We start from the raw sequence: 238,519 nt of genomic DNA on the forward strand, positions 1-238,519 counted from the left end.
TTATTATTTTAAGGCCCAGACAAATCGTTCTAGGGGCGCAAAAAGCTTTAAAAGCAATATTTAATGTTTTTCTTCTATGACAATAAAAAGCCATGCAAGATTTTAATATATTTTTTTGGGTTGCAGCAAATGTTTCACAAAAACACTTTTCAATAGTTTGTCTCAATTGTTTTAATGCTATTTCTAAAGCTTTTAATTCAGTTATAAGAACAATATATATATATTGTTAATTTACTACATTTTAAAATGCGTGAAATTGTTACTTCAAAATGCATCTTAGCATGCTGTATCTTCTTAATTTTTTTGACATTTGAAAGACTTACTTCTGCAGGCTATCTAACGGTTGCCAACTTGACCACTCTGGTCTATAATCAAAGCGTGTACAAAACTACAGCGAATTGATATAATACCATACATTTTTTATAGCTTAGTTACTAATCCATTTCCAAGAAATTAATTGTTTGAAAATCATTCAAGAGTAAACTATTACAAGGTATTAATTTAACGCTTAAACCATTATGTATAGGTATGCTTATATATGACATCTAAGGCAATATGTGTAATTTTATAATTTCTTGACTGTATATGCAGTAATGTATATAAACATCTATATAAGCAGTTTTAAATAACATAAATTTTGAGTCCGATTACCGCTAGTTCTTATTTTAGTTTTATGCATATAAGAGACATATGTTAAAATTGAATAAATAAATATATACTTAAAATATGTATAACTTTTTTCAACACAGTAAAAAATAATTAAATATGACTTGTCTCATATTGATTTTGGACGTCACCTATATTGAACAGGTCTATGTACTACTACAAAAGTATGCTAAGAAATCTTCAATATCCATAATTATTTTTGATGACTATGAAGAGTAAACACTTGCATTCCGTAGGATGTGTTAAAACAAACAAATATGTACTTGAATGACCAACAAAAAAGAATCCCGTAATCGAAACCGTTTAAGATCATTGAGCTTTTTGTGTAAAATCTTTCTACACAATAGATCATCGCGTATACTTCATACTATCTCTACTTGTAAAACTAATTAAGACATTAATGGATCCAGGTGTTAAAATATAATTGAGGTGTATACACGATATGATTGAGATCATGACCGCCGAAGGCACAGGTCCTTGTGATCTCGCCGAGAGATACACTGATTGAAAAACACCATACGCCAAATAACAAAATACATATCTGCATATTGACATTAGTATGTACAAAAACAAGATTGAATCTTTACTGTTTATTTTTTGTTTGGATAAAACCATCAACGAACGCCCACTCGTTCATAAAAAGTATCAATCCCCATTGTTACAAAACGCTTTATTATAATTGTTTTTCGCTGTTATGAAATATAAAAACTGTTTTCATACAAGTAGAGCGTGCTTGTTAATGACTTTGACAAACATCAACATTCCCATCGCGTTGCCCGTCGTTCCGCGAAAGGTGCGCTCTTGTATGTTTACAATCCGTAAAATGTGACCACACAAGTCACAGTCACTTAACTGCCATTAACAGTATCCACGTCCGAAGTCTCTATGATGATGATGATGAGATACGGATCTATCGCGCCTGATTGATACATTAAGTAGGCGACGGATTCCTTGACAAATTTAGAATTGCTTTACTTTGTTCGATGACGGCCGATTTCCGACAATGTTACTGGAAAAAATGTATCTCGGCTAATTGCTCTCATTATGTACTAAAACAAGAATTTACAAGATTGAGGTAATGGGATTCTTCTTATGCTGCTGTATCCGTCCTGTGCTGAAGGCTGATTTTATCGGTTTGTTTTTTACCGCGGCAAGATCACTCTTACAATGCTACCGATTATTTATTTATTTTGTGCATTAATTTGCATGTTTTAGCATATAACAACCAATGCGCATTATACATTTTAAAATAATACGTAACATTTCTCATCTATTTAGTTTGGACATAGCAAACAAAAATGTGTAATGATGCAACTAAAGTTCGACAGACTTAATAGTATTCTCAAAATAATGATCAGGTATTTTTATTGGCTTTTAAAGTTTATAAATAAAGTTCCAGAACTTAATTATTAGTAACCGTGGCATTTAAGCAATCGTAATAATCCTCATCAACTTCCAGATGAAATTTAATGTGTTTCTTTGAGCTATACTAATATTTTTTACATTGGTTAGTGAATTAAGATGGAACGAAAATTGACACAAAAAACATTAGATCAGCATAAACTTTAGACAATACCATTACTAGCTTCCAAAATCAAAACCTACCGAAAATGGTATTGCTTTGTGTATAGATTGCCATTGAAAACATAGAATGTTAATAAGCTTAGTAATAATATTTTATTAGTAACAAGTAGCTACAATGGTAAGTACATTTTTTGCTGTTGTCTATATTGAATTGAACAATACAGAACTAAATAATATATATTAAGGACCGTTAAGTCCATTTATGCCATCTTTTTATATTGTATAATCGATATCATTACGCAATCAATTTATACCGTTGCATTGTTGAGTAAAGTACATGTTTAGCATTCTAACGTACCTACATATTCACTAAATAATAACTTTGGGTCGTTGAACGATTTGATTTGTTTCGGCATCGTTGACATGATATTTTTAAGTTCAGTGATCTTTGATTCTTGCGTTTGTCTTGGCAATAACTGGTGCTCTTCTTCTATATCAATGTCATATCCATAGATAACTTTAGTCTAGTGGCTTTTAAACTTCATTGTCACACATACCATTTTTATACATGTATATAACACTATTTAACCGTCCAACTGAGGGCCATCGGACTTCTTTGTGACACAACACAACTTCATCTTCGCCTTCCTTCTCTGATATCTTAAAGAGTATGTGATTCAAGGCAGTATAATGTTTACAGTCTGAATAGCTGTGAAGATCTGTGTGATATAACATTTCTAAGGGGTTTCGCTTTCATAAGCAATAGCAACTTCTATTATTCTTTAATCCACTCATCACACTGTATCTTCTCGCTTTCATCCAATAGAACAGGGGTCAGAAAACTTATTTTATGAAGGGCCAGATAATTAATATTTTAGGCTCGACGGGCCAGAAGCAAAATTAAAGAGAGCTTCCAAAAAAGTAAGTAATTTTCATATACATAAGCACTATTTTTCTTTGTATTTTTGAGTTAAATTAACGGACCACCTGTTGATTTTATTTTATTATGTTGTTGATTCAGATTTGAATATAACAATTATAAGATCCACAGAAAAAATCCCTCCTCCCCTATACTCTGTCAAACCTACCACACAGATTAAGAACCCCCGCTTTAATTCAAGAGTGCACCAATACATTTTATGGGACAACCCGTTTACCAACACATACTCGAGTTACCGTTTCGTTTGTTGGATTTGCAGGTGAAAAAATGAGTTGTTGATGTAACATGAGTGGAATTCGAATGTTCACGATGACAAGCAACGCGTGATATCCGCTGATCCAAATTAACAGTTGTTTGTCGGAGGCTCGGCGATTACGCGCGTCAGAACAATGGCTTGTACAACTACGGGTCAATTAATAGCCATTCGCGATTTTCACTATACCCGTTCGCCATTTTAATTGTCGGTAATGGAGGTCGTGCATGGCTAATCGTGGCTCGATACAACCAAATAAATTAGAACCAACGAGTCACTCGTGGCAGAGGTCACCCTGGCGGGTCTAAGCTTTCTGTGTGTAGTGGATAGATATTAGATAAGTAGATGGTAAGCGTACTATTTATTTATGGAATAAGTTTCGCAGATAAATCACATAAAACTTTAAAATAATGACTTACATATATTATTATGGCCATAAAAAGAGATAATCTTATAAGCCAGCGATGGCGAACATATGACCTAATTTATATTCAAAGAATTTAAATGTATTTAATAATTATAAATATATATATCACATAACGACAGTCTTGTACAGGGCGTCGAACCGGAACAGAACCGAAAACCGAAAAAACATAAATACTACTTGTTACGAAAAACATTTCAAACTATTTGTTTAACAAACTAGGTATTTATTGCTTATAATTAATTTTATTCATCCCATATTATTGTATGTATTGCATTGGCGTATTGCAGTAGCACGTAATTGGTCATCATCACGTCGCTGTACAGTTTCTTCAGTTGTTTCATTGGCACGTATTACAGTAGCATGTAATCGTCTTTAATAAGTAAAAGTTTAAAATATCACAGTTGACCTAGAAATGTCAGCCAGAATGACATGTGCAAACGTCACGTCATCGTTTAGTGTTATTAACGCAGCAAACACACATGCATTTTCTGTTTTAAAGTATAGATTGGTAATTTTATGTGTTTTAATTATAATGACATGTATTAAATTGTTTTGTTATGTTGTTAAAATAAGACTTAATTATATAAAAATTTAAACCAATCAATTTATTGTAGAATCGTAAAATATTTTAATACTCTTTCTTAATCAGTTCATTAAAATTTAATGAACTGATTAAGAAACCTATCTGAAAATAATAAATTCTAATAAAAACACATTGACGATGTCTAAAAAAATCCATTCCAGACAAATCCTAACATATTTTTAAACGATTGTTCATAGAAGCATTTAAATTTTATTTAATATTTTATAAATATTTTAATTAACTACATATTGCTAATCTAAAAATTGAGTTACAATAATAAACTGCAAAAAATAATAATAATATATAAAACACATATTATAAACAATGAATAATCTAAGTGGAATATAGAAATTAATATTCTGAAAAGGTTTACCATTGCTTCATGTAATATTTTGCTTTATTGCCCTGTTCATATTATAATAACTAAATCATGATTTCAAACTTCAATATGTTTCGAGCAACTGCTAATTGCAACTAGATTGCTTTGTAATTAATGCAGTGCAGTGAAATATAAATATAAAAAGAGGAGAAAGTATTTGATTTTTTTTTAAATATGGCAACACTAGCTAATTACAAAATAAAAAATGCTTATAATATTATATTAATAATGCATAAAAAAATATAAATTGTCCTTATGTGCAATGCAATGTTGACTTTGAACATTAACCGCAGTTGTAAAAAGTTAATGTACATTTGCAACGACCAACGAGCAAAGCATTTTATTTATGGGTGTCTCTGGGCTTTTTATGAGCTTTTTCAATGATGCCTCTCGGTCCTAAAATGGCTACCGAGACGTATGAAAAAAGAGCGATCGTTCACCGGCTATATCGTCAATTTGTCATTTTTGCCGCCGGCGTACACGGAAAAAACATGGCGTTTTTCCAACCGCAGATCCGGCGGTTCGATTGATAATGTTGCCATAATACGTCAATCGGCGTCTTTGGTGCTTCGCCGGCGGCGCTTTATTCCCCCACAGCCCAGGAAAAGCGACAGAACCAACGTCATTACGACGCAATAAATCACGCACGCGTGAGCTAAATTTTCTCCACTGGCAACACAGAAATAAAGAGAAACGTCAAGATTCAAAATGGACGCAATCAGAATATCGCCGCAATCTTCTTTTGAGTGCGTGATTAGCTGAAATGGAAATTAAGGCATTAAATTAGCATACGGCCAATTAAGAGATAAGCAAAGCATTGCTAATTAAAATAAATTGTGTGCAAATGGAAGACCGCGTTACTTATTTACTTCTTACTATGACTACCGTAAGCTATAATATTTTATACTACATGGGATATTTGAAAATTAAGATTTATTTAAAAATCACATTTTTTGTTTATATTTATAAATAATAATTATTTATATTATTTTTTCACCTGCTAACGAACAGAAACGTCGTGCCAGCAGTATGTGTTTAATAAGCATTTCAGTATATAATCGAAAAATTCGTCCTGAAATTCAACGCCTTGTTTTTTTTTATTGCAGTGTGGATAAAATTGAAGTATGAAGAAAGGACGTGCATAATAAAAAAAAGTGGAAGGTTATCCGTTTTTATATATGAGTTCATTGAATATAATAATTTTAATATGCGTCGATCGATGAACTACATGAAAAATGTCGAGAATTATCAGGAGCTGAGAAAAAATGTTTACTATAATTGTAAGTAATTCAAATAAACAATAGTTTTAATTAATATTAGTAATTTAATATATTGAATGGTTAGTAAATACTTTGGTTTATTAGTTTTTGAATTATGATTCTCAGTTTTTAAATTAAATATTTGAATGGCTTTATAAAAATTTAATACATATACAGTATTTTTTTTAAATCACTTCCGATTAATATTATGAGTTTAAATGCTATGAAAAACAACTAGTTTTAGTTTTCGTATTTTTGATATGACGTTAGTAAAAAACTTATCGATTTATATACAGTAGGCCCCCCAATAACACGGTGATTTTGGTGCGTGTAGTTGGGGCGAATAGAAAATTCGAACCAGGCGCGTGTGGTGAGATATCCTCCCTTTGGCTCGCTCACACATAATGTAACATGTGTCCAAATACCACGTCTCGAATTTACCGTGCTATTAGGGGGTCTACTGTATGTACATATATATATATTTATTAGATAATCATAAAAAATGAATATCAATTTCTTAATAAAATAAATTCTTTGTTTAAAGATTTTTTCTTGCAATTAGAATGCCATGTATTTAAAAATGTATACATAGAAAAATTTCATGATATTATGCGTATCGTTTTTACAGTAAGCTTTTAAATTGCATAGGAAATATAAATATCAAATACAGGTAACTCCCATGGAGTGCAATAAACATGACTATACTATACGTCCGAAGAAACTTAATCCTTTACTAAAAAAAGTCAATGTATACGTTTCAATTTCGCATTTGCAGTATCTTTAAAGGAAGGCACGCGCTGTATCAAACTGTGCAATTTACATTGAGGCGCAAACCGACCGTTGAAGAATCGCCCTAATTAAATTAACAAAACAGATCCTTCGGAATTTAATTACGCACATAAATAACAATGAATGGTATGAGTCAATTTTAACGACTCTCCAGCAATGCGTAAGTTTTTCGCAACGCAGCTTATCTCGCCGATTTATCTCGATTTACTTACATAGACATATACATACATATATGTAAGTGTATTATGTATCCATTAATCCGTTATATCGATCGTTTAACGTTTTTCTTTCGATTCTTAATTAAATTTCTCAAAGATTTAATCTCATTTTTACGATCGACCCAAAAGAGTAATTGATTTTCGCGAGCCAGATGCCGCCGTTCTTAATTATTTAAATGTTGTTATTAACAAATTAATCAGTGCAAAGCGCGCGTGTGCTTAATAACATCTAAATAAACCGTTATATTTTTTATGATGAATGAACAAGTTTATTTCATGAATTTCAACTGTGCGAATTTTGATGAACGACGACAAAAAGTAGCTTTATTACCGCATTATTCAATAATAATTACTGTCAAAAAGCATGCGAATTGATACATTAATTTTTTTGTTAATTTAGATGCGTCTCGAACTTTAATAAACGCAAGGAAACAGCATTTATGCAAAAAATTGCAATCACTCGTTTGCAGGATATAAGAAAAAATACAGCCTTAAAGATATATGTCGTTTGGTTTCGTATCATCCATTGAAAATTAAGAACCTATAACTTTCTGGAAAGATTTTTTCACAATTAAATAAAACTATACCCGGCAATCGCCCCAAGAATTAGGTATGTTTCTTTATGTAAAAAAAGTATTTTATTTTTATTTTAATACATATTAAAAAAAAATTTTAAGCCCGCTATTTTGAAACAACATTCCATATAAATTACAAAAAAATGTTAAATTTTGTTTTGCTCCCAATTACAAAATTTTTTTTGCTTCAATTATTTTTATCTTTAAGACTATTCTTGATATTTTAATTTTCCGTTCGATTTTTTAAATCTTCCTTGAAATTTATGAATATCTAATGAGCTTGAAAACCGGAAGAAATTCACATATCGTGCAATTTTGTATAAATTGATCATTTGTATAATTTCTGCCATCGTAAATTTTAGGGTCCAATTTTATCATTTAATATCGAAGTGAAGAGTCTAGATGTGCACTAATACAGATATTACAAAATACGTACTCAAGTATGAAAATAGCATTTATATTTTAAAATGAAGCTCTCCAACTTCTGTATAAAATATGAAATAAATCTCTGCAGAAGTATTTGCAGATAACAATAAGATCGCTCTCGTTAAAGACAAATAAAACAATGTAATTGATTTCCAAAAGACGGATCAAAACATAATGCTAGATCGCAACTTACGAGTGTAAAACTGGAATTCAGCAAAAACAAAGAAAGAAAGCATGTCGCTTTTAAATATCTTGTATTCATGTATGATTAGGTAAACATTACTACAGGAGCTTAATAAATAATATTCAAGTGCTTAAGAGATAAACTCACCTCAATCTCAAAACACACTTAAAAATCTTCATGTGTTTATCTTGAATACTCATAAGGTACTCATATTATTTTCAGATAGTTAAGTGATTTTCTTTCATTCTTAGATTCCATATTTGTAATAAAATTTAGTGTGCTTAATTAATAAAAAAAATGACATCGTTTAAATAAAAATAATTATTTAACATTCATTTTCCTCTTGTTTAACTTTAACTAATGCAGAACAGCAAACAATTAACTGAAGCTCTTTTCAACTTGGATTTAAATCTTATATTAATAAATAATTAATAATCGCTTTATTTGATTTATAAATTATCAAATCTTCATATATTTTATTAATAAAAAAAAGTGACAGCTGTGTTTAAGTCATCGCTATATCCAAAACTCTTCACTTTATCAAAAGCCTTCCTCAAATCTCTATGTATTACATATATTCACATATTTATTTTACGATTTTTTCGTAAATGTCAAAAGATTATTGAAAGTAGAACGTGTTGTTTTAGATCAACGAAATTGAAAATATATTTATAGATATTATTTTATAATAGTTTTATCCCCATTTTGTGTATAATAATTACTTCTGTGCATTTTTATATCTGGAATGCAGACTGAAATCTAAGGTGTGAAATCTAAGCTAGATGATAGACGTGAATTTAATTTAATAAAGCTATATATATATGTCATATCTAGAAGTTAAAACCATGACTAAGCAACAGTGCAATCAATCTTAATTTATGGTGTTAGTTAGTGAATCTACTTGGATTCAGTAAATTTAAGAACTCAATTACCGTAACTAACATCATCTCATGAACTTTAAAGTCATTTGCTTAATATTTAAATTACGTTTCAAAAATGTGGGTAATGAATATATAATTTAAATTTTAATGAATATTTGAGTACTTACTTGCATTGCCATAGAAATTTACAATATAACATTTCGTAATAAAACAGTGATATATTAGGGCAATCTTTGCGAATATATATATGTTACAGTGAATGTGTATTTTTTCAGTGAAATTATAATTTCACTGGTATAAATATAATTTTACAAACTAGGCTAGTGAAATTAATTTTGTGGCGAATCCAACCACCTGCACAATTAATTAAGAGGTCATTCTAAAGACCATTTCGAACAAATGAAATGAAATATTATCTCGTCTCAAATTAAGGCCTAACAATGGAATAGAAAGCTAAGGACTAAACAATTGTTTATTAAGCGTTATTAAATATTATTATTTTCGGACTATCTATTAGCACATCCGTATCCAAGCTGTTATTTTAAAAAAACTGTTGTTTTGAAAAGGATGCGCGTTAGACAATGCGTTCTACCATGCGCAAAAGGACTATTTTTATTTTTACATCCTTTTTAACGATCACCGAAAGTAGTCACCGTGCAGTTTAACTTTCAAGGCGTAAACTTATTTTCTAGGTGTGTTCAAGAAGCGATGCAATAGTCCCACCAACATCCTCATCTGCGATTCGCCAGAGCTGTCTCGAACCAGCAATATAAAATATGTAGCACTTGGACACTTAGAGAGAGATGCAGGCGGAGAAAGACACTCTCGAGACATAGTTCAGCATCATCACAAAATCACATCCGACAATATATCGCTGATATTCCAGCTAAAATCCTCCGACTTTCAAGACCAGGTATTTCAACTTTACCACCTGATAATGGCAACTATATTTCCATGTTTCTGTGGTATTTTATACATGTTTAATATTTTTTAACATCATTTATTTTTGGCATCAGAGTGCATAATTTTATTTTTTAAGCACATTAGTAAAGTTGTATTGGTGATGTTTGGATAAGTAGAAACCCCATTTTTATTGGAAATAAGCACTTTTCTGATAATTAGTTGATTTTAATAACTCGAATTGATTGCTTTAAATATTTTTAATATTTTTATCGACATACATATACTCTTTTACTTTAAAAAAAAAACACATACAAATGACCCTTTCACGCCTGTCAAATACCTCTGTAGCATATAATTTCACTAGCATCAAAATTATATTTTCATTAGTAGAAATATATATCAGTGAAAATGTATTCCGATATGATTTCACTGAAATGCAATTAAAAATATATTTTCACTAGTAATACACATTCACAATATTAAATATAAGTTGTGAGGCTTTGGTATTAGGTTCGTTATGTTACACCTGTGTGTTTACAATAATATAATAAAAGTTGTACATATAGTGTATTTCTCCCACGTTTTTGCATACACACGCATATAAAATTATTTCAAGGCCCTCTCGTTACTTCACTACAAATTGGAAATAATTACGTGTAAAATTAATAAACACACAAGCAGAACAAAAATAATCACACGCGACACGGACTCGAGTCAATGGGTTCTTCATTTTATATCTTTTTAACAGGAAACCAAAGAAAGAAAAAAGAAAACAAAAAAAAATGCAAATTATTATGTCGAAACTCTTGACTCTGGTCCACGCAATAAAAACTAGCTACGGTCAATTTTTTTACGCATTCTTGGATGTTTTGCCGCAATAAAATTTTATTGGATCACACAATACATTGAGAAAAAGCTCACTGAGATTATTGCTACGGTCGTCGAGAATTCAATAGGAAATTATCTCATCGTGTAAATTAATTAATTATTATTTGTTCTGCAATCACTACTAGTCGTGATACGGTTTCAATTGTAAACGCTTATGTGATTTATTATAATGAGACCTTGAGTTGTTTAGTCAATATAATTTAATCTAAGTAATTTTTTACTTTTTATTTTAATATAAAACGCGGATTTTGCCAAAAATTTTATCAAAATAAAACATTATTTTCTGTTCTACATTTGCATTTCTCTGTTGTATATTCCCGAATACAATCTTATTTATAAAACCACCTTGATTCTTTCTAACTATAGGTCTGTCTATTTCGCACCTAAAATTATTCTGTAGATTATGCAACTTAATTTTTCAGAATCACTTTGCTTGGGTTGAATTGAATCACATCGATATAATCTGTAAATATTAAGCAATACTCGAAAATGTATTCTTCGCCTTCTAAATTTGCTTTCAGTTATATAATAAGCTGCTATATTATATGCATACTACGTACACTAGATATATTCATAGATTTTTTAAATTCTTTGTATCTTAAAAAAGCATATCACATAATACGATATCAATCATCGATGTCGACCGGTTATGCATTTAATCACGCATTATGACAACTAGCTCGCATTACACACGACAAGACAAATTGTCTCCTACATCTTGGAATTTAAAATATTGTCTCAATATTTTTTCAGACGTCTTGAGCAGCCGTCTCGCATCTAATGCGACTCTGATGGACATAAATCATCGCATACCGTCGATAATGTCATCCCCGAGACTTATGCAGTACGTATCCCCATATTGGATGAAGACCTTCAATCTTCGGCTAAGGATTTGATGGAAGACACGGGGGAGTGTCAGACATGGATCGATACCGCCGGTCGACTTGTCAACGTTTGTGCCGTAAAGACAGGTGACCGGTGACAGGTGGAGGATCAGTGGCACCGCGACCGGTTCAAAACGGTCGCCGAATGCTGTGTTTTCTCTTTCTTCTCTTGGGAAACGTCTCTAGATGATGACAGGCGCAGTCATTTCGTCGATTGACAGACGGCAAAGATGCGGCCATTGTTTTTGATTCGGACGCGTATTTGTGAAACGAAGCTCGAAGGAAACGTATAGTTAAGTAGGATGGGAATGAGTCATTTTCTCATGGTATCTTTAGATCTTTGGCTATAGTAGTAGAGTGAAGCTCGTTATCTAGAGAATCTAGTTGAACCAATTTACATTTTAAAATGCTATGTAAATTTAGAAATTTAAGAATTTGTCGGGGAAGAATTGATGAAATATGAAGATAATATTTCAAATGTTTTATAGTTTTTTCTTCTTAAATTGTATCAACTATTTTTATGTTCTTATTTTTATTATATTGTGCTAGTAACAAAAATTTAAACATGAAAATTATTAATAACCAGTAACATGTTTTGTATAGAATGGCAGTCAGGTTTGCATGATTTACCAATATTTGTCCCCCTCCCCGGAAAAAAGCTAAAATGTATACCCTTCAAAGAAAATCTAAAAAAACAGTATCGAATTTATCACGAAAATATTTTTTAAAATATGACATATCAGTGAAATTATATCGGAATATATTTTCACCGGTAGATATATATTTATATACCAGTTAAATATAATTTATCTGGCATGTGCTAATAGAATTATATAATTTTATCTTTTCCATACGAAGTTATCTATACAATTACATACATTTTTTATTAAAATGTTACAATACACATGTATTTTTCGGTGAAGTTAAATATTCACTAGTAAAGTCCAAATACATTTTCACCACTAGATATATATTTCTACTAACGAAAATATAAATTAAAATGCTAAATTGTGAAATTATATGTATTCTGCTCTAACGTAGAGAATGATCCAATTCGAGTTTTATATATTGGCAGCACTGTAAATCAGACAGCTGTCAATAATCACACGTGTTCAAAGTGGCAACTATTAGTTTGCAACAACACATTTACGAAAAGGATCACTTAACCACCATTTAACGCGATAAAAATTTTAATTGTTCTACAGAAATGAAAGTTCTTAATTATAGTTTTAGTGTATGGTGATATTGAAAGAATTTTATTAATGCTTATTATATACGCTTAATATTTTTATGATAGAAATGAATAGTTTTGCTTTTAGAAAATCAGGGATAATATAGGGCAATATTTTATATCATTACAATTCAAATAAAATCAATCGATTTATATTTATTTATTTATTCAAATTTAATTGAGACCATCGTAACAGATTACCCCATTGCGTCACGATGGGCAAAAAATAATACAGATCATAAACATATATTTTCAAGCAATACTTTCGGAATGTTAGTCAGAAATCTTTGTCCCTTTTCTTACTACCTGCTTTGCATATAGCTAGAATTGAACGGATTAAAATCACTACTTATTTTTTAAATTTCAGTGGGTTTTATATCCACTGAAATTTTATATAATTCGCAATTGAAATGCGCTAATCATGATATAATAAAAAAAATATTAACAGTAGTCAAACACGATTTGCGTACTGATAAATAGTTCAATCATATCAACCACATTCTATAAACATTATGTATATACACAGAAGCCTCAACATGGTGGTTTGAAAATAACAATGTTTTATAAAATATTAACAATACACATAGAAATATATTATACACAATTATTTATAAATGCAAAAATAAGTAATGAATCAATAAATATAAATTATACTATACAAGCATATTAATCAATTTCGAGAACCATTTCCTTGTAAAATAATATTCCACCTATAGATAAGTTTCTATCGACCTCCATCGAACTTTTGCCATTTTTAACGGTACACGAGCACATTTTTTTATTACTTTGGCAATTACCCAAACGAGCGTTTACGATTTAATTAATATTCAAAGGCGATTATGCTAATGCCTTTCGATGGATCATCTCTGACCGAAACACTTGACTAATTACAGGTCTGAAATAATAACATATGACCAAGATAATGTGAGTCATTTTGCTAATTGTTCTCCGATGATTATAGGCTGTAAAGTGTTAAAACTTTACGTAATAATTCCATAAGCTTTTTACCTCGGCTACCGCTTTACTGACTAATATACCGCTATTATTCTGTCATCGTTTTTCCTTTTGCAAGAGAACTACAATGCAGAGCTCCTCTGTGGAATAATAATAGTAGTTCTGAACACGTATTTTCATTAAAGGACGTGAATAGAATGATTGTGTTTAAATAACGGCCATTTTTGTACGCAACAATATACTTATGTATTTATTTTTTTCAATTATTGCATAAATATTAAAGCGACTCTTGATAGTTATACGTGTTGTGGTGCTTTGATTTAACAACTTTTATAAAAAAAGTCAATGATCTACAATCGATTAAAAGACATTGCACATACTCGATATAGAATTTAATTTTATATGTATAAGGAAATTAATTAGGTTTTTAAGCTTTCCAACGACTCGTTTAAGGTGGCTTTACCAGGAAACGATTATGTTTAAACCAACTTAACCACAAGAATAACTTAGCTAGGCAAAGTTTCTTCATTATCCATTGAGTTCATCCACCCCTACGAAGAATAGTCATTCATTGAACTTTTCATTGAAGACACGTGCTTATACATGCCAATGAAATCTAAGCTAAACCAGTCTTGATTACTGTCGATTAAGTAAACTCCACTATGCAAAATGCGTTCAACCTACATTTATGTCTTTCATTACTAGAATTAGCAATTGAGCAAATGGAAACCGATTTACACTTTTTTTAATAGAATGAGCATATTTTATTTGAAAAATAATAAAGATGAAAAAAGACTACTTATGTAAGTAATGTAGTAATATATTATAGAAAACAAACTTTGATTCGTATAACAATAGCCTTTCTTTGTAATTAAATATCAATTTTGTATAATACAATACATATTTTACTGGCACTTATTCTTTTTAACTTAATTTCGGTTAATCACGGTGGATGAAGGTTGTAGCTTATACACAATAGTATAAATTTTCGCATGAATAATAACGAAAATTGAATCTTTTATTGTGACCTTATTTTTATAGGTGTATTGTTTCATTGAAACATTGTTTGATCTTCCTCTTACTTTGTTAGCATTCTTCGAAGCGTACGAAATTGCAATTTTATTAACATAAGTTAATAAACATTCATATTAATTTTAGAGTGTTTATGATTTTATTATTATATAAAATATCTATATATTAGAATGATGAACATATAATAAACATACCCATTAAACTATCACATTTAATTTTTTTGTAATGTGCGTGTACATAATATTTTAATATTTTATTCATATCACTTTTCATTGCACAGTCGCAACGTATTCCAGCGTAACGTATTAATTTGGCAGCCTTATCAAAACGTACATCTATCTTCTATGCAGTGGCGTAGCTGGGTATGTGCCACCCAGGGCGTTCCTTAAAATTGCCGCCGCCCCCCCCTCCCCATACATTTTTGTAGGGTTATAAAATCAGTATTTTTTTAAATAATAAATTGGTTAATATTAAGCTCTTATTATTCGTGGATTTATTTATGTTTTAGTGCATTCAGGGTTAAGAACCACACTAGACGATCCCATCGCGAATATGCCGCCCCCAAGCAAGTGCCGCCCGGGGCGGCCCGCCCCCTCCGCTCCACCATAGCTACGCCACTGCTTCTATGACGCTGTTATGTTTAATTGAATAGTTCTTGTGAAGTTGAAAAAGTGTCATGATATTTTTTTAACTTTGCCAGAGCTCACCTGAACCGTCTGACGGAAGCTAGTTGCTTTATTGCGTTGATTTCTTAACGGGTTGACAGCTAGCCATATGAAAACTAGTAGAATGAAGATCTGTAAAATAGTCATAAATTATAATAAATTTATATTGCAGCCGACGATGAACTGCGAGATGCGTTTTTGTTGCAAATCGCGCGATAGCATTACAGGTGTTCCTCGCCGCAATAAAAACTATGTTGCTAGTGTAAAATGAGAGAAACATACAATAAAATGCAGCATTCTAAAAAAATGTATCTAATTAAAAGACGTGATATTTTAAATAAAATAGAAAATACATTTGTACTGTACGTTTAAATTAGTCTAAATCATTGTGGCGGACCACACAGAGCACCCGTTTGTAAAGGATCCTATTCTTGAAACTCACGTAATTATTGTGACTAAAAGTTATTATTTAAAGGATAGGCTCTCGTTACGACCTGAACTAAGGGGTTCCCTCATAAATAACACACAAGGATTCTCTGGTGCATTGAATGAATATTTCTTTGTTATGAAATGATCATTCTTATTATGTTTAAATACATGCATAGACTTGAGAGTTGTGTTTTTTTTAATAGAACACAAATATATCCTTCGTCAATGTCAGAGTCAACAGAAAATAATATATGGATAAACAAAAATTATTTTTTGTTTCCATCCTTTACCTTATTATAAGTAAAAAATATCCAAGGATAAATGCTGATTGCATTACAGAATCTTTGAATGTGAAACAATGTTTAGTGTTTTAAACTGCATAAGTTCATGAAAGGCAATTCTTTATTTAAATTGTAGTAAAATCTATATATTTATTTTTTCAACTGTGCTCGAGGCTTTAGTTTTCTTTGTGTTTTTTTTTTAATATTGTAGTTACTTATTCTATTGTACCCTTATATTATATATTTCGTATAACGTGTTCAGATCTGGTATCTACGATACACTTTTGCTTTGTCACGTTCGTTTTACTGTGATGATGCTGACCACTGCTTTTGAGATAATTTATCTGTCCAAAGGTTACGCTGGGGCTGAAATTATCTAGACAAGCCACGAGAGTTATGTGCCAGGATGGTATGAAACCTTGGCATTACAACCATACTGCATATTTATTACATAATGTATTTGTATTATGCTCTCTTACTATGAATCAAAAGAAACAAGGATTCAATATATAAATTTAAAATAAAATAAAAAATCATTTTTTTATATGTATTTAAAGAAGTTTTGTGTGCAAAGTCTTCTACTTTGTATGAACAGATTAACTATAACATTATGGTTGATAAATTTATTGTACGCCTACAATAATTTATTCCATGGTTGAAATGCTATCTGTGAGATAAATTGTCGTAAGATATCAGTTTGACAGAATTTATTGCGTGGATGTACTCAGTGGCGATTCCTAATCTTCTCTAACTGCCACATAAATTTTTACGTGGTATAAATAACGTTTCTGCTGTATTTATAATTCAATCAATCGAAAAAAAACTGCAGAAAAATATCAAATTAGTACATTTTGTAAATATTTAATAATGTTTGCAATTTGTTATAAATATTTTTCAATCATCATTCAAATAAAGTATGAATTAAAATATTATAAGTAAAGAGGATACGTTTAAACATATTGTATTATATAAAAAATCTAGCTTTGCTAGTTTGTTCTCGGTTTTATCGTATTCTTTAACGTTTAACCGCAGACTGTGTTTTTATTGAATTTTTATCAGCAAACACATGTATTACAGACGTTTGTTTTTTTGGATAATACGCTCCTGACGTTGCAACATTAAATTTACGACGTTTCAAGTTCATTTCATTCACATTGAGAGATTAATAGTAAATTCTTTATATCCGTGGTGAAAACGAGATGAATTAGGGATTGGAGCCGTTTAAAGCGTTTTAAAAATTGCTATGAATCAAGAGTATTGTGGAAATAAACACATTCGTCTTTGAATGTGCCAGTCAGGATTTTTCCAACCAACCGCGTTCCAATGCATAACTTAGGAAGTTATGTCAAAAATATTATAAAAATGGCTATTAAAAATAATCAAACTCTTTTACCAAATAGGGTTCTCAATTGAATATTCGAATTATTCATCCCATATTCAACTATTATATATTATTATTTTATTAATTGATAGAATATTCGTTTGTGCTATCTGGAATAAAATTTGAAAAATATTCTTAGAGTGAAACAATTTGTATACTTGAGTAACACATGTAGTCGTTTTTTCTCAATATACCCGAGTACCGCTCCAAAATACAAAGTCTGTTATGCGCCTTTATTATGTTTCGAAATGCGAGACAATAAGACGCTTCTTCTAAAAAAATGCTTTTACGCCCTCCAAAAACATTTGTGAATAGAATGTTTATCGGCCGTATCTACTATGACTGAAATTCGCAGAATTTTCCGTGACAATTTATTTTTAGTTGTTACCAACATCCTGTATATCAACACTTACAACACTTTTTAAATTTTCATTTGATTCATCATCGTATAAAAAAATATTCCTTAAAAAATCACTGGACGATTCCCAACGAATGTTTAATTTGCGTTTCGGCTATGACAGATTATATAAGGGTCAACCGGTAGCTGTCGCGCAAAAAATAACGAATTTAATACGCTCGTAAATCTGACTAGCGAGTTATCACCTCTTCATCGCCATTTACGGCCAACAGGCATAATTGCGGCGACGAGCCAACGCGTGATTGATACCAACCATAACCTGACAGAATTTACATGTGAGCGTTTTTTTTATTTATTTCAGCGTGCGAAACAATTTTGCACAACGTAATCGACCATAAATCTTATACCATAGCCCCGAGCATTGCCGACCTTTGACACGTTACACTTTTTTTTTCTTAAATAATTTACACGTTCATTGTTTCAACTTTCCCACGACCGAAATTGCGTCGAATATGGTCAATCATCGGTTTCAATTAGGGAATAGATATTTATTTAAATGTACATAAATACTATTCAAAATACCACCAAGATGTTAAAAATATATGTATGATTAAAATGAGATTTTTGTGTATTTGTAAATCTCTGTGAACTTAGCAGATTTAAACCACTATTTGACTTCAAAATTTCAGCGGTTGAAATTAATTTATAAAAATCGTAGATGCGTTTTAATGAAACATTGGTATTAATTGAATACTTCGCGGAGTCCATGACCACTTAACCTTATCCAGAAACGATGCTGGCGTATGCGCTTTTTTCAAATATCCGTCGTTGACATCAGTGGCAGCCAGTGCGAGGGAATCCGCCCCAGGCGTGGCGTCTCGCGGAGATTTATGCGCCCCTCAGGCCCCGGTTATTACTATCGATTCGATTATGATCTTTTATCGCGCTAATAGTGTTTTCCACTTTTCTGCTTTATTTGCCTTCGGCCACAGCTGTAATCACAACAGTGAACTCAGGAAACGCGAGCCCAGGAAATCGAACCGAAGACCGTTACGGTCGAACGATCGTCGTTGGGCATTTTTGCACTGTAGCCACTCATTAACGGAAAATGCAATCTTATTATTTTGACCCGGTTCAGACCGGTGCTCCTTGTTTAATTGCGTGTTTAAGTACGCTCATCGCCCATACCTCGCTTTACGGCCGAGATACGTTCCGGAAAAGTTGACAGTAAAGCTAAATACCACTAGGTGTCGCACAAGGTAAATAAATCAAAACCTGAACTTTGACGAAAACTTATCAGTGTTATAAAATATGACTCACATCAAATATGGCAAATTTTTAAATATTATGGAAGATTGTGATTCCAATGGAGAACGCATATCTCAAGTGCGTAGGGCAATCAATAAAAACATAGCATGTTATAAAATACTATATGAAGAAAAGAATAGTGGAAAACAGTTAACTGTTGATAACTTTTCAAAAGAAACACCCGCAAACCCCACTTAAACGTGTCTCTTAAGCACCTCTTGAACATCTTATATTTACTTGATAAATAAATATTTTAAAATACACACAATTTCAATTTTTTTTACTTCCCTCGACTTTCGTACATTCAACATTCGCACACATTTTCAGGAACCAATTATGTGCGAAAGTCGAGGGTCGCCTGTATGTACAAACGTCACTTGGGGGGGAGGTGGGGCATTTCCTCCCCCTCCCCTTGAATTTGACCAGAAAAATGTGTCATTTAACGACGTACTATGAATTTGAATGAAATCGAAATATTAAAAAAACGAACACTGACTGGCTAACTTTTGCTTCCCTCCAACCCCCCTGGAAAAACCTGAAATGACGTCCCTGATTCTAAACCAGAAATTCTCGGGTTATCCCTCAAAGGAAATCAGCTTCGAATCTATCCCGAAAATATATTTAAAAAATGTCATTTTAGTGAAATTATATTGGAATACATTTTCACCGGTAGATATATATTTTTACCAGTGAAAATATAATTTACTGGCATGGGCTAGAAAAATGATAAAATTCCAACTTTTTTCAGTCTATACATTTAAATACATCGGAAAATTAAGATATTTCGTATGTTTTCATTTTTTTTTTAAATATTTGTTTATTAATTATGCAGGAAAATATTTAAATTTCATTACTTATGAATACAGTATTCATGGTAAAATAACCAGAAATAGACGAAAAGCACGAAAACAAACTTTGTATTATATTTGAAAATATATGTTTGTGAACAAATACAGTTTTACTGATAGTAAGCATTGAAATTGTAAATCAATTGTTTGATACATTTTAATCGGCTAAATTAGTGAAATTATATATATAGGTATCCCAAAATTAACGAACTAAATTAAATTCAACGAACTCTCTTTGCTGTGCATGGTCATTAGGCTTCAGTTGTTGTGTTAATATGAATTTTGTAAGCATTTTGTGAGTATACGATGTAAAGAGCTTCTTGAAATTTGCAATTCTTGTCCAGGAAGCCGAATTGACGTTCCGGGATTTTCACCAACACTCTCACGCACTGCTTCGATATTGACATTTGAAGGGCTTGTTTTTGGACGACCAGTGTATTTAGCATCTCCAACTGATCCAGTCTTTCTGAATTTTTCAATTAATCTCTTCGCAGTTGACGAACTTAAAACATGTTGTATTAATTTTTTTTTTAAACTTTCATTATTTTTCAGATATTGTTCAATAATGAAAACACGTTGTTGTATTGTGAAACGCTCCATTTTTACTTACCCCAAACTCTCAGCTGTCATATTTTTTTTTCAGGGTTGCCAACATTCACTGCACAAATGACGGCAAATTCAAATCTTGCGTTAATTTTAAAACACCCTTTATATGCATACTATTATATATAGTGAAAACTAAAATTCATTTGTAATACATATTCACTGTAACATATAAAGTCGACGACATGGAAATTATAATTATAGGCTATTATTGATAACGATTTCGACTCTGAAACTATAATAGTGTCCACTTTAAGGCTATTAATTAAGTAGCACCGAAAGAAATAGTAGCCGTTTAGTGACGTCACGTCGCCTTAGGCTTTCTAGAAGACGAATCGGAAATTGTCTAATACAAAATTTGACAGGGGAATTATGCGCGAGCCCTGGGGCCCGTCGATGGTGGTGTTTTGTAAAATTGCCCACGTTCGATTTATGTATGTAAATCGCTTTATTCTTTAGAAAAGAATCCACATAAAATACTAATTTTACACTCGTGACGTTCTATTAAGAGCTTCACTCGTAAATTGTAAACATTTTGTTGTTATTAGTTACGCTTTAAACATCGTTTAGTAATAGTGTTTAATGCGAGAGAAGAACTTTTTGAATTATTAGAATATACATACATACATATAAGAATGACGTAAATGACGTTACCGATGTGCCATGTTGTAATGTTTTCTTTTCACGAGAAGTTCTTTTATCGAAACGTAAAATCATGTAGATTGCAGTAGTGTCGTATTTTATCAATTTCAGCATCGCATAAATATATGAACTTTGAATTCAAACTAGAGATGCAATTCATGCGCTTATTCTCGGTCCGTTACTGACAAGTCACGACGAAAGCAAATTTCTTGTCTATTATCCTTCACAAATCCATAAATGTTCAATGAACAAGCTCTCATATATTATATTAAATATATAAAAGTTTTACTGAGTTGGAGTCATACAATGTTAAAGTGTTTTTAAATTGGTTGTCCAAGATTATTATAAATTATATTTTAACATAAAATCAACAAGAATGTATTTTGGGTTACATTGTTACAGAAAGTCAATGTTTAAACGGCAATTTTTCTTATACGCAACTGATTCACTCGCGTAGGACCTCGCGCTTAAAATAAAAAATAATAAAACAGACATTAATAAATAAAGGCCAAAATCACGCAACTGAACATAAAGGTCACTTAAGCGAGACTGAACAATTAGACCTCCAATCCATTTTTAAAACTCAAGTAAGCAATTAGAAACGACAAATTACTTTGTATAGTTCTCAGAATTTCGGTTTAAACTAGTACCTATCAGACTATGCACCCCCATTATTATGGCCGAGGCTGTATATTATAAAAAAGATAAGCAAAGCAATCAAAGGAGATCTAGAATTGTTGTATCATTGTTTATTATTTATTGTAATAACAGTTGGTAGCATTGTTAGCTGTCGGCAATATTGTGCCCCGTTTTACCGACGGCCATTAGTATTCCTCTAAACGTCAAGCGGAGAGGTTATGTTTCAAGTGTCATCGACGTTTTTGTAAACAATGAGATAGTTTTTTTTATTTACGATCGCTCGCAGGTCCGGTTCGATGAAATGTCGTGCAAGAGAAAACACGGCGACGAATCGCCTGCGAAGCGAGTGCATAACACCCATACGTTCGAAATTAAAATGCAAATATTGCAGCGCATCCAAAACGGAGAGAAGCACAGCGTCATCGCTCGTTCCATGGGAATATCTCGCTCCACGGTGACCACCATATCGAGAAACAAGGAGAAAATCACCAAATTCGTCACGGCGACGGGTCGCTTGCAATCCACCATGGTTGGTCCCAAGCGAAGCGTTCTAGTGGAGAAGATGGAGAACGACCTGAAAACGTGGCTGGACGACCAAGCTGCTAAGTCGATTCCCGTCACTCAAACCGTAATCTCGTCGAAAGCGAAGAGTATCTACGACGAATTGAGACGACGAGATGGAGAATATTTCAAGAACGAACCCCTTTTCATGGCCAGCAACGGCTGGTTCGACAGATTCAAAAAAAGAATAAACCTTCACATACCCAAAACCAACTCGAATGCTGCCGAATTGGAAAAATATTACAAAGAGCTAAACGTGATCACCATCAAATCTGAAAAGTTCGATTCTGAATACAATTCCGAGAGTGAAAATTATTTCGAGCAGGAAAAAGATGCTGAATTTCCTATGCAAAATAAAGCCGTTCCTATTGATGTAGATGTGAAAAATTTGGTGTCGATATGCAAAAAAGCTGAAGATTTGATTGATTTGATACAAAAGAAAGATCCCGATATGGAGAGGAGTGCCAGAGTATGCAAAAATATATGGCAAAATTTAGCATGTTACAAGACTATGTACGAAAATTGTACAGAATCAAAGAATAGTTTGATTGACGATTCATGAAAAGATCTCTTAATTTGTATATATATAAAAGATATTATTTATAATAAAAATATGACTGAATTACAATTTATTTTAATTTATATTATAATACGAAATTATAATCTTGTTATATAGAAATATATATTTATAATGGAGTTTTTATCTCTTCGTGCTATTGCTATATTGTAGCCCAAGTATCACATTGTAATTGCCTCTCATAAAAAACTAAATCAATTTGCAATAAGCGTCAGCCTAATAAGATAATCTGTACGTCTAGAACGCTTCTAGGCGTGATTAAATTTGAAATAAAAAGCAAGAAACTACTATGAAATTTGTTTTATATTTTAGAATTTGTTCTCTTTGATGAGAAATATTTTTAGTGTGAGAGATGTCTATTTATTAAACCTTTACACTCGCAATTAGTTATTTTTTCAAAAACTCATTACAGGCGGCCCTCAACTTTTGCACATAATTAGTTCCTGAAAATGTGTGCCAATTTTGAATGTTCAAATATTTTGAAATTATTTATCAGTAATATATTATTTTTTTTATTTATCAATGTACTTAATTAAGTTAAAGAGGCGTGTTTAAGTGCTTTCAAGAGTTTTCTTTAAAAGTTTAATAACATGCTGTCTTTCTCAATCACCCTACATACATGAGATATACGTACTCCATTGGGATCACATTCTTCCATGATGGTCATATTTTTTATTGTCAAAGTCTTGACGATTTTATCAGCTTCTTCCCCACTTTCATTGTGTAATGCATTTAACTCTTGTTGAACAATTTAGTATTCATTAGACAAAGATACTGAGTGAGATTCAATCAACTCATCAACATTTTCGTTGTTGACGTCCAAGTTTAGTTCATTAGGCTAACTATTTAAGTTATTTAGTTTCCCTAGTTTCCTCAGAATTTATAAAATCACTCATTTGTGGACATAATTGTTTCCAGGAACCTTTCATTGTTGATTCTTTTATTTCAGCCCAATATTGTTCATTGCGTTCCATATATTATAGTTCTTTCAAAAATCTCTTAATGTAGGCCCACTTTCCCTGTCAGTTGCCTTGATAGCCTGATTCATTAGTTTCCTCATATAATATCGTTTAAACCTAGCTATCACTGTTTGGTCCGTTTGCTGTATGAGGCAGGTAGTATTGAGAGGAAAAAACAACACTAATTTCCAGGTATAAATTCTGCAGAAATTTTGGGCGTCCTGAAGCATTGTCTAAAATTAATAATGCTTTAAATTGTAAATTTGTGTCTTTAAAATATTGCTTAACTGCCGGCACGAAATGAAAAGTGAATCAATCTTTAAATATTAACGCAGTAATCCGAGCTTTTTTTATTTGATTTCCAAATGACTGGAAGCAATTCTTGATCTTTCTCTTTCAATGTCCTGGGTTTTTCAGCCTGATAAACTAACATTGGGTTCAATTTTAAATTACCAGTTAAGTTTCCACAAAGAAGCAGTCAATCGGTTTTTAAAAGGTTTATGTCCAGGGGCAACTGATTCTTCCTTCTATGAGAATGTATGATTAGGCATTTTTTCAAAATAAACCTGCCTTGTCCACATTGAATATTTGGCAAGAAGAATATTCTCCATCTATAATAATTTTGGACAATGAGGAAATACATTTTTTTGCAGCATCTTTATCTGCATCAGTCGATTCTTCAGTGAATTTAATATTATGTAAAGAATATCTCATTTTAAATTTGTTGAACTAGACATTGCTTGATTGAAATACCATGTTAGAATCTTCTTTTAATCTAGTTATTTAATCTTCATACAAGCTAAGAGCTTTAGTTTGAATAATCGCAAAACTCAGCGGGACATCGTTTTGATGTTGACCACCAAACCATGAAGACAAAGATCTTTGCATTTCATCCATCGCTATGCCGTGTCTTTTGGAAACAATCTTTGAAGATATATTTCCACAATTTTGAACGTATTCCTGAATTTTATTCTTGTTTTTCAAAATTAAGCTTATCGTAGACCTGTTTATGTCGTGGAAACGGCCGATTGAAGCAAAAAATTCGCAGCTTTCAGAATATCTAATTATTATATTATTTCCATCTTTGTCTCAATCGTATGAATTTATGAGTCCTTAATTTCTTTTTGTTCGTATCAACGCTGCAGTTTCTTACTTATGTTTATAAATTTATAAGAACGAAATAAAGGAGAACAATTTTTACATAATCGACAAAAATCTTTAAAAATTGAATTTTTAAAAATGTTTGAAAGTTGACAAAACAAATTGAATTGAATTGATACAACAATTATTGCAATATTGGAAGTCATCTCTTGTTTGCCTAGTTTATCGGTTATCATTTTTTGGATGATTTCCACAATTCTGTAATGATGACCTTTAGAGCAAGGTTTGTAATTGAAAACTATCGAATTAAAAGCGCTGTGTGAATATATGCAGTTCCCAAGAAGATCTATTGATTTTTTTCTATCGTTTCTTGGATATATATGAGACATTTTTTTTCTGATTTCTGGTTTTCCGTTCAGTTGCAGTTTAAAGCCCTGAATACAAGAATAAACACGTGTGGTGACTGATTATTGCCCATACGAAAATTGCACACAGTGCAAATTCCGAGCAGTTTCTATAAAAATACACGTCTAAATTTAATCGATTTGATTGTAGTTGAAGATGGTCCGCTGTAAAAAGCAATAATCTTATCGAATATAAAACAAAAATCATAGAAATGAAAGACTTATATTGAATAACTTATATACAGTAGAAAATGGTAAGATATAATTTATAAATAAAACGAATTGAAATTAAGAAGCATCCGTGGCACGGAAATGATCTTCATCGATGGTTGAATAAATGTGACCTTCTCCGCACATAAACTCCAAGATCTTTCTAAAATGGGACAGATATTTAGTACATAACAAAAATAAACAATTAGAATATAAAAAAAATACATACTCTAACTCGGTCTTTGACATTTTATCTCTCAGAGCTGCCTGCATGTCGTTTTTACTAGTGCCTTCTTCCACTTTAGCGGCCCTAATCAAATTGAAAACCATCGATTGTCTCGGATTTAAACCGGCAGCGGATCCGCCCGTGTCCATGTTCATGAAAGAGTTGGACGGCATCGTAGTATCTCCCAAATTAGAATCACTTTTAACTTTCGACTGTGAATATTTAAATTTATATTAAACACGTTTCGTGTGCCATCCATATTTAAAAAAAAAAAAACACCGAGCCATTATACAATTTTTGTTGTATATTATGTATTTATATCATATATAGGGTTGATAAATTATAGTTCATTTTTATTTTAAGATTTATATACAACCTTATTTAGGTTGGCAATTACCGGTGGCTGCCACGATAGATTGCGAACAGTAACCATACATTTTGATATATATTTTCGTAGAATGTATATTATGTTGGTAATAATTCAATAAATAAATATCTAAGAATGGTTAATGGAAGAAGAGGTTATAAACCTTGAAAGCTTAGGGGCTAGAAAATATTATCTTGGAACAATGGTTAAACTGTATTTTATAGCCGCAAAGAGATTTTTTCGGGGTAATTGCTTTTTTCGATAAATGGTGATTGAAAACAAAATTCTCTAAAACAACGCAATTAAGATAAACATTTCTTTTGCTTGTTTCTAAAATTCTTCACATATGTATTGTACAGTAAACAACAAGAAAGAAATTTATATTCAGACAATAGAATCGACTTTTTCTAAGAACCACCCTCAACCAGGATATCGGTCTTGCTGGTCATGTAAGGAGAATAAGATCGATAACTATTGTGTAAAGTCAAATCAATAGGATCGATTCTAACATATAACTGATTGAAAAAGTCATGTTTACGCCATGTCACGTTTTATTTTCAATTGAAAATAAAACATAATTTCATAAGCAACTAATTAGTACTTTATAAGTTTGAATACATACCCCTTTGAATTTAGCCTCCATTTTAATCCTATTATTGATGCATTGCAAATAATGGAATGTGATAGCGTTCATATTAGTGACGTTGAGCATTTTGAAAACGATCATCACTTTTCTGCCACGGTTTGTTTTTATATTTCCAAAGATCTGTACGTACGTGTCCTCCATAACGTTGGGAATGGAATCCTAGCGTATTGACATAATCTACATTAGCATTAAATCGCAAATGAGTATGATTTGTGCTATATACCTCGCTGTCCATAGAATCTCGGTCGACCCAAAGCATCGCTTTCATTCTACCGGTAATATCCTCAATCGTGTAAACGATTTTGGCGCTCTGCACCTTGATATTGCATATTCTAGCGACTATGCAAGCGATCTGCACTTCGGAGCCCCACAGTTTTAATCCGTCGTCTGAACTGCGCAGCGCTTGGGCTATGACAAAAGGAGCCGTGCGAGAATTCCTCTTGCCCTAAAAGTTGGATCGAATAGTATTATAATAGTAGTGAAGTAGTGGAGATGAGCATCTTACTGATCTCTTGGCTTTGCCGGCCGGCGTGTTCGCTCCTCCGAATTGGTTAGGCGAGTTAAAAAACCCTGCACCGGCACCACCTCCGCCTCCGCCGCCACCATTTTGAGCACTATAATCTAATAATAAGACACTTCGTCAGATTCAAGTGTAAAATCTAATAGTTTTGTTATAACAAATAAACAAACCGTTCCACATTATGACAGACTCGTCCGAATTGCGGCGCGGGAATAGTACACGTTGGTCATAACATCAGATAATTCGACCGTTCACATTTCATTTTAAATTACAAATGCTACTTTTCTGACAAACACCGCCACCCATTTGTTACATTATTTTTTAACAATAATAATCACAAAAAACATTCTTTATAATTTGCTAAATTCACTCATTTCAATTTTTTATTAAGGTGTTCGTTTTTAATTAACATCTACAGCATAAGTTTCATACATATATGTATATGTAAGTTTGCAGTTTGTTATTTCCAATATATTTTCTGCAAAAACTTATACAACTTCAAAAGTATTTTTTTAATTTCAAATATTTATTTAATGGATAAAACTATTTTAAATTGTTGTACTGAATATTCAATGAAGAAATAACACCGTGATAGCACCCTACCATAGCTGGAGCACCATCAGTAGCAACTGACATTATATTATTCAAAGGAATTTCCTTTTCATCAAAAACCTTCTTCAATATATTGAATATAGATTGCCCATTATTTAGGAAAAAAGAATTCCTAAAGAGTCTGAAGGGCAGAATATCAAAAGGAAGAAAATCATAAAATATAATTACGCTGAAAAATACATGTACATATGTATGTATAGAAAAGTTCAAATCGTTTTATTTTACCAGCGCCTGCCAGATTATTGATATTTTTACTAGTAAAAATATATATTTACTAGTGAAAATGTATCTCGATATGATTTGGCTAAAATTTCATATTTAAGTAAAACAGTTATGGGGGCCAATATAGATTTGTTATGGCCAAAACGGGTCGGCGCGGAAGTAGCGGTGTTGTGACGGCTCTCTCTCTCTTCCGGCAAGCTTGTAAGGGTTCGGACGCGTGCCGTCGCGCGTCCGCCCCATTTTTGTAATGTAATCACTGTAACCTTAAATAAATATTACTGCAGCGGCTCAATCTGTGTCTCATTGCCAACTGCCATCATCACAGACCCCTAAACAGTTTTTTCTTAGATTTGTTTTAGGGATAACTCGAGAATTTAAGGTTAAGATTCAGGGATAGCATTTTAGTTTTTTTCATAGAGGAGGAGGGGCAAAAGCTGGCCAGTCAATGATCGTTTTTTTAATATAGTATTTTATTAAATGACATACATTTTCCTGCTAAATTCAAGGGGGAGACAATTGGCGTCACCTGCTCTCCCACAAATTACGTACCTGTTTGAATATTGTGTATTTTTTAAGCAATGTGAAACATTTGTTCACGATTTTTGTGAGTAACTGGTCAAAAAAAAAATACTTTTTCATTTTGTTGCTTTTGCTGCTATATACGACGAAAAAAAATTATAAAAAGGTCCCCTTGAATTGTTTCATAGTATTTAACAACACTAGTCTTGTGAACTGAGTTCAAAATTAATAATACTCAGCAATCGTGCTAGATGTAAGAGGAGTTTTTTAAATTGATCAATAATTATTTTATGTCCTCTTCACGCGTACTAAAATTCAGAAATATTTGATAAGTTCTTATAAATAAATATGTTTTAGCTTTTAATGTTAAATTTAAGAAATAACTAATATTTAAATTATTATATAACAATGGGCTTAATATAAATATCGATTATGATGAATGGCCAAATTTTTCGGTGTTTTGGCTCGTGAATAATACGAAAATATCTGTCAATAACTGGTGGCGGTCGCACTACTTTGTGTCGACCGGCGCGATGCTTCTAAGAACGTTATACCGTTTTGGAGAGCAGGTGTCGCCGCGAAATTCGCATTTCAACGTATGCCTCTTATCAAAAACCAGAAGTTTACAGCCATTTGTTCATGCGGCTAAAAAATTCTCATCTGACAATGCAGGTTAGAATTTGCAGCATATTTTTTCGCAAACTCGTGCATGTTTATATATAGTTTATAAATGAATCGCTTGTAAAATTAACGGTAATGTTTAGGTTCGCGCGTGCAAAGTAAAGAATTGCCAGCTGCGAACTTACTCGGGCAACTGTTCCCACAAACGACGCTCGACTCAGGTAACTCCGAAGAAATCCAAAGACAGCAAGAACAGTTAAAAAAGGAGTCGGAGGAGAGAAATCAAGAAAATCAAAAATCATGGAAGAGAATGAAATTCGGGTACATATTGATGAAATATAATTTAAAGTTATAGATTGAATTTATATGTTAAATTTATTTATTAGATTCGCGATATTTGGATTGTCACTAACGGCTGGCGGTTTTGTGTTAGTTTATGAAATGGGTTCACCGAGAACTGACGAGAACGGAATGCTCGTTGAAGACGAATTTTCGAACATGCCAATAGTTCAACAATATCTTTGTCGGATGTGGAGAGAAATGACGTTTTTCGAAAAGGTAGGATAAATTATAAATAAATATTAATTATAACTATTATATTTATAAACGTCGATTTTTAGATGATTAAAGAACCGTCACGCGAGAAGTTACTACCGGATCCAGTTCCTTATCCATATCAACAGCCTTACACGCTGGTTTTAGAATTTACCGACGTTCTCGTTCATCCCGATTGGTCATATCGAACAGGATGGAGGTTGCAAATTGAATCATTTTTAAACCGCTTTGAATAATGATCAATTGCAGTATTGTATATCTTTTCTTTTACGTTTCAGATTCAAAAAAAGGCCAGGTTTAGATGCCTTTCTTGAAACGTTATCATCAACTGCATACGAAATCGTAATATTTACGACGGAAAATCCTTTAATGATTTGGCCCATCATCGAACAGATCGATCCAAATTCTAGCAAAATCACATACAAACTTTTCAGAGATTCGACTCATTTTGTCGATGGAGTACATGTTAAAAATTTAGATAACCTCAATAGGGATTTATCTAAAGTAAGTAAAATATTAATTCGACTATTTCATTGTATATTAAATATTAATTAATTTTATGTATAATTTGTTAGGTTATTGTGATTGACTGGAATCCTAATTCGACCAAATTTCATCCACAAAACACTTTCAGGTTGCCAAGATGGAACGGTAACGACAATGATACAACACTCATTGATTTAACGGCACTATTGAAAAGTATTTATATCATTTTTAATTTTGCATATTATTTTAATTGAAATTATTCATTCATTTGTATCGTTTTTAGCCATTGCTATATCGAACGTCGACGACGTTAGAGACGTTTTAAATTATTATAGCGATTTCGACGATCCTATTGCAGCGTTTAGAGAGAACCAAAGGCGTCTCATCGAACAGATGGAAGAGAGGGAAAAGGCCGCACGAGATGCACAACAACCGGTTACGAGTAAATGGGCAAAATCGTTTCTTAGAAAATAGTCGTAGATAATACATTATTATCTAAGCTTACATTGTTTATTTTTTTTAGAATGTATGATATATTATAAAGTTTAAACCAATTGTTGTTTAATTATGTTTCCTGAATTGACAAGTAGATTTATTTAGAATTTTAATTATGTTGCAAATCTCCATTGACGTTATTAATGCAATGTGATGAGATTTTTTCATCTATAATTACACAAAGATTATGAAAAATATGTTTGCGTAACATCCAAAATTAAATAAAACCAGCGATGTCTAAGAGAGGGCATTGTTTGCATCTATCTTCTGTGAAAGCACTTAATAAATATTTAGGGTTTAAATTAAATTGTGCATAATTCAGATAATTTCTCAACGGGAATAAAACTACTATTTTTACAATGATATGGTTGCCATTGATTGATACATATTGAAGTAAAAGATATTCTGTGAAAAATATTTTTATTACATCATTAATATTGAGTATAATCAAAAAATCATAAATAACATATACCCACAGTCATATATTAGCTTATTGTAAACATTATCACAGTATCGTTAAATGTAAAGGATCACGCATTTGGAAAATATGCTGATATGCCAGATTTTAAATATCGTTTCTCATTTGTGACGCTTTTCGCTGCATTGTTCTTTTTATTGCTTTTACTATCCATTGATTTTCTACTATCTTTACTAGTTGCACTTTGTAAGTTCGGTAAAGGTGCATATACTTTTTTCGGAACAGATTCTGAAATATTATCAAATTAAAAACTTGAATCGGACCATATTAATACAATATAATACCTTGCGATTTGCTCCTTGTGGATGCTTTTGTCGAGCTATAAGACGATGGCTTCAAATACACTGGATCGATGCTGTAATGTTCTTTATCAATCGAACCAATCCCATGTAGAGTATCCTCGGATCTTCTATGGGTCAATTTAGTTTTAGTTTCTTCGTCGCGCAATCCAGCAGTGTACAAATCTGATAATCGGTTATCGTTGATTTCGTCGGCTTCGGATTCTTTGTCGTCCGATTCTCTGTGATATTGAGAATACGGAGTCGACGAAGTTACTGTGCGTCCGGCAGAATTCGTCAGTTCGTTGATGGATTGCATTGCATCGATTTTTCTATGTAGCCACTGAATAACTAAAATAACATAAATTATTTTTCTTCCAAATAAACTATACTTTACAGAGCGTACCTGAATTGTTATTTTTGATTATCTCCGCCTTATCTTCAAGTAGTTTTTTTGTAGCTCTCAAGTCTTCCTGTGCCATTTCATACATTCTCTTATGTTGCTCTATTTCATCTTTGAGCTGCTTTTCATTTTGTCGAAATTTGGTCATATCACCGCTGTTACTATTGATAATTTTCTCTTGTTCGAGAGCTATTGCCGTTCTACACATTAACTATAAAAATAATATTTATGTATTAGTACGTAAATTATTTAAAAATAATCGACATTCAGTAGACAACCTTTTCTCTCAATTCCAAAATATCAGCATTTTGCTTGGCTATAATTTGATTAGCTTTAACTAGTTGTTCATTTATATCCTGTAATTCTAAAGATTTTTTCGTTGCTATTGTTTCATTATATATAACTCTCTCCTCGAGTGCAATCTGTAATAATAATAATCAATTAATATAACACTAATTGGGCATAATATTACTACCATAAATATATACTTTACTTTTTCTTTCTTCAAAGAATGGAGTGAATCCAATGCATCTCTCAACATATTAGCCTTATCTTGTAAAGCCTAAAAGTAACATTTATAACACGTAATATATTAAGTAATAAATAATGTTTTGCAAAGCGATAAGCGAACCTTTTCTGTGTCTACGAATCGATTCTTAGTTTGTTGCAAAGCTTGATCTTTATCATGAATATCTCTATCTAAGAGTCCATGTTGTTTTTTCAACGAATCCGTTTCCACCTTGATAGTGTGCAATTGCTTTTCGACGCTCATTAAACGTTGAGTTTTATCACTGTAAATGTAGGACAATCAATGATGCATTCATAGGGAAAGTTGAGATTCAAATACAGCACCTAGTGTTCAAAATAAATTTCGTGCCATACCAGGAAGTTGCTGTCAATTGTAAATCAAGTACAGGTTAATGAACATGCACAATACAAACGTAAAGTGATAATTTAAAATTTTGATTTATTTAAAATCGGTAGGACTCAGCACAACTGCGTGTATTGTATATTGTTTAAGTATAAAATGATATACAATACAATTAAAACTGACTTTTCGGCCATTTTTTAAATAACCGAAAACTGGCTTTTTTTATGTGGTTCACTGGTTTTGTACAATTATTTTTAAATTAAATAAAGAAAACATTTCTCAAAAATTATAAATAACGCACATAATTGATGAATAAATTCCTAAGCGAAGCAACAGCGATAATACTGTTGCAAAAAGGGTTTCTTCAGGTTATCAATTTTTTGTGAAAGGCTCGGCCAATACCTGATAAGTAGTCAGCTGGTCGAGGTAAAACCTATATTCTACAACAGTTATGTACCCTTTCAATTACGTTGGAGATTAGAAAAACTAAATAATAAATGTTTAAAAATACATTCCTACAATGTTACCTCATCTTTTTCATATCAAGTTAAAAATCAGTCACAATTTCATATTGTACTTGGAAGTTGTGTTATCAATAGATGTAAAAAGTCGATAGGAAGAAATTACAAGACCTTATTAAATCAACAAGTCTATCAGGAAATATATAATATAAACTATAATATTTATTAAAATATTATTAGTGATCTTATAAAAGTTCATGTTTATTAAATAATATCGTAATTTTACGAGAACAGCAAAAATCGGTTTACTGGTTTTTGATTTGTAAAAAACTGAAAACTGTTTTTTTTCTTTCAATGATTTTTTGATACCCCTATAACATATATACTTTTGCAGAGTGCTAGAAAAATAAGATATTATCGTTTGTAGTTTATCCACATAGTCAGTGAGGCAGATTCAATATAGCTAAAAATAGTTTCATTACGATAGTCGAGCAAAGTCAAATGGAGATATGTATTAAGCAATAAAATTGGTAACTCACTATTTCTTCCTAAAAAAATAACGCAGGACTCAACATTTTTATTGGTTAAATATTCACCTAATTTGAGATTCCATCATTTTAATGGTATCTTGCATTTGCCGGCACCGTAATGAAGTTTCTTCTAACTGTTTGTCTTTTAACACTATTGTTTCTTTCAAAGAGCTCGTTTGATTTTGAGAGCAAGACTCTAAAGATTTTTTGAATTCGAGTTTTTCCTTCAACATAAAAATATATTTGTTTAACTTTAGACAATATGACAATAATACGAAACGTAAAATACCTGATGAAATCTATCTCGTTCTTTTTTTAAAACGTCTTGAAATTCGCTTTCTCTGGTTATTAGCTCGGTGTTGACTCTTGCCAACGAATTCGACAGATCCCTTAGCTTCATTTCCGACGATCTTTGTTTTTCATTATTCATACTGTCTTTCGACATAATTGTAGATTGAAGATCATCAATGATTTTCTATGTACATAAATTTTACATATTTTATTTTTAATCATAGTCTATCCTTATTTATATTTTTTCAACATGATGAAGCAATTGAATATGTTACCCTCAATTTTAGAACATTTTCTGACATGTACTTCTTGAGTTCTAAATCAGAGGCCGGTGATAGTTTAAGGGAAAGGTGTACCAATCGTTTAAACTCATTACGCTCGATGACTTCCAAAGAGAGATTCAGAGGACCGTCTTGATTCAGCGATAAAAATCTACATAATAAACATTGGTTAAGAGATACGATAGACTTTAATGATACAAGGACTAACGAATGTTGTACAGATTGGTATTTTCGCATTGTTGAAGCAGGCGAACGAGTTGAGCGGGAAAACTGTCAAAGTCTATCAGCAAACCTTGCGATTTCTTCATTTCTTCGTAATCGCAGCGAGTGACGATGACGACGCACAAAAACGAGGGGTCGACATCGTCCGAAAGTGTCACTTTCTAAAAAAGTGATTGAATTTATCAGTCGTAATGTCAGTAATTCTTAGCTTTTACGAAATTGACAATAACCAATGTCGAGTCAGCTAGTCTTTCGATCTGAATTTCCAGTTCTCTTCCGCCGGTGCCTCTCTGCGTGGCCTTATGTCTACCGCGGTGAAATAGCTCCGACATTGCGCATCAGACGAAAACAAAACTTCAAATTCGAACGTCAACAACTCAACTAACGACCATAACCTCAATTAGGCGTAACGCTTTTTTTCATGTGATTTTTTCAATTGATAAGTATCAAACATAGTTGATGACCTTATTTGAAGAACAACCATCGTCACAAAAATCTTTAATTACAAGGAAATCGGTCGTTTTTCGAGCAAAATGTAAGATATCACTTTCTTGTTTATTTATATACATATTTAACTCAAAAACATGATAACAGTTTTAAAATCACTCTCCAGGTTGAATATCTCTGTTTAAAATATTATTCAATAAAAATACCAATATAATATTACAGAAATTGTTTCATTGATTACAAAATTACACAACATGACAATTATTTATAATAAAAATATAATGCATTATAATTTTTAATTCAATTTCCAACGTATGGTCACCCTACTCATAAAACAGCCCTGATTTAGTATTGGTAACGTTCTCATATCGGTGTAAACAAATTCGCGGAAAACTGTATATGTATGCATGCATCCATACACGTATCCTTATTTCCCTTCTTGGATGGACTATATATGTATATATGAATGTGTTGTATGTGATTTTTCGATAAAATCAAGGGATGATCAATTATTGTTTAAAATACTCTTATTACGAAAATAATGTTAAATTTGTTTAAACATTGTATTTTATTTTTTCAGATAATACTGCAACATTACCAATAGTTTAAAACAGTGTACGCCACAGCATCCAATTTTTACACATACATTCGCGCGTATTAGAGCCGACTCACAAGAAGAATGTCGTATACGTTGCACGAAACTACGACTATGTGTTGATTTTGTTTCTACCTGCACTCCAATAACGGTTATTATCCAGCGTATCGGCATACTCCGGCGAGCTTAGCAGAAGCCAATAACAATGTTACACGTATGATATATTATTTAAATATGGCATTAAAACATTTTAAAAATTATTAAAATATTTTTTTTATAAAGTGTTATAAATTACATACATATAATAGACATACATTTATATAAATAGAAAATTTACGTAGGAAATATACATATTTTAAAACACAATAAATTGCTTTTAAAAAATAAAAATTCTAAATAAAATCACGGTTAAGTTAGAAGTAAAAATACTTATTTTTTACTTGTGAAGTCTAGAACTGGAGCACTTGCCAACTTTACTTTGGTAAAGGCCGTTCGTCTGCTCAATACTGTGCATAGAGATATTGACATTTTCTCGTGCACATATGGGGCTTTAGTTCAATTTGTGTGGGACAATGCACACCTTTTGAGATTTGTGCATGTTATTTTATCTTTATTTCGTGTTTTTACTTATGTGTGTGTGTGTGTGTGTGTGTGCGTATATGAATTTGTATGTATGTATATGTGTATATATTTGTATGTATTTTAAAATTGTAATATATTTTATACTTTTGGCAATCGTGACGCATTATGTTACCCTGTCAGGTCACAATGGCCATAATTTTAATAAATAAATAAATAAATTTTGCTGTTTACAACCAGAATCTCCTGAAGGCAAAGATAGAGGACGTGAGCTCCAAACATGCCCCAACTTCAATATATAAAAAAAATCTGAAAAATAATATATATATTTGTCATATTTATTTATCATAACAAAATGTTGATATCTGTTGCGTGTAGGGATACGCGTGCTGGTTAGTTCTTAGGTCTGAATCCAAAAACACGTGTGCTTGTGTAAAAGCTTTATTGAGCTTTCCCGAACGCCGTATGACGGCGTTCGCGAACGCGTACAAACGGCGAAACGGGCGTCAACAATATCATAATTACATTATACGGATGTTTCGTGTTTTCATTACACTTCGATGAATCTGAGATATTTGATATGAACTATAAATAATGAAAATGTGTTATTACTTCTTTATAATAAATAATAATTTCAAATGTAAATCTTCGTCTGATTTCGTTTCGAACATTTCGGTCACATCTTCGTTATCCAAGAGAAATTGTATACCTACTATATTGTTAAGTCGAGAAATAATTGAAAAGCGAAGGAATATTCTGCGCTTTGACGTAAATCTTCCGACGACAGGCAAACAAATACTGACACACGTATGAAAAGCCGTCTGATGCGTGCAAGAGCGTGAGGCACACGTACTTGTGCATCTCGCTCGCACAAGTACCAGAGAAAAGGGGATATGCTCTTTTTAATCTCTCTCTTACAAAATTCTCGCGTGAAAGTTGTAATATATGAATACGTGTATAAGTGACATTAGTCGTTATTATATCAAATCTTAGATTTTTAAAGTAAATTTTCGTTTCTGGCAACACTCGCCGAGTCCTCGCGTCGTCGAGTGTTCATCGCCAAAGTTGCGGGAGGAAATCGACTATGGCGACCTCTAAAGGCACTAATACGTACAATCGGCAAAATTGGGAAGATGCGGTTAGTAATTGGAGTCGTTGACATTTTTCTTTTCATATATAAACTATAACCTTAAACGATGAATATTTGCATTAGACTGTTGCGCGTCATAAGTCGGTTTCTCTGTGGAATTGCCTGTATTAGATATAAATACATCAAATTAATTCAATGTATTAATAATAGAATATAACAAAAAAATTTTCTCTTCCAGGAGTTTCCAATACTCTGTCAAACGTGTTTGGGTGATAATCCCTATTTACGAATGGTGAGTCATCAATACATATTTTTGCTTATTATTTATGACCTAACATTCGTTAAAAACTATATTTTCAGACAAAAGAAAAGTTCGGGAAAGAATGTAAGATTTGTTCGAGACCGTTTACGGTGTTCCGATGGTGTCCCGGAGCCAGAATGCGTTTCAAAAAGACTGAAGTATGTCAGACGTGCTCGAGGTTAAAAAATGTGTGTCAGACATGTCTGCTCGATTTGGAATACGGTCTTCCTATTCAAGTGCGCGACGCTGCTCTCAGAGTTCAAGACGACTTACCTAGAAATGAAGTCAATAAAGAATATTATATCCAAAATATGGATAATCAAGTATGTATATATTACTTGGATCCACGCATCATGCGATCCATGGAATGATTTAATCCAATTCAATTGTATAGATGGCGACTTGGGATCCGTCACAATCTACTAGTTCGGGGGTCGGAGGAAGTCGCTCTCAAGCCGCTGGAGAATTACTCTTGAAATTAGCAAGGACTGCTCCGTATTACAAACGTAATCGTCCACACGTCTGCTCGTTTTGGGTTAAAGGAGAATGTCGGAGGGGTGAAGAATGTCCGTATAGACACGAACGTCCTACAGATCCTGATGATCCATTAGCAGATCAAAATATCAAAGACAGGTTAGTGTTTTAATATTATTTTTTCTTTGTATTATATTTCAGATAATATGGATAAGCGAGTACTGCATTCACTACTCATAACTAACATCTCTCCATCCTTTAAATTTTCAAGTCACCTTGTCATGGAAAGAATAAAATATTTTAAACCACTACAACAAAATCACTTAACCACTATGAACTTTTTTCTTGCATTTAAAACTATTTAGTATTTGTCTTTTGTGATAAAAAAATTTAAATAAAATATACACTTAAAAAAGTGGCTAATAAAAACCTATGTATTGTTGGTACACTAAGTGTAAAAAACCCATAGATAAGACTGCTGATATTTCCACTACAAATTACACCACAATGGCCACATTTATAAGCTGATTGCATTACATGAATTAGCAGTATCGCAAGAGAGCCTAATATAGATTCAGAACTGGTTGAACATATGGAGAATCAAACTCAATGAAATCAAATCTTAAAATACTAATAAATAACGGGCTATGTTCAAAACTATTTACAATCAAAATACATAGAATTCAAATCAGGGGTATAGCCAAAAATTCCAACATCGAATAATCCAAAGATAACATCACAGGTGATTTGTGACAAACAAGACACTTAATCGAGATCTTCACGTGAGAATTATGTTTAATTCCGAATGAGATCAAGCGGAGTTGATTTATAAAGACCGATGCAGTGATGAGCTAACAATAACTAAATACCAATAATTTTACATATTGTGTATATAAATAAGATAGATTGTAAAAATGTATTATATATATATATTTAATTTATGCATATGTATCTTTAGATATTATGGTGTGAACGATCCTGTGGCGGAAAAGCTCATGCGGAGAGCTGCTTCTATGCCTGCATTGCCTCCGCCCGAAGACCGAACCATTACTACACTCTATATTGGTAATCTAGCTGAAGGAATGACCGAAGATACGCTGCGTTCGCATTTCTATCAATATGGAGAGATACGGTATATTACGCTGAATTTGATTTAAATATTTTATGTCGTATAGTACTAATTCTATGCATTTTACTTCAGTTCCCTAACATTGGTACCACGTGCGCAATGTGCGTTTGTTCAATATACGACAAGAGCTGCGGCAGAACATGCTGCTGAGAAGACATTCAATAAACTCGTCATTCAGGGTCGTCGTCTCACAATCAAGTGGGGTAAAACACAAGGTATTATCAATCACCTCTATTATGTTTTATTTATTTTAGTATTCTACTATTACAATTACTGTAGATCTAATTAAAAATAATGGAGATTATATACATAATACGGCAAAACTGTGGTTAAATTTTTTTTGTGAATTTCAATATGATTAAATGCCACACGTTTTGTTTATATTATATTTTAGTATAAAATTAACAAACTGTTTTTTGCCATTGAAAAATGTTTAAAACTGCTGATTGCTACTAAACAGTTTCTGAGAATTTAGGTCGATCTTGTTTACATTGTGACTTTTAAGATCCATTTAACAGCTACATGTTTTCTTATAGCTTTCTTGTCAATAGAAATTATGGATCAATCGAATTTTAGTTTCTAGTCAGGACGTTGTATGAAAAAAAAATTTCCGATTTCACGGGGTGTTACTGTTGAGCGCGAAAAATATAATTGGTTATTAATCTTAGTATATTATATATGGAGTCCAGAAAATTTATCGCCCGCAATTCACCACCAACAATAAATTGCTAGCAGTTCAACGCCGCAACAATTGACTGCATAAACAATTTATAGCCCACAAATGATCGCTAGCACATTTTATCACCAGGCATATATATAATTAATATAAATTTATTGGTCACTTGAAAATAAGGCTTTTCATATAGGTGTTATGTTTACCATCCGCACAGTGAATAAATATAGTTTCATTTGCTGGTCAAACCCAAAGTTTGAACAGCAAATAGACGTTTCGCAACTAATTTAAATCACTACGAATATATATTTTACATATACCGTAACCGTGACACACTCAAAATTCCATGACTTTCGAATGTTACGGAATGAGCATTCTTCAGCTTTCAATTTTGTGGGAGCACTTAATAAGCTTAGAATTCGAAGGAATTATTTAAAACAAAAAATAGTAATAGTAGATTCCTGCAGCCAAATTTCAAGAGTCCACGCATACCATTAACCAAGGGTCTGTACTAAGTGCCAAAGTTCATCTTACAAAAAATTTAAATTTTATTTCATAATTATCTTATTTTTTATAGAATGTTTGAAGAATTAGTAAACGAGAATTCAAGACATTTTAGATTAATTTTATATTCAAGCACTATTTCTCATAGTACGCAAACAATATTGGAAAGCTTTGCTAATTATTTCGCTAATCACTATAAATTAATTATAGTTTATAAACGATTTAAACTGTAAATTTCATATATGCATATAATATTAAATGTGTTTTTGTATTACAGGACGTATTGGCGACAAAATTGATCAGCCAGCTAGAGCATTAGAGCCAGTACCTGGATTACCCGGAGCCTTACCACCTCCGCCCGGTATCGCCATTCATCCCGCTCAGATACCACCCCCGCCTGATGACTTCTTCAATTTGCATCGTTTGCAAGCGGCTCCGCCGCTCGCTCAGTGGCCGGCGTGGCGACCGCCACCACCGCCGCTCACCTTGCACTATCCGAGTCAAGATCCCGACAGAATGGGATCTCACTTAAATCCGGCGCACCAATAAATATAATTTTTTAAGTTGATTGACTATCATTAGTTATCATTATTTTTTTAACAAGGGTCATTATAATGACCGAATAATAATGTATGTTTGAGAAACATTGTATGTTTTGCTAGTGTAAAATATACAACATGTGTTTAAATGTGGATGGAATAGTTTTATTACATATTCAAATGCATACATATAATAAGATGTACATAATATCGACACATTCAAATGATATTAAATTTTAAATAATATATGAATAAATTTTATATGTAAAAAAAATAATTGTTTCGAAGAGATGTGCTTCATATTAATTTAATATATAATTAAAATAAAGTAAGTATAACTGCAAAACTTATCCTAAATAAGCTCTAAATTATCATACATATATAAATATATACACGAGGCCCTCTCACTGCATTTTCCCAAATTAAAATAAGAATCGTTGTGAATATTATATAAAAAAATAACATAATGAGAGCACTTTCGTTTATTAAAGACAGCCTTATATATATATCAATATATGTGAAACGACATTACCAGTTCTGAGATCGTCCAGAAAAATTAACTTGCTCATAAATAGACTAGATTAATAAATAATGTTCAAATTTATAATAAAAAAAAAGTATATCGGATACGTTAAAAATATTTCTTTAAATTGTCACTCAGGAATGTTACGCCGAAAGCAGTCTTTATCCATATTTTAGTTTTTGGTTTAGTTCAAGACGAAAAGTGTTCCGATGAATAATTAATCATAATAATTTAAATTATATATGTTATATTAATACAAACAAAAAACAGAACCATGTGTTAAATTAAGCACTTTATATCGACATTATTGTGTTAATGTCACAAACGATTATGTACAATCGATAATTATATCAGCGTTTAAGATAAGAGAACAAAAATACATTTTATCTCCCCGATTATGATAATAATAGTTTTCTCACTCGAATGACGACAAAACATTTACAGGATGTACGATAGTAACCACCGCTCGATCGGTTAATATCTGGATGAATTTATTTGGTTGGTCACGACAGCAGTGGCTGCGTTTGAGGCTGCTTCCCGTACGTGTTGATTGCTGGCAAGCTCTGATGTGATCTCTTGCTTTGCTTTCGCGAACGACGCGCCCGTGCTGCGATATATGCGATGAACCTGGAAAAAATACACAATGAAAGCGTTAATCAATTATAATCTAATAACGAGAATATTGATTGTGTTCATTTATTGTACCTGATGATTTATAATATATATTAAATATTTAAAAAAGATAAAATATAGGACCTGCCGTGGAAGATTTTACATGAATTATGATCAGTATGTCACAAAAACTGATCTATAAATCAGTATGAAGATTTATCTTTTGTATTGATAAAAAAAAACAGTAAGATAGATGGTCAACTTTGGGACGCTCTATTGTTTCATAAAATGCTCAATATTATTATCATTCTTATTTATCTATGTATTTATATAAATCTATTATATTTTGAATATTATTTTTTCTGTAAATTTATAATGCTTTTGATAACACAATATTATTTTATATAAGATTGAATTATAAATCTTATTACCTTATTCAATATTATTCCCATTAACGCCTTCTCAGTCAAATTTTCCGAGAAAATTATCATAAATTTGTATGAATATTTTTAAATGATTTACAATAACTACAAATATGTATATACCGATGCATAGGAAAGGGTGGGTCTGTGCAATAAATTTTTGTTATTTTTAAAAAAGTACTGTAACCGGAAAGTGGTTTCCCAATGAGAACCAAGCTCTTTAGACCATTTTTAATTTCTCTGAATAGGTGTATAGTCGACATAATAAAGACTTCATCCCGAAATATTGTGATTATCAATAGGAATCGTCACATGAGCTTTAAACAGGGGTCCTATTCTGGTCACCACTAATGAATTTGCGACCAAAATAACCTCATCAGACCCAGTGTACACTGCAATATACAATAATTTATTGCTTGTTTTTGAAGACATTTTCGATTTATTTTTACCGGGATATTTGTACATCACAGTGTACACCATATTATTTCAAAGTACAAATAAATACTTTTCATACCACTTTAATGTACGTACTTATTAATAAAAGAATTTAACAAATATATTTTTTGTGCGAAAAATAAAAACTCAGGTTAGAGGAAAATCAAGTGTCAAATTTTCATCTGTTGTAATTAATCATTTCACAAGAAAAATAGTAACGACGAATGTTATCCATTCACTACTTGGTATACGTTTCTAAAATTGCAGAAATTTGATTCACTCCTGAGTGAATTTTTTGAAACTGATTCTCACCTCGCTGGACATCTCTTATAGTGTCATATTACACTAGTTTTTCTACGGCAATAATATTTCATGCATTGAATACAGTGTTTTTTTGACGGCTATGTTTATAAATATTAAAGCTCTTCTTGTTTTTAAATAGTCTTAGTCAATCCAATGACACAAATTACATTTAATTTAGCATTCACCAAAAACAGCCAGGAAACAATGTATGAATCGTGAGGTTATGATAGCGCACTTTCATAAGAAAAATATTGTTCTTTGTGAATTTACTGTAGCTTGCTAAGTATACATTAGTATAAGTTACAATGAAATTAATATTTTCCCGTCTGTTATCAAAAGCAACATTTTGTATGCGAGATAATTATGACGACTAATTCCTATTATATTATAAATTAAAACCGATAATAATAATTTAATAAATTATTTTTAAAAGCAGACGTATTTATGTTATTTTGACATTTTTATGTATTTGGTCTACATTAATCAATGATTATTATTTTTTAAATAAATAACTCATTAGTCGTTTGAAATATAATATAAAATAAAACAATACCTTTGAAATGAGCAAAATATCGGCGACGGCAGCTAGAACAAATCCGATTGCGATCAACATTAACAAAATACCCAAAAATATACCGCCTCCGGTACCGTCGAACGTGCTGATAGCTAATACGATACCACTGCAATATAAAGATAAAAAAATAAGCATAGAATTGCATAGTTGAAACGTTACGTGATAATATCACATACCACGTTCCACTGCCGGGCATGCCGAAACTCTGTATAACGGTAACGATGAATTGAAAGAAGAACACGAAGAAATACATCATGAAGTTCATGGAGGAGTTGGTCTGGAACGCCTTATAGACCGGCCTGTACCAACAGACGAAGCTTATCGGCGTGAACAGTACAAAGTAAAGGATGGCGAGTAAGAACGTTTTGAAATCTTGAAATTTTATCATCAAAGCGAGGCCGCCGACTATGTTCAACATCAAGATGAGCGTATGAACTGAAAAATAAATCAAACGATAAAACCAGTTATATTAATAAATAGTTTGATTGGATTTAAAACAGACTACTCACACAACCACAAATAATACATGTGCCGTACGACGCGTTGAAACGGAGGAGATATGTCAACGTCGATGTCGTGATGAAAGCAAGGTTGCATGGGGCAAGCGGCGGGCAGCGGTGGCCAGTTGTTGTTGCGAGTCGTGTTCGGAGGATTGCCGGCTTGCAGTTGCTCCTTCATACGAGCCAGAGCTTCCAATTCCTCTTGTCGTCGCTATTTGACGTTTAAGTCGATAAAATTAATTACAATCGAGAGGATTTGATAAAAGTTTCGCAATTAATACATTTTTAATCAATAAATTGTCATTACTGAACCAGTAATTAAAGTAGGAGCTGCTATAATCTTGAATAATTAGTACAACTTTAACCCTTTGAGCGGTATCGCCGTACATGTACGGTAGTCGATCTTTCACTATTTTGAGGTAGCCCATATAGTTATATGTATAATTGAAGAAATAATAAATAAAAAACATTATATTTATATAATATTACAAAATAATACCAATAAATTAAAGAATACAAAATAAATGAACATAACAAAAAACATTTTATATTAATTTTAGAAAAAATATTGAGAGCCTCTGAATTGATATAAAAAAATCCACAAAAGCGGAATAATATATAATCAATGATGTAAAATAAATGAACGAAATTTAATAATAGAAAAGTGTTAAAACATATTAACACTAGTGTCATTAAAAATAGGAATATAGTGACCAGATTTTCAAAAATAAGAAGTTTCCGAAAATAAAAATAGTATTAATTAATATATTTGCATTATTCAAATGTTTGCTAAATTTCGCTTTTTTTTATTCTAAAAAGTATTTTTACTAAATTACAAATATCTCCAGTTCTAGATAGTCGATTACAAAGTATTTTCTATCAAATTAACACTTTCCAGACATTAATAACACTAGTTTACGAATTTCAAAAAAAATTCTGATTCATGACATTTGTGTAAAATTACGCGCTGAATCCGAAAATAAGACGAAGTGATGATGGGTGACTTTTGTTGGTTTTGACAATACACACAGGAGACTGAGAAAATCGAATCTAACTCATTTTTAACACATTGAATACCGTGTGCACAAATGAATGGGTTTCGTCATTTTAACTTCATATAACAAAATCATACGTTAAACTACGTATTCACCGTAACATACTCATTCAGTGCTTTAGCTAAACTTGTTACTAATATTATATTAACTAAAATAGTTAAAAAAAATCATATTCGAAATTCCAAAGGCAAACACAGGTAAAAAAAATTAGTTTTAAGGCAGTGAGTACAGATTTTTTCTATGAATATATCCCACATATTATATATTCGTAATAATGAAATCAGTTACTATAAAACTGAATCGCATACCAATAAAATATAAATATTTATATAATTTACAACACTTTATGGTCAATATATGCAATATATCTTTGTAATAGATCGGGCTTCAACATCCAATAAAGAAACCGAGACAAAAAAATGGTTTGTGTAATTCGCAGTAAGATCAATTTTTTTTCTTAAATATTACTAAAAATAATCCAAAATCGTCAATAGTTTTATTTAGTGTTGCTTGGGTGCCTAATATATTGGAAACTCTTTGAAGATAACAATAATCCTATTAAGAAATATAAACTTTGTATAAATATGCCATGAATGAAATGACTAATGAGGGTTTGAGCCACAATACTGCAAACGTATTAATTGTAAACCATGTGTTAACTTGCTTTTTGGGATAGACTAGAAAATAATATATTTATTAACCCTTTCAATGCAGATGGCTTTTATAGAAGTCATCAAGATAACCGCCAGTACTCATTGGGCACCTAAAGGTGACATAAACTTTTGAGCCTAATTATATGGTTATTTAGTATAATTTAAGACTGTAAATCACTTTAATTTATTGAACCATAATATTTAAAAAAATATGTCATGAAAAGGTGCCTCCTATATATTAACAAATTTGGAAATAGCGCGCAAGGTTAAAGGGTTAATAAGTTTATGTTGGGTGTAATGTTTTCGTTTATATGTTTATTTTTAATGTAATTATAAAAATATCATCTATTTACTAATTAATTTGATGAACAATACCTTCAAATCCTTTAAAATCCAGGGTAAAATGTAAAGAGAAAGAATATATAATAGTTTGTATAAGACTATAAATTTGAAATAGTACATGAAACACTTACTTGAAAATCAGCCGTGGAGAAGTTGGACGCGTTTTGATTGGGAGCGGGCTGTTGCGGCGTACGCGTATAGACCGGCGCCGAGGTGGGTGAAACGGCTCGCATGATAGCGGGCTGACTCTGCGGAGCGCCCTTGGAAAAGTAAATACATATTCATCAATTACGCATCGTCCTAACATATGGCAACATATCAATTGTAAAAATTGTTTTAATAATAAGTATTTCAATGATGCACACTTGAGGCGAATCACAGATAAAGCGATAGATACGAGAACAATGGTGAAAGATTAGAGAAGGGACATACTGCAGGGGCATTTCTGTTCTCTTGGTTGCCGAAGGGATTGTAATTGTCCAGCCCCCTCTGGGCGATGTTAGCGTTGTTCGTGACTTGTTGCACGGACGGATCCTGAGGAGCCAGAAACGCAAACGATGGAGATGAAATGCGACATTTATAAAGAACGGCTCAGCGTTTAAGCTCACTCACGGCGAACGGATTGTCGACCGTCGGCTCGGCGAAGGGATTGTCGTCGAAGCCAGGCATAGCGGAAATGACAGGCAATGACAGACGATGACAGACACGACACGCAGCGCTCCGCCCGCTGTCGGCAGAGAACGGGGTCTAAGTGAGACAACTTTCGACCAGATACCGGCTGACGCTATTGTTTTATTTTTTAACTAATTTACGCAATAAATAATCTGGTGAACAATAAAAAAGTATGATTTAAAAATATAATTTATTTTACCAAAAAACTATTGTTTAATAATGAATTTTGCTACTTAGCATATAAAATATGACCCCCCCTCCTACTCAGCAATCTAACTTTAATAGTGAGAGAAGGTTGGTTTTAATTATATAAAAAGTTTCATAACGGTTAGACAACATCTTCGGTTTCCGGATTGACTTATGAAAAATTATCAAAAAAGGCCAAAATGTATCTCTTCATACGTTTTTTCATTATTTTATAATAAAACATTAGTTTAGGAATCTATTTGCAGATTTCTTGAATAAAATCATTTATTACTATCGAGACGTATTATGAGCGAATAAAATTTATGTATAAATATTACGTTTAACTCATAACGCACGTAATCTTTTCTCATCGTTTTTTTAAGGCTCTAGTTATTTAATTGCTCAGTTCCATAAAATATTCTTTATTAGTTGAAACGTTTACTTAGGTCTTATGCCTCTACTGAAGTAAACATTTATTATTGAGCAATGTTTGGACGAGTAAAATATCTGAAATAAACATAAACCATTTTTGTGAAAAGTAATAATATGAATAATTAAAATGCTATGTGTATGCTTAATAAATGATATACCATTTTTTATTTATAGTTAAATAAATAAAAGTCATCTGCTTTTTCAACTTCATAACAATTTTTGTTTTAAATTTAGCGCTTATTGACAGATGGTGTTTGACAGATGCGGAATGGCAACATTGCACCGTTTGTCGAGCGCCAAGAGCGCGATTGTTTCAAGATGAAACTACAATGCTCGGTGAGCGTCGGGACGAGTGCCGGACTGGCGGGGGCGCAGCGCCTTCTCAAGTCGACCCTGGCGCTCGCGGCCGAGCCGAACAAAACGAACTCTTACTGCATCTTGCACTTCTCTGCACTCAACAAAACCGGCAAAAGATATAAAGTCAACGACAACGTAATGCAAGTCTTCGTCAAGTTCTGCAACGAGGGAAAGGCCACGATAAAGTTCAAGGATCCACCTCACGATCTGTACATTCAGAGCGATCCGATTCAACTTAAAGTTTTTTTGAAAACTTTGAAGGACTGTCTCCAGCCGAACTCGGGGGAAACAAAAATACCTCATCTTTCGAACGTCAGTGTCACGGCTAAAGATACGGCACCGACGAAATTGATCGTTCTGGATATCGGCGATTATCCCAACAAAGGTTTCCCTAGAACGTTGAACCATTTACAGTTAAGCGGCTTGAGAATGTGCAACTTTAAACGCGATATTTTGATGCTGCGCAATTTAAAAGTACTAAATTTGAGCAACAACAGGATCGAAAAACTCCCAGAAGATATGGGTGAGTATTTTATTTATGAATATCTTATATGCTTTACTGATTTTAAATAATTTTAGGTGACATGTCAAACTTGGCAGAATTGTATTTGAGCGAAAACAATTTAGGAACCTCAAATTACTCGAGTTGGAAGTGGATAAATCGTCTAAACGTAAGAATAACACTTAAATTATACGCCTGTATGTATCACACGACGGCCAACGCATACTTTGCTACTTAATAAAACCTTTTTTTTTGTAAAAACAACTACAACTAATCCTTTAATTTCGCTGAAGTTTCCGAAAGTGTTAATTTACATTAAACAAATTTCACAATAGAAATAGACACACTAGAAAAATCGCAATATAATAAAATAACTATATATCTATGTCTATATGTTTTTTGATGTTGAATCTTTTATTTTTCCACATTATCCATAGTAATGTAGTATATAATCTTCAGAACTGGAGCTGATATAGAAAATTCGATGACTTTTTGAATTCAGCTTTCCAAGCGTACTTCAAAACTATTTTTTATTGGCCTGTGTTTTATATACAGCGTTGGCCAATTAATTAAAACACTCAAAACTCTGCTATTTTCGACTTTTTAATTACAAATAGCCTTAATGTTGAAATTTTATTATTTGTATATGAATCGCAGAATTGAGAGTGCTAATTAATTGATCACCACTGTTAATTTGTTTTTATTTTATTTTTCAGATTTCTAAGCATTTAAAATTACTAGACCTATCATCTAATAATTTAAATTTCATACCGCACTCCATATGCAAACTTAAGAATCTAGTAACTCTCAAGCTGAACAACAATCTTCTCAACAATTTGCCGAATGGAATTGGAACGATGAAGAGTCTTCGATATCTAGCAGCATCTCAAAATAATCTTAGATCGCTACCTGCGAGTATTCTTTCTTTGCGATTGGAACAAGTCGATTTGTCTTCCAATCCTTTAGAAAGCCATGAAATAAGAACCGAAAAGATGGGCGCTTTCAATGTTAACTCGCTAGTCGACATAGCTTCTACGTGTGTACTCAAATTTAGACTGTATTATGCTAACGATATAATACCTTTCACTTTAGTCGACTATTTGGATAACACTAAATATTGCATTTGCGGAGCTCCCACATTGAACTACGTAAATTACATTAAGTGCGTGTATTCGTTGAAATCTTTCTGTGAGACTATCGTATCCGATGGGAAATACAACGTAAATTTCGATTGTCATTTATGCTCTTACACTTGTTATAGGAAATACTTTTCCCGTAAAAGAAATCGCGAAGAATAATTAATTGAGATATGTATTTTTAAATTATTTATTGAACCATGTATTTATAAACACTTTTATAATATCAATTCTTAACGAAAATAATGCGATACAATTGATCAATAATAAATTATTTTTCAACACAATAATAAGTTATGTTTATAACGTTTCCAACTTCCATTTGACTTCTTGAATTATAGGAGGTATTCTCATGTGAGGTTCTAAAATCATATAAAAATAATTTAAAAATAAGACATTATTTAAAAATAATAAAAATAAAATATTACCGAGTGAATTTACGCCATCCGTGTTATCAATTGGATTATGACTTTCAATAGGTTTATTTGTATTAGCTGTATCGGATGGCCAAATTTCCATAAAGGCGAAAGTCATATTGTTTATTAGAGTTTGTAATATGTTCTGTAAATGAATTTCACGATTTTTTTATTGTGCTGTACCAAATTAGTCATAAACAGTACATAAATAAAATTATACCTGTAATTTCATCGCTTCTACATCTCTCTCTAACCAACTGAGTACATATACCATATCGGAAACGTCTTTACGCAAATTAAATGTGGCCATTACCAAAATATGCAACGCACGCATAAGAGCAATGTCTTCATACCTAGATCCCTCTTTCAATGAAACCATTTTACGTTCATGTTTCCGTCTGTTCTTACTCGAACGAAAAGTTCGCCTAAAACATTTTTATTTTTTTATTAAACATTCACAGATGTACATAGGCTATTCAAAAGTTTTTTTACTGTTTTATATATGAATTTAACGTGTGGATATTTTGAGATAATCCGAGTTTCAAGTATATATAAAATTAAAAATGTATCTACAGAGAATAAAAAACTAAGTACCTACAGAGAGAATTGTAACTCAAAGCTGAATCTACACTATAATTCCCTAATTTTATGTCTCACTAAAAACATGCGAAACTCTGGGATATGAAATTTTTACATAAGCAATCTATATGCAAATTATGTAATTATTCAAAATTATAATATAGATTTAGATAAGTGCTTTCAACAATTATATTCCAGGACGTAGTATTAATAATAATATAAGTATGTACATATTGAGAATGGCTTCAAAAACGATTCCAATACTACGTCAACCAATGTAAAAGTTCATGAAATCAATTTCTCAATTCTAATCTAGATTAAAATATAAGTTATCTACTTGTTCTTAAATTCATTAAATCCAAGTAGCCTTATTATGGCTCCTGAAGAAATTAGATCTACTAAAATTTCTTTATAAATTTTATAAAAAATGTTAAATTAATTTAGAATTTTTTATCAACTGTGATACCGAATTTTATAGATTTAATTACCATTGTATAAATACTGATAAAATATTAGGGAAGATAATAAACGAGGAGTTGAAAATATTAGGGACAAACTCAACGAAGTAATTTTTTTATTCCATATTTCTTCAATTTTGTAGCAGTAACATAGTAAAAAGTCAATTCTAGAAATCGTCCCTAAAGCCATATAAAATAAGAAAAAACTGCAGTGACATTACATTAGAATATCAAAGATTGAGCAAAATTTCTTAATTTCAAATTATACAAATACGAGAATTGTCTGATGGAAGATACACACGAAAAACATAACTATAAAGAGCATATAAGAGACTACAAATCAGTGAAGTATTAAATAATGAAAGATGATATTATTTAATTAATCTTGAATATCCACTAAAAGGTAGTTTAAAATAAGTTTGGAAGCTTTTTCTACAAGGTTTGTACTTATATTATAATTATTGATCTAATCATAATACCCTGATGACTTGCTAGAAGTCGAACCCATAATACTGCTTGTGTCTGAATATAAATCGCAATCAGCCAACATATTTTCGTCGTCGCCGAAATTTTTCTTTATTGCTAATTTATTTTGCCTCACAATTAACAATCTGGCTTTTTGGGCAATAAACTGTGATTCATTATTTGTCAATGAGGTTAGAATTGATTCAAACTGCTCCATTACAGCAGGCCTAATGAGTTCATCTGAAATTCAGTCATTATTAATTGAAGAGTGCTAAAACCAAAATTATACATTTAACTTTTAAGAATCATTAACACTGACCTATAAGATTAAACCTTTGATGTTGCAAGCATATACTTAAAGATTGTTTAAACAATCGTCCGTCGATTGCACAAGAAACCTTCTCTTGATAGTTATCGCTATTTTGGAGCAAACACAAAGCTTCAGAATACAATCCGGCTTCTTTTAATTTATCTAGTAACGATCTGCAAATTTATTATCATTAATAATGTTTTACCCAAATTAAAAATCAAACTATTGTAACTTACTTTTCTAAATCTAGCGACTGTTCTTGCGTATAATTTAATTCGTGAGCCATAAATAGAGCAGATTGCCACTCTAGAGCTTCAACAAAACACTCTAGTGCTTTTTCAATGTTATCACTTCTTCTAAACATGATCCCAGCTTCTTTGAAATGTTGGCGGCCCATCAGATAATTACCGTAAGATGCAGCGATAGTTTTATATCTTGCGTCTTCTTTCGATAGACTAATGAGTGCGCTGTTATATAAATTGTGTTGTTTAACAAAAGCGGTCAATTCTTCTCCTCTATCTTCTTTGCAAGCTATCAAATGTTTAAGTGCCGATTCATACCGCTTCAAATCGTTATCGATTGAAAACATTGCATAATCGTTATTCATATTTTTCAATTTATTCAAGTACGGTACGTATTCTTTTGGATCCTTCTGAGACTTGACAGCGACAAACATGACTAAATTGTAATCGTAAAGACCCAAAGCAATGTTGTAAAGCTCATCCACGTTTACCATGATCAATAAATATTTTAATGCATCATCAGCAGAAACAATGTACTTGACTCCATTAGAGACTTCTTCATCTTTTACTTTCTTTATTTTTTTAAGAGCACACTCTAAATCGGACGTTTTTCCACCTTTAACATATGTCGTAATGATCGGTAGAAAATTTTTGTTATCTTTATTTGATGATTCTAAAGACCTCCTAAGATGTTCGCATATCAATTTTACTTTATCACTATCGTTTGCTTGATTTGATCGATCTTTATAAGTAGTGACGTACATAGTCTTTGTTATATCTTGTTGTTCTAATTCAGATATGAAAAGACTGATCCATTGTGAATTATTTATTTGTGTTATAAAATCATCGATATGAATAAGAAATTCTTTAGGATTGTGATCATAGATCAAATTCAAGTTAATCCTTTGTTTTCGCATCAAATCGAACGCTGGTTTATATTCAAAGTTATTTAAATATTTTCCTATTATATTCAAAGATAACGTTCTCGGTTGGATAATTTCGATGTTACCTCTCGGCATTTGTAAAACAGTTCTACTATCAAACGACACTGTGGTCACAAGCGTTGCGCCTCTCTCTATCCTTCTATTCGCAAAGAAACTGTCTTGTTGATTCTGAGAATTTGCATTATTTTGAAGATTCATTATATCCTTCTTTTTCAACGGACACGTAAGCAATTGATGTTGCAAAGTAGTAAGCAGCAAAAAATCCGAATGAATGAAGTACGAGTTAATATTATTTGCCACCTTAACATCTTCAATATAAAATCTATTTCTGTTCGTTAAACCGATCGGTAACATTTCATCTTCTATACATATCACATCAAATTTATTACAACACTCTGGAAAAGATCGTACAGAATCTCCGTTGCGAGGACCAATCAAGATCAAATTTCCGGATGAATTCTGTAGGAGAGCAGAATCTTTACTCTCTATCGATCTAATACCGATAATTTGCTCTTTCATTTCGACTTTGTTATCTACAGTCATCGTCAATTTATTCAATTGATCATATGAAATGTTAACAGTATATACATCAGTCAAACTATTATTACTAACCAAGAAAATTATGCGATTATCAGATACCCATAAGACGTTTGTAATCATAGATGCGTTTATGTCAACAAAAACATCAGATACTCCAATTAAAGAATATAAATTTTTATCTTTAGAATACATATGCATCGATCCTTCTTCGGTGATGACAAAAAAACTATTTGTATCTATTGCAGAATCAGTTTTATTAGTATTCGGACCGAATACTACACGGTTTATATTATTATGGAACTGTATGGTATACATCGCCATCGGGGGAGGCACAACCGACTTCCTGAAGCTAGTTAAAAGGATTTTATTTCCATTGATAACTCCCACAGTTGCGTCGTCGTTTAAATCTTTCCCGTTACTCTGATCTACATCCCAAACCCACCTAAGCTTCTCGTAAGCTCCATTCTCTGAAATTAAATGTAACAACTTTCCACTGCACTCGATCGAATTATCGTCCCATTGAGTCGCTAAAACTTTAGAACCGATCGGAAATATGCAAGACTGCTTCAAATACCAATTATAATTATTTACAGTGTACAATAAAATGTGAGTTTTCATAGTAACTTTGTGCTCGAATTGTACACTCAAAACCTCCGAATCTTCACTCCACGATAGCTTTTTAATGTAAATCTCGGTATGTTTTAGAGGCAATTGAAATTCGCCATGTTTCAGCCCGTTCTTTTCAAAGAATGTTATTATATATTTATTGGGAAGAATCTGAGTCGTCGCTATCAAATTACCGGAAGGCCTCCAAGTAAAATTACATTCCAGACCTGGCTGTTTTTCGCTCGTAAATTGTAAAACGCCTTCTCTATTGAATACTTTGAACATTGACTGCGAATTTAGTACAAATCCGACTAAAAACAGCATTCCATCGCCTCTCCATGATATTAAACAATTATCATTGTTATATTGCACATCTATAAATAATAAATTATAAACTCAATATTGAATCATATATGAATTGAAATAAATACAACATTTTACCTGTGTCAAATTTGGGCTTTATTTTAGCTGCTTCTTTTCCTTCAGATCCATGAAATTGCGTCTCTTTCTTGCCCCATCCTACAGTTATAAATTCGCGTTCTCCAAATGATTCATCGTACAATTTGCTATTTATGATTACGCCTAATAAATAGTCTAACAAAAATACTTGTAAATCGTTCGTCACCACAACGATTAATTCCTGATCAGGGCTCAACTTCACAGACTGAATAAAAAAATTGAACCATAAATCAATCAAATACAAGTATATGTATACAACAAATAATTCATACCTTGATCTCTTGTTGATAGAAATTTGTATCCGGAATGTTAACCTCGAGTGTTTCAATGTTTATGATGAATATTTCACCATGTCTCAGAAACAAACACAGACTCCGTTGCATCGATAGAAATATAATATCGACTATGTCATCTTCTTTGACCGACGGTACTTCGTTGGCTATGTTGAAAATTTGGCAAATTTGATTCGTTTGCGAATCAAACTTGCTGATTTCGAGTCCGTGACACAGGATCAACTCTTTGGGGTTGTCCGAACATTGTATGAATTTATAAATCGATTCTGTCACGGGAATTGACGTACTTTCGCGACAAATAAGTTTTAGGTTCCTCATCTTATTGACAGTTATCAAAATCACAACAACGTGGTCGAACTCACTTTTTTTTATCGGCCATAACAACTGAAAAATGAACCATTAAATAGTTTTACTCACATATTCGATATATTTTTATTTTCTCAGCGATATGAAGTATTAACTTTTTTACATATTGAGGTAATATCGAACACAAAAAATGGTTCAATTTTTTTAACTCTGTATTATAATTATATCTCTAGGAGACACATGGGCCAGGCCCCACCAGTAGGTGAAATGAATTATTCGAAATAATTTAGATTATAAAGCTTTAAATATACAATTGGAAAATTGATAGTCATCATTTAATCAGTTATTTTTTACGTAAACGCAATAATTTAACGGCGTAGCATAAGTATCGTGCATTCTCGCTGCTAGGGCCAGCAATCTCTAGGGCCAGCAATCCAGACTCAGTACATTTCTTCGGTGCATGTGTGTCCTAAGGGAAAAACTGTGCAGTCCTGGCATTTGGGAATGCCTGAATTATCCATCCACCACATACGCTCTGGAATACCTTTCATTTCGCTGGTGGTCAATGGACGTGACGGACAATAGTTTGGCTCTTGTCGGTTTTGTATTTGCATTCTTAATAAAAATTGCAGGAAAATGTGTGTCAGTCCAAAGAGTGGCTCCAGAATATGAAACAGTTTTCCCACATAAAATTGCTTTCAAAATTGAAGGTTGTGCCTAGAGGTTGGCATAATTACTTGGGAATGGATGAAGCAACTTATTTAAACCTGCTTGCACTAGTTGCACCAATATACTCTCATGCGAATGGTTATTTTTCCTCACGAGATTATTAGGATTTCTGAAAACTGGGAGAAGCTACGTAGATTTCAAGTTTACAACTGTAATATCACTACACGCCCTCGCCCGTATCATCCCCGAAAAGGGTGAAGCTATTTACAAAGTACTTCATAGAGATTATCTAAAGGTATGAAAAAAATATTATTTGTATACAAAATTTATTCAAATATTATTATATAACATATAGATATTATTATCGGTAACGTACGTTCATTACTCCTCAAACTGCGAGAAATAATTATCTATTGAGTGTGGTAGCTGTTCTTGCTGTGGTACGTCGCTAAATAACTGTCGATTACAATCTATCTGAGATTAAGGTTGTTGATACTGCAGCTGGTGAGCGCCTGGACTGGGAGAATTGAAAGTCGGGCTAGGACTGTATGGATGTGAAGAAATTGGACTAGAATATGGAGAATGGTATCGGTTGAAATTGTGTGGATAAGATTGATTGATAATAACCCTAAATGAATAAAAATTTCTGAAACGACCTTTAGTGTTTTTTAACATATTTTCAAAATATGCTCAGCAACTTACCAAACAAGAATCAATAATAATAAAACATTTAGCAAATATCAATAAGTATATATGTATTACATAAATTGTACATATTACCTAAACAAAAATTAATGATTTAGTAATATTAATACTAGAATATCATGAGGGATTTGGATATATGTATGTTGGGTTAAAATGGGCAGAATTAAAATAACCAAAAATCGAATATCATATCTTTGTAGAAAAAATGAGTAAAATTATAGGTTATGTTTAAATTATTTATTTCGATTAATAGTAATGAATGATATAAAATACCTTAATTGCGTAATACAATACACACAATATGAATATTATCATAATATCAAAATATTAAATATCTTATATATTTATATAAATTATCACACCTATAAAATTAAAAATATAGTTAATATCAAGAGTGAATATATTATGAATTAAAATTATTCTTCCTCATTATCGCTGAGAGCCCAAATCTGTAATAATATAAATTAATTAAAATTATTTACTACTTTCGTTATATGCGTTATCAATTTATGAGAAACCGAACCTCGGCGTTATCTGCTTCGATGTGTAGACTAGTGAGACCGGTGATATCTTCCAAATATTTTACATCATTAAACACTTTCATTAAAAATGAAATTCCATGCAATTTAAATTCTTCCATTACTTTCGAAGAACAAGCAATGCATTGTTCAAACTTAGCACTCGAAGGCAACACCTGCTGATAATTAGTTAAGAAGCCTCTAATGGAATGGGGAATTGCTCCTAGAATACTTTCATCGTCCTCTACCTCGCCGCTATAATTATATGCAGCCACAGCGTTCAATCTAAACAGTTTGTATTCATTTGTATTAACATTGAGATTAAAAAATAAAAATTTTAATAAATTATATAAATATTAACTTTCGCTTATGTTGAATAATGGCTATGGCCATTTCTGAAGCTAAAGCACCTGCTATATTAGAAACGCCAGGTCTTGTCACCGTACATTGTTGATCTAAAGTCCTATCTTTTAGAGACTGTTTATATAATATTATAAAATTAATTATATAAACTTAGAGATATTTTATTGTAAACAGATAAATATCTTACATTCCCAGGCGATGTAATGTCGTTACAAAAATAGCATCCTAATTTATGACCAGGTATAAAATGCTGTTTAATTTGTTCGCTCTGAGTTTTTTCTTCGTTAGTAACTTCATCTTGTTCATATATTCCATGTCGCATAATCAAATAACTGTCAAATCCTAATGCTGCATTAATTACTATCTAAAAAAGATTAATAATATATTCAATGCTACAAATATAGAAATATTAATTACATACTTTATTATGAAACCCAGCCAATAGTGTCGGCAGCCATCTTGCTTCCCTTGAATCGAGCAATAAAAATATAACATCATGCGTAGTGATCATTTCCGTCAATAAATTCACTTCTTTATGCGTGACTTCAATTAAAGATTCGCCGACAGGATGTCCTGGCATTGGAATGTGCATAACTACACCTCTGGAATTCTAAAATATTGTAGAAAAACATTTAATTTCAATCTGCAGAACAAGTCTTGACATGCTCAATGTTAATTATAGATAGAAGTTATTTGATAGATATACTTCTACAAAATAATGATAATTTTGATGCAGTCTCAGTTACAGTTAATTCACAAAGAGCAATATGTTTCTTGTTAATAAGAAAAGGTAACACTTCACAAATCATATTTATTTTCACTGTTTTGGTGTTTCTGTTGAATCATAAAGTATTGGGTACTATTAAATTGACCAATTTGAAAACTATTAAACGAGTTTAACGGTTTTCCAAGCACTACAGTTAACGAAGAAAATATTGATGCTGTGGAAAAACTAGTAATGTATAATATACACGTGATCATATAGGGGATATCAAAAGAGATGTAAATCAATTCAGAAATAAAAAAATTTCAGCTCGTTGGGACCAAATCAGAAAATTTATAGTCTACTTACTCGCTATATAGATGTCACCAGGCAACAATTTTTTTAAGCGATTAATAACGATTGACAAAATAGAATATAAATGTAATACCTATTCAGGGAAATAAATAATCACAGCCGGAAGAGTATTTTCAGTCACTTACCAAAGTAAAATAAATGATTGATAATAAACAGTTGTTAAAAGAGAATAAATAAATGTAAAAATTACAGGCCAATTTTTAGAACTAAACATCTATATGTAAATATTGTATATACATATATACTATAGAAGTAATACTTACAACACCTGGAAATATATCCCTTAAATTGTTCGAAGCAGCAAAGGCTTTATAGTCACCTCCATTAAGGCAATCTTTATGCATAAAAAGGCTCTGCCGTACAGGATTGGAAAAGGAAACTTTACCATAATCAATGAAAGTTATAGTTCTAACTCCCCATGCCTGAAAGTTATATTTAATAATATTTTGTTATATAAATTCATATGCATATACAATATTTGAATTATAAAAATATATAATTTACCAATATATTTCTAGCGACAGCACATCCCAACGTTCCAGCACCGAGAAGTAGGCACCTTGTATTTTTTATTATATTCAGATCTAAGTTAGGCAACAATCGCCACTTCATCAATTTCAAATTTAAATCAACCGACGATTCAGCTAATCTGTAAATATTATTAAAATATATAACAATACGAAGAAATATATAATTTGCATAATATTCTCATAGAACAGTTTTTTTACATGAACGGATCCATAGTCGATGCCATATTAGCAATACGAGGTCCAAAGTTTCCTTTCTCGTTTCTTTCCCACCCTACCCAGTTTTTACCCCATTCGCCTTCCAAGTTCTAAAATACAAAATGCGATAATCAATCGAAAAAATCGGTTGTGTGTAAATTAATAAAATACTAACTTCAGGTATATTGATCACATAAAGTAGACTCTTGACGATTTCGTTAGTTCTTCCGAATCGCAACGCCACAAATTTTAGATTCTTTCCATGTAAAGACGAGCATTTAAAACTCAGTAATGTAATAAAATTTCTCAAAACCCACCCAGGATACTCCGTAATGCTCGGATCGAGGAAACCAAAATACACATTTTCGTCATGAGTACCTGTATCGATGATTTTATTGATAATGCCAGCTACAGGAACGGCGTTTGCATTAGCATCGTTCATTTCGATTGCGAAGAATGATTTCTGATTTGTATCGAGCAAACTGTAACTCTTAATAAATGAATTTATTTGCGTCTCGTTAAATACATTTATGACCAACTCGGGTTTATCAACGAGATACACAAATGGATGACTTGGTGCTAGAAAAGCGAACCAGAATAAATACTGAAACGATTTTAGGTCCTAAAATTAAAAATATACAAGTTAAATAATGGAATTGGACACTGAATTATTAATTAAATTATACCAACAGCAAATGACAAAATGGCAAATCTCGATAATAAAGATGGATTATCAATACAAGCGCCGCTTTCAACGTCTTCCCATAGCAATTTCCCTTCTTCGTTTAATATTGAAGCTTTGTCACAATCTTTAAAATCTTCGATAGTATTTTTATTCAATAAAATACCATGAGAGAGACCATTATTTCTTTGTAGGTCTGGAGTGCTGAAATATGATTAACTAATATAACTATCAAATAATCTATATTCAATTTTTATTTGAGTATTTATACCTATTAAAAGCTGTGCAATCGACTTCGAAAAAATTACCAATGTCGCCTCGGTATCTTCCCCAAATTTTCTTCCTCTGTCCTTCCAATTTGTCAATATCAAGTTTAATTTGAGTGAATTTGTGCCAAAATCCAGGATCGATAAACGACGAAAAAGTATTGTACTGCAAAATTTTTTTATCCATCGTGAAAAATCACCAGTCAATAAACGTCAACACAAAGGGTTTTAATGATTTGTTTCTTTAGCACTAAACAACGCATATTTCGACCATTGTCATATATTAAGTATATTAAAATAACCATTGACGAAAACCATATTTTTATGTCACAAGAGGATGGTGTAAGAAACATTATCTAGCACATATTATTAAATGATATTAATCTGCAAAGATTGAGAACCTGCCATTGTCCTATATTTAACAAAACGGGCTTCAATATTATCTATTTGAATTTTGTCTAAAAGCAAATACTTGAAATTTAATTCTGCCTTGCAATATTCATATGATTGTAAATATACCAAATAACACACGACGACACTGATAAAAGTTAAATAGTGATTTTTAACCAATGTTTAGGGAATAAACACCCGCACAGCGATAAAAGCTAAACGCAGTGGAGAGTACATAACCATTGGTTTTTTGGCGTGGCGTGGACATTCTCTTAATTCTTAATATATAAGTACTCAAAATATATAAAATATTAACATTTTATGAAATATGACTATAAGAAAATAGTTGTGGTAGCGTAGAACAATTCTTTTGGATAAAAGATGGTAATATTACTTGACCTAAAATTGAAACAACTGCTAAAGAAAATCTGGTTTTCAAAAATTAAAATATGGAAGATCATGCGAAGAAAAATTAACTGCGCTTTTCAAGGATCTTAATATTTTGAAATCAATTTTAAGCTGTTTTATGAAGTATATATTATTTTTAACATTGTGCTTAATATTTGATTTGTGCATAATGTTAAAGGAGTAAAATTACCGATTCGTAAAGGTCCAATGCTAAAAATTGAAAACGGCAAAACAGTTTTTAAAAAAGTATACGGCAGCATTTAGTGAATTCGTGCAACTACTGCGACCACAGGGATGCGACCGGCCACACGGGCTGTTTGTAGTGCGCACAGCTCGCGGTTGGGTGCGGCCGGCAGTTGAAAGGTGGACGTCGAGGAGATAGCTATTTCCAACATAAATTAAACACCCATGGCATATGTTTTTGTTGCTGATGACGCCTTTTCGCAGTCACATAGAATAATGTGTCATATGTTGGTCAATGGCTTGATAAAAATAACCTATCGGCTTTCTCGTGCTAGACGTTTTGTAGAATGATTTTCTAAATGTAAATGTTGATTTTACAGTAGATACTGCTAAAGCATGTTGTGTTTTACTTAATAATGTGAGAAGCAGGGACGATGTACAATATAATGCTACTTTTTATAGATATTCTACATTTCATGAAGATATTCAAACACAAATACGCACACGCAGGCCTAATTCAAACTATAGAAATTTATTGGCAGGTTATTTTTGAAATGAAAATGAACTCTTATGGAAATACTTAATCATCTATGTAGATTATGATATAAATAAATAAATAATAAAAGATTACAAACTGCAGTTTTTTCATTTGATTTGTTACCATCAAATAGGTTGAATGCTTCCTCCTACATTTTTTCTTTATGTGTTTGTTGGAGTAGTCGTTGAAAGATAAATCCCACATGCAGGTCTTTTCTTGATTTCCAAAATGAAATTTTCAGTGTCGAAGTCCATCGTGTCGTGCCAGTGCTGCTCGTTTGCCATCTTATCATACACTGACCGGCTGACAGCAACACAACCTCATACAAACTCTGGTCACAACAGCAAGCTGGCTGATGCTTGACTATATTGCACAAGAGTGGTCGGTCGTACAGCCAATGAGCGCGTTCCATACGAAAATGGCCGATTGTGGCTGGTCGTTGACTGTGGCCGCAGTAGTGCGCGTTAGCCGTTAGTTATACGTAGAATAAATGTCTTATAATCAATTTTGTTTTTCTCTTTTTAATAATTTACTTTCTTGATTAGTAAAAATAATAAGGCGATAAATAAAACGATATTAACAGTGCTGCATAGTACATTTATTTATTTTTTATGGCAACACTGGTAATGCTAGTCTGTCATTCGTGTATGAAAAAATAAATGTAAAAAAATGAATTTTCGTTGGATTAAGATTACTACAGAGTCAGTAGAATATTGTAATGTTTATTTTTTAGTAATGTTATTAATTTTTCACACTTTTTAGGCTAAAAAATGTTATACAAACCATTAACGAATTGGACGACTCGAAGTTTTTTAAATTATTGAACCACATAAAAGAATCGTACTCGGAAAGAGCTAAGAGTGAGATATTCACCACCGAAGAAATCTTCGCCCTTGAGAGGGTGTTTAAAATGGACTCCGAAGAGGTGTCAGTCATTATTAAAGTCACGTTATATATACTAGATAGGATGTCTAAATTTCTTATGCAACCGTCTTGCTTAGCCGACGATTTAGTCAACGAGTTGATGTTAAAGGAAGGTAAAGCTAGAGCGTTTATCGACGTTTGGCAGTCTTTGATGAGAGACACGTTCGAAGAGTTTAACGTCTATAACTTGGGACATATAGAAGAGGTTGTAGAACCGAATTGGCAATTGAACGTGGGAATCGGTTCGCATTTGAATAAAAAAGAAAAGCTATCCACAGTATTGCTATACATGAAGACATCAAAAGAAGCAGATTCGGCAATGGATAGAACGTTTCTGGAGCTCGCATCAGATGAATTGTTAAATTTTAATACTCAATTGGAAAATGCGCAGTTTGAGATTGACAATTTGTTAAGTTCAAACATTCAATGATATGGAAATATAAAATAAATAAATTTTAGAATATAGAAATATATTATTATTTGTATACAAAATATTTTAACATTTTTTTAATAAATCAAAACAATATTGTATTACAAATTGGATTTTGAAATAGTATCATATACGTCAGTTCTGCGTTGGCTGATCTTTGGAATTTGCTTACGTACATCATCGACAACGTCCAAATCTGAAAAAATTTTGTTGGAAAATATATCACTTAAACATTTGACTATAGTCAGTTAAAAAACAAGTTTTTGAAATAAATTTTGTATATTGAGATATGCAAAATCTGACTGGAATTGAATTTAAAATAAAGCAAAATCGATAAATTACAGCAGTGGCATAATATTGCCGTCCTTTTATATTTGAATCACTTGTAAACCAAGTTATTTTGTAGCATATGTACACACAAAGTATGTACATATGTTGATAAACTTTACCCTTTTTATCACAATTTTGTAAGTAAACAAGCATACCGATATCGGCTGTCAACATTTCTTCATCATGACCCGCCTTAGCGATCACTGTTCCCCACGGATCCACTAATGTGGAGTGACCATAAGCCACATATCCTGCACCGGAGTCTCTAGCCGGACTGACAATACCCATGAATAATTGCAGATCATTAGCACGCGATCTCGCCAATAACTCCCAATGCAGAGGACCAGTCGTCATATTAAAAGCGCCAGGATACAAAAGTAGATTACATCCTATTAAAACGATCATTATTAATAATGTATATTTAAGAAATAATATCGTAAATCAGCTAATGAACCATTTTGAGCATATAATCGAGCCATTTCTTCGAATCTTAGATCGTAACAAATTCCGAGACCGACTTTACATTGACCGATTTGAAATGTATTCAACGTTTTGCCCTCGGACAATACTTCAGACTCTTTGAAAGTTATTTTTCCAGGGATGTCGATATCGAATAAGTGAACCTATTAATAATAATAATAATAACTATATTGAATTACATAAATATAAATAAATAATAAATTAATAAAGAAATAGTACATATCCACCTTTCGGTGCTTGGCAATCAACGATCCTTGATCGTTCCAAACGGTGCATGTATTATACAATTTTCCGTCGCATCTTTCAGGAATGGAACCTCCGACTACGGTAATACCGGTTTCTTTGGCAACGTTCGAAAGGGACTCTGAGGTCAAGCCTGTCGGTATTTCCTCTGCGTATTCGTCGAAATATTCTGAAAAATTTGACATTACAAAACATATTTCTCACGAGTTTTATTAGGCAATGTTTTTAAAAAATTTTACTCGTTCCATATGGTGAATTAAAGCATTCGGGTAGAACGGCCATTTTACAACCCTTAACCTTTGCATTGCGTATATAATTAACCGCCTTGTTGATATTTTCCAGCTTATTCGCTCCGACTGCCATCTGAATAAACGCAACTCGCAATCCTTCAAAATAAGATACAAATAATTATATTTTCTATATCAAGCAACGGTTTCTCTGTAGTATTTAATATGTATGCTTCTGTTATATAATAAGTTCGATTTACAAAAGTTTACTTTTGAAGATAAAAAAAACGCCGGCGCGGAATTAAATACCATAGAGAGAAGAATTATAATCAGCCCGAAAACGGAAGTGCGTTGCATCCGTTTCGCACGTGTTCATCGTACCTCGGTTGAGCGCCATTGTTACTAAAAAATAAATATGTTATCGCTTTATCAGTTACAAGGGTCATCTGAGTGACGTTCAATCTTTTTTCCTTTTTTGGACATAACACTTATATTTTCAAGCATTAAATAAAAATACTACTTCAATATATATTTGCTTCTTTTCACATTTCTTATAAAAAAATTGCATATTTTTAATTTTTTGTGAAATCATAAGGTGTTTGAACATCTTTTTGAGGTCTATAAACGGCGGGAGGATGTTCGTTATTCTTTAATAAATAAAATTTTGTTTCTTTTCTACCATGATGTTGATGAGTTACTGCTATTTCGTCTCTATTCAAGAAAATAAAGGTACGTTCGCATTTTTAAGCAATTTGAATTGGTGCAATATTTGATAATTTATGTTTCCAGACGCATCTTTTTGTTCTCTCCGCGAGATGGTTCTGAGACACGTGGGACGGATCACTACATCTCACCCCCTGAACCTCTATACCTAATTTGTCTCCTTAAAATTATTAATGATTCTAGAAACCACCGATAATTTTGCGTCGATTTATCCGATCGCGGTTGACACTCGCAACCACTCAGGTCAGATCTAGTCTTAGTTCATTTAGTGTACTGAAGCAAAAGGCCGGCGATGTAAGGGTCTAGTTACCAACGATTCGAAATTCCTAAGCAACTACTTAAGGCGTCTGAGAGAAAAATCGGAGCTCGGTCCTTATTGTTGCTGCCCACCCACCCTTAACGTTCAAGTGACAGCGAAAATTCAATATTTAATGACTTACAGTTTGCACAACTATAGATTTTCTCTATAAACAAAAATGAAAAGCAAAAATTTCAACTAAAAATCATTTCATATTTTTTAACTGTGACCCATGGAGAATTGTTGATTCAGTCCACAAAACGGTATTTATCACTACATACGTGCAATATGAAGGGTTGGCGAATTCGCCGGTGGTGTTTCAGAGGATTGTGAACAACATTCTTGGTGGAATGCAGCATGAGCAGATTATATTAATTTCTTTACCGACGGTAGAAGAGTGTTTGGTTTTGTTGGAGTGAGTGTTAACACTGGTAGAAGGGCAGGTTTTAAGCTGAACATAGCAAAATGTCATTTCTTATCTAGGGCACGAAATAATTGGCGAGAGAATAAGAACTGGACAGGGGAAAACCAAAGCAGTGTCTAATTTTCTTACCCCGACCAATGTTCACTTAGAGAGACAATTTATCGGCTTGGTGAATTACTTTAGCAAATTTGTTAAGAACTTTGCGATGATAGTGAAGTCTCTTACCCAACCCACGGCCATAGATGTCGACTGCCAATGAAGCGAGGTTCAACAGAGTGCATTCGATGGGCTGAAACGCCGGTTAGACTAATTTAGCGTAGTCAGGATGCTGCAATAAAGTTAACTTTAGCTAGTTGTTTTTTAACGTTTAGCGAGCCGTCTTGAAATCAGACAGTTTGTTTATAATTATTAGGGACATTTGATTTGAATAGACTTCTCGGAAACGAGTTGAGAATATTTATCCAATGATGGTTATACAGAAAAGCTGAAACGCGATGTTTTTTTTTAAATTGGTAATTGCTTTTGTTTTTATCGAATAATTATCTGGAGACACTGGTTCGGAAATCATCAAGAATGCGGATTCGGTGAATTGTTTTACCGAGATTTAATAGCGATCGTGGTGACATTAGCGGCGATATGTCGAACCATCAGTGTTGCGTGTTGTATTGCTATGTGGGTTTGTAAGGGCCGTATCTCATTGAGATGCCACGGTGATGTGGCCGACGCCTCAATTGTGGCCACTCTTAGCTACTTGGGATCGTCAAAACGAGTGGCCAGAGTGCCTTTAGTATCGTTCGTGAATGGAACCGAAATAGACGTGGAAGAAATCGCAATTATTCTTTACTAACGAAACCACAACATGATTAAAAAAAATAAAAAATATAGGTGCATTCCTTTATAGCAGATCGCTTCTATCTGCCGGAATTGGTTTGTCGGCTGTGTAGCAAATTAAGACAAGTGATCCCAGGATCAACCCATGAGGTACTCCAACTGAGAAGTGGTGGATAGTTGACAGTACTCCCTCGACTCACACCCTAAAATTTGGTATAAAAGTTGATGAATATATATATTTTTATAATTTAATAAAATCGTAATAAAAACATAAAGAAAATATGAGTTTTAGTACATTGAAAATACATTTTATAAACATAATTTTTTCATATAATCTTCTTCTCAGAAATTTAATAATAAAACAGCATTAGTCGTTTCTAACATAACGAAAATAAAACAAAATACACATTATTAAATATTGCAAGCAATATTTTTGTTTTGTGTATTATAATATAAAATAACCATAAAAAATACTGTAAAATTCGCATTAAATAAAAAGCTTTATTTATTATTTAAAATAGTAGATAATATTATTAAAACTTTATATTATTTTATATAATTTACCTTTATACAGATAATAAATTGAATTAATAGTATTTTTTTAAATTATTAATAAAACACAGGAAATTGAGGTAAGCTGTTTTCATGATTATTATCATTATAGATAGTTTTATTTTGACCCTATAAAGCATTTTACCACAATAACAAGTTCAAAATATTTTGCACACATTACTACAACTTAATTTTGTAGCTTTAATTATATTAAAATTACTAAAAATTCAGTATTTATCACTAGTTCACTAGGTACAAGGGCTACAGTATTACAATGAAGGGTTTTCCGCGTATAATAATTAATTTAACATTTGTATGGCTTTTATTAAACATGGAAAACACATCTCAACTGCAGAAAAATTCCTAAACAAGCATTTTAACTTGAGTGAGATATACTAGGTATGTCTACATTAAAGCAAACATGCAAAAAACAATTTTGCCTCAGTTCACGGCAAAAGGGGCTGCTGCATCAAGATAAAAAGATCGTTTTATCAATAATAATCAAGGATAGTTAACTACGGTGTTTACAGTCGACTTCGAAAATACATAGAGACCCCCATCATACATATCAACAGAATCTGGAATTAAAAGAGGTAGACCTTGTAAAGATTACGCAGAATTTTCCGAAGTAACAAAGAAAAGAAAAGCCTCACAATTGGTTCGACATTTTGGAGTCGATCAAATTAGATTTTCATATATGCAAGGACTGAGATCTATTGGTGAAACAACACAAGCTAATACTATTAAAAAAGTGAAAGATTTGTCACCTGAATCAATGAAAAGTTTATTAACTCGACTTGAAGATCTTATATAAGATACACCATTTTTATACAAAGAAAAAGCCCTAGCTATTTTGATTGATATAAATATATCTAGAGACAATTACCATCTACTAAAGAATGTTCTTGATGGAAAAAACTGTAAGTTCTCCCATCATACAAAACATTAGCAGAATGCTATCCTGATGGAATAACTGTTACTGATATAAAAGCTAATGCATTACAAGATCTTTAAATCATACCTCGAACAGAATTCTCAAAATTGATTCTGTTGATGTATCAGAATCTTTAGAAATGATATTGTACGTAAAACGGGGATGTGATGCATCATTAAGGCAAGTAGAGTATAATCAAATTTTATCTGGAGAAAGTGAGCTGATTTCAGACGCCAATTACGCCTTCTTATTGCTCCTAACAAAGGTTGGTTGATATGATTCATAGTATTTCTGGTCAAATAACCCCCCCCCCCATGATGTTCCTGGAATGTTGTAATTGAAAAGCGCATCGCTCTTATTCTTATATCGTTGTTTAAATCTTGAATGTTCCAAACACGCACCTTGATAATAATTATATTTTGTATTTAGCGAAGGCGACGAATCTTTGTTATTCATAAATTAAAAAAAATCTTATTTTACAATATATTTATTTACCATCAAATTATACATTTTTTACAAAAAAATAAAATAAAAAATATTTAGGTATAATTTGCAATATTTAGTTAAAAATATATTTGATACAATTTTGTAAGATATTTATCAAATTAAAAAAAATAGTGGTTATCAAATAAATTAACGATCAAAACGATCACATTGACATAATTTATCATAAACTTCATCAAAAACAGTATATTCAATTATCAAATTCAAAAAAAAGGGGACAATAGCATTCGTCATAAATCATAGCTATTTATAGCTAAAATCGATCGGTGGATTTGTTTAAAAAATAAAATAATTGAGTTGAAAATAAAAAAAAGTCAGTTGTAAAACTTATATGACTAGATATTTAAACAATAAATGGCATCTAATATTAAAATATAAATTGAGAAGTCATCATAGCTAACAGCTGCCATATTCGTCGCCTATAACGCAATCGAGAAGATCGTCTCTTTCGAACGGTTCGACGTGATAAAAAATAAATTAGCTACCCTTACGAGTAAACGTTAGAAATAAATTAAAATACGCAATTGAGGTAATAATTTACTATTGTTAGTTCTCGAAACACAACTATATATTTACATATGCACTATATACTTTTACACAATCGAATATATACATAACGATGACGTAAGAAATTAAAAGAGAATATTGCAATTTCGAGTCACGCGAACCCGTGACGTACATTGGTCCCGAGCAATGGGTATTCGCCGATACTTGAATTTCGAAAGTAAAATAAGATAGACCGCTAACACAGTTTCGGATCTATTATACAGTCGGACGTTTCGAAAAAAGTGAAGAAATCTTTACGTTAAAAATTAAAATAGTTCCATTACAATATAAACATATATCACTGTAAATTTCAGCAACTCAGATAAGTGCACTTCCTTACATACAATTGACCTTTACTTTTTAAAATTTTCATTTAACTGCAACTTGGCCGAGTTAATTCAATTTTCTACATACATTATTTCGAACGCTATTAAGAAAACTTAATATATAGAGAGTGTTCCGTACGATCCTCGTATATATGAAACGAAATTAATTCAGGAACTATTTCAACGAACCTCACACCGATATGGACATTATGTATAAATATTTCTAAATATAAATTTGGCAAAGAAGAAAATCGATATATAAATATATATAAGGGATAAGTCTTTTATAGAAGTTATTTTTATATATGTATATATATAATTTATTTTTGACACGTGTATACCACCAATTCCTATATGAAAGAATTATTTATAGTGATTCTTTCGACTCACTCGTCAATATAAATTATCGTACGGTATACGTTTATAATATATAATTTACAATTTAGGTAAAATGATATTTTAACTTTAAAGGCACCTATATAATAAAAACGAAAGCGGAACAAAACGACGGTGCGTGAATACGTATAGACGCTCCTCTCGAAGCTCGTACAATCGCTCACATCGCTGATAAAAGATAAATTCTATCACAAGATTAGAAAACGTTCCGGTAGTTTTCGAGGGAACGCAATAAACAAAACGTTATACGACCGTATAAAACCTAAATTATATGAAAGTAGGAACGGAAATAAAATTTGTGATATTTTGTCATTAAATAGAGGATCACATAATATTTACGTATTATTAAATATGTATATAGATGAAATTTAAATTATTTTTACTGTGCGTAATTAAGTATAAAATAAGTATTTTGTACTGAAAATATTCTCTAAAAAGTTTGAGGTTAGTCTTAGGGTGATGATTATCGTTTCGTTAATACTCTGTACAATATGGCGATAAAAATATTACATAAAACATCTCATAGAACACAATTGAATAAATAATGATTCGTTTCGTACGAATTAACATTAAAATGGCATGTAATCATCTAATTTTCGTACGAAAAAATGACATACATAAAATGATATATACCCGAAACGTATGTCGACAACGTTTAAGTTAATCGTTACTATTTTACGTGTTACACGAGAGGGGATATTTGAAACTATGTTATTCTCGTCGGTGACGATTAGAAATATTCCGCAACAGACTGTCAGTTATTCCCGTTGAAGTATTGAGCTTGTTTTGAATACGCGGCGGCGATGTGATAAGGCGGCGGATTGATTTTGGCGCAAGGGATCTCCGCCGGCGGTTCCGTCTGTCTTCTCGGATCGACGATGGCGGCGACGTTGGCGTTGTACTCGGAGCTGCGGTCGCCGTACGAAACGTACCTCGGGGACGAATTTTGCACGTGTCCGTACGCGCTTCGATGCGAAGACAGATTCTCCGGCTGCCGCTCCTCGAGACGGCGCCGGTGACGATAGTTATAATCGTTGGGATTGGAACAGTCGCTTCGGACGCTCCCGGCGCCGGAGTCGACAAGGTTGCGATCGTATTCGACGTAGCCGACGGGAGAGAGGCCCGCGTATCGGTCGTAATAGTTCTCGTTGTGAATTTCGTACGTCGCGTCTTCGGGCCGAACGTACGCCGCGACGCGACGGATAGAATCGTATTCGGGGCGAGGCCTGCGATCGACGTCGACGTTTCTTGCGGACGAATATTCGTCAGCGAGCGGCGGACGGCCTTTTCGATAGATACGGTCGACTAGATCGACTCGAGAGGACGCGTCGTAAGGTGCTTCGACCGGATCGACGCGAGCGTCCGGAAGCCTCTCGGAGGAGACGTAGAGGTCGTGAGACGATTGACAAATTATGTCGTTCACTCTCTCCTCTATGGAGTTGCGACGGCCTCTCGTCTCGTACGGGTTCGGTTCGTCTTCGACCCGCTCGCCGTATCCTCCGTACGCACTGTCGGCGCTCTCGGAATACGGAGCTCGATCCGCTCGACGATAGGACTCGTCCGATTCCAGATCGGCAGGTTTATCGTAGGGATTCTCTTCGGCGACGGGGCGGTCGTCGGCGAAACGCTGTCTCAGAGTCGACGCCACTCGCGCGGCTTTGATGTGAACCGCGTTCCGCATCGTCGGTTCGTCGCCAGCGTCTCGCTGGTTGCTTCTGACGTGTTTCGCCAAGGCTCTCAGTTCTTTGGGATACGGAGTTGGAGCTCTCCTCAGATTGCCGGGTCTCTCGGACGCCTCTCTGGCGGCCGTCTTGACGTCGACGAAGCTGATGTGTCTCGCGCCGGCCGAGCCGTCCGATTCGAATGAGCTCTGCTGGCGAACGGGAGCGTCGTGCGACGAGTCTATCTGCGGGAACAGGATGCAGGTCAACACTCTCCTTCCGGTCTCTCGGTCCATCTCGGACTGCATCGGGACGAGAGGCTTGCTCTGGTTCTCGGACAGCCAGAGAGCGGCCAGATGCTCGCAGTTCAAGAGCGCATGAGGGAGGTTCTGGAGCGAATTTCTGACCAAGTTCAACACTTTCAACTGCGCCAAGCGACCAATTTCTTCGGGCAGGTGCGTAAGACAGTTGGACCGGAGGGAGAGGACGGTGAGCGAAGAGCAGCCGCCGAGTTCCTTGGGCACCGTTCGCAGGTAATTCTGATCGACGTTCAAGCACTGCAGCTTTCCGAGGCGACCGATCGTGCGAGGCAGCTCGCGTAAATAGTTGGTCGTCAAAATGAGCTCCTCCAGGCTGGCGAGGTTGCCGATGGAGTCGGGCAGCTCTTCCAGCTTGTTGGAGTCCAGCTTGAGCGAGACGAGGTTGACCAGGCTGCCGATGGACTCGGGCAGAGCGGCGAGCGCGTTGGACGACAGGCAGACGTCGACCAGGCGCACGCACTCGGATATCTCGGGAGCCAGCTCCGAGATGGCGTTCTCGCCGGCGTCGAAGTGGACCATCTCGACGAGGTTGCCGACAGCCGCGGGGATCTCGGTGATGCCGTTGCAGTCGATCCAGAGCTCGCGCACGCGCCGAAACTCGCCAGCGACGGCCGGAAACTCGGAGAACTCGTTCTGGCCGACGTCGAGGCGCTCGAGGTCGGCGGCGCGCGCCAGCGACTTGGGCAGCATAGCGAGGCAGTTGTCGCGCAGCTCGAGCACGCGCAGCGACGACAGCCGGCCGAAGTTGGCGGGCAGAAACTCGAGGCCCGCGTCGTTGAGGTGCAGCTGCTCGAGGGAGACGAGGCTGCACACCGACTCCGGCAGGCGGTCGAGCGGGTTGGCGGAGAGGTCGAGGAAGCGCAGCTGGCGCAGGGCCTTGAGCTCGAGGGGCAGGTCGGCGAGGGCGTTCCTCGCCAGGTCGAGGCGGCGCAGCTGCGCGAGCGCCTGCACGGCGGCCGGCACCTCCACGAGCTCGTTGTCGGCGAGGTCCAGCAACCGCAGCTCCTTGCAAACGAAGAGCGCCGGCGCCAGCTCCCGCAGCCGGTTCCTAGCCAAGTGCAGCCTCTCGAGGGTCCTGCCGGCCAGCGGCACGGACTGGGGCACGTGCTTCAGGCTCGCGCCCGTCAGCTGCAGCTCCTCGACGGGCGCCGCCGCCCGCCCCCAGCAGCACCACATCACATCACCGCACCATCGCCTCCCCGATTTGACGCACGGCCATGCTCCGACTTAACGTGGGTCCTAACGTCTCACCTTTCGCCGACCATACTCTTTTAAATTGGAATTTTTAAATATTTTTCCAACTTCATTTTGACCGATTGTTGATCGCTTCATACCTCTTATTTTTTCTCAATTATTTCTAACTCCAAATGTTCACGTGTTTATTTTTTTTGATAATTTTTTACTTATATCCTTTTTAAAAAAATTAAAATATTTCACTTAAAAATATAACTGTAAAACAAGTTGTTAAATTTAACTACCCTGCGACACAATTTGTATTCGTATCAGTCGATGAGAATGAGTGAGAGATAAAACAGGGTAACCAGATTCAGAATATACGAATGCGGAACATAAAATGGCACATTATGGAAAACAAATATCTTTTAATGAATCTTTTTCATTTTTTATATTCTGTTTGTTTTCTTTAATTAAAAATCTATAATATAAATATAATTTGTTCCAGTGTGATAATATCAAGTCTATTGCGCTGTCTGTTGTGTTTTAATGATGTAAAAAACTTTTCTGTGCTTCCATTATGTGCAACTAATGCTAATAAAAAGCTTAAATTTTAAATTAATTTATGTTTTTTCTTCTACCTCGACAATGAAAAAATAATTTATCATTGTACGCATGTTGTACGCCTGCTTGCTGAGTACATATAAACTAACAAAATATTATTTGACTTCCTATCTCACTCCAAGCTTTCCCAGTAATATCTTTTCTTGCATAATTTGCAAGATTACTATTATAAAGACACTGGTACTTTTCGACGATCTGAAAAAATTCAACAGCTGAAATTGCCATTGTTTTCTACACGTTCACGCAGTTCAATACGCTCGGGCGTCTGACATGCTTGACGGGACACGGTCAATTGGGCGACGGCGATTGGGCGACGGTCAAATGGGCGATTCAAAATGGGCGACGGACAAATGGGCGATGGTATTTTGGGCGACGGTCTTTTGGGCGATAGAATAATAATGCATTACAAATAAATGTGATGCAAATCATGATCTTATAATTAATTAAATAATTAACATAATTTAATACATATTAAAAAATATATGTATATTATATATATATATATATATATATATACGTACATACGAAAATATAAGTAATATTTTTTAGAATAGAATTAAAAGATGAAAACATTATTTGGTCTAAACAAAATATAATATACCTACATAAGATATAGTATGTATATATTTACTTATCATTTGTGCTTATTTAATCATAAAATATCACTTAAACAGTGATTTTTTTTATTCAAGAATTTAAGAGAGTTACCCGATATCATAAAACACTTAAAACACACGGCTTATAAGTATACTACCTGATAAATGTTTATAGTGGGCCCTTACGCGAATTTTTTTTTTATGTTTTGAGCCTTGGAAACTACTCTGAGAACAAACCTTTGGAATTTCCGAAAATCGCATATTTTACAGTTATCTATTTTAAATTAGATAGGATAGTTATATATAAATATAATAACACAGAACTAACGCTGACAAGTGTTTATCGTGGATTTTGCCCTTTACGCGATTTTTTTATGTTTTGAGACTTATAAATTACTGTGAGAACAATCTTTTGGAATTTCCAAAAATCGCATATTTTACCGTTATCTATTTTAAACTGAATAGGGTAGTTATATATAAATATAATAACCTATAACTAGCGCTGATAAATGTTTATCGTGGGTTTTGCTCTTAACGCGAATTTTTTTTATGTTTTGCGCCTTGGAAATTAGTGTGAGAATAAACTTTGCGAATTCACAAAAATCGCATATTTTACAGTTATATATTTAAAACTAGATAGGGTAGTTATATATAAATATAAAAACCCATAACTAGCGCTCAGTATACTTTTGAATTTTGACTAAAAAGGTTCGCAAAAAGTTTCGTTGCGTCTTTGAAAATTATTTTTGTCGTGGTTTTAAAACACTTTGTCACAGTGTCATTGTGTTTTTGGTAAAAAAATTCAGTACAGCAAGAAAATAAGTATGTGTCTTTTTATTCACATGTGGGCTATATTTTATGTGCTATTTATAGATAATTGGTTTTTATAGATCATTGTTGAGAACGACTAATTTGAGTTACCACAGTTTATATTCTTCATAAATTGATAATTCAGGCATATTAAGTCAAAAAGACAAGGAAAAATATGTTTGGAATGGATATCTTTATAAAAAGAATAGACCAAAGAATTTTTATAAAAGTTTTGAGGTACAATAGAAAAAATATAGAATATTTACATGGTATTGCATATAATTATAATATGAGTTAATAATTTGAAAATAAAATTGTTTTTAGCATTTAATATACTTTTTCGTTTTAATGTATATTTTATTAATATTTACAATAAAGCAAAGCGTGCAAGTGCTTTTTAATTTCTGTCGCCCATATGACCGTCGCCCAAATAACCATCGCCCAATTGACCGGAATCGCCCATTTGTCCGTCGCCCAATTGTCGCGTACCGTGTTTGACGACTGTCGTCATGAAGCTTGCATGCAGCGACGTGTGCGTGACGTTGCAGCTCTGTCGATAGTGTTTCATTAGTTTATATGTACGCAGCAAGCAGGCGTACAACAAGCGTACAATGAAGAATACGCATCTATGCAGCGACGACTCCGTGAACAGTGGGCCTAACTAAACACTATCGACGGAGCTGCAACGTCACGCTCACGTCGCCGCATGCAAGCTTCATGACGACAGTCGTCAAGCATGTCAGACGCCCGAGCGTATCGAACTGCATGAACGTGTAGAAAACAGTGGCAAATTCACTAGATAAATATTTTTTTCAGGGGGCTTCGCGAAGTCCCAAACACGGGCTTATTTCGTTCTATGGACGATGCGCCACTGTTTAAACCTGGAGTAGCCAACCCGCGGCCCGCCTTGAACATTCTTCCGGCTCGCAAGATTCATCACACTTTTACAAAATATATTTATTTTATAATTACCAATACACTATAGACAAATTTTACTCCAAAAAATGTCTATAGTGTATTTAAATCTAATATGGGGATATATTTAGTTTTATATATGGCCCGCGGAGTTATGATGCATTTCCAAAGCGGCCCGGCCCGCAAGATCATTTGGGTTGGCCACCCCTGGATTAAACCATATTAGCTGTTTCGTTTTTTACATCAAATTTTATGAGCTGATAAGAATTTTGGTGCATATTATTTTTCAAAAGACAGTATCTGACTCATTGATATATTAAAACGGTATATATGGAACCAAAAACTTAAGCGTAACCTTTCCTTCACCGTATTATACATATGTATATAAATATGTCGAATAAAATATAATTTAGGTGATCATCCGTAGTACATTTGCATTTAAATTAGATAATTACATTATATGTAAGTAATTATCGGAAGTAACGAAAATAAATATTCTATCAATAAAATATGGTATCGACTTTCCATTGTTCGAGTACAGAGGCTTTCAATATTATTTTTGTTAATAAATATTTAGCATGCTCAACTTTTGCAATATACATACTGCAGTTTTTGAAAATTATAAGAATAAAACATTTTTTTGTTAATATATTTATTGTTTCATATTCATTTGTAATCATCAAGCTTCATATCAATCAACCAATCGTTTACAGTGAATGAAGTATTTAGAGGTGGTGGAAGGTTGGAAGTGTCGCCGACATCTTCAGGATTCAAATCCCAAACGCTCAAAAGCTCATGCGCACACATGTCCGTGCATTCAGACATATGTTTCAAAATTGTATTCCACTTCTTAGTTTTATTCAACGATAAACGAGATTTGAAACCATTACTTCTTAATCTTCGATTCGTTCTCATTGCATCGTAATGAGACCTCAAGTTGATAACTTTGGAAGCTATGAATTCCTTATCGTTGGGCACTCGATCAGCCCAATTTTGAAACAGTTCGCAATTTTCATTACTTAAAAGTTTGTTTGGATTGTTGTTAATTTTTTGATAGAACGAATCGCCAGCAGAGTTTAAAATTAAGGAATGCAATTCGTCGTCGATGTATTCCAAAACACTTCCCGTCAGAGAATCTTTGATTCGGTTATTGATATTTTTCGTAGGATCTAAGCAGTAGCTTTTTAACTGTGCTTTCTTCAACGATTCGCATATTGTGGGTGAGAGCCAAGGTAGTGCATCACTACAATTTCTATTTAATATCGAGCAAGTCTCGTTCGATAGCTGACTGTTCAGATTTACGATTTCATCGCTGTTATATCTACCCGTTGCAATGTAGAGTGGTGGACACTTCAAACCGTGCGTCCACTTTTTCAAGAAATTATCTTTTTCACCATACCTAACGTCATACAAAAATAAATTATGAACGCTTCCGAGGTATACGTGTCTTTCGTTAGTTTTGCTCGCTACGGCTGTCGTGATATTATCACAGCTCATGAAACTGAAAGGCTCGATTGAAAACATCTCATACTGCGCTCTCTTATCGAACAAATTAATCTTATCGTTAGTACTCTGCATCAAAACATTACAATCGATACATACAAGTGACGAATTATTATTTACAATCTTCGCATTAGACTTACGAATGTAAATATCGCTACAATGATTGTGCTCAATGTTATAATTATAAATATTACCATTTACACACGAATAGTATAATCCTTCAACCAATGACTCAAAGCTTATACTCGTAAAGGGTATTTTAGATTTTATTATTTTAATTTCACGCATATCGCAATTATTTTGCAACAATTCTAGTAAATGAATCGATTTCTTTTTTCGTACACCTATCAAATTTTTTGAATGTATCGTTTCATGTATCAAACCATCGTTAGGAAAATCATATTTGAGGACTTGTTGGCCATTTAAGTTATTAGATAACTTATCCACGTCTAAAATTAAGAAAAAACAAAGTAAATAAAATATTATTGGTATGAATTAGGGCTCTGAATAGACTAGAACAAACTGGAACACTACTCTGGTTCTTGAAAAAGAATCGTTAATTTTTAGTTTCTTTTATTAATATTTATATATAAAGCATCCAGTTCATTAAATAGTCTATTTTGAGCACTGGTATTAATTAAACACACATACAAATTGAGTTATTAACAGATTTGATCAAATGATATTCTCCTTCAATGAAAGACAAATTGAGATTTCCATTCCCGCAATAATACCAATTGTAATAAGAGTCAAAGTATGGATCAGGATCACTTTTTAACAACTCAGCAAACTTTAAAAGATAATAAGGCACGTTGGCCGTTGATGAGAGACAATAAAAATCTTTTATCTTTCTCTGTTCTAAAAATAAATAAACAAACTTCAATAATTATGAAATAAATAAAGCATATATTAAATACAAAAACATACTTGGAATGCGATTATATGACATTTTTGTGGTTTGTATTTTGTTCTTCCATGCGTTTTTTTCAGTGACGCCTTTAAGAAGTGTATCACAATTGCTTTTTAACACATCACTGATGACGGGCAACGGATAAGTAGCACCGACAGGAGAATCTTTAAAGCGTATGTCTTTGATTGCTTTGTTTTTTATGTTGTGAGACAAAATCGCACTATGATTAATATGATAAGTTTGGTTGTTTTCGATTAAATTTCTATAAAATTTACGCAAGTCTCCATTTACAATTCTTTGACTTAAATCTTCTTCTACTGATTGACTTTCTGGTTGATCAGTACCTTCGTCGTTAATTTCACTCTGAAATATTGGAAACATATAAATTATATAAATTATCATGATTGAATAAAATAAACTATAGGGAGATTACCATAATTAGATCATTAAAAAACGATACAGAAAAATAACATGTTAAGGTGTCGGGTATATAATTCAGGTTATGTTTATTATGACAGATATTTAGTCTAAGCTCAGAGATTTGTGAGCATACAAATATTTGTAAATTATAATAAAATACACTCCTCAATTTGCGCGGTCAATAATATCGCGTAAATCAAGGCATATAACTATACAAAATTGGGTAATAAGTTCCAAAAAATTACGTAAAGCGAGTATATAAAATTTCGTATATTCTCTATATATATTTCATATATTCTCTATATATATTTAATCAAACCTGAACGAAAAAAATAAAAATTCGATGCCCTGGTATAATTTAATTTTAATTTGGGCATTAATGTTACTATTATGACCAAAAATGTGTTGTATGAAATGTTTGACAGTTCATTGCTTTGACGCAAAGTGTTGGTTGTGACATGGTATCAAATTTTCAATCGCTTCGCGATGAGCTCTCAAAAATCACTGAGCCTTTCTAAAAAACAATCATCCATACACACATTTTTAAATTCGAAACGTACTAAGTGAGTTTCTATGAATTTTACTTAACCATTTTTTTACAAAAATAATATTTTAATTTGTTTTAAGGCCGCCAAATGAAGAATCCGAAAAACCGAAAGAACATAATGGAAATCACAAAAATGTAAATGAAAAAATAAAGGTATGTTTTTTATCCAATGCTTATAATTTGTTGTTAATTCAAGCCTATGGTGTGTCTTACGGACAATTTTTCAAAAGCCTTTAACTTAGAATTAAAAAAAATAGAAGACTGTAATTATCTAAGTAATACTAATTCATTATTTATCTATGTAAGTTATATTGAATACCGTATTAGAATGCAATTTTGTTTGAATGTCTATATTAATTTATTTGTTGTAGTCAGAATGTGAGGATAGCGACTACGAAACATGTAATACTCCAAATACGAGCAATGGACGTAGAACTCCAGACTCTAAAGAAAAATCTGTTAGCCCAAAAAATAGAGTCAAATTAAAGCCTTTAAAATTAGATAAATCACTAGAACCTATAATTGATAGAATTAAAAATCATAGCTATCTCAAATCGAATAATAAGGTAATCCATTTATTATATCTAAATAAGTATTATACATATGAAAAAATTATTTAATTGTTATTTTTGATAGGAAAATGTAACAGAACTTGAAAATGCAGTCAAATATTGCAGAGACAGTTATATTGAAATATTGGAAAGGATAGCAGACAGTTTTGACGATATTCCGACTGCAGTTTTAGATAAATTTCCTGGATTTGATTCCATCACTTATTTAAAATTAAAAACTCTCCGATCACAGTTGAAGGCTTCAATCAAATTAAAAAGTATGTCGATCAATAGAGTCAAATCAAATAAAAGCAATATTAGCATTTATGATGACGATGAAGATCTGTCTGATTTTGAAGTTCCTAAATATATTACACCACCTAGAAAAAGCAATGTTTCGACTAATAACGTAGGAACTGTGAAAAAAACGATCAAAGATGATGAAACTAAAAAGTCTAACAAAATAGAACTTTTATCTTCACCGCTCGATAATCAATCTCCTGTATTAAGAGGTGTTGCTGAATTTTCCAATACCAAAGTGATAAAGAGAACTGTAAATGAAATGGAAGACAATGTAAATATGGATAGTAATATAAAAGTAGACGATGTTAAAACCCCTTGTAGTAAAAAAGGAAAGTTTGTGTTTAAAGTACCTAAACGTAGTTCACTGGACGTTTCGAACGATTTGACATCGTCTCCAACTCAAGAAGCTTATTCTTCTATTTTAAATAGAATTAACACAGCTGCAAATAATTTAAAACCTGTAATAACACCTGAGAAAACTAAACATGTAATATCACTGGACAGTTCAGTGCCGTTTCAGGCAACAAATCAAGATTTTGAACACATGAAATCGAAGTTTGCGAATTATCCGTCAACTAGTTCAAATGCTAATAATAACTATAATTATATTGATTATACAAAAAATGGTTCATCAACCAGTACAATTCCTAGTAGTAATTATTACGCAAAAAGTGGTCCATCAACTAGTACCGCTTCAAACGACAACGATATGACAAGTATTGAAATAGGAGATTCTGTCATCGATAGTGACGATGGAAACGTTTTTGAAGCCTTAAGCGAACCAAACCCTCAATGCAACGTGTCTTTCGTTAACTCTTCAGATAACGTAGACGATGATGGATGGCCCGAGTATAGAATAGAAGACTTCGAAGACAGTTCCAATAAAGATTTCGATAGAAAAGCAGAGTCTCAAGTAAATGCCATTAATGCAAGTAAAAAGCAAGACATGGGCAACTTTTATTCGAATGTCAAAAACGACGGCATCACTGGTGAATTTGATGGAATGGAATATCCTCATTCTTCGGAGCTGATGGATCAATTTAAAGAGAAATTTGGCCTCAAATCTTTCAGAACTAATCAGCTGCAAGTGATTAATGCTACGTTGACAAGGCACGATTGTTTCGTTCTAATGCCCACTGGCGGCGGTAAGATTTATTTGATTATTCCTCTCATACTATAAATACAAAAATACCTTGATTTATGAAAATTTTAGGTAAATCATTATGCTATCAATTACCTGCGATTTTAACCCCTGGGGTAACTATCGTCATATCTCCGCTCAAATCTCTGATCCTGGATCAAGTTTGTAAATTGAATTCTTTGGATGTAAGTCTACTTTCGTTATACTTATTTTATGAATATGCATACATATATTTTTAAATGTTTCATTACTTTTTTAAAGATACCAGCTGCACAAATGTCAGGAAATACGACACTCGCACAGATAGACGAAATATATCTACAGTTGTCATACAAAGAACCTAACATAAAGTTACTGTACGTTACACCAGAAAAAATAGCAGCGTCGCAGAAATTTCAATCTGTCCTGGAATCTTTGTATAAAAGAGAAAAGCTGGCTCGATTTGTCATCGACGAAGTTCATTGCGTTTCTCAATGGGGGCATGATTTTAGGTGATTATTAACATTTAATGATTGTGATGGTTTTTCATGGTATGTTGTCTAAAAACAGACCGTTTTGCGATATTCTCACAAGAATACATTAAAGTAAAAAATAATAGCTCTTACATGATATTTACATAATATTGATCCACACAATCTACTCATTTCAATCTATTATATTCGATAATGCATTTAAGTTTAAGTATAGGGAGTCCAGTTTTTCCGGTGTCGATTATTTCTGCATTATTAATTGTGAAAATCATCTGAACAATTCGCTTTTTCTCTGTTCTCCAAATATGACAAAGTATTTCACATTTTCCTAAAAATTTCAATTGAAATATATATTTTTATCATCCAAATATCATTTAAATCGAATTAAAAATTGTTAAACTATAAGAAGAGAAAGTATTTCTCGGAATGATTTATTTATATAATAAGATTGTATAATATATTGGAAAGTAGTAAAAATTAAAGATGAAGTAAATACGCCAAATGGCGTTAGCGGCTTATATCAGTTGGCTCCCATGTGACGCCTTATGGTGTGAACGTCTCATAAAGTGCTTAAAGGAAATTAAAAAAATAATTGGTTAAAACTTGTATTGCTACATGAATTAAAATTATTGTATTCATGATTTTTATCACGTAATATTAAAATTAATAGTAAAAATGAACTGATCCTTATATATCACGTAAGACACACAACCCGCTCTAAAGACATACACATAAATCTTCTTATTTATTGAAAAATAATGAAATCCCACCTATTATTATAAATAAAATGTATATAAATGATTTATAATACTATAACTATATTTTTTTTAAATTTAAATAACATGCATCTTTTAATAATAAATTCTAGTACAATATATGTATAGTCCATCCAAGATGTTAGCGCTCATCATCGTTGTGTTGGAAATAAGGGTGCGTGTACGCATACACAGTTTTCTGCGAATTAGTTTACACCGATAGGAGAATGTTACCAATACTAAATCAGGGCTGTTTTAAGGGTAGGGTGAATTAAAAATAATGTGTTATATTTTTATTATAAATTATTGTCATGTTGTGGTATTTTGTAATCAATAAAACAATTCCTGTAATATTCTATTGGTATTTAAAAAATATTATATTGAACAGATATTCAACCTGGAGAGTGATACCAAAACTGCACTCATGTTTTTGAGTTAAATATGTATATAAATAAACAAAATAAGTAAGAAAGTGATATTTTACCCTTTCCTCAACAAATTAAATTAAAAAAGTAAAAATTAATTGCACTTGTAATTGCAGATGATCACCCTATTATATTTTCTCACCAATACTGTGTCGATGAGCGTTCATATCTTGGACGGACTGTATGTACATGTCATATATGAAAAATGTATCTATGTTAGTTATATGGCTGTGTCACATTCATAAACAATTTTATGATTATATTTGATAGGTAATTTTTTTCACAATAACCTAATTATTGGTTACGGACTATAACTATATTGAATCCCACTCGAATCCTAGTGTTTTTCAATTTCTATTGTTTTGGAAATTAGAATTAGTGATTATTATATATTATAATTATAACTCCAATTGATCACCGCAGTTTGGGATTAATAAATAATTAAAATGTGCCAAGTCATGCATGTTGAAATATGTTATGTTGCATGCCTGATTCGTGCTGACACCTGTCGGTCACTGTAATATATGTATCACCGACAAAAAAGCGGTATTTTTAATTCATATTTGACATTCGTAACATTTCATACTAATTTCCTGTATTATTGCAGTTATTTTTTTTTAGCTTTATTTATGTTTATATTTACAATTTTTTTCAGACCGGATTACAAAAAGTTGAATGTGCTACGTCACCTCTTTCCTCAAGTTCCAATCATAGGACTCACAGCTACTGCTGCTCCTCGAGTAAGATTAGATATACTACATCAGCTAAGCATACCGAATTGCAAGTGGTTTTTAAGCAGTTTCAACCGCCCCAATCTCAAATATTGTGTGTTGCTGAAGAAAATGGGAAGCATCGGTAAAGACATAGAAGATATCATCAAATCTAAGTTTTCAAGGTATACATATACATTGTTAAAAACAGTGAAGTAATAAAAATGGTATATTTGGTAAAATAATAATGTCTGTATGGCGTCAATTGTCCGCAGGCTGGAGCTAAATATAGCCATAATGCATCGCTCCAGCTAAACTCGCCATTTAGAAACATAATAAACAGAAATTAAAATATATTTATTTTTAGACAGTCCGGTATTGTGTATTGCTTATCAAGAAACGAATGCGATAAATTAGCAGACAGCTTGAAAAAATCAGGAATATCATCAGGAAGCTACCACGCCGGATTGAGCGATTCTCAGAGAGAGTTCGTTCAAAGGAATTGGCTTGCCGATAAGTTTAAAGTGGTATGTTATTATAATAAGTAAATATTAATATAAATTAAATATTTACTTTATCAATTATTATTTCAAGGTGTGTGCAACAATTGCATTCGGAATGGGAATAGACAAAGCTGACGTTCGTTTTGTGATACATCATAGTATGCCAAAATCCATAGAAGGTTACTATCAGGAAGCTGGTCGCGCTGGACGTGATGGGGAAATAGCCGATTGTATCATATATTACTCTTATTCCGATGTGATAAGATATAGGAAACTTTTAGATTGTCAGTTAATACATTTAACATTTAATATTGATTATTACTTATTTTATATTGTAAAATATATGCTTTAGTGGATCGCAACGCAAATTACGAAGCGAAAAAAATTCACATAACAAACTTGATGCGGATGGTAGAGTTTTGCGAGAATGTCACCGAGTGTAGACGTGCTCAGATTTTAGCGTACTTTGCTGAGACTTTCACTAAAGAAGAATGCCAATCGGTAAAAGATACCGTGTGCGACAACTGCCTTAGGACCGATGACTATAAGGTTTTTTAAATTATAAATCAATATTTCCTGAACTATTGTCTGTGAACTAATACTACATTTATTAGAAGTATTCTATGAATCATAAAAGTGTAATATACATATGTGCTGTTAATTTTGACAGTGCAGATAGGGCATTACTGACAAATAATTCTGTTGTAGATACTAATATAAAGTTATCATTTATTTAATTTAGATCGTCAACGTAACCGAAGACTGTCGTGCGATATGTCGTTGCGTTCGTGATTTGTGTGGCGATCGCAACCGATTTACATTGCTCCATATCGTAGAAATATTTAAAGGGAGCTTGCAGAAAAAGATTATTGACAATAACCACAACAAGCATCCACTGCACGGCCGCGGTAAATTGTGGCCAAGAGGCGATGTACAAAGGCTGCTTCATCAATTGACTACTAAAGAGTTTCTCATGGAACAATTGATCATATCGAACGATATTGCAAACGCTTATTTAAGATTGGGTCCACAAGTGCATAAGTATGAATTTATTTATATCAATCATCTTATATATAATTGTTCTAAGCCTCACTTTTAAATGAGTTATTGTAAATTTATATTTTTTAGATTGATGAATGGTGATGTTAAAATATTATTCCCAATGAAAACACAAAAGACGACGAACAATGTTTTGTCGGGTGGTTCTAACAAGAAGACCGATTCTCCAGTTAACGCCGAGCTGAAAACATTGCAAGAAAAATGCTATAATGAGCTGTTGGAGTCTTGCACGTTCGTAATAATTGTTCATCGATACCATCAATTGATTATTATATATTAATATCTTAATTATTATGTATGATAGAAATATTGCTCAAGAGAAAAACGTCACTCTGTCATCTGTTATGAACTTGCAAGCTCTAAAAGCAATGGCTTCCAAGATGCCGGAGACTCCCGAAGAGATGTTATGTTTACCGCATGTCACCAAAGCCAATTTCGAAAAATATGGAAAGCAGCTGCTCGATATAACGTTGAGGTTTTCGTTACAAAAAATAGGTATTTGATCTATTATTATTTTGATTAAGATGCACCGAAATTAATATAACTTGTATATTTAGTTTTATTAGAGGAGTATGCCGATATCAATAAAATAGACGAAAGTAAACAGATTGAACATTACGACTCGGATACTGACTGGGCAAGTGTGGCAAATTCGGTTGGAACTTCTTCGTTCAGAGGTGCTAGTCAATCAGGTCGCAGAGGAAGAGGGTATTTTTTTTATATATATATATATATATAACAATAATTAAAATATAAGATAACTTTTTCTTAAATACCTCAAAATCTCTAGTTTTCGAAAAAGGTTTCAATGCAATTTTATTTGGTCTAAATGGTAATCTAAATTTGGCTGTAACACATTTTTTAGCTCTCGTCAGATAATTCACAATAAGTCAGGTTAGAGTAAAATTTAATTGTTCGTAAAAAATATGGGTGCGATTTAACAGGGAAATATCTTAAGAGATATGTGCATTTAAATAAATATTTTGTTCTATAAAATGAATTGTTTGTGCATTGATGTAGGGTAAATCTTCGGATTTTTAAGGATTTGTAGCGGAGAGTTATTCATAAGGTGTTCACTGTCCTGACCGATGCTCGCTCGCACCTAATCGGTCCAACAGTAATGCACAAACAATTCGTTTTATGGAAAAATTATTTTATATATTGCTCATTTAAATTGTCCTCATTTTATGTTAACTATTTATGAATATTAAAAAATCCTCTTGTTAATTTAATGTTTATTTATTTGTATAGTACATATAGACGGAAAATAAAAAGAAGGAAAAGATCAAGTCCAACTAAAGCAAAAGCCTTCGGAGGGAACACGTCAAAAAGCATAAGAGGAGCTAAAAGAGGACGTGGCGGAAAATCTAATGGTACTATACACAACTATTTGCTACAATCATATACGACATATATTGATGAATAAAATATTTTTAGCTGGACTTGGAATGATGCCTATACCGACAAAAAAGATGGGCTCTTATGGAAATCCTCAACACTTTAAATAATATAATTTAATTTAAATTAATTTAATGATTTGTTAGAAGAAACAAAAAGATTGATTTAATAAAAATGAATCAGTCTATGTTATATATATTCAACAGCAAAAAATATACAATTTTTATATAAACTACTAATGACAAATTTAACAATAAAAAACAATAACAAATTTACATTAACTTGTATTTTTAGCACACTTGGAAAAAAATGCCACAAAGGAATGAACATTTTAATTGTCATCGTCGTCGCCGTCAAACAATTCGTTATAATCTGAGTTTGGGTCGCTCAACATTCTCTGTAATAAAAAAATATTTCAATTATTAATTTTATGATATGTACATTTATGCCGTATAAATTACAATATCTTACTGCCAAGAGTCCGTGCGATTGTGCATATCCTAACATCGCAACAGCGGCAATTATTACAGCGAATATAGTATGATGCACATATTCAGCTTCCGTCTTCTTATTTTCTGCATTAAGAATCGCTTGACTTCTACGTAGTTCTCTATATTCTGAAAACTCATTATATGCATTAAAACAATTATAATATAAAAAGTATAATTTTTTAATAATTATTACCTCTATCGATTTTTTCAAAATATACTGCTGATATTCTATCGACAAATTTAATTAGATTGTCATATTTTTTCAAAAGGTTGGTAATCTTTTGATCTTTTAATGTCACTCTCAATATCGGCGCTAGGTATGAAAATATTACAGCATCTAATGAACACGGTTTCTTCCCAAAGAAGTACGGATTATCTTCTAATTTTGTCGATAAGTTATTAAAACATACATCAGCAGAGTTGTAAATCTGTAAGAACGGTATTGATAATTATACAATTTTCAGGCTTAATTTTTAATGGATTATTAATTCTGTATATATATGTTTTTAAAGCAATGTTTGCAAGTTATGAAATTATTCTAAAATAATATATAACTATGTAAACGAAAAATCCTTGGTAAATTTAACAGTACAAGATTTTGTAATCAAATTTTACACGTAGAATCACCCTGATGATTAAATTATTGTGATACAAAATGAAAACTTACTGCATGATAAATTTCATTCTTTCCGCAAGTCTCGTCATATAACGAGTCGATATATTCTACAGCTTTCTTTTGGTATTGACCAGGATAATAAAAATTGAATGGGATTCCGATGTTTCTGGCGAACCATGGCCTTATGTGTTCATTGAAGTTTTTCTCGTCGATCCACCATGCGTACTTCAAACATGGATCGAGAGTAACTTTGATGTATTTCTCAAAGATGTACAATTCACATTTTTGTGCGTGGTTCAAGTGCGAATTCACGTCCTGTAAAACAATTATCATTTAGAAAAATATATTTTATATCAGCGTATTTTATCGTTGTTTTTAAATTACTTCTTTTTCCAAATGTTTGACGACATCTTCTAAATTATCGAGCTCTTTACCCCGATGACAAAATGTCGGAAAATTTCCTATTGGTGAAAATATAGTGTTCTTTTTTTGGATGATTTCGGTATTAGAAGGACCGGCGAATTTAAAGTGGGTCTATAAATAAAAAACAACATTACATACACATTTTTATTCACAAAATCCTTATCAAAAGATGATGCAGAATCATCGGAAATCTGTGCAATGGTTAAAATTCGATTATATTTTTAAATTAGGTATGTCGCTATGTTGCGAAGTATTATTTTGTTAGATATTTTGATGAATAAGTTTAAATTAGTCGGACCGATCGATCGAATATGGATGTCGATGATAATTAAAATAATATATGGATTAAAGCGAAGTAACAGAGGAACATACGAACAGCTGAAGTGCAGACGGCTCCAAAGCCGCTAGTCCAAAGGTGGAATCACCTCCCCAAATGCACACGTCCATACTTTCGATCCTTCAACCTCTTCAATTTTGCCCGCTTGCCACAATTGACACTAATATCATCGCTACCTTAGCGCTTTAGTAAGCGCTATCTAAAAATTTAACTTCTTTAAGAGCTAACTCAAAATAATATATCTTAATTATATTAATTTACAATTTTTAAATGTATAATACAATTTATTAAGAATTCGCTTATTTATTTACAAATATTACATTTTTTTAATAAATATATAAAATGTAAATATGAGAACTAGAGTACATTTTTTGCAAATAAATATAATAGTCTCATTAGTAAAAAAAATGCCCTACTTAATAAAAACCATTCCCTTAGCCAAAAACTTGTTTATATTAATAAATTTGTTGAAAATGAGGTACCTTTTTTTTCAATCACTAAAAACTTCACCATTTTCAGATTTATGAAAATGTATGAAAGTCACTATGAAGGACAAAATAGGATGTTTGTGTAAGGATGGAGATTTTGTAATGGTATAGGTTTGCGATAAGGCGTCGAGAATGTTCGATTTCTATATGCGGAGCGCATGTCACTTTAATCGTTTTTAAGCGATTTGCGTTTTGTACGATAAGTTAGTTCATAGCGGTTTCAAAAAATGACTCTAATTTATAAAATACCAGTGAGGCGAGTTACTCCTTGTTACTAAAAGGGTTTTTCTCTAATATTTATCTAAAATGGAGTGCGGGTCTTATCCATATTTGTGTCCTAGTGCAATATTGCAAAAATTTGTATTCTCGACGTAGCTTATACCTAATCCTTTAGCTACTACGATGTTTAAAAATTCTAGCGAGAAATGCTACTACTTATAAATATTTTTGAAAAAAAAATATATTATGGTGGCCCATTTAGTTATTATATACACAATTCATATCAGATATGCTCTAAGCAGCTGTTCTACAGTGCATTCACGCTACCCCCTCAAACGTGTGACGTAGCCGTCTGTGAATATAACACGGTACCAAAACCTAACTAAAGAGGCTTTAAATTTTTTGGGTAATTTTAATATAATTTGTATGGCTTTTAAATTTTTTATGTAATTATTGAGATTATTTTAACATAATTTGAGTGATTTGTGTTTTTATTGTATTTTTATTCGTGTATGTAATTTGTAATAAGTTTTATCTATACATAAAAATCTTAACCGAATTATAAAATGTAGTAATTGAAATTCATAAACCTGCCTAATCAATTATTATTTTTATTTTTATTTCACACAAAATATAGTGTGCATTTCTTATATAAAAATAATAGTTTCTATGGCTGTGGATACAAAGTTGAGGTTGTGCCTTAAAATAATAGTGTTAAAATTGTCATTTCAAAATAACGATTTTACACTATTATTTTTCCATGCTCGAAAATTCATCGTATCTCGACCAAACGTCAGTTATAAACTGTCAACTTGACGTTGAGTTACAATGGCGTTTATCAAAATTGGTATTATTTTATTTTTCCAAATCAAAAATAAAAATCGAAACAGAGGAAATATACTTTAATTATTTTATGTTGAGTTGTAAACAAAACATTTATTTACATTCTTCGCGCTGTTTAATTATTTACTTATTAATTAAATAATCCCTTTAAGTATTAAACTTATTTTGCAGAACATGGTATCGAAAACGACAGAGAAACGTTTACTTCCTTTGACACACTTCAATGTAAAAATGAGGTAAATAAACGTAATATGTAAGATTTGTTAATCATGTGATCTTATAAAGTGTAATTTTTTTCTAGTTTTTAAATGTAAAACGCGAATACATTAACACCGAAGATACATACAAAGACGATATAGATGACATGTTTGAAATAGGTTTGTAATACTTATATATCTACATGCAAATTATGCATTTTAATATATGTCAATTATTGATTGTTATATGATTTTAGAAATGCACGATGTTAAAAATATACTCAAGTCGAATACTATCGATGAGGACGTTTCATCTCACCAAATTTACGACATCAACAAAGTAATAGTCAAATAGATTTTGAATTCAATGTATTTGGTTATACTACAACTTATCTAACTAATTAAATTTTCACTTTAGAAACCAGGAAAAGAAAAATGTTCCAGTGTTCAATTTATGCATGACGATTCTTATAAATTTGAGTGTAGCATATGTGGAAAAATATCAAAAACAAAATACAATCTTTCACGACATATGCAAACTCATAGTGATATTCGTGATTTTGAATGTGAAAAATGTGAAAAAAAATTCAAAATTAAACATTATCTTTTAAAACACATGCAAACTCATACTGACGTTCGTGACTTTGAATGTGAAAAATGTGGGAAAATATTAAAAACAAAATTTAATCTTTCAGAACATATGCGAACTCATAGTGATGTTTGTGACTTTAAATGTGAAAAATGTCAAAAAACGTTCAAAACTAAAAGTAAACTTTCACGACATATGCAAACACATATACAAACTTATAGTGATGTTTATACCTTTGAATGTGAAAAATGTGGAAAAGCATTCAATAAAAAATCTAATATTTTTAAGCATATGCAAATCCATAACGATGTTTATGACTTTGAATGTGATAAATGTGGAAAAGTATTTAAAACTAAACCCAATCTTTCACGACATATCAAAACTCATATTAATGCTTCTGATCACAAGGTGAAAATTTTGGAAAAGCATTGAAATAAATGTTATTGCTTCACATTAATTGATGCTGAACTTGTCACGGAGCTAATAAACTTCCATAACCAAGCTCACACTAGATTATAATATATGAGTTTATAAGAAAAACGTTATTGAGGAAGCTTATGAAGCTAGACTAAGAATAAACATCACAGTGACTGAAAGTTAACTAAAGGCTTCTGTCATAAAAATTTGCAGAAGAAAAAATATCTTTATCATGCTAGTCTACTTAAAATAATCTATTGTACTTTTATTTTATTTTGAAATAAAAATATTATGAATAGCCCATAGTTGTTGCATTATTGATCTAACTGACTGTCAAGAACCAATTAGGTGACTATTTTGGAATTGTATGAACTTTCCTATCATGTTGCTGTGTTTTGAGTTATATCCTCAGCCATGGAAGCGTCTATTATATATCTTCGGGTGATGACTATTTAACTTTGATAAAATTAAGTTTTTTCAAAAATGTTTCATATGTAAAATCTGTATTTTCAAAAGTGCTTATTGTATTTTGTTAAATATGTAATAGATATATTTTTACTAACCTTGTTTGATATTGGCATTTTCTTAAATAATAACTAGGATTTTACTACAAACATGCTTAATATTTCAAATACAGCATAAAAATGCTGATGTTTTTGATGTGAATTGCATACCATCTCAGCAACATACTCACATTTGGAATTATTTAAGTTACATAAGTTTATTAGAATATGAATCTGTAGAATAAAATTCAATTAACATAAAATATTCTTTATTAATAAATATTGTACAAAGAAAATTAAAAATAATGTATTTTTAAGGAATATTGATATTTTTTTCAAATAACAAGCAAGTTCATTTTAGGAGACTCGCTGTTTTCCAGTTTATATAATTTAACATTTTTACGACATACTGAGAGACATCGCGCATTGTATAATGTTTGCACTTGAAACTTTAGTCCCCACATTCGTCTCCAATATAATTAGTGATGTTTGTATCAGTAAATCGCGCCGGGTCTTATCAATCTCGGTTATATCCAGGTGCGTACGCTTAAAAATATTATTGCTGATTTGCACAATACTTTCTTTTAAAACATATTTAGATTTTTCAGTTTGTAATTTTAGGAAAAGCCACGGTGATTCGTCGCGTGCATTAGCAAATTTCCTCAGTCGGCTCATGTAATACTTTTCCATTGAAGTGCATACAAAGCCAACTAAGGAAACTGCATTATATGCTTTCTGACATGTTAATACAATGTCTTTAAAAAGACGAACGTTCACTTCACTAAAATTATTCGTGTCTTTCCCAATAATTATTTTCCAAATATCTGACCCAATTGGGATATTTTAATTGTATCATATTATCCAAATCTTTACTTGCCCAACTTCAATTAAAATCGATCACAAGGCCTTTTCTATCGAAGAAGCTGTTAAATATCTTGAAATAAAGAATATAAATAACTGCGATCTCTTTTAAAAATTACATGTTGAGGATTTCAAATTTAATTTAGTAACGAAACTTCGTCCAGATGACAGGGTAATCTTATGAAGCGTACGGTGAGATACATTCCCTTTCGCTCGCTAGCGTGTTAAGTGACTAGAGTGAGTGAGAAGAAGTGAGCGTGCGGTACGCATGTACCTTACGCCCTTATCACTCCTATTCGCATTGCCCTTATCAAAAACTTCGAGCTAATTACAATTGGACTAAAGATTTAGGAAGAAATCAGTGTCACAAAAAAATTGCAATAGAAAAATATCTTTATAAAAAATCCTGCTTCAATTTAAACTATTGTATGTTAATTTTGGTTTAAAATAATAATCATATAAATGGCTGATAATCGTGATTTTTATTAACTGAACTCACTCAATAAATAATTAAATAACTAATATCGAGATTAATGAACTTCCGTCATCAGCTGTATAGCTGCAAAATGACTTTTATAAGTTTTTAAATTCAAAAACAAATACGAAGAATCATTGTCACTTTTAATATTTTTTTAAATAATCCAATATTTAGATCTATCCCCACATATTACATTGCATCTTTTTTTAAACGTTTAATACATTTCTCCTACTTTCGGTTTAATATAGGTATATTCCCAGACCTTATTAATGTTTTTTTGAAAATTGAAAGGGTACTTCTTAGTTAGCATGGGTCAAAAACCACCACATGTTACTTCCCACCGCGTTTCCCATGCTATTTAAACCCAAACCTAACCTAAGCAAATAAACCATTAAACCATTATAATCGTTTAGGTTAAGTTTGGGTTTGTACAGAAAATAGTTTTTCAAAACTGTCAAATTTGATATCTATAAAATATTTTCATGTCTATTTCCATTTAATATAATAAATTCATGAATACGCGAACAAATATAATGGTGTAATGGTTAATTTGTTTAGGCTAGGCGGCATGGAAAACGCAATGGGGAGTAACAACTGGTGTTTTTTGAGCATGAAGCTGTACCAAGTAACAAATTTTAATTATACCATATATTGGTTTAATTTGTTTTATTTTTAAGATTAAATCAACTTATTATTTTTTTGCCAAATATAATTTATGCTAAATGCACGCAAATAACTCCTATGTGACATATTATAAAAAGGAATTATTTGTTATTTGATAATAACCTTTTCAAGAGAACGATTTAACACTGTGTCTCTATTCCCACATTTTTCTGTCATGCTCGACAATTCGTCGTATTTGAACCGAATGTCAGATTTGAACTGTCAAGTTACTATGGCGCTTATCAAAATTGGTATTATTTTTTTTTCTGATTCTGATTATAATTGAAATTGACGAAATAGTTTTAAAATTTTGCTTTTCAGCTAATATTACTTCTTCAAAGACAAATTACTTAAGGTTCAGTTCAAAGAAATGCATAATCTATTTCGATTTCATTCACAGCTAAATTCTTTACTTGCCAATTAGATATCACCTTAAAGTAGCAATCTTCATTTTTCAGAAATTGACATCGAAAATGACAAAGAACCGTTTACTTCTGCTGACAAGATTCAATGTAAAGACGAGGTAATGAAACGAAATATGCAAGATTTGTTAACGTATGTGATCTTAAATTGTGTTTTTTTTTAGTTTTTAAATCTTAAATGCGACTATGATAGCAGCGAAGATACATACAAAGAAAACATAAACGATATGTTTGAAACAGGTTTAACATACTATATACTTCTACATTTTTATATACATATGTCAATTATTGCTTGTTATATGATTTCAGAAATGCATGATATTAAAGATATACTTAAGGCGAATACTAGTGTGGACATTTTATCTCACCAAATTTACGACGACAACGAAGTAATAGTGGAATACATTTTAATTTCCGTGTACTTTGTTAATTACAACTTTTGTAACGAATTTAGTTTGCATTTTAGAAAAAAAAAGAAGAAAAATGTTCCAGTGTTAAACTTTTACATGGTGATTCTCATAAATTTGAGTGTAGCAGATGTAGAAAAATATTCAAAAATAAACATCACCTTTCACAGCATATAAAAACTCATAGTGATGTTCGTAATTTTAAATGTGAAAAATGTGGAAAAGAATTCAAAACCAAATCCAATCTCTCATGGCATATGAAAATTCATAGTGATGTTCGTGAATTTAAATGTGAAAAATGTGGAAAAGGATTCAAATCAAAATCTGTTCTTTCCGAACATTCGCTAACTCATACCAATGCTTATGCATTTAAATGTAAAAAATGTGGAAAAACATTCAAAACAACATCCAATCTTTCAGGGCACATGAAAACTCATAGTGATGTTTTTGATTTTGAATGTAAAATATGTGGAAAAGCATTCAAATTAAAATACGTTCTTTCACAACATATGCTAAATCATAGCAACGTTCGTGACTTTGAATGTGAAATATGTGGAAAAACTTTTAAATTAAAATACAATCTTTCCTTACATATGGTATACCATAGTAATGTTCGTGCGTTTGAATGTGAAAAATGTCAAAAAACATTCAAATCAAAATCCAATCTTTCAGGCCATATGAAAACTCATAATGATGTTCGTGTTTTTGAATGTGAAAAATGTGGAAAAACATTCAAATTAAAACTCAATCTTTCACAACATATGATAACTCATAGTAATGCTCATATCTTTGATTGTAAAAAATGTGGAAAAGCATTCAAAACGAAATCCAATCTTGCAGGGCATGTAAAAATTCATAGCGATATTTGTGAATTTGAATGTGATAAATGTGGGAAAGTATTCAAAACTAAACCTAATCTTTCAGGGCATGTAAAAACTCATAGCGATATTTGTGAATTTGAATGTGATAAATGTGGGAAAGTATTCAAAACTAAACCTAATCTTTCACGACATATCAAAATTCATTGTAATGCCTGAACTTCTCGAAGTGCTAATCATGAAAAAACAATATGAGGTTCATAATTTGATGTGAAGGTTGATGCTGAATATGCTTTGAATTCCTATAACAAGGAGCTAAAGTTCACAAATGATATTATAGAAGTTTCTAAACAAAACATCGTCAAGGAAGGTCATATAGCTGAACTGAAAGGGATCATGACAATCTGAAATCTGAAAGTTAACCAAAGTCTCAAACTGACTGCAGTCAGACTACCAGACTTCACTGCTAAAATGTTTAAAAAATATTTTTAACAAATTATTGTATGTTAATTTTAATATAAAATAAAAATCCTATAAATAGCCGATTATTGTTATATTGTTATTGATCAAAGTTAATCGACAATTGATCAGGTCACTAGTAGGAATCTGCTAGTCATGAACTTTTCTATGCCTTCCTTCATTTTGATTTATGTGTCCAATCGTGAAATTCATCCTTAATAAATTTTTTTTAAATATGTTTTATCCATTAAATCCGTTTGCATTCGTTATATTTCAAAAGTTCTTACTGATAAGGTGACAAGACGCCCTCTTTTGAGGAGGATTGTCCTTGAACAAAATTTTTTAAAAAGATTTTATTTTGAGCTCCCTTAGTAATTTTTAATTAAAGATTTTTTGTTTTAGCTCCCGCGACAATCAGTCCTCCTTTATCTTCCTCGGACAAAAATTTCCGCAATGACCTTTTCTTTTAGGTCATATAGCCTTTTGTCTTTTTCTGTCCTGCTCAAACAAAAATTTCCGAGATGGATTTTTAATTTTTAGTGTCCTCCGTTGCTATTTTCAAAATCTGGTCACCTTATTACTGCATATTGTTTTAATACTAAGGCAAATGCTGATGTAGTCTGCTGGATTATTCTAATCGTCTTATCTTATTTGAAATTCCAGTACATCTCTTGGATTCGAATTTTGCCATACATGCTGATGATTCATATTTCAGACAGTGAAATAAATCCGTTTTGCTGTACGCACATAAATATCGGTAAGACTTGTTACCCCCACTGTATTTATTCATATTATTGACGATCATTTTCCTATTCCATCAATTTTATTTATTATCTTATTGTAACAATCTATCTTCATTGTAAATAGATTTCTCTCTAATTCTAAAATAACAGTATTCAGGTGAAAAAATTTACGTTTGTCAATAAAACCTTTCATTTTTTGCCACAAAAGTTTAATGGTAGATCTTGCAGGAAGGGGGGGGGGATTGTCGTTTGGTGACGCAATGGAAGGACTATTTCCGCCGGTCAGCCTCATAATCATAACATTACATATTATGTTATCAAAACACTTAATAAAATATCTGCAGCAACTAACCCGTGTCTCACTCGTTAATTTGGCTAAAACATAATTATCGAATCTATCAATGAAGTTGTCTAATATTGAAATTGTAAATATTAATCACATTGAGAGTAGACAACGCGCGTAGCCATTTCTAATCTTCCTTATCGTCCAACATATATTTATATGCTTAGAAAGTCGCCACCCTTCTCTAATTGGTCGTTCTGCCGAAAAGGACAAACCATAGAGTCAACAATGGATGGGCTAGGATTATAACTACTCAGACATTTTGTATCATCACTTTCTCTTCGACACTTCATTTTAAACATCCACATCGGAGTTCAAGGCACCCAAACTTTAAGAGACGTCCGTCGAAGACGTATAATAAGTAAAGATCGGTTGACATTTTTCGGTTGCGCATCGTACTAAATATTTACGAAATTAAACATTTTTCGTATTTTTTTTATTACTTAAAATTCTACGATCGACACGCTATAGTATATTATGCTTATATTATATTTCAATAAAGTTAAATAAGTCTATAGATGCTAGAGAAGCTGAAGATCAAGATGAAGACCAGTTATTCTTTTGGTCGTTGTTAAGTAGTTGGAAGAAAATACAGCATCATAAAAAGTTGGCACCGAAAATAAAATGATCGATTATACTTGATGAAATGATGGAATTAGAACCACGAACGCATCCAGAACAGCCATCACAAAGTTATCACGCTGGATCTGATTCGCTAATTTCTCAACCCTTCCTGGGCGAAAAGGGGGCCAAAAATAGCACAAGAATTTGTTTTTCACTGTAACTTTAATTACTACCATTAATAGACCCACACCTGTAATCCTGTAATTAAAGATTTCACATAAGTAAAATTTGTTTTCAGTCAATTTTGAAATCGAATAACGGTTTGAAATATACATTTGTGGTAAAATATCTATTATTTGTGAGTTAAGCGTCAGTTTTGCAATTCCAAGAAGGGCAGGTATAGATGATAACACTTGGGTTCATTGACACTAGAAAGTTATGAATGTGTCGAAAGTCGGTTTCCTTAATGAGTTAGAGCGAGAAAGCCATGGCTGTTGATATACCATCATTTTCTCGAGAAAGACACGTGTTGGCGAATAAGAATCAGAATGAGTGTCAGATTTATTTTTTTAATTTTTGGTATTCTATCATTTATTCCTTTTTATAATGTAATTTAAATATATTTAAATATGTCGTCCTAGCGTAAAGATACGGAAAGACTATAAGATGAATGTAAAGATGATGTCAATGTCGGTAAATCGACAGTGATGTCGACTTTGAAGAGTTGGATTCAGATGTCACCGATGTAGATGACGTAATCGATAACGAAGCTAAAAATCTTCATCAGAAGATGATAAATTTACACCAGAAGACACCACATTCATGTCAAGATCTGGTCTAGAATGGCATTCAACTCCACAATACAATTCCAGAATATCGCCTCGTCTTCTTCAGGACTTGGAACAGAGGCTAGCAGTGTGACTACAATCAAGGAAACCTTTGGTATCTTTATGATTGCAGCTATGATTCAAGAAATAGTAGTGGAGACTAATCGGATATCTAAAAATGACAATTAAGACCACACCAACCATGCGGAAATAGAAACATTCATCAGCGTATTGCAGCATTCGGAAGACGCAATGGCTGTAGACTACAACTAAATGAAATATGGACATCTAGCCAAGTTTTTAAGCAATTCTTTTTTACTACGGTCATTTCAAGGAACATATTAGTATATTTATATTTATATAGTAAAATTCGCTTTGATGACAGAAACACCAGACAATTACGATAAGCTTGAACCACTACACTCGATATTAATAAATTTAAAATAGCCTGTTTGAATACATCATGGTTGACGAAATACTGGCTACGTATCGAGGGAGGTGCCCATTTCGCGTTTTTATCAAAAGTAAGTCCGGCAAATATGGAATAAAAATATGTGCTACTGCTGATGTAGAGACGTCGTATATTTTAAATTTACAACCATACCAAGGTGAAAGGTGAAAGGGTAGTAACTAGTATGTCCTTATATTGGAACTGGACGTGGCGTCACTACTAACAACTTATTTACGCCAGCGCCCCTCGCTAAAAGACGCTAAAAAAACAATCTAACATTAACAGGAACAATTAAAAAAATTAAACGTGAAATACCGCAAGAGTTATCTAGTCGCTTTGGCTTTACCGATGACATTACATTGGTTTCATACGTTCCGAAAAAAAAATCGGTCACACTGTTAGTGGAGTTCCATGATACAAGGGTAAAAGCAAACGCGAGGAAAACGCCAGAAATAATTTTGCATTTTAATCGAACCAATGGGGGCGTAGATACAGGTGAAAGAATGACTACGCTATATTCGTGTGTCAGGGCTACGAGAAGATAGCCGTTCAGATTAATAAAAATATTGTATTTTTTAATAAAATACACTATTTTTATTAATGTTACTAAAAAACGAGCTATTTTAAACGAAAGCTTTTTTTAAGATTATTATTAAAAAAAATAATGTAATGATGTCTTACTTTAATGTAACAAAAAGTTTTTCTCCTGGTATTTTCATAATTGCAAGCACTTATAATTATTTGAAAAATATTTAATTTGAATATATACGAAATATTGTTTGGCCAATTTTTGCCCCCCTCCCTGGAAAAATTTGAAATGACTTGAATAATATCTGTAATAATGAGTAATTAATAAACAATAAACGGGCACGATCGTATAAAGCGGACCCTCGTGGCAGTTGGCAGCACTGATTCACTCCGTCGCGACTCGCGAGTGTTGTCGCGTGAGGCGCCAGCAGTCGTTGTCGGGCGCTCTGACGTTGTGGACTGCCAGCTGTCAGCTTCGGCTGCCGTCACCATGAGCGTGGACGCGTACGGCCCCAGTTCGCAGTCGCTGACGTTCCTCGAGCCGGACGAGCACGAGGAGACCGACCTGATCGGTGCTGATACGCAGGGCTCCGAGTTCGAGTTCACGGACTACACGGTGCCCTCGCAGAGTCAAACGCAGCCCGACGGCCCCAGGAACCCGCGTCTGCATCAGGTCACCATCACTCCCGCCCCCCTCCCCCCTCCGCACTACCGCGCTCCCGCACTCCCCGCATAACAATCCGCATATGTTTTTGACGTTAACCTCTAAACGATCCATAAGGACCGACTGTTGAACTTTGACATTTACCCGAAACTGAAACTATCAATATTATGAACGTTTTGAATAGTGTTTTGTTTTAGTTGACCCAAAAAATAAAACTATTTATTGTGCCTACATAAAGAAAAATATCTCGCAATCCATTCATCGTGTCATTTTCTCGTATGAAACAAAAGAAAACACTATTCGAAACAGATACAAATGCATACTCTTTTTTACTTTTTTCATTGCTTGTCAACAAAAATATTTAAGGGAATCTAGCAATATGTAATAAAAAATCATTTCTTAACCTTTTGATCCGATACGAGTAAATATCTAAACAGCATAAAAAAACAATAAATCAGTAAAATAAATTATGGTTTATGAAACATGACCAATTGTGAGAATATAAATAGCTGCTGTGAAATAGATAATAGCAATAAACAGTTTTATTTTTATACTGGAATGTATTCGTTTCGTAAAAACAATACTGTTGTACTTAATTTTAATGAATTTGGATAAACTATATACTGGCAGTGATTACTGCTACTATATTTTTTAATATAAATAGTTAAATATACATTACCGGTCAAAAGTTGAAGACAAACTATTTCTTATTGATATCCTTGACCCTTTGAGCGGTATCGCTGTACATGTATGACGATATATGTCGATCTTTCACTGTTTTCAGATACCCCAGATAATTATATATTTACTTTTATAACTGAAGAAATAAGAAATATTATATTCACTATTTTTTTAAATTCGATTTAATGTAAATGATTTTTATAGAAAATAATACCATAACAAAAAATATTCTGTATTCATTTTAGAAAAAATATTGAGAGCCTCTGAATTGATATTAACCAAATTTAATAATAGAAAAGTGTTAAAATTAATTATTAAAACACACTAATACAATAAAGTGATAAAATAAGTCAAAGCAATAAAATGTTGAGAATCATTTATTTTTTTCTATAATGTAATATAAAATAATAATAAATAAATAACAACAAATAATTATGGAAAAATACGTAAAATTAATTCACTTCTAGGTATATACTAATGAATTAACAGATGTGTATAAATTAACACACTACTCAAACGGTTAATATAAATTGGATAAAGTATAATAAAAAATATATGTATTTATATATATATCGGGGGTGGGCGGTGAGATACTTTCCTTCTCGATCGCTCGCTTGTTAAGTGACGAGAGTAAATAAGAGAAAAGGGTATGCGTACCACATGCTCTTATCTCTCACTCACTCTCGTCACTTAACATGCGAGCGATCGATAGGGAAAGTATCTCACCGCCCGCGCCTGATATATGTATAAATATATGAAAGATCAAATACATATTTTTCATTAATCAATTTTAAATAGTATTTTTGAAACAGAAAATAAAAATCAAATCAATCAGTAAAATTATCCCTATTAAATATCTATTCTAATAACTAAATTTTTCAATAATGGTCGATATGCTAGCCCACTCACTTTGTAGTCGTTCTCGTAAGTCTTTTTGGGAATTTAGTGAGTACTGGCGAATTTTCTGATCAAGCCTATACCCTAAAAGGTAAATTAGATTTAAATCTGGCGATTGGTGTGGCCAGATCATATTTTTTAAATATTTCTTCTTTTATTTGTAGAAACCTGCACAATTTAAAATAATGTTTGGGAGCGTTGTTCTGCTGGAAAATAAAACATAGGAAAATAAATAGGTAGAACTTGCTATTCTAAAATTGCTTTAATTTTTATCTTTTTGAAAATCCTGTATTTTTATGAGGATTTCAACTTCCGCTGTTGAGAAACAACCCCACACCCATAACTCAACCTTCACTTTGCCTTACAGTTGCCACAATACAGTTAGGACTCACTTTTTCACTACCCATTCGTCTAACAAATACTCTCTGATTTGATCCAAACATTTCAAATTTTGATTCGTCAGACCATAAAATAATTGCAGCTCTATTTTCTGCTGTAAAATTATTTTTCCGCCCAAGAGATTTTTATTTTTAACTAAAACTAAATAAAAAATGGTACAAAAATTCACATAAATGAATGTGCATAGAAAAGTTTTTTGTAAGAGTTAAATACTCACTATCGCATAAGGTTAGTCATGCTTGTCCCTTGTACGACCCTCTGTGTAGAATTAGAAAGAGCGAGTAAAAAAACGTAATTATTATTATGGCAAATACATAAAATAGTATTCATTAATTGAATAATAATATTTTTAAGTCTATATAAATAAATAAGGATGGATTTATGACTATGAACATCGTTATTGGTTTTGTTCTTAAACTTTTGACTAGTAGTGTACATAACGATAATACAAAAAATATCAGCACGGCTTTATAAAAAGTTATGTAATACTTTATTTTTGAAGGAATATTAGTTTAAATTTTAATTAAATAAAAGCTATTTTTAATAGGATGCAATTTAATAGGGAATTATTTTAAGAAATATCTGCATTTAAATAAATACTTCATTCCATATAACGAATTATTTGTGCATATGTTAGGTATATCTTCGGAAAAAGATTCGTTGTAGAGAGTTATTCATAAGATGCTCACTGTTCTGACCAATGCTCGCACAAACAATTCATTTTATGAAACAATTATTTTATAAATTGCTTCTTTAAATAGTCCTTTTTTTAATATAAATGCCATAAATATAATAAATAATATCAGTTCATAATGCTCGAGACAAATAACAGTCGAAGTGCGTTGATGCAACATAGGTCACAGGACACGAAAGTTTTATTTATACATGTGTTGGCAATGACCGGTCGTTGTAGTTTGTCATAAATTCGTTTCAAAATAGGATATAAAAATATTATTTACGCGTATGTGGTAGCCCTAGTAACTTCTGTAAAATATGCTCAAATATCTTTATCCTGGATGGATCATTTTCTTCTTGTTTTAATTTTCTTAGTCGTCTCCGAGATGTTGCTGGGCTTAAATATCTCAATTTTCATAATTATTAGTTCTACGAGTGTTGCGACTACTGGAGCTTAGACAGCGATTTAATGTTGCATGTGCAATACAAAAATGATCATTACATTTCTAATCTATAAATTGTCGTTAATGCATCAATAAGCTGTCAATAATAGTAGCAATATTCTAAAATCATGTAATTGAGTTTATACCTTCACGCGAGAAATTTCTTTGAGAAGTATCTCACAATGGATACACATTTAAAAATTGTAAATCATGCTCGTAGTTTTTATTTGTATTTAAATTTTACCTGTTGCCTACTCAAAAATGTTTTATTTGATTTGATTCTTAACCGCTTAATGACTGACTTTTCGCAATAAACTTTCCAAAATCTATGAATTATAATAGCTATAGGAAGTGGAAAACATGAAACCCTTTCACTATGGCAGATATTTTTGCGCGCTATTTCGAAATTTGGTAATATATAAGGGGCACCTATTCATGACATATTTTTATGAATATTATGGTTCAATAAATTCAATTAATTTACAGATAATCATATTATTAGGCTCAAAGGTTTATGGCACCTTTAGGTGCCCAATGAGTACTGACAATTTTTTTGATGTCTTCTATAGAAGCCACCCGCAGTGAAAGGGTGAAGAACCAAATTCTTAACCAAAATATATGAAAAAATTATACAAAATATTTTTATATGTATATTTATATTGTGTGTATTTATATATAATATATGCACGTGTAAAAAAAAGTAAGGTCAGCTCTACATATATTTTTCAAGAATCAGTTCAAAGTCTAAATACCATATCTCACATGTGCTTGAATAAACTGATTCACTAAATTAAATAGAAACTCAATATAATACAAAAAACGCTGGGAAATATATCGTAAATGTAAATTTTCCATTAGAGAGTATACTCGTTCATGCGGAGTTTCGTCCATATGTTAAATCAATATTAAAACGTGCGAGTTAATTCGTCCATGGGAAAATTGGATCACATATTTTTGCCGAGTATACTCGTTCATAAGGATTAAGCGGTTAAAAGATTATGATTCAAATTAGTCACTATATTCAATTTTTGTTAACGTCAAAATGAAATTTTCGTAACATTTTCTCAATAAAATTAAAACACATTTGATTGTAAACATTCGTAGATATCAATAAATTTAATAATAGAAATAAATTATTAATACAAACTGAAATTTTTAATGCTTCCCTAGTTTGGAAATACATAATAAACAAAAAACCTAGTAAAAAAAACTATTTTTTTTTTGATTATGTTAAAGATTCTATATATATAATGTAATATTTGAATACAGGTGAATGGCATCGCTAAACTTGACATCACTTCAAAGTTATCGACTGTGACTCAGGGACTCGCAGATTTGCAATTTGAAGAAGATGATGAAGTTTTATACAACAGTAAAGAGCTGCCGGATCATGCTTGTAAATACTGCGGCATACACGAACCGAGCACTGTAGTTATGTGCAATATCTGCAAAAAATGGTAAGTAAGAAGAATGTTATAAATATTAATTATAAATAATTTTACAATGTGTTAATTTGTAGGTTTTGTAATGGAAGAGGCAGCACGTCTGGTTCTCACATTATAAATCATCTGGTGCGAGCCAAGCACAAAGAGGTGACTCTTCATTGTGACGGACCGCTCGGAGAGACGCTGTTGGAGTGCTATTCTTGCGGCGTGAGGAACGTATTTGTGCTCGGATTTATTCCGGCCAAGGCGGACTCTGTGGTGGTTTTGCTCTGCAGGTATGTCATTGTGGTATAAAAATTAGTATTTATACTAAAAACAACAATATCTATTTTTACTTCAAAACATTTTAATATGGATTTTTGCAGACAACCGTGCGCCGCGCAGAGTTCGTTGAAAGACATGAATTGGGATCAAGAACAATGGAAGCCATTGATAGGTACTATTTTATTTTATTTATATTTTACTCGCACATTCCGCATCTTAACAATGCGTATGTCTAGCCGATAGAGCTTTTTTGCCGTGGCTCGTGAAGGTGCCCTCTGAACAAGATCAAGTTCGAGCGCGCCAGGTGACCCCCCAGCAGATCGGAAGGCTGGAAGAGCTGTGGCGTGATAACGTGGATGCCACATTTCAAGATTTAGAAAAACCGGGAGTGGACGAAGAGCCTCATCAAGTGTTGTTGAGGTAATTTAATCGATCGTAATGTAAATTTGTACAGTTGTGTTTGTTTAAATGCAACAAAATAAACGTTCAACGTTGTTACAGATACGAGGACGGTTTCCAGTATCAGAACGTTTTCGGTCCGTTGGTGAAATTGGAGGCGGATTATGATAAGAGATTGAAGGAGTCTCAAACTCAGGAGAATATTGAAGTGCGTTGGGATGTCGGATTGAACAAGAAAACGATAGCCTATTTCACATTGGCTAAAACTGATGGCGATATGAAGTTGATGCATGGAGATGAGCTTCGTTTGAGGTAAAGCATTTAAAAAATTTCAATATTTTTTTATTTGGTTGCAGTGCTTTTTGTTACAAAATGAATGGATATTGTTCATAGGGATAGGAACTTCCACGTAAACGATGGATTGCATCTGTGATGCTTTTCTTTTTCAAAATTTATATATTTAATCTGAAATTAATTTCCGATAAGATTATTTGCATTTGTAAATTAGATATAATTATGATAAGATAATCAGGCAAATACATATATAATATCTTAATCTATTTATTTTTAAAAACATACAGATTAATTACACTATATACATCTAATCATCTTATATTTGTGGCTGAAATCTATGACGTAATTTCTAACATTATTAATTGCAAATTATGATGATGACAGCGACAATTGTTTTAGTGATAATCTAAATGTTATATGACGTCTCTATAATATGGAAATGGTGTCAACGCTCAGCATTTGGATGCTACATAATTTGTCATAAAAACGCAATAGATTGGTTGGCCAGATTGAATTGATATCTATTTTTGAATCACATTGTGGTGTGATGTACGATAACGGTGCACGAAAGATACACAGATCAACTCCCGAAGCTATATCACTTATTAATGTAATAAACTGCACCGTGAAAAAGGGTTATGTTGTGCATATGGTAAAATAGTGGAAGTTATATTGTATTATAACGAAACTATACATTTGTAGTGTATTATAAAAATCTAACGAAACTATACATGTCATTAACCCTTTGAGTAGTGAATTAATTTATACCATTTGTTAATTTGTTAGCATACATCTGGGATTGAATTAATTTTACGTATTTTTACACAATTATTTCTGCTAATTATTTATTATTATTTTATATTGCATTTATAGTAAGTTATAGAAAAAAAAATCAGTGATTCTCAGCGTTTTATTGCTTTGATTTATTTTACTACTTTTTTGTGTTAGTAAGTTTTAATAATTTATTTTAAAACATTTCTGTTATTAAATTTCGTTAATTTATTTTACATATTTTTTATATTTATATTTGCCTTTTGTAGATTTTTTTTATATCAATTAAGAGGCTTTTAATATTTTTCATAAAACAAATATAAAATATTTTTTGTTATGTTCATTTTTTTCATACTCTTTAATTTATTGGTATTATTTTCTGTAGAAATCATTTACATTAAATCAAATATTTATTGTATTTTTATTTATTTTTTCTTCAGTTATATATGTAAATGTATAACTATCTAAGGTGCCTCAAAATAGTGAAAGATCGATCACCGTACATATACGGCGATATCACTCAAAGGGTTAAGTAATGTAAACGACAATTTGAATAAGGTATTGATTACTAACAGCCCAGATCACATATGACATCCAAAACACAAAAAATGCCCTAAAACAGAAAATTAAAAAAAACACTGCTTAGAAAAAAAAATGCCCTTGAGTCCACCTCGACGTAGGAGTTCAAAGGGTTAATTTTATAGGGATAGATTTTATAAATGTATGTAGTTGAGAAAATGTATCCAGCAATAAAAATTACATAATTGATTAAATTTCTGTATATAATATGAAATGTTTCTTTTAAATTTTGATTTTAATTATTTAAATCAATTCAGATACGTCGGAGAATTGCATAAGCCCTGGGCGGGCGTCGGACATGTCATCAAAGTGCCCGATAATTTCGGTGACGATATCGGTTTGGAGCTGAAGAGCAACAGCGGAGCGCCAAGCGATTGCACGAATAATTTTGTAGTCGATTTCATTTGGAAGAGTACATCTTTTGACCGGTAACATAATTATTGTGAAATAATTGCATAAATAAGAGCCGTATTAATTTTTAAATTCATTGTAATATAGAATGCAGCTTGCTTTGCGCAAATTCGCTATGGACAACAACTCCGTATCTGCTTACATATATCGCAGACTCTTGGGCCACGAAGTCGAAGAAGTTTTGTTCAGATGTCAACTGCCAAAACACTTCAGTGCACCTAAGCTTCCCGATCTGAACAGATCACAGGTATTATTTAAATCATTGTATAACACTGTATTCTAATTTAATATTTTTTTAAACGTTTAATATTTTTAAAGGTGTATGCTGTTAAACATGCTCTTCAGAGACCTCTATCTTTGATTCAAGGACCGCCCGGCACTGGCAAAACGGTGACTTCGGCGACTATCGTATATCAGCTCGTAAGGCAGGGTGGAGGTCCGGTTTTGGTTTGCGCTCCCAGTAACACGGCTGTAGATCAGCTTACTGAAAAAATTCACCGAACCGGTTTGAAGGTTGTGAGACTTTGCGCCAAGTCTCGAGAAGCGATGGAGTCGGCGGTCGCTTTTTTGGCGCTGCATCGTCAGGCGCGAGCTTTGGAGCCCGGCTCTGGCGAATTGAGAAAGCTGCAACAGTTAAAGGAAGAAGCCGGCGAATTGTCTGCTGGAGACGAGAGAAGATATCGAGCGTTGAGGAGAGCCGCTGAAAGACGTCTGCTCGATGCGGCGGACGTTGTTTGTTGCACTTGCGTCGGCGCTGGCGATCCGCGTCTTGCTAGACTACATTTTCATTCGATTCTCATTGATGAAGGTCAGTATAAATCTTATTTTTTATGTTTGTACATATTTTTATACTACAATAGAGATTTTATTTTGAAGGTATGCAATCGACTGAACCCGAGTGTATGGTTCCCGTCGTACTCGGAGCTCGTCAGCTGATCCTTGTCGGCGATCATTGTCAATTGGGACCGGTTGTTATGTGTAAAAAGGCAGCTAAAGCTGGTCTGTCTCAAAGTTTGTTCGAAAGGCTCGTCGTTTTGGGTATTAAACCGTTCCGCTTGGAAGTGCAGTATCGAATGCATCCGGAGCTTTCCCGCTTCCCTTCAAATTTCTTCTATGAAGGTTCTTTGCAAAACGGCGTCAGTTCCGACGAGAGGAAATTGCATAAGATTGATTTTCCCTGGCCTATACAAGAGAAGCCAATGTTCTTCTATGTGACTCAAGGACAAGAAGAAATAGCCGGATCTGGTACATCTTATTTGAATAGGACGGAAGCGGCAAACGTAGAAAAAATAACCACTCGGTTTTTGAAAGCCGGCGTTAGACCCGAACAAATAGGAATTATTACACCTTATGAAGGTCAACGCGCTTATCTGGTTCAGCATATGCAATATCAAGGTAGCTTGCATTCTAAACTGTATCAAGAAATTGAGGTTGCGAGTGTAGATGCTTTCCAAGGCAGAGAAAAAGATATCATCATAATGTCTTGCGTGAGATCCAATGAACATCAGGGAATCGGTTTTTTGAACGATCCTCGTCGTCTCAATGTAGCTTTGACTAGAGCCAAATATGGAATAATTATCGTTGGAAATCCGAAAGTTTTATCTAAACAACCGTTGTGGAATCATTTGTTGAGCTTTTATAAAGAGCAAAAGGTCTTGGTAGAAGGACCGCTGACAAACCTTAAAGAATCCATGATACAGTTTTCTAAACCTAAGAAATTGGTCAATGCGGCTAATCCTGGATCACACTTTATGTCCACGTCTACTTATGATGCTAGAGAAGCTATGGCTCCGGGAGGAGCGTATTGCAGAGCCACTCCGCGTCGTCCGCACGATTCATTAGCATACATAGGTCCGGAGAGAGCTCAAGCTGCTTTACATGCGGTACCCGTCGCAATGTTTATGAATATGGCGCACGTTCCTCCGCGATTTTGCCAACAGCAGCAACAACAGAGAAGAAGGAGAACAGCTCCTCCGCCCGTCGCTTCGTCGCGTCTGCTGTCTCAAGAACCACTCTCTCAAGCGGGCGGTCCGCCTCTGTCGCTGTCGCAAGGTCTATCCCAACCGGAACTCAGCCAGGAGTCTGTAATGATGGAATATCAATCGCAAGCCGATGGGCTGCTGTCTCAAGATTCCACTTATCAAGGAGTGTACCACCCGCAAGTGCGTTTTTCACAGCCGTATTGAGCCGAGCCGACTAGTGTGTGTTACACGCCCCAGAAGTATGGCCGGCTCGCCAGCGGCCGGTGGTAAGCTACGGTCGGAGAACTAGCGGCAAAAGGCCTGCTGTGGTGCCTTCAATTGGCGCTAACGCGTGCATCCTTGAATGCCTGAAACCGAATTTTTGTAATACCATCATACATAGGCTATGTCATTTTAAAAATTGTATGGCATCATATTTAAAGAAAAAAAAAAACAATAGTTTTATATGCGGATTTCTCATCTTAACTAATGATGATAGAGTATGGGTTTATTATTTCGGACCAATCGTCAAATAGATAGCACAAATTCATTCAGAGCTCTTCCGACATTCGGTATCTGGGAAATCCTTGTGTTACTTTTATTTTTTGTTTAATTCAATAATCACATCAACTCATCAGATCACTGGGGAAAAGGAATTCATTTCTCATTTGTAAACATATTTTATTGACATTGTTTTCATTTAGTTGTATTATTTTCATCATCATTTAGCCTTATAATCGCCTCACAAAATGGTAGGTGAAGTGTTTAGATACGCGTCGAGCGCAAGTCTTTGGTCAACCCGTGTTCCGTCTTAAAGAGAGGATTGCATCGCATCGTCGTTGAGCGATTGATAAAATGACATTTAGTCTTCGTTAACGTCGACTAACCTAATAATTACAATACAAATAGAGCTTCAATAATTAAAAGAAAATATCTCTTAATAGCTTAGAAAATACAGCTTGATAAATCTTTAATTGTGCACAATATCTTCGACAAAACTTTTACGCACTCAAATCCGTCAGTTTCTAATAACCTGAATATTCTTGGCATTCCCCAATCGGAATAAATTTTAAATGTTGTTTTGTTAATTTGCTTTAAAAAATCTAGCATATATATTACTTAGGTTTCATTGTTATGGGGTAATGTATAACTTTAGTTTCAGAATATATTTGTTGAATGTTTGTTATTCAAGTTGACAATAAACAGCATTCTGAATTTGCACATTGTATTTTATTTATTTATCGTTGCCGATTCCATCGCCGTTCCTGATGCAGCTACACAAAAACACCATCTAAAAATAAACGAATGAATATTGTGTGGTAAAAAAATCTTTTTTTACATTGACTTAAAAATCGACATTTTCAAATATTTGTCGTTTTGTATTTGATAAAGAAAACATTATTTGTAAAATGACAAATGAGCTTTTAAAATTCGCCGCAAGACAGTAGTTGTTTATTGTATCATCCATCTTGCTAACTTGATTCGACAATGTCTGATCTCAGTTATTACTTAGCAGTTATAATGGAAAGATGATTTCTTTCTTTTAAAGAATATTTTTTATCACGACTTTCTGATAAAAATGCCTAACTTTATTATGTCCATCAAGTATCAAAAGTCAAAAGGGTTGCACTGAAAAATTTATACCTTTATTCCACTACAAACACTAATGGAAAGAAAAGCATTATAAAATTACATTTATTTTTTTATTCGTCATTGTAGCAAATGAGTAATGAGTGTTACGAGAACCACTTAAATTTTACACATCAGTTGGAAATGCGTTTAATAATAAGACAAAATTATTTGATTCTTGATTTTAATCAAATAACAGCATTTGTACATTTCGTTTTAACTTCTAAAAAAAGAGATCATGAAAATTAAGTACGCTCGTACCTGAGTTTATGCGATTGATATGCATGGATACATTTTGCATATATACAAGTCGTGTCGCATAAACGAGGTTCGATCGTATACCCGTCCTTCAATTTGCGAACAAATATATTAATTTGTAATTTATAAACCTCATACTTTACAACCGTTGTAGGCACAAATTCGGAAATAGAGGGACGGGTGCAATTATTTCCCTCGAGCACAATAAATATTACAAAACTATCAGTCTGTTTTTTTAAACGAAATGAGTTTATCAATATGGCAGCATTTGCATATATAGTAAGGGGAAGGAGTGAAGTTTTTTTGGCATGATTTTAGTTAATAAAAAATATATATGAGGAAGCGAGGTGTTCGGAAGTGAGAGAAAGTAGACATATTGCTATTGTACGAAAACATCCCCCTTACTGTAAATGTATGTATATAATAAATGTAACATAAGAGTTATTATTTTTTTATCTCGCTAGTATATGTTTACTAAAAGTTTTGATACATTGTCTCTGTGGTAATTATTTATTTTTGCACAAACGTATCAACCATTTCTTTTCTACGAGGTAGAAGAAGGATGCTGTGACAAAATTAAAAAATCACTCATTTGTTCGGCATCTGAGGATGTTTGTGCGTTAAAAAAAAGTATTGCAGAGATGCATAAAAACTTTTAATAAATATATATACACATATTCGTATACTCAAAAGCCATGACCATGACAGGTCCATTGCTGCTGAAATACGGACGAAAGTAAGTCTCAATCGCAATGAAATCCAATTTTCAAAAAATATGTGTATATGTATAATTTGGATTTTCTTCTACTCATAACAGGATTGTTGTCAATTTTTTAAATATAATATTGCCTGCAATATTAATTCTAAATATTTGGCACGAGCTTTCGTTTGCAATGTAACTGATATCCTGTGTTTGAAATAACTAATTGTATTACCGTGTGAGGCATATTGGGCAAATCTGTTTTGCAAGATATAAGACAAAGAAGAAAATGACTGCTTCAGCTATGAAAGCTCGTGCAAAAAATGAAGAGAAAACTGCACTAAAAAAATTTAAATATCAAAAGAATGTAGAAAAAATGCTCATATATTATATAACGGAAAAGAACAATTAAATACTTCACATATGTACAAATAGCCAACAACAAAAAATATATATCTCTCATTCGTAAAATGTAACCTAAAAAAATATATTTATAAATATATGAAGCATGAATTTTATAGTTTTTTTATATTTTATATGGACCGACAGACATGCTTAAATTTGATATTAATACCATGCAAATTATAGTTCAAAATAAATAAACATATTATAACGTTATTTGTTAACACTTAAAGGCATGTGACAAAAAATATCATATACATAAAATTATTTAAAACATAAATTATTACATATATAAATATATTTATTGTATAAATGAAAAATAAACAATATCAGGCATCGGTTACAATACATACATTTAAAGAAATTGATAAAAATATAAATTTCACAGTAACGAAACTTGTTGATTAATCAAAACATTTTTTTTTTGTTTTTTTATAGTAAGTATTGTCATTTACATTTTAATTCAATATGAATAAAGCCAAGTATTGGTAAATAAAGATCGACATTCGATCAAAAATGTTACACATTATAAAATAATACATAAAATGGTGATCATACAAAAGAGTTCATTTATATGAATGTATTAGCACTAATTACAAAATTATTGCATACTTTTGAGCGTAAGTTAACCGGAAATAAATTACACGACTAAACATATAAACTATTACGCCTATAAATATATAAAAATTGTTTTTTTTTTTTATTAATTATTGCTTTATTTTATTTTTTTAGATTTCATCGTAGTAAATAATTACATGAAAATTAAGTGAATGAAAAAAAAGTAAAGTACGTTGCAACATCATAATAAATATCATACAACAACTAAAAACGGAGACATCTCAATATGTATACACATATAATTAACAATATTTAAACATTACAATGCTACATTTTTTTATTATTATTGTAAAACGTTTAATATAACTAAAACTCAGTCGAAAATCACAGCCTCTTTCCTTATATTTCTTTTATTTATTACAAATTCAAGACTAGAGACATAGATCATTAAACGTTATATCTATACGTAATATATATTTTTCATTTTTTTAAATCTATCTACTTTGTGATCAATGAGGTTCTTCGCGTGAGCAAAAAGAAATGATATGCTCCGATTTAATAAAAAAACGACTTTTTATTGTTTACACGAAGGCAAAATGGACGAGAGTCTCATAGACTTTTCTATCGCTTTCAAGCTATTATCAAATACGTTTAAGATGTGATTGAAAACATCAGAATCGTAGACGGAACGAGCTGTGTTGCTCAGATCAAACGGTTCTGTAAGAAAAATCAAATAATAGTAATAAAATATAAATAGGTTATGAAATATAATGTTGCTATAAAAATAAATGTGATTGTCTCCAGTATTTTTATAATCGGCTATAATAAAAAAATTATAGATGCAAGCAAAAAACTAATTACAGCAATATAATTATATACATCGCTACAATTACAAAAATTATTATTTTGTTTATTTTGTCAAAGCGAATTTCTTTTCATATAAGATTTGTCACTTGAATCCAGAAGTATTCGCTGCTCCTTACTTTTATTTATGAGGATTTTGTAAACAAGAGGTGTGTAAACCAGTCACTCAATAAGACCAAGCTAAAAGCATCAATAATAATGAATTCAAATAAAAAATACTACGTTAACAATTGAATAAATAAAGTTATAGTTAAATGCAGGTAAAGGAAATATAAAAGCAAATGATTAAAAATAACATTATGTACAAATATAATTCACATTTCTTTCAGTAGCAATATTCATAAATCACTATATATAATACCTTCAACGCAAAGCAATTTCCATTGATACAGCTCATTACGATGAGCAGCTCTACAATCTTCAATATCGACAATATTTCCCGTGCGCACTGAAACGGCATGCTGTGAATATCTAAAAAAATAAAACATCATCATAACTCGCTCTTATGTTAATATCAAAAAAGTCAATCGAATTGACTCACTTAAAATTGGTATAATATTTAAGGAAACCGTGCAACAGTTCACCGAGCGGTTGGTTATTTTTCGAATTGTACTTTGGCATTTCTTCCATAATATCTATGTTAAAAATGCTGACATCGGGGTTAAACTTCTCTGGAAACTCTTTATGCAGACAGGGGAGCACCGGTGGGTTAACGCCGCCTGTACAAAATTCAATCATTCTGTAATATTAATGTAAACAGTCATACAATAAAATTTAAATACGCACACTGAAGATAATGTATGACCATCAGCACAAGAGAATAACTCGAAATGGTCTTGTTTTTCGCATCATTGATATTATTGTAGTGAGCCCACAGTTTGACAATCAAGACCAATGGACGAACACGCCAATCCACTAAAATATAAATAAAACTAATAATTTCTCAACAAAAAATGAAACAGCACTTTGACCATGAACATTGCACTGTTATATATGGTTGGTATTATTCTACAGATGCGAGATTAACTGTACTTAACAGGTATGATTTAGTATGAGGCCATTCAAATGTATATTATAGGCAGATGTCGAGGATTTCTTGGACCAAACGTATAAGAATTGATACGGTAATCTAAATGGTATATTATGTAACATAATTATCTGTAATTAGTATTTACTTACAGGTTCTCATTTTTTTTACTAATTGTAAATTTGATTGAAACGTCGAACCCAAGCGTTTAAAATTTCGAATTTTACCCATCATTTTTAGAAACAATATAGATACAACAAAATCAAATTAATAATCATTAAGTAATCGTATATTTTTAGGCAAAATGTGCAAAAAAATTTAACAAACTAAAACATGTAAAAATTAATAGACTGAGTCTAAATACAAAATGAGAGGAAAAAACTGCCCTGATTTAACAGTGCAGTTTACAATGGTACATAACATTGAAATCATGCATCGACTTGAATTGAGCTTTTTAGCAATTCTATTTAACTTAAATCATGAGGTATTTAAAAATCATTAATTTTTTGTTATAAACATACTAGAATAATAACGAATAGTTTATAATTACATTGAGAATAACAATATAATAAATGTGTATTCCTTATACCGACGATGTTGTTACAATTAAGGTCTACTTCGAGAAAAAACCTGTTATCACAAAACTTTAAAATAGGTACTTTTGCTTGTATCAATTCCGCATGAAACAGCATTTCTGTAAATAAAAACAAACAAAATGATATTATAGCAATTAAGTAGTAGCAAATATACATTAAATAAATATAAAATGAAACCTTTGCTCTGTATGAAGTGGTATATAATATTTAAATGTTGCAATGCGTAAAATCTGCAGTCTCCGGAATCGGGATTCTTAACTAGAAGGCATAAATCCATATCGGATAGGTTAGATCCGAAACCGGACACGGTAGAACCCACCAAATATAAACTGTAGCGAGGAAACATGCCCTAGAGACGACAATGAGAATTATCATATTGAATGGATAAAAAAATATAACAATTTATTATAATAATACTTTTATAGATAAATATAGAAAGCGCCACAGTTCCATCTTTTTTTTGAATACTTCTTCGGTTTGCTGCGATTTCATGAATTCATTCCACACATCCTGCGACAGCGTATCCCATTTCGACCCTAAGATTATAAAACATCGTGTCATATTTCATAGTGATTATTTTAAACGTGTTTATTATTACCTGTTAATAAATTAGACGGAGTCTCCTTGACTTGAATAAGATGCGACTTCATTAGGAAGCGATCGGGAGCGATTGACATATTGTAATGATGGATATTTGGAAGAAAACATCTAACGGCCGGAAGTCCTCTGTTTGTGACGATACTTCTGCTGATGGGGTGCCGCCGTTTATTGTGGAATAAAAGGGAGTGTTGGTGGGTGGTGAAATGAGGATTTGCATTGATCACATTGCCGATATGAAGCTGATAATGCTGACTATTGTGGATGACTCTGTGGGTGGTGTTGTTGTTAGTCAACTGCTCCTTTTTATGATTTTCTGAAATGATGTTATTAATTAACTCTTAAATGGATCTATTAGGTTCTGTCATAAATACTGTTACTAAAAAAAAATTAAGGATAGAAAATTATTTTAGAGATTTCTTCCATTTGAAATTACATTATTCTTCATATTGTTACATCATACGCATCAAGAAAACTATTATAAAAATGGACAATTATATGAACATTGTCATTAATATTCTGGAAACTAGCTATGAAGACATTACTTACTTTACTGCATTAAATAAAGTTGTTTTTTTTAAGTATTGTATTGACTTGAAAGAATAAAATATTAGTATTTTTAGTAGATATCACTGTTAATTTAATATATCTGATTAAATTATAAGTTTCAAACAGTATTCGAATTGAAACTGATATTAAGCCATACGAACAGCATAAAATATGCAGTATTATCTTTAATGGATATTAAAATGTCGTGTAAATACGGACAAAATTTTAGTATATTTGCAACTCTATTCTCAGTTAACACTTTATGAGCTGTTCACGCCATAAGGCGTCACATAGAAGCCACCTGCTAACAGCCGCTGATCGGAAAAAAATGTTTATCAAATATACTTTTACTTTTCAAAGGTAGATGGATGGTGAGATTCTTTCCCTCTCGATCGCATGCCCTTATCTCTCACTCACTCTCGTCACTTAACACGTGAGCGATTGAGAAGGAAAGTATATCACCGCCCGCGCCTGATGCATATATAAATAAAATATTATATAAACTTTTTTTTTTCTACTTTCGAATAGATTATGCGATCTTATTATATAAATAAGTGCCTTCATAAATAAAATATGATTTTGTATGCATTGTGCGTGTATTTTTCTAAAGATAAATAAATTCATTGAGGATAATAAAATCCCATTATTGCTTTCATACGTAATTTGTACAGACATATAAACATAAAAAAATATAGATTAGGCAATTGATATACATACATATATGTAGTTTGTATATTTTACAAATAAAAATATGTCGACTGGAATTGCTTTGAAAAATTTTAAGGCAAAAATAATGCAACAAAATACTGAAAATGTAAACAACCAATATCTTTGAAGTGTCCCTTAGACCATAGTTTCTTAACCGGTGGTCCGCGGACCACTGGTGGTCCGTGAAGACTTTTTGAATAAAACTAATTTCACTGATTTTACAATTGATTTTGTAATAAAATTAATTTCACATCTGTTTTGTATTCGTTTGTATTTGCATAGTGCTATTTAGAAATCGTCTTATCACAGGTAGTCCTATTTTTATTATAGTGAAATTAATTTTATTCAAAAAGTCTTCGCGGACCACGGGTTAAGAAACTATGCCTTAGACAACCTTTCCTGCAAGTGCAAACCCTCCTAATTTTTTTTTATTGTCCTTGATCAAAAACTCATTCACTTAATCGTTTAAGTTATTCTCATTTATTTATTGATATTTCCTATTAATACAAATTCTTTTTAGGCGTGAATAATTAGATAGATATTGCGATCCTTTTTAACAAAAAAAAAAAAATTCTTTGAAGTATAATTTACAATATAAAAAGCACAGAGACCTCCTAATTTTTCAGTTTGCTGTAGTAAGTTACTTGGCAAATACGCGCAAAAACCTCAGTTTCGAATTTTGTGTTGTTTGTGCTTTTTAATTCTGTTTAGTTAATTTTTTAAATGTGAAAACAGTGTGTTAGATTCCGAAAGTGATAGTGATAATTCATTAATACCTCACCCACGTTTTCGAACAATGAGCTTGCAGGATGGCGACACAGAAGTAGATGAATTTGAAGATAGAGGTCTGACTCAGAAATAAAGAGCCGTTTGAAGGTATTGCATGAGTAAAAATCGTACCCGAAGATGTGAAAAGCATACCGCATTGGGTTGGACTCGTAGGGCCCAAGTAATGGTAACGACAGTGGTGCACACAATGATATGAGTAGTTACGCTTCCTGAATATATTTGCATTTTCAAACTATCTTCGACAACAGGAATACCATTAGAAAATACAATCATGGAATTGATGAAAAATTACGTCAATAAATGATATCACCTGTTTATCAAAAAAAATTATAATACGGTAAAAACTCTACTATCTACAAATTAAAAAAGTTTGAACGTGTGGATCTTTGAGAAAAAATAGAGGTATACCTGATTCGCTAAAAAAGGAAAAATAAATATATTTCAATCAAAAAGGTGATATACTTTGTCGGATTTGGAGAATTGCTCAGATGTTTCCCACAATTGATAATGCAGAAATAATCGACACCGGAAAAATGAATAGAAAACTGGACCTCCTAATACGTAAACCTAAATGCATTATCGAATGTAATAAATTTATGAAAGGCGTAGATTGCGCGGAACAATATCTTTAATATTATCCGGTTTATAGAAAAACAAAAGCTGTATAATATTTATTCAGTTGCGCTTTGTTTAACATATTGTGTTTTTAAAAATCTGAATCCTAATAATCAAATAATATTTAACACATTCATGTTGAATGTTGTAACAGCTTGGATAACCAATACATATATATTTATGGAAACCAAATAATGATTATCCTTCAACATCAAGTAGTTTCCGATTTTCATCAACACAGAGACTTTCCGGTAATTTACTACAGCACCAGTTAGTAAAAATTTCAACGAGTGGTAAGCAACTAAGAAAAAGATGCAAAATTTGTTTTAAAAAAAAAATAGAAGTGATACATTGTGTAAACAATGTAACGTTTCCCTACATTTTGATGATGGCTATACGAATTAGCAACTTGCGTAGTGAATAAATAAAAAATCAATATTTATAAGTTGAGATTTAGTTTTCAAAATGTGTGATTATTATAATTATAGTGAGATACTAATTTCTGTAGTGTATTACTGACAAGATAACATAGAGGGGGTATTAAATGGTGATCAAAATCTTTGTTTAAATTTGTATTTACTGAGGTTGTATTATATTAACTTATTATTTCTGGTATTACTTTATAATTGTTATTATAAAGTAAAATTTACACGTCGATATGAAAATCTACACGTTTTTATGAAGATTTAAAATATTACTATTCATATTAAGATACATATAAATAAGTACAATTATTTATGTTTAAATATATTTAGTTGAGAGCCAATAGAATTTTTTTGTAACCTAATATTTTTTATGAAACTCTGTTATTATGGTTTATTTATTTTAGTGTTCATTGTCTATTCATAAATTTTATAGGTGATCCAAGATATTTAAAACTTGGAATATTTGATTAGCGACTTTACTTTATTTATTTTTGCTTTGTATATTTATTCTACGATCATTCATGTAAAACACAAAATAAAAAATATATATTGTATGTTTCTATAAGTAATATATATAAAAATAGAATTTAATTAAGATAGTTAAAGAACTACAGGTTGAGTGTCGTATACTAGACAACATATGTTTATGCCCTTAAATATATTGAACGTAAGTTAAAAATTCACATATATAAACGCATTATTTAAAAAGTTATGTCAATTCTCCTATAGATCATGATATTTTGTGAATTTTGCGAAAATTATGCGGCATCCAATGCAGGTTTATGTTAGAAGTGCATACCTCAAATAGTGTTAACATCAATACGTTGGATCGAACTTTCAAATGTAATGTATAAAATTGAAATCAGATATGCAACTTAAAGAAATATGTATTCAAGTGTCTTTAAAATATATATACCACTTGACATTCATAATGTCTTTTTTGGGAGTATTTTCCCATATAGAACATACAGAAAGTAAAATTGGAGCAAAAATTTAAAACAAACTGTCAAATAATGTTGGCGTAGAAACCGTTAGTTTAGCAAAACTTTGTCGAATGAAATTTTAAAATAGATAATAGTGATGAAGAACTATACTTTTATATTTCAAGGAAAAACTTGACTCAATTAACATATTAAAAAGATGAAATAAAATGAGCTTGTACAAAATGTAAAACAGTATTTGTGACGTGTAAGAGTATCAGTGTAATAATTACCATTTTGTATTACAGTTCTAGAGTTGCCGTTTTGTATCGATACTGATGTGGTACTGGATAAGCCCGAGTCGTCCGATTCGCATTCGGAGACTACGGGCGACGTGGAGGAGCTTTGAGGATTCTTATTCGCTTTTTTCGATATCCAATGTCCATATTTCTTGGGTACGTTTGCGTTTCTGTGTGCGATCGCTTGCTGCAGATGAGTTCCGTTGCTGCCTTTCTGAGACTCTCTGCCGTTGACGATGAACGGTTCTTTGAAATAGGTGACGGGCGGCTCGCCGGGTTCACCGCCTCCTATTCTTCCGCATATTACGCCTTCGCCGGTGTTGCTCGAGCGCGGACCGTTCAATTGTATGTAGAGACGCGGCTGATGTGAAATTTGATACATACTTGGAACATTTCTATTGGACAATTCAGACATTTGTCGCTCTTGTGTTCGTCCGTATTGAACACTTTCATGACATAACTCGATTGGTTATAAACTATTGATAAATGTGACTATCCCAATGTCGGCTCCTAAAGATGAAAAGCGTATTTTCATCTTTTTCACATACAAAGTGGTATCAAATCTAAAAATAAAATATAATTAAGACATGTTAATCGTACAAAATACTTCAGACACTAAAAGACAGTTCTGCGATAGTATCGAATAGAACAATTGAAAAAAATTGTCACCCAATGTTCACATTTGATTAATCAGATTTCGCGGATGAAAAAATACAATTTGGGTGCAAAATGTGGCAAATATTCACTGAACGCCGAATTGTCATGGAGGCAAATCGACAATTTACACATTTGACAATAGATATTGCCGGAAATATAGGCGTAACGTTTGTTTGGTTAAGGAATTTCAGCAAAGTTCTAGTTGCTAAGGTTATCGTGAAAAACGGTCGGAGTAACATGCAACATATCCCTGAGAAGGAATTTATATAATTAAACGCACCCATATAAATAACCTAAAATTGCTCTAGCGCTCCGTTGACAAACGGCCCACAAAATCAAAATGAAAATCCAACACTTTTAAATTCTAGTCGCGTTATAACGCAAAAATATGCGGCCATTTCTGACATATAAAATATATAATTAATAAACAAATATTGCATTAACTCAACAAAAAATAATGATTCTCTTTACAAACTATACATTCGAAAAAATATTACACAGTTCGTTTGAAAACATATACATAAAATACGAATTAAAATATTCAACTATAATTTAATTTAATGTAAAAATTATCTATAAAAACACGAATACAATGTGATAAAACACCAATGTAAAATATGTGTTATAAATATTAGTGCCTATTGACCTTTGCAGAACATTTTAAATGTGACACACAATACTTTAATGTAGGTAGTTTAAATTACACAATTTTAAATCTTAAAACAAAATTATAGGTGAAAATAAATTAAAATAAATAAAAAAAATTGTATTTATTAAAAAGAGTAATTTATCACAAAAGTTTTTATTTGATATTGATAATTTTTTTTTTAACATTGATAGTTTACGAGTTATCGGTTTTATTTTTTAAGTATATATTTTTACTTAATTCGTGGGCTACAAGGAAAAAAATACAAAATATGGGGAAAGCTTATAGATATTCGCGAACCGCTTATAAATATTGATTGCTAATTACACAATATAAACGTGGAAGAGAGAGGGGGGGGGGTAAGACGAGGCCGCCAATAAAATCAATATTATGAAATTCATCTGCAAATCTTAGAGTGAATCATGTGGCATCGTAGACATTAGCTCGTGTGGTCCTCTCACATATTAGTTAATGACGACATCATAATAAATATATTATCGTAATTGATAGAGAAAAGTAGGAAGGAAATATAAGCGACTACGTATTTGCAAGCGAAACTCTAGTGGTGTCATGTTTGTTGTGTAAGAAAGATCTAAAATAATGGTCAATCTTAAAAAATACTATTTTTACAGAGGCGAATGGAGTTTCTCACCTGTTTCTTAGTAAATTTCTTTTGCTGTTTCTTATTAAGCATTTGAACTAGTTAGTCTCTAATGTACCAATTTTTTATATGTGTATCGGAAATAGGCATATAAGAGAATAAATGGTTCAAACACTTGCGTTGAAATAATTGGGTAAAAGAAAAATTTAATCGAAAATTAATTGAAATTTTTATGTTCTAAATAACCATTACTTTATATTTTACTGTAGTAAATATAAGCGTTTAAAGAGTGTTCCCACATTGAAATAATAAATATGGACAGTAGAAAAATCAAAACTATTAGTGAAAACATTGGCAGTTATGCTTATCGGTAAATTAAATAGGAAAAAAGCAAAAAAAAACTTTTTGGGAGAAACAAAAAAATTATATTTACTTACGCACAACATACGTGTGTTTTTTGTTTAATTATTTTGCCTAAAGAGTGTTATTTAAAGCGTATATAAAAACTTGCTTATATACTTTGTTAGAATTATTAATCTAATCTAATATAAAACATTATAAAGCAATTTATAGTCAAAACGATATATATAACTATTTTTGATGTATTTTTTATTCAAATTAAAGTTTTTTTAGTATTAACGACTAGACTTTAAACATTTAAAAGTAATTCTTTTTTTATAGGCATACAACCGTGGCTTTATTGTAGTATTTTGATTTTTCAACACTAAACATGTACCAATTATCTAGGAGTTTTATAGAATAGAATTTTGATTTCTTATTTTAGCTTTAAAAGTTTATATTTTTTATTAAAAGAGTAATCTATCTGTCAAAATTTGTATTAGTTCATGGCCGGTATTGGACGTATTTGATGAGTCAAGTTTTCGTATCGTGGTGACAGGTGACAGCGCAATGTCGCTGGGTCCTGCCGCGAACTACACAGACGGAGTTCCCGTCAAAATATCGGAAAAATACAAGCCTCCGCCTCTAATTTCCGTTCCCTCCGGATTGTTCGAACAAGTTAATTCGATATCGAACTATGTGCAAGCGATAGAATACGATTTTACGCTCGAAAATAACGTCCTTCGAAAATTGGAAGAGTGGCGAAACGCCAAAGACGCGTCGATAAACGAACGGAACCATAGGCTACAGCTGAAAGAGGAGGCCAGACAGAGGGAACTCGATCAGATCGCCGTTAACGAAGAGAAACTGAAGCAGTTGAGCGTGTCGGAAGTGTCTTACCCGAGTGCGGACGAAATCAGCGAATTGTCTCCGGACGACGCCGCCGAGTGCGAGAGATGCGACGAACCGGAGCAACCTATCGTCGAAACCAAGCCGACGGAAGAACTGCAAAATATTTTAAAACCAATTCCGGCGCCCGTGAACGGATATGCGAATCGATTTAATCTGCTAGACGATTTGGATTCGATTACAAGATTTCAACAGAGCGTCAAGATGAAATCTAAACTTTCAAGTTACGGACGTAACGTCGATAAGTTGAATTTTTCCGACTTCGAGAACGACACTTCGAGTCCATTCGATAATTTAGAATTGAAGACGATAAACGATTTGGAGCTTTTGGCTCAAGTGTGGAAAGTCCAATCGAACGCGGAAAATGTTAACAATTCAACGACCATCGCCAACGAAACGGTCAGTCCTGGCCAAATGTATACTCCGACGGAAATGTATACTCCGACGCCGACTCCGACGTACAATAATTCTGTTCCTATTAACAATTCTGTGATGAATTCGTCCATTCCGTATTCGGTCTCGTCAGTTTATATTCCCAATCACCAATACAACCATCACGGTAAATTAAATTATGGCAATTCCCAAATCAATAACGAAAATATATATTACGGGCCGAATTACGCTTATTCCAATTCGACTATGGTTTACGGACAAATTCCAGATAACTCGTTTAGTGAATCTAATAAACAAAATTACCAGACTGTTAGTGATAGTTATGTAAGCGAAAACACTAATTCTTATAATAACCCATACAAATTTAGTAACGCAGATTATACTGCGTATAATCCAATTACCAATTTCGAGCAAAGCGAACCGATCAAAGAATGTCTCGACGAGGCCGAAGACCAAAGCTTGATGAAAACGAGATCGAGGAGCGTTCCGGACATAGTCAAGGAGCTGGACGACGAGGTGGCCGAGGCGAGGCTCAAGTCTCGGGAGAGATCTCACAACTGTAGTCCGGCGCCGAGTCAAATTACCAAAGCCGACCCTTCTTCTTCTAGACCGATACACAAGGAAAACTTATCAAATCCGTTCGACGACCTCTCCCCGAAGCTTCAGTTGATGTGCAAGTTTATACACGGGATGGGGTTTCCGATAGATCGTGTGGCTCGAGCATGCGAAGATATCGGAGAAGATGATAAAAAGGTACTTTTCAACTTCTAACTTGTCACTATTCAAAAGACTGTTCCACTTCCGTCGTTGTCGAAAGTCATACGGCTATTTGTCAGCTACTCTTCAAACTATTTGTTTTGCTAATTTACAGGACAATAGGGTGATATTTTAAATATTTATGTGTAGTTCTACTATCTGATTTGATCCAAACATTTAAAATTTTGATTCGTCAGACCTAAAAATAGGTAAAAATTTGCACTAATATTTATTATAAATTTCCAATTTCGATGTCAATTTCCTAGTCGTACCTCTTCTTTTCACTTTCTCATTGTAACATAAACTTTTTCATTTTGAGTCACAAACATTTTAATTATTTAGTCACATAAATGAGTTTATCAATTGATCATAATATAATAAAAATATTAGAGGATCTCGTAATGATTAAATGATCAATTTATGTTATTCATACCATTTCAATCTTTTTGCAGATTGTGTTCAATAGTATATGAGTTAGCTTGTCACTGTGTTCAACTGTTGTGTGTTCAGTTGTCACTGAACCTCATTTTTTTCCTTCCGATCCTATCATTTATTTTACATATTATATTTATCAGCAAGTGACAACCATTAGTTATCCATCCAAAGGTGTTCTTATATTATTTTGTACGCTGAAATTTGCCCATTTTACAGATTATAAATATCATGTACTAATCAAAAGAATGCAAATTATCGATATATCAAAATCCTACATAAAGATTATAATACAGTAAACTGTTCCATAAAACGAATTGTTTGTGCATTACTGTCGAACAGATTAGGTGCGAGTGAGCATTGGTCAGAACAGTGAACACCTTTTAATAACTTTTTGCAATGAATCCTTTTTCGAAGAAAAAATCCGAAGATTTACCTTACATAAATGCACAAACAATTCGTTTTATGGAACAAAGTATTTATTTTATTGCATATGTATCTCAAAATAATTCTCTGTTAAATAGCATTCTTTATTTTTTGTTTTATTATATATATTTTCATGCTTTGAAATAAAATGTTAACTGCATTTTATTTATATTGGCGTTTATTAGCATTATGATAAAAATACAAATTCAATACTTTTTTGAAAACTAAGGAATACATATTATTATATCTATTTCAGGTAACTTACGATGATATAAATATAAGTGTAGATAAAATATTACTAGGTCAATAATCTAACCATAAATTTTAAAACACAATAAAAATATTTATCTTGTTTATTATCTCTCGCATTCAAACAGTTAGTATTAGTTGTAAAGTTTTTGTTTGACTGTATGCGTAATTTCTACTTGTTTTTGCCATCTTGTAACTTTAGTTTGTAAATTAAAAAATACAAGAATTAATAATAATAACAAATATGTTAAGATTTGAGCTACAAAACTAGAACCAGTATTGTACAAATTAAAAAATCAATTAATTACAGTGTATAAAAGTTTTATAAATTAGGTATTGATCGTATCCAAAATATTTATAAAATGCTATTGTATTGTTGTAAAAATATAAATAATTATTAATAGTTGGTAAATAAATTTTACTACCTTTGAAACAAATTCAATCGTGACTAACTTCACGATTTACAAAAATATAACTGTATATTTTATGCACCAATATCATGTATGACACTATCTTTTTCTTCAAAATGTTTACATTTGGCATAATATACGTAAATGTGTTTATAATCGCATAGCTGTAAAATCTAAAAGATTTTACTTTTAATTAAAAAATATGTACATATACTATATCATAATCAAAAGTTAAAATGTTTTTACTCAAAGATTAACCATACAATTAATAAGTGTGCGATTTCTTGTAAATTATATTTGTAGTAAAAAATTCCAAATCTTGGTAATTGTTTTTTGTTATAAACAAATATGGAAACTATTTTATATAATATATTATTAACTAATTAGTGTTTTTTTCAGATAATTGAATATCTACTAAGTATGGGTCAGTTGATGGATTTGGGATTTCCTGAAAGTAAAGTCGCCAAAGCTCTTCTACAACACAACTGCAACAGAGATAAAGCTCTCGACGAACTAATCTCTTAGCCACTGTACATTCTGTATCTATTTACTTTGATAGTTTTATTCTAACAGCTGAACGCATATTCTAAAGTGTATCAAACATGAGATGTTCATTATGCATATTACCCATTGTGTATATAAATATTTATTAACACATAGTGTAAAAAGATATTTATTTATAAAAAGAGAATATTGTATAATTGCTATGTTTTAAATTCTTAATATATATATTATATACTTGCAAAACAATATATTTTTATTTTGTATTTTACATTTGTTTTATGTAATATGTAGAATCAATGAAAATTTGATCAGATGTCAATTAAATTTCACGTTTATTTTTATATACACAGTAACGGTGCTATATTTTTTCGTATTTTATTAAAAACTACAATCTACTACTGAAATTACAATATTTATATTATTTACTAAATTTATGACTCATTTTAATTATATTCTTTTGCAACATGAATTGAAAAGATACATATCCAGAAGGAGAAAAAGATAATAATGTGAAATACTGATGCAAAATGCAAAATAAATATGGGAAAAAAAGAAATATTAAATTGATATTAGCTCGCCTAACTTAAGAGACTAAAGAGGATTAAAAATTCTTAAAAGAATCTATAATTATGTCTGCTGCAATCGGTGAAAAGAAAAGGACCATAAATAAAGAGTGGAACCATAATTAATAATATCAAAATGTTAAATAAAAAAATAAGATTCTATATAATTCCAATTTGAAAGGGTTGCTTACAACAAACATTTAATAATATATCAGGTCTTTAAGTCAAATAAAGCGAAAATCATCATCAAGGTTGAAAAATATTTACATAAATTCCAAAACGTGATAAAAGTTAAACATTATTTAATTACGGACATTTCTCCGAATTCAAAACTGTCCATATCAAAAGTTATCAAATTGTGTCACATCATTTGACAATTAAATTATCTTTACAACGTATTCCCAATGCGAAAATTATCTCGTTTATGGTTTTATATGATATTCTTAACTGCCCATGATGATTGATAAGGTTTGACGACTTACGATATTCGTTATTTCGGTGTAGCTAAGGAACTAGAAATCGGATAAAGCATTGATCCAATATGCCTTCTAATATAAAACATTCTTAATAGACGAGGAGATTTGCATTAAACTCATATTTTAAATTCGATATCCGTGTTGTAATCTTCATTTACTAAAGATATATCGAAAAGGTTGTTTTTTTTAGTAACTCTTAACTTTAGATGTTGGCTAAAATTCTATTTCAGAAGTTATCGCTTGTTTTAAAGTCAAGTAGTGTTATCTTTCATATAGATATTTTTTAAGGCAGCAACTTTCAGTTTAACAAGAACAGATTCACTGAATAGTATTTAATACATTTAACGCAATTCTTAGAACATGGCCCCTTACCTGTTCATCTATTGTAATAGTCATGGATGTCTATTGACAAACATTACTATTTTCTTTATTGTTTATTAGCAATGTAAAATTTTGGTTTGATACTATTATATAATAATGAGACATTTCTCTCGCAATGTTTTTTATTTAATTTATCTAAGCATTTAGCAAGAGTATATATTTTTATATATTATGAATAGTATTGTGTAAAATAAAGACTTGTTTTAAGCAAATATGAGTTTTTCACTGGCTACTGAAGAATATTTTAACTGTATAATCTCGGCTTTTGGGTGAAAATTAGTGTAATAATAAATACATAAAATTGTAATTTTTATTTGAAATTATGTTATTTATAATTTATTAAATATATATTCTATAAGGATTCAGGAAACATGATTTGGATAAGAATTGAAAGATGTGAATATGATTTTGCATTTATTTTTTATATTTTATTACATAGCATAAAATCACATGGTGATACCACCTTAAGACAAAAACAGCTTCAATACAAAGGTGATTTTTCAAGAACATTCACTATCTGACACAGTAAAGGTGCTATATTTTTTTCGTATAATATTAAAAACTACAATCTACTACCATCTGCATTTTATGCACCGTTGAAGTACCTCATTAAGGCCAAATGGACTTTTGAAAAATTCACCCGATGTTATTTTCTATGAGATATTAGTATTATATATTATTTTAATTTGTGATAAACTTACGACGGTTCATGGGTACTTATGCATATAAAAAATAAACTCAACGAAACGTCAAAAACGAACCTAATTGCATAATTTCAATAATTGTCAGTGACGGAACTAAAAATAATCATAAAATATAAAACCATCACACTTGTGACGTATTTGAAACCGATACAGAAAAAAAGACATTAGTATACTACGACAAACGTGGATTCATTAAGTATACTGACGTTTTAAAATACTTTATGAATATATGAAGGATAGAGTATATTGTTAGGAATTATTATATTCACTAATCTTTTACATAGGAATCCATACATAATGTACCGTAAAATACATTAAATTTAAGTGTTTTTTTTCTTTTAAATATAAGATTACTGAAAATGAAGTAAAAAAAGGGGAAAAGAAGTATTCAAAGGTAATATTCAATGAATACTTTACACGTAAAAATTAAAAATACTATATGCCAACATATCAATTAGGTTCAGCTTTAATACTAGTCCCTGTCTCAGAAATGTCCATTTTTTCTTGCACCTCCATTTTGGTCATTTTACCATCGCCTGAAATATATTAATTTTTTAGAGATGTTGGATTATAAAATTAATTAATTAACTATGAATTACAGTAGTACCTTCGGCTTCGTCGCTAGATCTCTTTCGTTTTAAGGATGGCCATTGCGGCATCGGGTCCATATCTAACACCTGCAATGTACAAATTAAAAGATTGTATGTAAATACTATATTTACATAAAATGTATGTACTTAATAAACGAGACGTACCTTATGAATCTGATTAAATGCAACTTGTCTCAAGAATTGTTGAGCCGAAGCTGTGAGATCTTCGCGCTTTTGAGGAGGCATATTCCCTAGAGCATCTTGGTGGTCCTTTTCGCACGGGTCTAGCAAACCGGGACCGTTTTCGAGCAAAATGCCTCCAGCGACTGCTTCGATCACTCGCCGCAGACATTCGCCAGGAGATAAAGGCGCTCCAGCACTGCTTGTGACCTTTTCAACCAGCAGCTCCATAGCCTGCGTAAATCGCAAATAACGCGTTAGAATATATATAAACTGCGACTCATTCTTCGATTAGTTGTGAATATTACCCAAGAATTGAGAGGCGTCCAAGTAGGTACTCTTCTGCACAAATCTCTCATAATACGGATGACTATAACGCAAGACTGCAGTCCCGAAGCCCTCGCCTATATGAAAAGACAACAGTCAAATGTGGCTAATACGAACATACTCCGCTACCAAACGGAGTATTACAAGTGTTTCCATTTTATTGCTCTTACTTTCAAGTAGCAAGTTTAATAACTGTTTATTTAAGTATTAGAGCATTGTTAATTATTTAAAAAATTGTATAAAGACGTGCAGCTAAAAACTTGATTACTACACATAAAAGAAAAATAAAATCGAGACACAAATTAGCCATGATAATAAGTATAAATATATTGTTTATTATGCATAGTTCGAGGTCCATCCGATTGCGGACTCCGCGGAATGCAGAGCAATAAACATGGCGTAACAACTTGATTAGGCTAGTGACATGTACGACTGCCGCTGGCCAAGTGAGATTTTTTGTTTGGATTTTGTGTTAAATAATTGTACCTGGAACCACTTGGCGTGCCTTAGTGATGCAAGAGCGTCGAGACACTTCTGTCTGGGTAGCACGTCCTTGTCATCTCGTTTCGGCGCGTCCGCACTTCCACCGACATCTAACGGTAAAAGGGTGTTTGACCATTTATGTAACGGGGCAAACATAACATCATGAACTAATATAAGCACTTAAATCTCCATTAATCGAAACTATTCAAAATGTGAAAAATATGCAGCAAAATTTAAGCAAAATATGTAATGTCAATTTAAGTGATATATATTATTTGAATATAAAAAAAGAGTTAGCGATCCTAAAATGCTCGATGTGCGAATGAAGTAATTTGGATTATATGTTTGCTCAGTTACATGATTATATCACAATGTAATGAAACTGGCTTGCACCAGATACCCTGACTGGTGAGTAGCACAGTGCAGGACGTGATATAGACATGATCAAAAATCCTTCCCTGAAATAACCTAAAAACTTATATCAACAATAGATATTTTAGTACATTCGACAAATTAGTACAGGCCAAATGAAACTTAACAAAATATCTCTCTCTCTAATTCCGAGAGGAACGTGGATATAAGCTTGCCAGTGTCAGCCTGATGCATGTGAACGTACAAAAATAATAAAATGCCTGTATTGGGATTAATGGTAAAATAGGAAAACCACGTCGAATAACACAAACAATAGCAGCGGTTAGATAATAATATAATATATGAGACAACGTGGAAGATTTGTTTGTTCTTTATCGTGTAGCTTTCTTACCAGCTCCCAAAACTTGCGAATAACCGATTTCGAATACCAATTTCAAAAAGTTTTCACATCGTGGTACTGAAACACAGTAATGTTATAATAAATGAAAGATATATCATGTGGTTTTATAATTAGAAGCACCTCAATACCTAACACTACGATGAAATTGGTGTATCGAAAATCGTCTTTTATGGGGGTGAAGAAGAAATTCTTACCAGTCGGTTCCCGCATTACAGGAGACGTAAGGCTGACCAGAACGGTAATGTTACCGTCGGTGATGCTGACGGCGCCTTCGGCTGGACACAGTTCTACTTTATACTTATATTCTTCAGTGACCTGTATGTAGCAAACGATTTTCGAGTTAATAAACATGTAAAATATTATTACAGTTAAGAATGTAATTACTTTAACAAGATGCTGAGGCAATTCTTGGGCAACACGTTTAAGTAACGAAACCGTAGGTTTATCGGCGCAGAGAACGACGAGTCGTACAGATCTATCGCCCTTTAGAAGTAAACCTTTGGCGAGCAGTCCGACTCGCATCACTCCTTTGAGCAGGCGTATAACATTACTCGCACCGGTAGCTTCGCCTTCTTGCAAAAAGGAGAACCTAAAACATTAAAAAGGCACTCAATCGAAGGATGGTAAGATACTAATAATCTTTTTATGAAAAGTGAGAAAGAAATTTACAATTGATTATCGCGACCATCTTCCTTAGGAGCTTCTTTGGGATCCGCTGTTTCTTCTTTCTTCTCGCCGTTCGCAGCAGGTTTTTCTTCAGTTTTCTCAACTTTGGGAGCAACTACTACTACTGGCGGCGGCGGTGGCACCACTACTACTACTGGCTTATTTGTCTGATAAATAATTTTAAGCAAGTAAATATTAAATTGTATACAATTTTATAATCCAGCAAGGTGAATTCTGCCAAAATCCTTACTCCACGATTAAGACTTACTTTTGACTGTTGCTTCAACGCTTGTTCGGTTAAAGAGTCTGACACAGATTTAAGAGCTCGTTCAGTGTGAGACACTACTCGCTGTATAGCTTCTAATTCTTCTTCAGCTGGATAAATTTCGGCATGATGCGCTGCTATGTGACGATCGTCTCTAGATTCGGGCCGACGATTCATCACCGGCATAAACTGTTTAAAACACGATAATTTAGACGATTGGCAAAGATATAAAAAGTCAAGGTCTCATATATGTTCGAACTCGTGTTATATATTTAAACATTACGCATTGAAACAATTATCAAACAACAAAAAAAATCAGCAAGATAAATCTAATGTTATAATTTAAGTAACTCATAGTCATGCACATTTATATTATAAATATTTAGAACAAAATAAACTAAAAATTCTATTAACATGCATAAAAACTATCACATATTTTTCAAATCAACATATCGTTCATCTTATATGTATATTTCAAAAAATACATCAGGATCGTCGATCGATCGACAAATTTAAGCAAAACTCCTTCGTTGCAATACCTAAACCAAATTAAAAAGTTGAAAAAGTACAATAGTTTTGTGTGACTGTTTTTATTTTAGATTGCCTCCTGAAAATTTATATGAGAAAATACTACAGTACTCACGTGAGGCGCAAAAGGAGGATAAGGGCGGTGAGCAAAATGGGGCGGGGGCATTGGGGGGCCGGAGCGACGGCACCACTCCATGTAATCGTACTCTTCGTTATACCGACGTCTTTCCTCCCAGTACAGTCGCTCCTCTTCCTCCATTTCACACTGCAGACAATAACCGATATGTATTCTTGGTTTTCAAGTGAAAACGTGTAGCTTTCCACAATTGCCCTCACAGCTGTATAAAAATTACTCGTAGCAACATTTTCTGTACTCTGTATATTAAGCTTTTGAATCAAAAAGTCTCACCGATATGTTTTATAGTATATCGTTATGATTGTACAGAATGCATTGCCGACAATGTCGAAATATTATTGATTCAATGACGCCCAATTATTCGCGAAGATGCACTTTGTATGAAGTTCTGCAGTATAAAATATGAGGAAGAGGCATTATGTCTTATGCGTGAATACTTACAAAACTGTTGTACTTATAAATAAAACATCTTATCTTTTAAAAATTGCCATTTCTAAAATACTAAAAACATCTTCTTAAAAAACTGCACAAACAATTACACAAATATAACTTTGGCATATCATTAATATACAGAAAAAAAATACGTAAAAAAATCGAAGTGGTCAGTTTTCCCAAATCGTATTTCTAAATAAAACTCTATTACAAAATATATAAAATAAAATAAACCACAACGACACAATCATGACTATTTAAACGGAATTACTGACTTAAACGTAAAAAAAAAGACACAACACCCAGTCGGGAAATCCCATATCTTATTCAAAAGAAAAACTGATTTTAAACTAAAACAATATGATTTACCCGACAAAAATAAAATAAAACAAGCAGTTGCACATCAAAAAAGCCACTTACTTTGTGCATACGCCTCCTGGCCCACATCTCGTCCATCATGCGTTGCATCTTTTGCCCGGGGAGTTTTCTCTGTCGCAACGACGGTTTAACGTCGACGACTAAATCGGGTTGAACCTGAGCGAGAGTTAAAAACAGTCAATCGAAGCGGATGTCACTCTTTCATTAGAACAATTTTCGTCAACAATCATATAGAACGTTAATCATTTGAAAAACGGATCTCTTGACGAAGTCGATCGTCAGGCTCGACATTTTCCTCAAACCTTTTACTGTTAATCATAAGAAGCGCACGAATCGAATGCTAATAAATAAGATGTACCTTTTTTTTGTACTGCAACCTGTGACGTCGGCCCTTCATGTGCATTTCCTTTGCGTTCGGATCGTTGAATCGGCAGTCGCATAGTTTACAATTGAAGCTCAACACTTTTCCGTCGTCTCCTTTGATCTCTTCTATGTAGTCCTGTCCGACAGGTTGTATTTCTGGTTCTTCGATTATCTCTTCGGCGGTCGTGTCGTTGTCAGCGCTGGCATCGGGGTCCCCGCCGACCGTGCTCAGACCGCCGGAGGAAACGAATTTGATCTTAGCTGTACCGGAAATCGTTTTATCTAAAAATTAATGGCTCAAATCAAATAGTGGTTGTATTTCTGAATTTCTATGATGAAAACACACTACTTGAAAATCATAAACGGCATTTGGTAAAGAAAATGAGGTAAACTGGCCTCAAAATAAATGTATCTTTAATCTTTTGACCACGGCTGGCATGTTAGTATGCTATTTCACACTTTGGTAATATGTGGTGGGCACCAATTTATATACATACAGCCATAAATTCTATAAATAATATAAAGTGATTTTCAGTCTTAAATTATATAAAATTAGTATATTACAAGGCTCAAAAGTTTATGGCATCTTTAGGTGCCCAATGCATACTGGCGATTTTCTCGATGGCATCTATAGATACCATACGCGGTCAAGTGGTCAATATAATTAATATACGTATTTTTATAAATTCTTCAATGAAAGACAAACAAACACGTCATTGATTTATAACTAGCGTAATAATATAAATAATATATCACAGTATAAATGAGACTTCTTGTTGAACAATATTACAAAACAATACCATTTAAAACGAGTCATTAATTTTTAATAAATAATGTGAGTAATATCTAGTAATTTAGTTCAATTATTTAAATGATACTAGTAGAATATATTTAAATATAAACGTCAAATTTACCTCCGACAACTTTAGGTTCCTGAGAAGGTATAGGTTTTCCTAATCGAGTGTGCAGCTTGACGACTTTCTGATGCTTGATTCCGCGCACGTGAGCGGCATAAGCATCATTTCCAGTGCAGGGTACATCGCAGAGTTCGCAACGCAGTGAATTTCCATTGCCCCCACCATGCCCTCCGCCATTGCTTCCCGCTCCGCTTGCTGCTGCTTTCATGCTGGCTTCCTTTCTCTTGTGCTTCTGACCTTCCAGATGCTCACGATAAGTCTGAGCAATATAAAGATGAATTATAATATGCAAATCTGAGATGTACATATCGAGAAGTAGATGTGCAAACCTGAGGTCCAGCGCAGGATATTCGGCACACATCACAGTAGTGTAGCTGCTGAGGCTTTGGCGGCGGCTTGGGACGCAATCTGGCTCCACCGGCAGCATTGCCGCCTTTGCGGTAACCCTGCCAGCCGGCATTTCCGGAACTGTAATGATATTCACACTCCATAATAAGCACAAACTTGAGCAGTTCACAGAAAACAGTTTACTGCTTTATACTCCATATGTAAGAGTGATTTATCATTAGTTTACATTCTTTTGATTAGTACATAATATTTACTATCTGTAAAGTGGGCAATGAGAAAATAAGTGTAAAGAATAATATTAAGAACACCTTTGGACGGAGTGATTATGAGAAAATAACTAACGGTTGTCATTTGCTGATAAATATATAAAATAAATTATAGGACCGAAGGGAACAAATTAGGTTCAGTGACAGGTAGACTATTGAACACAATCTGTAAAAAAGCTTGAAATGGTATGAATAAAATAAATTATAAAGCATTCATTTGGATCAATTAACCATGAGATCCTCTAACCATTTATAATTTCAGGATTTTTTTTATTATATCATGACTAATTGATAAACTTATTTATTTATGTGACTGAATAATTTAAATGTTTGCAACTCTCAGAAAAAATAATCATATATAGTCATTATTGCATGATTAACCAACTTATTAATTTATGTAACTAAATTTAAATGTTTGTTACTCTCAGAAATTAGATTGAATTATTTTTTCATATAGAAAAAATGAAAGGTTTTGTGTTAAATGAGTTTATCAATTTACACAATATAGTAAAAATAAACTCAAGTTATGAAAGGTTAGAGGACTTCATGATGGTTAAATGATCCAAAATGAATGCTTGATAATTTATTTTATTCATACCATTTTAAACTTTTTTCGGATTTTTGGTGTGTTCAGTTGTATGGTTACCAAAAAATTAAAGTACCAGAGACAAGACAATTAAATGTTTTTTCATTATCTACATGCTCCCAAAAATCAGCAAAAATTGGATAACCACTTGGGTGTTTTATTCAATCGTTTAACAATTATTACCAAAATAATGTTCAAATCCAAAAAACCAAGTTAAATCAGGTTACAGATATTTTGATTAATTGAAAACAGTGTCATATTTCAACACCATAAAACTGTTGAAATATGTTCCAGAAGTAGAAAGAATGAATATTTTTAGGTGTAATTTTTCCTGATTCACACTAAAGAAGCTTATTAAACTACAGTTGAATCTTAATTATCAGGATTATACAAAATAAATATTTTATAGAAATGTTACATTATATGATTATGTTGCATAACATGTGACAAGAGTGTAATCTTAGATCGAGAAGATCCTTTAATTACTGCTAGCCAATGAAAATAATACGTTTTTCAGTTGTTTCCACAAGAAAATAAAATAAAATTTTATTACGTGACAACAGAAAGTTAATTATAATGTATACGAATAAAACTTATAACCACATATTAGCAAATTGCGAGTGCAAAAATATCAGCCACGGTTGTGTTGAATAATAGGGAAACATCAAAATTGAATGTGCGCCAAATGCAATGAATGTCAATAAGGTAAAGTTAAGGCAATAACTGTTTTACTCCCAGCAGAACAAGACCAAGAAGACATGAATATTGCCAAGGGATAGAACATATTCTGAAGATTTTTAACACATAGCTGTTGCCATTAAGTAGTCAGGCTGATACTTAATAGAAAAAATCAAATGTGATTTGAAGCTATATATTTCCATATCTTGTTTGTCTAGAACAGTGTTTCCCAACCTTCTTTATGCCACATGCCCCATCAGTCTTTTTAAAAGTCATATGCCCCACCGGCCTCTTTTTTAATTAAACAGTAGTGTGGAATAGTTGATAATTGCCAACGTGTCGCATCTCTGAAGCGCGGTGCCCCAAGTCTGAGGCGTAATGCCCCACCATGGGAAACACTGGTCTAGAACATCTTATTGAAAGAAGAACGTTTTGAGTAAGTGGCTGCAGGAGACATCTCAATATGAGTGCACACAACTAACTCAACCATCGTGTTGGTGAAGCTCAAAGGAGATAACTATAATGAAGACTCATATGTATATAAGTAAAAAATCAAGACAGTTACCTTGCCCCGGCGCCCTTGTTTTGTTGAGCGACATACATGGTGGCTGCGCTGTAGAGAGCAGCGTCGTAACCCGAGTAAGTCGTGCTCGCTGTAGTTTCTGTGAACATAAAGAACAAATTGAGTATTGCAGAATTATACGAGAGCGGGGACGCGCATCCGCGAACGAAACTCGGCGTCGGAACGTCAATGTTTTACGTTTGGTCGGCGCGGCGTGTTGAGTGGCCGCTGGAGGCGTAGTGTATGTTTGTGTCGCAGGATAAGCGGCCACCGCTGCCGTTCCGCCGGGGTAAGTACCTGTGTATTGGGCGCCTTTCGCCGGGGCGGTCGCTCGCGCCGCGGGAGCCTGAGGAGAGAATGTAGTCATATAAGAAAATCTGTTCGGCAATATATAAATAGTGGGGCGAAGGCACGCTACCTGGGCATAGGTGGGCGTGGCGGTGTAGGCCGGCTTGGCTTGAGCGGCTTCGTAGGCTGGTTGCTGTTGAGCGGGATACGCCGCTGCGGCCGCAGCCGCCTGTTGGTAGTATGCGGTCTTGCTAGCGTCGTAAGTCTGCTGAGCGGCGCTGCGCCCGTACGTGAGTTGGTATGTTCCCGGTTGTCCGCCGGCAGCTGAAACGTCGAATTAAACGTGCAGTAGATCAAGTCGTTATGATTAATATTACTAGCTATTCATTTTTTAATTGGTTTTAAAACTACATTACAGATAATCTAATATTTATGCATTTATTAATTACACACGATAAGAATAAACTGTCAGGCAGAGAACATTTAATGTTTTTTTAAAATGGATAGGTGTGAAAAATATTTTTAACTGTATAATATACAATTTCTGAATGAAGTGATAAGCAGCGATTGTAGCAAGAAACATTTAATGCAAAAAAATTAAGATTGTTTGCAAAATTTTAATCTCTTGCATTAGGAACGTAGTGAACGGCATATGCACACATATTTTAAAGTAATTGATGGGTTAGTCAAATTATATCCTGAGTAAACATGTATGACATTGCAGGAATTAAATAAAGTCCATTTGAGTACCATGATAATGTCCAGCTGCAGACATCCAAAGCAACAGTGAAAAAATCTAGGATGGGAGCTTTTTATGCATTCAACTTACTAGCCGAAACTCATACTAAAAATATTTAGTTATTTTTTTATATATCTGTAAAAAATGGCATTACTTATCGAACAACCAAATGTTCACATAATTTAGTACAGCTATTCAAATAAAATATTTTTTGTAACGTTTATATTGAGGGAATAACTCAGCAACGTATCATGGAAATTCACTAGCTTACATTGGGAAATATAGCAAAGCAGTTTTAAAAGATTTTATTGAAATCGACGCATTAAGCGCGAGAAACAAAACCTCTCACGTATTGAGAGCGTCATAAATCCATTTATCAGCATTATGATCCGACGGTGCCTTTCATATGCTGACCGGCCATAAATTTCAACGGATTAGTATCCCTGAGAGCATCACAATAGCCTTTCGAGACTTGAAGCAAATGTTGTAGTCATATAACAAAGGACAGCAGGCAGAATATGAGATTCAGGAATATCATTAAAAGGAAATGAAATTGGCCAGAAAAATGCATGTCATTTAATTAAATACTACAAAACTTAATGAAGTAAAAATAATAAAAAAGTTGATATGATGTCCCTTACTAAAAACCAGAAATTCTCAGGTTATCGCTCAAAGAAAATCTAAAAAAGTCTCGAAATTTTAGCGATATTATATCAGAATACATTTTCACAAGTAGATATATATTTTTACTAGTGAAAATATGATTTATCTGGCAGGTGCTAGTAAAACTACGATTTCAACTTTTCCGTGTGTAGTAATATATACATTTTCATACTTAGCAATATTTATTTACATGCGATATATAAATGTTACAGAGAATGTGTATTTTTCAGTAAAGTTTATTTTACTAGTGTAGTCCAAATACATTTTCACCAGTAGATATATATTTCTACTAGCGAAAATATAATTTTACTGATAGACGCTAGTGAAATTATATGCTGCTCTAAAATATCTATGAAAATTTATTTGACAGTTGCGAAAGGTCCATTAGCTGTTCTAATCTAATGAAAGTTCTAAAACTAATTATATTTTAGTACTCTCATTAGGTCAAGTCCAAAATACAAACTAAGCCAACCCATCTCTGATACAGACATATGTCACATCTCACATTTGCTCCATAGTCTACCTGAACTTGGTTTGCACACTATGTTTTAAAAATATGTTACTAGGACTTCTTATATGCGTTAGTCAAAGTATACTCAAATCGAATTTTGATCAATAGAAGGGTGCAAAAACAATTGGCACTTCTTAGAAGTCAAAACAATAAAATCGTGTTGGCACCGTTGCAGTGGAAAAGAACGAAGAAGTCCCAGACATCACGTTATGGGGGGGGGGGGGGGGTTGTCATTAAACCAAAAAATAATTCTAAAGTTGATAATTTTGTATGGTCAGCAAATGATGATATAAGTATCTAAATGGATCTTGGCAGAAAACTGCAGAAAATGTCAACGAAGTGGATGATATGGTCGGTGTTAATTAACTCAGAAGCGAGGAAATTTTTAGGATATGAGAACTTTCGAGGAATCATTTTGCTAAGCATAACATACACCGTTTGTCCCAAATCTGCAGGCACTAGATTTATATCTCCGGTTCTATTAGTGCCATCTCTTAGTTGTGGCATGCATTTTGTAGGTTTAGGTTCTGATATTTACCAGCAAATTTTTTTGGCGCTAGCTCTTCTGGTTTACGAGTTATGTCAAAAATATGACAGTATATTTTTGTCGTTGGTTGAGAAATCAACATGTAAAAACGAGCAAACATTAAATTTTGTCTTAAACTCGGTATAAATGCCACCGAAACATACGAAATGTTGAGCGGTGTTCAATGGTTTTGACAATTTCGCGATGGTCGGTGTATCTGCGAGACTCATCAAGGACATCTGTGCCATCCCCAAAAGTACTGCCTATCGTATTTTAACAGAAGACGTGGGCAAACAGCAAAATCAGCGCATGCTTTGTATCGTACTCTTGACGGATGACCAAAAGGATGCTAGACATGAAAAGAACAGTTGATATGGATCTGAAATTCACATAAAGTATTGTAACTGGTGGTGTGACCGGAATGAGCAACTCACAAAGCGCCAGAGTTTGGTTTGGAAGGGAAGAGACGAGTCGAGACAGACGAAAGTGAGCGTGCAGAAGAGGCGAGTGAAGTCTTCGCTCACCGTTTTTTTCGATTCAAAGGGTGTGATATACAAAGAATTCGTGCCAATTGGTCAGACGGTGAACGCATACTACTATTTGAGCGTTCTGAATCGCTTGTGGGCCAGAATTTATCGAGTTCGACCAGAATAGTCCAAGGCAGATGGTCGTTGATGAAGATAATGCAGTGCACAAAGTGAAGATTAAGACATCGCAACGCTCAGCCACCCTTCATATTCACCTGATTTGGCTACCTGTGACTTCTGACTATTCCCAAAAATTAAGTTGACTTTGAACGTAAAACGTTTTAGACACCTTTGTTAGTGTTCAAAAGGGTTCGACCGAGGTCTTAGAGGCGCTTCTGGAAAATTTATACAAAATATGTTTCGAAATTTTCTATGATCGTCTCCAGCTCTGTATTGACTCAAAAGGGTTGTGTTTTGTATACATGAATATAATATTGCAGAATAAAAAACGTCTTCAATTTGTTTTTGATCAGTCCTCGCAGATTTGGGACAGTGTATAAATTAATATCATATGCGCTCTATTGACTGTTCTCGTAACCTTGTCAAATTAACAATAAAAATAGTGGAATATTAGGTCGAGGCTGGAAACAGTGGTTTTTAAAATACAAGTTTTGGATTCAGATTTCATTAAAATAATCAGTCCGTGCATCTCAATATCCTAGACTTTAGAAAATAAAACTGTCGTTTACACCAAGTCAGCATATACAGACATTAACATTATAAGCCGCTTTAAATTGGCAGCTGAAGTGGTGTTGGAGGAGTTAAAACGCACTGTGGAATCAATTCTTGCAATGAAATTTCTTTATCTGGGATCTCTCATTAACACAATACTGATGACAGCGCATAGATTAGCGATGGCTAATTTAGGCTGTTTCTTTGGTCAAAAAAATCAGTATATCTTGAAAAACTAAAAACACGTCCATACAAGAATATAACGTCTCAGATATTATACAGGATAATCCAATTCGAGTTTCCTATGTTAGCAGCACTGTAAATCAGACAGCTGTCAACAATCACACGTGTTCAAAAGTGGCAAATGTTAGTTTCCAGCAACACATTTATGAGATGGATTGCTTAACGTGCGATTTAACGCCGTTGAATTTTTTTGTGGGGTTATGCTAGCCGTGTTTACGCTGACATATCCAAAACGTTGGAGCACCTAAAAACCAACATCTGCCAAGTTATAGCCGAAATACCGCCCGAAATGTACAGAAAGGTTCAGAGGCAACCATTTAATTGACAATATCAAGTGTTTGGCAAATAAAAAAAAGTTCAGAAACTGAAGTTGGATCATCCTTTAAACTCTTTGACTGGACGGAATACAAAATTATCTCCAAGCTCTCAGGCACAGTGACCGTTCAGATAAGTGCACTAACCTGAAATAATAGCAGAGGACTTGGGCATGTCAACTGGTTGCGTACAATATCAAATTTCAAAGAGGCGTTTAATCGTAATAAAAACCAATTAAAAGCAAGTTACTTTATATTTACGTGCCTGGCAAATATCGCAGTAAAAAATATAAATAATCTGTTCTTATGTTTTTTGGCCATAACAGCTAAAATCGGCGGCATACGTATCAAAGTCTGGTATAATCAAGAATAATATAGGGACTCACCGAGTCGAGGGAAACGCGAGGGATTGCAAGGTTCAAGGGCGGAGTTGGAGTTTATCGATCGAAGGCTACTCACCCGCGTAGCTGCCCTGCGTCGCCGCCGCCTGGTAGGCCGTGGCTTCGTAGGCGGGCGCCGGCCTCGGGGCGCTGTAGGTGGCCGGAGGCGCCGCCCCCGCTACGGCGTATCCCGCCTGTCCCCCCGCGTACGCCGCCCCCGCGCCCGCTCCCCTGAAACGCGTTAAACGTCAGACCGAGACTCTTCGGTCCGGACTGGGGACCAGCGGCGCGCCGCACTTACCCGTACTGCGTGCCGCCGTGGGGAAACCCGAAGAAGTTATTGGCGGCCATCGCTCGCGGCGCGCGTCCAGCGGAAGCCGACAGCGGCGCCGAGCGGAAACTAGCGCCGGCTCGCGCACGCGCACTGGCGACGCCGGTCTCCGATCGAGAAGCGACTGCGCCCTCGAGGCTTCTCTCGTCGCGGACCGAGTCGCGGATCGGTTCGGAGAACAACTATTCTAGAACGAAAGCTGACTCGGCTCGCCCCCTTTCCAGCGCGATCGAGCAGTCCGCGCGGCTTCTCGCTCCTGTCGCGCACTGCGCATGCGAGGTCCCCCACCACTCTCTAACCTCTCTTCGACTCGGTCGAGCTTCCGCCGCGGCTGCGACTCGAGCGGCGATCGCTTTCATATTTTCAATTTCGAATTCGAAAACGAGAATCGCGGCTGGGGTAACACCGAACGCCGTTTTATTTATTCCAATATAATATTAGCTTTATAGTTATTTACCATATATTACTAAGCTAAGCTCATTATTGCTGCGGTCATTTCGATATTTTCGATATCTATCTAATCGATAAAGACATTTTTTGAGAAGGAGAAACTGCTACGGTAGCTCAAAAAAATTTTTGTTCAAGGAGGACAATTGGAGGAAAATTTTTTTGAGGAGGACTTCTGGTCACATTAATATTACTTGTAACAAAAGTCTTTTTCCTCTGCTCGTTTGTGCTTTTCTCTGACCGATTTGAACTAATGGAACAATGAAATTTCATTTATAAAAAACTATTTACCGTTAATAGTTATTTTTTGCTACCTGTAGCGCTAGGCTTAATAGTTACCATAATTATGAATTAATGTCATTCCAGACATTTTTGAATTCTGACATTTTTGCATTGGGAATGCGACAGTGAGAATGGGAGGTGAGGGCTAAAAAGTAATCTCAGAAATTTTGTGAAACCGGGGCGTATGGTAAGCTTATGTAACGTGCATCATTTTATTCATGGGCAAAACTAAGAAGCTACTGTTGATTGATGGCGGCGCCTCTTAATGAGCTTCATTATCTTGATCATTGCCTCTCACATCAATCTGTACAAATTATTAAAGAGTAACACCAAATTGGTCGGCCGTTGAAAATTCTCGACACTACTGCGACATCCTCGAAAACCTTGTGCTGCCACTCGACGAAAACGACAAAGACTCTTAAAAGACGTGTATTCGTCCAGTCTCAATTGTGGAAAAAACAGACAAGTGTTAAAAACGAATGCAGTCAATGAGCTATTGGAGTTTTTTGATTTATCTAATACATTGCCGCATCGTGAACATCGTTCTTTTATTGTTGCTTCGCCCCCCACCTAAATATTTAAGTGACATCTAAAATATAATATTTAAAGATTCACAGATCGCACAATTATGCGTATTCTTAGATAAACGAAAATGAAAACCAAAAAATGTAAAAGTGACTTATGGAGAATTGTAAAAAGCCATCAACTAATAGATAAAGAAACGGAGATCCGGTTCTCGGAAACTCAGACTCAGAAATACTTATTTTATTCATACAAAAATTCATAAAAATAATATATCGATCGACCGCTCGAAACTCCAATAAATTTTCACAATTTTTCCACTTTGGGTTATTTAAATCAGCCTTTCGTCGGACCGAATTGTGTTGACTTTCACGCGCCTATGCTATACCGCATATCAGACAATTTCGCAATATAGTATATACCCTTTTCTCTCGCACGGATTCGCTTGTATGTGTGCGAGCGAGATGCACAGGTGCGAGAGAGCTAGAGCAAGGTGCCTCACGCTCTGACTCGCCCTGACGCACGCATTAGGCGGCGTTTCAGTCGTGCGTCAATATTTGTTTGTCTGTCGACGGGAGAGTTATGTCGAAGCTCAGAATATTCCTGCGCTTCTCAATTATTTTAGACTTAATAAGTGTATTTAATATTTTTACTTCTGTAAATAATTTTTGAAAATAACTCTCTTAAAAACAAGAGAAACAAGATTCTCGAAATTTCAAAATAAAATATTCTCGTGAAAAGAGAATCAAAATTATTCATAATTTCTCGAAAATTCTTGATCACAATCTCTTAATATTTTTTGATAGCATAGACGGGGTAGGAATAAACACTACATCTTTCTGAAAACAGTAAAAATGCGATGCGGTGATGTATTAGATAAATCAGTAAAGCATGATTCTAATATGTGTATGTTGTTAGAATACTTTAGATTCTCGCGTTTTAATTTTAGCCAGAATATACATACAAGCTCTAAAACATCTAGATTAAATGATCTCCGTATCCAATTATAAATATATGAAAATATCTCATTCGAGATATTTTCACATCCATTGACTTCTACTTTTATATTTTTAAATATATAATATGAGGAAGAAAAATTATTATTTGTATCTTTAATAAGTTGATTAATAGTCAAAAAAAGGTTTTTCTATTAAACTTATTTCTTTATTATAAAAAATAGGTGATGGAAAAAAAGTAGCTTATCATTGAATCAAGATATTTATTCGGATAATTCGATATGAATATTGTTATTGTTGAAAATACTTCGCAATAGGTGAAGAAACTAAACTATTTTTTTTATATTCCCGATTTTCCTGTTTTTCATAACCACTTCCGCGATTCCTCTGAGAGGTCAGCTAATTAGAAGATTGCGGCGCCGAGGTCTTGGCCGTTCAGATATAAGAGACGACGGGTGCACCTGTCGTCGCACACGCGTATTAGTCACGGTCTGGATAAGTCGCAAAAATTTCGCTATGCGTCCGAAGACAATCGGAAAATGGGCGTTGGTGTTCGTTGCTCTCTTTTTGCGAGTTCAAATAGTTTGGAGCCGCAATGCTCGCGAATTAGAGAGAGAGACTGCGGGTGAGAGAGAAGCCAACTCGAAAAGCGCGCTGTTAAAAACGATAGCTAACCCATTTTTTGTTTTGCTGTCGCGACCTTTCTTTTATAAAGTTAAAAATAGAGTGCTTTAGCATATCCACGCTTAAATCAAATCGCGCATCTGTAGAACAATACCGACTATGTATAACAGTGCAACATTTGGAGTCCGAGTACTACAACCCAAAATTTCTTTCATTTTGTGGGTGAATGTCACAATACATAACGCCATCTTACGCGTAGGGATTGTTATTCTTCAAGAGTTTCATTAAATATAAGTTCTGATAAGAGCATCGGGTACAACATGCATGCTTGTCGATGGATCGATGAAATAGTATTAACAAAAGTAGAAAAGTGTTTTTTGAGAATTTTATTCATATTTATTAAGCAATAAATTTTGTTTATAAGATTAGATGTCTTACTGGATTTCGCAATACTAATACAAATATTTTTTTGTCACAGCTTTTCGAAATTTATGATTGTTAATATTATCTTTATTAATTAGATAAGCTTTAACTATATAAGTTTATTCCAATAAAATTTACATTTATGATATGTGTCGATAGATATCTATTTTGCATGCTATTTACGTGACAATTTAAATTTCGATATAATTTCAAAGATTAAATAAATTTAAATGTTGATTGTTTTTTGAAATAAAAAATATTTTATTTATAAAATTACTTTCATGAATTAGGCTAATTTTATTGTCTGAAAAACGGTTTAAACTTTGATCTTGCCATAACTGGTTGATTGTGTGTATTTCATTCATAAAATGTTTATTACTTATATAATCATGTTATATATAATAATTCAGTGTATTAAATCATTTATTGTCGTAGGTCAATCGCCACTCTTATTTATAGTGAAAAATACTTTTCCTTTTTCGTAGAAATAAGCTACTATTTTCAATATGATTTCATTACGATTTTCAACATTTTTAAAAAACATTTGCGGTTACTGGGTCAAACATGTATTATATGGTTATAAATTAGTCTTTCAATTTAGTCTTGAACGAACGATTGTCCCACTTGTTTTTTCATCAATTTATTTATGTTCACGACTTGCTTAATCCATATTCGTTGTAGCATTGCAACAAGCAGTAACCGACATATTATCAACTCTTGTTATTTATATCTACTGTGACTATTAGATGCATGATGAATAGGGAAGAAAACGATCACTCGACGATTGATTAATTGAACTAATGCATCACCAATCACGTGAGCAGGTGGTGCATTGCCTATTATATCACCAGATTAGTTTATTATTAATGGGAAATATGGTATGTAGTATCAAAATCGACTTTCTTTGTCATATTTTGTTTACATATTATACTTGTTTGACCTCGCTTTGGTGACTTATTGCTTCCGGAACGGCTTAAGCATGACCCAATCATCTTTAGAATGACCCAATTCAGTTCATAGGGTTCACGACCGCTATTCGTCAGTTTGTAGGAAGTCGTATCGTGATCGTGAACCTTAGCGACCTTCCACGGCTAGATCGAAGCAATCATCTCGGTTAACTCGCATCGCGTGGCACGTATTTACTGAACGAACTACATACGTCTATATTTTAAAGGTCATGTCTGATTGTTTGTTTTGTGAGACTGATTAGCTTTGATGTTTATATAGAACTGTCTAACATGGATGACGAGGTGATGGTGAGGAGAGTCGGGGTTTCCAGTATTCCAGTGAGTCTTTGGCCGGTGCCTAAAAGGCGTTCTACAGGATTCTCTAGGCATTCGCCGGCTTATGATTTAGTATGGGTGAGTTTCTTTACTTTCTTAGATTTTTTAAAAGTAATATTGATGTATTGAAATTGTGTTTAGCTACCCGGAGGAGCTGTCAAGATTCTAACCAGGAACCTAAAAGTTCAACGGTGATGTAATCTTAAGAAAATAGCTGATGCAGGGTCGAATTCCTATTAGTATAGGGATGGGTGTTTTTTTATCACTTAATAATTTATTTTTAATAAGACTGTCGTTAAATATGTTATTTGTTAAATATTGTTAATTGTTATAAATAAATAATATTGTTGTATAAAATATAATTTTAATTTTAATAACATCCATTGATTGTCAGAATCATTTTAAATATCACGAAAAATATTTTAAAGATAGCGCGAACGCGTATTTAAGCATTTTTCTTAATATTTTATTTTTAATTTAATTTAATGAAAACGTGCACTTTTTTGGGAATATTATCTTACCCATCTCTGATATACATACATACGTAATAATATATAATGTTACGCGTTATAATGTACTTTGTGAAATGGAACATGAAAAGTATAAACATCGTGATTTAAGACCAGTAAAATAAATTATTTAATGAATCAGAGAAACACAAAATGTCTGAAAAATAACGTTGGATATTATTGCAAAATTAAAGTCGCAAAAGATGGATTAAAAAGAACGGTCTCTTGAGCTCCAAAGATACTGACCACGCATACGGAGTAATATTCCGCCGGCCGACAACTTCCATTTTTCGACATTTCTACTGCCAGAAACAGTTAGCACTTAAAAACCTTATCTGTGTTGATCGATCAGAAATATAATTATATTATAATTATGATCTCACAGAGACGACAGTAATTAAAAAACACTAAGGTTCACATCGAAATCGAATTTAAATTCGAACCCATGACTTTTAGGTATTAGACACCAAATAATATTTAAGGACGGAATAGCGTGCTCCGTAACGTCACAGACTAGTAACTATGAGGTTGCAGGTTCGATCCCTGGCAGTAGCACTCGAATTTTTATTTAAAATGTGCTATTATTAAAAAAACCGGCCCAAATTGATTATAAATTGTGTAGCACATAATAATATATAATTAATTATAGAGATGTGATCGATTCCCAGACTTTCAGTCTGATGGTTAATACTTACTCTGTAGGAATTTATTATGTCTGATTGACTTACTCAATTGGTACAGATTTGCTCGTTGTAACGCATTGGGCTCACGCCTGTCAGGTTACAACGGAAGATTTAATAAAAAAATAAATTAAACGTACCACTGGTCTATTGAGCTGAACCTTGTCAAAAAATCAGAAATCAATTATAAGTAATCTTTTGAGCTGTATGTTTCACATGAGTTTTTGCTTTTGATAATCATAAAATTGTTTCTATTGAATATTTTGTAAGGTTTGCCACACTTTTAACCCTCCAAAAAATATTGTTCTCAGAAGACAATACAAAGAAAAACATTTATCTGTTATTTCCATCCACATTAAAATCATTTTCTTATTTTCTACAAAACGGTAGTTTTTATAAATTAATGTTATCAGTTATAATTAGAGTTTGCAAATATTTATTATTTTTGACAATTCGATTGTCGAATAGTAAACGATAAAATATTCGAATATAATTTTGAAAATAATAGAGCAAACTATAAATTTATTTAAAATAATATTTTCAAACTATGAATTTAGTTCATTTTTTAATATATTTGTTGCCAATAAGTTTACAGCTCGGTATGCTCCAAAAATACTAGATAATAATATTGATAAAAAATACAGCTTAAAAATACAATTAATTCGGAAGTATAAGTTATTTATGAAATTTCGGCAATTACAAAGAATTTTTCATTATTTTATTAATCGACTATCAGTAGTTGTGACTACTGTAGTTATGAATAACATAATAATAAGAAGATAAATTTTGCAAAATAAAAATGGCACAGTTGGACTGTAGATAATGCTGCAGTATCACGAAGAACATATTTACTATTTATGTTGTTTAAAAATATTACAAGAAATTAAAAAAAAAATATGAAACAGATATTCAAATATTTGAATAACGAATAGTTGAATTTTATAATATTCTGATTAGAGTCTATAATGCTTGGAAAATTATTTCCTCGTCACTATTGCTTAAATTTTCTGCTTTTCATTTTCAATTTAAAATAATTTCTTTATTATTGTGGGGGTTTTAACTAACTGTACAATTTTTTATAATTTAGAGAACATTCTAACGACTATTTCAAACAAACGAAAAACCTCTCGAATGTAAGAATATACAGTATTTTTAATAAATTAAATATTTATCTAATATTAATACAATTTAAATCGAATATTTCAGTCACAAAAAAATCTACATAATCGGTACATAAAATGTGATCACATCAGTTGAAGTTTAAAACGCAATGCTGGTAATAGATATACAATAGTACCGACTTAACCGAAAAGTAATTGCAAACTGTTGCAAACGAAAACAGAAGTACCGCACATCTGGATTTAAATTTTATATATACACAGGAAAATACATAAAATCGAAATTACATTTCATAATTTAAAATGGTGATTCAGAGGTACATACTCGTAGTGCTGATGTACCGAAATATTAATAAATATGTATAACATAATAAGAAGCGTCTCATTGGGTTTACCAATCAGTGAAGTAACACAACAAAATGCGAAAAATAAGTCAACTCAACAATGTTCTATAACTTCTGAATAATAGAAATATTATATAAAAATTAAAATAAAACATGCAAATTACATAAAATATTATTTTTATGGTCATCAACTACTACATTGCTATACTATGAATATTTACTTATCCGGCTTAAGGTTAACTAAGGAGCAAGTAATGTATATTCACAATTAAATACATATGCAAAATAATTAATAAAAACGATAATTTAAAAAAAAAATCACTAAAATTTTAAGGGCATTTCAGACAAAAGTAATATCGTTTATGTGTGTGTGTATCAGCACATACGAATTGTTTAACATACACTTATATACATAACGAACGTCTGATCGAAAGCCGGCATTTGATATAACAGCGAACTCACCGATTTTTACTGCGCAAACTCGAACATGGTTGTTTTATTCTCAGATTATCACAATTTGACAACTTGCGAGACCGCAGCGATTATCTATCGCGATCTATCACCACATTTTGACCAGGAAATTTCCACGTGATATTTTCGAAATAGCGAGGTTCAACGCAAGCGCTCTGATGCGCGCAAAAGCTTTATCGATTCGTATACACAAGACGATGCTGCATGGACCGAACAGTGTCAGTGGGCGTTCTGCCTTAGGATGGAAAGCACGCGCGAAAGCCTCCAAAGGCTCTGAGGGAAAAAAACAATACGTAAGCAGCTGTCAATACTACCGACATCCATCACGCTTAATATTAAATTATTGAAAAGTAACTAATCATAATCCTTTATGTTATTTTAAAAGATTTTAAGCATGAAGACGCAGTGAGAACAACATGGGTTGTTTTATAAAAATATTCTTAGTGTTTCTCGTCGTCAGGGGATCGCATTGTAAGTATATATAGTATTAAAACATAGCTTAAGATTATAATGATATATGTATATCTTTAAATTAAAACAATTTTTTATATAACTTTTATTACTATATAAAGATATAATCGCAAGAATAGATAACTGACATAAACGCAGTTTTGGAATATGTAGCAAATTTACATTTGTAGTTTAATCTGTTTTGTATAATTTATGACTAATAATAAAAAAGAAGGATATTTTATTTTAAGCAGATACTTCTATCTTTGATATATTTTTTAAATTTTTCAACAAGAAGTTTTTTTCACATTCTGTAATTTCAGTTGAACAATTTATTAAATCAGAAAGACTATATTTCATAATAAAAATACCTATTTTTAAAGGCTTGAATTACTTAACCTAAAATATTTTTATCATATGATCTAATGTAAATAAATTATTGTTTTAAGTCCTCCACAAATTCATAAAATATTACATTTTTTCAATTCGTAAGTAATTTTTATAAAAAAAATTGTATTTAAACACGTTCTTATATCAACGCCAATAATGATTTATTTGTCTGTAGTACTGCAAATGCATATTTTCAGATTAGGTCACGTGTGAGTACGTATTTTTGTTGTTGTTGAATAAAGATATTCTCTATAAGCTGAAGTAGCTCATTATAAAAAATTTTTATGCCTAATATGTACAATCTAGCTCGGTTTTAATTAATTATCACGATACTCCTCCGTTAGATTAGGAAAATCTAGTTAAACCTAAGCTACGATGATCGATTGAAATCATAACTTGAGATTAAGTACGTATCGATGGCCTAAAGTATAAATTTGTTAACTCCACTTTTGGGTAAAAATGACTTAACAATCTTGTACCTATAAACGAAATACACACGCTCAAAAAATTGCTATCTCAAAAATGATCCAATGAAACACTACAAACTTGAGACATTGTTTTATATTCCTATTTTCAAGTTGTCTATTTAGTCTTTGTTTCTCCTGTAAGGTTGTTAAATATGGAGTTAGCAATTTTACACTTTAAGCCATCGATTTGCGATTTTAATCCAGGTCTTTCAGGTCTATACCATTCGTTTATCGTATTAAAACGTTTCAAAACAACAAAACATGCCTCGTAGATTTTACATATTATGATTATATGATATAGAAATTTATACTAAATGCACCAAAATATTATTTTCAGGCACCGTAAAGCATATTGAGGCTAACCCTGACGCAAAAAGGCTATACGATGATTTGCTCAGTAATTACAACCGGCTGATAAGACCAGTGATCAACAACACCGAAACCTTGACAGTATGGTTGGGTTTAAAATTGAGTCAGTTGATGGAGGTGAATTTGAAGAATCAAGTAATGACTACCAATCTTTGGGTTGAGCAAGTATGTCAAATATAATAAATTGTTTATGCTATTATGTGAGAATTTTTATTTCTCTATGTATAACTAAATGTGTTATGGTTTGTTTGTATAGAAATGGTTCGATTATAAACTTCGATGGGATCCTGAAGAATATGGTGGAGTCGAAATGTTGTATGTCCCTTCAGAACACATTTGGTTGCCGGATATTGTCTTGTATAACAATTGGGATGGAAATTATGAGGTTAGTATTTTTATTTACTAGTTAATAAATAATATTATTTATCTGAATAATTTGATATAAAATAAAATTATTCATTTGTAACACATGTATTTATATTTATTTTATTTTTATTAGGGTGCTATTTAACAGGGAATTATTTTGAGAGATATGTGCGTTAAATATACACTTTGTTCCATAAAACAAGCTGCTTGTGTATTTATGTAAGATAAATCTTCGCATTGTTACTTTAAAAAGGATTCGTTGCAGAGAGTTATTAATGGGGTGTTCACTGTTCTGATCAATGCTTGTTTACCACATCTAACTGTCCAATATTAATGCATAAACAATTTATTTTATGAACAATTATGTTATATATTACTCATTCAAATTATCCTATTTTTATTATGTCTAATTATTATAAAACTCAATACTATCTAATAACTGCAATATATACATTAAAACGGCTTTCAGTACCTGATACTTTTATTAATATTGTATACACAAAACTTTCCTAAAAATAATATTGCAAATAATTGTTGCAAGTCAATAGAAAATCATTTTTATTTTTCATATATTTGTCTTTACAAGGAATATACGAGTTAAGGTTCTAATCTTGTAGCATAAATCATTTTTAGGCATTCATAAACAGCTTATAAAAACACGAGTTTTATTTTTATAAAAAATATTATTTTAAAATAAAAACAGTAAAATATTTTGCTTTTATGCAAAATGTCTAAAATAAATTGTAATTTTCTAATCTTAGTTATTTTTTTTTAAATATTGCTTCAAAAACTGTTATGATAAGAAGTGGGCGTGCGGAACGCATGTAACGCACGCCCTTATCCCTCACTTACTCTCGTCACTTAACACGCGAGCGAGCGAAAGGGAATGTATCTTATCGTACGCGCCTGATATTAAGTAATTTCAAAATGAGTGGCATTTTTTTAATGCAATAAAATCACATTTAAATGTTTATTTTTATTTTAGTAATTCAAAATATAATATAAATATCATTTTTTAAATTCCATTAGCATTATATGTTGGAGGCTTTGATGCAAATTATTCCGATAGTTTTCAAATCATCTGCATTTTGAATTCTTTTTACGTCTAGGAAGTGTTGCATCAATCGAAATAAATAGTAGTCCGAAGAAACATGGTCTCGAGAATAAAATGGATGAGAAAACATTTCAACGAAGTTTCTTGATTTTATCGAGAGTCAATTTCACCAGATGAGAACACGCATTGTTGTGTTGTAGAACTATGTTTATTTTATCGTGTAAACGATTCAGCTGAGCAAATTGCTGTTATTGTTTCTCCAGACTTAAGAGTTTCGTAATGCACAATCCCTTTGCAATCCCACTACACACGCAAAATCACTTTATTGACAGTGGTTCCAGGCTTTGGTGTATGTTTTGTTATTTATCCTTTGGATTAACACTGTCTTATACGACGATAATTGTCGTACAGTAATCATTTATCTTTTCCGTTAAATCAAATAATCGAGAAAAAGCGATCAGCTCTTGGGATATGGGGATATGCGCCGACTTGTTTTTTTTTGCTCAATTCGTGTGATAACCATACGCTTTGTATCCAAGCAATTTTATTAATGTGTCTGCATTGTTAAATAGGACTGGTCTAGTTTCTCGCCCAGCTGATGGATAGTTTGACGTTTTCCATTTCTGTAGCTAAGACATCATCGTCTATCTTTGCTGGTCTTGATGTTGTTTTTACCATTCGAATTTTTTTAATCTATCTTTGACATTTACGGATATCTAATGAATCACCTATTACTTCACAAATGTTTTTAGTGGCTGTAGTTGCCGAATTTTTATCAAGAAATTCATATTACATGCATTTGTATAAATTGTTTAATTAGTAAAAAAAATTCCATCGTAAATTTTATGGCCAATTTTTTTAAATATTAGAATATGGAGTCTAGATGTGCTTCAACATATATATAACAAAATACGTATTTAGGTATCAGCGGCCAAAGCACTACTGACCGTTACAAATATTTTTGGATTATCTTATACAATATTCGAGTAATAGAAAAAATCAATGGGTACGATACATATTTAAATAATTATCAATAGTCAGTATATGGTTGTCATGGTTATGCAATAATTTAATATGATTTTCATTTCATTGAATCATATTTAACATAACAAACAAATCAAAAATGTATTTGCACGTAAGAAGGTAATTATTAAATATTTGTATACTATGAATATATGCGCAATTTGCAATTTAAACATCAAAATCTGTATCTATCAGGATTTATAAATTGCAATGCTAGAAGAGCTGAAAATATAAACGAATGATTGATATGAAAATGCATTTTTTATCACTGGGTTAATTAATAAATCAATGCTGAAATGGCAATATCAGTTTTGATGAGATAAAAATACACCCAGCACTTCAGTTACAATTATAGTGTGTAAATATTGAATCGCTACACTAATTGAGAGTGCCAGCATTTTTAAACAGATTCACTTGTATATATAATACGATTTTTATTTATTTCAGGTAACATTGATGACGAAAGCTACTCTAAAATATACAGGTGAAGTATTTTGGAAGCCGCCTGCTATTTACAAATCGTCTTGTGAGATAAACGTCGAATATTTTCCATTCGACGAACAGACATGTTTTATGAAATTTGGATCTTGGACTTATAATGGAATACAGGTACTTTATCGTATTTAATAAATTATAAATCATTAATAACGCGCTGGTGTATTTTTAGGTTGATTTGAAACATATGGGACAAGTACCTGGCAGTAATTTAGTGCACGTAGGTATTGATTTGAGTGAATTTTATCTATCAGTGGAGTGGGATATCTTAGAAGTTCCAGCAACGAGGAATGAAGAGTTTTATCCATGCTGTAAAGAACCATTTTCAGGTTATTATTAATTCAAAAGTTTAGCGTATACTTTTGTGTTTTATATTAATTTTATCAATATTTGTTTTAGATATAACATTTAAATTGACAATGAGAAGAAAGACTTTATTCTATACTGTCAATCTAATTATACCGTGCGTTGGAATAACATTTTTGACAGTTTTGGTATTTTATTTGCCTTCAGACTCTGGAGAAAAGGTATAGTTAATTAGCGAAGAGTTATTTGTTTTATATGTTCAGACTTTATAAAAAGGTCTGTGTTGTTAAATAGTGACAAGTAAATAATTGAAAAAATGTATCACAATATTGTCACCATATTAAATGTGATAGCATGTAGCATGATAAATGGGCGAGAGCTTTGCGGCTTTCGATTGTTGATCGCTGATAAATCACAAAATGAGAATTTAATAACTATATATTGAACATAATTATAATGCCTAAAAAAACATGTGTGGTTTACCTGTTGCTTTCACACAGTAAATGTACTGTAGTTATCCCTTGTTTGTTTTCAGGTAATTTGTGTGTGTTTCAGGAACCCAGCTTGTTACTGTTACCTATCTGTGATCGTCTAGTTATATATGGATAATACGTTGTTATATTTAGTTTAAATAAGGTTCAGCATTATATAATTATAGATATAATATGAAAATATTTTTTAAATGCTTATATAGATTATGGATTATATAATGATCGAACCTTAAGATACTAAAACAGAGTTTCAGAGTAGGAAACCGTCCTAGAACCAAGAAATCGATTGTGTAATCTTATATAAATAATACAAATTATAAATTTGTTGAAAATTTTTCATGTTTTAACTTAAGGAAAAATTATTAATTTTTAAGGGTCTTTTGAATGTTATTTCATAGAATGGACATAGAATCAATTAAAACTTTTGCAAATTCTTGCCGATATTAACGTTATAGACTTTTGAAATGTTTTGCGATTTGTCATAAGCAAAATTAAATAATCCTTATGCGATTTTAATTGCATACCTTTACCAGAGTGGATTTTTTTATTTTATTTAATAATAAAAAATTGGGGTTACTAATTTATGTACTAGAATTTTTAGTTTGGTTACGAAGTCTTCAGTTCTTAAGATATTACTGACTTTGAATTACTGCAACGTTAATAATCTGTTAGTTGTAGCGGGGTCTTATGACAATATTCGGATAAAGAGATCTTACTATTTAAAAGTGTCAACTAAATTAAGTTAAAACATGCTAACACAACTAAATATTAAATAATTTGTACCATTTTGGGATTGCCCATAGAGTTGCCTGCTAAGCCCCAAAGTGAATTTTCGAAATTCGTAAATTTCCTTGCCTCGTTGGACCAAAAATCAATGTAGCCTAAACGTTTGTGTATTATGTTTGTCCCTTGCAGCTTTTCATTAAACAACCATTAGCGTTATTTTTTATTATTTATTAAATATAGTTATAACAACATACTAGCGTATTTGTTACTAGATATATAGAACAACCACAATGACTTTAACTTTAGTTATCCGTTTATTGATGACCAGTAAACCGGTTTTATTTTAGTTTAACTTTAGTATCCTCTATAGTTTATTTGTATTTCATTTTTATTAGTTTATACTGTTTTTAACCATTTAATTAGCCCTGAAATATAATATTCTAATTTTGATGTCTAGAATCTAGATCGAACATATCACTGTTACTTAACTTAAACGTAAACTTTTCAGTTTACTCAAGTAAACTGAAAAGTTTTTTTATTTATAATTATGAGCATATTTATTAATTTAAAAAAAATATTTATATTTTTTTGTATATGTCTACATTATCATATGTATTAAGTTATGTCTTTAATTTAATTTTAATTAAATAATTGTGTAAATATGCTTGATTATAAATATAAGACCTCACACAACCATGTTCAAAACAATCAAACAGACCAGTTGTGTTAAATAATAGTCAATAATATATAATTTTCTTTATTCTATGAGTTTAATTTAACTTTTATTCTAACAGGGTTGTTTTTTTTCGTAACAATGAAATTTGTCTGATTTTGTATGGTTTACGTTTTTATGATTCACTGATTCAATATGTCACATATTTTAATGATCATCGTTAATTCATTCGTTGTTTTTACAAAAATATTTTTTACAAGACTTTATTGAAAATTAAAATTATATTATTTGTTTTCAGTTACTATTATTTACATAATAAAATAATCATAGCAAACCGGTTAACTGGTAAAGAAAAATATTTAGATGCCCTTAAAAATAGTTTTAGGTTTTACAATGTTATGTTGTTATTAATTATATTGCTATATATGTCACTCATCTGAATGCTTTTATCATACAGATTCACAATCATTCAAATCATGTATAATAAAATATATGTTGCTTAGTGTTAAATGTATTTTGTGTTGTACATATTAAATGTTCAAATATTTATTGTTAATCAAACAAGGATTTATTATTAGTAAAAGAGGAATCATTATTATCGATGTTGCCAAATATACATGTTTGTTGAATTCGTATAAAAACTATACATCAATATATTGTAACAGTCTTTTAAGTCATAAATATAATTATTATGGAAATATTATCATAGTGGAAAATTGCAAGTTGCAATGACTAATGCGCAGAGTTTACGGCGTATGGTCCGAATGGGTGTTTTAAGTTCACTAGGGCTTTTCAGATTACTTTGTGTATATCGATACTCCTGTCCTTGACTGTGTTCTTCCTGCTCCTGGCTGAGATCATTCCGCCGACTTCTTTGGCCATACCGTTGCTAGGAAAATATCTGCTGTTCACTATGATACTGGTGTCGCTCAGCGTCTGGATGACTGTGTGCGTGCTCAACGTGCACTTCAGGTGAGAGATATATTTTTTAATAATTTTTTTATTTATGGGAATTGCCAAAATTTTATGTTTTAAGTATAATATGATTTATGTTGAAAGTGATAACGAATACATATGGTTATTTTATAAATCGTATAGAAAATTATAAATATTCTATGTTGAAATAAAAAGTGAAATCCATGAAAATGGGCATATGTAAATATAAATACTGTTGCCTTGAAAACTCCGAAGGGATGTCCAAGCCTAGATGTCAGTAGTGTCAAAAAAAATCTTTAATACGGACAAACGGCCGCTTTTGAGGATAAACCCGAATGCTCGTGTTATTTCTTCTCATAGTGCCAGATATATTAATCCTTTCTGATTTGTGGCGCGTACCTTGTGACTTAAGCCATTAAAAGGTTTCTCATGGTGTTGTCTCATGTTCCATTATTTGTATTTCATGAGTCAATGTAATGAATTGCAGCTTCAAAAAGTACAGCGTAAATTTCGTTGGTATTTAAACTATCCATTTTTGTTTCCCAGTGATTTTGGTAATTGCTCAGAAGCGTAGTTGACACGCCTTTGGTGCTCAAGCAGCCCCAAATGTGGTAATCTCGGTAGAGTTCTCTATTTTTATCTGTAAAGTGTTAGGACTGGAGCACTTGCCAACTTTTCTCAGGCATTGGCATTCCAACTGATCAACACGGTGCATTAAGTGCACATATGGTAAGTTGGTTCTGTTCGTATAATCCATTTCACACCTGTTGAAGTGATTTGTGCTTGTTCTCTTATAATTTTTATATGTTTTACTTATGTATTTAAAGAAATGTTTATTGTATTTTTCATTTGGACATCATGATCCATTAAATTAACATGTCTGCTGCAAAAACGCAAAAAGAGGATGACATCCATTTTTATAGTTGTGAACATTATCTTTCCTTCATATTTTTTTTTTGCATTTTAAGTGAACGTAAACGGTTCTTCTTAATCCATATTCTTATTTGTATATGCACTCGACTACATTACTAGAAATTTCATTATCGGTGACCCAACGCCTTTTGAGCTTCTTGAAAATCCTTCCTATGTACATACTTAGCTGAGGCTGGTAGATCATCATTATAATAAATGCTTGTCTGCTACCTGTGTTGTACAAGAAACATTTATGTTTAAGTTTTTTTTACCATTTAACTATTTGTAATAGAAAGCTTTAGCACAATCGGAATGATCCGTCCTTTGCTATTTTTCATCTCCTATGTATAAAAGTGCATAAATGAAATTCATATTTAGGTTTTTAACGTAAAACTACGTTTACTTTTTTATGGACAAGCATTATGGTTTTTGATGTTTTCTATTTCTTGAGAAAAGGGAATTCTCAGTTTCACTATAAGATTTTATTGAGAATTTTGATAATTAAAAAAATATTAGTAGATATCTTTATTTTATTATTAAATAGGAAACTAAATGATCGTTAAAGCAAACAAACTTTTATTATCGAATTATTTAAACCTGAATCGTAGAGAAAATTGTAAATAGAACCATTGCGACTTTTTTTATTTTAAATTTCATGCAATACGAGATTTAAGTTCGCCGACAGGATTTTTTTGGCGTAGCTCTGTGAAAAGCCCCCATACATTTTTGCAAACTTCTGATTTCCCCGTGAAGCAGTTTCAATTTATCTGATTTTTAATGAAATTCTTAGGATATCTAAGCAAAAATAAAGCCGATTAGAGAGGCTAAGAAAATCGTAACCATTTTTTGCCATTCAAATACTTCCTACCTTTATTAAAAGCTTCCGAGAAAGCATGCATATTTTAAAATACATGTCACAGACCTACTCGTTTTTATGCAGCAGTAAATGCACCGGTTGTAAAGTATTTAAAAATATTCGAGAAAAATGATTGATAAGAATAATCGATCATTTTTTTAGGAACAAATTTTCTTAGTGGCTTTTCATGTAGGGGTGGATTCAAATTTGTCCTACCTAAACCAGTAACAATCATTATAGATTCTAATTTTCACTTAAAAATATATATTAATGCAAGCTTCATAATATTTTTACATTTACATATAAATTAACGTTATCTACGTGAGCAATATATTTCACTTCCTCATCACTTCTAAAGTCAAACAATTGGAGCTAAAGAGAAAATTCTTAGAAGCTACAGCTATTTATCTTTATTTCTGTCTTGAAACGATGTACTAATAATATGCTTATCATACAAATATAAACTAAATAAATTCTTCTCGAATCTCAAAATTGTTGCCTCTGGTTACTTTAAGTCTTTTATACTTAAAACATTAAATTATTTTTTGATTCATTATCGGAATAGATAAATATATACCGAAGCTATAACAGCAACACATTTTTATTAAAAAGGGCGTTCAACTTTTTATGAAAAAAATTTGACAAAGCCTTATGTGACCAGGGAAAGAGCTTTTACATAAACTTGAGTAAAAATCGGAGTTATAAACCGCCGGTTTTAGCTATGTTCAGAACCTCGAGAAATATTTAGTTCCATATCGCGCTTCATAGATGGTCTTTTCGGTGTTCAACGATCGTGCTTTATTAAAAAGTAATCCAGGGTTGCAATCTAATTACGTATGTGCTTGATGTAACGCTTATTAGTGTCGCGACAACAACACAAAGGGGGTTAATTAATTTTATCGGCTTGTTTACATTTAATTCCTTTCTCTATTCAGCGACGCTATCTCTCCGGAGGGTGTGTGCAGTCGTTTAAATAAGAGCAGTACAACTTATTATCTTGGCTACCTAATAAACATGACAGTGATACGCATCTAAATAGACCGAATTCTACAATGGGTGGGTTTTAAAACGAGCAGCACACAACGGAGACTAGTTAATGGTAAAATCTTGACCGCCAAAGCAATTTTGGCGGTCATAGCGAGGACAATGGTTTTAAAGTTATATTTTTTATTGTATGAAGCGGGACTAGGCAGGACTTTTGGTGTTTATGGAGATTGCGCTGGTCTAATCTGGGGATATTTGGAAGGTGACTCTGCGGACCTGATGGGAATGTAAATGTGTGGAAGGGATGTTAAAGTCATTAATTTCGTTTATTTTTTTTAATTTAATTAAAATACATGAAAAGTATGCTAATAATTTGTTTTATTAGAGGGAGAATCAGGGTGAATATATTAGGAGCGATGATACTAATTTGAAACGCAAAATAAATAATCTAGATTAATTTACATCGTGTATAATCTAACGAAGTAAAAAAACACAGTTATTAAATAAATATTTGATTTTGATTTGATAAGATCATTTTAATGCTAATTGCGCATATATAGTTTTCTGTTACTATTATTCAGATCATTGGCAACGTCTTTATGGCAAGTTAAAATAAATATTGCCAGCTGTATCAGGTGAAACATATGTTTATATTTACACCATATTTGTCACAAATATAAGTTAGTTTTTTTTTAATAAATAAAAATAGAGCTCAGCAATAATTTTTGTGTAAATACAGTTTTACTGATACTGAGCAGTAAATTGTTAATAATTTAAAATTATATTTATACTAGTGAACATATACATTGATTTATTCATTCTTGCTTGAAAAATAATTTATCGTTTGCAAATAAATCTTTCCGTGGTACTATAATTAGTATTGCTTTGCAAAAGAAAAAGACTTTCCATATATTTAATACATAGGTATCGTAAATAGACCATGAGCTAAGCTTTTTTGTTTTCATCAGTTAGTTCATCAAGCTAAATAAAAAATATACGATAGATCGATTTGCAAATGTAGTCTGTCAAATAAAATGTGCAAACTATAGTTAGCTTTAGATCGTTTGTGAACAAATATAGTTTTTCTGATACTGAACAGTGAAATTATAAAGCAATTATTTGATACATTATAACTGTCTGAGTTAGTGAAATTATATTTATACTAGTAAAAATATAATTGCACTGTAACATATACCTGGGAAAGCAATGATTCCGGGCTTCATGACAAAAATGCCATTTTATATATTTTTTAACATCGTAATATAATTTCTTGAATATATAATAATAAGTTTAAGTTAACCCTTTCTATGCTACAAATAAATATAAAAATTTTATACCGTTGCGACATATTTTATACGAAATATTTTAATTAGGCATTAAAAATATTTATTCATAATATTTACCTGATAATTAGTCGTGTTTTCTTTGCTGCTCAGTGTTGCCATATAGTAAATTTCCAGTCCAGGTCAAAAGCAATAAAATCGTGCCATCGCGGTGAAAACGCTATATTTTCAAGCGTTTATATTAGGACTTTTTTTAGCAATATTACGAGCGAGAATCGAATAAAGCATATCTAAACCAAATTTATTCAATAGGAGAGCGCAAAAAACAATTATCCCTTCTCAGAAATCAAAAATCCACGTCAAAAGCAATAATATCGTGTCGGTGCCGTCGCAATGAGAACGCTCGTTACCGAGCGTTCCCACTGCGACGGCGCCGACACGATATTATTGCTTTTGACGTGAATTTTTGCCTTCTGAGAAGTGATAATTGTTTTTGTGCTCTTCTATTAACCAAAATTCGATTCAAAAATACTTTGATCAGCCCTCTTATATTAGAAGTCCATAGTAATATCAGTAAGGATAGCTGTCATATTTTTAAAACATAGTTTATTATCGAAATGCAGACAAACTGTGGAGCAATAAGTGAGATGCGATGTCTGTCTGTACTTATTCTTTCGCTTATTTTCCCCTGAGAGATGAGTTGGCTTAGTTTGTATTTCGGACTATACCTAATGAAAGTTCTAAAACTATAATTAGTTTTAGAACTTTCATTAGGTATAGTTTGGGTTTGAAAATATAAAATGAACGGTTGGCAACTGTCAAATTGAGTTTCATAGACATTTTAGAGTAATATATCAGTTAAATTATATTTTCGTTAGTGGAAATATATATCTACCAGTGAATATACATATCTACTTGTAAAAATGTATTTCGATATGATTTTACTGAAATGACAAATTAAAAAAAATATTTTCAAGATAGATTCGAGACTGTTTTTTCTAGATTTTTTTTAGAAATAGGTAATATACACGAAACTAACTGTATTATTTATTTATTTTTCTGTATTAAATCAGAATAGCTAAAGACTTCATTATTTTTTTGACTAGTGAAAGATTTTGAATTTTGCAAATATTTAATTAATGACATTAATGTCTGGTTTCTTCGATTATATATATATTTTTAATTGTCCGTTGAAATTTCCAACTTAGCGCAGATATATGTATGTTAAATAAACATATATTTTCTTTTAAAATAAAAAAAATAAATATTCTGAGCGAAATTGTTTTGAGCCACACAGTTTACGCACACAATAACAAACCGGAATCCTTATCCCGAGCGTACTTTACCTTCACAATAAATTATTTTATTTAAAGGAACAGATTGTAGTTTTTTGACTCGGTTTCGTTTGTGTTAAATTATTTACTTATTTTGTTCAGTATCATTATTTGAGGTCAGTTTTTAACTTTTTATAAATAGATTCTTGCTATGATTTTTTCCAAAGTTGAGCTATTCAAAAATCAAGGGCCCTGGGAATTCGTCCCCTCTCTCCCCCCTTTCGTCAAGCCTGAACATATACAGTAACAGCGGCGATATACACGATTAAATAGGAAGCTTAGCTTTAAAGCCTTCTACTGATTCAATTAAAACTAAGAAATGTATTTTTACCTTCATGCCTCATATGAGTCATTTTGTTGCAAATTTGTTTTATTTAATTTCAGGATTCCACGTATCCTAATAAACTTCCTTAAAGTTGATTAATTACCGAGTGAAAGGGAACGTGTATCGAGTTACAAGGAAGTAAAATATGAATAATTTCATATTAGAACAAAGTGGTTTGCGTAAGGCTAAACGATGATTGAAAAATAAAAGTAGTAGTTGAAAGTTAAAATACGTTTAAATATAATCAAAAAAATGATTTCTAAATGCATACTTTTTTTCTAGAAAGCACTTTTTTATGCGCATAATATAAAAATATTTAACAGTCTTATAAAAAGACTATATTCTGCGAAAAGCCAGTTATATCTAGAAATATGATTTTTGCTTTTTCGTATAATTGGCGATTATGGAGTCAGACATTTGCACTTAAGGATAATATGTAACTGAGACAACGATCTTGACTGGCACATTTGAACGGAAGAAACTGTTTTCTGCCAGATTTCTATTGATTCGTATCGATTTACCTTTTCGTTGCAAGCGGCTTCAATTCCCAATTCACTTTACTTTTAAAGACAGACAGTCACTCAATGTGACTAGACTTTTATATTTAATTTAGTAGCTTTTTATCGACACTTCAATTTTTGAAACATTTGTTGATAAAACTATTTTCTACTTAATTCAAAAAGGTTTCGACAATAGCACACGCAGAGAAATAAGATAGCAATGCTTAACACAGTCCAAGGGTTTTTACTGCAATTCAGCAAGTTCATCTTTGCAAGCGCAGTTTGGAAAGCAATTTGTCATTCAAAGACCGTCACGGTCGCTAGTGTCCTAATTAACTTTTAGATTAAAATGCAAATGTCGCACAACACTTATACGAGCGGTATCCAAGGGGGTTTGCTCTCGAAATTGGTTCATACACGTCTGTTTTGCCATAACGCACAGGGTGGGTCAAAATGCAAATCCGGAACGCGTGTTTCGGTGATTTCGTGCCGTTTTGCGCGAATCGCACGCGCGTTTTGTACGTATAAGCCGAAGAAGGGCATAAATCTGGGCAGTTATCCCCATAAATGGGGCGCAGAAACTTAGCGGTAATCCGGCAATTTGACTACAAATCTAAAGTTAGTGTCGGGACACACCTGGTTTAATTGTAACCTGACATATTAGCTAGGCCATTACTGAGACGAGCTAGATGGCCGTAAATTTATATTAAATTTAATTGCTCGAATTTGTTTTATTAATTTTGCGGGTCCTAGAGGGTTAAATTTGACTGATTGTTGCTTAATAACTGTCGAAGTTTTGGAATGTATATATTATAATAAGTATTGGATCAAAAACTTGTTATTATTTTATATTTGCTGAAACTAATTGAATTGTGTATATCGATCGTAATGGCAAGAATGGAGCATCGAGATAATTTTCAACATAGGCAAAAACAGGGCTCATAAATCAAACCCTAAAAACCCAATTCCGGCTGGAATCAGAAGGAATGTACAAATTGACGTGTAAAGGGTGCAACGTAATTTACATAGAACAAACGAGAAGAGCGATTACAAGATTAGAGGAACACGGAAGGGTTGCGGGCTAAAATTAACTCTTAACCTATGCTTTAACCAAATCGAGTGTTCTTGTATTATAAGAACTTGAGAATATTTTTATTTAAATTGAATTACTCATATGCAATGTCCGTAATAAATATATATATATTTTGAAATTTTCCGAAATATATTTTATGCTGACATTTCGATGATTTTTTTGACATAAGTCGTAGATAATGTATATAAGCATTTGTGTAAATTATTATTTGATGTTTTAAATGTGAGCTTTTCAATGAATCATCTAACTAGTAGAGTGTATAATATATTTAAACACGATACATTTTGGCTCGGTTAGAAAACACGTTCAAGCGAAAAGCATAAATAGTTTTTTTGTTTAGAATAAATATTTGCTCTGTTCGGAAAGTTCTAGGGCCGGAGTGAAAAAACCTCTAAATCCCCTAGTTCAGAGCCGAATTGCGAACATTGCCAGAGAGCAAAAAACGTTCGAACGCCGTGTCGACGACGTCGGTGATTTGGTGCCACCATCAAAATTTGAATGGGAATTCCCCAACACACAAGCGCCGGGAGATGCGATATTCTATCCATCCATAGTTACACACACATAGAATGTATCACGTATTTATTCAAATTGCAAAATTATACAAGTTAACTACGAGCCTTATGGCGGCGTTGCCCCCGGGCGGCTATAAAGCTATCTCTAGTAAGCACAGCTTCCACCAGAGTGAAGGGTGGGTGGTAGGGCAGGTCGGAGGTCCCACACCACTCGGACACGTGTAGGCACCTACCTACCTATCCTTAAATTAACATAATTTCACCCCATTCATTAAGGCCAAACGTAATAACCGAAAGTGGGGCCCCGGATGACCGCCGCCAACGGGGGCGGAGAGATCGGTCAGCTTTTCGAGTTGTATGCAAATTTGAATCAAACGCCATTCGCTAGTGTTGTCAAGGTCAAAAGTCGCACATTGAATTTATAAAATGATATTTAGGAACGTAACCGTAATTGATTTAGTTTTTCGGTGTGGTGCGTGGAAGGAAAATATTTTTAAAAAGGCGAAACGTGAAATGAAAATCGGATCGCTAACAAAACTCCGATATCTGATTGAACCACAATTCACAGAAAACATTATATTCACAACATAGAAAAAATGTTTTTTAATGTTGTTTAATTATAATAATAAATCAAGTATAATAACTCTTTTTCAGAACGATATAAGACCCCTAATGGAGTACCTCAAGGATCCAATTTGGGTCCATTGTTGTTTTTATTGTTCATTAATGACATAGAAACAGCAATAGAGCATTCAGATTTTTTTATTATATGCAGATGACTTGAAAATTTACAAGAAAATGCATTCGATTTCTGATTCCCTCGACCTACAGGAGGATCTCAACTCTATATGGAAATGGGCTTGCTATAACCAATTGCCTTTCAGTGTAAAGAAATGTCACACAATTTCATTTTCAAGGTCGTTAACGCCGGCAAAATATTCATACCATCTAGGCGGATATTTTCTGGTTAGGTTTTCTTCAACTAAGGATTTAGGAGTGACTTTCGAAGAACGTTGGAAATTTAGCCAGCACATTGCAGAGACTCATAGCAAATCCTTAAAAATGCTCGGTTTTATCTTGAGAAATGCGCGTTACTTCAGGAATACTTTAGTATTGCGCACTCTTTATGATACTCTAGTCCGCAGCATACTAGAAACTAGCTCCATCATTTGGATCCCAGGCGTAATGAATCAATGTAATGAATTGAAGCTGGAAAAAGTACAACGTAAATTTCTTCGATATTTATACTTGAAGGAATACGGGTATTATCCGTTCTTGTTTCCCAGTGCTTTTATTTTGGGAACCCTGGGATACGTTTCTTTGTCGACTCGCAGAAGTGTTTATGTAATTAAACACTTCTGGAAATTGCTCAAGGGCATCGTAGACAATCCTTCAGTGCTCGAGCAGCTTCAAATGTGGGCTCCTGAAGGTGGATATAGTTCTCGGTCGCGTCCACTATTCTTGCCTGTTAAGTGTAGAACTGGAGCACTTGCCAACTCTTCTCTGGCCAAGGCCATTTATCTGCTCAATTCTGTCCATAGTAATATTGACATTTTCTCTTGCACTTATGGAGTTTTGGTTCAATTCGTATGGGACAATGCACACCTGTTGAGGTGATTTGTGTCTGTTGTTTTGTCTTGTTTATATTTGTATGTATTATGATGTATTAGTACTTTTGACTATCGTGACGCATTAGGTTTGCCTGTCAGGTCACGATGGTTATAATTTTAATAAATAAATAAATAAATAAATAATTAATAAATATAAAATATCAAAATCGTTATAAATTATTTGTAAATGAGATTATAGCTGTTGATACCATATAGTTAAATTTGCGACATTAGTTAATACATTTCTGTAGCTTTCGTTGATTTTATTAATTAAAAAAAATAATGACTCACAAATATATGTAAAAATAAGTATAATATTTTTCAGTGACTCGAAATCGAGCATTGCATCAGTCAAGTTCCTTGATTTTATTGAGGACGTGCATTGTAGTGTTGTTGAACAATTTGGCTCTGCACGTTGACAAAGGAGACATTTTCTCGTGCAAACGATCTAGATGATCATACAGTAAGCTTGGTGGTATTATTTGACAATGAGAACAAATTAAATATGGTGATAAAATATATATATATAATATTATTATTTTATTTGAGTGTTCCGTATTCATTGATCGATGCCCATTATTAATTTATTTCAGCGTAATAAAACATTTTTATCTTATTATATTAGCACAATCCCTTATCACTGTAAGGGTGATGGTTGACACTCCTGACCGAGCATCACTCACATAAATTAATTCACCAATATTCAATCGCGCTTCCATCAGCATTATCGAAGCCTTCATTCAAACCATCAATATTCCAAGCGAAAAAATAAATTTGGATAGTCTATCGCAAATTCCAACGTGCGAATTATTTAAAAAAAATGGCCATCGTTTTTTAATAAGTCCCCCCCTTCTAATTCATCACTCTCCTGCGAGAGGGTCGTGTAGTATCACATTAATAAAAATCGTTGTCGTTTTTCTTAATGTCGCCGATGAAAAATCGCCTTCGTGTCTTCTCCGCGAAGCCTTGTATTATCAATGGGCGTCATTAGTGCGTAGCAACAGACAGTAAAAAAGTCACAATATCATTCGTTTAATTATTGCCAATTAATCACGGGGAAATGAGAACGTTAATTAAAACAAATATTAACGCGCCGTAAACGGCATTCGTATTAATTATACCCGCTCGGTAGGTATTATCTTTGGTAGGGTGTATTTATCACGTTTAAGTGGAATGTGCTTTTAACCCTTTTAAAATAAAACAAATTCATTATGAGAGCGTTAACCAAATAAGTAACGTTTTCACGCCTCTTAGTAAATATCGTTGAATCAAATTATATATGCCCGTTCGCACGACTTTTGCAATCGCGAAATTGCGCTTTCAAAGTAATGTGGTCGCTTTTATCACATCGCACAGTTTGACGTCTAGAATAAGCTAGTGGGATAAAAATGTGAGAATAAATCTTCTTTCAACTATAAATAATTATTTTTTAAATAAAAATATAGAAACTTTACAGAATTACCCAAAAAAAGACGACCATTTAAATGCTCATCACTTGTAATATATTAAATCTATAAAAAAGTAAAAATGTTATTAGAATTTCATTATGCTCTTTTTATTTAAGTTGGGTTAAAAGCAATATTAAAATTGAGATATTAGTGTCTGTAGACATTTTGCAGTGTTTTTTTTTATTTACATTGATAATGTGAGATTTTTAAAAGTGAAGCAAATTTTAATTTATGTAGTGACATTGTATTTATATAAGGAATAAGTTGTTGAATATTCGTTTAATACCGTGGGTTAATTAGTTGCTCTTAACAGTAGTCTAATGCATTAACGAAGAGTACAAGAGACAACCGTCTTACAAGTCAAATTTAATTAGGGTCGGAAACGCGAATTAGCCAGTCGCCATCAAGATTGCAACAGCACTCGGAGCCCAGTACAACAAGGCGTCCTAGATTGAAGATGTACTCGGTGAGACGCAGGTGAGACTCTCCCGCAGGATTCCACTCCCAGTGCTGTTAATTGCTAATCAAACATTCAGCCGTTCTATCTAGTTGACACAGTTTGCATAGTTTCGAGTACAAATTAACCTTTAAAATGAACGAGGGGGGGGGCATTCTCAGATCGCAGGAGATGCACTTTGTGCCGAACTACTTACTGGAAAGACTGTCGGTTTAAAAGCGTTTTATCGCCTTTTAAACATGCTCAGTCTGGCGTTAAGCTCCCTGATGTATTACCATTTAAGTATAGGGTAATAAATGGCCACTAAGTATTCCGTCCTAGAATTTTTCGGAATAAAATCAATCTAGAATTTCGGGAAATATATCCAAATGAATTCAAGTGCTTTGATCAGTTTTTTTGATTGCCAGATCATGTAATATCACTATTCCTTATCTACAAGAATTGTTATTTTTAAGCAATTTTTTTTGGAATATTTTGATTTTATTGACTTTATTGTCGTGTATCCTTTATTGACTTTATTGTCGTGTAATTCGATATTACTTATTTTTACTTAAATATAAATAGCAAAGACACTTGCTTTGTTGTTTCCATAGGCTAAATTGTAGTGTAAAATATATATATCATCACAATCACTTGATTATATCATATAAAATTTTTCTCACTCACAAAAACTGCAAGCAATAAAATATAGGCGTTGTTGTAAGATCTTTCTGTAAACAAGATTTACAGAATTCTAGAACTTACCCGAACTGTATAAATACTTATATGTTGCGCCATCTGGCAATTTTCCAAATAATGAAACTATTGATCCGTACTAAATTAGAAATCGGGACAAAAGTTAGAACTTTGCGATGAACCTTGAAACCGAGACAATAAGATCGAGACAAATTTATTTAAGCGATAATTAAAATTGCAGAACGCATTGATAAAAGTATATCTTTTTAAAATCCAAAATAAAATTGAATATATTAGCGGAAAAACTAATACTATGACTTTCCAATAAAAAAAACATGCTTCAAATACTAATTAAATACTGCTGAAAATCTTAATTAAAAACTGGTATTATCTGGAATGATGCATGATTTTATAATTTGTGTGTTAATGAGTGCTAGTTGTTTTAAGATTAAGAGCAAAAAAATATGAAAAAAGGTGAAATAAAATGGCAAACTGCAGTACTACAATTTTGTACTATTGTACGGTTGCAAATAGTATTTGATATAGGTCATAATATGACGTAAATAAAATATACTTTTACGTTTTTTATGGTTCCTATTTATAGAATGCCTCTTATCAAATCTCGTAGTTTTAATTAATGGATTAGGAGAATCATTTAATATGTAGACTCATTTAATAAAAGCGTTTAGTTTTTGTTAATTTATATCCATAAAAAAGGTTCACAAAATCTAATTGGATTTTTTTAAAACCTGATAATACTTATTTAAAATCCAGGAAATGATTAATTTTTAATCGAATCTTGTGAATCCAAAAAGTTGCGATATTGAAAATCCCAACTCTAATTCCGTAAAGTCAGTATACAGGCGGCCCTTGACTTTCGCACATAATTGGTTCCTAAAAATGTGTGCGAATGTTGAATGTACGAAAGTCGAGGGAAGTAAAAAAATTGAAATTTTGTGTATTTTAAAATATTTATTTATCAAGTAAATATAAGATGTTTAAGAGGCGTTTTAGAGACACGTTTAAGTGGGGTTTGCGGGTGTTTCCTTTGAAAAGTTATCAAGAGTAAACTAATTTCCACTATTCTTTTTCTTTTCTTCTTATAGTATTTTACAACATGCTATGTTTTTATTGATCGCCCTACGCACTTGAGATATGCGTTCTCCATTGGGATCACAATCTTCCATAATATTTAAAAATTTGTCAAGGCTTTATTCATATTTTTAATTGTTAAAGAATTTTCCAAAATAAACCTGTTTCATCTACATTAAATATTTAGCTAGAGGAATATTATCCATCTTCAATAATTTTGGATAATTAGGAAATAAATTCTTTTGCAGCATATTTATCCGCGTCAGCCGATTCTCCAGTAAATTTAATATTATGAAAAGAATACCTCATTTTAAATTTATAAAATCAACCGTTACTTGCTTGAAAAACCGTGTTAAATTTTTTTTTAATTATCCTTCCAATCTTTGTGCAAACTAAGAGCTTTTGCTTGAATAATTGAAATACTCAGAGGGACATCTTTTTGATGTTGGTCATCGATCCACGATGACAAAGATTTTCCATTTCATCCATGTTTTTTTTTGCTGTGTTTTTTTGGATACATATATTTAAAGATTGCGGAAATATATTTATATTTTCCCCAATTTTGAACGTATTTCTAAATTATATTTTTATTTTGCAAAATTAAACATATTGTAGACCTGTTTGTATCATACGAACGTCCGATTGAAGCAAAAGCTTCACCGCTATCAGAACGTCTAATAATTTCCATCTTTGTCTTGAATCGTGTGAAGTTTATGAGTCCTTGATTTATTTTTGTTCGTATCAACACAATTTTTTTCGTTTCTCACTCCGTGTATATAATTTATTTTATTTAAAAAAAAAAAAAAAATTAAATTTAAAAATATTGTTTTTTTTAAATGTGCGAAATAGCGAATCGTGCGAAAGTCGAACGTCCGAAAGTGGAGGGCCGCCTGTAAAGCAGATTGACGTATTAATAACCATCATTGGATTTTCTTAAAACGAACATTGAGTTGAAATAGCTGAGATTGAATCCTATATGGACCTTAGTGTTTTTGAATTCCTTTCATATCTGGGAAATTGGAATTAGTGATTAGTATATCTATAAATAAAATTTCGATCGATCATCATAGATTAGGTTTATATATATTTTTCTAATCTCAAGGATAAATATCGTCATGATTAACTCAAATCGAGCTTAGTCGTACATATTATTAAAAGTTCTTTAACAATGAGAGTATGTATTCAACATAAACAAAAATACTCTAAAGACATGGGTTTAAAACCCATATGGATTTTAGTGTTTCTCAATTTCTTTCTTATCTGGGATAGCAAAATTAGTGATTATTTTATATATTTTTTTAAATTACGGTCAATAATCAAAGTTTAAGTTTACTTAGATTTTTTTTTAAATTAAGGATGAATATTGTAATGATTAATTAAAATTTTCAGCTCATAGAGAATATCATGTATGTTTTCAAGAGCAGAAAAAAAGATAATCACACATGTCTTAAGATTAAAATATATTTTATATGTCTGATGATTCAAGACAATACAAAATTCTGGATTTGCTTATACATTTTAAAATGTAAATCTCACTAGAGTTTTTTTGTTATTTTAATGACAATTTTCCACATTTTGCTTGATATTTTTGGAATACTAGATTGCTCAAAATATTTTGATACATATGTTACTTTGAAAGTACATTGAAAAATGTCTAAAATCAATTTTATAATTTAACATGTGAAAATTTTGTCTTTAACATGTGAAAATTTTGTCAAAAGTCTTTAACATGTGAAAATTTTGTATGTAAATAGAAGCAGATTAATATAGAAGATTTTACTGTTACTTTATTTAAATCAAAGTACATCACATAGTTCATTTTGGAGTGAGAATATACCATTTAAGGGCATCGATATAAAATATCTGATATATTATTTGGCTATTACAGAATTCCTTACCATAATAGCTGCGAGCTAAAAACGGTCATTCAAATTACATTTTAGTATAACTTACATTTTGGTAGTCCTAAGCGTGTCTGATTAATCAGAATTAATTATAATTTGATATAATAGCAATATATTTTAAAGAAAATAATGTATATTGCTTCCTAATCAATTATATTTTTAACATTTTTGGGTTAATGAATATATTTATACTTTTCAAATATTATACATGAATAAAATGGTTCAGTCATTGTATTTTCAATAAAAAAGTTTTTAATACATAAAATATTTTATGAATTAGTAGAATATTTCAGAGTTTATTAATTTTATATTTTTAACTTACCACATAAATTATGAAATTCTTAGAAACCATTTTATACCAACTTTATATTCTATGTTTGCGCACAACGGTAAATTTACGGTTTTATTTTTAACCTCGCAATTTTAAAATTAAGGACACCGGGTTTATGCTGGAATATTGTTTAAGGGCGGTGTATTTAATTAAAATTCAAGCACCTTAAGTGTCAAAAGTAATTCAAAATTCTGTCGTTATTGCGCAATATACAAAATCTATTATTTCCAACGATTATAATACAAAATTAACGTCTTAAATAATTTATGAACTTATTTACGCGCTATGAGTGATACACGCGCACAAGTACTATTTTATTCCACAATGAAAAAGTATGAAAGATAAAATTTGATATATCTGTTTTCAACGTAACTTTTTATTGTTAACTTGTTCCGTTTATTATCATATCAAATCTTTTGAGTAATGTTCAGTAGATACTGCTAATCTGGCGAATAATTATTTAAAGGTGCTATAAAATTATGCTAGAACGCAAAAAAATTCTCTGCTAATAATTGTCAATGTTAAAAGGTCACCGTCCACTCATAACATGCCCAACTGGATGAACAAGCTGTTCTTGCACTTCCTGCCGAAGATATTGATGATGAGGCGCACCAAGTACAGCCTTCCCGATTATGACGACACTTTTATGTCAAACGGATATACAAACGAGATAGACTTGAGGTATACTTATTGAAATATGTATTATTTTTCTTATATAAAGATATTTATTTGGTTATTATGAAAATCAGTAGGGAAAGTTTAAGTGATCCGTTTACTCCGGATTATAAAAGCGGACAGGAAGGTTTTGATTCTGTTGGACAGGCGTTCGGTAGAGGACCTGATGATGATTCCAGACCTTCACTGCCACATGTATCAGGTGTGTATCTGATATAGATAGTATCAGGCGCGTACGGTGAGATACATTCTCTTTCGCTCGCTCGCGTGCTAAGTGACGAGAGCGAGTGAGAGATAAGGGTGTGCGATACATGCGTTCCGCACACCCACTTCTTCTTACTTACACAGAAAGGGAACGTAGCTCACGTATACAAGTTATACATTTATTAAAATTATGATTTTATAGTTGCAGAGGCAGATAACGTCTTACCTAGGCACATGTCACCAGAAGTGCAGGCAGCTCTGAAAGGAGTTCGATTTATAGCCCAGCACATTAAGGATGCAGATAAAGATAACGAGGTAATGATAGATTTATAAGCAAACAAGATTTTTTACGATATTCCCGGGTTGTTAAAAATGTTTAAGAATCGTCAGTATATATTTTTATCGGTTAATTATAAACATCCAACCATGTCTTTTTAAAAGTATATCTTTTATTTATAAATATACAGTTTCTAATAATTTATTTGAGACGTTATGTTATTAATTTAGGAGAAAAGTTCTACAATATATCAAATGTTGTATAAACTTAAATGCTTTAATATATTTGGATTTAGTTATTAGTATATTTGATTCTAGAATATTTATAAGTAATCTAATTAAAACATTAATTTACTTTATTGTCATTTAAGTTTTAATTCAGAAGATATCTTAGCCATTGATACATTAATACTAATAGTTACTAATATTTTAACTATTTTTCTTCAAAACGACTGGAATAAATCGTACATATTTTATTTGTACATATGTGTATTTATCTAATTATTGCCTCCGTGTGTTGTTATTAGCTTTTAATAACAGGTGATATTTGCATCTAGCATTTTTCTGAACATCGGTATTTTATAGTTGTGACAAATTTACTATTTATGTTAGTAACTAAGTTATTTTATTTACTGCTTCCTTTAAGTCACAACTCATGCACTGCACATAGACTAAAACTATCATTGATGTAAAAAAACAAAACTATTGTAGTTAATATTAAAAATCTAAAATAAAACTAAAATTTATATACGATATATAAAGATGTTGTTTCCTACGCAATTATTTGATGTACTAAAAATAGTATATATTATACTTATATGCTCATCGTCACTCTGATGAGTATTTCGCTCATTCTGAAGTAGCATAGAAATCTTAGGCAATTAATAACTCTGAATATTTATAATATGCTAATGACTTCAGAGTATTCGAATTCAGTCGGATTCACTCTCTTTACATAAAGACCTAGAGACGTTATGTAGGTAGTCGATTTACAATCGACTATTTTTAAGCATCGTCAAGTGTCACGTTGTCATATTTTCTAGATCCCTTGCCTGACAGAAATACTTTCGTCAATGACTTGAAAGTGACGTTCGAACAGGGATGCACATCGTCAAAGTTTGCGATACGGCCTCGGGGATCCTCGGCTTCGTTATGCGGAGCGCGTGTCACTTGATTAATTAATTGACGATTTACGTTATGTACGACACGTCAGCTCATAGCATCCTTGAAGCGAGTGTTGTTTCAAAGGCAATTTCTATAAGATTGTCTGTATTTATATCCTAGTGACTTTTGGTTTGGAGCGTTGATTTAAAACTTATTGCATTCTCATCGTAGCATATACTCAATAAAGCACTTTATATAGTTGAAGTGGTGGTGCTGAAAATTGTCAATGTTCGGTGACTTTCAGCTGCGAGCTATAGTGTGCCTTAACGATCGCGTTCCTTATTCTTACCGTTGCGACCAGGATGTCAACGCTCAAGACCCCTCTTCTTGTATGAGCTATATAGCATTTCAACGAGCTCGCCAAGCACATTAATGTTTTTAGCGATACCTATGTAAAGCTGGAAAAAATTATGTGGGATGGTTATCATATATTTTAGGTGTGCATCATAATTGTTTTTTTTTTTATTATTTAAAAGTTATGATAGCCAGATTTATAATAAAAAATAATTTGTTGTTAATATATTATATTTTAATATACCCTTTAATACTTGTGTTTAATTATATAACTTTGCTCTGCCGCTTTTATTCTATTATACATTCCATCTATGGTTATTTTCGCTTCAAGTTAGAAGCATTGGCTTAATTAGTTCCTTGTTTTTATACTTCAGAGATAATTTTTTCCCGTAAAGTACTCAGATAATAGGCTCAACGTTTACGTAGAACGTAGAGCGACAAAAAATCGAACTAAGTTGCGACGGCATTTTGCGAGGAAAGCTCCCGAACAGGTTCACGTCCAAGTTGGCACTGTTCGAAGAAAGAAAACTTTCTTTAGCGCCTTTCTTGTTGACAGACACGAGACGCAAGTGGAAAATTTCCACTCCGGAGATGGGCGAAAGATGATATCAAAATATTTGAGCGGAGAGAGAAAAAAAAAGTTTGTAAAGCAGCAAAAAAGAAAATAGATTTGCGCCCGATTATAATTTTTCGCCCGTGGGCGAGAACATCGATATGCATTTAAATGATTTCCATTTCGACACGCCCTTCGATCTCTCTCATCTTTGCGCGAGCGGTGGAGATAAATTTGAATACCTTTGGAATTTTTCAATTTTGTACTACTGGGTTTGAAATATTTAAGAGTTCTTCTTACAAAAGGTGAATAAATAACGCTCGTTGAACGTGAGCGATTTTGCGAAATAGGATTCATATTATATATAGAAGTTGCCGGCGAATTTTATGGTTAAATATATTTATAGACCAGTGGAGAACCTGATTTAAATGATACGAAAATTATTTTTAAAACATATGTGTAAGTTTTGATATTAAAAGAAATAGTATTAGTGTGAAATAATAAACGCAAATTTCTTAAAACGTTTACAATATATAGTATCCAAATTTGAACAGTGTGATGAAAAAGCTGAGCATGTGGCATAATCTGAATTTGGCGCTCTCCCCCTAAAAAATAATACTGTTAAATATTTCGTTGTATGTATGTATATACAAAATTTTCTTTAGTTGTTGTGTAACTAACTTGCACCACACTTAATTATATTTTTTTTATTTGTCACATGTTCTGTGCACATACGTATATATATTATAAATCGAAAAAGTGTGTCAATTTGATACATGTTTGCACTCTTTTGATAATCAACTATTTTTGAGTTTTTAGTTTTCTGTATTAAAGGTAAAAAACGTAAATTAATTTATAATTAACGTGATATTATTTTAGAAATATAGTATAATGGTTCAGGTTATGTTATTCATAATTACAATTAGGTAGCAAAATTGGGTATAAGTCCATGATATGAATCTTATTCAAAGGTCGCTTTGAAATTATATTTGATGTTCGTATACCCAACATTTCAATTATTGCAATAATTCCAAAGAGAACGGCTCTCTTCAGCTATAACCATCTAATGATATTTCCTCTATTTTTTCTAAGTTCGTGCATGCTCCATATCGCACTCGTTCTCTAAGTCTGTGAATTATGGTAACATTGAAATTTGGACGTTTCGGCGCAGCGTTCTGGTGGCTGTTTACGAGCCAGCACTCGTTTGAATTCCATGTCGGCATCTCTGTCTGAGGAGTATGTACGTGATTCGGTTGCCGCATCTACGTTCTACGTATGCACACGTTACGTCCTCTACGTAACACACTGCAGCTATCTCTAAAACACATAATATCAATGTAAGTCTTAAAGTATAATAAAAAATAGGTTTTATTATTTTAACTACATTGATTTTATTTTTCGAGTATAATAAATACAAAAATAAGGTCAGAATAACGTAATCTGTAAGCTCTAGACTTGTATCCCAGAGGTCTTGAGTTCGAGCCACGGCAACAGCCACAAATTTTTATTTAGAAAAATCAGTGCTTCGAACCGTTATTTTTTTCATTTCGGTTTATTTCAGGTTCAATTAAAGCATATGGCAGTTCGATCCCGGTTTTCGGTACAAATTTGCTACAGATTTACCCTGTTATAATGGATTAAAGATTAATATAGCTTTATTAAACTAGACAGATTTACAGTGAAAAAAACATTTAGCACATTACGCGTTAAAAGCGCAATAAGCAATGCCGATACGTGCATATCGTACGTAACGATAACATATTTTTAGAGATCAGCTTTTTAGCATCATTAACAGCAAAATTTTCAGCAAAAAAATTTGCTTTTAAAAAACAGGTTGATTGCGAAATGATAAATAAAAGGGCATTAATAGTTTATTTTTTAACAATAATGCAAAGTAAATATTTTTATAGTACAGAAAATAGAAATATAATAATTTAATTTCACACATCACATATAGCGCATATTTTTTTATATTTATATTTGCACAAATCTGACCATTATGACTAGAGAGATTTTTCCAATGGTCATGAGTGTGTTTATTTAAAAAAGTTTCTTCTTTAAATGTTTTTAAATATCTTATCACGTTAAAGCGCTTTTTATCAAAAGCAATAATGCTTCTATTAGCATAAATCAGTAAAATGTATTATTATGAACAAATATTATTATGACTATATTGATCGTTTAGCCGCACTGTGCGTCGGCGAATCTCGCGAGCACCAATGACCGATCCCCGCCTTATTGCCTGACTCGTAAAGCATTCCTCGGCACGTACTGATTCAGGTGAACGCTCCTGTGGATGCAACTGGCCTGGCCCGAGTTCGAATCACACGTGATACTTGATTACGTAGTACGTATGTCGGAATGGCGTCTTCGCGCCTTTGCGCGCTCGTAAATTCGCAATAAATAAATAAAATCAGGGGGCGTAAAACTCAGGCAGGCAGCCTTATGGGCGGCCGGTATGTCAGGATTGTATTGATGGGATCGTTTGTGGGTTGTTTATGAGAGTTATTGCGGAAGTTAAGCAAAATTATTATTCAGCACCTATTGCGGTTAGCTAGTAAAATAAAATAAGGGCAACGCATTCTTCGACTTAAAATATTTAATTAACACAGTACAATCATTAGCTTATTTACAATTGGGTCTTGTTTTTTTCTCGGATTCCAGGACGCTACGAACTAGCGTATCGTACAGAGCTCGAATTGGCAATAAATTAACGCAAACTGGCGATATGCATAGAAAATCTGTTCAAATCCTCCGTCTTCAATGTTAATTTGGAGTGCATCAATCGTTAAATTAAAAATTTATTCTAGCAATAAGAATAATAATTATGTTTATTTTTAAAATATGTTGTTTAAATCAATCAAAAATTTACAGCCTGGGATAGGTTTCACTTTTATAACATGTCGATTAAATTATTAGAATAGTAACGGTAAGAATTTTGATTAGATTTTTAATATTATTTTTATTCAAAATAAATTTGGCTTTAGTCTTTTCCTAGTTGATATGTAAGTCAAAGTTTTTTAAAGCGATTTGTTAGATACTGTAAAAGTGGAAAAGTTTTTTATTATTATTTTAAATCGTTCCTTATTTCTTATCTTCGCAATCTCTTTTTCACGCAGGGAAAATGGATAAATTTATTTTTGTCCGTTTGTGGTAGTACATTAATTCAATGTGCTAATTTTTATCATAGCAAAAACAGTATAGCTTTTTGATACGTAACACTCAGACATATTATCATATAAATGGCGTTGTTTTTCTGTTTGATATTCACTGCTGGTACATTGCTGCTTTTATATTTTATTTAGGTTTAATTTAATATAATACTTTTGCTTAGTAAAATAAGCTTTTTAACAAAAATACGATTTTTCTGCACTCAAACGCTATTTAAAAATCGATAAGTATACTTACTAATATATATTGAATTAATCCAAAACAGGTTTTTGGATTATTTCAATATATATAAAATCTTATTGTTTGTTTATAAAACATTGAAAATAGGTAAAGTTAATTTTATATTAGTGTTGACAAGAGATGGTCTAATATTATACTTAATTAACATCATTTTTTTTATTATAAAAATAGTTAATTTTTTATGACTTGTATTTATAGAGGAAAAGTTGATAAAAACCCATTGCAAACTTGTTAATTCTATTATTTTATTTTTAAATATATATTACCTATATTTATTAAATTTTAAGATACTAGTTTTTACACTAAACTTGGAAAAACCTACAATTAATTAGCAAAATTTATTTATGTACTTGACTCGAGTGGTTAACATATATTTTAGAAGATTTAAAAACTCCATTTGGCGCTCCAACTTACTTCAAAAACTTATAGGTGTCACAGCAGTAATCTTATGGATGTATATTATTAAACTTTTTAGACAGTTCGTCTTTTATAATATGTTTATAAAATTTTAATTCGTACAAATTGTGACAGTTGTTAGTTCTTTTCTCATTTTTAAAAATCCTCTATGGTTTATAAATTTTCACTCCGCAAATGTATTTGGTTGAGGTTAATCCTATAGTGAGCTTTATATCAATTCTTAAGACCTTATTTTAGATTACAAAATTAATCAGATATGCTGGACCATACAAAGCTTCACATGTAAACAGTTGTGGTATCAGGGATTTACATAGCAAGAGTTTGTTTTTGCTACTTAGGTAACATTTTCTTCAGAATTTTTGAGCTATAGCTATAATATCCGAAAGTGTTTTGTTCCAATTTAGACAGTAGTCCAAGTGAAGACTAATGTATTTGACCGAGATACCACACCATCCATCTTAATACACAGAATAAGGGCTCCCTTTGATCTACGTGAAAACATCATTATCTCTACTTTAGCGTCGTTTATATTTATTTTCCATTAACTGTAGAAATTGAGTAGTTATTGCAAGCCGCTTTACAGCCATCTAGCAATTATTTAATTGTTCAATATATAGCGAAGTCATTAGCATACAGTGCAAGTTTTGCAAATAAATAAAAATAAATTCTTGTGGAACTCCTATTGAAATTTTTCGAACGACTGTAATGATTCTGTCACATAGTTAGATGTCAATTAGTCAGAGCAAGAAAAGCGGGGTTTCAGAATTTAGGAGTTTATATATTAAACCATCATACCAGACAGTGTTAAAAGCTTTCTCGATGTCCAAAATAGTCAAAACAGTAACTTTTTGAAACAAATTCAGATTCTGAGCCTAAGAATGGCCAGATCTAAAATTAAATTGGAAATTTAAAATTGTTTTATAATAATAGTAGGGAGTAGTATTTTTTAAAATAAGATTTTACTTTGGGTTGATAATATGCTGATACGGCGATGACTTTATAAATTGGCCGGTACAGTTTAATATTTTTTAAGTATAACCAATACATTAAAACAATCGTTATTATCTTCTAATCTATAACAATCAATGTGTATTTAAATTATTTCAATATGTACTCTAATATATATTATATTTGTGTTTTTATTTAACCAACTGCACCTAAAAAATATTGTTAATTATTTTGTTGAGAAAACGAATAACAAAGATGATGAATTTTATCGAAAATTTTTATAATACAAAAATATAATACACTAGTTTTATGTAATAAATCAAGTTTAGTAAAGTTGCATCTAAAATATTATAAGAGTGCATTTATTTTAAAATAGATATTAAACTATAAATTTTATAGTTTAGGAGCTTGAGACTAAAGAAGGATCTTTTTTAGCTTTTGAGGTCAGAACAATTGTGGCAGTATTTTATGCTGCGGGAAAGTAGCAAATAGTCAAACAGCCATTAAATAGTTTTGCTAATAATATTTGCGCTTTTTGGGGCAAATATCTTAGGTTAAAGTTTTATGTATTATCAGCTATAGGGCCTTTCTTAACTTTACACCTATGAGCTATTTATTAGAGAGCATAAGGTTTAATTAAAAATGTTTTGAGAAGATTCTCTCAAAACGTTTCGAGGGTGAAAATGTGTGGCATGAATTAGCAAAAAATGTTTTTTGTTAATTAATGCAAATTTTAAAAATAATTTGCAAGAAATTAAGCTTTTATATCTTTTGTAACTGACTGAAATATTGCAATTTTTACGAGCTATCCGCTAAATGCTGTTATCCGTAGATTTGCTGTTTCTATTTCACGCAATCAGGATTGCTTTTTCAACTTCAAATCTTATACCCAATCGCGGCCGTAAGAGTTTTAGCTTGAGATTTAACTCATTTTCCTTGCTCTTCTGCTAGAGTTTTTAGAGACGATTTTTTGTTTAGATTAATTCTTCAATTTCTGACAATAAGCTTAAAATAATCTATGTTCTGATGGACATAAAAAATACTTATAGATTTTTTTAAATTGCGATAATAATTCAGCAATAAAAATAAAATTTCAGTGTAGTGTTGAAAATGTTTTAGTAAAATCAAAAAAAATCTTTCCTTTCTATCAACAAATTTAGCGTAAAAGCAGCGGCAAAACCACTATACCTGGTAACCGATACCAAGAAAACTCGTATGCCACTATTTTCAGTACACGAGTAAAAAGGATTATGTATGTAAGAATTCAAAGGCACTATCAAGTATTCATCCCTCGAACACATGTTTTACGTGTCTTTGAATACGTTGATACCATATATAAAAGTGCATTTTGGCGTCATAAAATTTTAATACACTATTACACGGTGCCGTAGGAAAAACGTTATATTATACAAAATTCCATCTAGCGCACAAAGGGGACATCGGCGAGAAGAAGGAGACATTAAATTGTCAAAGCGCGGTTTAATGCGCAAATACGTATATTTTTTAAGACTGCCGGGAATACGAGGCGCGTACACGAGGGGGTCGGCATTATTTGAATATTTTTACGCTAACATTTTACGTTTATACGTTTACGTGTGGCGCCCGGGAAATACGGGACATGGGGGAAATTGAACAAGGAGTGCATTCATTATTTATGTGCCCATATAAGAATGGGAGGAGCGGCGCCAGGGAGGTCACGGGACGCACTCCTGGGCTACTCACTCCGATGACAGGGACTCGTCCCGTAATTGAAAACGTGAAAGGATCGGGACGGGAAAAAAATTAACTCCGGGACGGCTGAAACGTACAAACTGCCCCCAGAGCGCCGACAGAGAGAAGAGGATATAAAAATTCTGACGCGTATCAAAAAAATAACGTTAGTATCATATTAGTTTTGGGGCCCATAAAGTGTCGGATTTTTACTGTATTAAATGTAACTTTCGCCATGTTACTGTGTGGGTGTATGTCAGCATTTTATGAACTTTTTCAAGCCAATTTTAATATTAATGTATATATTTCGGCTGTGATGCTCCAGCCATGGTCCGTTTGCCCAGGACGCGTCATTTGTGTCTGTGTTAGTGTGTTTGTGTAATTGTGTTGCAATTGTTGCAATTATGTGATTTTTTTGCAAAAATTCTAATCTATCATCGCGTTTCTTCATAGCGATATTTTTATGAATTTCTATTTTAAGCGCTTCGAATTTTGTACGAAGTGCTTGAAATTGGATTTTAATGTTAGCTACAGTCTTTGTGGTGCTAAAATCAGTTTTGTGATCTTTTTATGAAACTGTGTTCAGCCAGAGCAGAATTACTATTGAATTTTATGACAGCATTTTTGTGTTCATTCTGTGTGCGATGCGTCTATTAGATGGTCCAATGTAATTTTTTTCGAGAGATTTTATGGACACTTTGGGATTCATTCATTTTTTAATCGATCTTTTCCGTTTGGAAGCGTTGAACCAATTTTGTTTTTAGATTGGAAAATAGTTAGGATATCGTGCTTCATTAGAGTTCTTCCGATCTTTTCCGTCACCCCTCAGATGTGTGGAAGGCGTGCATGTCCTATGTATTTTTTTTTGTTTTTTTTTCGGTTGTCTTTAGATTTTATTTTCTGAAACCATTTGATTGAAGTGCGACTTTCACTGTTTGGAGTTTGACGTCAATATGTTTTTGGTCGATCAACCCTCTAGTTTAATTAAATAGGGGGCTTGCTACTGATTTAGTTTGTGCTTGATGGTGGTAGGAATTTACATGTAGATATATGTTAGTGTGCGTATTTTTTCGGAATACTGTGTCTTAGAGCAGTGTTCCGCAAACTTTTTTTGTTCAAGGTACACCTATCAAATCAAGAAACCTTAGAGGTACACCAAAGAAAAAAGCAACGTTTATTTAATATTTATTTAATACTAAATTCAATATACCTAATATAAAAAGATGTTTAGTGAGAAATGTGAGCCTGTTTAACTGAGCACAGACGATCAAAATTTGGAGCAATCGTTGATAAGGTTGCTCTCATCTCTTCATTGATCGTCCTTAGGCGTTCTCTTTTTTTCAATTTAATAGTAGTGAGAGTTGAAAATTCCAATTCACATAAGTTGATTGTGGCAAATGATAATAGAAATGTAACAGCACGATTTGAAAGCAGTGGATACTCATTTCTTAAATGCTAGCTCTACTTCGGAAAATTTTAGTTTTAATGTCCGATTAGTTTTTAACTCCATGAATTCTTCCTGCTCGTTTATCGGTAAGTGTCCATGGGAAATGTTATCCGAGAATGGATTTCGTACCCAGTCCATAGGTTGCAAGTCACAGTTAAGAAAATAACAGTTCATTTTTTCTGCTAATAGCTCCAAGTGTTTCACTATCAAAGCCTTCACTTTTTTTTCTGAATCGGCAGCCATGACATTTGGAAACATTTCATTACTACCATTGACAGCGTGGCTAATCCATAACACCAACTTAGCGCGAAAGCTTTCAATTTTGTCCGAAGACGTTAAAATATTAGAATTCATGCCTTGCATTTTTCTGTTGAGCTCATTTAAATGAGCGAATATGTCCGCCAGATATGCAAGTTTTACTACCCATTCTTCTTTTTTAAACACGGAAGCAAAATCTGAACCCTGGGCCTCTAAAAACGTCTGGGTCTCATTTTTTAGCTCGTAAATCCGAGATAGCACTTTTTTGCGAGAAAGGCATCATACTTCTGTATGAAACAGAAGTGACTGATGATCTGCTCCCGTTTCCTGAAACACTGCATTAATCAGACGAGGGTTCAGCGGTCGCGATTTGATGTAATTGACAATTTTAAGAACTTCTTGTAGGACAGACAACAATTCATCAGGCAGAGACTTCGTTATCAGTGCTTCCCTGTGTAAAAGACAATGTACATTTTTAATATTAGGGTTTTTTTCAGAAGCTCTGGTTACAAATCCCCTAATTTTTCCCGTCATAGCTGCTGCTCCGTCTGTACAAATGCTTATGCAGTTATGGTCACTGAAGTACTGGTCTGTTACTTTGAATATTTCTTCTCCTGTGGTATAACACACACCAGGTAGTGGCAGACAAAATAAAAAGTCCTCTTTTATTTCACATCCGTCAATTTAACTCACATTTGAGATGAGATGCGCGTGACCACTGATATCAGTAGACTCGTCAACTTGTAGCGCAAAAACTCCACTAAGTCTTAATTTTTCAATTAACGTTGATTTTATGTCGCTAGAAATATCATTAATTATTGAGATTGTATCTGCTGATGCTGGTATTTTTTCGATTTCCTTAGCGGCTTCTTGGCTAATCATAATCTTGACAACTTCTTTGCAGACAGGTATAATTAAAGTTTCAGCGAGAGAATTCTTGGATTTAACTAACATATTAGCGATTTTTGCGCTTTGTCTGATGTTTTGAAAGACGAACTTATGAGAGTTACCTGTTTTTTAGACTCGTCTTTCAAACGTTGAAAAACGGCTTTGTCTTTTTTAGCTATCGATGGGTATTTAGTAGTTAAATGTCGTAAAAGTTTACTGTATTATCTTCACAAAACCTTGACTTTTTCCGCGGCACATCAACTGATGACCACGGTACACTAGTGTGCCGCGGCACACGCTTTGCGGAATAATGTCTTAAAGAACTGTCTTTTTTTATAGTTAGTGTGTCCAAAAAGGGTTGCTGACAATTTTTTTTGATGTTGTGTATTAGGAAAATTAAGGAAAAATCCGTGAGGCCACACTGCAAAGACGACTTTGTTATGTTGTAGAACTATTTGAGTTGTATTAACAAGTGCAGTTTTATTTTACTTCCTCTGGCAAACGATTTAGTTGATCACAATATAAGATTTTTGTTGTTGGACCAGATGAACAATTTCTTTCGCGACCCCACTATACACATAAAATAACATTTTTCACAATGATGTCGGTTTTGCTACATTACCTTTGGATAACCACTGGTTCCTATGACTATTATTGGATTAAAACACTCATTTTTCATCTCCGATTATAAATAATCGAGGAAAGGCGATAAGCTTATATTCTTCGTTCAATTTATGTGGGGCCCATACATATTGTCTCCAACCTTCGCAAACTTCTTAAGATTTTGTTTAGTTTATGGAAAATTATTGCTGGAGAAATATGAAAATTAAATAAGTAAATAAATAGTATAAGAATTAATGTTAAATTAAGCACGAAACCCGCAGAATTATCAAAATAAACTATAAATATATTACCAAACACAACGATTGTGCTTCTGTTTTTTAACTTTAGTCTGTGAGTGTAGTAGGTGGTGAAAGAGCACTGTGTTATAAAAAAAATAAAAACTTTCTGCGATCGAAAATAAGTCAGAAGCGATTCAATGAACTGGCAAAACTCAACATTAATTACCAGATAGGGCGTATTTTTAGACTAATGGAAAAGCGCGCAAAGCTTCTGCGAAATAATAAAATATTTAATACCATTAATTTTATTGTACTGCTTACTTTTTTAATATTTTAAAAGGCCTCTAAATTTTTGGTTGCCCCGGGCCTAGCATTTTCTAAAATGTCATATATGTATAAACGCATTGTACAGAATAATAATGGACTTTTTTGCTCTCATTGTGTCACCGAGAGAATGTAGATTGTTTCATTGCTGCATTTTATATAAAATGTAGATTATCTTTGCTTAACTGAAAATTCATCGTTTTTTAATGTTGCTGGAATATAAAAAATAAAACCAGTTAATTCAAGCATCTATTATCAATGCATGATTTCAACTTTATTATAAAATCGATCAACAAAAACGACATTTGACTAGTGGCACTTGTTAGAGAGCGAGTTGTACATGATAAATATTATACATTTTCCGAACGAGTCGTCGTCTCTAGTTGATAAGGAGAAGTTTTCGATTCGAGATGCTGCTTAGAGGTGCATCTACGGTGGATGAGTGGCAGAAGCGGTCGAGTTACGGCCCAGAGACATATTTATATTCAAAATTATGGCGACTGGTTCGCCGGAACCGACCGCAGTAAAACGAAGTACGTACTTCACCATATACCACACCGGTTCGAGACCGTAAACGAAAATTGAATGCAAAACATATATATGCACACATATAAAAAATCATTTAAAATATATTGCAACTTTTAGAAGTGGGTCATTCCAATGATAAAAGCGACTATAAAGCTTTAATTTATTTGATACATATAGGTAAATATTTAATCTTTATAAATGCATTACATTTTTAAAATAATCACTCATTTTAAAGATGCATTTGTACGAAATTATTGTATCATAGCATCATTGTAATTTGCCATAAAACATATACTTTGGAGGACCACTAATGACATATTTGGGTCCTCGATAACGAAGTGTATAAATGCCCTAGGTCCTTGGTACAAATAAATAATTTGCGTTGTTTATACTTAAAATCATGATCACTAAGCTTTATATCGCATATAATTTTTTTTTTTATTAAATTTCAATATCACGGACAAACTAGACTGATAGAAAAACAGCAACTCATGTTATAAACTTTACGGTAGTTTAATCTAAATTTATTTTTACATATTCACTGTACCTATGTAGCACTCGAGGCCATTTTGCAAACCAGCGACCGACAATTAGGCTAATTGCCATGTTGATATTATCGAACATGACGCGGGCAATCCTCGAAGCTGCCGCAAATAAATTAAAAAAAAAAGTTTTATGGTACACTAAAGCACCGGGGGAGCATTTAGGGGCGGCCGCCCTTTGAACTTTGACATGACCGCTTATTTTCAATTTGCAAATTGATGGAACGATGTCGTGTGCTATCAGTGATCCATGCATGAATTTATTATACATTCTTGTATTTATATAAACTTAACCCAATTTAAAATTTGCAAAAAACCATATAAATATACATAATATAATAATAAGTCTCCAATTACTCGAACCATCAACTACTCGAGTATCGAATATTAAAATTTTAAAATACTCGAGTACTCGAGTACTTTCGAGTATTTACCAAATGTACCAAAATAAATATTATTCAAATTCGTGCACATATAAATAAATAAATAAAATACTTAGTATGTTAATTTTTACAATTATTTTAACTTCACGAACATACTTTTTAAAAACAATAATGCAAAAAGTGTCTCGAATTTAATATTAATGCTAACCTTTGGTTTTATTATTCCCGTTATGGAAAAAACCCTTTCCGTTGCTGTTGATGTTGGTCTTTTTGTCATTAACGCGTTGGATAAGGTCCTAATTTATATCTGTTCGCTTTTTATAGATATAAAATTTTTTGAACTCTCTTTTTATGTTCTCTTCTATCATTCCCTTCTCTGCTTTTCTCTTATTTCCTTCGACTATTGACAACATAGCATTTTGTAATTCTTCTTGAATAGATTTTTTTTTCTTAACCATATACAATATTCTACTCTTTCTGATTAATGCGAAGAATTTAAATCTATATCCTTCGAAGATGTATTTGGGTGAATCCCTTTCACTCTAGAGCTAAACGGTTCGCAAAGAACTGACTTTACTTTAAATGCCTTTAAAACACAATTGTTTTGATTTATAGTTTAAGCTGAGGGATCAGTATAAACAATTTACAACACTTTACGCTACAACTGCATAGTCATAAAACCTAAAAATTTTTTTTGTTGATATTTCATATTGTTTATTGCCATAAATTAGATAAGTCGGGACTGTCGAACAGAAAACACAAAATAAATTTTTCCGTCGTACCCACTAACATAGCCAACGACCAGAACTATGAAACTATGAAACTATGAAAAAATTATACCTGATAGTAACCGCTCTAGCTCGGGACTTCGGGCATAAGTGCCAAATAAAAGCAAGACGTTAACCTTTACCGGACCGAGTTAAAATTATTTTAGTTTCTGAAATATTTCAAAATTTTTTAATTTCGAGTATTAATCGAGTAATTTTCAAAATACTCGATTATCAAGTACTTGAAAAATAGACAAAAATACTCGAGTATCGAGTACTCGATTACTCGAATTGGAGACTCTAAATATAATACTTCAGATTATTATTGATTCTAGTTATTCTATTCAACACATGAACATTTAACTTACGTAATAAGTTGGTCAAGTGTTTATTATTACAGAGTAATATTATTAAATTTATATGTTAAAGTAGTATAACACAATTTTTAAGAAAGTGAAAATTCTATTCAATTTTGACAATAAAAATAACCCACAGAAAATCCACTCGAATCGTTTTACTCAGGATTTACATTCAATTTTCTGACCAACCATGTGAAACACTACACTGTATGATCGAATGCTATTTTCATATTTGTACGTTGCAAGTTTTCGCAAAACTTTGTGCAAACGAGCGGTGGTTGTAATAATAAATTTGAACACCCAAACAGCGTTCTGTTTCTCGTGTTTTCAAAAGCGTTACACATTAACTTTTACGGCGTGATAATGCCCATGAACAAATTACTGCAACGAGGAAAAAGCTCTCTGAAACATAACGTAATCCATTTATGGCTTTTTTGCTTTTTAAATCCAAATATATTTTTTCTCTCTTGGCGCTTGTCAGACGATTTATTCTCGCATCGGTGTTCCCTAAAACTTGAGTAGTCCATAAGCGTTTCTTAATCAACTTACATCAAGTTACGCCACTTATAATAAAAATTAAATAAAAACAGAAATATGACGCTTTTTTGTTTATAACGAAGGATAAAGAAATACTTTACATTGATTTTTATGTCTTTTTATTGTGATTAAATTGTAAACAAACGGTTCCATTAAAAAAGTTTAAAGAGCAGAGGACTTTTTTGTAAATTTAAATTTTACAGTCAAGCTCATATTGTCATAAAAATATATTGTAGAGCTAGGGCATGTTATTATTGTTTCGCTGAATGCTTAATGGCGATGCCCTTAAGCGTAATTTAATTACCATAGTTATATTTTAGAATGAAAATGAGTTATTGATACCACTTTTCTCCTAGCAATCTAATATATATATATATATATATATATATATATATATATATATATATATATATATATATATATATATATATATATATATATATATATATATATATATATATATATATATATATATATATATATATATATATATATATATATATATATACACACCTCGGTTGCTCAGATAATTCAACTCGGTTATTCTCGAGTTATTTAAGCAATCGTAGACAGTTTGTAACCTATGGTGGACGATTGTCAAAATAATATTTTACCCATTCGGGGGCTCCTCAAGGATCCAATCTGGGACCTCTGCTTTTTGTATTATTTATTAATAACAAAAATACAGAAATTAAAAATTCAAGTTTTCTTCTGTACGCAGATGATTTAAAATTATATAAATGCATTCGATCTGTTGTGGACTCCTTCTCTCTACAAAGTGATTTAGACGCTCTGTGGAGATGGGCTTCCATTAACCGTCTGCCCATTAGTGTCGGAAAGTGTCATACTGTGTCATTTTCTCGATCCCGTTCGCCATCAGCTTATTTCTACCAATTCGGTGGTAACATTTTGACTAGAGAAACTTCCACTAAAGATCTCGGAATCACTTTCGAGAGCAAATGGAGGTTCTCTCTTCACATACACGACGTCTGTGATAAATCTTCCAAGATGCTCGGCTTTGTTATGAGGAATGCCTTTCACTTTGACGATCCGTCAGTTATTCGCATCCTCTATGACACCTTAGTTCGTAGCATTCTTGAATCGGGTTCTATAATTTGGAATCCCCGAATAGCCAAATATTCCCTATTAGTGGAAAAAATTCAAAAAAGGTATTTAAGATACCTTTACAAAAGGACATTTGGTTATTATCCGTATTTATATCCCAGCGCCTTTATTTTAGGAGCGTTGGGATATGATTCGCTGAGTTCTCGCAGAAAGCTGTATGTCGCTAAGCATTTTTTCAAATTACTAAAAGGTGCTGTCGACAATCCAGCTATTCTCGAGGAATTCCAGTTTTGGGTTCCGGAACATTTTCGAGAATCACGATCGAGACCTCTTTTGATGGCCGTTTGGGCTAGGACGTCCGCACTTGCCGACTCGCCTATAGCTGTGGCCATCTGGCTCCTTAATACGCTGGCATTACATATTGACTTATTTAATGTTAGCTACGAGGATTTGATCCAGTTTGTATCATTTAATTTTAATATTTTATAATTTTTTGTTATGTTTAAGTATTGTTATATTTATGTATATACACGTTTTTTTATGTTTTATAAATTTAAAATTTGTTTACGACCATCGTGGTGCATTGGGGTAACCTGTTAGGCCACGATGGTCTTAATTTAACAAAAAAAAAAAAATAAAAAAAAAAAATATGTTAGCTTGAACACTATCGTAGCTATAAAAGCAACATTGAAAAATGTGTAATAATAACTTCATAATTTTGTTCACAAACCTATCAAAATCTTACTATTATAATATCATAGTTATACAATTTGGTTTCTGGATGTTTTTCTTTTCTGAAAAAATGAATTTTTATTCATTAAGTTTCTAGAGAAATTTTGATAAATATTTTGATATGTAATATGTAGTTTGTGATTTTATTAATACCGTATATAAATGTAGATATTTTTATATTATTGATGAACAGAGAAGTAAAATTGTTATAATAAACGTATCAGAATGGATAGATCCACTCTAATTGATTACAGAGCGTTTCGAATTACAAACGAATTTCAGGCTTTCGTATTTAATATATTTTCGAGTGGTAGAGAAAATTGTCAATAACAGCTGTTGCTATTTAACATTTTTCATATTTAAAACAATATGAAAATCTTTTTTGGATCATTGCAAAAAGGAGACTTAAGTTCACTGATAAGCAAATTTTATGACGAAACTCTGTGGAAAGCCCCATACATTTTTTCAATCTGTCGATTTCTACGCAGAGCGGTTTCTTCTAATCTGATTATTTATGTTAGATTAAAAAAGCTTAAATATGGCTGATTAGAGTAGTTGAGAAAATTTAAAACATTTTTTTGTTAGTCAAATACTTTTTGATGTTTATTAAGAGCTTCCAAGAAAGGATGCATATTTTTATACATCTTTTACATTTTACCTTTTTTTTATACACCTCTACCCTTTTTATGCAGTTGCATAAGAAGTGCAACGGTTGTAAAATATTTAAAAAAATAATATAGATTTAATTTTAAACAAAAAAAAGGCATTAAAAAAATACTCGATTTTGCAATTTTCTCGAGAAAAAACACTATAGAAAGGGTTGAAATATTAGTTAGCTGTATAATTATGGAATATTTTTTTTAAATAGATTAAATTGAACGCTCGAAATGGCGAAATTTTTCATATGTTGTAAAAAATGACATATGAAAAAAAATTTATCTCTTAGCAGCTCTTTATATGAAGCTGGATTTAAAGTTGTCCTACTTTAACCAGAAATAGTCATAATAGATTTTTATTTTATTTAAAAATTATAGATTACTGCAAACGTATTTAATCTAGTTTATATTTCAATTACACGAACTTCATTGAATTTCATAAGAAAGGATAAAAGACTAAAAAGTTTATTATTGCAAACCACTAAAACTACACAAACGCTATTTGTCGATTTCCAGAAAGAAACGGATATTAAAACTGAGAAAACACCATATAACCGAGTCAGTGAGTAGGCTGTGAGTTTGGGATTTCGTCTCGTCTTGTTATTGGATTTCGAGCGAAATAAGAACCAAGAGTGACAGAAAGAAGGCAATTAGAAAGGCTCTAGTCAGGAACTACCGAGCCCAGAGTTTATATTAAATTTTAGCTATATGGCGGCGGCGACAATTAGAAATTACATAGGAAACGTTAATAAAAGTTAGCGAAACAATTTCGCTCGCTTTGTGTTTAAATAATAAAATTGGTAAAGGAAGATAACTGTGAAAAGAGTCTCTAGAATCTTCCGGACGTTCTTAATTGCTATCGCACTTGATGAGACGGAAGAATAAATTGAAAAGGTTACTCGTCTTTACACTGCCGACTCCCCAAACCGTCCCCTTTAATGTCGGGAAACTATATTGGCCAAAAAAGTTTATCCAGACTAATAAGTCCCGCTTGGAAAACCGAGCGCGATTTCTGGGTACGTGTCTGTGATTTTTCCATTTTTGCACCGAACTTACCAGACCGACGTTGGAATTTCCCATATCGAATTTTAATCTTAGCGCAGGGGCGGCGAGAAATGTTTTTTATTTGTTTTGTGCAGAGGGGATCGTAAATCTCGTACCTGACGTACAAAGCTGTTTTCGAACTATTTATATGGTAATAAATCTTGCGACAGATATAACCGAATAACTATCATATAGGTTAAGTCAAGCTAAGCGACCGTTTAATACCAATGAATAAAAAAATGGAGTTCGAAAGCCGTGTTTACGTGAAGTGGACATTTAATCAATTAATCTTTCAAAAGGTTTAGCTCTGTTCATATTTTTTTATTATATACACATACAAACATTTTATTGATGGGTTTTATTATCACATTTATAATACATACTATTTTTATTTATGCGAAAAATAAATAGAAAAATTATTGTTAAAGTTCTGATATAATCAATATTTATGAATACAAATTTTTGTATTGTAAGTTCGTTTCTCTTGAATCCTATAAACTTTTAATCTAGTGAATTCGTCTAATTGTCATAGATTACTCTAAAATATTTATTCTCACGTTTATGTAAGGCACTAAATTAAGTTGTGCTAGTTTAAGTGCTGTTCGTTAATTAGCCTATTTGATACTATTATTAATAATAATGTTTTTTAAGGGCATAAAATGCTAAATAATACAATACATACACGTATTTAATTTATTTTAATGTTTTTTCCCGTGCTATTTTTGATTCATAAAATATCTAAGCAGTTTACCTTTTTCATGCCATCTATCTTTAAAAATTGATGTCTATCGTATCTATTGCAAAACAAGAGTAATATGTGATATTGGATCGCTCTGTATATTGAATGACATCTATAGTATTTTATTTTAGTCGTAAGTAGTGCATTTATTAATAAAATTTTTCTTCACAATTTCATGAGTTTGCTTTTTACGAACCACAATCATCAATCAACTGACGAATACTAAGCCTTTCTTACCACAGTACCGTGCAATTTCCGCATACACATTACTCACAGTTGACTGTAACTTATTTTGCATGAATATATCTATATTTATGTAATGCTGAATTCTTAAAATAAAATTTATATTTTGCAAAATATTAGGAATAATGTAAACCATTGCAATTGTTCCATTTTCATAACTATCCGTATATTGGTGTACAACAGTTCTAAAATTATACTTTTTATATTTTGGACTATTATTAAATGGATAAAATTTAAAAACGATACGCATTGCGCAAAAATATATCACATAAGACCATTGAACGCACAAATTCAAAACCCGCAGCGGTTCATTCGAACATGTCATATTTATTTGAGCTTATTAAAAGAAAAAGTTATAGACAAAGTAAGATGCTCTTTTTGCTTCCTTTATTAAAAAAAACTTTATCGTCAAAGCTCTCAGACGGACAAAGCTCTCTTTATTGTTAAAATAATAATAGACAATCCTCAAAAAATATTAATTTAATCATTCCACGTTGTAAAGCATTAACATAATCCCGCGAGCTTTGCATCGAGTTTGGCTTTGGTTACGGCGAACCGAGAGAATTACCAAATCTAATAGTCAAGTTCACCAATTCAAACTCTTAACAGCTTTAAGTTTGTTTGCCTAACTTTGCGTTGTCGTGCTGTAAAATTCAGTACGAAAATTCTGATAATGCGAATTTCGTGAATATTTTTTCCTACCCCCACCGGAAAGCCTGGATCTCTCCACCTCCTGTTTTGCCTAACCTTATTTTAGTTCGCAAAGCGAATTATGTCGTGAGTTTATTTGCCTACTCGCGTGAAGAAAAGATATTTTATGGCGACTCTCCGAATCGAATGGGCCAACTTTATATTGTAGTTATTGCGAGGAGCACTTTTAAAATTGGCCGGTGCAGAGGATAGAAAGGGAAAGAGAGAGAGGAAAAAACTTTCTCGGGGTAAATTTATTGGAAAGTTTCACTTTGTTATGTCTGCGTCGCTTTATGCTTTGATTAATGTCGCAGTTTAATATATAGCGACTCCTTTTTGCTTAGACATGACAAAGAGGAATGCTGCGGGGGAACATTTGTACCTCGCGTGTTGATGGAAGCACAAGAGGCGTCTCCGATAAGGGGAGATAAACGACTAAACCTGAGAAAACACCAGATATTTCCACTTTTCATTCCTGAAAAACAACGAGCGTGTAATCTGATTGACTATTTTGGGGCGACATTTCCTGTTAGTATGCAAATTTTTTCCATTCCAATTATTGCGGTGGGGTATTCCAAAATTCAACGAATATATTTATTATTATTATTTAAAAATAAAATATAACTAAATCGTTTTCTTGTTATCAATTTACATCATAATATTATTCTCTGAAAATAATTAGTCATACTTATAAATAGAGTATTAATTCTATAAAATGTATAAAACTCGACAGTTAAATTAACGAAAGATCTTCTGTTGCCTTATATTATATTATAATAAGCAATTAACTATAATAAGAGCAATTTTCAAGTTTGATTATATTCAAAAGGTATCTTTACATCAAAGTAAGCTAAAGTAACTTTAAAGTAAACTTTTGAGGCATAATAAAATCAATAATTATATAATACGAAAACGTCGGATGCTTTATTTAAGTAGCGGCGCGTGAGTCGTATCTTCGAGAAAACTGTGATAAAAATATTATCCAATTATGTGATATAAACATTAAATGTTTACAAATTTACTATCCATCAAATGAAAACTGCTGCTCTATTTTATATGTAGTGCTCACATATCATCAGGTGGGGGAGAGGACACATTCCCGGAGCACGATTCTGAAAATATATTTATAAAAAAATATAAAAATTAAAACTTAAATAATCTGAACTAAACTGCAATTGTTTAAGATGTATGTACTGATGTATTTCAGGTATAAGTTCCTTCAGCCCATTTTATACATACAAAAATAAAAGAAGCGGAACATTGCCTTCAATAGCACCCATTATCTTGATAGTACATTCACAATAAACATTATTATTCAAAAGGACGGACAACGATTTTATGGCTTTTGACATGAATTTTTGCCTTCTGAGAAAGAATAATTGTTTTTTTGCGCTCTCCTATTGCACAACATTTGGTTTAGATATACGTTATTTGATTCTTACTCGTAATATTGTTATAAAAAGTCTTAATTGCGATGGTACAGTTTTATTGCTTTTGACCTGGACTGAAATTCACTATATGACAACACTGTGCAACAAAGAAAACACGATTAATTATCAAATAAATATTATGAGTAAATATTTTTATTAATTTACAATGCCTAACTAAATAATTTCACATAAAATAGGATTTCAGAAAAGATGTCGCAACAATGGCTAATTTTTATATTTATTTGAAGCATAAAAAGGGTTAACTCGTACCTATTAATATTTATTTAAGAAATTATATTACGATGTTAAAAAATATATAAAGTCCCATTTTTGTCATGAGGCCCGGAATAATTTTTTTTCCAGGGTCTGTTTTCGCATATCATATAAAACTTGTATGCGCATTCAAAAATCACTGTTCAACGCGTCTCTGTGAGCCCCGCTTCCGATCACTGAGCATGGTCATCTTCTTATCGGCCACTTTAGATTAAAGCAAAAAAAGTCGCATTAGTCAGTAGATGCCATTTGTGGTAGAAAATAGATATAATAAACTTAAAACTTGAAATATAGAAATCAGCGCTTTATTATATAGGCGCCTTGCAACTGTTGCCCATATATCTAAGATTAATCTGCCGTTCTTTTTTTTATTAAAAATTAACAGGTTAGAGCAGTGGTGTATGTATGACATAGTTCCTTTATTGAAGTTCGTGAGTTATAATCTTGCATTTACCCTTTTAAAAAAAAACGTGTCTTAATTACTGATTATGTGAAACTTATAATTTCAATCAATAATTGAAGTCTTTGGTTCTTTTTTATTTTATAAAGGGATATTGCAATGATTTTTTATTGGTCGTTTGTTTATGTAACGTAGTGCTTTATAATAAAATAATTTAATGTAGTATTAGATATGTATTGGATAACGTGCTACTTTTTTATTTTAATAATAATTTTAATTACAATTAAAAAAATATATTATATGTTGTCTGGTGAAATGTAATATGTTTTTAACGAAAATTGGATCAAGGACGACTGAATTTACCGAGTACATTTCCAAGAAAACCATGATACGTGACATGTGATTTTTTTATGATTACGGTGAAGTGTCAGATCCAACGTGATTGCAAAAAATCTGATTTTTGTGCACGTGTGTATAGAGCAATCACATTCACGAGTACGTGCGTATGCAAATATGTACGCAGGCAATCGCTTTTATTTTATGTGCGCTATAAACGAGACAAGCGGATTGTTTTCTTATCATTTCCAAGTTGGCGTCGTAAATTTGGACCCGTAAAGGTCCAAATATTATTTAAAATCAAATTCAATTTGTCCATTGAATAATTCATTCTGAACGCGCGCGCGCTCAACCAAAAGTTGAACTTTTTGATTATTTTTCTTTTTTTGCGGATAAAAAACTGAATAAAAAGGGAAAAATTTATGAGCAAAATATACGTACGCAGCTCTGCCAAAAGTCGGCTAGATAAAATTTTAGCGTTCACAAGTGAATAAGCGAATTTTTGCAAATGCAACGCGCGGTGCATTTTTGAGCTAAGTGTAAGCATATATGTGCACTGTACGTTTTCTTCTCTACTTTTTTTCGAGAAAGATTTAGTGGTCTGCAGCGTTCTGTTGGGGGTAAAAATATATTTACGATGCAACGGCGGCTCATAACCCCCTCAAGAACCGGTACCTATGTTTGTACAGTGTATCTGCTACCTCTATGCTGGTTATGGCCATAATAACATTTTTGTATATTGAAAAAGCAATGAGAAAACGTTGAACAGATGATATCCCATATATTACCATGACGAAAAATATTAATTTTCAACATAATTAATTAAATGTGTACAGGCGGCCCTCGACTTTCGCACATAATTGGTTCCTGAAAATGTGTGCGAATGTATGTTGTGTGTATTTTAAAATATTTATATATCAAGTAAATATAATATGTTTAAAAGGCGTTTAAGAGACACGTTTAAGTGGGGTTTGCGGGTGTTTCCTTTGAAAAGTTATCAAGAGTTAACTGTTTTCCACTATTATTTTTCTTTTCTTCATATAGTATTTTATAACATGCTATGTTTTTATTGATCGCCCCACGCACTTGAGATATGCGTTCTACATTGGGATCACAATCTTCCATAATATTTAAAAATTTGTCAAGGTGCGTGAAGGCTTCATTCATATTTTTCATTGTTAAAGAGTTTTCCAAGATAAACCTGTCTCATCTACATTAAATATTTGGCTAGAGGAATATTCTACATCTTCAATAATTTTAGATAATTAGGAAATAAATTCTTTTGCATCTTTTCTCGCATCAGCCGATTCTCCAGTAAATTTAATATTATGAAAAGAATACCTCATTTTAAAATTGTAAAACCAACCGTTACTTGCTTGAAAAACCGTGTTAAAATATTTTTTTAATCTATCCTTCCAATCTTTGTGCAAACTAAGAGCTTTTGCTTGAATAATTGAAATACTCAGAGGGACATCTTTTTGATGTTGGTCATCGATCCACGATGACAAAGAATTTCCATTTCATCCATGTTTTATTTTTGCTGTGTTTTTTTGTAAACATATCATTAAAGATTGTGGAAATATATCTTTATTTTCCACAATTTTGAACGTATTCTTTAATTATATTTTTATTTTGCAAAATTGAACATATCGTAGACCTGTTTGTATCATACGAACGTCCGATTGAAGCAAAAGATTCATCGGTATCAAAACGTTTTTTAAAAAAAAAAAAATTAAAAAAACTGTTTTTTTTTAAATGTGCAAAATAGCGAATTGTGCAAAAGTCGAACGTTCGAAAGTCGAGGGCCGCCTGTATGTGAGTTTTATAATACTGGCCAACATCTAAAATATTTCGTCAACGATATTATTATGACTTGCATCGTAATATAACACAATCATATTTGTAAAAGTAATATAACTAAACAGTCCATTTAGTTTAACGTTCAAAATAGTTATTATAAATGCTTAAAGTACTCAAAATTTGAGAAACATTGGCAAATGCGCGAACTTTATAGCAATGATAAATTTGACTACGGAATTTAATAAAAAGTCTTATGTAGTATGTATTTAGTAAAATATAAATATATAATGTGCTTGTTTTTTATATGTATCATTGTATATTTGCACAATGTAAAGGTACGTCATTTTCGGGTGGGGGGGAGGGGAAAGTAGGTAGAAGCTTTTGCCCCCCCTTGAATTGGACTAGAAACATGTCATTTAATGAAATACTATGAATCTTTTTCAAACCGAAATATTAAAAAAATACTACTTTTGCAATGGCTAAGTAATGGACCGAGTCCACATCAGCCCCAATATTGTTTTTTGTGCGAGAATAAGAGATGGATTTAGATGAAAAGAGGCTCTAGGCTATTCCACTTGTAAGGACCCTCCACTCCCCCATTTTATCGAGTGTTAATTTAATCAATACAAAGGACATAATAAATCAAATATAATAATATTAGAGTTCTTATAATATTAATCAGGTTTATTTGCGTGAAAAATAATAGCTTTACAAAAAGCTGTTCAGAAGTTTGCCGCGTATCATTATCATTCATTAAATCTCGCTACTATTCATTTAAAGTGGCATATATAAATTATTAGTCATGAAATAGTGTTTATGACTTATGTAATTCACATGCAAACATTATTATTACACATTTAATACGCGAGAACACATCTTAAATAAAGAAAGTGTTGCTCAAAATTATTACGCCTCGTAAAGCACACGGAATGTTACTTACATAAACTACTACGAAAAGATTTATTACTATGGCGTTTTATGAAAATCGCCATTGGCAAAAATGACCGAGTTCATAAATTCACTTTGTAAGTCTAACTCAGCAAAGTCGCAGGTCGTGTGGCCACCTGGTCTTTTTACGAATTCATGACCCTCGAAGCGAAAATAGCAACTACATGTGCTGTTTTGGCAAAAACAATTTAGATGATAAATTTACTCGTATGATTTAAAATTCTGTAGACCACTTATTTCAATATTTTATAATATATCAATGCTCTTAAGCGATAATATTTGCTGTGTCGTAGTGTGAGGAACTCTTGATGCGATTACCATAAGATTGTTTTGCTACGTAGAGTTGAGGCATATCATACCGCAGAGATTTAGTTCAACTTAATCTCATTTAATTTATAATATTCCTAGTATAATTTGACTGCCCGTTCTCCCGAGAGATTATATAATTGGTTAAGTGTGAGTGATCGGTGTTTAATTGGCTATATAGCAAATTGGGCCACTCTACCTTGTGTAATCTCATATTAACAAAGGGAGTCGATTAATCGGCTAACTCAAATATGATCTAGGAGAGCGTATAAGGACTGTTAACCCACTATCTTTCAGATTAATTGGCATAGTGTTTGACGAGCGTGAGTGTGTGAAAATTGGGCGTATTTGTTTGGAAAATGTATACATTGTTGTAGTTAAATCGCTGGATATATGTAGTAATTGTGGCGTGACGTATGTATGAGCAGCTAGTCATGGTTGAGCGGGTATAGGATTAATTATATTGTATGAAAATAAGTCTCTATTACATAGCATTACTAAATTGTTTTAAAAGATATTAAGACTGTTGTAATAAATTAAATGATGATATATTCATCAAAAAAACAAAATTATTACTAAGCGTTGAATTTTCAGATTAGCTATTGCCTCATAGTTTATTACCGATATTTAGAAACATAATCTTAATGCGCCTAAAATAATCAAATTGGGAATAAAATTTCGGTTTACACGAAAATCAACCAATAACTCATTAACAAAATAGTATACGCCTTTTAATGTTAGGTATAGAAAAAGCTTTTGACACGGTGTGACACAACGGTTTAATTTACAAACTGTACAAATAAATATAAGCTCATACTTAAAATATAAAAGCTTTGTTGTAGCACTAAATAATGAGCACTCGTTTAATACCATGTAAAATTCCAGCTGGAGTTCCACAGATTAGTTGATTCGGGCCGTTTCTCTTTTTCTTGTATATTAACGATATCCGAAATTAAAAAAACACACGTTTATTTATGTACACTGATGATAAAGTTAATTTAATGAGTGCTTACGTTCTTGAACTAATTACAAAATATTACAAGCATTTTTTAAAAAGCTAAATATATATGTAAAAAGTTTAAATCAATCAGACTGGGCGCACTGTGAAAAAAAACATGTTGTGTATATGTTGGCATTGCATTACGAAATTCTCAAACCTGGTCAAACAATAACAAAAAGCTTATTTTGTGATCAGGTAGAATGTTCACACAAGGAAGTTAAAAATGTCTGATTTTGTCAGTAAAAGTCGAATAGTTCTATGTATAACACAACAATGCTCGTCTTCATATAGATAAATCAAGGAACTAGACTGTAAAGTTTTATTTCATCCACCTTATTCTTAAGACCTTGTTCTTACCGACTACTATTTTTCTCGATCGATGGCAAAAAAATTAAAATGCAGACTATATGAAATAAAGGCTATGGAAATATTTTTTATCAAAACCTTCAACATTCCATGCTAATGTAATTACGAAAATTACTGGTATGTTTGTTAAATTAATTCTTATTTTATAAAATTAATTAAAAAGGGTTATATTTGGACAGGCAATATTAACCTATATTAAAAAGTGTTCAACGTCTATCAGTGGCAATGCTGTGTTTAAAATATATCTTACTTTATAGTAGGCATTAGATTTATACGAGGATAGGCCAGTAAGTCCTTAGAAAATCAAACAGATAGCGCTAGTAGTATTGAAACAAGTTTGTTTCTGAAAAGTACCGTTTTTCAATAGTCTATTGTCAACTTATCAGCCATTTATTTTAGCAATCGATTGAAGCAAACATTATTTGTTATTTTTGAGCAATTGAAGAAAACGAGCTTTGTGTAGTGCTTGAACTCTTTCATTTGAAAGACAAAACACCGAAAAAAATCATAGAGATGGATGAAGTTAATGGCACATCTGCACTATCGTTTAAAACTGTTTACAATTTAAATATAGTCGTACATTCACAATTGACGAACATCGTTCAGAATGTCTACTTGAGGTGACTATGCTAGAAATGATCGACAAAGTTCATGATATGGTGTTGAATGATCGATAAGTCAAAGTGCGCAAATTTGTATAGGTCACAGGCAAATCACATGGTTCAGTAGTTTCAATTTTTCACGATAAAGATATCGGCAAGATGGGTGGCGCTTTTCCCTCGCAATCTTAATGAGTTTCTGCGTCGATACATAACCGTTGATAAAACATGGATACACCACTCCAGAAACAATGAAACAGTCGAAACAGTGGGTTTATGGAAACTATCTGGCTCCCAAGAAGGTACGGTTTTTTTTTGAGATACATGTGGAGCCATCCACATTAACTACTTGGAAAAAGGATAAACAATAAATGGAGAGTACAAAGCGTTGTTAAAGGACCGCATTTGTCCAAGAAGAAAATCCTCTTTTATTATGACAATGCACGGGTACACACTTGTGCAGCGAAAATGCATGAATTACGCTTCAAATTGTGGTTGGCAGATTTGGACCCCAGAGACTTTCCAGTTTTCAATATAAAGAAATGTCTCGCTAAAAAAAGATTCACGTCGAACGAAGAGGTAATTGCTAAAACAGAAGCTTGAAAAAGTTGGAAAAACATTGGGCGAAGTGTATCGAGCTAAAAGGAGACTGTTTTGAAAACTAAAAATGATGTGTTTTTCTATTGCTTTGTAAGGATTTATTGATATACATAGTACATTAAAAAGTTGATAACCTTTAGTGGATATAAACAGAAAGTCTGTGTAAAGTTGTACAGTTGGTCAGTAGATCTATATAATTTTTTTTCATTAGAAAGTAAATTTCAAACATATTTATGTTATAAGTTATATAATTTGCTGTCTATTGTGCTGCATATATTACCAGTTTTGTGCTATATATAAAGTATTATATTTCATTGGACCCTATTTATTAGTTAAAATGTTAAACCTTGTGTACTATCAAGTATTCAATATTAAAATCATGAATTAAGATATGCGATTTTACATTCACTGCTACAAAGCTACTAAATAATTTAAAATGACAGTTTATCTTTATTACAATGATTAGTAGTGTAGTAAGCTTTAAACAAGTACACGTAACGAGCTAATCACCGTAAAATCTCGTAGTTCTTGTTCGTTTTCAACGGCATCATAATATTGGAGTGGTAGACGAAAGACGGAGTTGCAGGCAGCGGACATTGTGTGTTGTCGCTGTTTTATTTATACTTTCTCTCCCTCTTTCACTACAGCCTTTAAGCCTTTTATAGCCGTCGTAGAAGCAGTAGCAGCGGACGCTGTGCAACTTTTATAGTGATTCGGACACTAAACTTTGTGTCGTGATTTTGTACATAAATTTTATGAAGTATCAGCTTCATTTGCAGTAGGCATCGCGACGCTATTTTATATGTTGGCATTTTATTGCTTGTTCTGATTACGAGCCAGGCAAATGCTTCCTAGAGCAGCTTTATGTCTTCGACACTCGCCGCTTAATTCCGCAACAAACTACCGTTGAAGATGCATCTTAGATTCTTATAATAATACTAATAAAAAAATCATCGTAAAAGATTACATGGCTTATCAGAGAAATTAATGTTTTATTAATATTCATTGGTCCACCCTGTACATACGTATATTCTGTCTATCATACGTAGTTGCCGTTACTTAAATTATTCAAATAGGAAAAATTTGACGGCATAAGCTTATGATGAGGCAAAAATCTCGATCGAAGTCCGCTCATGCGGAAAACGGAACGGTAGGGTAAGAAAAAAAAAAACCGCTAAAGGAACTACAGCGACTGGGGGACCAAGACGCATATCGGAAAACTTTTTACGACTCGTGCAGATGACACGGGACATATTTCATTCGCGAAATAAAAATAATATATTATTCGCAATAACCCGTTCGTGCGCGAGATTATAACGCGAGAGAGTGTCGGGACGTTGCGAACGGGTTATGTCGCGAAACTTTACCTCCCGATTTTAAGCATATTTTTTAAGACCAGGATAGCAGGACAACAAAGAAAGACTTTTAGCATATAAATAGCTTTAATCATAATAATCAAGAACCCACAATATATTAATTATCATTAACCAAAAGCCTCTAAGTAATAATATATGCATTTTATAATTACTTTGAATGATAAAATTGACTGGAAAGATACTCAATTTGACAATTGCGAAATGTTCATTAACTAGTCAAAGTAATTATAGTTTTAGAAATATAATTAGGTTTAAATTTGTGCAGTGAAATTTTAGATTAATTGTTAAATACATTTAAATTATCTGAGTTAGTTAAATTATATTTATACTTTTAGTATTATATTATACATTTGCTGTATAATAAATATATACACTAAAGCATTGGTTCTAAAAACTATTATGTACATTTTTTGTTTTAGCACGTATTTGGCTTTAATAGTTCATTAGTAAATATTTCACACCATAGTACAAACATAGTATAAAAATTCAAAAAGCTTTTTTGGCCTAAATTAAATATTCAAGGGTAATAATAAAATATTAGATAGGAAGCAAAATAATCTCATCAAACCGCAGTAAGGCAAGATGTATGAATACTAAGCAAAACTAGTATAGATACAACCTAATGAAATATAACAAGATATATGGAATAAGCTTTTGAGTATTTAAATATGTATGTATATATTGAAGGATCGTCTGGCTTCGAAATTTAAACATCGAACATCTTCTGTCGCATCACTTACATATATTATTGCGAAATATTGGAATTGCACCGGTTCCGCATGGAATATTTTCCATCTAGTCCAATGTTTCGAATTCTATGAATCTGCACAGCGATTTACCTTTGTTGCGAGCTTTTGATACTTGTATGAATCCTAGATAGAAAATAAAATTCACTCATACTTTTTATTTCAGGTCGTCGAAGATTGGAAGTTCGTCTCGATGGTGCTGGACCGGTTCTTCCTGTGGGTGTTCACTCTGGCGTGCATCGGAGGCACCTTCGGCATCATATTCCAGTCGCCTTCCCTGTACGATACTAGGATACCCGTGGACCAGCAATTATCCGGTATACCATTGAGGAGGAGCAATTTCATGCGGCCCAAAGACATCGAACGTATAGCGCCCATGGATTAAGCTTTGGTTGTGTTTTGTAGAAAAGGCAATCGGCTACGCGATTCCACCGAAATAATGCATCGTTAAGCGGGGGTCGCCGGCCGTAAAGATAAGTGCTGCCATCGAAGGGTTAAATTGCCGTAATAAAAAAGAAAACGACGATTGTATATAATGGTTTATTAATAAGTAACCGACGCACCACAATGGCTTGTTGAGTATTGATTTTTATTATTAAAAAATATATTAAATTTTAAGATTTATCACGTTACGTATATTATTATGTATTATAAAGTAATTAATTTTCAACGTTTAATATTTTACAGGTAGTACGAAGTGTTACTGTATTAAATATAGAGGTTTTGTATAATCTATAAAATATTTATTATGATATTGAAAAGGATATATCATTATAACATGCAGTAAAAATACATTTATACTATTATATTATTATTATTTTTATATAACGTTTCTAGTTTACGAACTGAAGGCAATATTTAACCCTTTGTATATTATTTTATTATTACAATCGTTGCCATCGTTAGCCTGATTGCTTCATCCTGCAGGCAGTTTTGATTGAGCAATTAGTATTATTGTTTTATAAAGGATAATAAACGTAATGTTAGTAGCATTTGAAATATTATATTTATCATTTGGTTGGTGCATGTTTTTTCTTGTAATTTTATTTTTTAATCAGTTAATATTATCAAGTCATTTGTGTAAGTTTATAAAAGTTTAAATATTTTAATAAATAATGACGTATATTATATAATTATTTATTTATATTAAGCAAGTATTAATCTTACATGATTTTTTTTAATAAAGTAGCTGCTTTTTTAAAAAAAAACATTGAGATAGTTAAGGTAAGCGAAAACTCTATGTTCACTAATTCAGAGCTTATGTTGATCATTAAAAATAAAATTTTAAAATTCGATTGAATTCGATCAAAAATATGCACTAACCAATTTTATCTAAAACGTCTTCAATTTAATTCATAGATAGTGTACATACTTTATAAAATACGCAAAATAATAAATTAATTATCAATATTATTATTAAAAAATATCTGTTACTAAAAGCTATTTTTGGTTTATCAATGTTATTAGGAATTATTAAAAAAATGTTATTGCTAATAAAAAATGCTAGTACTAAAAATATAAATTAATAAATAAATAATAGTTTAATTTGTATACAATTAAAACTGCTAAAAATTTGGTAAGGAAGTTTTACTTATGAAAAAACGTAGTTTTGTATGATTTATAAAAAATAATGAATATTATATTATGTTAATGTATCAATAAACATTACTTCAGAAATGTTAGACAATAAACAAATTAAATAAATTAAAAAATTGTTTTACTGTTATTACATAAATTAGATCGATTCGATAATTTCGTGTAAATATTTGGGTATTGAATCGATTCCGTCTGGAAATTATAAACGAGAGAAATTGGGTTAACACGTATCCGGGATTCCAGTGTCCCTAAGGACCACAACGTCAAATATAAAGGATAAATCTTGACTACACCTTCAATTAATGAAAATCACTCGAGCGTTCTCCGAGAGATACGTTCGCAGGGGGTGATTATGTAGGGGTAGCAATTTCGCTCGCGGAATCCTTCCACGCCTGCGGGCTCTGCAAATTTTCTGAACTCTGAAATTAAGAAGTTTTTCGAGTGAAAATTTTACAAGATCTCAGATACGCGCAGACTTTTATTTTAACGTTGTGTGTATAAGAATGTACGTTCAATGCGTTGCTGTTAAAAAAACGATCGCTTTTTCTTAATAATATTATTTAAATGTTCTTTTTTAATTATCAAGTTAATTCATAAATACTTTTTAATGGAAACTTTCCTTGTAAGAAGCATAACAACAGCGTATCAAAGTTGTAATTCGATCATTAACTCGGTATAATTATAAAGTTTTGGCGAAAGAGAAGCAGAGTTACTTTTTATTCAATCTAATTGAAAATATTTTTTTTTCACCTTTCATTTTGAACTTTACTAGAAAAACAACTACAATAAAAATAATTGTGTTTTTTGATTATATTTTAAATTAATTATAAATATAGGTATTCTTCGTCCTAAGATATTACATTTTTTTTTATTTTTTGTATAATTACTTTAGTATTTAAAAAAGTCATGCTATTTAGACTATTTAAATTTATTTCAATACAAAAAAAGAATCGAATTATAATAAATATAAGAAATATTTATTACCTATAAAAAATTAGCAATATTTTTAGGACTATATTAATAATATTTTTAATGAAGCACGTTACTTTTATTATATAGATATTAATACTCATCATCAGCTTCATTATTTGGATAAGTTTTTTATTTTCTTTTGCTTTTAATTTTAATATATATATGCATTTGTAGATAAAAAAAAGCTGTACAACGCTAAAAAGAATTAAAAAGTCGAGAAACAAGATGATTATTAAAAAAATCTTATGATTATCGAAAAAAAACAAGATTTATGTTTGCAGACAAATAATTTTATGACGTTACTCTGTAAAAAACATCATACATTTTTGCAATCTGATGATTCCCACACAGAGTTTTTTTTGTCTAATTATTATTGCAGTTTTTAGATCACCAAAGCAAAGATAAAGACAATTGGAGTAGTTAAGAAAATCGAAAACAATTTTTTACTGTTCAAATACCTCCGACGACTATTAAAAGCACGCGCGTACTGTGATATATGACGCGGAACGCTCGCTCTTCTCTCACTCAATCTCGTCACTTAACACGCAAGCGAGTGAAAGGGAAAGTATCTCACCGTACGCCCGGATTAAAAGCTTCCAAAAAGCATGTATATTATCAAACATATAATACACGGACTCACCTTTCTCAGCAAAGGTATCAAAATTGCATTTGAAAATATTCGTTAAAATTTAATTTTTAAATAAAAAAAACTTTATAAAAAATATTGAGTAAATCTCTCAAGAAAGCAGAATTCTTGATTTGCCATATTTATCGAGAAACTCTTGAGAAAATGCATTACATAACATATTTTTAATGGTTTGGAAATTAATAGACGTGGAAAATTGTAGTTTTTTAAATAACTGATTTAAATAAATTTATCATAATAAATCATAATAATTATTTGTTTATATATTTTATAAATATATGTTTAAATACACAAAGCACATATAATAGTTATATTTAGACGATCGATACATAGATCGGGTCGTTTGTGGCACTCGAAAAAATATTTGCTCTTTAGCTGTGTGCGAATCTGGCATTTTTCGTCCGAATCGCTTTTGGCGGGGCCGCAAAATTTCTCACGAAGTTAATTACACCACTGGGATCCGGTTAAGTATCGAAAGGTCCAGGCAACTGTCCGTGAAGGGGCCGGCGATAAATCGAAGGATTCACCACCCCCGTTCTCGGAGAAGGGGTTTGGCCGATTTGATAAGGGTTAATGTGCGCGCGGGAAAATTTCAAAGGTTTTGGTGGCTAATCCTTAACCAAGCCTTACAAAAAAATATATGAAGAAATACATCAGGAATTCAGTTCGATTTATATCGATCGTATCTGAGCAATCAGGCATTTTTAAAATATTAAACATAATCATAAAGTAATGTATATTTTCCGTATCTGTATGAGTAAGCAAAAGTTTCCCAGTATGACTAGAAGTATGAAAATGTGTTGAGAAATGAGCTTAAAATTGGTGTTGTGTATCGTTCAATATGCATGTGTAGCATAGATTTAACAGAATAGTCTTGAAAAAGGATGCAAAGGATATAAAATGTATTATTAAAACAAATTTATAGATATTAATATTTTATTTATTACTTTCTTAATATATATTTTAAATGACCAATCTGCTTCCCAAAACCAGAACCGGTTAAAGTAATATAAAATCGCGAAAAAAATTGTTGGGCTTTTAAATACTTTCGATCGTCTAAGAAAGTATGCATATTTTCAAACATCTGGCACGAACTCCTTCGGAAAGGTTTATTATCTGATTAACAAAAATAAGGCGAGTTCAAGCATTAAAAATTTGTAAGCAATTTTTGTCATTCCCAGACCCCTATTAAAACCTTCGAAAAAGTATACATATTAGGCAAGAATCCTCATTTACTTATACAGATTTATAAAAAGGGCAGTGGTTGTAAACCTTTTAAAAATATTCGTACAAATTTAATAAAAATTTCTCGAAAAACCAAAAACATTATCGAAAAATGAAAATTCTCTATTTGATATTTTTCTCGAGAAAAAACACTAAATTGACACTTGATCACAGAGCACAGTCGCATTATGATAAACCTCAGCTGCTACATAGACATCACAGCTGACAATAATACAACTCGACACCCCAGCAAAGTTTCTCTGACTTCCAAGATCTGCCATTTCAACTCCACTGTCTGATATATGCGGCAATTTATATATGTTTATTAAATAAACTCACACAGTCATTTTAAAGTATAAAAATCAATGTATTATGTATAGCAGAAAATGCTTTATTAAAATAGTCATTCAATTATGTTAAATATTATTTCCAAGCCACATTAAACAGGAGCTGCTGGTCTTAAAACATAAAATATATGATATACATATTCATTTTAAAATAAAAGTTTCACACATTCATAAATATTTTTATTTAATGGATTTATACAACACGCGAGCGTATAAAAAAGTATATTGAGAAAAAAGCCCCACCCATCACATTATGTGTGTAATATGAAAAATTCGAAACAACAATCGTTATTTTAGGTAATTTACGAGAATAATATCTATGCTTAAGGGGAGGGTGAGTAGAGGAATGAGTGAAAAAAGTTGAAATAATGTAAAAGAAGTTGGTAGCATTTTCTAGAGTGATTTTTCAAACGGAAAACTTTCACCGCGTTCGCCGAGTCGATAATATGAAAAATTTCAGTGAAAAGTTTCATTTTCAAAACTCCGACCCCAAACCCCGAAGCCGACACTGGCACCCATCAGTCATCGGTTGAATCCATTAGACTGATTGAAATACTCAAAGGGACGCTTCATTACATACAGGTGCTTTTTTCAACGATCGGGGAATATATCGCCGATGAAAACGCAATGTAGGATATATCTTGAATATGTGTATGTATGTATTTGTAATATGAAAATTCAACTGCAAGACCACTTGCAATCCAGACGAGCGGCTATGCATTTATTTGCGAATGAATTAAACGAGAAGACCGTATAAAGCCATAAGTACTATTCAAAAATGATGGTTTGAATAGAGTTGGCAAAAGCAAAGGACTTTGTGATATTGATATATTTTTTCATTCTAAATTCTTTGGAAGTGGGAATTATTAAGGTGTGATTATCAATTTTTCTGATTTAAGCTTATTTTAAATTTAATTGTAAATATACAGTAATGATCAATAAGAAAATTTATTTATTATTGAGAAAAAGTAATTAATATTATATTACGATTTTTCCTGTATTTATGGTGCATCTGAATAAGCATGATATAAATATTTATAAATATTATTTGTTATAAAGCTGAATATAATCTTAAGACTCCTTTATAATATAACCTTCTTTAATATAATACTAGGTTTTTTAATCATAGTATACAATGATTAAATGTTTTATTATTCGGTATACCAAATAATAAAACACTGTATTGGATATACCGATCAATTTTTATGAACTGAAATGGCGTTATTGTTCCTTTGGAGCTTTAAGGTCAGAGGGGTGAGACTTTGCAGCCAAAATAGATGCCGAAAAGTCTGGTAAGAGTTTATTATATATAAATTGTAGAGTCTCCAATTCGAGTAATCGAGTACTCGATACTCGAGTATTTTTGTCTATTTTTCAAGTACTTGATAATCGAGTATTTTGAAAATTACTCGATTAATACTCGAAATTAAAAAATTTTGAAATATTTCAGAAACAAAAATAACTTTAACTCGGTCCGGTAAGCATCATAAGATTCCCTATCGAGCTCGACGGTTTACCGTTACATTCTAATTAGAATCCACTACTATTTGCCTCTCAGCCATACACCGTGGGGGTGTTACCCTGCGCTTCTAAAGAAATATTTACAATTTTATTTTTATTATATAATAATGCTATTTTTTATAATAAATATGAATATTTTTTTGCTTTTGGAAACAAAAATAGTAGGAATACATTTAATAATGACTATAATAATTATATTTATTTTAAATATCGTTAAAATTTTGCACAAAATTAAAAAAAATCCGATACATAAATAGTAAAATTATAGAATGAAGTTAGTGGTATTGTAGGTTAATTAAATTTATTCATTTAACAATCCAGAACTGACGCCGATCCCCTAGAAATAAAAGTGGGAGTGGTGTAGCATGCAAGGAAGAAAGAGATAAAGCATGCTCTTTCGTGTAACGGTACTCCGTCCAGATGACATGGGAATCTTATGAAGCGTCCGGTAAAGGTTAACGTCTTGCTTTTATTTGGCGTTTATGCCCGAAGTCCCGAGTTATAGCGGTTACTATCAGGTATAATTTTTTCATAGTTCCATAGTTGCATAGTTCCAGTCGTCGGCTATGTTAGTGGGTACGACGGAGAAATTTCTTTTGTGTTTTCTGTTCGACAGTCCCGACTTATCTAATTTATGGCAATGAACAATATGAAATATCAAGAAATTTTTTTTTTAGGTTTTATGACTATGCAGTTGTAGCGTAAGTGTTGTAAATTGTTTATACTGATCCCTCAGCTTAAACTATAAATCAAAACAATTGTGTTTTAAAGGCATTTAAAGTAAAGTCAGTTCTTTGCGAACCGTTTAGCTCTAGAGTGAAAGGGATTCACCCAAATACATCTTCGAAGGATATAGATTTAAATTCTTCGCATTAATCAGAAGGAGTAGAATATTGTACATGGTTAAGAATAAAAATCTATTCAAGAAGAATTACAAAATGTTATTTTGTCAATAGTCGAAGGAAATAAGAGAAAAGCAGAGGAGGGAATGAAAGAAGAGAACATAAAAAGAGAGTTCAAAAAATTTTATATCTATAAAAAGCGAACATATATAAATAAGAAGCCTTATCCAACGCGTTAATGACAATAAGACCAACATCAACAGCAACGGAAAGGGTTTTTTCCATAACGGGAATAATAAAACCAAAGGTTAGCAGTAGTATTAAATTCGAGACACTTTTTGCATTATTGTTTTTAAAAAGTATGTTCGTGAAGTTAAAATAATTGTAAAAATTAACATACTAAGTATTTTATTTATTTATTTATATGTGCACGAATTTGAATAATAGCTATTTTGGTACATTTGGTAAATACTCGAAAGTACTCGAGTACTCGAGTATTATAAAATTTTAATATTCGATACTCGAGTAGTTGATGGTTCGAGTAATTGGAGACTCTAATAAATTGCCTCATATATCAGGCGGTGAAGTAAAAATGGCAGATCTTGGAAGTCAGCGAAACTTTGCTGGCGTGTCGAGTTGTATTATTGTCAGCTGTGATGTCAACGGAGCAGCTGAAATTTATCGTAAATCGACTATCCTCTGAGATCAAATGTCCAATTAGTGTTTGTTTCCGAGAAAAATATCAAATCAAGAATTCGCATTTTTTGAGAAATTTTATAAAGAATTTTTTATTATACTAAATTAAATTTGTACGAATATTTTGAAAAGGTTTACAGCCAATTATTTTTTTTAAGAATGATAAAAAATTGTTTACAATTTTTTAACAATTTAACTTGCCTTATTTTTGCTTAAGTAATAAAATAAGACATTCAGATAATAAACCTTTCCGAAGAAGTTCGTGCCAGATGTTTAAAAATATTCATACTTTTTTGGAAGATCGAAAGTATTTGAATGCCTAATAATTTTTTTCGCGATTTTATATTACTTTAACTGGCCGGCGGTTTTATCTTTGTTTTGGTGATGTCATAATCCGCTCTTGATTTAAGACTATTTTTTTTGAGAATCCAAAAAAGTGTTTTTGTATTGTTTTTAGAAAGTAGCAACATCTGTCTGTGACAATTGTCTCACGATTATTATTGACTGCCGAAAGGTCCTTGAATTTTTTGTTAAAACGCTTTGAAAATATCAATTCAGAGTTAAGCTCGAAATTTCAACAGGCAATTAAAGAGAAATTATACAATCGAAGAAACCAGATATTGATGTTTTAATTAAATATTTGCAAAATTCAGAATCTTTCTCCAGTCAAAAAAATAATGACTTCTTTCATTATTCTTCAAAAGCAGAAATATGTAAAATGGGGTAATAAATTATTTGCAAATTATTTAATGGCTCGACGAATTCTATGGATCCTCGAGACATTGAAGAAATCGAAAATTTATCACTGGGGCAGCAATTACAGAAAAAAATCTTTTAGCGTTACAGAGTGTAGTATAAGAAAACAAAGAGTAATTTTTTTGGCGGTACTAATGGTTGATTAACATTTTGAGACGGATGTGCAATTAGGTGGACCATCCAATATTTTCAATTATTACTGTTATTATCAGGACACGAAATATTTATTACATTGCTGTAAATATACTAGTGTGTGTGGAGATTCTCTCTACCCGTACGTGACGTCTGCGATACATCTTATAAAATGCTCAGCGTTGTTATGCGTAACGCATTTTACTTTGATTATACATCACTTTTTAGCATGCTTTAGTTTACAGCATTCTTAAATTAGTCCCTGAACAACCAAATAATGTTCTTAAAACACCATTAAAAAAGGATATTTGATTATTATTGTTTAAATGAAGTATTTTCACATACATAGTTTTAAAATCGCCAGAAGTAGAGATATTAGCCAGTAGGTATTTTTTTTAAATACAGCTAGATTTAAAACAGTATTAGTAGAATACATTTATACAGTAGTCATAATTTATAAATTATGCAATTAGTGTAGCTGTAATGAAATTTATGAATATGGCTTTTAAATGAAGGTCTTATAAAGGTTCGTTTAAAACTAGTCACCAAATATTTGACATTAGAAATTGATTTTCATTGCAGGGTCCAAATTATAGCTCGCTCGTGGATGGGTGTGGGTCTAGTCAAATTTTGCCAAGAGAGGTTTATTCAAGACGGGGTGGGAATTGAAGGGGCGGCTCTCGAGGGTTGGGAGAGAGAGATAGAGTGAGTGAGAGAGAAAGAGCGCCCACCGCCTCCATTGCTGGCTGAACATAATTGCATGCAAGTTTAAATAGTATCCACTCGTTTAAAGTTTTCCTATTAGCCGTAGTGTGGCCGAGCGTCGGCGTAGATAAATGAATTTCCTCGCAACCAGGGCCGAACAACTGCGGGCGGACCGTTGCGGCTTTTGAGTGAAAATCTTATTCGTATAATTAACAACGTGCCCATTTCGGCTCTGTCGAAAATTATTTATTACTGGTTATCCTTAAATGTATTGATTTCGGCGACTGGCTGAGATCGTCTGTATAACAGAGCAGGTAGAAAATTTATAAGTAAGCATTCAAGCATACGATATTTATAAAATTTCAGGAGTTATACGAAGATGAACTAAAATGGGGCATTATGACACTAAATTTAACTTTTCAGTCAGAAAATCGCACAGAAATCAAGTATGAAGCCTTAACGGGAAAAATACGGTAATGCCAAAGTATAGTTTATGTGAAGGTTTTAAATTAAATATCACATTTGAAGAAGCGAAAAATACTTTACTAATCAATATTTGGAACATATTATAATAATAATAATTTTATAATCTATGGTTTTGCTACTTGTGTATCGGATTCCTCAACGTAATGTTTAACATGAATAACCACAAGCTTGACAGTTTTAATTCCATTGTGGCTCGTTGTCTAGTTGAACATGACAAACCTATTTGAGAGGAAAGTTAAAACATTTGTCTGAGACCGAAGGGTTGGTAGTATTATATGTGCCATTACATTACAAAAGTACAAGTATCGATTAAGATTTTTTATATGTATTTGTAACATATGTATATGCACATATATATTTTTTATAAATTAGTTAAAGATACTAATAACATAATTAATTAATTATAAAATAGATAAAACTTTGTATTATTTTTAAAAACATTTTTACTAACTAACTAACGTGATTAATTGCATGAACGAGTTGTGAAATAATTAATGGTTTCGACGTGAGTTTATAATATCGTTACTCATACTCCCCTTATTTACATATTTAGGTCACATGTTTCAAGATAATTTTTATGTTTTTTTCAATATTTAATATCGTGTAATTTATTCTATTAGTATTAAAATTATCGGTAAAATTCCTCGCATTGTCACAAAACATATAACAATTTTTAAATACAGTTATTTTATTAACAATACAAATTTATTATTTGTTTAATTACATATTGAATTAATTTTAATACGAGTTTCTATTTTTATATTAAAATTATATAAATGAGCTAAACTTAGCTATAATTGTATAAGCCAGATAAAATTCAAACAAATATTGTACCAGTTTCTTATAGCTATCGCGCCGTATCAGCGTATATTTTAAGATAAAAATTTGTTGATTAAAACTACAATTTAGATGTTCAAGTATAGATGCTAGTAGTGTCAGAAAAAATCTCTGAGAGGTGGTCTCCAGACAAATGAAGTTCTCAGACTAAAAGAATGTGATTCCTGGTTGTTCACGTTCCAGTATTTATATCCATGGCCCCTTCCGTAGGAGAATTTGTGGTCCACTTCTTTAAAGAAACGGTCGTTTTGAGGATAAATTCGATTATATTTTCTTAAAGCGACGGATGATTATAGTCCATAAGCCTTTCTGATTTATGGACCATACATATTATCATGTTAAGTTGTTTCACACGGTGTTTCATTTTAACAAATAAAACCCATTTTTTCTTAAACGGTTAAGTCGAACTGGCTTTTTTTATAATCATACTAATATATAATTGTATAAGTGAATCCCTTTAAATATAAATAAAAAGTGGTTCAATTGATGAACGTAACAATAAAAATATTGTAATTTTTGTAAGTACACAGAGAGGGGCATTTTTGAGCATTGATGTCTTGGCTGCGACTTTAGCTGGAAGTAGGCGAATATAAATGGCTTATCGGCGCTACTTCTTAGCAACTTTAGAAAGTATTTCATTGTGTCATGTGATGGCATGAGTGCAATAGATTGTAAAAATACGGATAAGTTCGTTCTCTACTAGTATTTTTTATTTGAACCCTTTCCAACAATAAAGTTGATTCGCATCGCTGAGATTTCAGACAATGTTTTCATATTAAGGAACGCTATGAACGTGAATCATTGATTAATTAGTAAAATTACTCATGAAGTGATCTTTATCTCCTCTTGAACCCTACTCCTAATTCCTTGACGAATAAATTTCTAATCAAAACGCACCCTTCTACTATAAGACAATTCCGAATAGGAATAAGATCTACCCAGGTCGAAAGCCCTAGTCAAATTGGTTTAATAACACAATAGAAAAGAAAATTTTGATAGAAAAATATTAATAAACAATATTATTACACTTATTGAGCTTGAAGTATTTATTAAAAAAGTAATGGGAAAAATATATTTACACACTTACAGAAGTATTTTATTAGAAAAAATATATTTTTAATATAAATACCACTATTAAGATAAATGAAAGCGCTGATAACTTTCAATATTTTGTTTGAAATCAGGATGTAAGGTGATGGTTAAAATGCGAAAAGTTAAATATAAGTATTCATCAATGATCTAAGAGCCATATCTTAATTTGTTACACTTCTTTACAGAAAAAAAATTGGCACTGATAGATCAAATTAACATGCTTGAATTTTTAATTCTTTAAATCTTTAATCGTTTAAAGTCGCATAATAATATAAAATTAGTTTTGCTTTTAAAAAGATGACCGTAATCCTATTATTAAATTCTAATTGAATTTTCGGTACAGATTTTTTACATTGAATGAAAATGGTGAACTTATCAATAATAAATCATTTGCGATTTCTTAAAAATCTCGAAACCTGCTTAAAGGTAATATAATTAAACTATAATATATATAAGAAAAACCACTTTCCCAAAAAAAAAAATGAGATAAAAATTTCAATATTATAGATTTCGACAGTATTTGTCGAACTCTGTTTTTGTATCTCTAATATCAGTGCTATTGTCCAAAGTTAATGCGTAATTATCAAACTATTCAGCATTTTTTTGTAATTAAAATAATGAATTTTGTGAAATATCATTGATATGTTTCGTAATTGTTCGTTCAGCAAAGCTTACGCATCCTAAAAAAATATTTGCTGTATCAATTATGCAAACTTTAATAAATACACCATCTGATAATGATTTAATATGCTTATAAAAGATTACTTTTAAATCTTTTTATTTTTGTATCATCAAAAATATAATGAGTGAATAAAATATATGAAGTCCATTATATTTCTATAACCTTAAAATAATGAGCAATAAACTTCGTTTTAAGCCAAGCAATATTGCTTCAAGTTGCTGGTAGCATGTCAACATAAGAACAAACCATTCAACTAAGTAAGAACTGATTGAGTTTTACTTCACTCGGTTGATACGTAGATAAACTTTCTATTGTTATAATATTGAGAGAAAATTTACGTCATCCCATTGGAAACAACGGTACAGGCTTGAGCTAAATTTGTTTAATTGATAGTGATAAACAACAAACAAACCGCGTACAAATTAAGCAAGTCTATACAACTTTCATCGCAAACATTTTCAGTCGCACAAAGCGTCTGGATTTGTGTAACAAAGGCGGTTTTGCGACCCCCTCATCGAAAGATCTCCAATCATCAATGTGGAATTAGAGTGGAAATATATGAGGCGTTAGCGTGCATTGTGTTAGGGCGTCCGTTTGAACCCTTTTTATTGGGCGTTAACTGGTGGCAAAGCAATAAACCGCTCATAAATAATACGCCTGAGCCCAGCCCAGGCTTCCTATATTCTTTCTTCTTACACTAACTACCAAGAGAGAGTCGAATTTTCCATTTTTATATTCGAAACGAATCCAGACCGAACCTGCGTCCGAATTTTTATTGACTTTGCAAATAATTTTTATTGACTTTACGCATGGCGGGGTTTGATTCATGTCCTCCGCCGAATATCTTATTATATTCACTGTATACCCATACGTATAAAAGACATATTAGATATACAATATGTACCCCCAATCTATTGGTTCTGTGCTATGAATATCAAAATCGCGACCGACTTTACAAACAAACACGCAAAAGCAGCAAGGAGAGGATATAAATTATTCCAAAACGAGGAGAATTTAATTTATCTGTGTACATCAAAAAGATCAAATTAAAATATAAAAAAATATGATAGATATAATATATTAAAATAGTTAAATTAATATTTTAAATAGCGTTAAGTGTAAAATTTTAATGAAAAATTATTCATTTTTATATTATATTACAGTTAATGTAACTCGCATTGAAAAGTTTTAATGACCAATTTAAGGCCGCTTCTCGATTTTTATTATTCTATAGCCATTGCGAACTTTGACGTTTGTAATTAATCGTTTTTAGGTACTTGAGTGCAAAAAATAATAACAATATTAAACATATTAACCTAAATTAATAATTAAGTTTAATAGATAATCAGAAAAATATTTTTCATCATGGTTTTTATAATCTTTTTTATTCTTCATTAAAAAGCGTAGCTTTAAACCAAGAGATTTTAATTAATATAAAGGATACGCCTGCTATAATTAAATTTTAAGGTATACGTTTTTTTTTGTAAAACATTAATGAAATAATATGTTTCCGGATCTTTTACTATTTATAAGAATAATATTATTAAATATCTTAGTCTTAAAATTACAATATAATTAACAGGCAAAGTATATTTGCTTTTACAACAAATATACTTTAAAAGTTTAAAAGAACATTATTTTAAACAAGAAATTTGTATGGGACCATAATGCATTATCTGCTACAAAATAATTACAAAAATGGCTTTATTATGCGAGCACGTTGCATTATGCATTAAACGAATTTCTTAAGCAATTTGTGAGAGCAGAACGCGTGAATCTGTGCCTGACTTGTGTACTTTCATTGTTTCTGGAATTTGAAATGTTGATTGTATATCGTCGGTTAGTTTTCGTAAAGAGTGTGTTTTAACTATTACATATAACAAACTGGTCTGGCTTTATTATTTTAGTAATTAACGAACTGAAAATCAGTGGAGAGTAAATTTAAGTTTTCTATATTTATTAACCATGAAAGGTATAATTTATTCATATACAGTGTATGTACAGAATTTAGTCAAAAAAAATATTATTTTAATTTTATATAATTAGAAACTCTTCTATAACTGTATAAAATCCGACAAATCGATTATGATGAGTGAGAATAATACTTGATTTTAATAGATGATCAGTTTATAATTATCAGCAATATAATTTATGTAGCTGATAATGCCCAGTACTAAAAAAATATTAAAAAGGAGGTATTATACAATAAACCAATGCTTACTGCAGAAAATAAGCAAACATCAAGAGCTATTGTTAAAAATTTAAACGATAATGTCTATCCCAAGTGATCTGGTAAACTCAAGTACAGGCTCATCTTTCCTATAATCTCAATCCTGCAGATTACTTTCCAGAGAAGATTGTTAAACAAAAGAGTAAATTAGATATTAAGTCGAAAATTCGGGTCATGTTTCTTGACTTCACTGTTATAGGTCGTGTAGAGTACGCTCGGATAAAGATTCCGGTTTGTTATTGTGTGCGTGAACTGTGTGACCCAAAACAATTTCGCTCAGAATATTTAATTTTTTTATTTTAAAAGAAAATATATGTTTATTTAACAAACATACATCTGAGCTTAGTTGGAAATTTCAACGGACAATTAAAAATATATTATATAATCGAAGAAACCAGACATTGATGTCATTAATTAAATATTTGCAAAATTCAAAATCTTTAGCTAGTCAAAAAAATAATGAAGTCTTTAGCTATTCTTCAAAAGCAAAAAAGATATAAAATGGGGAAAGAAATTATTCGCAGATTGTTTAATGGCTCAACGACTGTATTAAATCATTAGAATCCATTGAATAAATTAAAAAATTATCATTGGCGCAACGATAAGAATAATAATTTTTTTAAGCCTTACAGAGAATAGTGTAAAAAAATCAACAACGTACGGATTATTGGAGAAATAATTAAAATATTTTAATCCACGGGTAAGAGAACGAATAACTTAGTGTATATTTGAAGCCTTGATATCAATTAACCCAGATATGCCCAAGAAATTTTGTTCTCTTAAAATTTCATTTATAAATAAAAAACAGTGGCACGAGTTTAGTGTCCTAATAATGGGACAGTGGGCATATCTGGGTTAAACCAATATCAACACAAAATTATTTAAAATAAATCACTAGAGAAGATCGAACTTCTGTGCCACACTGCACTTTAATGACGAATACCAGCGTTGACGAATCAGCGACTGTCCTTAAAAGAGAAAGCGAGACAACGAAGTTCACGTTACATCGCTTCTCCCTCTCATATACATGTACACGCACACAATAACAAACCGGCATCCTTATCCCGAGCGTACTCTAACACATATTTATAAGTTATCAATACGAGTCGCTATTTTTGTTAAATATATATACACAATCACGATATACCAGTGATATATTCGGTGACTAATACCCGAAAGTTCTGGAATTGAATTCCATATTAATTATGTTTTAAATTAGAAGTAGTGATTATTATATAATTATAATTCCGATCGATCATCCCACATTAGATTTTCCTTATCTCAGGGATGTATATATGGATGATTAATTTAAATAGAAAATTAAAGTTATTTTCGTTACCAGCTTGTACCAATTAGACAAATGTATGAAAAGAGGCGATCTGATCTGCTATCTGTATATAAAAAAACTTTTATTTTCAACGTACATAACAAAGGCTTGAATTATAATTTAATAGTAAATATGAAAAACGTATTTTATGCATAGCCTGTCTGTCCCTAGGTTCATATTTGCATGTTAATGAATATGGTATTTTAGTTTTGATTTTAGGCGAAAATAAAAAAGCGGTTTTGCATGGTCTCTAGTTGGACCGGGTAATTATTGGCTTACTTTTGAATATACATACATATGTATATACATATAAAAATACTATTTAATATTTTCTATTTTATGAATACGTCTATCCAATTAACAATAAAATAATTTATAAATACATTAAGCTAGTTATTATTAAAATGTATATTATTTAACTTGCGACTTACTTCTTAATAGTATTTTCTCATATAGATCAGAATTTTTTTTTTCAATCTTAATATACATTTTACTTTTAAAATCAGTATTTTTTCAGTCATTTTATCTGCACAGTTTTAATTAAATTTTAACCGTTGTAAAACTGGACCGCCACTTTCGATATAGTGTGTCGAATAATATTTATCATGGAGAGCATAGTTTTCAGGTTTATAGGGGACGAAGTGCTTAATGGCGAACGTGTACAGGCTCATTGGTGAAACCCTGAATTTAGATTAATTTGGATAGATAAACTCGTGTCCAACACACCGCAGACCGGCTCTGTTAGTATACACATAGATACACATAAGCCGATATTCCTCCAAGATAACATCGTATCTAGGCATTGTGCGTACTGCTGTGAAATATTTTGCACATAAATTAAACGGACGATAGGGTGCGATATTGACTTAAAAATTTCAACCGCACCTCTGGTCGGATTAAGTCTCGGCTTAGAGCTTGTTATTCTTTCGACAGTGAAAAACTCATGGGCGTCGTCTTCGGTAATAATTCTCGGCGGTTAACTCCGAAGAAGGCAAATCTTGGCCTCGTTCCTTGTTTTTTCTTTGCCGGCTTTCGATTAACTTCACCCGCGTTTGCTTCATAAATCTTAGTTTTTAAAATCAAACGCTTTTATGCGAGATCGTTTGAAATTCGCAAGCTTGGGTAGTGATTTTGGTGGCATAGGGTGTTCGACTGGGGAAAGGCACATCAAAGGAGTATCAATATTGATAGACTGAAGATGGGACGAAAACCGGTCCGCTTTCATATATTATTAACGTAGAAAGACTTTTGCATCGGTGCTCTAGTCTAAAACGTCTTTGGCAGAAGACTGAAACGAGTGTCCATCGTTTTGAGACTGCGCATTCGCCTTAATGCATTTTCGTGTACTTGACGTGTATGGCGAATGTAATTTACTTGCTGAATCGTTGTGCATTTTCCAGATTTACATATAAGCAGAGCATTGCTTTATAGAATATTGCTTAGGAATTAAGAAAATTGGTTCACATGGAAACCAAATGTAGTGCTTTTAAAAAGAACATATAAAATTATATTATTTCATTTTCATATTGTAAATACATTTTGGGGCAACAATCTATTTAAAAAATTAGCTTTAAGCACATATATATTATCAACTTTCTTCAGTGGTAGCTAAGATTTTTTTAATGGGGTTTGTATTTTTTCAAGTTATAAAATGTACTTAATATAAAAAATAACAAAACATTTTCGACCTGTGTCATATTAGTCATTACTAAATAATTGCTTATTTTTTCATATTCCAAGTTTTAACTTAAATGCTTTAATGTAGTTTCGTGTAAATGTGGCAGCTATATTTAAAACCAGAAGTGACTATAATTTCATTTACATATGTATATAAAGAGAAAAACAATACATATTAAGCAAATAAATATACAGAAAAAAATATATTCATTTATAGCTAAATGTGTCTACCAACTGCGAATAACTGGATAATAAATCAATACTACTATGTGTGCTATAATGACGTTTTAAGCTATATGTCTTTAAGACACTGACATTATGTCTACAAATTAAGCAAAAAAAAACTATATTTTTTACTTCTTTGAAAGAGTAATAAAACTCGTATCTTAGAAAAAAAAAATATATTTAATTTTTTTTTTTTCATTAAAAAAACTTTTTTTCATAAAAAAAAAATATTTTTAAATTATCTGCAAAAACATATTTTATAAATTTATTTTTGAGATCCATAAATTGCTAAAAAGTTTTTTAAGGCAATTTTAAATTTCTTAAAACAATAAAACATTATTTTAAATCACATTTTAAGATTATTTATCTGAAATTAAAAATAATAGAATTTTGCAAAAAAACACAAAAAACTAAATATAACTCAAACCTATAATTTAAATAGAAATGGACAATTCATTTTTTGTTAATAACATATCTGTTTCTCAAAAAAATAAATGTAAAAAAAATACAACAAAACGAATACTTAAAATACCTAAGAATCGTTTCGTTTCGACTTATTTTGTTTATAGCCTTAGATATGGACTGGAAAATATATTAAGCAATGACTATGAAATAATCTTCATTAAAATATACTTGTATGTTGCAATTAACCTAATGTTGTTTTAAAAATATTTATATTTTTTCATTATTAATTATGTTAGAAAAAAGTAAGATGGTTAAATAAAATTGAAGCTTTGAGTAACGGGGCCACATTTTTAAAGGCTTCGAGCCGCATGTTTGACACCACTGCTGCAAACGCTTTAATTCCCAAAATAAGTTCTCAATAGATGTAGTCTATACAGAGTATCACAAGTAAATTATTATTTTCGCTTATACAGCACATATAAAAAGCGGAAACAGTATCTATATAATATATCTCTATATACATATAATATATTTAATTTATATCTTTTAGTAAAATAAAAAAAACTCTTCACGTAATATTAATAAAAATTCTCAATAACACAATAAAAGCTCTTTAACACAATGGGTTTCCGAAATCGAAGTGCCTGTTCGAATTTTCTTCCGACAAAAAAATATATATAAGAAAACGAGCGCTTCGACGATGCGGAACGAAGCGTCGTACCCTTTTCCTGTTACATTGTTAAAAGTGTGAATTGATATTATGTATAGTGGAATAATAAGACGGTGGCTGTGGATTGATTTTTCCCCGAAGACGTCCGGGGCGTTTGAATTGTAAGAAGTCGGTTGACAAGGGTAGACAAGCGTTTGACTGGTCCAGACCGTGGCTTTTTCCTCGTCCTGGGACACTGGGGCCAACAGATTTGTCTGCTCCTCCTAAATTGATTTGCGAACCGACGCTCCTGCCACGGGATATGTGTGCTCGGGACGTGCAGGTAACTCCTTGGGGACGCTCACATACAAATGCCTTCAAATATGGCGTCACGTCCACTTTCATACATACACTTTTTATATAGTACCTCAAATATAAAGTGTACGCTTGTGAAGCTGTCACGACGAAATTTATTGTGTCACTGTGCATTGCTATGAAGCGGGATGGAAATTATTTTTGCCATGTGTTGACGTCTTGAGCAAAAATGATGTTCAGATTAAAGCTCAGATATACTTTTCACATTTTTAGCGTATACTAATAGAGAGTGGATTGTAACATTTTATTTTCTTAGAGAAGTATAAATACTGGAATAGGAAAAGTGTCATCTACTTTAAAGTTATACGTTATCGTTTGATGATTAGATTTTAATGACATTAATAATGCGTTTTTTTCTTTAAGAGACGTGTAAATACATTCTTTATTTCACGTTGATTATTGACAATGAAGCCATATTTGGGGATGCCAATTAATTGCAAAGCCGAGTATCTTGGACACCTTAGCGCAATCTTTGATGATGTGCACAGAAAATATTCATCTATGCTCGATCTTTACTCTCAAATCATTGACAGAAGTATTTCTGCCTTCAACACCTTTACCTAAACTGTACGAAAATTCCGCCGGGCAAAGAGATCTGGAAAATGTGGCAATTTGCCACTTGGCAATGCTGTAAGGTAGTCGATTGCCGATTGCCCATTTTCACTGTTACTACAGATTTTTCAGTAACGAGAATGAATCCGAATTTGGCGAATACTAAGAGCAAAAAGAGCAGAGGACGTAGATTAGCTCCCTATGGTACTTCAAAATAAGGCAAACATAGCTCACATATTAATGGTGGCGGCTTAAATAACTAAAAAAATCTAGATTCTATACCATTCGGAAAACCAAAGTTGGTTAACTTCCGAAGAAGTAGCTAATGATAAACTTTTTTGACTACTTTTTGAACGTCGGTTTCAGCGACCTAAATTTTAGAGTTTTGTTACTGACTTTAAACAAGACTTCTGGTCCAGAATGGTGGTTGATTTAGAATTGTAAGATTCATATATATTATACATATCCTTGTCAGTATTCACTAAATGTTCTTATATAAATATACAATGGTATATATGTTTATATCTGTACATGTTGTAAAGATACCAACTGTCTCCCAAAATTCACGCATATGTCTAAAATAAATTATATACAGAAATGGCATTTTACAGTCCCCGAAAAAGGTGGATAGTTGATGGTTATTTTTATTTTTTTGAGTCGGAGCACGTTCCCGTATGTGGACGGTCTATCAGCCATTAAAGGCATAGAAAACATTACATCACAATTCCCCAAATGGCACTTGGGAGGCGGCGAATCTCGGTTTGAATCGGTCACGATCTACGGACACTTAAGAATTACTAATGCACCAACGGGGAGACATTCTCCGCGGTTTATTCACACGACCATAAAGGCCATTCGGTAAACAGCATTATGTCAATCAAGCGGAAGGAAGGTCCACGAAAAAGTGGAAAGTGGCGAAAAGGTCCGGTGTGAAAGGGCTCTACTAGTTTTCTTCTCTTTTTTTATTATAAAAGAAATCTTATACAATCGAACAACGGCCAAGAAACAAATTACCTAGCACGTACAGTTTTTTGTAGTAGTATGTTTGATACGTTAGTACAAGAATACTTAATTGTGTTGAAATATTGAAAACAAAATACAATGTATGAGTAAAAAATAATGAGAGTTCTGAAATGAACATGTTATCAGATCGGTGCAAATATAACTATTGTCTATAAAAAATGTTATTACAGAAAAAAAGAATGTCCTTTGAATACAATAATTTGATCTTTGTGAAATAGACTGCAAAATTGCTAAGATTATTCAACAAAGGTGAAATCTTAACATTGTAAAGAAACTTATGGGCAGGCCTGCCGAGAGGGGGGGGGGGGAGAGGGGACAAAAAGAGGGCCCGTTCTTTTCGAGGGGCACGTCTCTTGAAAAAATCATAGCAAGAATATATGTCTGAAAACTATAGCTGTTTGAGATGTATCTACTGATGTATTTCAGGTATAAGTTCCTTCAGCTCTTTTTATATAACTTATACAATAAATAAAAGGAGCGGAACATTGCCTTCAAAAGCACCCACTTTCTAGGTAATACTTTCACAATAAACATTATAATTCAAAGGGAAAGATTGTAGTTTTTTGACACGGCTTCGTTTGTGTTATAATGTATTTGTAAATTATTGTTGACTTTATTATTTTCTGAACGTTTAAAAAATATTAGATATAGGAGAAAATATTCAACGAATGAAAATTAGTAGCAGTAAATTAAAGTATTTGATCTGAATTTTCAGATCAAATACTTAAGGAAGAAGCAAGGAAATAATAAAAAATTAACAACAGCACTAGCTGAATAACATTAAATAAATGTTTTTACAGATTGTTTTATCAGTAATTTGACAACTGAGCTTAATGCAGCAAAATAAATAAATAATACATTCAGTTTCACGCGGTTATTTCTAAAAGAAAATATAGAAAAAATAGTCTCGCATTATTCCAAAAATATTTTTGTCATTTAAGTAAAATCATATCGGAATACATTTTCACTAGTAGATATATATATTTACCAGTGAAAATATAAATTATCTTGCAGGTGCTAGTACAATAAATGATATATTTATATACTTATAATTAATTACTTACATTCGATGTATAAATGCTACAGTAAATGTATATTTCTACTAGCTAAAATATAATTTAACCGATAGGCGCTTATATGCTGCTCTAAAATGTCTATGAAGCTCAATTTGACAGTTGCGAAACGTCCATTTGCGGTTCAAACCCAAATCTAACATAATAAAAGCTCTACAACTAATTATATTTTTAGAACTTTTATTAAGTCCAAAATACAAACTAAGCCAACTCTTCTAACAGGTGAAAATAAGCGGACGAATAAATACAGACACTACACCGCATCTCACATAAAGCTCTATAATTTGCCTGCATTTCGATATTACACTATGTTTTAAAACTAAGATAGCTATCCTTACTGATATTACTATGGACTTCTAATATAAGAGGGCTGATCAAAGTATATTAAAACCGAATTTTGGTCAATAGGAGAGCGAAAAAACAATTATCACTGCTCAGAAAGCAAAAAAAAAAATTTGTCTTCTGAGGAGCGCTCTCCTATTGACCAAAATTCGGTTTAGATGTATTTTATTACTTTTGACCTTGACTGGAAATTCATTATATGGCAACACTGAGCAGCAATTAAAACACGACTAATTATCAGATAAATTTTATGAGTAGATATTTATAATGCCTATTTAAAATATTTCGCATAAAATATGATTTCAGAAAATATGACGCAACGGTGGCTAATTTTTGTATTTATTTGAAGCATAGAAAGGGTAAACTCGTACCTATTATTATTTATTCAAGAAATTAAATTATGATGCTAAAAATTATATAAAATGCTATTTTTGTCATGAGGCCCGGAATCAATGTTTTCTCAGGGCCCAGATTCGCTCTCGGCGGTCCTGCTCATGGGCTATCATTTACATTATTTTACAAAAACCCCGATGTAATTTTTAGATGCAAACGTTATTATAACGTTATATATAAAATGGTAAATCTAAACCATTAACGATCTAATTTTCTCCGGGCCTGTTAAGAAACGGTCTCGATATGTAATTTTATAATGATTCGCTTAATGTGTTGGGAGAGGATGCGGTCGAACAAAACCAAAGGCGATGTAATTCGAGTAATTAGTGTCGGTTGGATCCCGCTAGTTTTCGCTAGGAGGTTAAAGTGGAAAATATCCGAGTGAATAATGAAGCAGTATTAAATTGCAATCCCGCAAAGTGGGTAGAATTAGTGGTATGAATTTCTTGAATAATTATTTCGTCGCGTTTTACGCTTTTCCTTTTCGTTCGCAGTAATGCGCCTCCAATAAAAGCTCTTTAAATACACAGCCGGCCGTTAATGGACTCATTACTCGATTTTATAACGACCGTTAGTATTATGATTTTTATATATTTATGTATATGAAATACGATCGTGTTTTGAACGGGTGCGCGGAACAGAGCGCTTAATAAATTATTTATTATCAGATGCTATGGATTGAAGCGGTTTCAAAAGTAAGCGTTTTATGTATTCAATTAACGAATGCTATCTTGGCAATAAATAAATTACAATAAAGCAACAAAAATATATGAAAATTTATCGTTAACTATGATTTAATTTATGTTAAAAAAAAACATTAATATACAGCTATAGGAACATGGCGTCTGTTATTGGCAGGGTCTGTTCTCATAATGTTTGCAGGCTGAAAGACGGCCGTATGTAGCATAATCAGCCCTCTATGGAAGATGCTTTAAATAAGACGGAGTCTTTGCTGGGGACATCCGGACTTAAAGTCTGTTATGGCAGCCCGACAAGCCGAGGGGTTAAAAAAATCCTTGCGTCAGACAATTTATTTATTTATTTTTTAAAATTAGGACCATCGAGACCTGATAATTTACCCAAATGCGTCACGATAACCAAGAACATAAACCATTAAACAATTAAAAAAAATATGTACTATAAAAATGGAAAAAGAGGTTAGACACAAATCACCAAAACAGGTGTGTGTGCATTACGCATACGAAGTAAACCAACTCACCGTATGTGCACGAGAAAAAAATAAATAATATATGTACCGTATTAAGCCGTCGGATGGCCACTGCCAGATAAAAGTTGACAAGTTCTTCAGTTCTAGAATTTACGGGCAAGAGCAAAGGACGCGACCGAGAACTGTGACTGCCATCCGGGGTCCATTCTGAGCTGCTCGAGCCCTGAAGGGTTGTCAACTATGCTTCTGAGAAATTCCCTGAAAAAAAATGTGTGTTTAATTACATAAACATTTTGGTGAGATGACAGTGAAATATTCTTTATCGCTCGCAAAAGTACTGGGAGACAGGAATGGATAGCACCCGTATTTATTGAAGTATAAAAAGGAATTAACGCTGTAATTTTTCGAACTGCAATTTAAAAGTCATAATATAAAAACAAAATTAGTTATTATGCTTATATAGAGTGACAGACAATTAGTTTTTAAACAAAGTGAAACAAATAAAAAACATTTGTGATTTATAGAGTACGCTCGGGATAAGGATTCCGGTTTGTTATTGTGTGCGTGAACTGTGTGGCTCAAAATAATTTCGCTCAGAATATTTATTTTTTTTATTTTAAAAGAAAATGTATGTTTATTTAACATACATACATCTGAGCTAAGTTAGAAATTTCAACGGACAATTAAAAATATATTATATAATCGAAAAAACCAGACATTGTGTCATTAATTAAATATTTGCAAAATTCATAATCTTTCACTAGTCAAAAAAATAATGAAGTCTTTAGCTATTCTTCAAAAGCAAAAAGATATAAAATGGGGAAAGAAATTATTCGCAGATTGTTTAATGGCTCGACGACTCTATTAAATCATTAGAATCCATTGAACAAATTAAAAAATTATCATTGGCGCAACGATAAGAATAATAAATTTTTTAAGCCTTACAGAGAATAGTGTAAAAAAACCAATAACGTACGGATTATTGGAAAAATAATTAAAATATTTTAATCCACGGGTAAGAGAACGAATAACTTAGTGTATATTTGAAGCCTTGATATCAATTAACCCAGATATGCCCAAGAAATTTTGTTCTCTTAAAATTTCATTTATAAATAAAAAACAGTGGCACGAGTTTAGTGACCTACCCATGGGACAGTGGGCATATCTAGGTTATACCAGATCAACACAAAATTATTCAAAATAAATCCATGAGAAGATTGAACTTCTGTGCCACACTGCACTTTAATGACGAATACCAGCGTTGACGAATCAGTGACTGTCCTTAAAAGAGAAAGCGAGACAACGAAGTACACGCTACATCGCTTTTCCCTCTCATATACATGTACACGCACACAATAACAAACCGACATCCTTATCCCGAGCGTACTCTACAATAGAAATAAAAGAAATGATGTGTTTTAACTAAAAACTAACCGTGTTAAAAATAGCAGAAGAAAAAATATCTGTGTTGATGGATAAAATAAAGAAATGTTCAATCACTAACGTAATAACAAAGGACACAAAATATTTTGACTGTTTAAATGAAAATGCCTCTCACTACAAGGAATCACTAAATAAATGTTCTATATTTAACTCTACACTTAAGGTTTTGAAAAAATATGTACATGAAATTGGAAATAAAATTAATAATGAGAAGAAAAGAAGAGACAACATATGCAGCAATTACAAAAATATAACGAAAAATGCAATGAAAAAATAAAATAAAATAAAATTTATAATTTTAATGTATCAAATTATGAACGCAGATATAGTTATTTCTTACATTTGCGGATTTACGTGAAATAAAATCATGGAAATTAAAAATTGTCTATATGTTGAATTGAAACAGCAGTTTTAAACATATGAATAATAAAGCTAAAGATATAGGAAGTCTCTGTAATTAAAATAATTATTAGTAACATAGAAAAACTAATTAATTGGAACGCCGCATAGATTTTTTTAATACTAATAAATTAATAATTATAAAGAAAATTGAACCTCAAAAATTAGACGGTGCTTTTGCTACAAGAAAAAATAATTTATAATAATTTATACAACAGTTTATGATTTTCGGATATAACATACCAACATAACATACGCTCTTATAATATATATTTTTGCCACAAATATAATATAAATAAATTATATGAAAAGTGCATGTTGTGTCATTACTTTTTCAAATGTATTTTGTTACTGATATATAAGTAAAATTATTTTAAACATAACCTTGATTTTGGCAAGTTAAAGAAAATTAATATCTTTATATTTATATTTATAAATTGTATAATGCAAGCAAAGCAAATTAAATTTTTATAATTATGTTATAAAAGCATAAAATTATGAAAATATATTTTTTTATAGTATTTTTTTGTGATGAGTGTAAAAAAATGTGGGTGAAATATAATGTCTATATCTTATATTAGTAGCTCTAGTAATATCTATATGCTATTCTTATTTCAAAGTTACATGCATTACAAATAAACTAAAATTAAATAAAATATCTAATTGAAAACTGTTTTTAATAGAAATGAAATATAAATTATGAAAATTAGCCGCTATACTTATAGTTAATAGTAGCGGTAGTTAGTTTCGTTTGTCTACAGACTCGGTTACAAACTCTGCTAGTTTAGTTAAATGGCGGTCTTTTCATTCGGTAGATTAATTCGCCCGTTTTATCTACTCAGTCCGTAAATTAGGCTGACCGCGCAGATTTCACTTGACGTTATATGTTGCGCATACATTTACGTATGTAAGTAAGGTTTATATAATTATCTAAATACTTTTAAATATGAATATTTAATACCATTTTTAATAATAAAAATAACAATACATTCAATTGCTGTTGTAATAGCAAAAACATTTTATTTTATGTAATAGCATATTATCATATTATTTAATACGTTATATGCGGCTTACGGTGTAATCCGGAGGCGTCAGTGCGTAAATTGGGTTGGTCCAGAGCCTGGGATGTTGGATACGATCTTATCGTTTCGTGTAGTGGTTGAACTAAACGACGACGGGAGTCTAAACACGGGGTCATTTAAATTGGATACTGTTGGATAAATATAACACAATATTGTTACACAAGCACATACATACATATACGCGCGTGTGCAATATAAATAGCTTTAGGTTTAATCTAATAATGGTGGGTCATAAAAGCGTGACCGAAATCTATAAGGCCATCATCGGTGCCATCTAAACGAATAATCAGATGTAACAATGCCATAACGCAGGGGGTTGCAGATAAAGGGGCGGGCCATTTGTCTAATCCTGGCCCCGGCGAAGGTTGAAAAAGAAGAATTTCGGAAATTAATCCTTCAGGACAGCTTCCTTTTGAGCTTTCGCCCTGTCCTGGACACAAGGTTAATATCGAGGCGAAGCGTTTATAGACTATAAAAGGGTAGCTGTAAATCAAGCTTTGATAGAGATCGGATTCTTTTCTATCGAAAGCATTCGTCCGAGATAAAATATATTCGGCGATGATTGCGTTGTGTTATAAAATAATTTGGATATTAATCAAAATTTAATATATAACCGTAATATTATAAATATATCAATGTTGTACATATTTACATTAATGTTGTTATTTAAGCAAGGTTTGATTATTAGCATTTTTTATATTTTACAGATGATTAGTACCATTAATGCATTAAAATTATGTAATAATACTACGAGTAGTGGAATTGTGTCACAAGCTTATTCGAATTTTGGATGAGAGAGAGCAAAATTATTAGCATAGTTATCAGGCAAAAATATATTATGCGATTTCTTTAAAAATATCTGTTTTTATATATAAAGAATACCTCAACACAAATTATAAAAATGGTACAAAATGGTGGTTAAAAAAATGCCTTCGCGGTGAAGGCATTTTTTTCTACTGAAATGTTTAATAAACATTTTATATTTGTAAGCGTTATATTAAAGATCATTATTTCCTGTGGTAGATCATGATGATTTTTGTAGAAAGAAATAGCCGTAACTACAAAAAGGTTGAGCTGGTAGGTATATATTTGTTTCTAGTTTTTCATAGCTCATCGCAGTTACTAAAATACATTTCCTAAGGGTATCGTTAGCTCAAACACTATTTATACGCAAGTTCTTATTTTTGCATATCTAAGTATGCTTATTCGCTAATAACAAAACATAATTAACAGCGCCATGCAACCAAGCCAGCGTTTCTCAACCATCAATTATCAAGGGACAGCTTTTAAACTAACACGACGGCGTGTCGCTCGTTGGCCACCCCGGATTTATTACACACTACCCGCTATTTTTGCGGTGTTTCCAGCACCGGAGGGTGGATAATTTAAATTTTGAACACTGGCGACCTCGTCGCAGTGAAAAACGCACTCTGTTCTGAGAGACATGGCGGATGAGCAGTAATATTTTTTATGCTGTGGATAAATATTTTTTGGATAGAAGATAAATATTTTTTAGATAGAAGATGTAAACTAAGTAATTGTTGAATGCTGATTATTATAAATATAAAAACAAGCAATTCATATTTTTAGAGGGAATTCTGTAATTTATTTTTTTATTATTTTTTTTTGTATAATAATTTGTGATTACAAGTATGGTCTCGAATCGGTGAATAGAGTATACTGTGGAAGTCGGGGTCGGTATGGGGGTAGGAGACCGGAATAAAGCGTCGGTTTTGTTCGGTGGTGTTGCAGCTTCTTGTCGCCGCGGCCGCATTTGCATGATAACAAGAATAGATTACGGCCGAGTTCGCCATTGTGGCCGGACACTTTTTGCGGCCAGCGGAAGCCGGGTGAGTTCGCCCCGTGACGGACAGTGGAAAAGCAAATCCGATTACGAAAAATGCTCTCGACTCGTTTGCTTGATTGATGCGATGCGCAAAGGTTTATTTGATTTCGTGCTCGCTCGATTAATTAATTGTGAGTGCATATGCGTTAGAGCGGCGTGTGCATATACAATATTTATTATAACACTACCACATTCTTACAAATAAATAATATAATTTAAAATACACGTTGAAATCAGCTCTATCGTAAATTTATAAATATGAATGATTTAGTTTTGTTTTGACTAAATTCTCAAAAATCATTTTTGTTACTGATTTTAATATATTCTAACATTTATTGAATTCATTAAAAACATTTTAAATGTATTATATTAAAAATAAATTATATCATAGTTTGTAAAGGACTTTTGAGTCCTTAAATATTTATTACATAATTTCTAGATTTATTATTTTATTTTTTAGATTAAATTAAGACCATCGTGGCCTAACAGGTTACCCCAATGCGCCACGATGGTCGAAAACAAATTTTTAATTTATAAAACATAAAAAAACGTATATATACATAAATATAACAATACTAAAACATAACAAAAAATTATAAAATATTAAAATTAAATGATATAAACTGGATCAGATCCTCGTAGCTAACATTAAATAAGTCAATATGTAATGCCAGCGTATTAAGGAGCCGGATGGCCACAGCTATAAGCGAGTCGGCAAGTGCGGACGTCCTAGCCCTAATGGCCATCAAAAGAGGACGCGATCGTGATTCTCGAAAATGTTCCGGAACCCAAAACTGTAATTCCTCGAGAATAGCTTGATTGTCGACAGCACCTTTTAGTAATTTGAAAAAATGCTTAGCGACATACAACTTTCTGCGAGAACTCAGCGAATCGTATCCCAACGCTCTTAAAATAAAGGCGCTGGGATATAAGTACGGATAATAACCAAATGTCCTTTTGTAAAGGTATCTTAAATACCTTTTTTGAATTTTTTCCACTAATAGGGAATATTTGGCTATTCGGGGATTCCAAATTATAGAACCCGATTCAAGAATGCTACGAACTAAGGTGTCATAGAGGATGCGAATAACTGACGGATCGTCAAAGTGAAAGGCATTCCTCATAACAAAGCCGAGCATCTTGGAAGATTTATCACAGACGTCGTGTATGTGTAGAGAAAACCTCCATTTGCTCTCGAAAGTGATTCCGAGATCTTTAGTGGAAGTTTCTTTAATCAAAATGTTACCACCGAGATGGTAGAAATAAGCTGATGGAGAATGGGATCGAGAAAATGACACAGTATGGCACTTTCCGACACTAATGGGCAGACGGTTAACGGAAGCCCATCTCCATAGAGAGTCTAAATCACTTTGTAGAGAGAAGGAGTCCACAACAGATCGAATGCATTTATATAATTTTAAATCATCTGCGTACAGAAAAAAACTTAAATTTTTAATTGCTGTATTTATGTCATTAATAAATAACACAAAAAGCAAAGGTCCCAGTTGGATCTTTAAGGGACCCCCGAAGGGGTAAAATATTCTTTTGACAATCGTCCACCATAGGTTACAAACTGTCTACGATTGCTTAAAGAACTCGAGAATAACCGAGTTAAATTATCCGAGCAACCGAGGTTCGACAATTTTTTTAATAACAACCTATGACAAACTTTGTCAAAGGTTTTCTCAAAATCTGTATACACGACGTCTCTTGAATTCCTGCATCGAGAGAAGTTGTTTTACCGTTTTGTGAACGACAGAAGGTTAGTAACAGTGGAACGGACAGGACGAAACCCGTGCTGTTGGTCTAACAAAACTTGCCGAAAGTGATAATAGAAATATTTATGAATAATTATTTTAAATAATTTAGCAGGAGCTGACAACACTGCGACTGGTCTATAATTCTTTATATATAATTTGTCACCCTTTTTATGAATAGGGGTGACTTTTGTGCATTTCCATAGATCAGGAAATGATGATATTATGAGAATCAGATCATAAATACATTTTAGAGGAGCAGCAACCCTTCAAAATAAAATCGGGGATTAAATCAGATAGATAAATACCAGTACTAAAATATATTATATTTTTTTAGCGAGTTAAGATTCACATTTCTGTATTAAATTGAACTAATTTCACAAAACATTACTGCAGAAATTCACTGTTAGTTGCTATGGAAGTTGAAACGGTGCAAAATTTACATTAGCTCATGTACGTTTTTTGTTGCTCGGAAAGTGCGCCTTCATAAGATATATGGATATTCCTCGACACACACTGGCGACAGGTACATAAAAAAAGGACTTCCGAAGGCGACTTCCCGGAGTTAAACCCTCTTGAATATTTTAATAAAGCGGCTGATGATCCCGCGATAGCGGCTGCCGCTCGGCGAAATCTCGGCTTTTGTGGCCCCATAAAGAGCCGAGTCTATTCGCATATGTATATTTTTGATAATATTTTTCATTGTTGCAGTACAGCATAAAAAATCACGGCCACATAAATTGTTCACACATATACGTATGTGCACTCATACACATGCCCCTTTGGTAATACGCACCAGCAGTAAAAATGGTGGAATTACTACAGCTTTTGTAACCAGTTCGTTTCCCGTTTGCTTTGGATAAAACGTAAAACGAAAAATATGCGTCTTGTCCTATGATTATATACTGGAGCTGTTTTAAAATATATAGAGATTGTGTATAATAATAAAAAAATAAATATTTTCCAATATAGTATTTTAAATATTTTCAACACCTTTGTATAATATGTCACCATAAAAAAAGCAATTTATATTGTCTAAATAAAGCTTTTTAAAAGTGTCTTAAAAATTTAGATATAATCTATGATATATGAAACAATTTTCACCGAAAATCAAATAAATAATTTTCACAGGTTTAATTTTTCCTATTATTTTCCTCGACTTTATTGTGGTATTTTCGACAAAATTATAGGTTTTGATATTGTAAATTATGTTATCTATTGCTGTTTTTTAATTTTTAAGTAAAACTATGATAAACTTGTTTATTTTTTATACATAGTCATTATGATAAAAAAACACTTGTACAACAAACAAATATGATGTACAACGACTACCATGAAAATTTAAAAAACAGTGTAATTCACTGTTTCTAAGTGTTACATTTGCAGCAAATATTATTTTTTGTCATTTACATTTATATTGTATAAAATATAAACTACTACAACATTACAAAATTATAATATATTAATTATACACATAATTAAAACACTGTTTAACAATAACAATAACAATTTTAAGATGAACATTACAAATATATTAATTACTGCAATAATAAATAATGTCTTAAATTTAGCGATGAGAAACATCACATTGAATATGAGTTTCAAGTGGATCGTAATTTATTAACGAATATGCATTTTTAATGCAAGCAATTTTGCCCACTTTAACTGTTTACGCAAACTTTTATAATTTTAATCCGGAGTGCAATTAAATATTAACTCGAGCGCATTTAAACTCGAAGCTCGTCGGGCGGAAGCGTCCGCGACTATTAGCGATCCTTTGAGCGTTCTTTGAAGCTTGATGATTTTTTGCAGCAATCTATCTGATTTAGAAATAGGTTAAAAAATGTGCTGATCTAGGATCGGATCGGGTCGAAGTTACATCGGCATCCGAACGACATAAAGTGCCCAATCTCACGGCCCGTGCTCCGACTTTAAATCTTTAAAAGCTCCGTCGCAGTTTTCCCTTTGCCGAGCTCGTTTCCTCCGTGTGCACATTTTGTTAAAAGCGTCGATATGCGCCAGTGATATCGCTATCGACATTTTAACACTCTGGCGTGCACATAGCAAAATAAATACACTATTGTGTGCGAAAATCTACTGGCGCTCTCCGGCATTATCGAGAGGAAAGTTTTGAATATTTGCTCTCTTTCGCCCGGCGAGCACAGCGAAAAGTTTTGAAAGACCATGGTGCTTAGATATCATATTTTTTTGATTCTAATAAATAAATAAAATTTTATGTTGAAATTTGAAATTGCTCAGCAATTTTGATATGACATGTTAAAACATTATTAATAAAAATATAGTCACACAAAGAGTTGGGATCAAAATTTGTTTTAATTTGTGAGGGGAAAATTTATTTCAAATATAAACAGAGACGAGCCAAGATACCGCATCATAACGACAATTCCAGCCACTCTACCGAAATCATAGCCAACAATAATACAACTCGACACGCCAGCGAAGATTCTCCGACTTCTACGACCTGCCACGTCTTTGCCTAAGAAATGCATTAATGCATTGATTTCATAACATATTTTATTCGCTCAATGCAAAACCTCTGTATAATTATAGAGTTTGGTAGTGTCCAAAGGCTGGTTTACGTAATACTTT

At 32.1% G+C, this 238,519-nt stretch overlaps 20 protein-coding genes and 2 long non-coding RNA genes across 50 annotated transcripts; 11 read left to right on the forward strand and 11 right to left on the reverse strand.

Annotated features, from left to right (window-relative positions):
- Positions 1–25,959: 25,959 nt before the first annotated feature.
- On the reverse strand, positions 25,960–27,993 carry RPA2 (Replication protein A2). The gene is made up of 6 exons (XM_088189193.1): positions 27,892–27,993; positions 27,707–27,822; positions 27,425–27,646; positions 27,178–27,360; positions 26,192–26,400; positions 25,960–26,125 (listed from the first exon to the last, which is right to left on the reverse strand). Exons 1-6 carry the CDS (start codon positions 27,899–27,901, stop codon positions 26,041–26,043), a joined length of 825 nt encoding a protein of 274 aa, XP_088045319.1. The 5' UTR covers positions 27,902–27,993; the 3' UTR covers positions 25,960–26,040.
- Positions 27,994–29,562: 1,569 nt separating this feature from the next.
- Positions 29,563–31,290, forward strand: ttm50 (tiny tim 50). Its single transcript, XM_088182138.1, has 7 exons — positions 29,563–29,746; positions 29,839–30,016; positions 30,082–30,253; positions 30,316–30,449; positions 30,529–30,754; positions 30,826–30,949; positions 31,020–31,290. The coding sequence occupies exons 1-7, from the start codon at positions 29,608–29,610 to the stop codon at positions 31,208–31,210; spliced, it is 1,164 nt and encodes a 387-aa protein (XP_088038264.1). The 5' UTR covers positions 29,563–29,607; the 3' UTR covers positions 31,211–31,290.
- A 347-nt stretch (positions 31,291–31,637) lies between these two features.
- On the reverse strand, positions 31,638–35,678 carry LOC148239110 (spindle assembly abnormal protein 6 homolog). The gene is made up of 11 exons (XM_088182128.1): positions 35,277–35,678; positions 35,044–35,207; positions 34,819–34,975; positions 34,542–34,727; positions 34,319–34,476; positions 33,022–33,181; positions 32,884–32,952; positions 32,669–32,812; positions 32,394–32,601; positions 31,994–32,338; positions 31,638–31,937 (listed from the first exon to the last, which is right to left on the reverse strand). The coding sequence occupies exons 1-11, from the start codon at positions 35,376–35,378 to the stop codon at positions 31,762–31,764; spliced, it is 1,869 nt and encodes a 622-aa protein (XP_088038254.1). The 5' UTR covers positions 35,379–35,678; the 3' UTR covers positions 31,638–31,761.
- Positions 35,679–37,691: 2,013 nt separating this feature from the next.
- On the forward strand, positions 37,692–41,530 carry LOC148239111 (pre-mRNA-splicing factor RBM22). The gene is made up of 7 exons (XM_088201866.1): positions 37,692–37,805; positions 37,996–38,049; positions 38,118–38,381; positions 38,453–38,691; positions 39,491–39,664; positions 39,734–39,876; positions 41,116–41,530. Exons 1-7 carry the CDS (start codon positions 37,752–37,754, stop codon positions 41,385–41,387), a joined length of 1,200 nt encoding a protein of 399 aa, XP_088057992.1. The 5' UTR covers positions 37,692–37,751; the 3' UTR covers positions 41,388–41,530.
- A 645-nt stretch (positions 41,531–42,175) lies between these two features.
- Positions 42,176–47,549, reverse strand: Scamp (secretory carrier membrane protein). Of its 2 annotated transcripts, XM_088201869.1 has the most exons (7): positions 47,409–47,549; positions 47,229–47,330; positions 46,928–47,056; positions 44,756–44,957; positions 44,423–44,681; positions 44,226–44,352; positions 42,176–42,527 (listed from the first exon to the last, which is right to left on the reverse strand). In XM_088201869.1, exons 1-7 carry the CDS (start codon positions 47,463–47,465, stop codon positions 42,375–42,377), a joined length of 1,029 nt encoding a protein of 342 aa, XP_088057995.1. In that variant the 5' UTR covers positions 47,466–47,549; the 3' UTR covers positions 42,176–42,374. The 2 variants fall into 2 exon arrangements, with proteins under 2 accessions (XP_088057995.1, XP_088058000.1); XM_088201874.1 differs by lacking the exon at positions 47,229–47,330.
- A 789-nt stretch (positions 47,550–48,338) lies between these two features.
- Lrr47 (Leucine-rich repeat 47) lies at positions 48,339–50,368 on the forward strand. Its single transcript, XM_088201899.1, has 3 exons — positions 48,339–48,966; positions 49,023–49,114; positions 49,662–50,368. The coding sequence occupies exons 1-3, from the start codon at positions 48,348–48,350 to the stop codon at positions 50,241–50,243; spliced, it is 1,293 nt and encodes a 430-aa protein (XP_088058025.1). The 5' UTR covers positions 48,339–48,347; the 3' UTR covers positions 50,244–50,368.
- On the reverse strand, positions 50,260–55,766 carry Elp1 (elongator complex protein 1). The gene is made up of 8 exons (XM_088201886.1): positions 55,373–55,766; positions 55,083–55,305; positions 52,546–55,015; positions 52,319–52,482; positions 52,014–52,239; positions 50,718–50,922; positions 50,510–50,642; positions 50,260–50,443 (listed from the first exon to the last, which is right to left on the reverse strand). Exons 1-8 carry the CDS (start codon positions 55,709–55,711, stop codon positions 50,382–50,384), a joined length of 3,822 nt encoding a protein of 1,273 aa, XP_088058012.1. The 5' UTR covers positions 55,712–55,766; the 3' UTR covers positions 50,260–50,381.
- Positions 55,767–57,288: 1,522 nt separating this feature from the next.
- On the reverse strand, positions 57,289–60,948 carry Atg7 (Autophagy-related 7). Its single transcript, XM_088184867.1, has 11 exons — positions 60,711–60,948; positions 60,448–60,643; positions 59,933–60,379; positions 59,761–59,867; positions 59,537–59,681; positions 59,296–59,454; positions 58,376–58,564; positions 58,142–58,318; positions 57,953–58,068; positions 57,597–57,876; positions 57,289–57,522 (listed from the first exon to the last, which is right to left on the reverse strand). The coding sequence occupies exons 1-11, from the start codon at positions 60,890–60,892 to the stop codon at positions 57,490–57,492; spliced, it is 2,031 nt and encodes a 676-aa protein (XP_088040993.1). The 5' UTR covers positions 60,893–60,948; the 3' UTR covers positions 57,289–57,489.
- Positions 60,949–62,812: 1,864 nt separating this feature from the next.
- Positions 62,813–63,609, forward strand: Vlet (COMM domain containing 10 protein valette). Its single transcript, XM_088191880.1, has 2 exons — positions 62,813–62,925; positions 62,987–63,609. Exons 1-2 carry the CDS (start codon positions 62,894–62,896, stop codon positions 63,576–63,578), a joined length of 624 nt encoding a protein of 207 aa, XP_088048006.1. The 5' UTR covers positions 62,813–62,893; the 3' UTR covers positions 63,579–63,609.
- LOC148239117 (omega-amidase NIT2) lies at positions 63,602–65,349 on the reverse strand. Of its 2 annotated transcripts, none has more exons than XM_088191868.1 (6): positions 65,240–65,349; positions 64,871–65,017; positions 64,616–64,800; positions 64,363–64,531; positions 64,064–64,297; positions 63,602–63,774 (listed from the first exon to the last, which is right to left on the reverse strand). In XM_088191868.1, the coding sequence occupies exons 1-6, from the start codon at positions 65,253–65,255 to the stop codon at positions 63,680–63,682; spliced, it is 846 nt and encodes a 281-aa protein (XP_088047994.1). In that variant the 5' UTR covers positions 65,256–65,349; the 3' UTR covers positions 63,602–63,679. The 2 variants fall into 2 exon arrangements, with proteins under 2 accessions (XP_088047994.1, XP_088047986.1); XM_088191860.1 differs by having other exon boundaries at positions 65,168–65,336.
- Positions 65,350–69,094: 3,745 nt separating this feature from the next.
- On the reverse strand, positions 69,095–73,608 carry Lap1 (leucine rich repeat containing protein 7 lap1). Its single transcript, XM_088190771.1, has one exon. It carries the CDS (start codon positions 73,547–73,549, stop codon positions 71,147–71,149), a length of 2,403 nt encoding a protein of 800 aa, XP_088046897.1. The 5' UTR covers positions 73,550–73,608; the 3' UTR covers positions 69,095–71,146.
- A 3,184-nt stretch (positions 73,609–76,792) lies between these two features.
- On the reverse strand, positions 76,793–79,417 carry LOC148239119 (uncharacterized). 3 transcript variants are annotated; one of them, XM_088189793.1, is made up of 4 exons: positions 79,338–79,417; positions 78,922–79,267; positions 78,646–78,847; positions 76,793–78,443 (listed from the first exon to the last, which is right to left on the reverse strand). In XM_088189793.1, the coding sequence occupies exon 4, from the start codon at positions 78,280–78,282 to the stop codon at positions 77,158–77,160; it is 1,125 nt and encodes a 374-aa protein (XP_088045919.1). In that variant the 5' UTR covers positions 78,283–78,443; positions 78,646–78,847; positions 78,922–79,267; positions 79,338–79,417; the 3' UTR covers positions 76,793–77,157. The 3 variants fall into 3 exon arrangements, with proteins under 3 accessions (XP_088045919.1, XP_088045902.1, XP_088045910.1); XM_088189776.1 differs by having other exon boundaries at positions 78,646–78,852; XM_088189784.1 differs by having other exon boundaries at positions 77,157–78,443; positions 78,646–78,871.
- Positions 79,418–79,714: 297 nt separating this feature from the next.
- On the forward strand, positions 79,715–87,461 carry Blm (Bloom syndrome helicase). 3 transcript variants are annotated; one of them, XM_088205607.1, is made up of 17 exons: positions 79,715–79,887; positions 79,952–80,006; positions 80,068–80,172; positions 80,243–80,437; positions 80,508–81,870; positions 81,939–82,051; positions 82,128–82,357; positions 84,172–84,411; positions 84,594–84,753; positions 84,821–85,013; positions 85,082–85,278; positions 85,472–85,770; positions 85,858–86,019; positions 86,093–86,283; positions 86,346–86,496; positions 87,040–87,161; positions 87,226–87,461. In XM_088205607.1, the coding sequence occupies exons 1-17, from the start codon at positions 79,811–79,813 to the stop codon at positions 87,294–87,296; spliced, it is 3,924 nt and encodes a 1,307-aa protein (XP_088061733.1). In that variant the 5' UTR covers positions 79,715–79,810; the 3' UTR covers positions 87,297–87,461. The 3 variants fall into 3 exon arrangements, with proteins under 3 accessions (XP_088061733.1, XP_088061742.1, XP_088061746.1); XM_088205616.1 differs by lacking the exon at positions 80,068–80,172 and having other exon boundaries at positions 79,727–79,887; positions 79,952–80,024; XM_088205620.1 differs by lacking the exons at positions 79,715–79,887; positions 79,952–80,006; positions 80,068–80,172; ... (2 more) ...; positions 81,939–82,051; positions 82,128–82,357 and adding an exon at positions 83,941–84,062.
- Positions 87,351–89,247, reverse strand: LOC148239121 (metaxin-1 homolog). Of its 2 annotated transcripts, none has more exons than XM_088205630.1 (6): positions 89,089–89,247; positions 88,678–88,827; positions 88,345–88,608; positions 87,871–88,105; positions 87,658–87,803; positions 87,351–87,583 (listed from the first exon to the last, which is right to left on the reverse strand). In XM_088205630.1, exons 1-6 carry the CDS (start codon positions 89,161–89,163, stop codon positions 87,518–87,520), a joined length of 936 nt encoding a protein of 311 aa, XP_088061756.1. In that variant the 5' UTR covers positions 89,164–89,247; the 3' UTR covers positions 87,351–87,517. The 2 variants fall into 2 exon arrangements, with proteins under 2 accessions (XP_088061756.1, XP_088061761.1); XM_088205635.1 differs by having other exon boundaries at positions 87,648–87,803; positions 89,089–89,224.
- Positions 89,248–90,524: 1,277 nt separating this feature from the next.
- LOC148239122 (uncharacterized) lies at positions 90,525–92,107 on the forward strand. 3 transcript variants are annotated; one of them, XR_015812698.1, is made up of 5 exons: positions 90,525–90,607; positions 90,775–90,839; positions 90,905–90,980; positions 91,058–91,140; positions 91,219–92,107. It is a non-coding gene; the product is annotated as an uncharacterized LOC148239122 (long non-coding RNA). The 3 variants fall into 3 exon arrangements; XR_015812703.1 differs by having other exon boundaries at positions 90,545–90,683; XR_015812699.1 differs by having other exon boundaries at positions 90,545–90,607; positions 90,889–90,980.
- Positions 92,108–94,498: 2,391 nt separating this feature from the next.
- On the forward strand, positions 94,499–96,501 carry LOC148239123 (uncharacterized). 2 transcript variants are annotated; one of them, XM_088182877.1, is made up of 5 exons: positions 94,507–94,562; positions 94,770–94,834; positions 94,898–94,973; positions 95,043–95,122; positions 95,188–96,501. In XM_088182877.1, the coding sequence occupies exons 1-5, from the start codon at positions 94,517–94,519 to the stop codon at positions 95,197–95,199; spliced, it is 279 nt and encodes a 92-aa protein (XP_088039003.1). In that variant the 5' UTR covers positions 94,507–94,516; the 3' UTR covers positions 95,200–96,501. The 2 variants fall into 2 exon arrangements, with proteins under 2 accessions (XP_088038993.1, XP_088039003.1); XM_088182867.1 differs by having other exon boundaries at positions 94,499–94,562; positions 95,043–96,501.
- A 3,754-nt stretch (positions 96,502–100,255) lies between these two features.
- On the forward strand, positions 100,256–110,977 carry Upf1 (Upf1 RNA helicase). Of its 2 annotated transcripts, XM_088196420.1 has the most exons (10): positions 100,256–100,546; positions 104,902–105,089; positions 105,152–105,352; positions 105,443–105,513; positions 105,578–105,761; positions 105,843–106,052; positions 107,642–107,812; positions 107,883–108,042; positions 108,114–108,603; positions 108,672–110,977. In XM_088196420.1, the coding sequence occupies exons 1-10, from the start codon at positions 100,364–100,366 to the stop codon at positions 109,979–109,981; spliced, it is 3,168 nt and encodes a 1,055-aa protein (XP_088052546.1). In that variant the 5' UTR covers positions 100,256–100,363; the 3' UTR covers positions 109,982–110,977. The 2 variants fall into 2 exon arrangements, with proteins under 2 accessions (XP_088052546.1, XP_088052554.1); XM_088196428.1 differs by lacking the exons at positions 100,256–100,546; positions 104,902–105,089; positions 105,152–105,352; ... (1 more) ...; positions 105,578–105,761; positions 105,843–106,052 and adding an exon at positions 106,533–106,941 and having other exon boundaries at positions 107,075–107,812.
- A 2,802-nt stretch (positions 110,978–113,779) lies between these two features.
- LOC148239125 (poly(A) RNA polymerase gld-2 homolog A-like) lies at positions 113,780–121,790 on the reverse strand. 2 transcript variants are annotated; one of them, XM_088196440.1, is made up of 10 exons: positions 121,630–121,790; positions 120,687–121,255; positions 116,389–116,703; positions 116,208–116,326; positions 115,968–116,139; positions 115,745–115,888; positions 114,954–115,082; positions 114,709–114,886; positions 114,529–114,638; positions 113,780–114,020 (listed from the first exon to the last, which is right to left on the reverse strand). In XM_088196440.1, the coding sequence occupies exons 2-10, from the start codon at positions 121,105–121,107 to the stop codon at positions 113,878–113,880; spliced, it is 1,731 nt and encodes a 576-aa protein (XP_088052566.1). In that variant the 5' UTR covers positions 121,108–121,255; positions 121,630–121,790; the 3' UTR covers positions 113,780–113,877. The 2 variants fall into 2 exon arrangements, with proteins under 2 accessions (XP_088052566.1, XP_088052576.1); XM_088196450.1 differs by having other exon boundaries at positions 121,362–121,632.
- A 1,637-nt stretch (positions 121,791–123,427) lies between these two features.
- On the forward strand, positions 123,428–127,260 carry LOC148239126 (uncharacterized). The gene is made up of 2 exons (XM_088191895.1): positions 123,428–124,990; positions 126,910–127,260. Exons 1-2 carry the CDS (start codon positions 123,506–123,508, stop codon positions 127,033–127,035), a joined length of 1,611 nt encoding a protein of 536 aa, XP_088048021.1. The 5' UTR covers positions 123,428–123,505; the 3' UTR covers positions 127,036–127,260.
- Positions 127,261–128,835: 1,575 nt separating this feature from the next.
- Positions 128,836–143,077, reverse strand: Zn72D (Zinc-finger protein 72D). Of its 16 annotated transcripts, none has more exons than XM_088186845.1 (19): positions 142,780–143,077; positions 142,558–142,709; positions 138,034–138,227; positions 137,913–137,961; positions 137,619–137,715; positions 135,505–135,643; positions 135,173–135,434; positions 134,254–134,519; positions 133,938–134,051; positions 133,065–133,214; positions 132,425–132,610; positions 132,160–132,323; positions 131,875–132,079; positions 131,685–131,805; positions 130,722–130,828; positions 130,217–130,312; positions 129,894–130,142; positions 129,746–129,815; positions 128,836–129,674 (listed from the first exon to the last, which is right to left on the reverse strand). In XM_088186845.1, the coding sequence occupies exons 1-19, from the start codon at positions 142,827–142,829 to the stop codon at positions 129,589–129,591; spliced, it is 2,757 nt and encodes a 918-aa protein (XP_088042971.1). In that variant the 5' UTR covers positions 142,830–143,077; the 3' UTR covers positions 128,836–129,588. The 16 variants fall into 16 exon arrangements, 8 of the variants coding, with proteins under 8 accessions (XP_088042971.1, XP_088042960.1, XP_088042951.1 ...); XM_088186834.1 differs by having other exon boundaries at positions 134,254–134,540; XM_088186825.1 differs by having other exon boundaries at positions 137,814–137,961.
- Positions 143,078–145,454: 2,377 nt separating this feature from the next.
- LOC148239128 (uncharacterized) lies at positions 145,455–147,638 on the forward strand. The gene is made up of 3 exons (XR_015809737.1): positions 145,455–145,641; positions 147,291–147,424; positions 147,488–147,638. It is a non-coding gene; the product is annotated as an uncharacterized LOC148239128 (long non-coding RNA).
- A 2,919-nt stretch (positions 147,639–150,557) lies between these two features.
- On the forward strand, positions 150,558–205,929 carry nAChRbeta2 (nicotinic acetylcholine receptor beta2). Of its 2 annotated transcripts, XM_088186938.1 has the most exons (13): positions 150,558–150,761; positions 150,854–150,939; positions 152,113–152,309; positions 152,401–152,529; positions 155,035–155,196; positions 155,255–155,411; positions 155,482–155,609; positions 158,075–158,250; positions 174,062–174,214; positions 174,283–174,410; positions 174,615–174,727; positions 205,576–205,726; positions 205,815–205,929. In XM_088186938.1, exons 2-13 carry the CDS (start codon positions 150,885–150,887, stop codon positions 205,847–205,849), a joined length of 1,584 nt encoding a protein of 527 aa, XP_088043064.1. In that variant the 5' UTR covers positions 150,558–150,761; positions 150,854–150,884; the 3' UTR covers positions 205,850–205,929. The 2 variants fall into 2 exon arrangements, with proteins under 2 accessions (XP_088043064.1, XP_088043053.1); XM_088186927.1 differs by lacking the exon at positions 205,815–205,929 and having other exon boundaries at positions 150,704–150,761; positions 205,576–205,794.
- The last annotated feature ends 32,590 nt before the right edge of the window (positions 205,930–238,519 follow it).

The sequence above is a fragment of the Plectrocnemia conspersa genome, unplaced genomic scaffold (assembly GCF_051122295.1).
Source record: "Plectrocnemia conspersa isolate PC_06_02 unplaced genomic scaffold, ASM5112229v1 ptg000001l, whole genome shotgun sequence".
NCBI lineage: Eukaryota > Metazoa > Arthropoda > Insecta > Trichoptera > Polycentropodidae > Plectrocnemia > Plectrocnemia conspersa.

Excerpts from the sequence above, each read along its gene's own strand:
- Lap1 (XM_088190771.1), bottom strand. The coding sequence starts at position 73,549 with ATGTGGTGCTGCTGGGGGCGGGCGGCGGCGCCCGTCGAGGAGCTGCAG.
- LOC148239117 (XM_088191860.1), bottom strand. The coding sequence starts at position 65,255 with ATGGCGCTCAACCGAGGTACGATGAACACGTGCGAAACGGATGCAACG. Across the intron at positions 64,801-64,870 it reads TAATTCACCATATGGAACGA|AATATTTCGACGAATACGCA; the intron begins GTAAAATTTTTT and ends CAAATTTTTCAG. Across the intron at positions 64,532-64,615 it reads TGATTGCCAAGCACCGAAAG|GTTCACTTATTCGATATCGA; the intron begins GTGGATATGTAC and ends TATTATTAATAG.
- LOC148239119 (XM_088189776.1), bottom strand. Across the intron at positions 78,853-78,921 it reads GTCATATAATCGCATTCCAA|AACAGAGAAAGATAAAAGAT; the intron begins GTATGTTTTTGT and ends ATTTATTTTTAG. Across the intron at positions 78,444-78,645 it reads ATCTGTTAATAACTCAATTT|ACGTGGATAAGTTATCTAAT; the intron begins GTATGTGTGTTT and ends TCTTAATTTTAG.
- LOC148239126 (XM_088191895.1), top strand. The coding sequence starts at position 123,506 with ATGTCGCTGGGTCCTGCCGCGAACTACACAGACGGAGTTCCCGTCAAA. Across the intron at positions 124,991-126,909 it reads TCGGAGAAGATGATAAAAAG|ATAATTGAATATCTACTAAG; the intron begins GTACTTTTCAAC and ends TGTTTTTTTCAG.
- Lrr47 (XM_088201899.1), top strand. The coding sequence starts at position 48,348 with ATGCGGAATGGCAACATTGCACCGTTTGTCGAGCGCCAAGAGCGCGAT. Across the intron at positions 48,967-49,022 it reads AAAACTCCCAGAAGATATGG|GTGACATGTCAAACTTGGCA; the intron begins GTGAGTATTTTA and ends AAATAATTTTAG. Across the intron at positions 49,115-49,661 it reads AGTGGATAAATCGTCTAAAC|ATTTCTAAGCATTTAAAATT; the intron begins GTAAGAATAACA and ends TTTATTTTTCAG.
- nAChRbeta2 (XM_088186927.1), top strand. The coding sequence starts at position 150,885 with ATGGGTTGTTTTATAAAAATATTCTTAGTGTTTCTCGTCGTCAGGGGA. Across the intron at positions 155,412-155,481 it reads CTGTAAAGAACCATTTTCAG|ATATAACATTTAAATTGACA; the intron begins GTTATTATTAAT and ends TATTTGTTTTAG. Across the intron at positions 174,728-205,575 it reads ATGCAGATAAAGATAACGAG|GTCGTCGAAGATTGGAAGTT; the intron begins GTAATGATAGAT and ends TTTTTATTTCAG.
- Zn72D (XM_088186815.1), bottom strand. The coding sequence starts at position 142,829 with ATGGCCGCCAATAACTTCTTCGGGTTTCCCCACGGCGGCACGCAGTAC. Across the intron at positions 135,644-137,618 it reads AACAAGGGCGCCGGGGCAAG|TTCCGGAAATGCCGGCTGGC; the intron begins GTAACTGTCTTG and ends ATATCATTACAG. Across the intron at positions 131,806-131,874 it reads TGCCTCAGCATCTTGTTAAA|GTCACTGAAGAATATAAGTA; the intron begins GTAATTACATTC and ends TGCTACATACAG.
- LOC148239110 (XM_088182128.1), bottom strand. The coding sequence starts at position 35,378 with ATGTCGGAGCTATTTCACCGCGGTAGACATAAGGCCACGCAGAGAGGC. Across the intron at positions 34,477-34,541 it reads AACGAGATAGATTTCATCAG|GAAAAACTCGAATTCAAAAA; the intron begins GTATTTTACGTT and ends TTTATGTTGAAG. Across the intron at positions 32,602-32,668 it reads TTTTGGAATTGAGAGAAAAG|TTAATGTGTAGAACGGCAAT; the intron begins GTTGTCTACTGA and ends TTATTTTTATAG.
- RPA2 (XM_088189193.1), bottom strand. Across the intron at positions 27,647-27,706 it reads CCGGCAAAGCCAAGAGATCA|GGCAAGAGGAATTCTCGCAC; the intron begins GTAAGATGCTCA and ends TCCAACTTTTAG. Across the intron at positions 26,401-27,177 it reads TGGAGGCTAAATTCAAAGGG|TCGAAAGTTAAAAGTGATTC; the intron begins GTATGTATTCAA and ends AAATATTCACAG.
- LOC148239111 (XM_088201866.1), top strand. The coding sequence starts at position 37,752 with ATGGCGACCTCTAAAGGCACTAATACGTACAATCGGCAAAATTGGGAA. Across the intron at positions 38,692-39,490 it reads GATCAAAATATCAAAGACAG|ATATTATGGTGTGAACGATC; the intron begins GTTAGTGTTTTA and ends ATGTATCTTTAG. Across the intron at positions 39,877-41,115 it reads CAAGTGGGGTAAAACACAAG|GACGTATTGGCGACAAAATT; the intron begins GTATTATCAATC and ends TTTGTATTACAG.
- Scamp (XM_088201869.1), bottom strand. The coding sequence starts at position 47,465 with ATGCCTGGCTTCGACGACAATCCCTTCGCCGAGCCGACGGTCGACAAT. Across the intron at positions 47,331-47,408 it reads CGGTCGACAATCCGTTCGCC|GATCCGTCCGTGCAACAAGT; the intron begins GTGAGTGAGCTT and ends CTGGCTCCTCAG. Across the intron at positions 47,057-47,228 it reads AGAACAGAAATGCCCCTGCA|GGCGCTCCGCAGAGTCAGCC; the intron begins GTATGTCCCTTC and ends TACTTTTCCAAG.
- Upf1 (XM_088196420.1), top strand. The coding sequence starts at position 100,364 with ATGAGCGTGGACGCGTACGGCCCCAGTTCGCAGTCGCTGACGTTCCTC. Across the intron at positions 108,043-108,113 it reads CCGATCTGAACAGATCACAG|GTGTATGCTGTTAAACATGC; the intron begins GTATTATTTAAA and ends ATATTTTTAAAG. Across the intron at positions 108,604-108,671 it reads TTCGATTCTCATTGATGAAG|GTATGCAATCGACTGAACCC; the intron begins GTCAGTATAAAT and ends TTTATTTTGAAG.
- LOC148239121 (XM_088205630.1), bottom strand. The coding sequence starts at position 89,163 with ATGGACGTGTGCATTTGGGGAGGTGATTCCACCTTTGGACTAGCGGCT. Across the intron at positions 88,828-89,088 it reads CGTCTGCACTTCAGCTGTTC|ACCCACTTTAAATTCGCCGG; the intron begins GTATGTTCCTCT and ends TTTTATTTATAG. Across the intron at positions 88,609-88,677 it reads TCAAACATTTGGAAAAAGAA|GACGTGAATTCGCACTTGAA; the intron begins GTAATTTAAAAA and ends ATTGTTTTACAG.
- Blm (XM_088205607.1), top strand. The coding sequence starts at position 79,811 with ATGAGCTCTCAAAAATCACTGAGCCTTTCTAAAAAACAATCATCCATA. Across the intron at positions 80,173-80,242 it reads CTAATTCATTATTTATCTAT|TCAGAATGTGAGGATAGCGA; the intron begins GTAAGTTATATT and ends TATTTGTTGTAG. Across the intron at positions 80,438-80,507 it reads ATCTCAAATCGAATAATAAG|GAAAATGTAACAGAACTTGA; the intron begins GTAATCCATTTA and ends TATTTTTGATAG.
- Elp1 (XM_088201886.1), bottom strand. The coding sequence starts at position 55,711 with ATGAGGAACCTAAAACTTATTTGTCGCGAAAGTACGTCAATTCCCGTG. Across the intron at positions 50,923-52,013 it reads ACTTCTAGCAAGTCATCAGG|GCGAACTTTTCGTTCGAGTA; the intron begins GTATTATGATTA and ends AAAATGTTTTAG. Across the intron at positions 50,444-50,509 it reads GGATGGCGTAAATTCACTCG|AACCTCACATGAGAATACCT; the intron begins GTAATATTTTAT and ends ATATGATTTTAG.
- Atg7 (XM_088184867.1), bottom strand. The coding sequence starts at position 60,892 with ATGGATAAAAAAATTTTGCAGTACAATACTTTTTCGTCGTTTATCGAT. Across the intron at positions 58,319-58,375 it reads TGGCTGGGTTTCATAATAAA|ATAGTAATTAATGCAGCATT; the intron begins GTATGTAATTAA and ends AATCTTTTTTAG. Across the intron at positions 58,069-58,141 it reads ACATTACATCGCCTGGGAAT|TCTCTAAAAGATAGGACTTT; the intron begins GTAAGATATTTA and ends TTATATAAACAG.
- Vlet (XM_088191880.1), top strand. The coding sequence starts at position 62,894 with ATGAATTTTCGTTGGATTAAGATTACTACAGA. Across the intron at positions 62,926-62,986 it reads TGGATTAAGATTACTACAGA|GCTAAAAAATGTTATACAAA; the intron begins GTCAGTAGAATA and ends CACACTTTTTAG.
- ttm50 (XM_088182138.1), top strand. The coding sequence starts at position 29,608 with ATGCTTCTAAGAACGTTATACCGTTTTGGAGAGCAGGTGTCGCCGCGA. Across the intron at positions 30,254-30,315 it reads AAATGACGTTTTTCGAAAAG|ATGATTAAAGAACCGTCACG; the intron begins GTAGGATAAATT and ends GTCGATTTTTAG. Across the intron at positions 30,450-30,528 it reads TCATATCGAACAGGATGGAG|ATTCAAAAAAAGGCCAGGTT; the intron begins GTTGCAAATTGA and ends TTTACGTTTCAG.
- LOC148239125 (XM_088196440.1), bottom strand. The coding sequence starts at position 121,107 with ATGTCTGAATTGTCCAATAGAAATGTTCCAAGTATGTATCAAATTTCA. Across the intron at positions 116,327-116,388 it reads TCCGTCTAATTTATTAACAG|GGTCGAAATGGGATACGCTG; the intron begins GTAATAATAAAC and ends TTATAATCTTAG. Across the intron at positions 114,639-114,708 it reads AAATATTATACCAATTTTAA|ATATTCACAGCATGCCGTTT; the intron begins GTGAGTCAATTC and ends TTATTTTTTTAG.
- LOC148239123 (XM_088182867.1), top strand. The coding sequence starts at position 94,517 with ATGTCAGATTTGAACTGTCAAGTTACTATGGCGCTTATCAAAATTG. Across the intron at positions 94,563-94,769 it reads TATGGCGCTTATCAAAATTG|AAATTGACATCGAAAATGAC; the intron begins GTATTATTTTTT and ends TTCATTTTTCAG. Across the intron at positions 94,974-95,042 it reads AAACGATATGTTTGAAACAG|AAATGCATGATATTAAAGAT; the intron begins GTTTAACATACT and ends ATATGATTTCAG.